General features: G+C 49.1%; 2 protein-coding genes across 3 annotated transcripts; both read left to right on the forward strand.

Annotated features, from left to right (window-relative positions):
- Positions 1-66822: 66822 nt before the first annotated feature.
- Positions 66823-240029, forward strand: JAKMIP1 (janus kinase and microtubule interacting protein 1). 2 transcript variants are annotated; one of them, XM_002814560.5, is made up of 20 exons: positions 66823-67108; positions 155038-155313; positions 162032-162526; positions 181590-181799; positions 182273-182392; positions 185486-185632; positions 186943-187083; positions 188261-188320; positions 203509-203637; positions 206093-206221; positions 208030-208113; positions 211758-211820; positions 214306-214404; positions 217759-217860; positions 218569-218622; positions 219519-219584; positions 226218-226286; positions 227722-227799; positions 231427-231630; positions 239710-240029. In XM_002814560.5, the coding sequence occupies exons 2-20, from the start codon at positions 155185-155187 to the stop codon at positions 239848-239850; spliced, it is 2520 nt and encodes an 839-aa protein (XP_002814606.5). In that variant the 5' UTR covers positions 66823-67108; positions 155038-155184; the 3' UTR covers positions 239851-240029. The 2 variants fall into 2 exon arrangements, with proteins under 2 accessions (XP_002814606.5, XP_054409671.2); XM_054553696.2 differs by lacking the exons at positions 162032-162526; positions 217759-217860; positions 218569-218622; ... (3 more) ...; positions 231427-231630; positions 239710-240029 and having other exon boundaries at positions 214306-214698.
- Positions 198510-198823, forward strand: LOC129388385 (uncharacterized). The gene has a single exon (XM_055078590.2). The coding sequence runs from the start codon at positions 198510-198512 to the stop codon at positions 198645-198647; it is 138 nt and encodes a 45-aa protein (XP_054934565.1). The 3' UTR covers positions 198648-198823.
- Positions 240030-242932: the final 2903 nt, after the last annotated feature.

The raw sequence follows: 242932 nt of genomic DNA on the forward strand, positions 1-242932 counted from the left end.
CGGTGAATGGGCTGAATTTCCCATCCAACGTCTGTAAGACTGAGGCAAAAACTAAAGTCCAGTTAAGCGCTATTTACAAGAAACACACCAAAAATACTGAGAAGTAGAAGCTCACAGCAGACATTTGAAAAATGGCAAATTACTATTGATAAGGAAGAACGCATGGTGGAAAGCATTCACGGGAACAGAGTGGTATTATGTAAGGGTTCCAGGCACAATCCACAAAGATTTCATTGTCATGAATCTGAATGAGCCAGAAAATCTGGTAGCCACACACTTAAAGCAATAACTGCTAGAAATACTAGAACTTATTAAAACACAGCTCTGGTGGGAGAAAGAGCCAGCTGTTCAATGCTATCTCTTCTAGGACACCTGTCCTCATTCCCCCAAGAGCTGAGCTCTGCATGTTGCTGCTGAGTATTGAATGAATGAATGAGTGGATGGATGGATGAGTCACCTATGCAAGGACTTCATATAAGCTCTTTCTTGCCCATAGGACCTTGTCCAAACTCTTTAACCTGACATCCAAATATGCCCCCCCACAATTCAGTCCTTTGATGTCTGCCCATGATTTTCAGACTCTGCATTGAAGTTCTCGCCCACTTCCTTCCCTACACCTATTTAAAACCTACTTCCATTTACTCAACAAACATTTAGTGACTTTTGGCCGGGCGTGGTGGCTCACGCCTGTAATCCTAGCCCTTTGGGAGGCCGAGGTGGGTGGATCACCTGAGGTCAGCAGTTCGAGACCAGCCTGGACAAAATGGTGAAACTCCATCTCTACTAAAAATACAAAACAAATTAGCCGGGCGTCGTGGCACATGCCTGTAATCCCAGCTACACAGGAGGCTGAGGCAGGAGAATCACTTGATCCCAGGAACTGGAGGTTGCAGTGAGCAGAGATCATGCCACTGCACTCCAGCCTGGGCGACAGAGTAAGACTCCGTCTCAAAAATAATAACAATAATAATAAAATAAATAAAAATTAAAAAATATAAACATTTAGTGACATCCTACGTGTTCCAGGCATTGGACTACATGCGAAGTATTCAAAGAAAATGAAGACAGAGGCTTGGTGAGTTATCATTTGAAAGAGAGCAGAGTGTGGGGGTTTACAGGCTATTGGTGTACCAGGCCCCCAAAGAGATCACTTTCTGGAGCCTGTGAATGGTATCTTATTTAGAAAAGGGTTTTTGCAGAAGTGATTAAATAAGGATTTTGAGAAGGAGCCATTAGCCTGGCTTATCTCCTTGCAGGAGAGAGGCAGACAGAGATTTGACCACACACAGAGAAGTTGATGTGGACATAGAGCAGAGAGAGATTCCAAGACGCTGGCACTGAAGATAGGAATTATGTGGCCACAAGTGAAGGAATGCAGGCAGTCCCTGGAATCTGGAAGAGCAGGGAACAGATTCTCCTTGATTTTTGCCCAGTGATACTGATTTCACACTTCCGGCCTCCATAACTGTGGCAGAATCCATTTCTGTGGTTTAAGCTACTGAGTATGGCAATGAGTTTTTAGCCCACTGAGTTAATGAGATAAGAACAACATGGGCCAGGCATGGTGGCTCACGCCTGTGATCCCAGCACTCTGGGAGGCCTGGAGGTGGGGGTGGATCGCCTGAGGTCGGGAGTTCGAGACCAGCCTGACCGACATGGTGAAACCCCGTCTCTACTAAAAATACAAAATTAGCCGGGCTTGATGGCGCATGCCCATAATCCCAGCTACTTGGGAAGCTGAGGTTGCGGTGAGCCGAGATCACACCATTGCACTCTAGCCTGGGCAACAAGAGCAAAACTCCATCACACGCAAAAAACAAAACAAAAAAACAACATGTGGGGCTGGTTGGGCGTGGTGGCTCACACCTGTCATCCCAGCACTTCGGGATGCCAAGGATTGCTTGAGCCCAGAAGTTCAAGATCAGCCTAGGCAACGTGGCAAAAACCCATCTCCACAAAGAAATTTAAAAATCAGCTAGACGTGGTGGCACGTGCCTGTAGTCCCAGCTACTCAGGAAGCTGAAATGGGAGGATTGCTTGAACTGGGGAGTTTGAGGCTGCAGTGAGCCAAGATTGCACCACTGCATTCCAGCCTGGGCATCAGAGTGAGACCCTGTCTCAAAAGAAGAGAAGAGAAGAGAAGAGAAGAGAAGAGAAGAGAAAAAGTAAAAGAGATAAGAAAAGAACAGAACATGTTGGGGCATGTCGGCCACACATTGGACTTCTAGCACAGTGAAACCCTAGGACTACCCTTGTCAGTATCCCTGGGAGCCAGGCCCAGGAATCTGCATTTTAACAGGTTCCTGGGGGGTTTGTGAGACATAGGAACATTTGAGACCCATGACTATAAAGCAGGGTGGTTCATAGTGTGATGGGTCCACCAGACCAGCAACCTCAGCATCCAGCATTCCTCAGTCACCTGGACGCCTGTTACGAATGCAGAATCCCGTACCAACCATGGACCTCCTCAGTCAGAATTTGCATTTTAATAAGATGCCCTTGGGATTTGCATGTACATTAAGGTTGGAGCCAGTGGTGGCATATGCCTGTAGTCCCAGCTACTCGGGAGGCTTGGGCAGGAGGATTGCTTGAGCCCAGGAGTTCAAGACCACCCTGGATGACATAGTGAGACCCTGTTTCTAAATAAATAAATAAAGCAAGCTAGAGAAGCCGCGCTCCAAGCCGGAGGTGCTTAGCTCAGGCTGTGCACCTGGAGAGCTTGTCCTGCCCAGGCCAGCTGGACCAGAAGTCTGCATTCTATGGGGAGTCCTGGATAGGGGTGCAGCAGAAGAGCCGCATGGGTGCCTTTGCAATTTAGCAAGGTCTGGAGCTCACTCAGGCCATGTGCCCCATCCACTGCCTCTTTCCTGAGGCCATCCCACCAGGCCTTGACCACGCCTAAGGTAGGAAACTCTCTTTGCTGTTACACCCCGACGGATCTTCCTAACACAATGTGACACACAGGGCGGCCTCCCTCACTGTCCGAGGGTCTGAGGGTATGGAAGTTTCTCAGGATCACACACCCTGCAGCTGCTGAGCCGTAGAGCCTCTGGGCTCCCATCCCCCTTCTTCCTCCTCCCCCACTTCCCTGCTCATATCCCACCCTGGGCCCGCCACTCCTCCCTCCTTCCCAATGTTCCCTTTATAAACCTGAGTTCCCTGCCCACTCTACAGCCTCCTTGGAATCACAGCCCAAGTGGCTGGAGTTGTGGCTGGTGGGGGTGTCGTGGGGGGCTTGGTGCTGGTCACACGGCTCTGTGTCACCAGGGCTGGTGCCACATCAGAGGCCCACGCCTGCCAGCACCTCCACACACACCCCCGTGCACACGCCCACCTGCCACACACACGTACTGCATTGTCGCCGGGTAGTTCTGAGCCCTCCCATGGGTCTGAGTCGTGATGTGCTCATCTCTGAAGGCAGAGAGCGAATGCCACTTAACAGCCCGCAGATGAGTCACCAAGTGCATTGGGAAGTTTCATTTGGGGAATTAAAAAAAAAAAAAAAAGCCAGGATGCAAAAGCAACTGAGGCAGAAGAAGGAAAATGCCCGTGTGGGGAGAGACACTGCTCCCAGGCCTGCCTGTGTCCCAGTCATGCCCCTATGTCACTGAGCAGTGCCAGCTGAAATCCCCCACCTCCCCCAGCCCTCACCTTCGAAATGGGCCCAGCCTGCCCTGGATGCAGGGAGGAGTGACCGTGACAGCAGCCAGCATGGGGCCTAGGCACAGGTCTCAGGTCCCAGGGCTGTGTCACAAGGACTGGACACAGGACACGGCAGCAGCAGGGGCCTCATTTGCTGAGCACATCAATGTGCCCACACCGTGCAGCTGTCATTTCATGCTGAGTCTCTCTTACAAATGTCAGTCATTGGCAGGAAGGGGCAATCGTTCAACACCTGCTACCCGCTCCCTCACAGGTCTCGCTGGGTGCCCTGGTGTGAGGTGGAAGGGTCTAAGGCACACAGCCCCGTACCTGCCCTGGAGGGGCTTGTTAGGTCTGGAAGCTGGAAACCCCAGCCACTGTTATTCTGGGGAGGGGCTAACCAGAGGAGAAGTGATGACAGCCTGCAGATTCCTGGCAGGGGGTGAAATTGCAGCAGGTGATGGTGCTCAGGGAAGGCTCCCTGGAGAAGGTGCTGGCTTCATTCTGCCCCCTACCCCCCCCCAGGTTTTTTTTGAGATAGGGTCTCACTCCATTGGAGTGTAGTGGTGTGCTCTTGGGTCACTGTAGCCATAACTTCCCAGGCTCAGGTGATCCTCCTACCTCAGCCTCCAAAGTAGCTGGGACTACAGGCACACACTGCCACATCTAGCTACTTTTTGTATTTTCTGTAGAGAAGGGGTTTTGCCATGTTGCCCAGGCTGGTCTTGAACTCCTGAGCTCAAGTGATCCTCCCATCTCTCTCTGCCCCCCAAAGTGCCAGGAGTACAGGTGTGAGCCCCCACACCCAGCCACCCCCTACCCCTTTTTAATAGACCTTATTTTTAAGAGCAGTTTGGGGTTCCCAGCAAAGCTGAGTGGAAAATGCAGACAGTTCCCATAGACCCCACACCTCCCCATGCAAAGCCTCCCCACACCTGTTCCAATGGATAACCTGCACTGACACATTGCTATCTCCTAGAGCGCAGCATTTACATCAGGGTCCACCCTGGGCATTGTGCATTCTGTGGGTTTGGAAAAATGTAGAATGACGTGGACCACCACTGCAGCATCATACAGAGCAGTGTCACTGTCCTAAGGCTCTTTACACTCCACTGATTCATCCCTCCCTCCTGCTGCCTCCTGGCAACCACGGATCTTTTCCCAATCTCCATGGTTGTGCCCTGTCCAGAATGTCACAGAGTTGGAACAGTGCAGTGTGTAGACTTTTCAGCCTGGCTCCCTTCACTCCGTGATATGCAGCTCAGCTTCCTCCATGACTTTCCATGGCTTGATAACTCATTTCTCTTTATTGTTGAGTAATAGTCCATTGTCTGGATGGACCACAGCTTACGTATCCACTTATGTATCTGCCTACCTCCCGAAGGACACTGTGATTGCTTCCAAGAGGCACTGACTTTAAATCAGGGAACTGAGCATGAGGAGGGGTTATGACATGCTTAGGCAGTGTCATTAGACTTGGAGCAACTCATTGGACCTCCCTGAGCATCAACTCAGTAAATCCTTTGCCCCAAAGGGTTTTTGGGAAGACCTGGGAGCTAACTTGTGTGGAAGTGGAGCTGGTGGACATCAGCTTCCTCCGTAACCACACCAGAGACCATTACCACCCCTTCCTGAATACTGATTACACCTGGTGCCTCATTAAATCCACATGACAACCTGGGAGGTGGGATCGTCCCTAGGCTATAGACCAGGAACCAGAGGCTCTGAGAGGTTGAGTCCTGTGCCCATGGCCACTCTGGGTCACCTCTTTGGTCCGATGGCCTCCAATCCCTGCTGCAATGCCACCCCACACTTACCCATGTCTAAAACCCAGCAAGCTCCCTTCTGTGTTTCAGGTGGCTGTAAAGAAGATAACACACAGGTCACAAAAGATGTTTCCTTAGACAAACACCCCCGAGGTGTGGTTTGGGGTGGGGGGGCATTTGCAGCATCTCCTCACTTCTTTTTTTCTTTTTTCTTTTTCTTTTTCTTTTTTTTTTTTTTTGAGACAGAGTCATGTTCTGTCACCCAGGCTTGAGTGCAGTGGCATGATCTTGGTTCACCACAACCTCAGCCTCCTGGGAACAAGCAATCCTCCCACGTCAGCATCCAGCCACCTTGTAGCTGGGGCTACAGGCATACTCCACCATTCCGAGATAATTTTTTTTTTTTTTGGTATTTTTTTGGAGAGATGAGGTCTTACATGTTGCCCAGGCTGGTCTTGAACTCCTGGGCTCAAGCAATCCAACTGCCTCAGCCTCCCAAACTGCTGGGATTACAGGCAAGAGCCACCACGCCTGGCCTCCTCCCTCACTTCTTTCAGCCCTGAGTCCCTCCTGTGATCACTTCAAAACCCAGAGCTAGGCCGGGTGCGGTGGCTCACGCCTGTAATCCCAGCACTTTGGGAGGCTGAGGCAGGCAGATCACGAGGTCAAGAGATCGAGACCGTCCTGGCCAACATGGTGAAACCCCATCTTTACTAAAAATACAAAGATTAGCTGGGAATGGTGGCATGTGCCTTTAGTCTCAGCTACTCAGGAGGCTGAGGCAAGAGAATCATTTGAATCCAGGAGGCGGAGGTTGCAGTGAGCCAAGATCGCACCAATGCACGCCAGCCTGGTGACAGAGCAAGACTCCGTCTCAAAAACAAAACAAAACAAAACAAAAAACAGAGCTGGTGGGAGAGGGAACTTCTTGTTCACTTTAGCAGGAAATAATAGAACAAAAGTTTAGGCATCACGGCACTTAGGAAATGTCAAGAAGAGCCAAAAATTACCCAACTCAAAATCCTCCCCAAAACTTTCCGGACACCTGCTTGGCTTGGTAGCAGTGATCAGAATAGCACAGCTCCATGTTGCCATAGAGACGGGCAGAGAAAGTGGGGGGCGGGGTGGGGAGCACTTTTGATGTTTGTGGGAGCAATTTGAACAGTTTTAGCAAAGGAGATATTGTTTTTGACAATCTTTAGAAATATAAATTACCCAGAAGCTTGCCGTGATCACAGATCATTGTTTTCCTTAATTGTTCAATACAATGGAAGCTGCCAGACTCTGGTTGCAACTTGCTTTGTGAAATGCCAAAGAGCTTCTGGTAAGAGAAAGAGAAGAAACTTGGGTATAGGAATTCTCTTGGCACTTTCTCTAGGGCTGCTGTTCTGGTGGTATCCAAAATGCTACATGAACTCATTTCAAGTTTTTCCTGGGGAAAGTGTAGTCCTGGTGGTGATTCTTGATTCTACTTACCTTTGTCCTGCCCCAGTGCAGGGACCACAGGCTGGCACCTTGAGAGCTCATCCTCTTTGTCCCTGAGCAAAGAGGGACAGTCTGGCCTGACATCTGTGCAGAGACCCTGCCTGGAGAGACACTGGGGGCCCAAGACATGCTGAGCTTTGAGGGCAGCACAGGCAGGTATTTTCAGAATGAGGCTCAGGGTGGCAAGTGTGGAGCATGGACGGTGGGGTCCGGAGATGGACTGCAAGGGGCTGGGGAAAGGGTGACACCAGAGCTCTATCTTAAAGAAGGAACAGCTATCAGGTGGGTTCCATCGCTCCCCCTATTTTACAGTTCAGGAAACCATACTGCCTTGTCCGGGGTCAGGTGGTAGTTGATAGAGGTGGAATTCATGCCCAGCCTGACCCGACTCTTTTTTTTTTTTTTTTTTTTGAGACAGAGTCACCCAGGCTGGAGTGCAGTGGCGCGATCTCGGCTCACTGCAAGTTCCACCTCCGAGGGTCACGCCATTCTCCTGCCTCAGCCTCCCAAGTAGCTGGGACCACAGGTGCCCGCCACCACACCTGGCTGATTTTTTTTGTATTTTTAGTAGAGAAGGGGTTTCACCATGTTGGCCAGGATGGTCTCGATCTCCTGACCTCGTGATCCACCCGCCTCGGCCTCCTAAAGTGCTGGGATTACAGGTGTGAGCCACTGTGCCCAGCCTCTTTTTTTTTTTTTTTTTTTTTTTTGAGATGGAGTCTTGCTCTATCTCCCGGGCTGGAGTGCAGTGGCGCGATCTTGGCTCACTGCAACCTCCACCTCCCGAGTTCAAGCAATTCTTATGCCTCAGTCTCCCAAGTAGCTGGCGCTGGCGCTGGCCACCACGATCAGCTAATTTTGTATTTTTAGTAGAGATGGAGTTTCACCATGTTGGCCAGGCTGGTCACGAACTCCTGACCTCAGGTGATCTGCCCGCCTCGGCCTCCCAAAGTGCTGGGATTACAAGCGTGAGCCACCGTGCCAGGCCCAGCCTGACCCACCCTTGACGGCTCAGAGCCTCCCGTGAGAATCAAATAGAATCGATCTTTTGCAGCTGAGGCTCAGAAAGGTTAAGATGCTTGTTCAAGGCCACAGAGCCAAGGACCAAATCTTGTCTTCTCCCTCCTGGCAGGGAGCTCTGTGCCCACAGACACACCCTGACCACCAGCTCATTATCAATCTGCCACATTTTAGACTGCTGCCTCTGAGGTCCCTCTGGGAGTTGAATGACGGGTGAACGTTTCACATCAGTGCACCTGGGCATGTGTCTCTATGCTGGCCTTGCTTTGGAACTTGCACAGCGGTTATCTTTTATGACCAGATGGAGTCAGACCTTCCTGAAGGTGAGATAAGATCTGTGTGCACATCTGCCTTCTCCCCACACCTCTGGGTCAGGGAAGGGCTATTGCACTGAATTGCAGAAGGGCTTTGCAAATTATAAAGTGCTTATAAGGCCAGGCTTGGTGGCTCACACCTGTAATCCCAGCACTTTGGGAGGCCAAGGAGGGTGGATCACTTGAGGTCAGGAGTTCGAAACCAGTCTGGCCAACATGGTGAAACCCCATCTCTACTAAAAATACAAAAATTAGCCGGGCATGGTGATGCGCACCTGTAGTCCCAGCACTTTGGGAGGCTGAGGCGGGAGAATCACTTGAGGTCAGGAGTTCAAGACCAGCCTGGCCAACATGGTGAAACCCATCTCTACTAAAATTACGAACATCAGCCCGGCGTAGTGGCACACACCTGTAGTCCCAGCTACTCGGGAGGCTGAGGCATGAGAATTGCTTGAACCTGGGAGGAGGAGATTGCAGTGAGCTTTTACCACTGCACTCCAGACTGGGTGACAAAGCAAGACTCTGTCTCAAAAAATTAAAAAATAAAAAAAAAAATAAATAAGTGCTTATAAAACTTCTTGACTATAACGATTAAGATCCGTACCGCCTGAGGAACGATTGAGCTCTTTGATAGAAAGCTGAGAGCATCATTATCAGGAATTTCTCGCAAAATGAGAAAGTCGTGAGAAGTAACTGTGGGAAGCACCAACTCCAGCCTGGAGGAGAGATGGCTTGCAGGGGTGTGAGCTGCCAGCCGGCCTTTGTGCTCGCTGCCCACCCTGGAGCACCCTTCCCCAGCCCTCCCATGGCTGTTCCACGCCCCTGCTCCAGGTCATCTTAGAGGGGAATTCTCCGACAGCCCTGACTCCCCAAGGCTGTGATCTCTTTGCCATTTCTTTCATCCACAGGCCTGGTCATGGTCCTGAGGTTGTTTGTATTATTACTTGTTGAAATGATGAATGAATGAATGAATGAATGAATGAACGCTTTCACATCCTCCACACAGCAGTCCAAATGACATCAATCCCATCATGTCACTCTCTTGCTTAAAACCCCCAAAAGACTTCCTGATGCACTTAGAAGAAAATGCCCACTTCTTCCTGTGGCCTCCCGGAGTGACCCTCCCCGCTGAGCTCAGGCACCTGTCTGTCCCTCCCACCCCCTCAGCCACACCAGCCTCCTTCCTGTCCCCTGAACACACCAAGCTCTTTCCCAGCCCAGGGCCTTCGTCTATGCTGTTCTCTCTGCCCAGAGTCCCTGCTTCACGCAGGTGCTCACTCTCAGCCCTCCTTCCGCACACCCTCACACAGCGTCCTCTCCTGCTGCCCTCCGCCACACCCTCCCACCCCTGCTCAATGCAGGCTCTCTTGGTCTCCCTTGTTTGTGTTTTGTTTGTGTCTTTGCCTGTGAATTGCGTCTTCCTCTTTCTCCGTTCCTGGCCTGCAGATGGCTCACCCGCTGGTCTCTGCCCCTCGCTGGTGGTGCCCTGGCTGCCATAACAAAGCGCCACAACGAGTGGCTTCAGACTACAGAAATGCATTCTCCTAAACAGTCCTAGGGTCAGGAGTCTGCAACCCAGGTGTGGGCAGAGTTGGCTCCTTCCTGGGTCCGTGCCTGTCTCCTGGCTTCGCTGATTGCTGGCGGTCTTTGTGGAGGTGTTGCTCCCATCGTGTCCCTGTTGTTCCACAGAGTCTTCCCTGTCTCTGTTTACACGGCATTAGCTTCTCTGTGTCTGCATCCAGTTTCCTCTTTTTTTTTTTTTTTTAAGACAGAATCTCGCTGTGTCTCCTAGGCTGGAGTGCAATGCCGCAATCTTGGCTCACTGCAACCTCTGCCTCCTGGGTTCAAGCGATTCTCCTGTCTCAGCCTCCTGAGTAGCTGGGATTACAGGCAACCACCACCATGCCTGGCTAATTTTTGTATTTTTAGTAGAGATGGGTTTTCGCCATGTTGGCCAGGCTGGTCTTGAACTCCTGGCCTCAGCCTGCCTTGGCCTCTCAAAGAGCTGGGATTATAGGTGTGAGCTACTGTGCCCGCCTCCTCTTCTTAAAAGGGCACCAGTCCTCAGAGTAGGGCCCCTTCTAGCTGCTACAGGTGGTGAGACAGACATGAGCAGGGCAGGAGAAGGCTTCCCCAACCCACTAGGAATGTCAGGGTATTTGCCGCCGGTCACATAATGAACTCAGCTTCCCTTGCTTACCTCTTCCAAGACCCTATTTCCAAATGAGGTCATATTCTGAGGTTCTAAGTGGGCATGGATTTAGGGGCCACTCAACCAGTACACCCACTGTCCCTAGCAACCAGGCCAGGGTATCTGTTGATTGATCAATGAATGAATCAGATAATCACTGTGACCTGAGGAGGGTGAGAGGTGACTGGGAGGGCCCGCACTCCCACCTTTCCTCGTTTCTCGAACCACTGGGCTTCCCGGTCAGCCTCAGGTCAGCCTGGAGGGCAGAGGTCAGCAGCATCCCAGAAACGCAGGTCCCAGGGCAGCAGCCTTACCAGAGGATGACTCCAGGTCACTGGGCCTGCTGTGGCCTCATGTCTGGCAGGGGCTGGATGATCATCTTGCCAGCTTTGCAGAGCAGCTTCAGGTGCCGGATGGATGAACAGAACCTCAGAGCCTTTCTCACTCCAAGGCTGTGTGATTTTTCAACATCACAACCCCAGCCAGGTACGGTGGCTCACACCTGTAATCCCAGTGCTTTGGGAAACCAAGGTGGGAGGATCGCTTGAGCCCAAGAGTTCCAGACTAGCCTGAGCAACACAATGAGACCACGTCTGTATTAGTCCATTTTCGCACTACTATAAAGAATTGCCCAAGGCTGGGTAATTTATAAAGGAGAGAGGTTTAATTGACCCACAGTTCAGCATGCCCGGAGAGGACTACAATCACGGTGGAAGGTGAAGGGGAAGCGAGGCACCTTCTTCACAAGGCAGCAGGAAGGAGAAGCATCGAGCAAAGGGAGAAGAGCCGAGCGAAGGGAGAAGAGCCCCTTATAGAACCATCAGATCTCATAGAACTCACTCACTGTGACGAGAACAGGATGGGGGAAACAGTCCCCATGATCCAGTCACCTCCCTGGTCTCTTCCTTGATATGTGATGATTATGGAGATTACAGTTCAAGATGAGATTTGGGTGGGGACACAAAGCCCAACCATATCACCGTCTCTACAAAAAATATAAATACACAAATAATTAATTAGCCAGCATGGTGGCCTGCACCTGTAGTCCCCGCTACTCTAGAGACTGAGGCTGGGGGATCACTGGATCCCAGGAGTTCAAGCCTACAGTGAGCTATGATTGCACCACTGCACTCCAGCCTGGGTGACAGCTCCCAGTGCTCTCACCCTGCGTGTGACCATGTGACTGCTTCTCACCAATGGGAAGCCTGGGAAATGATGAGTCCTGCTTCTGCGCTATGGGTTTAAAGAAGCCTCTATCATCTCTACACAGTCATCCTCCAACTGCCAGCCAGGAGGGGGCTCTCTGAGGCCCTGGGGAGAGTGACACCACAGGCTGGACGCAGGTTGTATCCCTGAGTCACCATGTGGAGGAAGGTGGCCCACCAACCAGGAGCATCAGCTTGCACTGTTAGGGAACAAAAATGAACTTCTGTTTGCCAAGCTCTTGCAATCTGGGGTTGATTTGTTGCCACAGCTAGTTTTGCCCCATCTGACACACAGACAAGCCTGCCTTCAATCCCAGTCTCACCCTCTGCTAGCCAGCTTGCCTTGGGCAAGTGCCTTTCCTCCTCCCAACCTTGGTTTCCCCATCTGTAACACAGTAGTAATATCTGCCTCCAAAGGCTGCTGTGAGGAGTACATATGGTAACTAGTCCAGGCGCAGTGATCTGCACAAAAGCTGGCACCCAGTAAGCAGCCTTAACCAAAGTTAATTTCCCTCTCTGCAGAACCCACACCTTTCCCGGGCCATCGCACACCCTCTGTCACTCCTCCACTGGGGACCAGACATGATTGCACACACTCACATAGGGCTTTTGTGGAGCAGACTAGGAATTATCTGAATAACTCAATGTCTAACAATAAACCAAGAGGCACTCACAGTTATCGAAAGAAGACCAGAATGAAAATGCCCTCTCTCTAGGGCATGCTGAACCCCAAAATAAGCATTCTTCCAAGTCTCTGCACTGGTAATTCTCAAACATTAGCGTGCAAACGCATCTCTTGGAGATAGTGTTACATTGCAGATTCTACGTCAGTAGGGCTTAGGGGCTGCAGTCTTGCTACTCAAAGTGCCATCTGTGGACCAGTGGTGCCAGTATCACCAAGGACAAGCTAGAAATGCAATCTTGGGCCCTGCCCTGGACCTGCCCAAGAGAATTTGCATGTTAACCCAAACCCCATCTGATTCCTGAGCACAGTCACATTTGAGTCCCGTGCTCTAAAGTGACAGAGTTCAGACTTTGAGAGTCTGAATGAGGCAAGGTAAGGATTTTCATAGCTCCGAGAGAGGGTTCTCCTGAGAGGGGACAGACATGGCATTTGCACGGGCTCACACGCTGTGGTATGAGATGCATGATCACACTCACGCATTTCTCTCATAAATCTTTGCTTCCCTAGAACCTACCCTCCCATTAGACACTAGCTGTGCCTCCTTCAGCCTGACGGTCCTCTCCAGATGGTGTGCGTCTGTCTCTCAGCCCAATTCAAAGAGGTGGGAGAGGTGGCCACAGCCCCTGTTGGCCTGCTGGGCACCTGGGGTTATAGAAGAGGGACCAAGGCTCAGGAAGATTAAGTGAACACGTCCCACAGCTGCTATGGCTGCTGCAGGATTTGAATTTAGGATGATCTCGCTGGGCCCTACTCCCAGCAAGACAAATTAACACAAAGCCCCAGGGAGACAAATTAACCCAAACCCCTGGAAGAACTTTAAAAGCAGAAGCTCAACCCCCCCCCCACGCCCCAACACAGATTTTGATTCCGTTGGTCTGGGTGAGGTTGCCCAGGAGGCCCTGCTGGGTGGCTTGGGGGCCTGTGCAGAAGGCCAGGTGTACCGCTCCATGGTGGCAAAACCAGCCCAGCCCCCTGCTCTCTTGCAAGGGCTCAGCATCCAGTATCAGAGCAGGAGACGCTCACAAGTGAGAATTTCTGTAGGGATCTACAAAGCAGGTGCTTTCAAAAACAGTGCTCAAAGAAAGTGGGAATTGAGAGGCAAACGAGGGTGTTTCTACCTGGGGTGCAGGAAGGAGCAGGCACGTGGCATTTGAGCTTAGCTTTCATGAACATATAGGTGTCCCCCGAACACAGCTTGCAGGGAGGGACTCAGGTGGATGGAACGGCATCTGCAGGGGTTCAGGTTTGCGGAAATGGGTCACCTCCCATGGTCTCCCCACTTCCTCCTTTGTCTGCCCTCCAGGCTCACTGGAGCAGCCGGTGATGTCTGGGCTCATCAGTCCTTGGACAAAGCCCTCCAGGAGCTTCTGTCTCCTCCATGTAAAAGCCAAAGTCCTTCCAATGCCCCCAAGATCCTGCGTGGCCTGGCGGTGTCACCCGTGGGCCCCATCTCCCACCTCCACCTTTATTTTGCTCATTGGCCTCAAGCTGGCCTTGCTGGTCCTGGAACATGCTGAGCCCAATCCTGCCTCAGGTCCTTACACTTGCTGTTCCCTCTGGCTGGATGCTGCACAGCCAAGCCCAGAGTTCATGATCCCAACACATGTGCCACCTTCTCAGACACCCTCCCTGGCCACCCTAGGGGACACTGCAGCCCTCCCATCCCGTCCTCCTTCCTTCCTCCCTGCTGGGTGCCATAAGCTTAGCTGTTGATTTCTTCGCCTGCCTCCCATTAGAATGTTGAGTCCAAAGAGGGAGGGCTCTGTTTGCTCACTGTTGCCCCCCAGTGCCTAGAGCACTGCCTGGCACCCGGCAGGGGCTCTATAAATAGAGATGGAAAGAGGGAGGTGGGCAGGCAGGCTTGGGCTTAGGTGGACCCAGCAAGAGATTCCCTTGGGCAGGACAGCTTGGTGTGCATGGCCAAGGAGGTTGGGTCCCAAGCCAAAGGACATTGAACACCAGGCTGAGGAGTGTGGATGCCACCTGCTGTATCACCCAGGCAATAGGGAGCCTCTAAAGGCTTTTCTTTCCCCCAAGATGAAGTCTTGTTCTTGTCGCCCAGGCTGGAGTGCAGTGGTGCGATCTCAGCTCACTGCAACCTCTGCCTCCCAGGTTCAAGTGATTTTCCTGCTTCCCGAGTAGCTGGGATTACAGGTGGGTGCCACCAGGCCTGGCTAATTTTTGTATGTTTAGTAGAGATGGGGTTTCATCATATTGGCCAGGCTGGTCTCAAACTCCTGGCCTTGTGATCCGCACACCTCGGCCTCCCAAAGTGCTGGGATTATAGGCTTGAGCCACTGTGCCCAGCCCCTAGAGGCTTTTAAGCAGGGGAGTGGCCTGATCAGAGCCATGCTCTGGGATGATATGGCCTACCACTGTGGCCCAGCGGGCTTGAGGGTCCCAGTGAGTGCCCCTGGAGCCAAGCAGAGGACTGGACAGGACCCAGCGTGGGGAGGGAGCCCCCTTGCTCTTGTTACCTTGGCAGAAACCCCCGAGAACACTAGGACCGTGGGCAGCCCCTGCGGGCCTGTCCTGCTCTGCTGGCCAAGGCTTGGAGCTCTGCCCAGGGCAGGAGGTGCCCATGAGAATGCCAGGAAGTGCGAGCTCCCCCAGAGACCCCGGCAACGAGCACCCACTCGACTCCAGGGCTCACAGCCCTCATGAGGACACTGTCAGCCTTTGGGCTGCCGCCTTTTGCACTCCAATACTTGAGTTCAAGTCCTGGCTCCACCACTGACTCTGGGCTACAGGAACCCGGGCTGCAGCCATGTCCTCCTCTGAACCTTGGTTTCCCCATCTGTGAAATGGCTGGATTTGTGCCCTCAGCTCTGCCCTCTCTTACCTCACACCTCCCTACCCATGCCCAGAGCCTCCCTGACACAGACAAATGTGTCATCACCTCTGGGATGCTGGGCACCTTAACAGTCCAGGCCTGCCAGACACTCCAAATTCTAGGGCCTCCCAGGGCCTTAAATGACAGGAAGAGAAGGCCATCTTATCTCTGGAGACAGAAGCTTGGGGCTTGGTTCTATTTCCCTGGCAAATTCTGGGGCACAAACCAGAAAGCTGCAACAGGAAAAGACCCATACTTATGTAAGCCTAGGCTTTAAAACTGAGAGGGACCCTGGGAATCTCGCGCCAACTGCCTGCACTTTAAGGATAGAGGCAGGCGGGCTAGGAGAGAGGTGACTTGCCCAAGGTCACCTGGTGGCAGTGAGCGCCGTGCAAGCCCCCAGCCCCCCAGTCCTGGGTTCCCACATCCCCGCAGGCTGGCTCATCTGTAGGGCCTCCACTGTGGCAATCAGTCCTCCGACCTCAGATCTGGAGGCCGTTGGCCAATGCACATTTCCCATTAAACATGCCTTTGAGGCCAGACACGGAAGCTCGCACCTGTTATCCAAGCACTTTGGGAGGCTGATGTGGGAGGATCGCTTGAGCTCAGGAGTTTGAGACCAGCCTGAGGAATATAGTGAGACCATGTCTCTACAAAAATAAAAATAAAAAAATTAGCTGGGTGTTGTGGTGCACACCTGTGGTTTCAGTTACTTGGGAAGCTGAGGCGGAGGATTGCTTGAGCCCGGGAGGTTGAGGCTGCAGTGAGCTATGATCACGACACTGCACCCCATCCTGAGTGACAGAGCGAGACTCTGCCTCAAAAAAACAAAAACAAAACCTCCCAAACAAACAAAAAACCCAACCCTCACCTTGGCCCTCCCAAAAAAACCCATGCTTTTGAGGAGGTCAGCAGAAAGCTCTCGTCTTTGGGGTGGGGATCAGGGGTGTAGAGGAGGATTTGACTCTTGGAGGTAACTCCCAGACCTGTTTGTGACATTTTATTTTTCTCTTTCCAAGCTCCTGGTTGGCAAATCAAACAACGAATCACTTGACTCTTGTGCCCTCTAGTGGTCATACTTTGAATAGCAATAGTTAGGACTAAATTTAAAGGGCAAAGTACTCAGGTAATACTGCCCCAAGCCGTTTGTCTAGGGCCACGCTTCTTAGACACTCCCAGGCCTACAAATCATCTTGGAATATTATTAAAATGCTGATTCTGTCTCAATAGGTTTGGGACGAGCTCTAGATTGGGCATTTGTAACCAGTTCCCAGGTGATGTCGATGCGGCTGGTGCTTAGAGCACACTTTTGCGTAGGGAAGATATTCAGCACTTAAGAGTCACCTACATTCCCCTCTATGCAGGTGCCCACAGGAGGCGCTTCCCTGTGCCATCTCACTACCTGACGCCAAAGAAAAGGTGCAGAGGTGACTTCCCCAAGGACACATAGTGGTGAGGCAGGGGTTTTCACCAAGGATCTTTTGATTCAAAGCCAGTACTCCCCACATGCACAGTAACATATTGGAAGACATTCTGTGTTAGCAGATATCACAGACAGCATGGCACAGTCCACTCAGAGCTCAGAGCTTTCCACCTGTGGGGTCATCCCTTGCTGCATAATTTGAAAGGCCCAGTGCAAAAGAAAAATTCAGGCCCCTTATTCAAAAAGCAGGAGGAAAGTGCAGTTACAGGGGTGAAATAGAAAGCTTTTCCCTTGAAAAATTTATTACTTATACAATGTAATAGGGATAATAGTGATGCATGAGTAACAACATAAACTTACAAATTTGTCAAAACAATATTTTGGGTGTGATTATTTATACAATACTTTGTTAATGTGATAACTTTATCAATAATACTTTATTAATGTGATAACTGGATTAGAAGCTTTCTCTGGCTCACTTTTCCACAAATTCATTTATAAGGTTATCAAAGCTTATACTTTTAGCAACTTTGTTTTCAGTCGATATAACTGAATGTGACATCAGTTGCTCTTGGCAAATACAAGCTCACAAATCATTTTAGGACACTTTCCATTTTAAGAAGGACCTTTCTGCTGATGCATTTTTTATTGGAGCTATTAAGAGTATCTTATAGGCTATAATAACTTTGAGATACATTTTTTATAATTTTGAAATACAAATGTTAGTATATCTAGAGCTGATGATTCTTGCAGAACAATTTTTCTAAAAATATTTAACTCTTTATACAAATCATTTTTATGTGAATCTGAATTTAATTTTAAATGTAGACAGACAGTGGTATTTTAATGCTTCATGGCTGACCTTCCTGTAACCTGTGAGGGTTATACAAAAAACCAGCAGTGGCTTTAAGGATTGAATGCACTATAGTGTAATTGCGCGTTTATGCCTTGTATCACTGTATCTTGAATCACAAGGGAAATTTAATTTTAAAATTATCTTCCCCATTAATAATTGTATCATCAAAGCTTGGTATGAAAATATTGTTCTTTTGGTCAAATGTGACCATCTTTATCTTTAATTTCTATTTCTAAGCTTTTGGATATTTGTTTATTATAATGTGGCAATAGTTTTTGAAACCAGAGATTCTAAACTTGTTGGAGAGTTCCAGTAACTTCCAATATGCTTTATTACAGTGTCCCTGTGTACACTTCTGTTTTGTAATAACTTATAAAGTTTACTGCTTGAGCCCTGGCAGTTCCTATCCTGGCCTGAGAGTTCCATATTTATGCAGGGGCCGCAGGAGCCACAGGGGCTGGCTCTTGGGATGGAAGGGCTGGCCGGCCCTCCACTGTGGTCTAGGCACTTCCCAGCGTGAAGAGAGGAAATAGTTCACAGCCTGCGACTTCAACTCGTCTGGCCATAAAAGTGGGTCGTCAAATTTAAAGGGGCTGTGATGAGGATTGTCTAAGATTTTAAAGCTACATCCCATGCTTTATTAGGAAGTCCTGAAAGCAATTCAGTGGGCTGTGGGCAGTAGCTAAAACATATGAAATAGAAAAAGAAAACAAAGGGTCAGAGCGCACCTCTGAAGTGGAGTAAATATTGTTGGGCAAGGGCTTGGTCTTAGTTATATCTGTGTGCTGGGTCATATGTAAAATTCATTTCTTACCGTGCCTCCTGTCCTAGCAGGGTGACTCAGACTGTGATGCCACAGCTCTGCTTGCTAGGGGGCACACTCGCGGCTCACCGATGAGTGCAGTCATCTCTCCTTCTGTTGCCAGGGAAGCCTTCCCACCCGGCTCATTCCTCTTTGTCCCAGGGCAGCCATGGTCCTGTTTTGTGCTCCGTTACCCCTAGTGATTTGGTTTCCTGGAGCACTTTACATTTGCCTAGAGAAGAATGTCCTGCTGAGGCTTGGGACCCAAGCTCCAGGTGCAGGCGAGGCTGGCATCGATGACCCGACCCACTAGGAGGGGGCGCATGTGCACCAATGTCTGTGTCCGTCACTCCTCTCTGCTCCTCAGCCTCACCCGCAATGCTGAAGGCCCAGGTTTGGCTGTTTCATCCCCAATGACCCAGAATGGTGGCCCTAGGTCCTGTAAGTGCTGGCTCATTGGGTGGAGATGTGTGGGCGCCTCAGCTGGGGGGCTTGCTTGCTGGCCAGACATGAAACCCAAGGCCCAACCTGAACCCCAAGGTGCACTGTGAATTGAATCACTTTAGCAATAAGGCTCAACCACGGGGATTACACGAGACAGTCAGCCCAGGCATGGCACATGCCAGGCAGTCCATCTGGGTTTTATTATCACTGCATCTCCCAGCATTGATCGTGGGAGAGTGACTGTCAATAACAACATGAATAACAGGTCTAGAGCCCCTGCAGGATACAAGCATCACGCAGGGCACTTTAAAAAAATGCATCTGCTTTCATCCTTGCAGTAACCCCATCAGGTATTGATATCCCATTTTATACATCTGAAACCTGAGGCTCAGAGAGGGAGCGCCCTGCTCAGTGCCCCACCTGAGCTAAGGTGGAGATAAGATTGAGTGTGGGGATTGGGCGTGTCTGCTGACATTGAGACTGGAAGTATTAGATCCCCCAGCTGTTCTAACTCGCTTGTAGCAGTGGGGAAAAAAGGCGAAGGGGTGGGCTTCAGGTCCTGCAGGCTTCTGGAGGTAGCACCAAGGCCAGAATTAATGCTGCCCACCATCTGCAGATAAATCTTTCCACTTGCCGCCCGAGACACGCACTGCACCTCCTGGACCATGGCACTGCTCCCTCCTCACTTGGAAACTGCCACTTTAGTGTTATTTTGTGGAAAAGCCCTGTCTCAGTTCCAGGTGCCTGGGGATAGCTATTACCAATTTGCTGTGTGTCGGGAAGGACCCCTTTCCCCCTCTGGGCACCTGTATTCCCTATGGTGACAGGAAGGGGCTGAGCTAAATGAGCTACATAGTCAGTGTTAGGATTGCCAGATAAAATACACGATGCCCAGTGTGATGGTTAATACTAAGTGTCAACTTGATTGAAGGATACAAAGTATTGATCCTGGGTGTGTCTGTGGGGGTGTTGCCAAAGGAGATTAAATTTGAGTCAGTGAACTGGGAAAGGCAGACCCACCCTTAATCTGGGTAGGCACCATCTGATCAGCTGCCAGTGAGGCTAGAAGATAAAGCAGGCAGAAACATGTGGAAGGAGAGACTGGCTTAGCCTCCCAGCCTACATCTTTCTCCCATGCTGGATGCTTACTGCCCTCGAACATCAGACTCCAAGTTCTTCAGTTTTGGGACTCGGACTGGCTCTCCTTCCTCCTCAGCTTGCAGATGGCCTATTGTGGGACCTTCTGATCATGTGAGTTAATACTTAATAAATTCTCCTGATATATAGATCTATCCTATTACTTCTGTCCCTCTAGAGAACCCAGACTAATACATCCAGTTAGATTTGAATTTCACATAAACAACGGATAACTTTTATATAAGAATATCCCAAATATTGCAAGGGATATACTTACATTAGCAGTGGCAAATCCATAGGGGTCTGCAGCAACCTCAATTCTTTGCATCCTCAGAAGAAATAATTCAACCTAGGGGCACAAGACAGAGTTTGAGACTGAGGCAAGTTTTAGAGCTAACGTGACAGTTTATTAAAAAGTTTTAGAGCAGGAAGGAAAGGACGTAAAGTACACTTGGAAGAGGGCCAAGCAGGTGACTTGAGAGATCAAGTGTGCGGTTTCACCTTTGACCTTGGGTTTTATGTGTTGGCATACTTCTATGGGGTTGTGTCCCTTTTCCCTGATTCTTCCTTTGGGGTGAGCTGTCTGTATTCAGTGGCCTGCCAGTACTTGGGAGGGGCTGCAATGCAGTGTGTTTACCAGAGTTGTACGCATGCTCTCTTGAGGCATGCTTCCCTTACCAGTGGAGTTTTCCTAGAAGGTTACAGACCAGTTAAACTCCACCATTTTGCCTCTTAGTGTGAATGCTTGAGCCCACTCGCCCAACTCCTGTGATCTATTCGGAAAGCTGCTGATCACCAGCTTCAGGTGTTTCTACGGATTGGGAGACCGCCTTTCCCTGGCACTGGCTGTACGGGGGGCGGGGGTGGCTCTCCTGCCCTGCTCCTGTCTGACTACCTACCTACTGTAAGACTTACACTGAAAGTTGTTTATCTGAAATTGAGATTTAGCTGGTGGTGTCTGTATTTTTATCTGCTTTATCTGTCAATCCTATTCATAGTCTAATTTGGAGAATCTGAGTGTTAATCACTCATCAAGGTCGGCCCAGCTGGCACCAGGGGCCGGGCTCTGGAAGAGCTCCCAGCCCAGAGGGGAAGCAGGGAGAATGCCCGATACCGTGGGGAGTGGGTAAAGTGGGAAGGCAGGGCCGGTAGGGGGGAGGTGGTAACTGACCGGAGGGAGAGACTGGTCTGGAAAGAAAAGGGTGCCCTTCCTCCTGCAAATGGGGCTAACAGCCCTGCAGGCCCCGCGGTCAGAGCAGAGAACAGACACAGTCAGGATGGAAAAGAAGCCCTCGCCTTTGCTGACGGCGCCTCCAACAAGGTGTCGGGCTCCTCTCTTCCATCTGTAAACGGCTGGACCTGCCCCGCCGGGGGGCTGGGTGCAGGAAATGCAATCGTGTGTGCAGGGCGCGCGGCACAGAGCAGGCCTTCGAGGCACCGGGAACTGTCATCCACCTGGCTGGGAGAAGGGCGCTGGGGCTCCTGGACTAGGCGGCCTTCGCGAGGCCAGAAGGAGCTGCTTTCCTCCCGCAGACGCCGCGTCCACGATGGCTTTTTGCTCTGGAGCCCACCCTGCTTTGGCTCTGGGCAGCCCCGTCTTCAGCGAAAACTACACCTCCCAGCAGGCTTTGCAGCGCCCGCCTGGCCCCTGGGATGCGCGAGGGGTGCCCTGGGACTTTCTGGAACCTCTAGTCCTGCCTGGAGAGCAGGGGGGATGCCCGAGTCGCGAGGCCCCGCAGGGCGATGGCTGCAGGCACTGCGGCCGCGCACCCGGGGGTCTGCACGGAGAGAGAGCGCCTCCCGACTGCGCAGTCCCTGTGCTTTCGCTGTGCTGCGAGGCCACCGTGGCCAGGGCTCTGCCCCAGACAGCTCCTCCCGCGCTACGCAGGAAGCCTCTCTCCCACTGCGGGGTGCGCGCCCTTGATCGGCTCCCAGGCGCGCTGGCGACCCCCACACCCGAGCACCCAGGGCACAGCCTCCCAGGGGCAGCACCGCACTCCCTGCCCAGGGCCTCTTCTGGCCTCCTGTGCGCAGGTTGCCACTGGTGCAGCAGGCCGGAAGTCCTCCTGGAAGCGGTCCTCTTGCAGACTGGAGGGAGCCGCTGCACAAACACCCTGGCTTCCTCGCCATCGCGTGTTGACTCTCAGATGCACGCGCTGCGCTGGCTTCAGGCTTTCCCAGCTCCAGTGGCTAGGATAACCCCCTAACTCACAAAGCTGTCTTCCCTTCCCAGTTTCTCTTCCCTTATTCCCTACAGCATATAATAAATTCCTCTTCAAAGGTTTTAGCCTGTAAATTGTTAAGTACAATGGGTTCTGAGATCCTCTCCAAATAACTAATGTATCAGTATGTTCAGCTCCCCTGTTCTTTGTTCTTCGTTTTAAAGTTTAACTTCCTCGTTTTTTTCGTCTCCTTGCCCCTAGTTTCAGTAAACAACCCCCTCCTTGCCTCTATCACCAGCTCTGTCCTGAGTTACCCCTGGTCACCTGCTCTGACCTGAGTCATCCTGAGTCACCTGTTCTGTAACCATCTTTCCTGCCAAACTACTCACCCCGCCACTCCAGCTCCTACCCCTGCTCTCTTTGAAATGGTCAACTGGAATTAGCTTAGACTGTGCAGTCCAACACTAGCCAATAGGGGAATGACACAGCAGGAGGGGCTACTTGAGTCAGGAATAAAAACCCCTTCCCCTCCCTTGTTCAGGTGTGCTTTTGCCATTGCTCCATCCACGAATCACACCCTTCTATAGAAGTAAAATTGCCTTGCTGAGAAAATTAAATTTATGTCTGACTGCCATGAAAATGTATTTATAACATCCCCTACCTGGGATTACCTCCCAAATAACCCACTTGCAGGCAAATGCTGATCTCAGGGTTGGTTTCTTGGGGACCCAAACTTGGACAAGTTGATTGCCTTACTCCATCTTCACCCCACCATTTGAGGCTGACAAGTAGCGATTATTGTCCTAATGTTGTTGGTTGTCTCCTCAATGGAGAAAACCAACTGTGCCCCAAGTCACTGTGATGGCCCACAGGAGGTAGCAATGGGCTCAAAATCAGGGCTCCAGAGGCCAAGACCATAAGTGGTCTGGTACCCATGGCTGCTTGTCGCCTGTGCACATGGTCAGAGTAGGTGCGTACATGTCCCTCTAAGGGATGTCAGGTGTGGAAAGATGGAGCCATGTTACCAAAATCTTCCCAAATCAAAGCTGCCCAGGTTATAGTCCACAGTAGGAACAGTTACAGTGCAGATGCTCTGCTGAGCCCCAGACACAGACACAGACTGAGCTGGTTGCTCACACACACAGACTCACACACACACACATACATGCACATGCATGCACACACATGCACACTCATGAACACACACACACACACAATTTATTTTCTCCTTGGTCAGCAAAGCCGTCTGACTGTCCATCTGCAAAGCCCTGGGACTTTGCGTCCTTCCTTTGCTGCTATGGAAGCTACCCTTGAGCACCTGGGAGGGGTCCTGGAGGCTGGTCCTGGGGCAGGACACGGCCTTATGCTGCAGAGTTGGGAAGGGAGAGGAAGAGTTACTGCCAGGACAGAGCTGGGGGAGCACCAATCTCACTTGATCTTAATTCATTCACTCTCCTTTTAAACCCTCCTGGAGACCTACTGGGCCTGGGAAAGAACTCGGAGGCTTGCTTTGCCCTGGGACTGGGTCTTGAAGGCTGAAGCTCTGCTCCCCACCTTGGCACCCCCGGTACCCCTGCTGTACATGACTCAAGGTCACCCCAATGCCTTGACCACACCAGTACCCCTGATTCACTACCCCTGTGCCACACTTCTGAGACTCAGAGCCCTGTGAAGTCATAAAACATCTCTAATTTCTGGACTTCCAGCACCAAGCCCAGGGCTTGTCATACAGTAGGTGCTCAGAAGATGTCTTCTGGAAGGAATGAACTTAGTGAGTGGACCAGAGTGGGAACTGCAGGAAGTAGAGAGAGTGGCTGGAGCCAGGAAGGAGCTGAACCTGGCAAAACTGCTTTCTGGACATTACTTGATGCTAGATGCATTTGTAGTTCTGCTTTCTGAAAGCCAGGTTCCTTTCTCATCACACTGCCCAGGTACCAGCTCTAGCACCTTCCATCACACCTTTCCTGTGAGGATGCTCATGTGAACGCACCTGACGTTAGCCAGCCCTTCCACTGCCCAACAGCCCATAGCATTCCGCAGCTGCTTCCCAAAGCGGCCAATGTCATGACTGCAGGAATTGCATCTGAGTGTCATGGAAGAAAGAATGGGGGCTGGTGGGTTTATTAACACTAAAGAGCATGCCTCCTACCTGCTCCCTGCATCCAGTAAGACCCAAGTCTACCTATTCCTTCTTCCTTAGTAGCCCTCGAGCCTGACCACTTTTGTCCAATCCTACATGATGTATGTGTAAAATTTCATATGGAAATCACTCCAAGGCCAATGATCTCACTCAAGGTCGGGGGAATGGGAGGGGCATGGAGGGAAAGGGTCTCTCCAAGCTTCTGCAGCAGCAGGACCCACCCACCCCTGTCATGCCAGGGGCCTGGGCCTGAGCTTCACTGTTTGAGAGCAGGAGTGCTCCAGCCTGTGTCCAGCCGTGGTGTGCCCTAGGAGTCACTGCACCATCGTGTGCTGGTGTAACCCTAGGCTGTCCCCACTGTAGTGTCCATCAATGGGGACGGGGTGCTGGGGTTGGCTGCATCACACCATACGCAGGTGACAACAAAGGGGACTACGTGTAGATGGGAAGGAGTGCTAAGTCAGGCACAGAACAGCACACCAAGAACAATATGAACAGTGCCCTCCCGTGGGTAAGAAATAGGAATCACGCAGCTGACAGGCGAGCTTCTCTGCTAGTGTTTGTACGGTGCTGACGGCTGGTCAGAAACGCACTAGTGAGGCCACATCAGGTCTGTTTGGCAAATGTCCCCCAGACTATCCACCACCTAAGGTGTTGAAACCTGGCTCAGCACATGACCCCCAGGGACCCTGCTCCAAGGACAAAGCCTGCTTGCTGGTGGTGTTCTGAGAAGTTCCAGTTTTCAACTATTCAACTATCAAACCATTCATCCATAAATAGAAAAATGCCTGGAAGAAAAGATGCACATGACGATGTTAACAGTGAAAACTTCCAGGGAAAGGAAGGGGAATGGCTGCAGTTTCCGACTGTCCAAAGGATTGCGTCTGAATATTTTAGGATGAAACGGCATTCATGAATTTTTCTTTAAAGAAAAGAGTGTATCCGGCTGGGCATGGTGGCTCACGCCTGTAATCCCAGCACTTTGGGAGGCCAAGGCAGGTGGATCACGAGGTCAGGAGATCGAGACCATCCTGGCTAACACAGTGAAACCCCATCTCTACTAAAAATACAAAAAAAAAATTAGCTGGGCTTGGCGGTGGGCGCCTGTAGTCCCAGCTACTTGGGAGGCTGAGGCAGGAGAATGGGGTGAACCTGGGAGGCGGAACTTGCAGTGAGCAGAGACCACGCCACTGCACTCCAGCCTGGGTGACAGAGCGAGACTGCGTCAAAAAAAAAAAAAAATGCGTGTATCCTCCAATCCCGCACAAGGATGCATCATCTACTGCTCTCCTCCCTCCCTCCCTCCCTCTGCGTTTCCAGTCTCCTTCCCTTTGCACACACAAGTTTTCCTGCCTGCATGCTGGTGTCCCCTTTGATGAAGGAGATTGTAACTGTCCCCATGGGCCCCGCTGGAAGGCTCTGGCCTCCATCTGGCCCTTCGCTGAGCCACCCTGCTGCATAACTCATTGCCTCCCACCTGAGTGCCCACAGCACCTTATCCATGGAGGCAGACTCCCCAGCCCCCTGCCCCTGCCCCCTGACAGGCTCCTTACCAGGAGCTCCTTCATCTCTGCATTCCTCTGCCCAGTGCCCAGCTCAGGGCCCGGCACCCATGGGGCTGGGTTAGGGATGACCGGAGTCATTGTCTGTCTCCCCATCCTCCGGCACCCAGCATAGCTGGGATGTGCTGACACACAGGAATATTTGTTGAGTGAAGAAAAGAGTGAAGCATGCACAAATAAGTCAGTGGACAGGCAGGAGTCTCCCAGGGCCTTGGCTGTACGGCCTAGTGAGGACCAGACAGAGCATGCGGCAGGAGACAGGGGAGAAGGGAGAGTGGAGGGGGAGTGAGCGCCCTCCACAGCCCGGCTTACCTGGTGTCCATCACTTGCAGGCTGAAGTGAGACAGCATCAGCACCATGCTGAGGGTCTCAAACTCCTTCTCCAGGACCCCTCCCCTGCCACCGCCCATAGGTCTTCAGCCCTGCCAGCTCCACCTCCAGCCTCTACTGCTGGTTCTGAAAGGAACATGAGAGGTGCATGCCCTGGCCTCGACTGGGAGAGAGACACTCAGATGTCATGAATGGACGGGCAACAAGTGAAAGAGTAAATAAGAAAGGGAATGAATTAGATAAATACGTAAATAAATACAGTCATGCCCTGCAGAGCACCTGAGATCTACAGACATTGCCAGGATCTCTGTTCCTCTCCAGGAAGTGGAATAATGGCCCCACCCATACTGTCTCCACTCGTTAAAATCCTATTACTTCTGGCCGGGTGCAGTGGCTCATGCCTGTAGTCCCAGCACTTTGGGAGGTCGAGACAGGCAGATCACTTGAGGCCAGGAGTTTGAGACCAGCCTGGCCAACATGGTGAAGCCCTGTCTCTACTAAAAGTACAAAAAATTAGCTACTCGGGAGGCTGAGGCAGGAGAATCACTTGAACCTGGGAAGTGGAGGTTGCAGTGAGCTACGATTGCACCACTGTGCTCCAGCCTGAGCAGCAGACTGAGAATTTGGCTCAAAAACTCCTATTACTTCACTCTGGGCCCTTTGCAGGAGCTCAAGAGCTCACCAGACCCTCAGAGAGGCATGCCTGCCTCATTTTATAGGCTGGGGAAGCGAGGTTCCAAGGGGCTCAGGGACCTGCCCAGAGGCGCCCCAGCTGGGGAGGAGGGCTGAGTTCCACAGTTGTGTCCATCCAATTCTGGACCTGAGCCTTTCCCAGGTTCCCTTTGCGTGGCTTCATCAGGGCTGTGCAGGTGGAAATCGGGTCCCATCCAGCCAAGAGCAGAGGCAGCCCAGGGGTGAGGGCTCTGGAGTCTCTAGCCCACTGGAATACAGGCTGTCAGCCAGGCCTCTCCCACTGCGGCCTCTGACCTTTGGCATCCTAGGAGGGGGCACCTGCCTTCAGGAGCTCCTGTCTTCGGGAGCTCCGCCAGGTGAGGCACCTTGCTCAGAGGGTCGTGGACGCAAACCCCAAGGACCCCTGTGGGCTGTTTTTCAGGGACCTCTGTCGGGTGGGCCGTTGCTTGATGGCTTTGGATTACTGGAATGTTTTCTTTCTTTTAAAAAATTTAACACCCACTGTTCTTCAGAATTCTTTAATAAGCTGCAGGGAAATGAATAAAGTTACTCTCAAAGGAAAAAGGATTTTGATGGAATTTGGGGTGCACAAAAGTCTGGGCTGAAGGGCCTGTGGGAGGGATGGGAGTGGGCCAGCTGCGACCCTGATCCAAGGTGACCCTGGGGTGCCAGGTGCCCTGCTAGGTACTGCTCTAGGTGGTCCACACGGACAAGTCTCTGTGATCACCATGACAACCCTATGGAGCGGGAACTACCTGTATCCCTAGATGACAGGCAGACGGTGAGGAAAGGTGCCTGAGGCACATGGCTGCGAAGGGCACAGCCAGGATTCCAGCCCCCAATGGCCAGGCCAGGGCCTAGGCTCCTAAACACGACAGACACCAACGCCTCTCCACGGTCCCAGCAAGGCTTGTGCTTTTTACATAATCATTGAACTTCCAGAAATCCCTCTAAGGAAGCCAACAAGAATGGGCACAAAGACACACACAGAGCAGAACGTTCAGCAGCCTGATTTCTAACGTAAGAACCAGGTGTCACCAAAACGGACAGTCATAATGGCCAGGTGCGGTGGCTCACGCCTGTAATCCTAGCACTTTGGGAGGCCAAGGAGGGCGGATCACTTGAGGTCAGAAGTTCAACACCAGCCTGGTTAATGTGGTGAAACCCCATCCCTATTAAAAATACAAAAATTAGCTGGAAATCACTTGAACCCAGGAGGCGGAGGTTGCAGTGAGCCAAGATCATGCCACTGTACAGAGTGAGACTCTGTTTCAGAACAAACAAACAAACAACTACACAGTCAGGAACTGGGCAGCCAGTGTGGCTCACGCACATGATGAAATATTATGCAGCCAGGAGGGGCGATGCCTAAAAGAACGTCGAAGGAGATGTGAAAATGCTCACACTCTTCTGCAAATGGGAGCTGCAGGATGGATTTTACCTTCATATCCATCTCCCTATCTCTCTTTCTCTCCATCTTTCTATCTCTATGTCTATATAGAGATATAGTTAGATATATTTATTTAGATAAATATAAGATAAATATGCAGATATACAAATAAAATGCAGATATATTTAGGTAGAGAGATAGAGAAATAGGCAGGTAGATTCAGATATTTATAGAAAATTAGACTAGAAACACTGCACTGAAATGTTAACAATGCTTCTCTACTGATAGTGTTTACATTTTCTTCATATACTTTTCTGAAATTTCAAAATTTTCTTCAATGAATATGTTATTTTATTTTATTTATTTTGAGACAGAGTCTCGCTCTGTCACCCAGGTTGGAATGCAGTGGTGCAACCTCAGCTCACTGCAACATCTGCCTCTTGGGTTCAAGTGATTCTCGTGCCTCAGCCTCCTGAGTAGCTGGGATTACAGGTACCCGCCACCACACCCGGCTAATTTTTGTATTTTCAGTAGAGACGCGGTTTCACCATGTTGGCTAGGCTGGTCTCGAACTCCTGGCCTCAAGTGATCTACCCTCCCTGGTCTCCCAAAGGGCTGGGATTACAGGCGGGAGCCACCGTGCCTAGCTTCAATGAATATGCTAATTTTATAAGCAGAATAAAACAATAATTTTATTTTTTTTTTTTGAGATGAAGCCTTGCTCTGTCGCCCAGGCTTGAGTGCAGTGGTGCGATCTTGGCTCACTGCAACCTCCACCTCCCAGGTTCAAGTGATTCTCCTGCCTCAGCCTCCCAAGTAGTTGGGATTACAGGCATGTGCCACCATGCCCGACTAATTTTTTTGTATGTTTAGTAGAGACAGGGTTTCGCCATGTTGGCCAGGCTGGTCTCAAACTGCTGACCTCAGGTGATCCGCCCACCTCGGCCTCCCAAATTGCTGGGATTACAGGTGTGATCCATCTTGCCCGGCCCTTGAAATTCCTTTTAATAGAGTTTGCTTCTTCCTCTGATAATTTAAGTGACATCTATCCATTGGGGAAAATGTGGCAGACACAGAAAAGACTGAAGAATTACATAACATCTTATTTCATCTTGCTGGCCAGAGATTACTACCATTACCATTGATGTGGGTTTATGTATGTGTGTCATTTTACATAGTTGACATTGTTGAGAAGTAGTGAAGAACAGAGTTCTTGGACCCAGACAGCCTGGATTTAAATCTCAGACTGACCACTCACTAGCTGTTCAACCTTGGACAAGTTACTTAACCTCTCTGTGCTGCATTTTATCTTTAGGAGATGATATTATCACCTGCCTTGCAGTACTTTTATGAGAATTAAGACAGGTTATTTGTATGAAGTGCTTAGAACTGTGCCTCACTGAAAACTTTATTCTTCATCTGATTGTAATTTTTACTATTGTTATTCCTCTAGCGACTTTTCTGTTTTGTTCTGATTAATATTATAACCTCTATGTAGGTGATTCTGAATAGGATTACAAACCGTAGGTCATCACAGATGCCAGGGAGTTGCTGAACTTGATTACTCATTTTTCAGCAATTTATAGATAAACTCTTGCAAGAAACACAGGTTGAGAGAAGCAGAACTCCTCTCTGGATGCGGACATCCGAGCGGAAGGGACTTGCGGCCCTCAGCTTCCTCCCCTGACTTGGCCTCGTTAGTCCCTCCTCTTCCGCCAGAGGCTCCGGGTGCTTTGAGTACGTGGCAGGATCTTTTTTGAGTTCCCGTAAAAAGCAAAGAAATCCTGTCACAGAAGCCAGCCCACAAGCAGAGAATGAGCAGCACTTCCAGGCCTGGCCCTCTGTCCAGATGTGGGCGAACCAGCCTCTGCCTCAGGGTCCTCTGTTTGGTGGACAGAGAGACAGACAAGCAGAGCACGCCAGGACCAGGCAGGGGCAGAGGCCAGCAGAGGAGGCCTCCTGGTGTAAGGGTCCTTGATTGAGATGGTGTTTTTTTGTTTTGTTTTGTTTTGTTTTTTGCCTAACAGCTTTATTGAGATCTAGTTCACACATCATGGTTGGGTGCAGTGGCTCACGCCTGTAATCTCAGCACTTTGGGTGGCCGAGGTGGGCAGACCCCTCGAGTCCAGGAGTTCGAAACCATGCTGGGTAACATGGCGTAAAACCCATCTCTACAAAATAATTAGCCAGGCATGGTGACCAACGCCAGTAGTCCCAGCTACTCGGGAGGCTGAGGTGGGAGGATCACCTGAACCTGGGAGGTTGAGGCTGCAGTGAGTTGTGATTGTATCAGTGGACTCCAGCCTGGATGACAGAGTGAGACCTTGACTCAATAAATAAATAAATAAATATAAATAAGTAAAAATGAATAAATAAATAAAGTGTGTGATTCAGTGGTTTTTAGTAGATTCACAGACATGCAGCCATCACCCCAATTTTAGGACATTTTCATCCTTTAAAAAGAAACTCTCAGCCTTTGGCTATCACTCCCTTATCCTCCCGAAACCCAGCCCTAGACAACCAGCAATCTCCTTTCTGCCTCTACAGATCTCCTGCTCTGGACATCTGGTGTGAATGGAATCACACTGTGTGTGGTCCTTTGTGTTTGGTTTCCTTCACTTACCATGTTTTCAAGTTTCCTCCACATCGTGGCGCATATCACACTTCACTCCTCTGTATGGCCCAAGGTTACGCTGTTGTAAGGATGCACCACGTTTTGTTTATCCATTCAACCCTTGATGGGCATTTGGTTTGTTTCCACCTTTCGGCTATTACGAACTGTGCTGTGATGAGCATTCATGTTCATAGTTTTGGTTGATGATACATTTGCAGTTCTTTGGGTATACACATAGAAAGTGGTAAAGAACAGAGTCCTTGGAACCAGACAGCCTGGATTGAAACCTCAGATTGGCCACCGGAGCGGAATTGTTGGGTCACACGGCAAATCTATGTTTAACCTTTTGAGGAGCTGTCAGACTGTTCTCCAATGCAGTGTGCCCTCTGACACCGCCAGAGCAGCAGGGTTTCAGTTTCTCTGCATGCTTGCCAGCACCTGTTATTGTCTTTTTGGTGGGATTTTGAGGCATGAACAGGAGCAAGACTGGCACACAAAGGTGAAAAGCCACAGCAGGAGAAGGGCAGTGTGCAGGGAGCCACACAGCAGGTGCCTGTGGGGTTCCTTAGCAGCCTGCCGTTCCTAGAGAGGGGATGGAGGCAGAAAGTCACTGATCCCTCCAGCCCCCAAACCCATCATCGTAACCATGGGCACCCAGAATGTGCCACATGGTTAGAGACCGTGACATGAAGAACATCAAATCCTACAGCAGCCCTTGAGGTCAGCATGATGATCCCATTTTCACCTGAGGAAACCAAGGCAAAGGGTGAAGAATTTGCCCAAGGTAAAAGAGGCAGTAGGTGACAGAGCGGGGATTCAGGCCCTTGATGGTGACACAGCACTGTCCACTAAGCTGTCCCTAAGGTGGAGATGCCTGCTGGACTCCCCACAGAAAGGAAACATCAAGACCTGCAGAGGCAGAAAGCTTGTCCTAGGCTGCTGGGCTGGGGATGCGGAGCGGGGGGAGTGACACCAATGGAAACGGGGTTGCTCTTTGGGGTGACAGAGATGTTCTAAAGTCTACCACAGTGATAGCTGCACATATCTGAAAATATGAATGAATAGAATATGAATGAATAGAATATGAGTGAATAGAATAAAATAGAAACCACTGAACAGTATAGACTGTCAGCCGGTGGGCACTATGGCATGGGAATTATATCTCAACAGCCCTGCTGAAGAAAACGCTGGACCCCTGCTCCCATCTTCTCAGCACCCTTGTTTTGCAGACGAGGAAGCCGAGGCCTGGGCTGGATGTGGAAGAGCAGGGAAGGTTCTTCCGGGATGGAGATAGCTGAGTCCTGGTCTTGCTCCTCAGATCCCACGGCTATAAGAGCCATTTGAGACCTGAACCCCAGAGAATGCAAGCTTAACACCCCGTCCCCAATCAGGGCCCCACCTCAGAGACTGCAGCTGCCAAAAGCACTGATTTCCAGCAAGATCCACCAAGAAAAGTGGAGATGGGAAAGCTCTCAAGAGCCTGACTGCTACTGTAAAATTGTAGGTGATTTAGAGGGAAGATGAAATGAGGTTTGCCCATGTCTGTTTCCTTTTAAATAGTCACACAGGCCGCTAGAGAGTTACACTGGTTCACTGCCACATGCATCTACAACTTTTCATGGTCCCCCAGCACAGGTTTTATAGATTTTGAAATACGCCTGAATTCTCTCTGGTGAGTAATTTACACAGAATAACTCTACGCATCCAAGCACACATGTTTTGCTCCAGAGCAGGTGATAAGATGCATTTTCTGTCTTCAGTGCCATTATTCACCCTAAACAAGACATTACCAAGAACAGTTCATTTCCTTTCAAACACCAGACGTAGCACGAGTCTCCTGGATATTCCTTCAGCAAATATTCAGTATCTGCTATGGATCAGGGATGCGCCTGGAGCCCCACACAACACCGCCCTCCAGACCTGTGTGTGCATGTTTGTGGTATGAGTGTGTTGTATGTAGTATGTGTTTGTACGTGTGTGGAGTGTTTGGAGTGTATGTGGGTGGTGTATGTGTGTATATGAGTGTGAAGTGTGGGGTATGTGTTGTGTTTGTAATGTGTATAGTGTGTGTTATATGTAGTACATGTGTATATTGTGTGTGTGTAGAATGCATGTGTTTGTATGGTGTTGTGTGTAATGTGTGTTGTGGGACAGTAACAGAGGATGATCATTGCAAAGTGAAGGGTAGGTGGGGAAGCCTTAGGAGCCCTGGGGAGGCCCAACCCCAAGTCTAGGTCAGGAAAGTCTTCCTGGAGGAGGTGACCTCTCAGCTGCACTGGGCCCTGCAGGAGGCACTGTGTATTCTCAGGAGAGCCCTGCCAGGCAGGCAGCATCATCCTTATTTTACAGATGAGGCTGGGGAAGCACAGGGTGGCTGCGTAACTGGCCCTGTGTGACTCAGCAAGCAGGGTGCAGAGCAGGGGCCTACGTGAGATCTATTTCTGTTTTAACAACCCTAAAGGATAGGTGGGAAGAGAAAACCCACTGTCACCCCTTAGTCCAGCACCTGCCACGGCTGTTTTCATGATCTTTCTCTTGATTTTACACAGATGCAATTGTGGTCAGGCCTCTCTGTGTCCAATGGGTCTCATTTCACTAGAATGCAAGACGTTTTAATGCCAGGATGTTCGTATTCACCCACACGCTTGGCCCTTAGTTTCGTCAGCACGGAGCTCTGCCTCATCCTTCCTGTGTCCCTAGTACCTCGCTCTGTCCCTGGAAGGAATACATGCCCTAGGGTTATTTGTTGAACACATTCATTCATTCGTCCACTCATTGGATACTTACTGAGCACCTACTGGGAGTGCCAGGCGTGGTTCTAGGCCTGGGGTTCACCACAGTGAACAAAACAGGCAAAACAATCGCTGAACTCGAGGGCCTTCTCTTCCAGTGGGAGACAGGCAATAACACCAGGAATGAGCAAGTGGAAGAGGCTTCGAGGTGGCGATGCAATCATGGAGAGAAATGGGCAGGGGCTGGAGGTTTGCACCGGTGACCTGGGTGGCATCCCTGGGCAGGAGACAGGTGAGCAAAGACCTGGTTGAAGGGTGGTCTCAAGAGCCCTGAGGCCACATGGGCACAGAACCTCATCATAATCATGGGCACCCAGAATGTGCCACATGTCAGAGAATGCGGCATCCAGACCCGAGGTGGCCACTGGCCTGGGGTGCTCTGGGATAGTTAAGGAGCTCGTAGAGATGGAATAAAGTAAGGAAGGGCTCCAGGAGAAGCTGAGGTCCGTGTCCTGGGTGGCCCAGAGCAGGCGGGCCTGGTGAACTAAGAGGAAAGCAGATACAGTGGAAGACCTACCCTGTCCTAAACACCCAGCTGGTGGTAAGCGGGCTTGACTAGAGTCTGTCTTAAAATTGCATTTTAATAACAAGAGGCATCACGTGGGCTGCCCGTTGGTGACCTCTGGCGCAGGTGGAGCCAAGACCAGTGTTTGCAGCTGAGCGGCCTGGCCCAGGCTGACCGTTGGTGACCTCTGGCACAGGTGGAGCCAAGTCCAGCGTTTGCGGCTGAGCCGCCTGGCCCAGGCTGCCCATTGGTGACCTCTGGCGCAGGTGGATCCAAGGCCAGCGTTTGCGGCTGAGCGGCCTGGCCCAGGCTGCCCATTGGTGACCTCTGGCGCAGGTGGATCCAAGGCCAGCATTTGTGGCTGAGCGGCCTGGCCCAGGCTGCCCGTTGGTGACCTCTGGTGCAGGTGGATCCAAGGCCAGCGTTTGCGGCTGAGCCGCCTGGCCCAGGCTGGTTACCTGAGAGGCGCTGCAGGTGCTGCCTCTGCAGTAGGTTCCTTCTTGTTGTGCAGGGAGCTGAAGAGTTGCCTGCAGGTCCCGCAGTAGAGGTTATTGAGTTCATCTCCCTGAGGACAGAAAGGGTTTCAGGTGAGCAGGGAGGAGGCTCAGGCAATCCAGCCTTCTCTGAACATAAAGTCAGCTGAAAAAGACACATGGGCTTTGTGTGGACAGGGCCGGGTCCTGCAACTCCCTTTCCCCACTGTAAATTTCCTTGCTAGGTGTGACGCCTTTCTGAGCACAGATGAGAATTTCAAGTCATCTCAAGACCTCTGTCATCGGGTGAGAGAGAAAGTGCTAGATCCTCAGTAGATAGAGGTGCATTTTCAGAATTTGTCTCAGGAAAGGGCTCAGCCCTATTTGGGGGACACCAATCAGAGGGTCAGAGGTGCCTTCTTTGATTGCAAACATCATCTCAAGGGGTCTTCATGTTACCTGCTGGAGAAGGATCAATGCTGTTCAATTTAATCTGAGGTCTGAAAACCCCAATGAGCCAAGAGGAAACACCAGGTACCTCTGATGTCAATGTATAAGCACCTGGCTAGGTATGGAATGAAGATGAGGGAGAAACAAGGAAAAATGGAAACTTCATTTTTTAGCGTGGCAGGTTCTAGGTGATACTTTTAAAATGGATATTGACTACTAATATATTTTTATACAGCAAACTCTTAAAATTACTATGTTTTAAATAAAGCAGTGATATATTTTATTTGTTTAAAGACCAGGCTGCTGTGTTGGAGTGACCTTTCCTTGTAACACACCAGGTTTTTGCATGATGACAATTTACAAACAATCCCCCAAATAAGGAGAAGGCCGCAGGGCCTCAGCATGAATGAAGAATTCAGCAAGATGTGCTGTTCTCTGCCAAGCTCGGACAAATGGCATTTTGGGAGAAAACCAGGAGCAGGAATGACAGCTGTTCTCAGGCACCCTCTGCTTAACTCTGGTACCAAGAGATCTGACATTCATGATGAGGACCAGAGGCCTTGCAGCTCCCCTGGAACCATCAGAGATGCCACCATGCGTGGGTATATCTGCTAGTTCTATGCCAGACCAGAGATTTTCCAGGTGATTATTTTTATCTACAGGCACTTGATTGAAAACAAAGGTTATGTGGAAACCCAATAAGTACGACGGGCCAGAGTAGACCTACCTGTGGACCAACTCAGCCCTCTGTATGTTTTTATAAATAAAGTTTTATTGGCATGCAGACACGGCCCTTTGTGTACATATTGTCTATGGCTGCTTTCCTGCTACAAGCATAGAGTTGAATGACTGCGATGGAGGCCATGTGGCCCACAAAGCCTATGACAATTGCTATCTATCCCTTTCCAGAAAAAGTTTGCTGACCCCTGCTTTGGAGGAAGCTAGGGTGGGGGCTGTGCCCCAGCGCACAGGGAGGGGCACTAAGTGTGAACACTTACTGCACACTTGCCATGTACCAGGCACTGAGTACCAACCTCTCTGTGGTTTAGCTCACTCATCCTCACTGAGCCCTAAGGAGAAGGGCCTGTGACAGCCCCATTTTCAGATGAGGAAACTGAGGCAGTGAGTGTTCCAGCAATTTGTGCAAGGCCACAGAGCCACCAAGTGGTAGAGCTGGCATTCCAACCCGGGCACTTGGACTCTGGAGCCCACACCCTGGTCACTAGGAAGTTAGCTCTCTCAGCCAGTCCCAGTGGGAACATGGGACACACGTGGCTGGTCCTGGAGTCTCGTGGATGGCAGAGCTCCTGATGCATGCTTTCTCCGGTGCTCAGCCAGAGAGGCAGCAACGTGAAGGATAGGCAGGCCTTGCTGTGACATCCTAGGGACACGGGCCAGCCCCGACCATGGAGAGCACAGGGCAGGAACATGCAGGGCGAACAGGGGTGGACCCAGGACCACTGGGAGGAGCCTACCTCTGCCCTGGAGCAGCCACTGGTGGGGCCAGAGACTGGCGCCTGGACCCCCACTAACGAGGATCCCTCAATGCTGCCCTGCGGGCCTGTGACCCTCAGAAGAGACTGGAATCCTGGTGGCTGGTGGCCGCCCTGTGGGTCTCAACGTAAATGTGCCTCTGATGGGCTCTGCGATTGAGAATACTTTCAAAAAGGATGAAAAAGAAAAATGAGTGGAAATTGTCCTGCATGGTGAAGGCATAGTGAGTAGACAATGGATAGCGTTCCCTCCTCTGCCTCAGGCTCTGGCTGCAGAGCAGGGTCCCCCAGATGAGGATTTTGGTGTCAATGGTTTATTTGGGTATTGATCTCAGGAAGTACCGGTAGGACTGGGAATGAGTCAGGTGGCTGGGCAGGGCCATTACAGGAATGGGACTCAGTCCATTGGGAACTCTCTGGGGTATGGAACCCACCTGGGATTTGTCTCACTATGGCGGTGGTGGTGGAAAGCTCTCTGCATGGGTTTACATAGATGCTCAGTTTGCTAGCTCTGCCCTGCACATCTGGCCCCATGGCCATCTGAGAAAAGCCCATGGCAGAGATGCTGGGCTGTGGGAGGGTGCCGCAGCATGCAGGAGTGGTGAGTGCTGCAGGAACCAACCTGCAGCATAGTCAGTGTGGGCCCTGAAGCAGCAGCAGCCATGGCCCATGGGCGTGTCAGAAATGCAGACTCCCAGGCCCCACACTGAACCTGCTGGAGCAGAAATTGCCTACCAGCAAGACCCTCGGTGACCGTGTGCATGCTGGAATTTGAGAAGTGCCAGGCCCGTCACTGTGATTCCTTTCCCTTTTCTAAACACTACAAAGTAACCGCTGCCTCAGCACTCCCTGAATGTCCACTGACCCTCCCAGGTGGGATGGAACAAGCTGCCTCTTATCTTTAATCTTTAACCGGTTCAGGACGGGCTGAAAAGGAAGAGACTGGATGTCCAACTGCTTTGGCTCTTCAATCAAGGCGACTGGTGTGAGCGCTGAAGGAGGTGGAGTAACACCAAGGGCTTTCCCAGCGTACTTTCTGCTGCATAAACATTCCAGACCCCGGCTTGGGACAGGTGAGCTCCAGTCCACCCCTGCATCCCACACAGCACCTTGTGGGCTGCACACCTCTGCAGGAAAGCTCGGTAGGACTCAGAGCTCTGGAAGGCCTGCAGCTCGCAGACATAGCCCTACTTGTCCTCGTCCACCTGAGACACATACCTCTGGAGGAAGGAACACAGAGATTCTGAGGCGCTCCAGATTTGGGGTTGGGATGGGGATGGAGGCTGGGCATCCTCTTGTCCAACCTCCCTGGGGCTCTTTAGGATGATGCCAAGAAGCTACCTCTTAGCTTCTGCTTGCACACCTCCAGGGACAGGGACCTCACTACTTCCAAGCAAGTTCATTCCTTGTTTGAATGGCACTGTTTTCCTTCCCATCAACTGGCATCTGCCTTGCTGTGGCCACTACCATTCTCCAGGTTTGGTCTGATGACTGCAGAGAAGGGCAGCATTATCAGCTCCTGCCCGGGGAACCTTAGACTTCTCTTCAATGATCCCTCATGCAAACATCAGCACTTTTCCCTGCACAGGGTCCTGGGCTGGGCACAAGTGACAGATGAATCAGATCCAACCCCAGGCCTTGGGATGCTAAGTGGAGCCCCTCCCTCTCTCTTTGCCCCTGCCATCCGCTGGCAGGCAGCGAGGGCTCTGCGCTGCTCTTGGCCACATGCTCAGGGGCCTGCTCTGACCTAGTACCAGGAATTGTCCGGCACTGCTAGCAGCTGGAGCCACTGATCCAAAGACACCCTCCACCGCGCTTTGCGTGAATACAGCTGACATTTAATCTCCATCTGACTGGCTACTGGATAGTTCCTAGTTGGTTGGAAACGCGGGTAGGAAGGAGAGGGATGTTACTATCTGAGCCCCCCACTAGGATTTTGTCAATTGTAAACAAGAGTTTTCTATGACTAAAGCAAGATGAAATTGTAGAGGTTTAAAGAAGTTCACGTCAGGGTCTTTGTATTTGACTCAAGAAAATGACACTCTGGAGGCAGGGTGCTGTTCTGGAGAAAGTATGGGCTTTGAGGTCAGATATTCTTAGGGGTGTGGGAGGGCTTATTGTAGGAGGTGACACTGAGGCAGGCATGGCTTGAACAGAAAATGACACGTTTGTTCAGTGTGGCTGGAAGGTACAGCTGGGGGAGGCAGAAGTGATATTGGAATGTAACAGTATTTCATGCGAAATGGGCTTTGACCTTATGCCATAATTTGGTGTTCCTCCCCTGGCCCCCAGAGCATGCTTCTGTAGGAGGTTAACAGGTGCTCTGTGAAAAAGAGGCTCCTTGGTAAATTAGTTTGAGAAACACCGCGCGCCAGTGCTCACACGTAGAGACTCTCATGCCCATTTACATGCTTGGCTCTGCCTCTTCCTCCACAGCCTCACTCCAGGACAGCAGGGGCCCCATCAGCCATGCTCGTGGCTGTATCCCCAGCACCTAGCATGGTGCCAGCCATAGCAAGTGCTACACAAATATTTTTTAGATGCACCAAAAATGTCCTGTTGAGGGAGAAATCTACGATCTTGATTTCCTCCAGAATTTCCTAGACTTATTTGACAGCTGGCCCATGTTTCCTGGATGGGCCATTCTGCCTGACCCAGTTTAGGAGATGCTGCCAAAGCAAGGGGACCCATTAATTGCTCTAAATGGGTGGGTGAGTGGCACCTCATGTCTGCACTCTAGAGGGTTCCCTCTGTCTCTGGTGTGAGAAATGGATTAGGAGGGAATGGCCCCTGGCAGTGGCTGCGGGCTGCCCAGGCCCCATCTCAGGGAGGGACTCGCTTTGTATTCACCACATAGAACAGGACTTACCCCTTTTTGTCCTGAGACAGCTGGGCCCACTGAGCAGCCAGCATCTTCGTGATTTCTGTGAAAGGCAGATCGGGTGTGTGGCCCTCAGCTGACTTCTCTGCTCCTTCAGGAATATCATGTACCTGTACCACGGAAGGGATATACGTGGCTCTGGGAATCGGCAAGGAAGGGAGCCGGCCAGGGGCAGCTCATTCCACTTTCCAGTTTTCATAATGGGTCATGGGTTTGCCCATCTTTTTCAGTCTAGCCAGAGAACTGAAGGCTAAGAGGGAAACATCCTCCAATGGCTTGTTAACCCAGAGTCTCTTAAAAGGCCTAGGAATAAGAAGAGGGGCTCCCCACAGGGCACGAGGTGTATGAAGGCTGGGTGGCTGTGTCTGGCAGGAGACACGTTCAAATAGCCATGCTGCATTATATGGACAAACCGCTTAACCCATCTGAGCCTCCATTTCCCCCTCTGTATAATGAACATAATGCCACCTGCTCACAGGTGTGGCCTAATACTCCAGGTGCAGGCCCCTCCCCCTCCTGCTCAAGGACTTCTTTTGAGGGGGAGGGAGAAAGGCTGTGGCCAAACCAGTTTCACCCATATGAGCCACAGGAATACTGAAGGAAGCCCCTCAGCGTTAGAGCCATGTGAACCCTGAGGATAAAGTGTACAAGCTTCCAGATGGGGCAAGGTGACCCTCAGAGCTCTGGTCAGCAGCTGGCATGGGACCTTTCTTCTACGGCGCAAGATTTACGGGAAAGGGACAAGGTCCCAGGTGCTGAGAAGGGTGGCTTGAGCCCCCTGAAGGTTAACCAGCTTACCCAAGGCCACAGAGCACCCATGTCTTCAAGCCTAGGATGGAAAGCAGATCCACCAAGCCCACACCTACCCCTTTTCTTGTCTGGAACCCAAGCCTGGTTCTTCTGTCCTCTCTCCCCCAGGACCAGGACCTCATTACAGCTTAAAGAACTAAGCAGCCCACCCCACACTCCCAGTGGTGTCAGGTCCCCTAACTAACCAAGCGCCCTAAAAGAACAGGTAAAGGCTGAGATGGGATAGTACCAACCCAGCCACGTGGCCCAGGCCACATGGTGAGCCCTGCAGATTACTTCAACGTTGGGTCAGAGTAATCTCCCTGCATCTTACCCTGTCATAGGAACATGGAACAGCAAGGTCCCTCGGGGGGTTTCTCTTCTTGCCTTTAGGCCAGTCCCCTTTCCTTTTCTGAAACAGAAACACCACATAGGAAAACCTCAAGACCATCAATAATGACTGATCATATTCATATCACAGCATACAATCATGCCACTACAGGGCCCTGGGCTTCACACAGATGGCCTGTGACCTCCTAGCAGTTCCACAGTGGGAGTGAGCCTCTCCCTGAAGTTAAGGGAACTGAAGTATGGAGAGACGCAGTGATTCCCCCAAGCATCGCCCAGCAGTGTGGGAGCCAGGACCTTCCCTCCCATCCAAGCTGCGTGACGGTCACTGGGCACAATCAAGAAAGTCACCCAAAGTTTTAGTTACTAGGTCCATGGGGGATGGGACAAAGCCTTGGCACCGGGACCGGTGGTGCAGAGGGTTGACAGCTGAGCTGGCAACTCCGCTGGGGTTCTCATCTCAGCCCTGCAACTGACCTGCTGTGTGGTATTTGGCAAGTTATGCGTAGCTCTTTGCCTCAGTTTCCCCATTTGTAAAATGAGGATCATAGTCCCTATCTCGTGGGTTTCAGTGAGGATTGGAAATGTTGATATTCATTCAGTTTTGAGAGCAGAGCCAGAAGCCCAGCAAGTGCTCGGTGAGTGGAGAGGCTGGCGTGACTGTGTACAGAACCCTCTCCCACAGACGCCAGTTCTCAGGACAGAAATCCAAGTTGTGGGCTCACCCTTCCATCCATTTCATTTCTGGGTTCATCAACGGTGACTGAGTCCCCACTATCATCAGGAGCCTGTGCCAGGCTCAGAAGCTAGACGGCTGGATAAGGCACAGGCTCTGCCCTCAAGTGGCTCACAGTGCCATGGGGAGGCTGATTTTATAGAAATAATTGTAACAGTCCAGTACAGGGGAGTGGGGTTATATAGGATGATAGTCTGAATGCCCCTGTCCTCGCGGTTCAGTTTCAAATTTTCCTGAACCAAACACACATGACAAAAATGGTAGAGAATAATCAAAACGTGACCTTAAGAACCTCAGCTTCCAGTTTTCCAAGCTCCCTCACAAACATGCCCATGTCAGCCTTTCCAAAGCCAGGAGATAAAAAGCAAGTCGGTAGCCCAGCAGGCTGGCTGGGTGGCACTGCCATAGGCAAGCCAGTTGTGCTAGAGACCAAAGGACAGAGGCGGTCAGGCCACACACAGGTTGGGGCAGCGGCTGGCACTGGGGGCTTCAGGAGTAGGAGGGCCAAGCTGAGGCCAGGCAGAGGCAAACAGCCTGGTAGCAACCATACGTGTTAATGAGATAATGCTGCGGAGGAAGCCAGGCGCCAGGCACACAGTAGGTGCTCAATGAATGACATTCTCACTGGCTCACTCCTTTGCACAGACTATGCTGATCCTTGGAGTCTGAGGACAGTCCTTTCAGCACCCCGGAGAGCTCCCAAGGCCCTGGGTTGGCTCTAATTTCATCTGCTAAAGATGGATTCTGCTAAAGACCACTATTTCTACAGCTTGAGTTCACCAGGGCTCTCAAATACACACATATCCCTGAATCTGAGTCTCGCCTTTTCCAGTTGAAGCAAATGTCATCATCGCATGTCACAAGAAGACGCTCAGAAAGATGATGTGATTTGATCACTGAGCAGCAGTGCCAAGCAGAAAGCCCAGAGCACACCCACAGCTCTTGTTAGAGCCCGTGCCTCCCGACAGAGGCCCCACAATTCTCTGGGGTCAGGGGAAGGTGGGCCAGGTATCCTCTGCCCTGGAGCACAGTGGCCATCTTCTCCTCTTTTCTTGGTCAGCCTCCCTGCTCTGGCACAGAGAAGGTTTTTTGTTGTTGTTGTTGTTAATTGGAGGGAATATTATATTTATTGTAATTCTCTATATGCTTGTATTATAAGTAAAAAATCAAAATAAATGTGTTCATCATTTTGTGCCCATTTGAGGCTCTGTGCTTCAGCTCCATTAAAAAAAAAGAAAACCTTCTTGAGTGTTTTCTTAATTTGCCCAGAAACCATAGTTACTGAGACAAAGGGGAAGCCTGCAGGATGTTTTTCTCTGAAGCTTTTTGTTCTTGTTGAATTCCTCATGCAGGATTTACACCGAATTGCCTTGCCCTAAATAGAGTCACGTAGACAGTGCACTCATCATTAGTACAGGGTGTTACTACGTGGAGAACATTGCCCACACACAGGAGTGTGTCAGCTACAGAGGAAACAGAGGAAGAGAGCATGGCCCAGCAAGGGAAGGCTGAAAAACCTATTATTTTGAGACAGGGTCTCCCTCAGTCACCCAGGTTGGAGTGCAGTGGCGTGATCTTGGCTCACTGCAGCCTCAACCTTCCAGCTTCAAGTTTTAGAAAGGCCAGTAGCAGAGCCGCAAATTAATTGATTGGCAAGATTCCAAGGGGAAAAATCCATTCCAACAGGAGTTTTCACCAGCACAACCCTTTTATTAGGTTGGTGCAAAAGTATTTTCAGTTTTAGCCATTACTTTCAATGGCAATTTCAATTACTTTGAAAACCGCAATACTTTCGCACCAACGTAATACATTGAGATTGCAACAGATGGTGAATTTTGGGTATTTAGTTTTTTTTAAAAGAATTTTGTTTTACAAAGAGAAGCTCCTTTGGGGGTCAGCAGGAGCAAAAGCAAACAGGGGCTTGAATGACAGCTCTGGGCTCACCCCCAGCTCTGACATGGTGTGACCCTGAGAGCTCCTTTACCCCAAAGCCGCTAACTGGGAAGCAACAAGGAGAAGTGGTGGGGTCGGGGAGCTAATGTTTGCAAAGGGCTTGGCACATGGCTGAACTCGACACATGCCTTCCCTCTCTCTCTTTACCAGGAAGGGAAAAAACTCAAGTACAAACCGATCAACCAGATTCTGCAGCTTGCTGAGCAAGCCTCAAAGGGAAAAGCATTTTAGTTTAGGCAATGTATCATTTGGGAGCCAGATCCAAGCTCGGAAGATGATTACAATCACTGTCAGGAAATGGCCCATAGCCTCTGTGGGTTTACAAACAACTGCCCTAGCAAAGTCTAGGTCCTGGCTATTCCCAAGGACTTTGTCAAGGGCACTCAGCACTCTCCCCCTCTGAACAGTGGGAATGTTGATTACATCGTTCTAGACACCATGAGAAAAGTTAAACTGTTAAAGGCTGGGTTCTCACCTTTTGATACTGTAGTCCTGACTTTGAAATTCTAGTTCATTTATTTCTGAAGTAAACTAACCCAGTGCTGTGGACTGAATTGCATCCTCCATTCAGCCCCCACAAATTCAGATGTTTAAGCCCTAACCCCCAATATGGCTGTATCTGTAGATAGGGTCTTTAGAAGGTATTTAAGGATAAATGAGATCATGAGGGTGGAGCCCTAATCCAATAGGACTGTCACCTTCTAAGAAGAAGGCAGAGAAATCTTTCTCTCCACCATGTGAGGACATAGCGAGGCAGCCAGCAAGCCAGGGAGAGTTCGTTACCAGAACTGGACCCTGCTGGCACCTTGATCTAGGACTTCCCGCCTCTAGAACTGGGGGAAATTTCTGTTGTTTCAGCCACTCCGTCTATGGCATATTGTTATGGCAGCCCAAGGTGACGAATACAGTGCAAAAGAAGTACTTTATTATTATTATTATTATTTTTGAGAGAGGGTCTCACTCAGTCACCCAGGCTGGAGTGCAGTGGTGTGAACTTGGCTCACTGCAGCCTCAACCTTCCAGGGAGGTTCAAGCGATCCTCTCACCTCAGCCTCCCAAGTAGCTAGGACTACAGGCACACACCATGACGCCCAGCTAATTTTTATTTTTTGTAGAGACGGTGGTCTCACTATGTTGCCCATGCTGTACTTTATTATTTTTGAACACGGGACTGTTAGACACCAATGGCCCTCCCTTGCCTCATTTCTCATCTCAACTTGAACCAGGTTTGCAGACAGGATTCCAAGGGGAGCGTTTACAATGCTGAGTGACAGTGGAGGGTGGTGGTCAAAGCGTGGATTCTGGAGTAGACTGCCCGGATTGGAGTCCCAACCTCTCCTTGTACTGGCTCTGAAATCTTGAGCACATCACCTACCCTCTCTGAGCCTCAGTGACCTCCTCTGTACAATAGGGTAACCAGCTCTTCTCTCACTAGCTGTGAAGATTAAACAACTAGGTAAGCGCTGGATAGGTGCTGGAGTGCAGGGAGCCCTCCGGTTGGCTGCTATGGTACGGATGGCAGCCCACTTACATTTGAATCCTGCTCCCCCGCTGCACACATTACCTTCTGAGAGTCATCAGACCTTTTGGAGTCCACCTCTGCCTGTAAAGTGGACTGGCTTATTGTGATCTACATGAACTTCTGGGACATATTCATAAAGAAATGGCATCTTTTTTCACTCTTACCTTCTTCCTGCTGGCTAGGATGCAGACACGAGGGCTGGTGCTCAGCAGCCACTTTGGACCATGAGACAGCATGCCAAGGATAGCAGAGCAGTCAGATGGAAGGAGTCTGGTCCCCTGCTAATGGAGATGCCTCCATACCAGCCCTGATCCTGTCTCACTTGCCCTTAGGACAGGAGTTGCCTGTGACCGCGCGTCGCCGTCCGCCCGGAGCAGCGGCCCTGACCCGCGCGCCGCGGGCCTGGACTTTGCAGAGATAGGCTCCGGAGCCCGGGGCGTGGCTCCTTCATCACCGGCGGCGCCGGGCGGGGATGGCGGGGCACGGGCCAGGCACCTGCACTGGGGAACGCGCAGGGAGGCGGCCAGGCCAGGTGGGCAGGCCCGAGCCACGTGCCAGCGCACGGGAACCGCTCGGGTGTTCTCAGCCGCTCTGCGCCGTGCGCCCAGATCCCATCCCGGGGACGCCCCCACTGGGAAGCAGGGCACGCGCGACAGAGGAGGTGGGGGACGCAAGTCCAGCCACCGAACCGCAGCCTCCCGCGGTCCCGCCGCATGTCGCTCGCCCGCCGGGGCAGCTGTCCAGCGCCCGCCGCTGCGCCCGGGTCGCGTGGGCGGGACCACCAGAGGGGCCGGGCCGCTCCGCGCGTTGCTATGCTCCGGACTCCGGGCTTTCCGAGCAGCCCGGGGCTGGGCGGGGACAGTGGGCGGGGGGAGGGGTGGGCGGGGCAGAGACTCCGGGCAGCCCCGCCCCCGCCTACCGCTCACCCCGCGGAGGCCTGCGCCCGCCCCGCAGTTGCGTAAGTGCCCTCAGAGGGCTAGAGGGGGGCCTCGCTCGCGAAGGGTCGTCTTCTACATTATTATATGACTTTTAACATTTTCGAATCACACAAGAATACATGATACATCACCAGTGTAGCGAAATTAGAAAATTCAGAGCAGCTGCTCTCCGGGAGTCCTTTTCAGAGTCAACCACCTGTTAACCCTTTGGTGCACCTCCTTTACATAAAAACATTCAAAGTATAATTTAAACGATAGTTTTAAACATTAGAAATGGCCACGAGCTCCATCCCTCCTTCCAATGGCAACGCTTCCATGTTTGCACATCCCCTTCCCACCCGAGACAGGTGAGCTGGTGACAATCACAGGGTTCGCCATATCTGTGGGTGGTAATTTTTGCGGTTGCCTAGAGACGGCACAGTCCCTGGAGCCTAGCGGTCTGGGCTCATCAGCCACCTCTGCTGGGTGCCGGTGGGCTGGTGACTTCACATATCTGGGGCTCAATCTCGTGGTCCGTACACTGGAGATAATAATAGTGCCTATTAGCTAAGAAGGTTGTGGGATTAATGATTTAATATTCCTAAAGTACACAGGAAGCACTCAACAAACGAGTAAGCTATTATTACTGAGGTCTTCTTCATGTATCAAGAACAGTGTGCACTAATTATGTAATAACATAATTTGGTCTTTGCATACTCTCGCAAAGCTCGCCACTCCATTCCCTTGTTTCCTTTTTTAATCAACCAATATCTTCAGCAAATAAGTCACTACAGCTCTGTATTTTTTAGTTCCTTGCTCTATAGAATGGAGATAGTGTGAATAGCACCTGCCTTCCAGGGATGTTTGAGGATTAAATGAGATGCTGAGGGTGAATGTACATAACTGGTTGAGCAGGACGCCTGACATGCGTTACCCGGCCAATAAGAACACAAAAAAGCTGGGTGCGGTGGCTCACACCTGTAATCCCAGCACTTTGGGAAGCCAAGGTGGGAAGCATCACTTGAGGTCAGGGGTTTGAGAACAGCATGGCTAGCATATCAAGACCCCATCTCTTTTTAAAAAATTAGCTCAGAATGGTGGTGCATGCCTGTAGTACCAGCTTGGGAGGCTTAGGAAGGAGGATCACTTGAGTCCAGGAGTTTTGATGTTACAGTGAGCTATCTTGGCACCATTACACTCCAGCCTGGTCAACAGAGCACGACTTTGTTTCTAAAACAAACAAAAACACACACACACAAACAGCTGTTCTTACCACTGCATGTTGTCCAGTGCTTAAGGAGAAGCCAATCTGGGCTGGGATTCTAGAGCAGACAAGGAGCCCAGAGGTCTAGGGCACTAGCCCATCCTTCCTCAGTGGCAGAAACTGAGTCTGGAAGAGGGTAAGTGGCTTGTCCAAGTGAAATTCCATCTACCTCCCTATGAAGCGTCTCAATTTAGTCCAATTAAGTGTAGCAAATACATGCTGAGACCACCTCCTTACCAAAGTGAGTACAAAATAGTCTCTGAAAATAAATCCTCGAGAATAGTTAAAAAATTACAAAATGTAAGAACATTCAAGTGAGATTCGAGTGTTGCTACATCAGAGGATACAAAGAACCACTGGAATCTAATCAGTAATTGGTGTTGATATACGAATGGACAAATAGATGAGTCAAACAGAAGATGGAACTGGAATTAAATCTAGAATATGTGCTAGACTACTTTATGACAAATCTAATGGTTAAATTCAGTAAAAAAGAATAAATTAATAATAAATATTGCTGGTAACTGGCTAGCCATTGGAAAGGGGAAAATGGACTCTGGCCTTATGCCAAATACAAAAGTAAATTTTAGAAAGATTAAATACCTAAATGTAATGAAGTAAACAATAAAAAAATTGCAAGAAGGCTTTGGGATCCCAATGGTATGCTCATCTGAAAATGTCAACTGAAACACCTTTGCAGATTAAAATATGGAGATGGGAAACTATTTACAACAAACTCAAAATGCCCTGCTAAACTCACGGGAGAATCCAGAGAAATGCCCAAAGATTATGCCTCTTCACAAAAAAGAGGAATAATCAGCCCAAACTAGAGTGGCTATGAAAATGGAAATCCAGGCCCCAATGAGTACAGGCACCTGCAACAGGAACTTCAAGCTGGAGAGTTTCATACAGATATAGAGGACAGATGAACAAAGCCATCTCTGCTGCCTCTGGGTGGAAACACGTACACAGTGCTAGAGAGTCTTTCCTGAACTTTTGTAGCCAGAGGACTGCTCTGTTGTGTGTCTGAGGTTCAAATTTATACTGCCCCTAATGTCAAGAAACATCTTCCAGGCAACGAAATTAAAATATTTTAGTTACAGATTGGTAGCGCCTCCTGGAGCCTAGAAGAAGCAAGTGCCAGTGCTGTCTGGAGAAAAGCATCCTCAATCTAGTCCCATCACCACATATCCTGCCTGAGCTCATAATAAAAATTACCCAACATACAGAGAAATGGCTCAATGTAAGCAAGAATCAGCTGAATAATAAACAATATATTTAGGTCCTCAGGCATTTCTGATAGTAGACATCTAATTCAGAGAGCAAAAATAATCATGTATAAACATAAACTGTGTTAAGAAATTAAAAATGGAATTTAAAAGTTCAAAGAGCAAAAGTCAAACAAAATGACCAGGAAGAATTGAGAAAGAACCAACTAAAGCATCTTGTAGTAAGAAATACAGTGAATGTGCTAGGCGTGGTGGCACATACCTATTGTCCCAGCTACTCAAGAGGCTGAGGCAGGAGGATCTGTTGAGTGCTGGGGTTTGAGACCAGCCTAGGCAACATAGTGAGACTCTGTCTTTAAAACAAACAAAGAAACAAACAAACAAAGAAATTTAATGATTGAAATTGAAACCTCAATTGTTGTGTTATATAGCAGATCAGATTGCCTGAAGACAGAATGAGCCAGAGGACAGATCCGAAGCTATTACCGAGAATGCAATGCAAAGTGACAAGAAAAGAGAAATAAGAGAGGTTTGAAGACATGCATGATAAAATATGAAAGTCTAACACTTGTCTAATTGGAGTTCCAGAAGATTAAAATAGAGAAAGCCGAGGAGAGGCAATATTTGAAGAGATAGTGCCTAAGAATTTTTCACAACTGTTCAAAGATGACAAATTTCAAATCTAGGAAAAACAAAGTATATCAAGCAGTGTAAAGAAAAATAATCTACATATAATAACTTCAGATGAAATAAGAAGACATCAAGAGAAATCAAGAAGCAACAAAAACAGAAAAGATACTCTACAAAAAATAAAAGTGACTGTATTTCATCAATTCCAAGATATGTATTTTCCCACAATTTAACACGTTTGAAATTGGGACTAATCTTATCATTGATGGAGTCTTACAATTATAATTGGCAGTTTTTTATTTCTTACTGTTAATAAAATAATGATGGATTGCATATTCAGTGGTATCTTATGAACATTTATGAATGAAATATGGTAAACTGGCCACAGAGTTGTCAACAGCAACAATAGAAACCCAAAGACAGAGAACTAATATATTCAAGATGCTGAGAGAAAATGAAGAGTTGAGATTTCTGTTCCTATCCATGAGGAAAATTGGACAAACTATATGAAAAAAAATTTTTTTTCAGATCTTGGGCAACAAACAGAGCACAACAGTAATCTCTGAGAGAAGAAACACAAATAAGGTGAACTCTATGATGAATTGGCACTTTCTCAACTGTAATATAAGAAGAGGAACTGAAGCAGATCATGGTGATTTTGCTGAGCTGAGGAGAGGTAGAAGTCAGAGAAAGCCAAGGAAGCTGGGATTTGAGAGGCAGAGTATCAGACAAGAGGGAGCCATGCACATAAAAAGCTCTAAAACTCTACATTTGGGTCCTCTTGAGTCTCTGAATGAATATTAAGCCAAACATACAACAGATGAAACTTTTTGCATTTAGGCAAAGACAAGCTACAAGGGAGCTGAAAATTGAATAACTACTGGATCTCTCACAAGGCTGGGAGACATTTGGGTTCTAATCAGTCAGAGTGGAAAGATCTTGCTGAATTCCCTTGGCATTCAGTAGAGAGCCCAGAATGGTCATGACTTAGGTAAAGGGCTGACCAAGTGCTCATATAAGAGCAACCCTAGGACTGAACCTAACAAAAATTAAAACTAAACTGCAAAGGCATCAAACTGATCTGCAATTAAATTAAGTGTTGGACAGAAGAAAGCCAAACATTCTTTAAGGGAAGAAAACAAAACTAAACACTCAACGGCATAATGTTCACAATGTCCGGTTCCATTAAAGATTATTAGACAAATGAAACGTGAAAATGTAAACTTTTTCAAATTATTCTTTGATGATAGTAGTTTGAAATTGGACTTTAGTAACAATGAGATGTCTACAAAACTCCTCAAAATTAGGAAATTAAGCAAAACACTTTTAAATAATACATGGGTCAAGGAAGAAATCAAAAGAATGATTGAAAAGAGGAGAAATATAATAACATATTTAAGAGTGAATGATAATATGTATTGTGCATATAAAATTAGTGGTCTAATTTGTATGTTAAAAATGTAGATGTTAAAACTAAAAAACTGGACAAAAAACACAGATACTGATTACCCCTCCCTCCACCCCTTGGCAACCACCATTCTTCATTGTACCTATGAATTTGACTACTCTAGGAGCTTCATACCAATGGAATCATAAAATATTTGTCCTTTGTAACTGGCTTATCTCACTTGGCATAATGTAATTTATGTCATAGCATGTGTTTTACACATGCTTCTGTGAGAAAAGAAATTGAGGTTAAAGAATTTATTGTTTGAGATGACAATTGAGATTTTGATTCCTTTAGGATTTGATTTATTTTACCATAAAATAATATGGTAAAATGTCTATGTTAGTCACTGAAAATATAGAAGAAAACTGTATAACTTTAAGACAGTAGAGGAAAAAGAAATAAGAAAAAAAGCTCAAGCAATCCAAAAGAAGAAGGAAAAGAGGGAGAAAAGGACGTAAAGAAAAAGCAAGACAAGTAAAAATACAAAATCAGATGCGTATAAAGAACTCCAAAAATACCTCTAATTATAGTCTGTTTAGGTGAATACGCTGGCTGGTTATCAGGTTGGATAAAAATACAGAACCCAACTGTATGCTGTTTTCAAGAGATGTACCCAGAGCACGAGGAGGACACAGAAAGGTTGAAAGTCAAAGGATGGAAAAAGGCACGTGAAGTAAAAGATAGCTGCTGCAGCTCTGAATATTGGACAAAATCATTAGATTAAGATTAGATTAAGTAATAATTAGGATAAAGAGGTTTACTACCAAATAATAAATTCACCATAAAGAGATCCCAATTCTAGAACTTCATGCATGACACTGTATATGAAACAAAAATACATAAAATGAAGATTGAGAGAACTAAAAGGATCAATTGACAAATTCACTCTTTTAGTGGAGCATTTTAACATATCACTTAAATTTTTTTTATTGTGGTAAAATATACGTGACATAAAATCTGCCATTTTAACCATTTTTAAGTGGTTATAAGTTCAGTGGTATTAAGTACATTCACATTGTTGTGCAACCATCACCACTACCCATCTCCTTAACTTTTAAGTCATCTGAAACAGAAACTCTGTACCCATTAAACACTGACTCCCATTACCCCTCTCTCCACCTCTTGGCAACCAGCATGTTACATTGTATCTATGAATTTGACTACTCTAGGAACCTCATATCAATGGAATCATAAAATATTAGTTCTTTGTAACTGGCTTATGCCACTTAGCATAATGTAATCCATGTTATAGTATGTCAAAATGTCTTCCTTTTTAAGGGTGAATAACATTCCATTGCAGGTACACGCCACATCATATTACTCATTCATCTGTTGATGGACACCTGGGTTACCTCCACCTTTCGGCTGTTGTAACTAATGCTGCTATGAACATGAGTGTGCAAATATTTGTTCAAGTCCCTGCTTTCACTTCTTTTAGGTATACCCAGAAGTGGAACTGCAGAATTGTATGTTAATTTTATGCTTTTTTTTTTTTTTGCGAGATAACCATGTTGTTTTCCAGGTGACTTAACCATTTTAGATCCCTATCAATGGCATATGAGGGTTCTAATTCCTCCATATGCTCACCAACACTTCCTAGTTTTTGTTTTTGTTTTTTAAACAATAATAGCCATTGCATCAGTCTGTTTGGGCTGCTATAAAAAAGCACTATAGACTGGATAATTTAAAACCATAGAAATTTATTGCTCACAGTTCTGGAGGCTGGAAAGTACAAGATTAACTCACCAGCAAATTCTGTGTCTGGTGAGAGTTCTTTGCTTCATAGATGGCGCCTTCTGGCATTGTCTTTGCATGGCAGAATGAGCAGACAGACTCCTTTGGGCCTCTTATTAATCTCATTCATGAAGGTCCCACCTCCATACTTAATCACCTCCCACAGGGCCCCACCTCTTAATACTATCACATTGGGGATTCTGTTTCAACATATAAATTTTGGGAGGACACATTCAAATCGTAGCAACTATCCTAATGGGTGTGATGTTTCAACATACCTCTTTCATTGACAGGCCAAAGAGTAAAAAAGAAAAATTGGTAAGAATAGGAAAGATTTGAACAACACAATTAATGTTCTTGATTTAATGAGCACATGCAGAATCCTCTGCCTCTCATATAAAGAACGCATAATTTTAAGAATGATACCATTTACAATAGTGAAATAAAATGTACTGAAAATAAATCTATTGACATATGTGCAAGACCTTTGCACAGAAAATTATACTTCCATATAGAAAGATGTTTAAGAAGACCTACATAAATAGGAGGATTCATAAATGGGGGAACTCAGTCTTATAAGATGTCGTGCCTCTCCAAATTGTGTGATGGGTTCAATGCAATTCCAATCAAAATCCCAACAGGGTTCTTTGCAAAAGTTGCCAAGCTAGTTCCAAATTTTATAAAAAAGAGAAAAGAACTAAGAATAGCTTAATTGCTCCAAAGAAGATGAACAAGTTGGGGGAACTTACTGTGGCAGATATCAAGACTTGCTATAAAGCTAATGTAATTATGCCAGTGTGATATTAGCATGGAAATAGACGAATGGAATAAAATAAGCAGGGCATGAATTCATGGAAGCTTAATATATGTCACAGGTTGAATTGAGAAAGGATGGAGTTCTAAATAAGTAATGCCAGGACAACTGGTTAGGCAACGGGTTACTACCATGAAAGAAAAAATAAATAGACTCTGTAGGTCCCATTGTACATAAAACGCAATTCCAGAAGCATTTATTCTCAAAACAAGCAGTAAAACTTGAAAACATTTAAAAGGGAATATGGGAGAATATTTTTATTGCCTCAAGAAAAGGAAGCATTTCTTTAACAAAATGCAAAAAGCTCACATCACAAAGGAAAATATTGACTATATTATTATCATTATTAGTTTAGAGGCAAAGTCTCACTCTGTTGCCAAGGCTAGAGTGCAGTGGGTTTACCGTACCTCATTGCAGCCTTGAACTCCTCGGCACAAGTGATCCTCCAGCCTCAGCCTCCCAGGTAGCTGGGACTACAGGCGTGCACCACCATACCTGGCTACCTTTTTTATTTTTTATAGAAATGGGGTCTCATTATGTTTCCCAGGCTGGTCTCAAACTCCTGTCCTCAACTGATCTGCCTGCCTCAGCCTTCCAAAGTGCTGGGATTACAGGTGTGAGCCACTGTGCCTGGCCCTACTATATTAAAGTGAACATTTCTATACACCCAAAGGAAACTATAATATGAAATGACAAGCCCTTAAAAGAATATATGTGCAAGGGGCCAGGCACAGTGGCTCACGCCTGTAATCTCAGAACTTTGGGAGGCTGAGGCGGGTAGATCACCTGAGGTCAGGAGTTCGAGACCAGCCTGGCCAACATGGTGAAACCCTGTCTCCACTAAAAATACAAAAATTATCTGGGCGTGGTGGTGGGCACCTGTAATCCCAGCTACGCAGGAGGCTGAGGCAGGAGAATCACTTGAACCTGGGAGGCGGAGGTTGCAGTCAGCTGAGATCATGTCATTGCACTCCAGCCTGGGCAACAAGAGCAAAACTCCATCTCAAAAAAAAAAAAAAAAAAAAAAGAATAAATGCAAAACATGTACCTACCTTATGGTAACCAGGTTGGCAAAAATTTAACTTTCAGCCAATACTATATATTGGCAAATATGTGAAATAACTGGTTTCTTATAGATTGTTGGCTGATGCCTTTAATTGGGTGGATTGAACAAGAAAAATTCACTTCTCACAGTTCTGGAGGGTGAAGTCCAAGATCAGAGTGTTAGCATGGTCAGGTTCTGGTGAGGGCCTTTGTTTTGGCTTGTAGATGGCCGCCTTCTGGCTGTATCCTCCACATGATAAAGAGAGGGATTATCTCTCTCCTGTCTCTTCTTATAAGGGCACTAATCCCATTTGTGAGGACTCCATCCTCATGACCTAATTATCTCCCAGAGACTCCATCTCCAGATACCATCAGATTAAGGATTAGAGATTCCACATATGAAGTTTAGGGGGACATAAAAACTCAGTCCTTAGTAGTTGGATAATAAATTGGTATAAACATTTTAGAAAACATAGTATCTTGTAAAGTTGAAGATGTTCATGCCCATGACTTAGCAATTCCATCTCTATAACGTATACTCCAGAATAATGTTTCTCAATCAGGGGTGACTTTGCCCTCTGGAAGGCAATGTCTGGAGATGCTTTTTGTTGTCGCATTTTGAGGGAAGGGTGCAATTGGCATCTCTTAAGTAGAGGCCAGGGATACTGCTATGCATTGTACAATGCACAGGACAGCCCCCCTTTATAAATTATTATCCTGCCCAAAGGTCAATAGTTTTGCAGTTGAATATCTCTGCTCTAGAAATATCTTATGCATGTGCATCAGAAGATAAGAATGCAGGGGGTCTATAGTGGCATTGTGTAAAATGAATAAAACTAATGTCCATTCCTAGTTCACCCACAGATATCAAAATCGATTTTAAAACTTGATATTAATTAAAAAGTAAAATGTGGAAGAAGACGTATGATACCATGTATATGAAACTGGGAAAAGATAAACACATGCTTGAAGATAATGGTTACCAAATGGGGAGAGGCGTGTGGGATATGGCTAATACTCTATGTGTTAAGTTGAATGGTGGGTCCATCTATGCTTGTTTATTATTTTCTCTTCTTTGAATATAGTAAAAACTTGCAGTCATGTCCCAGGTAGCACAGATATCACAATTCAACAATTAGTGATTGGATCCTGTTCTCTGACCAGCCCCTGTTCTCAAAAGGGATAATCAGAACTTCTCACTGTCTGGAGGGGCAGTGAATATAGATGTGACTATTATCATTCAAAGCTTTCTTGGGTCATTCCAGGACCACTTGCACATGGCATAATTCCACTGCCTTTTGTGTGTGTGTGTGTGTGTGTGTGTGTACACATGCCTTTCGTTAGAGGCAGTATATGGATGCAAAGGAAATCCTCTTATTGTGCTTTAGAGAACATATATGTGTTATATATATGATATTTGGCATTCTTACAACATTTTATACTAAAAACATTTTTAAAATAATAGAAAACTTATTTACTTAAAGGTATTTTATAAGGTCATATTTGCCAGCCAAACCACTTTTAAATTTTTTTGTACTGCAAATAAGCACTGTATAATAACTGTCTGATGGAACTAAGTTTTCTTGTACTCTCAAGAAAATCTTGGAAGCTGCATAATGAGTCTATGTGTCCTGGAGACTTTCTACCAAGAATAAAACTCAGAAGCTATTTTTAAAAAGTGAGACACATATTTAACTATATAAAAAGTTTGTTGTTGTGTGGTAAAAGATGCCATGAAGTCAAGAGATGAATGCTGGATCTGGAAAAAGTGCTTGAACATTGGCGACAGGCAAAGGGGTAATTGTTATGCTGAGAGCTGTAAAAGTGGACAAGACAAAATGTCCCAACTAAAAATGGGCAAAGGATAGAGAATAGACAAACCTCAAAAGTGCGAATCAAATCTAAAAGAGCAAATCATATATATATATGTATATATATGTAATATATATATAATGTGTGTATATATATACATATATATATATACATATATATAAAATCAGGTGCTCAAATCCACCAATGGACAGAGAAACGCAAATTAAAATAACAAGGACACATCACTTTGCACCCATCAGAGTGACAACATTTACACATGCTGCAGCGTGGGTTGAGGTTGGCAATGCAGGAAATACATTGAAGCAGAAGGATGTGTGTTAGAGTCTTGGGAAGGAAATACATTGAAGCAGAAGGATGTGTGTTAGAGTCTTGGGAAGGTAATCTGCCTATTTTTTTTTTTTTTGAGACGAAGTTTCGCTCTTGTTGCCCAGGCTGGAGTGTAATGGCGCGATCTTTGCTCACTGCAACCTCTGCCTCCCGGGTTCAAGCCATTCTCCCGCTTCAGCCTCCCGAGTAGCTGGGATTATAGGCACCCACCACCATGCCTGGCTAATTTTTTTTTTTTGTATTTTTAGTAGAGACTGGGTTTCACCATATTGGCCAGGCTGGTCTCGAACTCCTGACCTCAGGTGATCCACCTGCCTTGACCTCCCAAAGTGCTGGGATTACAGGCATGAGCCACCACGCCTGGCCCCTATTTTTATTTTATTTTATTTTTTCCAAAAGGAGGATTTTGAATAGTCCCAACACAAAGAAATGATAAACATCTGATATGATGGCTATGCTAATTGCCCTGATCTAATCACTGCACATTATATGTATCACAAAATCACTATGTACCTCCTGAATATGGACAATTATTATTTGCTAATTTAAAAATGTAAATTAAAAAGTTTAGACCTTTTTGGCCAGGCATGGTGGCTCACACCTGTAATCCCAAAACTTTGGGAGGCCAAGACGGGTGGGTCACTTGAGGTCAGGAGTTCATGATCAGCCTGGCTAACATGGCGAAACCCTGTCTCTAGTAAAAATAGAAAAGTTAGCTGGAGGTGGTGGTGTGTGCTTGTAATCCCAGGTACTTAGGAGGCCGAGGCATGAGAATCGCCTGAACCTGCGAGGCGGAGGTTGCAGTGAGCTGAGATTGCACTCCAGCCTGGGTGACAGAGCAAGACTCTGTCTCAAACAAACCAAAAACAAACAAACAAACAGACAAAAGTTTAGACCTTCCAACCAGCCATTCCACGCCTGGGAATCCATCTCAAAGAAATAAAAGTAGTCCTGCTATCTGAGGGTTTGTGGAAGAATATTTAGTGCCCATGGCTGTTGGTAATGACAAAGGGACATTAACCCATAGGAAAAGGCTCTGTGAACTGTGGGGTGGCCTCAGCCTGTCAGTCTAGAGATTTCCCCAGATGCTAGCAGGAATTTGCACGAGGTGTTGATGAGTGTGAAAAGTGAGAAGCAGAAAATGTGATTATCATGAATTCGTTTTGTAAAACAATGACCCCCAACCCCCCATATGTATGTATGTATATATGAATGTAGTTATTTATTCTTATGGAGAAAAATATAAAAAATATGAAATAAAACAAGCTAGGTTGTTAACATGAGCTATTTGGTGGGGGATATGATATGGGAGGGGGAGGAGGAAGTATCCATAATAAAAACATCATGCATAAAATAAGCGCATTCCTGGAAAATTACACACATGTATCTGCTCATGAGCAGAAGCACGAAGGGAGGGTCACCTGAGTGTTCGCAGGATTACCCTTGGCTAGCAAGATTCAAGGTGACCTTTGGTTTCTTCTTTATATCTGCCTGTACTGTTTGAATTCTTTACAATGACATGTATTATTCATGGAACCAGAAAGAGCCCACAGAAAGCTGTTTTCATTGAAAGGTAGAAAAGAAAGAAGAATGCCCAGGCCTAGGGACGCTGTCACTGGCCAGACTCCCTGTGCTGGTCTGTGATGGAGAACTTGGAGACTCAGCCTGCCTCACAGCCCTCATGGCTGATCCACCCTGGTTTTTGTTTTTTTTTCCTTTGAGACAGAGTCTTGCTCTGTCACTCAGGCTGGAGTACAATGGCACGATCTCGGCTCACTGCAACCTCCACCTCCTGGGTTCAAGCAATTATCCTGCCTCAGCTTCCCCAGTAGCTGGGACTATAGGTGTGTGGCACCATACCCAGTTAATTTTTTTTTTTTTTTTTTTTTTTTTTTTTTTTTTTTAGTAGAGATGGGCTTTCGCCATGTTGGCCAGGCTGGTCTCAAACTCCTGACTTCAGGTGATCCACCCTCCTTGGCCTCCCAAAATGTTAGGATTACAGGTGAGAGTCACCTTGGCCAGACCCACCCTGTTACTGGAGGAAAATCCCACAGGCCCCTGGTCCCATCTCCCTGCCCCAGGGAGGAGCCCTATGCCATGCAAAAGCCTAGATCAGCTACCTTCATGTTCACCAAAAGAGGGACAGTGTTCACCATAGTCTTTTAAAATTTTTGAGATAGTTATAGATTCACATGCAGTTGTAAGAAATAATACAGAGAGATCCCATATCCATACCCTTTTATTCAGACATCTCTGGTTTAACATGAACTTGTGTGTCCATGTTTAGTGCTATGTCTCTTATCACGTGTAGGTTTGTGCACCCAGCACCGCAGTCAAGATACAGAACAGCTCTAAACAAAGAAGGCTCAGCTACCCTTTTATAGCCACAGCCATTTCTCTCTTCCCTTCTCCAAGTCCTGGCAACCACGGATCTGTTTTCTGTCTCTATAATTTTGCCATTTTGATAAAGTTATATAAATGGAATCATACTTTTTCACTCGGCATAATTCTCATCCCTGTCTTTTTGGAACTGAAAGTGAACTGATGGAGAATATGAACTTGGTGTGGTTTTCCGATACTTTTTGTCTGAGTGAACATGGCCAAGTTACCTATGCTCCCTCTGTCTCCTCTGGAACATGGAACTAGCGCAGGGATGGAAGGAGGGAAGCTTTTCTGCCATGAATGCTGGCAGTGTTCACCAACTGAGCACATTCGATGTGCCAAACTCTGTTTTAGGTGTGCCATGAGTGTCATCTCCTGAAACAGCCTAACTAGCCTATGAAGTAGGTTCTGTTCCTTTCAGTGCTCAGATGAGGGAGCGGGGGCTCCAGGTGATGCAGGGAGCGAGCGGTGGAAGCAGGATTCCAGTCCCAGACTGCCTGGCAGGCCTGGGGTGTGGCACCATCTCTATTTGACAGACAGAAGTCTGAGGCTCAGAGAGGTGAAGGAACTCGTCCTAGGGACACAGCTAACTTATGCTGAGCCAACGACAAAGCCTGCTACTCCCCTTTCCTCCCCCAGCACTGGGTTTACTGGGTCCCTCTGCCTCAGGGGCTTGCCTGGAGCTTTCCCAGAAGCACAGAAGTGGGTCCCTGCTGCATAGGAGATGAAAGGAGGGGAGTAGATATTGCTAGCTGGGCTGACTGGTGTGAATCCTGGCTCTACCACTTTCCGGCTGGGTAAACTTTGGCAAGTTATTGAACCTTCACATCCCTCAATTTCTTTTTTTCTTTCTTTTATTTGGGAGAGTCTTGCTCTGTCGCCCATGCTAGAGTGCAATGGCATGATCTCGGCTCACTGCAACCTCTACCTCCCGGGTTCAAGCAATTCTCCCGCCTCAGACTCCTGTGTAGCTGGGACTACAGGTGCGCGCCATCACCCCTGGCTAATTTTTGTATTTTTAGTAGAGACAGGGTTTCACCATGTTGGCCAGGCTGGTCTTGGACTCCTGACCTCAAGTGATCCACTTTCCTTGGCCTCCCAGAATGCTGGGATTACCGGCATGAGCCACCATGCCTGGCCTATATCCCTCAATTTCTAAGGGTAGGGTGGGGATTAAAATGAGTTAATATATATGGAGCTCAGCCCAGTACCTGGCACACAGTATGTGCTCAGTCAACGCTATTGTTATTAACAATATGAGTTTTTATTTACCCCTGGAGCCAGGCTTTCTGGGCTCTAGCCCTGGCTCTACCGGTTGTGTGATCTTGAGCAAGCTCTCCAACTAGGGCTGTTGGGAGGATTAAGACTTGGAGGTCAGCCAGAGTAGCTCAGGTCTGTAATCCCAACAGTTTGGGAGACTGAGGTGGGCAGATCATTTGAGCCCAGGAGTTTGAGACCAGCTTGGGCAGCATGGCGAAACCCTGTCTCTACAAAAAATTAGCCAGGTGTAGTGGTGCACACCTGTAGTCCCAGCTACTTGGGAGGCTGAGATGGGAGAATCACCTGAGCCCGGGAAGTTGAGGCTGCGGTGAGCTGTGATCCTGCCACTGCACTCCAGCCAGGGTGACAGAGACCCTGTCTCAAACAAACAAATAACAACACAAACGATAAACCCACAATGAACTTGGAAAGTATTTAAATCAGTGCCTGCTGCAGCTCAAGCTTGGCCATGTTTGCTCTCTGTATCATTGCCATCCTCCCTCTTGCCCCGGAAGCACAGCCCACTGCCCAGAAGGCAGGACTCACAAGGGGGATCAGTTTCAACCACCCAGTGGAGGGGAGAGTAACGCCACTTAAAGAGTCCTGGCCTGTCCTTCTGGGACCGTGGCTCAAACTGCCCTGGCTCTGGCCCTCGACCTCCCTCATCTGGATCAGTTCAAAAGCCTCTAGTGTCCACCTTTCCATCAGCCTCCATGCAAAGGTTGCACCAGCTTCAGTGTGCAGTGCCCTGTTCAAAATTCACAAATCAGCAGATGTTCCAGTGTGGCCTTCAGGGCTCCCCATGATCTGACCTTGCCAGACTCTCCAACCTTGTCTGCCCTCTCGGGGACGCAGGTGGGAAATTCATGGCATGGTCCTCATGCTTCCAGCCCTTTGCATATGCTGGGCCCTCTGCATGGCTTCTGCTCTCCTTGTCCGACCTCAACTCAAGGGTTTTCTCCTCTAGGAAGCCTCCTGGACTCCCTAAGCAGTCCTTACTCTGCAATTTTTTATTTTTTATTTATTTTTTGCCACGGTCTCACTCTGTTGCCCGTATTGGAGTACAGTCGCATGATCATAACTCACTGCAGCGTTGAACTCCTGGCCTGGCCTCAAGTGAATTTCCCACCTCAACCTCCTTCCAAATAGCTAAGAGTAGAGGCACTTACCACCATATCTGGCTAATTAATTGTAATTTTTTTTTGTAGAGACAAGGTCTCGCTATGCTGCTCAGGCTGGCTTGAACTCCTGGTTTGAAGGGATCCTTCTGCCTCAGCCTCCCAAAGCACTAGGATTATAGACATGAGATACTGCACCTGGCCCCTTCCTCTGCACTTTTATAGTCCAGGGCTACCCCATCATAATGATCCATGTACTCTTCTGTCTCTCCCACTGGCCCATGAGCCCTTGGGGGCAGAAACAGCTGTTTCCCTGCTGTGTTCCTGGTGCCTAGGCAGACGCCAGCACAGTAGATGTGCACCGGTTTTGGTGGGAACTTCCACGGGGCTGGTGAGGTCAGATTGCTCTTCCACACATGCTCACAGGCCTCCTTTAATCCTGCCACTCACGCCCTGCCCCAAGAGCCCCCAATGGCTCCCTTTCAACTGGAAGGTCAAATCCAAACTCTGGGCTTTTATGCTGCTGTTCACCGGCCCTGGGACATTGTTTCTCTTCCTCCTCTTCTAGCTAGCTAATACTCAAGCTAACCTCCTCAAGGAAGACTCTCCGCCCCTCAGACCAAGCCAATCTCCACGTTACATGGTCTCCTACCACCTTCTCTTCCTCCTTTAGAATTATCACAGCTGTAGATAAATAACTGTATAATTCATAATAACTAAAGTTATGTCCACATCCTGGAAACTGTGATATGGGAACTCAATTTGGAAAAAAAGTCTTTGCAGGTATGATTAAGTTAGGGAGCTTGAGAAGAGATCCTCCTGGGTTATCTGGGTGAATCCTCCATCCAATGACAAGTGTCCTTATAAGAGACGCTCAGACAAAGAGGAGGAAGCCATGTGAATACAGAGGCAGAGACTGGAGTGATGCGGCCACAAGCCAAGGAACTCCTGGAGCCACCAGGAGCTGGAAGAGGCCAAGAAGGATCCTCTCCTAGAGCCTCTAGGGGAAGCACAGCCCTGCCAACACCCTGACTGTGGACTCTGGCCAGGCATAACTGTGAGAAAATAAATGTCTGTTGTTAAGGGCCTCCCAGTCTGTGATAATGTATTAGGGCAGCCCAGGAAACAAACCCAGAGTCACATATATTCACTCACTGAATCCCCACCCAAACCTATGCAGTTATTATGATTAGAAGATTAAGCTTACAGATAAGAAAACTAAAGGTTCACTTGCTTGCCTAAGGTCACCATGGGTACCTGGCAAAGCTGGAATTTAACGCCGGCAGCCCAGCCCCGCAGTGGTGGTGGTGACCACACTCTACTCCGCAAGAGCAGCAGTAACTGAAGTTTCTTTCCAGCATCTTTGCAAGTGGTCATCCCATCACAGGTGTTGGGTGCTCGCAGCTTCCCAGAGAGGAGCCCCTCTGATAAGAACGTTTATCTTTATAGGAAGCTGAAACCTGCCTCCCTACCACTTCCAGGTGTGGACTCAGGGCACACGGGGCGGGCAGAGCAGCTTTGGCTTCGAAAGACTTGTGGCTTCCACGCTGCTTGCTGTGAGTGAGCCCCTGGGCCCCAGCCTCTTGTCCCTAATAGGGAGATCTTGGTGGTACCTGCCCCCCTGCCTTGTAGGTCGTCCTGAAGGTTATGTAGTGACCATGTGGTGGCAGTGGGGTTGAATTCCTTGTGAAGCTAAGTACAGACCCTTCCAAGGCCTGGGAGAGCCTGAGCTCTGGGTTCATGTGGTCATGCGTTTGGAAATATTTTCCAAAAGCGAGATATTTTAGCTGTAACTGGCCAAGCTGGCTGCCAGGGTTTCCAAGACAGGGTTCCACAGACTGAAGAGCTTTAACAACAGAAACTTATTTTTCACAGTTCAGGAGACTTCAAGTCTGAGACCAAGGTGTTGGTCTCAGTCCCCTCTCCTTGTCCTCCAAGTCCCCTTTCCTTGGCTTGCAGATGGCCATCTCTTCACTGTGTTTCCACAGGGGCTTCCTTCTGTGTCTTAACCTTTTCTTATAAGGACACCAGGCATATTGCATTAGGTCCCACCCTAAAGACCTTATTTAAGCTCAGTGACCTCTTTAAAGGTCCAATCTCCAAATACAGTCACATTCTGAGCTTCTGGGGGTTAGGGCTTCAGCACTCAAGTTCTGGAGGACACAATCCAACCCATAACACCCTCTGTCTCTTTCCCTATGCCGCCCTCATCATAATTCCTCCCACTTGGGAGCTGCTAGGGAGGCCAAGGGCATTTTGGGGATGTAGATGAAGGGGGATTGAGTTGGGGATGCCTTGGTTTGGGTTTAGTGGGGTGTGTTTATGTAGGTCTGAGCCAGTCTGTGTGGGTCAAGCTGTTGCTCCCTGAACAGGCTAATGGCTCCCAGGAGTGCCCGCCTTGCCATGGCTCTGGCAATGTGTGCTATGGTGCCTGGCACCAGGAGTCTATGGGAAGGGGAAGAGACATAAGGGTTGAAAATGTAATTCTTCCAACAGGAGAGGTCTGGATTTGCAGACCCTCAGAGTCACAAGGCAACTGGGGGTGTTGTATAGCCCAGGACTGCTCAGCAGGAGTCACATGGGGCATTTAGTAAAATACTGATTCCTGGACCCTGCTACTCTGAGGTTTCAATTCAGTGGGATGTGGAGGAGCCTGGGCATCTGCATTTCTCCTATGCCTCTCCAGGTGATGGGCACCAGCACTGAGGTTTAGGAGGTGTTAGTCGAGTCATGTTCTGGTTCTCAATTGTTCAGTTGTTTTTCATCATGAAAATTAATAACATCCCAATAAGAAATCTGGAAGAAATAGAATTCTTCCAAGTATTAGCATTCATTTATGAAAGAATGATAGACCTTTCTCCAAATTTGAAAACAATCTCAAAAAACTACATGACATTACCAATAATGAGTTATGAGGCTGACAAAGTTTTCCAACCAACGTTAAAATTTGTTCCCATCATTATAGGAGTACTCTGAATTATCTAGTTTCTCCACAGGAAAAATATTATAAAATCATTGGCTTCCAAAGAGGTAATCAAAAATGACGAAGAAGCAAAAAATGTAAAAAAGAGATATTATAAATGTGGATGTCAGGTATCCAATTAATACAATTTTATATTAGTTTTATAATGTTTTTGCAATTTTTTGATATTTATCAACTTAAAATATTTTAAAATTTGTTGTGATTTATTATTCTAAATAAGTTTTCATTTTTGTACCAAGTCTTGGTTTTTAAATTCTTCTTCCTAAGGGGGACTGTAGAGGCTCCAGGTTTTACAAAATCTGGATCTACTAACCACTAGTTACCTGTTCAAAAGTCATTCTTCTTCTTTTCCTCACTAATGGAACCCTGACTTCATTTCAGGCAGCAATGTACCTTCAATTAAAAAAAAAAAAAATTCTTGGCCGGGCGTGGTAGGTCACGCCTGTAATTCCAGCAGTTTGGGAGGCCAAGGCAGGTGGATCACCTGAGGTCTGGAGTTCGAGACCAGCTTGGCCAACATGGCAAAACTCCATCTCCACTAAAAATACAAAAATTAGCTGGGTGTGGTGGTGTGGGCCTGTAATCCCAGCTACTTGAGAGGCTGAGGCAGGAGAATCGCTTGAACCCGGGAGGCGGAGGTTGCAATGAGCCGAGATCATGCCATTGCACTCCAAACTGGGCAACAGAGCAAGATACCATCTTAAATAATAATAATAATAATCCCAGCCTCCTCTGAAGCCAGGGCTGGCCACGAGACACCGTCCCAGCCAATGAGATAAAACAGAGTTCTCTGGGGAGAGTTTTCAGGAAAGCGGTGAAGTGGAGCTGACCTAGTGTGGGTATGACTTTTGTTCTTCCCCTTCTTGACTGGAATAGTGATGAGATGTCTGGGAAGAGGCAGCCAACTTGCCACATAGAAGACATTTTGAAAAAGAAAATTACATCCTGAGGGTGAAGGAGTGAGAGAGGATAAAGTGAGGAACAGCTTGCCTTTGGATTTCTTGTTAAGAGAGAATAAAAATCTGTTTAAGCCGCTGTCTAGTTGTGATCCCGATTACTCACAGCCAGACATAACCCTTAACCTATACACATGTATCAAAGTACCACCAGCTGGGCTTTTTAAACAACAGAAATGCACTGTCTCACTTCTGTAAGCTAGAAGTCTGAGATCAGGTGTCAGCTGGTCCACGCTCCCTATGAAGCCCTGGGGAAGGATCTGTCCCAGGCCCCTCTCATGGCTTCCGGGGGTTTGCTACCATCTTTGGCATTTCCTTGGCTAGCTGATGCCTCGACCTGATCTCTGCCTTCATGATCACACGGCATGCTCCCCTTGCTTGTGTCTCTGTATCCAATTTCCCCCTTTTATAAGGATAGAAGGCAGACTGGATTAGGGATCCAACCTACTCCATTGTGACCTCAGCTTAGCTAATTACATCTACAAGGACCCTATTTCCAAGTAAGGTCATATTCTGAGGTCCTGGGAGTGAGCACTTCAACATATGAGTTTTTTTTTTTGGGGGGGGGTGGGGGGAACACAATTCATCCCACGATACCTGGGCATTGTCCCTGATTGTCCCTCCCTCCCTCCTGTCCACGTCCAAGCCATGAGCATGTCCTGCCAATTCTGCACCCAGATTGCTCTGATGCGCTGATACTTCACTGTATCAGCGTGAAGGAGGCCCCCACACTGCCTCCTTGTCCCCACTCTTGACTACTTCAGCCCGTGCCCCAAGGGCAGCCAGGGCATCTGCTAAAGATAGTCTCACATCTGCTCACAAATATCCTAGTTCCTCCTGACCCCCTGAACTTTAGAGGTCTGTACTTCCTCCTCTTCTGAAGTTAGGCATGGCTGTGTGACCTGCTCTGGCCAATGAAACGTGAGCAGAAGTCATGAGAGTCCCTTCGGGGCGGAAGCCTTCAAAGCCAGCATAATTGTCACCTTTCATTCACACTGCTGCACCATGTGGGTGCTCGGCTGGGAGACAGCCCCAGCAGCTTGGGCTCCCAACCACTCTGATGAACAGAGCCCCACTGACTGAGGCAGGATGTATGATGCGGGCAAGACACACCAGGGAGATTTGGGTTTGGTCGTTACCGTGGCTAACATAGCTTATCCTGACTGATGCACTTTAAAAAATATCAATCTGACAATGGTCCATGGGATCACCTTCCAGGTGAGACAGTCTCCAAACTCTCTCCAGCCTGCAAGACCTTGCAAGCGCTGCCGCTCTGTGCCCCCGCCCCCCATCTTCCACACGCTCTCTCTCACCGTTCTGTGGCCCAGATACTTTTATCAGATTCTCAAACATGTCCCGTTCACCGCAGTCGGGGTGTTTCCCCATGCTGCTCCCTTTGGTCGGTGCTGTTCCCTGCCTTCTCCTTGCTAGAAAGTAAGCTCTGGTGGGCAGCGGCTTCCTCTCTGCTGTTCACTGTGGTGTCCCCACATCTTAGTGACTACCTGGCACACAGCAGGTGCTCAATAAATATTTGTCTAATGACACTGAATGAATGAGTGTTTGCCCAGCTGAGTCCTGCCCCTCCCAAGTCTCAGCTCGACAGCACATCTTTCATTTGGCTATGACCTGGTGATGTGGCTTTGCTGGGGGCAGCCTGGGCTGGTTGGGGGAGGCTCCCTAGGCTGGCATCCGCCCAGCTCTGCCGCTTGCTGGCTCTGCCGCCTTTAGCGCGCGCTTTAACCTCTGACCTTCAAACCTCTCATCCGTACAGAGGGGGACATGGATCTCCGGGGTCGCTGCGTCCTCCTGACCACTGACGGCCGGGACGGCCCCAGCCCCGCTTTACCTGCAAGCCCCACTCCAGGCTCGAGCCCCAGAGGGCAGGGATAGCTTCCCGGGGCCCGAGCCTTGACCAGAGCCTGAAAGCTCCTGCCGGGGGTTGCTCCGACTCAGTGAGGCGCCAGAGTGCCCGGCGCGGCTGGGGGTGCTCAGCGCCGGGACCCCAGCCCTGCCCCGGCCGCCGGCTGTCCCAGTGCGCACGCTCCAGCAGCTCAGCGCCCCCTCCCGCGGCGGCAGGAGCGCTCCCGGCATCTGCCCGGGGCGGGGGCGGGGGCGGGGCGGGGCGGGCGCCTTGCCCTCCTGCCTGACTGGCAGGAAGACAGGCCAATAGGAGGGGCTCCCCTGGGGAGGGGCGGGGCCGTGCCTGAGCCGGGCGCCGGCGGCCGAGGGAGCTGCAGCCACCCGCGTGCGGCACGCGCCGGCCGCCTGCCCCGATCGCGGCCACCAGTGCCGCGGCCTCTCGACTCCCGCCCCGCCGAGCCGCGCGCGCGACTGCCATCCTCCTCAATTGCTTTTTACGATTTTTTTGTGCATGCATTCATTTTCTGTTCCGTTTTGTCCTTTTTAAGGCGGTGGCGGCGGCGACAGCGGCGTAAGCTCGCAGCGGGGAGGGGGCGGCCGGAGGATGCGGCGCGGGGCTGCGCTCGCTACGCCCGCTGCTGCTGCCCGGCTCGGGCCTGAGCGCCGAGCAGGTGGGTACAGGTGCGCCGGGGGGCGGGAGGCGCGCGCTGGCCAGAGGGAACCCGTGGACCCGGCGACCGAGGGGCGGACCCGGCGGCGAGGGACGCGGCGACCGGTGCCGCCCCGCCCCATCGTCCATCTCCCCCTCCTCCGGCCATCGCGCCCCCTCTGGGTCCCTCTTCCACTCTCGCATCCCACCTCAGTGGTCCCCCACCCTTCCGTACCCATCCCCCACTCCTCTTCAGACCCCCTTGCAAAATCTCCCAGCCGCTGCGTCGCTTCCCCCAACACCCCCTCCCGGTCCCGCCCCCAGCCCCCAGCTCTCCTTCACGCCACCCCTATTTCCACTCCTCTCCGGATTCCGCCCCCAAGCCAGGGAGCGGGAGGGGGACCCACCCGGTGCCTGCCGGAGTGGCGCGGGGGGTGTGGCCGGCCGGTCCCCTCCGTGTCTTCCGCAGGGTAGGTCGCAGTCACCCAGATCCCCGCCCAGGTGGCAAAGAAGATGGAGCTGGGGGCCGCGCCCCGGCGGCTGGGGACCCGAAGGCGAGGCCGCCCAGCCCGCACCCCACCCCACGCACGGCACACGCCGCCGCGGCCCCTGCCACGCACACCCTCGCGCTGCTCCGCCCACGTGGGCGCCGGGGAGGAGGCTGAAGAGATGGGAAGAAAGGCTGGCACCCACCCTCCTGCCGGGCCGGCGCGCCCTGGGCGCACTGGCCTCCGGAGATGGCGCGCAAGGATTGACTCCCGTGGTGCCAGACACCTTGCCGGGCGCCCTGCGTCGGGGCCAGCGGCCTCGCTGGCCTGCGTCAGTGCGCTGCGGCCTCGCCTCCTAGTCCCTCGGTCCTTCGCTCCATCCCCCCTGCTGTGGGCTCCTGAGGATCCGGCCTGGGCAGCCCAGATAGAGGCCGCTTACGAGGCTGGCGCTTCTTTTCGCCTTAGAAGCATCCCGCTCCCACACACCCCAGCTCGCCGGTCTCCTGAAGGCTGGGCCAGCCTCGGCTCTCCGCCAGCCTCTGCCCGGCTCTCGGAGCTCCAGCGATACTGTATCTAACCGCCAGCCCTCCTCCGCCGCCCGCCCCATCTGCGCACACTCGCAGGCACACTGTCCTTGGCCTTTGCCAGTGCTGTGCTCTCTCCGGGAACGCCCTAACTTCAGCTGGCCAGCTCCTTGTAGACTAAGGTCAGGGAGATCCCCTTGCCCCTCCTGAGCTTTCCTGGACCGTGGAGCTGTCCCAGGATGCTGTTACCATCTGATGGCCTCTGCCTTCCAGAGCAGAGGAGGAGGTGGGGAGGAGGGCAGGGGCAGCCTCAGCCCCTCTCCCAGGGCTCCACCCACAGTGAATGTTGGGCATAGCGGGGCCATCCCCCCTAAGTCAGAGCAACCCGCTGGTGTGGAGGGCGAGGCCATGGGAGGAGTTGGCCCTTCCTGTAGCACCCTGGGCTGGTGGGTGGTGGCTCCACTAGCTGGGATGGGCAAGGAGGAGGGACACATTCGGGGATGGAGTGGGGGAATTAGGATCCTTTCCTAGCAGGGCATTGTCACCCTCCTGGAGACCTGCGGCTCTGCAGAGACTGATGTTGTAGCACACAGTGGAGGCTTGTGGCTTGTTGCAAGATTTTTGTTGCTGTTGAGGTGTGTACTGGTCTGTAATGCTGAACATCTCCGCTCCAGAGTCTGGGGTAATTCTTACGTGTAGTCTTTTTGCTGTAAGCAGCTCCCAAAGGATCACAGTGTGGACCCAATGCATGAGATGACTGGCATTTTCCTCCTTCCCAAACCACCCATGACCCCCACCGCCCCCAGGACCTCACCAGTTCCTCACATCCTGGCTTCCCTGGCCCATCTCTCCCCTCTCCCTGCCACGATGTCTCAGCCACGCCTGCTGCCTCTGTGTTGTGTAGACATGTCTTCACACTTGGGTTTTTCCCCCACATGCTGTTTTTTCCCCCTCTCTAAAACAATGCTCCCCTCCCTTGAGTATCTGGAGAACGATTCATGATTAAGCCCAGCTCTTAGGTTCCATCATTGTGATTTTCCCAGACTCTGCCGGAAAGACTGTGTGGTTCTCTCATTTGTGTTCTCAGAACTTTTAATACACATACAGTGTGATATTTGTTTGTGTAGTTTTTCCTTAAGCAGATCTTGCCCACTAGAGACTGGGGACACGGGACACAGTGAGGTGGCCTGAGAGATGGTCCCAGTTTGGTGGGGGCTCTGTTTTCCTGGGGAGGTGACCACACAGACACTGCCCGTGCTGTCAGAGAGCCGTGTGCAGGGAGAGAGGGGGACAGGCCCCCCTTGGCCCAGCCAGGAAGGCTGCATGAGGAAGTGGCAGGACTGTGGCCCCACTCTCTTGGTGTGTAAGGCTGGATTGGGCTGTGGGACAAGTGGCAGAGGGAACAATTTCTAATGTGTAAGCCAGCAGCGATTGCCACTGCAGGCTATGGCTATCTGTTTAACTCCTCGAGGGTGGGACCTTGCCTCTCTTCAGGCTCTGAGCCAGACTGCCAGGGTTCCCATTCAGGCCCTGCCTCACTTAGCTGTGATTGGGCAAGTGCCTCCCTGCTGGGCTTTCTAACTAAATGGGGGCTTCCCTTGGAGAGTCTGAGGATGACTGCAGTGTGTCCCAGTTCTCCTGGGTCACTCCTCTCCCCATAGTGGCGATGGGATCAACCTGCAGGGCTTCTGAAGTTGGACTCGCCTGTAGTTTATCCCTTATCATTGTGTGATCTTGGGTAAGAGGATTAACCTCTCTGAGACTCCATTTCCTGTATAAAAGGGGGCAGTGGTAACTTTAGCTAGGTTGGTGTGGGGATCAGAGGTGTGGTCCCTGAGCAAAGGTAGCAGCTTTATGAGGGGTGATGATGATGAAGAAGCTATGAGAATATTTATTCATTTAGCTTTGTCACAGAGCAAACTCCCACACCCACATTTGGGGTCCTTTTTTAGCTAACGATGAAACTAATGATCAGAGCAGCGGGCCACCGTTGTGGTGGGCCGAGCGGTATGAGGGACCAGGCTAGGTCAGTGGAACTGTGTTGAGGACCAGCTTCCACCCTACTGACAGTGTGACCTTGGGCAAGTCACTTAGCCCCTGTACTCACTTCCTTTGTCTGGATAAGGGGAATGAGGGCCACATAAGGAAATATCATCACTTAACCTCCCTCTTCTGCCTCGGGTTATCTCATCTTTGCTGCACGGCACCACACAGGGTGAGGTCTGCGTGAACACCGGAGAGGGAGCCGAGTCTCAGGACACTGGGGGACTCAGAAGTGGGGCTCCCTGACTCCGGGCCTCAGGTGTTGCCCCACGGAGCACACTGACCCTTGTAATGGAAAATGACCTTCCAACAGGGATGGCATGAGAATAAATCAGAAAGCCTTCTTGGTGCTTTTTTTTTTTTTTTTTTTTTGACAGAGTTTCTTTCTTGTTGCCCAGGCTGGAGTGCAGTGGCACAATCTCGGCTCACTGCAATATCCGCCTCCTGGGTTCAAGTGATTCTCCTGCCTCAGCCTCCCAAGTAGCTGGGATTACAGGCACCTGCCATCATGCCTGGCTAATTTTTTTTTATTTTTAGTAGAGATGGGGTTTCACCATGTTAACCAGGCTGGTCTCAAACTCCTGACCTCACCTCAGGTGATTTGCCCGCCTCGGCCTCCCAAAGTGCTGGGATTACAGGCGTGAGCCACCGCACCTGGCCCCTTCTTGGTGCTTTTAACGGAAGCATGTCACCATCGTGTCCACAGTGGCCATTGGTGTTGCTGTAAGCGGAGGCTCAGACAGTGACCCCAGGGCTGGCCACTGGTGGGACCACAGCATCCTGACTCTAGCCCTGGATGCCTTCAGAAAGTGTTTTCTTTGCTCATTCTTTTCTGAGGCCAGGTGGACAGTGCAGGGGGCCATGGATCAGCAGGGAGGGGCAGGGACAGGGAAGGAGCTCTGGGGGCCTCATGCTGTGAAGGGCTGAGTTAGGAACCCCTCCCATAGGAGGTGGGAAGCAGGAATGCTTGCAGGGAGTGGCCACAGAGGTCACTGTTAGATGCAAAAATAATCGCGGTTTTTGCCATTACTTTTGCACCAACCTCATACTGGAAAGTAGAGGAGAACGGGCCTGTGGTGAAAGCACCTAGGGGCAGCTCAGAGTGTGGGAGGGGCAGGTCCCCAGTGGGGCTGGGGGCTCCCTCCTGCCTTTGATGTTAGTATTGGTTTTCAGAACTGCAACCCGAAGTCTTATGCCTTTCATAAGTCTGTAGAGGTGAATTGACAGAAAGGCTGTTTTTCTTCATTATGACAGTTAACATGTGTGAATGGCACTTAGCAAGTGCCAGGATCTATGCCAGGGGCTTTTGTAAATAAAGTTTTATTAGAACACAGCCACGCCCATTTGTGTATGTATGGTCTGTGGCTGCATTTGTGCCAGACTGGCAGAACTGAGCAGCTGGGGGAGACATCTGTGAAGCCAAAGACATTTACTCCCTGGCCTTTTCCAGGAGGAGTTTGCCTCCCGCTGGTCTGTGCTGTCCCTGGTCTGACTGAACCCATTCAGTCCCAGAGGAGGGCGCGCACCTGCATTTCTATTTTATAGATGTGCACAGAGGGGCTCCGAAGCTCGCCAGGGATTATAAAGCGAGTATGTTCCAGAGCAGGGATTTGAAGCCAAGAAGCCAGTGTTCTTTTTTTGGGGAGGGGAGGACAGGAGCAGGGAGATTTATATTTTTATTAGCTTCTAATTTAATTTTACCATGTTTAAGAGAATGTGGTATGTGTGATATCTATTTTCAAAAATTTGTTGACAATTCCTTGATAGCCTAGCACCTGATCATTTTTTAAAATATTTTTTCATCATGGTTAATATACTAAATATATTAAAATATTTAATCATGGTTAATATATTAACCATTTCTAAGTGTGCAATTCAGTGGCATGAAGTACATCCACACTGTTGGGCAACCAGTGCTACCGTCCACCTCTAGAACTCTCTATCGTCCTCACGTGCGGCCCACATTCTTCACTGATGCCCTGTGCTGTCTTGTGGGAGTTTTGTGGAATAAAACAAATGTTACTGGCATCATAATTTAGCAGAGAAGGCTTTGACATCAGACTTGGGTTTGAGCACCGGCTCTGCCATTTACCAGCTAATCTTGTGCTATTGTCTGCAGCCCCCTGAACCCTCTGCAACTCAGGTTCCTCATTTGGGAAATGGGGATCACCCCAGTCTGGTCCCTGCACATCCCTCGGTTGTGAGGATGAGATTAAAGAACGGAGGTGAAAGGCCTAGTCTAACATCACGCCATGGACAGCAGCTGCATTGGCGGGTCCCTTTGTTGGGCACCACCACCCACTTGTGTTAGGTCAGCCTGTTCCCCTCTGTGTGGTCTGAGGTGGCCCCTTTATCCTTTCCAGGGCCTGCAAGCATCCTCAGGACCCACTGCACATCCTTAAACTCCCAACTGGCCTGGGAGGACCCGGGTACAGGCTGCCTGCTCTCCTGTCTCCCGCCGTGGCTTAGACTGGCTGAAGGGCCACTTTAAGGAATGAAAGGGGTTCTGTGTGCACCAGCCAGGGACTGCCAGCGGGTGCTCATTGTGGCAGAAATACCCTTATGCCTGCCAGGTCAGAGGGGGGCACTGGCTCGGTGTGCTGGCCTCTGAGCTTCTCCCTTGGCTGCATTTTGAGTCAGGAGCCTGGACTGGCCCCGGGTCCCTCGTCAGCGCTGGAGGGGGTGGGACACATCACTACGGGGTTTCCTTCCGTGAGGACTCTAAGGAGTTGACAGTGGAGGCAAGGAGTGAGCTGGTAAGTAGCTTTCCACTATCTTTTACCCTGGGAGCTTCTGTCTCCTGTCTTCTCCCACCCTGTCCTGTTGCATCTGGTGGCTGGTTGCCCCTCTCTGCTTGTTCTGACATGGGACTGTATTGAATGAGATCATAACCTGTGTCTTCCATTGAAGCAATTCTTTTTCCCCTTCTTTTTCTTAAAAAAATTGAGGTGAAATTCATTTACTCTAAATTAACCATTTTCAATTATACAATTCAGTGGCATTTACTACATTCACAATGTTGTGCAACTATCACCTCAATGTAGCTGCAAAACATTTTCCTCACTCCCAGACAAACCCTGTGCCCATGGGCAGTCACTCCTCACTTCCTCTCTCCCAGCCTTGGCACCCATCCATCTGCCCTCTGTCTCCTTGGATTTGCCTGTTCTGGATATTTCATAGACGTAGAACCAGATCGTATGTGGCTGGCTTCTTCCACTTAGCCTGATATTTTCAAGGTTCACCCATGTTGTAGCAAGTGTCAGTGCTTCTTTCTTCTTTATGGCTGAGTAGTATTCCATGGTGTGTATATAACACAATGGTCTATTCATCTGTGGATGGACATTGGGGTTGTTCTCACCTTTATGGCTGGTGTTGGAAGCAGTGCTCAGGGTGTTAACATTTTCTTCCCAGGGCTTTGGCTGCCCAGGTCCTGTTCTGCAGGCTCTTACACCCTCTCCTCCCCTGCTCACTAATGCATCAGTTCAGCCTCTCATGATCAGCACTGTGCTGGGGGCTCGCAGCCTTGACTTGTCCTTGAAACCTGCAGAATGGTTGTTGGCTTCTCATTTTCCAAGCAAGAGTGTGGGAGCGCCCCGAGGCAGGAGGGACGATGCAGGGGCCAGCCGAGTGCCCCAGAGAGGCAGCTGGCACAGCGCAGGGAGCCCTGGCTGCCTTTCTTTCGGTTGCAGAAACATGCTGGATTCTTGCTGCTCAGAGCGCTTGTGTGAGCTGCTTGCTGCCTGGAATGTTCATCCCTGCCCTGGCCCAGACTGGCTTCTTTTCACCCCTCATGTCTGTATTAGTCAAGGTTCTCTAGAGGGACAGAACTAATCGGATATATGTGTATATGAAAGGGAGTTTATTAAGGAGAATTGACTCACCAATCACAAGGTAAAGTCTTACGATGGGCTCTCTGCACGTTGAGGAGCAAAGAAACCAGTGGTGGATCAATCTGAATCCCAAAACCTCAAAAGTACAGAAGCCAACAGCACAGCCTTCAGCCTGTGGCCAAAGACCCGAGAGCCCCTGGCAAACCACTGGTGTGGGTCCAAGAGTCCAAAAGCTGAAGAACTTGCAGTCTGATGTCCGAGGGCAGGAAGCATCCACCATGGGAGAAAGATGGGACCGGAAGACTCAGCAAGTCTGCTCTTCCATCTTCTCCTGCCTGCTTTATTCTAGCCATGCTGGCAGCTGATTAGATGGTGCCCACCCAGATTGAAGGTGGGTCTGCCTCTCCCAGTCCACTGACTCAAATGTTAATCTCTTTTGGGAACACCCTCACAGACACACCAGGAACAATACTTTGCATCCTTCACCAATCAAGTTGACACTCAATATTAACCATCACAATGTCTCAGCCTAAATTTCTCCTCCTTGGGGAGGTCTTTGACTGTCCCAGATAGCGGCTGTGCCCCTGGTCCCCATCAATACCCTGTTTTCTTTTGAGAATCATCATGATCTGAAATGATTTTGTTCTCATTTCCCCTCCCCAAAAGCTAGAATCAAGCACTATGAGGGCAGGAACCCTGCCTGTGGGGCTTCCCCTCCTCTGTCAGCCTTGGGCATTGGCACAGAGCAGGTGTGCAGTAAGTAATCACTGCTATTGACTTAATTTCCGAACTCCACCCTGCTAGCTCTGTGATCGAGTGCTCGTTCCTTCATCTTTCTGAACTTCACTTCCTTCTTTTGTGAAATAAAGAGAATGTCCCTATCTCTTGGGGTTGGTTTTGGATGTAGACCAAAACCAAAACAGGCTCAGTGGCGTCTGCGTGCAGTGGGTGTTTGTCAGTCGGCGCTGCTGCTGGTGTTACTTGTGGAAGTCATGGTCATTGTGATTGTGAATGAGTTTCCTCATGCCAGGTGACTCATACGCTTGTCCTGAGGCCACCAGTGGACCTCCTGGAGCTGAGCTGTCCCATTCCAGTAGCCACTCACTGGTAGGGGCTATTGAGCACTGCAGTGTGGCTCCTGTGGCCTGAGATGGACTGTGAGTGAAAAATACACCCTGGCCAGGCGCAGGGGCTCACGCCTGTAATCCCAGCACTTTGGGAGGCCGAGGAGGGTGGATCACCTGAGGTCAGGAGTTCAAGACCAGCCTGGCCAACATGGCGAAACTCCGTCTCTATTAAAAATACAAAAATTAGCTGGGCATGGTGGCACATGCCTATAATCCCAGCTACTTGGGAGGCTGAGGCAGGAGAATTGCTTGAACCCAGGAGGTGGAGGTTGTAGTGAGCCAATATCGCGCCATTGCAATCCAGCCTGGGTGACAAGAGCGAAACTCTGTCTCAAAATAAATAAATAAATAAATAAATAAATAAATAAATAAATAAATAAATGCACTCCTGGGCTTGAAGACGTATGAAAAAAATGGACTGTAAAATATCTTAGTGATAACTTTCACATGAATTTCACTTCAAAATGATGCTATTTTGTGTATATTCGGCTAAATGAAATGTATTATTAATTTCATCTTCTTTTTACTTTTTAAAATGTGGCTACTAAAACTGTGAAATTACACATGGTGTGCATGTTGTATTCCACTGGGCCTTGCTGCTGTAGCTGTAAGCTCCAGAGGGCAGGGTCCCAGGCTCAGGCCTATGGGGCTCACCCTCCAGCTCTGCCTTTTATGAGGTCTGTGACCTCAGGCAAGTTAATGAAATGGTTTTTGTGCTTCAGTTTCCTCCTCTGTAAACAAGAAGCTCAGCTTGATGACAAACAATGACAATGCACCTTTGAGGGCCACCTTGTGCCCTGCTAGGATCTGGGGCCCCATGAGGACAAGGGGTGGCAAGGTCTTTGCCCACAGCAGCTTACGTTCTGGGGGAGGGTAGACCCATAGCCTCCACAGGTGAAATACAGAGGCTGACCCAGCCACTAAGGCCTGTGATGAGTTCTCTGAGGGCCTCAGGAGGGACATGCAGGGGACAGTCACACTGGCGGTGGGAGCTATGTCTCTGGCTGTGAGCCCTCCAGAAGGCCTGGTGAGGAGCGCAGGGGTAGAGCTGTCTGGAGTCTGGAGCCTGACACACACTGGGCTCTCACTCACTGGCATCCAAGCCCATGACTTTGGCGTGGCCCAAGAGTGTCAGGCCACTCTATTGCCTCTTGGCCACTCAGTGGCTCTAGCCTGTGTAAGCCTTTTGCAATATTAATTGCACCAGGATTTAAGAGTTTGCAACCTCACGTTCATTTTCTGCACTCCCTGCATCCCCCAGTGTGGGCAAAGCTGCTGTTTGTCCCCATCCTGGAACTGCCCCACACCAGCTCTCATTGCCGTGGGTGGTTGATTCTCAGGATGTGGTGCAGGCTGCCTGTGCTCTTGTTTGATGCATCCCCTCTGCTCTGGACCCCATCTCCACTGCTTTCTGTCAGACCCAGGAGGGGACTATGGGCTGAGTTTCCAACCCAGCCAGGAGCCACGAGGGAGACATGTCACATCACCCTGGGAGCTCTGGCGTCCTGGGGTATCACTCCATCCCTGTCACTGGGTGTGTGTGCTTGTTCCACATGGAGAGATGCCTGGGGGCAACTTTGTCCTGGGATTTGCAGGGGTCAGGTAACAGTGTCATCCTCATTTTCCTTGTGCACACCTGCCGTCAGGTGCCTGGCATTGTGCCGCCTGCTGGGGTTGGGGGTGGGAGGCGGGGTGTGCTCACAAATCAGCAGGAAGAGCCCCAGGTGATTATCGGGGATGGCAGCAGACGTTCCTCCCCAGGCCTCTCCCTGGACCTCCACCACCTCCTTGCTGGGGAATGAGTGACTTATCTGAGCTCGCACAGGTGGAAATGGCAGTGGCGGGTTCAGCCTAGCTTTGGCTACTCCTAAGGGTGCTGTTCACTTATGGAAAGAGTGTAGGATGAGCAAGTCTAGAGAGGAAAAGTGCGACATGGGGACTTTGTTAATACAATTGCATTTGTTGGGGATTTTTGTTGAACAAGTAGATTTTAGCTGCTCTTGCAACAAAACATGTGTAACTATGTTAGATAGAGATATGTTAATCGGCTTCACTATAGTAACCATCTTATGATCTATATGCAGCCTGTAACATCATGTTGTAAATTTAGCCTGGCATTGCAGCCCCCCATGGCCTGCTCCCAATTCAGCTCCCATCATTTCCCCCATGAACCATAGCCCTCTCCTGAGCACTGCTCCTCGGGTGCCACTTCTCCATCCTTCTTGGGCCCCAGGAGTGGAGAGAGACCCACTTACTTACTCTACAAATGAGGATTGAGTGAATGAAGTCACTGGGGCTAGATTCAGACAGGCCCAGGGGCAGGGGAATGGACTAATGGGGCTTCCTTCTCTCCTCTGATTTTCCCAGTGTGGCATGGCCCACCCTGCCTCCCTCTCCTGCCACGCCTGCAGCAGAGCCTGTGTCTAGCTACACAGTCCCCCGGCTGCTCTCGACTGAGCCAGGCCTTTGCACATGCTGTTCCCTTTGATAGATCTGCCTGTTTGCCTCCCCCACCCCATCCACTTGTGCTTAAGATCCATCATGCGCTTTCCTCCAGAAAACTCCATCCCCAGGTAGGGCCAGGCATAACCCCAGGGCCCTCACTGCCCCACACCACCCTCTGCCCTAGCCACTGTGTATTGCAGCTGCCAGTGACTCGTCTGACTCCTCCACTAGACAGAGGGCTCTATGACGGTAGGAATGCTTTCTGATTCACACTGGGACTTCCAGACTCTGGCCAGGGCAAGGTGCACAGTAGGTGGTTAATAGATTTTCGGCTTTTAGTCTCAGGTTCCCATAATGTCAGTGTTGGGAGGGACCTTAGCAGGAGCACAGTATGTTCTCTCTATTGCTTGCATCAGGTCCACTCTGCGCTTAAAAAAACATCACTCTGTTCTCTGCAAAAGCCACCTCTAGTGACAGTCAATTTTCTGAGCCTCAGATACTATAGTGCTTGGGGTGGGACTACCCCTGATTGTTGTATCAGTCCAGAGATGACATTTGCGAAGGTTCTGTAAAACCCAAAGTTTCCCTTTCCCTCTTCAGACTGGGATTTCACTACCTTATGGTGCAGCCTGCTTTTAGTTTAAGGCAGCAGAAAAATGTTAGAATGCTGTTCTTCAGAAACAAACTGCATTCCTGTGGTCCCGGAAGGTCACATTTCTTATTCCATTAGCCTGGTTTTTCTCTTTCTCCCAAGCCATACCCTCCGAATGCACTTTGGAAGACAAACCTTCTTTCTGGATGTTGGCAGGACTGCTTTGTTGGGCCAGGGCGCTGGGTGAGTGAGCTCATTATGCCCGGCGGTAATTGGATTTCTGCAGCAAGTCTTGGAGCCTTCCAGGCTCAGGGCTTGGCGAGGTTCTTTTTGCAAACCAGATATCTCATTTTGAAAAAGGGCCTGGATGCCCCCACATTGTGCCTAATCTATTTAAACCACTGGGCAGATGCGTGCTTTCCTGACATGATCTATCTCTCCCAGGAAGTACCATAGGCACCCAGGATGAACCAAGTCTGTGAGAGCCTGTGCATTGCAGAGCCCCGGATTTTTCTATAGGGACAAATGCAAGACACTTCAGACTGAAGACACAAACAAGTCTTATTGCTGGATAGGATATTAGAAATTGGGGTGCTCTAGCCAGAAGATGGGGGAGGGATGCAGGTGCCCCAAACCTCAGGTGCCCCAAATTAATAAGTTGTTAATTTGGAATTTCACGATTCATTTGCTCCTGGGTTGTAGCTTCCCTTCATCATTGTTAGTGAGCAGAGGGCTTTGGGGGTATGCTAAGAGGTCAAGTGGCAAGGAGGTTTGGGGTGTGTTACACTCTTAGGTAGGGATGTGGGTTGAACAGTTTGGGGTGGTGTCTTATCCGTTTAGTGTTGGAAGTGGAGAAAGGACCTCTCCTTATCAGAGCCTCCTGAGCAGGTGTCTGTGAGAACAATGCCACAGCATTTGAAAACACCATCATTGTGGACTCTGTTCTGAATCCTGACCATCCCTCCCCACCTTAGTCTGAAGCACTGAGCTGTCTCCACACTTCCAGTCACCACATGTCACAAAGGGGATCTCGAAAATATAATGGCCCCATTCTGCCTCCTTGTAAGAAGGTCAAGCTGTAGACTTCCAATCTTCCAACCCAGGAAGCTGGTAGTGGACATTTTTGTAGATGGTGTTCAGAGACTATTGGATAAATAATTGATTGGCTTCCATTTACTGGAACCAAAAAGAAAAAAAAATGACAGATTTGAAAATTAGCCATTTAAGAAACTTAACATTGTCAGAAAGGTAATTCTGCTATCTAAATTTAAAAGAAATACCTCTTTGAAGTCCTTCCTCCTGACTTACATGGCAAACACGGTGTCTGATTCATTTAGTGCAAAAGAAGGCAGTAATGGAAGAGTAAAGGAGCAAAAATGACGTGAGGCATATTGAAAACAAAATAAAATGGAAGACGAAAGATGAATAGGTTAAATAAGCCAATCAAAAGGTAGATGTTGTCAGGGATGAAATATATGATCCAAGTATATGCTATCTTGGTCCTTTCAGGCTGCTATAACAAAACACCTTAGACTGGATAGCTTATAAACAATAGAAATTTATTTCTCACAGTTCTAGAGGCTGGGAAGTCCAAGATCAAGGTACCGGCAGATTCAGTGTCTGGTGAGGGCCTGCCTCCCCATTGACGCCAGTCTTCTTGCTGTGTTTTCACATGGTGGAAGGGGTGAGCTAGCTCCCTAGGGTTTCTTTTACAAGGGCACTAATCTCATTTATGAGGGCTCGCCCTCGTGATCTAATCACTTGCCAAACACCTCACCTCCCAATGCTATCATACTGGTGACTAGAAACATATGAATTCTGGGGGTACATAAACATTCAGATCATAGCACTATCTATAGGAGATACACTTTAGATTCAAGGATACAAATAGTTTGAAAGTGAAAGGATGAGAAAAAATATATCATGTAAATAGCAAACATAAGAAAGCTAAGAGGCTATACTGATATTAGACAAAATGAGTTTAAAACAAAAAAAGTTACTAGAGATAAAAAGCAACATTTTATAATGACAAGAAGTTCAATACATTAGAAATATACAACAATTATAAATATATTTGCACCTAACAACAGAGGACCAAAATATATGAAGCAAAAACTGACAGAAGTGGGCTGGGCATGGTGGCTCATGCCTGAAATCCTAGCATTTTGGGAGGCTGAGGTGGGCAGATTGCTTGAGCCCAGGAGTTTGAGACCAGCCTGGATAACATGATGAAACTCTGTCTCTACAAAAAAATACAAAATTAGCCAGGCATGGTGTTGTGTGTCTGTAGTCCCAGCTACTTAGGAGGCTGAGGTGAGAGGATCAGCTGAGGCTGGGGAGGTTGAGGCTGCAGTGAGCTGTGATTGCACCACTGCACTCCAGCTTGGGTGACAGAGTGAGAGACTGTCTCAAACAAACAAACAAACAAAAAACCTGACAGAAATGAAGGGAGAAATAGATAATTCAACAATAATAGTTGAATATGTCAACACCCACTTTCAATAACAGATAGAACAACTCTACAGGAGGTCAACAAGGAAGCAGGGGACTGGAACAACACTGCACACCAGTTAGACCTAGTGGAAACCTATAGAACACTAGGCCAAGGACATCAGAATAAATATTCTTCTCTAGTGCTTATGAATCATTTTCCAGGATAGACCATACGCTAGGCCCTAATACAACCTCAATAAAATTAAAAGGAGAGAAAACAAGCAAACAAAAAACCAAAGCACGTTCTGTGACTACAATGCAATGAAGTTAGAAGTCAGTAGCATCAAGCCATGCCTGGCCTGTAGCTGATGTTCGGTTCTTGCCAGTCAGACACCGGAGGCCCCCACTTTTCCCTTCCTGTCTCATCCTCCATCACTCCTGCTTGCCCCTTCACTTTCCTTTGCAAACTGACTACTTGACTACTTCCCTGACTCTAGCCACCTCGAGGCTTTTCCAACTTCCATGCTTTTGCTCACCATCCCACTTTCTTGGAATGCTCGTTCCTCAGACTTCCCCACCCTGCGGTGCCTCCTCAGTCTGCATCCTGCCCATCAGCCTGACCTGCCTCTGGCAAGCTCCAGGGAAGCCTCGTCTGCTGTTCCTCCATTCCCCTCACTTCAGCTGGGAGCTTTCCCTGCTTGGGACTTGTGTAATTCTCACCACACCTTGTTCATTCTCCTTCCTGTGGCCCCTAACCAGACTCTGTGTTGAGTGGCTGGCTGTGTCCACTTTCATCTCCATTACTGAATGGAGTGTCCCTCTTCTCCCTCTTATTGTCCAGCACAATTGGGAAATGACCTCCACACTGAGGTGATTAAAAAAAATGTCCAGTCTGAATTAGTCTCATATTTAATTGTAGTCTATAAATATTTTCTCAATGTAGTTTTAATAGTTCGGATAGAAAACCTGGCTGTGGGCTGTTAAAGGTATTGTCTAGAACACCTGCCTTAATGAGCCTTAATCAGGAGGGTTTGTAATGAACAGATCTGAGACGTGGTTCTCAAAATGAGGTCCCGGGCCGGCAGCAGCCTCACCTGGGAGCAGCTCAGAACCACAGGTCCTCTGGCCCCACCCTGATCTCCTGGATCGGGGACTCTGCAGCTGGGGTCTGGCTTTTGTTGTTTTGAGATAGAGTCTTGCTCTGTCACCCAGGCTGGAGTGCAGTGGCGTGATCTCAGCTCACTGCAAGCTCCGCCTCCCGGGTTCACGCCATTCTACTGCCTCAGCCTCCCAAGTAGCTGGGACTACAGGCGTCTGCCACCACGCCCGGCTAATTTTTTGTATTTTTTAGTAGAGAAGGGGTTTCACTGTGTTAGCCAGGATGGTCTCGATCTTCTGACCTCATGATCCGCCCACCTCGGCCTCCCAAAGTGCAGGGATTACAGGCGTGAGCCACCGCGTCCGGCCTCTGGGGTCTGGCTTTTAACGAGCCCTCAGAGCAATTCCAATACACTCTCCAGTTTGAGAACCAGGGCAGACAGGGCTGGTTCCCACTTGTATTAGTCAGGTTTCTCGAGAGGGACAGAACTAATAGGATAGATGTATATATGAAAGGAAGTTTATTGGGAGAATTGACTCATAAGATCACAAGGTGAAGCCCCACATTAGGCCGTCTGCAAGCTGAGGAGCAAGGAAGCCAGTTCGAGTCCCAAAACCTCAAAAGTAAGAAAGCCAACAGTGCAGCCTTCAGTCAGTGGCCCAAGGCCTGAGAGCCCTGGCAAACCACTGGTGGAAGTCCAAGAGTCCAAAAGCTGAAGAACTTGGAGTCCGATGTTCGAGGGGAGGAAGCATCCAGCATGGGAGAAAGATGGAGGCCAGAAGACTCAGCAAGTCTGCTCTTTCCAAATTCTGCCTTCTTTATTCTAGCTGTGCTGGCAGCTGATTAGATGGTGCCCACCCACACTGAGGGCAGGTCTGCCTCTCCCAGTCCACTGACTGAAATGTGAATCTTCTTTGGCAAGATCCTCACAGACACACTCAGGAACAATACTTTGTATCCTTCGGTCCAATCAAGTTGACACTCAATATTAACCATCACTCCACTTATCCTGTAGTTATGCATTCTGTCTGTTTGGCTGTTTCTAAAATAGGTTGACAATCGGTTACTTCCCTTCGATAGGCACAATCACCCTTGCTCTCTTGCTGAATCTACAGGTGAGCGCAGGGGACCCTTGTTTCCTAGAGTGCAGACAGCAGCTCTTCCCGTCCATATAGCACACATCCCACACTGGCGCTCAGGGTGAAGGGAGTGCTTGGCTTCTAGTACTTTCTTGAGGAAGAGGGAAGGCGCCCTGGCTCTTATACTGCACTTGCCTTGCCCCCTCTCCCTCCTTGTGATGCTGAGTGTGGGCTGTGTTGTCATTTCTAGGAAAGGAGGGAAGGCGGCAGAGTCTGAAAACCAGCAGTGGGCTGGGAGTAGGGAGGCCTGTGTTCGAGGCATGCCCCCTTCCTGGCTGTGGTGCCTGGGAGCGGTCCTTCCTTCCCTAGGGCACTTGTGGAGTGTCTGCTATGTGCTGGGCACCTGGTTTCTGCCTAGTGAGAAGGGATGATACTCACAGGACAGTGTGATACCCTCAACTCTCTTTGGGTTTGTTTTCCCATCTGCAAAATGAAGTCTTTTCAAAATAAAATTTTTACATAGCTAAACCACCCTGCTCCAATATACAAAACAGAGAAGTGATGGTTTATTCTCACATTTATCTTATGACTTTAAACTGACAACATTTACTAGTTATAAGGTCAGTCAATGAGGATAGTGAGGTTGCTCTGATGAATTCAACTTTCAAAACGAAAAGTATAGGGTGACAGTTGCAATCTGAAGAGCTGTGGCATCTTGAGTATTAATGGACTTTGTTGTGGTTGTGAAAATATTCTGTTGTGACGATTTGCATACCGCATTTGTGATTCCGTTTTTGGGAGTGACTTGCTTTGCATTCTCAGAGTGCATTTCACTGGAGATGACAGGAGAGGCTGTCCCCCGAGCCCTGCACAAAGCTGAATGTTCACCTGGCAGCTCAGGTCCCTGCAGTGGGGTCTACCAGGGTTAATATTGGGTTTGCAGCCCATTTGAGTTGGTATGATGTTTTCATAGTTTAAAATTATTACACCTAGAAAAAAGAAGTCAAGCATCTGTTGCTCCAGACCTTTGACTCCTGCCCCCCGCAAACATCTTCAAGGAGCACCAGGGCTCCATGGAAGGTGGTTTGAAAACCAAGTCCCAGCACCCTAAGTGCTGGTTTCTGTTCCATTTTACTTTCATTTTAAAAATTATTGATTTATTGATTTATTGAGACAGAGTCTTGCTCTGTCACCCAGGCTGGAGTGCAATGGCACGATCTTGGCTCACTGCAACCTCAGCCTCCCTGGTTCAAGCGATTCTCCTGCCTCAGCCTCCCAAGTAGCTGGGATTACAGGTGCCTGCCATCATGCCCAGCTAATTTTTATATTTTTAGTAGAGATGGGGTTTCACCACATTGGCCAGGCTGGTCTCGAACTCCTGACTTCAGGTGATTCACCTGCCTCGGCCTCCCAAAGTGCTGGGATTACAGGTGTGAGCCACCGCACCTGGCCCTGTTCCATTTTAGACATCAGTCAGCACCCCTTCACAGGGCACCTGTGTCTGTGTGTCTAGATATCTGTGGTATTGTTATCTGCCTGTATCATGTTTAGCTCTTTGTTGGGTCTCAACCTTCAAGAGTCCTTGTATTACTAAGATGGGACCTGGGAACCTGGAGCCTCCAGGACCATCACTGGCTCAGCTGAGCTGAGCTGAGCCGGAGGAAGGGCTGCCATGGGAGCTGGCACTGGCCTGACCTCCAAGTCTCTGCGAGCAGACCTTGAGGGACCAGTGCCTTCCTAGGCATCTCCAGGTCATATCTGCTCCTTTCTTCCTTGGGATGGCTGTGGAGTTATAGGGAGTGTTTGGGAAAAGGAGCAGTTGTATCTAGAAAGGGTGATATGTTTCTGAAACTCACACCGTGCTGTCACTCCACTGCTCCAGGGGCTCCCCTCTGGCCCAGGATAAAGCACAGATTCCTTGTTGTCACACACGTGGCCTTATCTCCTGATAGTCCTGCTGTTACCTACTGTCTCAGACTATTTGGCTGCCATAGCAGAAATACCATAGACAGAGGGGCTTAAACAACAGAAGCTTATTTCTCACCATTCTGGAGGCTGGAAGTCTGAGATCACTGTGCCAGACAATTTGGTTCATGGTGAGGCCCCTCTTCCTGGTTCGCAGGCGGCTGCCTTCTTGCTGTGCCCTCACATGGTGGAGAGAGAAAGGAAGTAAGCTCTCTTGTGTCCACTTCCTGTTTTTCTTTTCTTTTTCTTTTTCTTTTTTTTTCTGAGACAGGGTCTCACTCTGTTACCCAGGCTGGAATGCAGTGGTGCAATCACTGCTCATTGCAGGCTTGACCTCCCGGGCTCAAGTGATCCTCCCACCTCGGCCTCCCAAGTAGCTGGGACTACAAATGTGCACCACCACACCTGACTAACTTTTTTATTTTTTGTAGAGATGAGGTCTCATTATGTTGCCCAAGCTGGTCTTGAACTGAGCTCAAGCAATCCACCTTCCTCGGCCTCCCAAAGAGCTGGGATTACAGGTGTGAGCCACTGAGCCTGGTTTCCTGCCCCTTCTTATAAGGTCACTAATCTCATCATGAGGGCTTCACCCTGATGACCTAATTACCCACCAGAGGGTTTCAATGTATCAGTTTGGGGGGACATAAACATTCACTCCATAACACTGTCCCTTACCTTATGGAATCGTCTGCTTTCCCTGAACTTGCCCAGACCCCTCCTCCTGTCTGCACAGGCTCATCTCCTTGGGCATTACCCATCCTCCCAAGGCCAGGGCGGGTCCCTCCCTGTACATCTGTCACACTCATGGTCACAGTGTGTGACTGATGCCTTTCACAGTCTTCTTCCCCACTGGCTGGAGCTCTGTGAGGGAAGGGGCTGTGTGAGATTCATGTGCGAGGCTCAGCACAGGGTCTGGCATGGAACAGGCACTAGGATGCTGTTGAATGAATGAATGAATGAACGGAGCTTGCGTTGCTGCTGCTCTCCCTCTCTGATGCCGATCGACTTTTCTTTGACCCCTGCTCCTCCATCTGCATATCCTGATTTCACCCCTGCCAGAGCCCACTTTGGATGTCCCTTCCTTCACCACGCTGGCACCCATAGGCCCTGGTCTCCCAGTTATCACCTGGGCTTGTTACGGTGTCTCCTGTGCTTGGCTAGGAGCTCCTCAAGGGATGGGGGAGCCACTGGGATATTGAGGGACTCTGCAAATGTCTGCACCTGAAAAGGATTTCCTTCTGTACTGAGCTGGTGGTAACCTGATAGTGACCTGGTAGTAACCTGGCAGTAAGCTCATCTTGGTTTATGTACTCCAGGCCTGTAATTAGTGTTACTCTTTGAGCCCCTGGTCTCTTCCTGTCTCAGCATGACCCTCCCCTCCATCCTTTCTGGAACTGCTTTCTTGAGAGGAAGCCTGAGAAATGTGAACTGCGTCCACCAGCACATCTCACAAAGCCTTGTGCACACAGGAGGTGTTTGGTAGGTGTCTGTCAAGGAGCGCCCTGTTCAGCATCTAGACATATCAAGCCCACACAGGGTGGTGGGTATAGAAAGGATGTAGAAACCACAAAAAGAAGTTGCCCTTTGCTTGGAAGTCATTGACTACCCCTTCTTGTTCTTGGTGGTGTGCTTACTTGCTAGTCTCTTGACTCATTTCAGCAGAGGTGAGACAGAAACGACCTGACAGCTGGGGCCTTTTCTGGGACTTCTTAAGGGGCCTTTGCACGTTAATAAAGGGGAGATTCCAAAATGATGCAATGAGTTGGCCAAGAGCCAGCAAGTAGCAGTTGAAAAAGAAAAAGTTTTTATACTAAGCTTGGGACTTGAGCAGCTAGACTCCTCCCTGCTCAATGTGCCATGGCCCTCTGAGAACAAAGCATGTTGACAGAAAATTAAATGTCACTGAATTAGCTGCAACATCCACTTGCTACAACCTCCACCCCCACTTGCTAATTGGGTCATGTTGGTCAAAGTACTTCAGCCCTTCCTGCTGGTCCATTAAAATGGGGGTACTAAGAATACCCTTGTCACAGGGCTGCAGAATACTAGGTAATTTGGAGAGTTTGAAACAGTTCCTGCTACACAGTGAGAGCTATATAAATGGTGACTGTTATTACTTGGTGCATGTTTGTTGAATTGTAGTAAATTATCTGATGGGAGAGGGGTGTCTGTGTTGTTATGGTGCTTAATTCTTCTTGTAGCACAGGTATCGGACCCCATTGCCTATCCTCACCTCCAAGTTTCTCTCCTGTTCAGCGCCTGATAACATTTTATAATGAAAACCTCAATAAGAAAGAAGAATTCACGTGCACAGAATGTTGTAAAGGAAGGTTCATTATGTTCTCTTGAATGTTGATAAACAACTCTCATTTCTATTTGATGAGAATTTTTTGTGGGTTCTGAATGTTACGAGTAGCAATTTTATCAGAAATTATTTCTGTTTGTGGGTGTGTTTGGTGGTGAATTGAAGTAGGTGTTTTTCTGATATTGGAAGCATTTCATGAACTGGGATATTTCGAAACTGCTGTTTTATGAAAGTGTTGGGGCTAATTCAGTGGCACTTAATTTTCTGTCAATATGCTTTGTTCTAAGAGGGTCATGGCTTGTTGTGCAGGAAGGAGCCTGCTGTTTATCCCTGAAAATGTTCTTGCATGGCTTCTAAGAGGATGTCAGGCATGCTCCTGGTCCTAGGGATAGAAAACAAAACAGACACAGTTCTTTGGGCAGCTGGGAACTGGTCTTAGATTCAGAGAGACCTGGGTTCAAGTCCTGACTCTGTCATTTACAAGCTATGGATTTTAAGAAAGTGACTTCACCTCTTTGAGCCTCAGTTTCCTTATCTGTCAAATGGGGATACTATTGCTACCTGTTTTACAAGGAGGCTTTGAGGATGGATTGAGATGAGGTGTACCCAGCACACTACCTGGTACAGAATAGTCTCTTTTGAGTGGCAGCTCTTGGTTTAGCTGTTGCTTTTGGTCTGGGGGCAGGAGTGATACCCCAAGAGACCCATGCAGCCTGACTCAGGGCCACTGCTGGGCCACTTCCCTTCCCTTGTTCTCTGCCTGGTGCAATGAGCAGGGTCACCTTTTGCAGAGGAGGTAGGTTTGTGTCAGGGCAACGGGCTTGGTTTCCTGTGGGTTTGTGGCTTTGCAGTGTTGTCCCTTGACGGTGCCTGTAGGGGGTGTCAGGAAGGTAGAGGAAGGAGGTGGTGGTGGATGGGGCAGGGTCTCCCTGTCTGGGGCTCAGCCTTCCTGTCCTGTTCCATCCAGTCTGCCTCTTGGCTGTTGCATTTACTGAGTACTCACCTGAGCGGGTGCTTTAGGTTCCTCTCTAAGCCTCCCAACCACCATACAAGAAGGTAGGAGGAAACCAAGACCCCACGAGGTTAAGCAGTCATTTAGGGGTTAGAGTTAGTGAGTCTGGGGCTTTGAGATGAGAATCTCACCCTCTCTCCAGCCACATAGGGCTGCCCAGGTGGTTCCAGCAAAGGTGGCATGGGAGACCTAGGTGTGCCTGTGGGTCCTTCTAAGACCATTTCATGAAAAAGAGCAACAAAGGTTTGAAAAGCACATTCTAGTCTTTTCCCAACCACTCTCTGGACATATAGCCCAGTTTTATTTTTTCCTGGGAACCAGCTTTGTAACCTGATCTTTTCAGATGTAGCAATCCATTCTGAAGACATTCCAGAGAAACAATTCATAAATGAATGATCGAGTGTGCTCTCCGAGCCAGGCACTGTGCCGGGGCAGGGAGACAGCTGGTGAACAATCCCATGTGAAGAGGGAGGGACCTTAATCAAGTACGAGGTGCTCTGAGGTTGGGAGATGGGGGAGGTTTGTGTGGGGATGAGGTCAGTGGAAGCCTCTCTGGGGACATGACCTAGAGAATATGGTAGGGTGTATTAGTCTGTTGTCACATTGCTAATAAAGACATACCTGTGATGGGAATTTATAAAGAAAAGAGGTTTAATTGACTCGCAGTTTTGCATGGCTGGGGAAGCCTTAAAAAACTTACAATCATGGCATTAGGGGACGCAAACATGTCCTTCTTCACCTGGCGGTATCAAGGAGATGCAGTTTCGAAATATCCCAGTTCGTGAAATGCTTCCAATATCATCAGAAAACCACCTACTTCAATTCCCCACCAAACACACCCACAAACACAAATAATTTCTGATAAAATTGCTACTCGTAACATATTCAGAACCCATGTAAAATTCTGATCAAATAGAACTTACTCACTATCATGAGAATAGTATGGGGTAAACTGCCCCCATGATTCAATTACCTCCCGAGAGGTCCCTCCCACCACACATGGGAATTATGGGAACTACAATTCAAGAGGAGATTTGGGTGGGGACACAGCCAAACCATCTCGTAGGGTAACAAAGGAAAAGCTGCTTACCTGAAAGGTAGCCACGTCTTTCAATTCAAAAATGAGACACAAAACATTAAAGGATCATTTTTTTATACCCATGGGGGACAAGGCTAATTATATCAAAACCTTGGGTTTCTGTTTCCTTCTTTCCTATCCCTCCCCTCCAGGGAGGAGGGGCGGGGACAGGAAGCATGAAGTGGGCGTGGCCAAGGAGGCGGGGTTAGGGGCTGGACAGGAAGTGGAAAGGGAGGAGTCATGTTTGAGTTTAAAAGCCTGCAGCCGGAAGTGAAGCCAGATGCACCTGGGGGTGGAAGCGTCAGGTTGAGCGGTTAGGGTTAATCTCTTCTGTGCAAAATTAACTTTGAGTTGAGGCATCTTGGCTGGGGCTGGAGAAGAGAGGAGTTGTGGGCAGAGGGACAGCCTGCAGCGTGTGCAGAGGCTCAGAGACAGTGCAGAGCCAGGGACCGCCCAGGTCACTGTGGAGATGGTGGCTGTGATGTGGGTAGTGGCATTGGGGGTGGAGTGGAGGGGGTTGCATTGATGTTTGGGGGATGCAGCCATTATTAGTATGGCTATTATCTGCCTCAGTCTGTGGGAAGGGCTGCTCTGCTTCAGACCCTGCAGTGGATGCCTTAATTCGTTTAATCCACACAACAGCTTCAGGACAGAGAAGTGAGATGGTGACGCAGGTCACACAGCAGAAGGGCTGGATCTAGGATTTGACTCTAGGTCCAACTGACAGGGAAGCCCAGGCTCTTTCTCTTACACCCTTCCCAGGAGGCCCAAATGTTCAGAGGCAGAAGCCGTGGCAAACATGGAGGGCTTGCTGGAGTAGGTGATGATGTGGCTTATAAACCTTCACTAGGCTAAGTTTGAGGCCCAGAGTAATTAGAGCACAGGACTGGCAGTAAAAGGGCTGGGTTCAAATCCTGTCTTTCTATGTACATTTGGATTAGCCATGCCCTCCCTGGACTCCACATCCCATCTGTGCAATGGGGAGGTTGGATCAGATGGCCTTTCTTAAAGTCCTCTCCAACTTTGGAGCTCACTTCTTCTCTACATCAATATTTGCTAAGTGTTTTTTCCCTTTGGGAAGATTGACATTTGTCTACCAACACCCTCCTACCCGAAGCTCCCTTTTGGTTTCAGGATGCCGGTGGGTGTCTAGGCATGGTCACATGGTCACTGCTCATGACAACAAGGTTTGTACCTTTCCCACCATTTAAAAAAATTTTTTTTGAGACAGGGTCTTACTCTGTCACCCAGGCTGGAGTGCAGTGGCACAAATCATGGCTCACTGCAGCCTCAACCTCCCTGATGCAAGCGATCCTCCCACTTCAGCCTCCCCAGTAGCTGATACTACAGGCACATGCCACCATGCCTAGCTAATTTTTGTATTTTTTGTAGAGGCAGTGTTTCGCCATGTTGCCCAGGCTGGTTTCTAACTTCTGGGCTCAAGTGATCCGCCTGCCTCGGCCCCCCAAAAGTGCTAGGATTACAGGTGTGAGCCATGGCGCCCAGCTTTTCCCACCACTTTGATATAGGCTCCAATTTTTTCCTGGCCACCCAGGCTGGCAAATCCTGGGTCCTTTTGCATGTTCAGTGGAACCTTGGGTGAGTCATTCTACCACTGCAAGCCTCAGTTTCCCCATTTGTAAACATGGAGTTATCTCCCAGTCCTTAATTCCCTGACCCCATTGCCCCATTCTGAGTGTGTCCGGGTGATGTGGTACAGTGCCGCGTCTTCTTTCTGCAGAACAACAGTCCTGTGGTAGGAGTACTGAGGAGCTTGGTAAATAGATTAAAATGTACAATACAGCTGAACTTTGGAAATCCTTCCTTGGTCCCATTCAGCTAGGCTGGAGGTCCTATCTGGTTTTGCCTCCTAAAATGTTTGTATTCGTGAGATACAAAACATTTCAGCTGGGGCATCACCTCCTCCAGGAAGCCCCTAGGCTCTCAGCTCCAACCTCATCCCAGTGCAATCATCTGATTACCAGATTCCTCCTTATCTTACCTGCAACCTCAGGGATCTTCATACCCCACCAGACCAGGACACAGCCTAAACACTGTCTCTGCCTTCAGGGGCCCTTTGGAACCTGCTGCCAGGCAGTCCTCCGTGTTGACTCTGGAGCAGCTGGTCTGAAACGCATGAGGGAGCGATTTGTCCTTTTCCACCCAGGTGTAACCCTCTCCATGGCTCCCCACTGTGCTCAAAGTCAAACTCAAGCCTGTTAGAGATTTGTAGTCTCTTCTTCTCACTAGCTCTCTGACTACTCCAGGGCGGCATTACATCATGTTCATCTCTGTATCTTTAATGCCTGGGAAGTATCTGGTACTTAGTAGGTTTTTCAATAAACAATGGTGCTGACTACCATTGTATTTATAATGAGCAAGGGACCTCATCTGCTGTAAAGATTCTCAATTTACAGCCCTGTGGACAGTGGTAGCACCGTTATCTCTGCTGTATGGAACCTCAGGAAACTGGTTCAGAGAGGACAAGGGCCTTGATGGGTCAAGATGATTGTTGAGTAAATTTACATTTAACCATTTAATCTCTTTAAAGAGAGTTCCAAGGCATCTGCTACTTTAATTGGAAAAAAACAGTCTGAGTTTTGAATCCTGTCTTTTCCAGGTGCCGAGAGAGCCACGGATTGGCTGGCAGGCCCCAGGCACAAGCAGGGTGCTGGCGTTCCGAGGCAGCATCCATCTTCCTGGGTGGAGCTGGGTAGGTGGGAAATCCTGCCTGGTGCCAGCCATGCTGGAGTGAGTCCTCAGCTGAAAGCAGGCTACCATTTTTATCTCCTGTGCAGAGAAGATCAGTGATGAGTAATGAGTGAGATGCTTGGGGACTCCTTATCCCTCAGTGTCTGCTGACTTCTAGTCAGTATTGCTACTGGGAACTTTGAAAATTGTCTACCAAATACATGTAAGTGTTGCAAAAAGGAAAAATGGCATTCACCTGTACTCGCAGCACTGAACTGCTGTGTTGCTGTTCTTTCAGGCTTTGTCCAGAGGCAGCATGAATGTAGAGACCGTTGGTAGAGATGAAACATTTTACTTTTTATTGCGGTATGAAGGGACCCCATTTGGAGCTCACTTACTTGTGTCCCGGTTCTATCACATGGGAGCTCTGTGACTTTGGGGAGATTCCTCAACCTTTCTGAGACTTCAGGGCCTCAGCGGGCCCGGAGAGTGTCACTTGCCTGTGTGTCAGTGCTGTGTTGCTGCCCCCTGATGTTGGTCAGTTTGGCAGGTGAGGGGAGTTTGGGAGCACTTGTGGGAAGGGGAGGTGGGGGCTTAGATGAGGAAGGGCCTTGTCCAGGCTAAGGAGTTTGGTTTTTACCTGCAGGGCAGTGGGGAAACCAAGGATAGTCTGCGGATATGTTTTACTGTTTTTTGTTTCTCAGAAAAGCAGTGGCCATCACCAGGATCAAGAGACATGGGTCAGAACTCCACATGGCTGAGGGTGGCCACAGTCCAGGGGCAGATGGGGCTGCACGGGTGGGCAGAGGGTGAGGAAGGGGCCAGGGTGCAAAACAGTTGGAAAGACAGAAGGAACCAGTCCTTGACATGATGGGGTCACTTGGAAGCTGGGTGTCGTGGTCTAGTTTGGGGTGCTGAGGTATGAGCAGGGAGGGGGTGGGGCTTTACACTCCCAGGAGCCCTTTCAGGAGAGCCTGGGGTAATGGAGCGTGTTTTAGCTGCTCCAAGGGGTTTCGGGGAAGACTTAAGGCTCTAGAGATGGGGAAACTGAGGGCTGCAGCAGTGTTGCGACTTCTCCACAGGACCCAGCAGGTTGAAAGCTGCGAGCCCAGGCCTGTTCTTCTGCACCCTGGTTCACTCTGGTGCATGTGGCCAGCTCCCAAGGACAAGAGGGAACCATCGGGCCTGAGGGCATGTGACCTCTGATTTCTTAAACATGGAGCCGAAGGCCAGGTCTGGCATCAGCCAAGGATTCACGGTCCTTTCTCGCTGTGCCTGGACCCTCCCAGCAGCCCTCCCTCATCATATGTCACATCTGACTCTTGCCCTGGTGATGGCGGTTATTCCTGATAGTCATTAAATTTTACTTTTCCACTTACTTTGGGAGTTTGTAGTTGACAATACCTCTGACAGACCTGGCTGCATCCTGTTTACAACTGCTCTTTCATATTAATAAGTGTTCTGAGGCCTGGATCAAGGCCTCACATCATCGTTTTGCTGTATAGGGTATTATTGCAAAGATTGGTGATGTTTGAATAGGAAATGCATCAGTGATAAAATTTCTGATTTTGATCATTATGTTGTGATTTTATGTATGTATGTATGTACGTATGTATGTATGTATTTTGAGATGGAGTCTTGCTGTGTGTTGCCATCTTGGCTCACTGCAACCTCCACCTTCCAGGTTCAAGTGATTCTCCTGTCTCAGCCTTCCAAGTAGCTGGGATCACAATGCCTGGCTAATTTTTTTTTTCGTATTTTTAGTAGAGACAGGGTTTCACCATGTTCGCCAGGCTGGTCTCGAACTCCTGGCCTCAAGTGATCCGCCCGCCTCGGCCTCCCAAAGTGCTGGGATTACAGGCGTGAGCCACCATGCCCAGCTGGTGTTATGATTTTATAAACGTCCTTTTCTTCAGAGATAAAAGTCACAACATTTAGGGTGAGATGTCATCGTGTCTGCAGCTTACTGTCAAATGGCCCACAAGGATAGAAATACATACATCTATCTTTATAGATAGATGAATGGGATGAGGAAAAATTAAACAGTTGGTGAATCAAGATGAAGGTGTAAAGGGATTCATTGTTTGCTGTCTTTGGAACTTTTCTGTAGGTTTTGGAATTTTGCAATGAGACATTTTTTAAAAGGTGTTCCTAGTGGCCAGGCTGTATGCATCTGTCAGTCCTGTGGTCTTGGTCACCTGAGGCAGAGTGGAATGCTTGCTCCATAGTTCATATTTGGCATCCTCTTGGAGAGCAGTTTTGACATAAAGCCAGAGGCTTTTGACGAAGTTTGTTCCTCTCCCCATAGAGAAATCATTACATTTTTAGAATCTTTGCTTTCAGACCAATTTTCTTCAAATTTTCATTTCTTTCCTTCCCCTACATTTTTATTAAAGTTTGATTGCCTTGTAAGATCACTGAAGTAGTGTTTGTAGTCGTAATTATTCAATTAGAGAAAAGACTAAGGACATTAACAGACCTTCTTTCTCTGCATCCCTCCGGATTCTATCCCCCGTATGGTAACCAGTGGGAGGTGAAATCTCCTGAACTTTTTCCTGTGCTTGCAGGAACCCACACAGATAGGCGTGAACATCTTGTAGGGCTTGGTTTCTTCTTTTCATTGTTTATCCTTTGTTAATCAGGTTAGCCTCCTGCTAACCTTGAAGTTTCAGCTGGGGCATCACCTCCTCCAGGAAGCCCCCAGGCTCTCAGCTCCAACCTCACCCCAGTGCAATCATCTGATTACCAGATTCCGCCTTTGACTGATCTTGGGTAGTGTGAGAGCAGCAGCTGTTCCTGTTTCACCCTCTGCGCTCGATTTGGGGGCCAAGAGATACACAGTCAGTGTTTGTGGCGTGATCATGCGGGCAGGGTGGGGCATCTTGGGCAAGGATGCCACATGAGCTGAGCATGCAGGTAAGATAAGTTTTCTCGATCAAGCATCTCTTCCAGTTTCTGGGAACAGAGTCCTAGGGCCCTGAGCACCTGGGGACAGAAGGTCACTTTGGGGACCTTGGTCACTGCCACTAGGGGCTCCCATCCCCTGGCTGATTCTGTCCCTGCACAGTGTCCTGTGTGGGTGGGGCAGATGAGATGGCCGTGATGGGGCCATCTCATCTACCTAAAGATGGGGCCAGGGCCGCGTCCTCTCTCCTCCCCAGGGGTCAGAACAGGCTGGGGTTCTCGGGGGTAACTGGAAGAAACCCAGGCCAGAGCTGGAGCAGCATGGGATTTAGACATGGGCTGGCCTGGGTCTCTTGTCTTTCCAGGATACCCAGTCCTTCCTCATTACAGGCACTGTTTTCTGCAGCTGGGATTTATTAATGTTATCTGCAGATTGTCTGGTGGGTGCCAGGGGACCAGGTCACTGCCAGCTGAAGGAAGTTGAAAGTTGAACAGGACGTAAAGCTGAGGGCTGGCTTCTCGGCCAGTGCTCAGGCAGCATGGAGGAAAGCATCCTTTGCCCTGAGCAGCTTTCCTGCCAAGTCAGACCAGAGAAATCTGTGCTGGCCTGATCACAGGATCCTAGACATTAGAAGCATTGGACCAGTGTTTCAGAAGGATTTACCTTAAGAGAAAAGAGTGGGACTGAGAATTCCTGTGTGGCCTGGTGTGAGATGTGTCCAGGGAACAACAATCAGGTATCACGTGGGGAGCTTGTGGGAAGATGGAAGGAATTCTGCTTTCTGTTAGTTGTTGCTTATTAATAAAAAATATCAGTAATGCTTGGCTGTTAAATGTCTGCATGGCTTTGCAAGAATATACACATCACTAGGTTTGAAACAGGCATTGTCCCCACTTAATGGAGGCATAAACTGGGTGGTGAAGTAATTTTTGTGCAGTCAGGGATTGTTAACACATTCAGCCAATGAACGAGCCTCGATTCCGTGCCAGGCAGGGAGTTGGCATTTGAGATGAGAGAAGCACAGTCCTACCTGCACGGCACTCCTGGGTTCGGTAGTTTTTGAGGGTGAACCGCCAACCTTCAAGACATGTAAAGACTCTGTCTTCCCACACCTATCACTGTTGTGCACTCATGCTCTTGGCATTCCCTGCTAGACACATACTTGGGGGGGGGATCGAGATGGTTTACATCACAGTGGGCTCTGGATCCTTCCCTCTGTTTCTCATCTACCTTTCCACTATGCTGATGTTCTTTGATGGCTGGACACATATTGGCAATGCCTGCTGGTGGTGATAGTGATAATGGTGGTGGTGATGGTGATGGTGGTGAGAATGGTGGCAGTGCTGATGATGGTGGTGGTTGGTGATAATGGTGGTGGTGGTGATGGTGGTAAGGAGGGTGGTGGGGCTGGTGGTGGTGATGGTGGAGATGATGATGGTGTTGATGTTAATGGTGGTGGTGATGACAATGATGAGGACAGTGGTAGGTGTGATGGTGATGGTGGTATGGTGGTGGTAATGGTGATGGTGATGATGATGGTGATGGGGGTGGTAATGGTGATGGAGATGGTGGTGGTGATGATGGTGGTGCTGGTGATGGAGATGGTGGTGGTGATGATGGTGGTGCTGGTGATGGAGATGGTGATGTGGTGGTGATGATGGTGGTAGTAGTGAGAAGGGTAATGGGGGTGGTGGTGATGGTGGTCAGCATGGTGATGATGATGAGGGTGGTGATGGTGGTGATTATGGTGATGGCAGTGGTGGTAAGGGTGGCAATGGTGGTGGTGTCAGTGATGGTGGGTTATGGTGATGGGGATGCTGGTGGTGGTGGTGATGGTAAGAAAGGTGGTGGCAGTGGTGGAGGTGACGGAGGTGATTGTGATGGTGGTCATGCTGATGGGGATGGTGGTAGTGGTGTGGTGGTTCTGGAATGGTGGTGATAGTGATGGAAGTGTGGTGGTGGTGGTGAGGGTGGGATGGTGGTGGGGATGTAGTGGTGGTTGTGGTGGTGAGGGTGGTGAGGGGGATGGGGATGGTGGCAGTGATGGTGATAAGGAGGGTGACAGTGGAGGTGAGAAGGGTGGTGGGGTTGGTGGTGGTAATGGTAGAGGTGATGATGATGGTGTTGATGTTAACGGTGGTGGTGATGACACTGTTGAGGACAATGGGTGTAATGGTGGCAATGGTGATGGTGATGGTGATGGTGGTGATGATGGGGATGTGGCAGTGGTGGTGGAGTGGTAAGGATGGTGGTGAGAGTGATGGTGGTGGTGGTGGTGATGGAGGTGGTGGAGGTGGTGATGGTGATGGAAGTGGTGGTGATGGTGATGGTGGTGATGATGGGGATGTGGCAATGGTGGTGGAGTGGTAAGGATGGTGGTGAGAGTGATGGTGGTGGTGGTGGTGATGGAGGTGGTGGAGGTGGTGATGGTGATGGAAGTGGTGGTGATGGTGATGATGGTGATGATGGGGATGTGGCATTGGTGGTGGAGTGGTAAGGATGGTGGTGAGAGTGGTGATGGTGGTGGTGGTGATGGGAATGTGGTGGTGGTGGTGGTGAGGGTGGTGGTGATGGTGGTGGTGGTGATGGGAATGTGGTGGTGGTGAGGGTGGTGGTGGTTGTAGTGGTGGTGGTGATGATGGTGAGGGTGGTGGTGATGGGAATGTGGTGGTGGTGAGGGTGGTGGTGATAGTGGTGGTGGTGATGGGAATGTGGTGGTGGTGAGGGTGGTGGTGATAGTGGTGGTGGTGATGGGAATGTGGTGGTGGTGAGGGTGGTGGTGATAGTGGTGGTGGTGATGGGAATGTGGTGGTGGTGGTGACAGTGGTGGTGGTGATGATGGTGAGGGTGGTGGTGATGGGAATGTGGTGGTGGTGAGGGTGGTGGTGACAGTGGTGGTGGTGATGATGGTGAGGGTGGTGGTGATGATGGTGAGGGTGGTGGTGATGGGAATGTGGTGGTGGTGAGGGTGGTGGTGATGGGAATGTGGTGGTGGTGAGGGTGGTGGTGGTTGTAGTGGTGGTGGTGATGATGGTGAGGGTGGTGGTGATGGGAATGTGGTGGTGGTGATGGTGGTGGTGATGGGAATGTGGTGGTGGTGATGGGAATGTGGTGGTGGTGATCATGGTGAGGGTGGTGGTGATCATGGTGAGGGTGGTGGCGATGGGAATGTGGTGGTGGTGAGGGTGGTGATAGTGGTGGTGGTGGTGATGATGGTGATGGTGGTGGTGATTGGAATGTGGTGGTGGTGAGGGTGGTGGTGACAGTGGTGGTGGTGATGATGGTGAGGGTGGTGGTGATGATGGTGAGGGTGGTGCTGATGGGAACGTGGTGGTGGTGAGGGTGGTGGTGATAGTGGTGGTGGTGATGATGGTGAGGGTGGTGGTGAGGGGAATGTGGTGGTGGTGATGGGAATGTGGTGGTGGTGATGGTGGTGAGGGTGGTGGTGATGATGGTGATGGTGGTGGTGATGGGAATGTGGTGGTGGTGAGGGTGGTGGTGACAGTGGTGGTGGTGATGATGGTGAGGGTGGTGGTGATGATGGTGAGGGTGGTGGTGATGGGAATGTGGTGGTGGTGAGGGTGGTGGTGATGGGAACGTGGTGGTGGTGAGGGTGGTGGTGATAGTGGTGGTGGTGATGGGAATGTGGTGGTGGTGAGGGTGGTGGTGACAGTGGTGGTGGTGATCATGGTGAAGGTGGTGGTGATGATGGTGAGGGTGGTGGTGATGGTGGTGGTGATGGTGGTGAGGGTGGTGGTGATGATGGTGAGGGTGGTGCTGATGGGAACGTGGTGGTGGTGAGGGTGGTGATAGTGATGGTGGTGGTGATGGTGGTGGTGACAGTGGTGGTGGTGATGATGGTGATGGTGGTGGTGATGGGAATGTGGTGGTGGTGAGGGTGGTGGTGACAGTGGTGGTGGTGATGATGGTGATGGTGGTGCTGATGGGAACGTGGTGGTGGTGAGGGTGGTGATAGTGATGGTGGTGGTGATGATGGTGATGGTGGTGGTGATGGGAATGTGGTGGTGGTGAGGGTGGTGGTGACAGTGGTGGTGGTGATGATGGTGAGGGTGGTGCTGATGGGAACGTGGTGGTGGTGAGGGTGGTGATAGTGATGGTGGTGGTGAGGGTGGTGGTGACAGTGGTGGTGGTGATGATGGTGAGGGTGGTGGTGATGATGGTGATGGTGGTGCTGATGGGAACGTGGTGGTGGTGAGGGTGGTGATAGTGATGGTGGTGGTGACAGTGGTGGTGGTGATGATGGTGAGGGTGGTGGTGGTGAGGGTGGTGGTGATGGGAATGCGGTGGTGGTGAGGGTGGTGGTGATGGGAATGTGGTGGTGGTGAGGGTGGTGGTGATGGGAATGTGGTGGTGGTGATGGTGGTGATGGGAATGTGGTGGTGGTGAGGGTGGTGGTGATGATGGTGAGGGTGGTGCTGATGGGAACGTGGTGGTGGTGAGGGTGGTGGTGGTGATGGTGGTGGTGATGGGAATGTGGTGGTGGTGACAGTGGTGGTGGTGATGATGGTGATGGTGGTGGTGATGGGAATGTGGTGGTGGTGAGGGTGGTGGTGACAGTGGTGGTGGTGATGATGGTGATGGTGGTGCTGATGGGAACGTGGTGGTGGTGAGGGTGGTGATAGTGATGGTGGTGGTGATGATGGTGATGGTGGTGGTGATGGGAATGTGGTGGTGGTGAAGGTGGTGGTGACAGTGGTGGTGGTGATGATGGTGATGGTGGTGCTGATGGGAACGTGGTGGTGGTGAGGGTGGTGGTGGTGATGGTGGTGGTGATGGGAATGTGGTGGTGGTGACAGTGGTGGTGGTGATGATGGTGAGGGTGGTGCTGATGGGAACGTGGTGGTGGTGATGATGGTGAGGGTGGTGCTGATGGGAACGTGGTGGTGGTGAGGGTGGTGATAGTGGTAGTATTGGTGGTGGTAGAAAAACTTAAAGATTACAGAGTGCATTGTAGGCACTCTTGTGAGCACTTTACCTATATTAATCTGATGTCTACTCATAACAACATGGGGTTGTTGTACCTGTGAGGTAGGTACCACCACTAGCCCCATGTTCCAGGTGGGCATCTGAGGCACAAGGCCACATGGTTAGTACATACTAGAGTTGGGATTCAAACCCTGGTAGACTGGCTTCAGGGCCTGCACTAAGCTGGGGTTACCCCAGGTGTGATTCTTAGACCAGCAGTTTCGTCATCTGAAAAAAATTCTCTCTCACTCACACACACACACACACACACACACACTCACTTCCTAGGGCTGGTGTAACAAATTTCCACAAACTGGGTGGCATAAAACAAATGTATTCTCTCACAGTTCTAGAGGCCAGAAGTCTGAGATGAAGGTGTGGGCAGGGCCATGCTCTCTCTGAAGGCTCTAGGGGAGGATCCTTCTTCACCTCTCCCAGCCCCTAGTGGTGGCGGTGGTCCTTGCAGCTCTTTGGTTTGTGGCTGCGTCACTCCAGGCTCTGCCTCCATCGTCAGGTGGACTCCTCCTGCTGCGTCTGTCTGAGTATCTTTTATAAGGACCCCAGTCGTACTGGATAAAGGGCCCACCCTAGTCCATCATGGCCTCCTCCTAACTCATGACACCTGCAGCAACCCTACTTACAAATGTGGCCACAAGCTGAGATTGTGGGAAGGACATGCCTGAGATTGAGGGAAGCACTATTCAACCCAATACATAAATATTTTTAAAATAATAGCATTACTGAGATATAATTCATGTACTATAAAATCTGGCCTTTTAAAGTGTACAATTAAGCTATTCTTAATATATTCACAGTGTTATGCAACCATCATCACTATCTAATTCCAGAGCATTAAAATCTCCCCAGAAATAAATCCAATGCCTATTAACAGTCCTCACCACCGACTCTTCCTTCCGCATGACCCCTGGCAACCACTACATCTACTTCTTGTCCCTATGATTTTTTTTTTTTGTTTTTATTTTTTGAGACAGGCTCTCACTCTGTCACCCAAGCTGGAGTGCAGTGGTGTGATTATGACTCACTGCAACCTCAGCCTCCCAGGCTCAAGTGATTCTCCCACATCAGCCTCCCAAGTAGCTGGGACCATAGGGGCATGCCACCAGTCCTGGCTAATTTTTGTGTTTTTTTGTAGAGACATGGTTTTGCCATCCTGTCCAGGCTTGTCTTGGACTCTTGGACTCAAAAGATCTGCCCGCCTCGCCCTCCCAAAGTGCTGGGATTACAGGTGTGAGCCACCGCGCCTGGCCATCCCTATGGATTTCCCTATTCTAGACATTTAATCTAAATGGAATATTCAATCCGTGGTATTTTGTGACTGGCTTTCTTCATTTAGTGGAACGTTTTCCAGGTTCATTCATGTCATAGCAGGTGTTGGGACTTCATTCCTTCTGATGGCCAAATACTATTCTGCTCTATGGAATATCATAGACCACATTTTGTTTATCCATTTGTAACTGATGGACATTTGGGTTGTGTTCACGTGTTGGGTGTTAGGAATCGTGCTGCCATGAACGTTTGTGTACATGTTTTTGTGTGCACATATGTTTTCCCATCTTTCAGTTACATACTTAGGAGCAGAACAGCAAGGTCACGTGGTGATTCTGCGTTTCACATTTTGAGGAACCGCCAGACTGTTTTCCAAAGTGGTTGCATCATTTGGTGACCCCACCAGCAATGCATAAGGGATCCAGCTCCCCACATGCTCACCCACACTTGTCGTTGTGCGCTTTTTTTATTGCAGCCATCCTGGGTGGTGTGCGGTGCCATCTCGCTGCAGTTTTGATTGGTATTACCCTGAGGGCTGCTGACGTTGGGCATCTCTTCAGGTGCTCCTTGGCCATTTGTGTGTCTTCTCTGTTGAACACGGGATGATGTGGAGGATGGGCGGACTCCTCATTGTCTGCGTGCTGTCAGCTCTGGGAGACAAAGTCTCACTGGTGCAGCGATCTGGCGCAGTCAGCCTTACTGGTCCTAGCCAGCTGTGATTTCTGGTGTACTCTAAACCGAAGCGTTCAGTGCACTCAGTTGTCTTTTAATTTTCAAGTTGAGATGCTCACAAGTGAAATTGAAGACAACCATAGAGCTGTGGAAAAGCTGTGTGCCTTTGGGCAGGTCACATCTGTAAACTGAGGATAGCAGTACATTCATGGTGGGGTGGAGGGAGCTGACATGTGTCACTCTAAGCTCAGTGCCCGGCCCATGGAAGCCCACGGTTAAGGCTGGTGGTTGTCAGAAACGGCTATGTAGTTTTTGGGGCTCCTTGTTAAAAAATGGTTAAGAATTTCAAGATGGCATCAGAAGAGCACTAAGCATGGGCCCTTCAAAGCTCAGGGCCCTTTGCAGTGGCCCAGGTTGCACAGCTGTGACACCATCCCTGTCTGCATCCTTAACCACTATTAGAGGCAGATTTGCCTTGTGGGAAGGTGGCTGTCCCAGGGTGGAGGAGAAGAAGTTGAAGGTAGGGTGATGAGTGAGGAGGTGGCTAGAGTGGTCCAGGCCAGAGCAGAGGAGGCTGGAGGCAGACAAGGTCCACTGTCAGGAGGAGGAGCCACATAAAAGATGAAGTCCCAGCTCTGATGGGACCTGGGGACTAGCAGGATGCAAGAGGCAGGGAGGGAGTGCTCCAAGTGGACTCACAGGCCCTGGGTCTGGATGAGTGGCCAGAACATCGTGCTCTTTGTGGAGGCAGGGCCCTGGAAGGAGGAGCAGGTCTAGGGGAAGACGATGGATTTCAAGAATTTTAATAATACCAGCAGCCCACCCTGAGTACCCCCTATGCACCAGGCACTGTTCCAAGTACTTCATGTGGGGTAGCACATACAGTGTTTGCAAGACCCTAGGAGGTAGGGGTTGTTATAACCCCTATCCTGAATGACGATCAGAAGCACGTTTGCTTTGTGGAAGGGTGGCTGTCCCAGCGTGGAGGAGGGGAAGTTGGGGGTGAGGAGGTGAGTGGGGAGGTGGCTATATGGGATATCACAGAGGCACGCAGAGGGTAAGAAACTTGCCTGAGACCACACAGCTGGTGAGGTGAGCCTGGAGCCTGTGCTTTAGCCTTTAGGCCCTGTGGCCATTTGAGCGAAAGTGCGCAGCACCCCTGCAGCTGCCACAGACCTCGCCTGTCGTTTTCCCATCTGTAGATGATGATGCTCGTTCTACATTTGGCTACACCATGATAGAGAGGATTCACATAAAATGCCACATATGCTGCCTGACATAGTAGATAATGAAAGACACACCTGTTGTTCTCATTATTATTCAGAGTTATGCATGGAGATTTCAGCATGGCTGCAGGAGGTCCTGCCACCCCTATGACCTCAGGTAGAGAGCCCTGGCCGCCTGGGCAACCTGGGCCTGCATACATCCTGGCTCCTATGTCCCTGGCCACAGTCATTGCTTGGGTGGGACAGGGAAGGGGCATCTTCACTTCAGGCAGCTTATTGACCTTCCTCCTCTGGCCATTGCCTTTCCAGGAAGTGGCCTGGGCCACTCCCCACCTGGGCCAGTCTTGCTTGGGGAGGGTAGCCCAGGGGGCCTTCAGGCAGGCTCCTGGCCGGTTTTATCTAAGGTGGCTGAGGCTTTCACGAAGCTGGACATGATACTGGATTTAGAAACCAGGGTTCAAATAGGTTGGCTTTTACATGTCAAATCTGTCATGGGCTGAATGGAGACCCCCGGAAGCTAAGCCCACATGCTTCTTGGAACCTGTGAATATGCCTTATGTGGCAAAAGGTGTGATTGAGAATTTTGAGAAGAGGAGCTCATCGTGAGTTTTCTGGATGGGACCAGGATTCTTCTAAGAGTGAGGCACAGGGAGACTGGACAGGAACCCAGGAGGTGATGTGAAAGAGGAGTGGAGAGCAGAGTGATGCATCTGCAAGCCCAGAAATGCCGGCAGCCCTCAGGAGCTGGGAGAGGTGAGAGTGGACTCTGCTAGAGCCTTGGGGTGGAGTGAGGAGGTGCTGACACTTTCATTTTGGCCCAGTGATAAGGAATTTTGACTTCTGGCCTCCAGAACTGCGAGAGAATACAAATCTGTTGATTCAAGCCACCAAGTTTGTGGTAGAGGCTGACCTTCGAGATATTGTAAGTTCTGTTCCAGACCACTCAATAAAGCAAATATTGCAATAAAGTGAGTCACATGAATTTTTTGATTTCCCAGTGCATGTAAAAGTTACATTTACACTCTGTTGTAGTCTCTTAAGTGTGCAATAGCATTATGTCTAGAACAACAGTGTACATACCTTAATTTAAAAATACTTTAAGGCTGGGCGTGATGGCTCATGCCTGTAATCCCAGCACTTTGGGAGGCTGAAGTGGCAAATCACTTGAGGTCAGGAGTTCGAGAGCCTGAGCAACATAGTGAAACCCTGTCTCTACTAAAAATACAAAAATTAGCCATGTGTGGTGGTGTGCACCTGTAGTCCCAGCTACTTGGGAGGCTGAGGCAGAATTGCTTGAACCCGGGAGGTGGAGGCTGCAGTGAGCTGAGATTGTGCCACTGCACTCCAGCCTGGGCTACAGAGCCTCTGTCTCAAAACAAAACAAAATAAAACAAAACAACTTTGGCTATTTAGCTAAATAATGCTGGTGATTATCTGAGCCTTCAACATAATCTTTTTGCTGGTGGAGGGTCTTGTCTTGATGTTGATGGCTGTTGACTGATCAGAGTGGTGGTTACTGAAGGTTGGGGTGGCTGTGGCTATTTCTTAAAATAAGACAATGAAGTTCGTCCCATCGATGGACTCTTTCACGAAAGATTTCTCTGTAACACACAATACTTGACAGCATTTTGCCCACAGTAGAACTTCTTTCAAAATTGGAGTCAATCCTCTCAGGCCTTGCCACTGCCTTATCAACTAAGTTTAGATAATATTTTAAATCCTTTGCTGTCATTTTGACAGTGTTCACAGCATCTTTACCAGGAGTAGTTTCCATTTCAAGAAAGCACTTCATTTACTCCATAAGAAGCAACTCCTCATCTGTTCAAGTTTGATCATGAGATTGCAGCAGTTCACTCACATCTTCAGAATCTAATTCTCCTTCTAATTCTCTTGCTTTTCTCACCACTTATGCGATTACTTCCACTGAAGTTCTGACCTTGAAGTCATCCATAGGGGTTAGAATCAACACCAAACTCCAAACTCTTGTTAGTGTTAATATTTTGACCTCCTCTCATGAATCATGAATGTTCTTAATGCATCTAGAATGATGAATCCTTTCCAGAAGGTTTTCAATGTACTTTGCTGAGATACATCAGAGGAATCACTATCTACAGCAGCTATAGGCTCACAAAATATATTTCTTAAATAATACTACTTAAACATCAAAATTATTTCTTGATCCATGGGCTGCAGAATGGATGGTGTGTTAGCAGGCATGAAAACAACATCAGTCTCCTCTACATCTCCATCAGAGCTCTTGTCAATGAGCCATAACGTTGTAAAGTAATCTTTTTTTTCTGAGCAGTAAGTCTCAACAGTGGGCTTAAAATATTCAGTGAACCGTGCTACAGACAGATGTGCTGTCATCCCAACTTTGCTGTTGCATTTTTAGAGCACAGGGCCCTAGGATCTCCTAATGGAAAATGAGCATTGGCTTCAACTTTGGCACATCATCAGCTCTGTTAGCCCCTAGCAAGAGAGTCAGCCTGTCCTCTGAAGCTTTGAAGCTAGGCATCGACTTCTCCTTTTTAACTCAAAAAGTCCTAGATGGCATCTTCTTCCAATATAAGGTTGTTTCATCTGCATGGAAAATCTGTTGTTCAGTGTAGCCACCTTCATCAATGATGTTAGCTGGATTTTCTGGGTAACTTGCTCTGCTTCTCCGTCAGCACTTGCTGCTTCACTTTGCACTTTTATGTTATGGAGATGGCTTCTTTCCTTAAACCTCCTGAGCCAACCTCTGCTAGTTTCAGACTTTTATCTGCAGCTTCTCCACATCTCTTAGCCTTCAGGAGAGTTAGGGCCTTGCTCTGAATTAGGCTTTGGCTTAAGGGAATGTTGTGACTGGTTTGATCTTCTACCCAGACCACTCCAATTTTCTCCATATCAGCACTAGGGCTATTTCACTTTCTTATTATTTGTGTGTTCACCAGAGTAGCACTTTGAATTTCCTTCAAGAACTTTCCCTTTGCATTCACAACTTGGCTTACTGATGCAAGAGGCCTAGCTTTCACCTTATCTCAGCTTTCCACCTGCCTTCCTCATGAAGCTTCATCGTGTCTAGCTTTTGATTTAAAGTGAGAGACATGCAACTCATACTTGAACACTTAGAGGCTATTGTAGGGTTATTATTTGGCCTAATTTCAGCATTGTCATGTCTCAGGGAATGGGGAGGCCTGAGGCCATGGGGAGTGATGGGAGAATGGCTGGTAAGTGGAGCGGTCAGCATATACCCAGGATTTATCCATTAAGTTCTCTGTACTACCCTAGTTACAATAGTAATATTAAAGATCACTGGTCACAGATCACCATGACATAAAATGAAGATGTTTGAAATATTGCAAGAATTACCAAAATGTGGCACAGAGACACAAGGTGGGCTGTTGGAAAAATGACATGGATAGACTTGCTCATCACAGGGTTGCCACAACCCTTCAGTTTGTGAAAAACATAATATCTGCGAAGCATGATAAAGTTGAGTGCGATAAAACAAGGTATGTCTGTGACTTATCACAGCAGCCACAGGAAACTAACATAGCCTCCATCGTGGGAGCCTCAGGGTCTGAACTCTGCAGAACCCTGGGCTGGCAGCTCTCATGGGTACAGCTGTTTTCTTCTGTTGAGAGTCATGTCAAACCCTGAAGCTGGATTTGATTAGCAGACAACAGAGCCAGATATTCCCAGCATCTTCCCGTGTCTGATGCTGTGGCCTCACATGGTCATGGTGAGGCTTTGCCTGGAAGCCTTGCTGCTCGCAGGCTAGTACAGATGTGCTTTCTTTGGTGATGGGAGGGAGTGGCAGTGTGTGGCTTTGGATTCAAGAGAGTCCTTGATAGTTAGGGACCCAGGCTTTGGAATCAGGAACACTTGGGTCCCACACCTGGCTCCTGGATGGGTGACCTTGGGCAAGTCGCTTAACTTTTCTGAGCCAGTTTCATTATCTGTAAAGTGGGAATGATGACAATGATAGTAATGCTATGCCCTTAACAGGTTGTTGTGACTGTTAAGGAGCTAACAGATGGGCAGTGCCACACTGAGCTTGGTAGGTTGAACGAGATGGTGCCTTTGCCCTGTTGACATGACTGCCTAGTGCAAGTTAACCTGCTAACCAGAATACTCATACTGCGTTCTCTTTTTGGAATGAAACATGTGTAACCTCATCTGGATTGTGTGGAAGGGACCAAGGGCCCTGGCTCCATCTGCCCCTGTCACTTGGCTCACGTGGCCTCTGGAGGTGACTTCCCCAGGACCCTCACCAGCAAAGACCAGGGTTGGGCTGAAATGGGTGCTGAGAGTTTCCCAGGCTCTGGCTGCCTTAGCTGCACAGATGCAAGCTTGGCTGCAGTGCAGTGTCCTGGTGAGTCTCTCCTCTGCTGATCCTGTCACCGCCTAGGTAGGCCTTCCAGCAGCTGAGAAGTCCCATTCCTCATAAGACCAGTGGTCTGCAGTAGCTCCCACTGCCCTCCAGCAGGATGAGGTCCAAGCTCACAGCCCCTTGGTGACCCTCCCTGAGGCCCTGCTGACCTCTTGGCCCCCTGTCTGGCCCATAATCTACCCCGTCCCAGACATGGCTGAGCCTGAGCTCATGGCTGGCCTGTGCAATCTACCCCTTTCCTTCCTGCTCGGCTCCATCAAGGAGGCACCATGTACCCGTGGTATGAGGCAGACACCGTGGAGAACTTTGATCCCACCTATTCCTTGATCCCATGTTCAGTACATCACCAAGTCCTCCCAGGTGTCCCAGCAAGAAAGCTTTCAAACGTAGCTCGTTCTTCATCACCTCTGCACCGTGAGCTCAGCCCAAACTTGCACCATTTATCTCTGGGACACAGTGACAACCTCCTGGGTTCTACGTCATCTAATCTGGCCCTCCAGTTCCTCCTCCACACAGCATCCAGCATCCAGAGTGGACCTTTTCAAATCCCAGGACCAATGACGACACAGTCCTGCTCAGAGCACCCAGTGGCTCTGGTCACCCTCGAACAGCAAGGTGGACTTCCTGAGTCCAAGGCCCTGAGACCCAGGCCCTCCGTGGGTTCCTTGCCTTCCCTCTCCTTGCTTGTACACCAGCTCTCTCCATCTGGAATGTTCTATTTTTTTTTTCCCACTGGGTTTGCCTTCTTTCTTCTTTGGAGCTCAGCTCAGCATAACTTCTTGGTCAGAGTCTTTGGGGACCTCCCCGTTCAGGCAGGTGTGGCTCTCCCACCTTCCCACTGGACCAGCCTCCTTTCCTTTAGCACACCTGCCAGCTATGCCAAAGCCCACGGGGCAGCCAGATAGGTCAGACCACAAAAAGTGGGCTCAATCTTGCAATGCGGAGGCTAGGGGAGGTGAGTGGAGGCCATAGAAGTCAGTGGAGATCGGGGAGGTGAGTGGAGGTCGGGGAGGTGAGTGGAGGTCGGGGAGGTGAGTGGAGGTCGGGGAGGTGAGTGGAGGTCGGGGAGGTGAGTGGAGGTCGGGGAGGTGAGTGGAGGTCGGGGAGGTGAGTGGAGGTCGGGGAGGTGAGTGGAGGTCGGGGAGGTGAGTGGAGATGGAAGAGGTGAGTGGATGTCAGGGAGGTGAGTGGATGTCGGGGAGGTGAGTGGATGTCGGGGAGGTGAGTGGATGTCGGGGAGGTGAGTGGAGGTCGGGGAGGTGAGTGGATGTCGGGGAGGTGAGTGGATGTTGGGGAGGTGAGTGGATGTTGGGGAGGTGAGTGGAGGTTGGGGAGGTGAGTGGATGTTGGGGAGGTGAGTGGAGGTCGGGGAGGTCAGTGGAGGTCAGTTGGTCATGGGAGGTGAGTGGAGGTCAGTGGGTCAGTGGAGGTGAGTGGAGGTGCGGGAGCTGAAGCCCCCTCGCAGGGAAGTGAAGAGGCAGTGCAGACTTCAGACGACAGGTGGAGACCATCTGGAAGGACTGTAGAGCGGCAGGGAGGGGTGGAGGCTGGCCTGTCGGGGACACAGGAAGACCTGTTCTGTTTGAATGGGGATGAGCAAGCGTGTTGAGAGTCTGATGATGAGGGGTCCTGGAGGGAGGGATGCTTCAGGAGCCAGGATAAAGGAGGGTTTGGGAAAAGGTGGGAATGAGAAGGGGCCCAGAGCCAGGGAGCAGGGATGCAGCATGCGGGAGGGAAGCGAGGGCTCGAGGGTGATCCCGTCTGGCTTGCACTTCAGTTTTCTTCTGTGTCCTTAATAAAGAAATCACATTTTGTTCTCTTTCCTGAACATTCTGTGCAATGTATTCCTAGCTCCTTTTGATTCGGTTATAAATGGGATCGTCTTCCAGTTTTATCCACTAATTGGTTGTTGCTGGTATAGAGGAAAGAACATTATGCTTTTTGGCACTTTCCTTCACCCAGCACCTTGGGAGGACTCTACAAATCCCATCAGTTACATCTCAGACCTGACATTTTGACTTTCACCTGCTGGGTGCCACTGATGTTTTTCTCTCTGACCTAATTTCTTCTTTGTTTTCTTGGCCTGAACTTACCCTCTCCTGTTTCCTCAGTTCTTTTTTACTTTCCCTGTCCTTGTTAGGAGCATTCCACCTTCTCTTTCTAGGAATTCTCTTTTTTTCAAATAGCCTAATTCCCTTACTCCCAAAAGGAAATCACCTTCTTGCTTTAATCCTGATCATTAGGGTTGTGACGTCTGTGAGTGTCTGATGTGGGTTTTTCTCCATGAAAAATGGGATCATATTGTTTGTGACCCACTTTCCCTACAGCAGGTATGATGAACATCTCTCAGGTCCCCATGGTTTGGATCTACTATGATTTATTTAACCAGTCTCTTGCCAGGCCCATCTTTGTGGATTATTTCCTTAGGATAGATTTTCAGAGTGAAGCTATTAGTGAAAGCAGTCCGCATTGAAGAGAAATTGCCCAGCGGCACCCTAGAAAACGTGCCAGTTTGTACCCAAGAGTGAATGAGAATAGCACTTTCCCAGAACCTTGCCAACAGCAAATCTTTAAAATTTTTGCCAATGTGATAAGTGAAAATTTGTATCCTGGTTCTTATTTCTTTAGTTACCAAGCAGGCTGAACATCTTGTCTGTGTATTGACCATTTGTGTTTCTTCTTTTGAGAATTGTTTCTCCATTATTTACACTATTTTTTTCCACTTGCATGCTGCTTAAAGCAATTTTGACTTCTGAAACCTCTTAATCTATTAAGAATATTAACCTGGGGTTTGTTATGTGTCACAGATTTTTTTCTTCCAACTTGTGGTTTTTGATGTTTTTGCTCTATGATGATGATTGGCTATACAGAGATTTAAAATTTTTGCCTTTTGTAGATGCTTACACCTTTTCTCTCCTCCTCCAGAGTCTTTAAGTATTTTTTTAAGCAGATTTGTGGTTTCTCTGTTTGTATTTAAATTTGTAATCCACATGAAAATTGTTTTGCTGTGAGGCTGTAGGTGGCTATCCAGTTTTATTTGTTCCTAAATAGCTAGTCTTTCGTCCAGTGTTAATCCAGTGTTTGTTGGTCAGCTGTTATTTTTTCACCATTATGTGTGTGTTTTTTTTATTAATTTTTTTTTTTTTGAGACAGGGTCTTGCTCTATCACCCAAGCTTGAGTGCAGTGGCACCATCATGGCTCAATGCAGCCTAGACCTCCAGGGCTCAAGCTGTCTTCCTACCTCAGCCTCTTGAATAGCTGGGACTACAGGTGCATGCCACCACGCCCAGCTAATTTTTGTGCTTTTTGTAGAGATGGGGTTTCACTATGTTGGCCAGGCTGGTCTCGAACTCCTGAGCTCAAGCGATCCTCCTGCTTCAAACTCCCAAAGTGATGGGATTACAGGTATGGGTCACCACGCCTGGCCCATTATGTGTTTTAAATTCCTGTGTACATCCTTGGATCTGTTTTTGGACTTTCTCTTCTGTCTCATTGATCAATCGAATTGCCCTATTTTTATCCAATAAATTTTCAAACCAAATTTTCTTTCCTAACCTAAAAAGATGGACTTCCTTTGTGGAAATGATGACTACTAGCTGGGGCTGGTGGGGGTGGGAGGTGGAGAAATGGCCCTATGGGATGCAGTTGACCACTCCCCCAGGCCCTCTGGAATATCCTCATCCTTTCTTTCCAGTGAATCATGTTCCACCTGTGACTTCAAACCCAAGCCCCAGCCCTTTATTTTACTCCAAAATTTGCTCTCCATCTCATCCAGCCAGGCCTGTGCTGTGGGTGGCCAGGTGAACATCGCAGGGGTCCTGCCTCTGGAAGCCTTCCTGGAGCCACGTTCACTTGTGGCCGTCACTGAGATTCCTACATGGATACAGACTGGGAGGCAGACACCACCCCATCCCACTACCATCCCTATGATGTTAGGTTCTGGGCTTTCAAGTGCTTCATAGCTGAGCTTGTGACTCCTGGTGAGAAGCATGTAGTGTCCACAGGGCAAAGTTGGGATGTATGGAGCGTGCACTGCATGACCTACAGCATGGTCTGCCCTCCACACTGTGAGGCGATCCGTTCTCCCCATCCTTGCGTTCCAGGTCAGGAGAGGAGGTAGAGAGAGCGGGAGTAACTTGACCAGTGTCTCACACAGGGAGAGGGACAGCGCTGGCTGACAGCTTGAGCCCTACCTCATAGCACATAGCCCTGGAAATGTGGCCCAGATAACTCTTCTGAAGTTGTAGAAGCTGTGTTCTTTGGGAGAATGAAGTGATCCATAGAAAGAAAGCTGTTGCATCGGGAGTTAGTGCTGCTGATGCAAAGCAAGACACCCTTGGTTCTAACAGAGCCCAAGGAAAGGAAATAGACAACAATCTGTTAGCTGTGTTGGCATCTAATTTAAGTTTTTTCATCAGAATTCTCGACTCTACGGTCCCTCACTCACACCCTAGTGGGTGTGCTGCTTCATGGCTGGTGTTTACGGAGAGGCAGATCTAACCTGCTCAGTGAATGTGAAACCACAGACAACTGGCACCAGTTTAAACAGGAGAAAGCAGGGGTTAGGTAGCATGGCCAGGGCTACGCTGGGGAAGATGGCTGAGCTGGGATTCTGGCGGGATTGTAGCTTGGAGATCCCGATTCTGAGTTGTGATGGTCTGTGCCAGTGGCTCATGAAAAAGTTAGGAAAATGATGGATTCTTAGTCAAAAAAGGTGTTACAGAAAGTGTACACTGAAGTTTGATTTGAAAATTTGAAGATTCTTATGTCTATAATTTGTAGCTTCGTAAATATCACAAATTATCTGAATTACCACAGAAATTGCTGCTTTTCAGAGAGTTTTCAATTTAATCTCATTTGGTTCTTGGGACAACCCTGTGTTGTGGGCCAGCTTCCCATCCCGTGCGCCTTTTTGCAGAGGGAGTAACCTGCCCGGGTGCACTCGTCCTAGTCCATTTTGTGTTGCTGTAACACAATATCACCACCTGGGTAGTTTATAAATAAAATAAATGTGTTTCTTATAGTTCTGGAGGCTGGGAAGTCCATGGTGGAGGGGCCTGCATCTGGCGAGGGCCTTCTTGCCACAACCCATGGCAGAAGGCAGCAGGGCAAGAGAGTTCCAGAGAGAGAGCCGAGAAGGGGGCTGAACTCAGCTTTTTATCAGGAATCCACTCCTGCGATAATGGCATTAATCCATTCATGAGGTTAGAGCCCTCATGACCCAATCACCCCTTAAAGGTCCCCCCTCTTAACACTGTTGCACTGGGGATTAACAGTGAACTTTGACGGACACATTCAAACCACTAGCCATGGAACTTGTTACAGAAAATTCAGGGCTGTGGCTGTTGGCCAATGGGATGTGGGTCTACTGAACAATTGTAACGTGACCAACACCTGTCATGGGCAGACCATGTCCATGTGCCAGGTGTGGCCATGAGATTCCCAAGACCAGACATCTGGGGACAGTGGAGCTGGGATGTAACCAAGGTCTAGCCCAGAACTGACCTTTCTTGTACATCCTACAGCCTTCAATGAAGGACATATTTTAGCTCCCACATCTCAGCAGATGCTGTCAGATGTTTCCTGGGTGAAGACAGATGAAAGCCTTCCACATGCATCAGATCTTTGAGTTGCATCTCAGTAGCTAAGCCCTGGGTCACCAGGATGACTGGGGGCTGAAGCCGAATGCTCAGAACAGATGGCTCTGGATTTATTTCTGCAAATTATAAGAAAGGAAATGCACAACAATCTGTTAGCTGTGTTGGCAGCTAATTTAAACTTTTAAATCAGAATTCTGGACTCTGTTAGGTACCGTATTTTATTAAATTTAAGCTGCTGTCTATTGGGACATGCATCATTATTTTTGTACCACTAAAGAAATGGGAAAAAGTGCTGTTCATTAAATGATGATGGGGCATTGAATGTGAGATGAATCTTGATTTCAGAAACGTTAACTTAGGATCAGTGTAATACGGTGGCATTCACTTGTTCTGGTGTTGGTGGGCCACTTCCGAGGGCTGGCTTTGCGCGTGGCTGGCTGGCTCTGTGCCAGGCGTGGTACAGTGAGATGTTCCTGGTCTCTGCTCCCAAGAAACACACGGATGGGTCAGGTATTTAGAAATGCCAACAGATTATTTCAGAATAGTTTGTTGATTGATAGGTTCACTGGATCACCAAATATTTCTTGAAGATCCATTATTGTGCTGGGCACTGTTCTAGGCACTGAGGAACCCACCACGGACAGAAGTCACAGAGCTGACCCTTTCCGCGGCAGTAGATATTCATCCCCAGCAGCGGTTCTCACACATTACCGCACAGAAAAATGTATGTGCAAACTTAAGATTGCCAGGCCCCGCCTCTAGACAGTGCCATTCATGAGGTCTAGGGCGGAACCCAGGAAGGCTGCATGTTAGCAGGCACACTCGGGAATCAGGATACACAGGCCTTCAGACCAAAATTTGAGATGATAGAACTTCAGCTTAAAGGACTCCATAATATCCCGTTCTATAAATGTGCCATGGGACATGCAGTTGTTGGTGAACATCTAGCAAATATTTAGTTGGCTGCTTATTTTCCTTGTTGTAAACAGCACATCCGTGCATGTCCCTGCAGCTGAATATGCGCGTAAACCCTCCGTGAGTTCTTTAGGGGAAATCAGGTAGCAGCGCTGGGCGTTTAGAAGTTTTCAGAGCGAGTTAGGAGTTTGCCGTCATTTTTCCAACCACCATAACCCGACCCAGAACCAAACTGTCTGGATTTGAGTCCCGCTTAGTAGCTGTGCACTTTTGGACAAGTGTTTTAGCCTTTCCATACTTTTTAAATCTCTAAAATACCTACATTTCAGGGTTCTCGTGAGGGTTAAATATAAAGTGCTTGGAGCAGAGCTGACGCAGGATAAGGGCTGGGTAAACATTTGTGGTGGTGGTGGTTGAGTGGTGATTGCTGGTATTAAAAGGCATTGAGCGCAGAGGAGGGAATGCCGTTTCCTCCTCAGGAGGAGCATTCGTCCTCCTCTTGGGCACACCAGGGTCACTGCGGAGGGAAGCTCCAACCAGGCATTCATGTATAGGCCTTTTGATGCTGGAGAGTCGACTGCATTGTCACAGATCCAATTTCAGCACACCCCAACACTGTCACCAGAAGTATCTTCCCAGCAGGCTGGGCTGGCATCTCCCGACTGTCTTCCCACTGCTCGGGAATGAGCTTTAAATTCCTTTATCCACAGAACAAGGAAGGAAGCCTCTGAGGCTCAGGCTCCACCCCAGCTAAGACTCCCGCCCCGACCCCGCACCTTTTCCTGCGTGCTCTATGTTGGTTTGTGGAGTGAGAGGGTCTCAGGGGGCTTCCTGTGGGAGGTGATGGGTGAATAGGCCTTCGAGGAATGAATAGGAGCTTCCCAAGTGGAGGAGGAAGGAAGGACTGTCCACTGGATATGAAGGCAGAAGAGGATGTTTAGGGTGCTGTCTGTAGTTCATGATGGCTGGGGGTGGGGAGTTAGGAGTGGGCTGGGTAGTGAGTAAACTGAAAGAGGGGTTCAGTGGGCCAGGTTGAAAAGAGCTCCATTTGCCAGGGCTGCAGAGTTGGGCACGGTCCCTGCGTGCAGTGGGCTGTGCGTGTAGGGCTCTTGGAAGCCTTACTAAGTTTCTTGGTGTCTGCCTTTTCAGTGTTGTCTTTTTCAAGGCTGAAATGCATCCTCTTCCTTTTATATCCCCCCTGCTTTTTTTTTTAAAGGACTATAGACATCTGACAAATTCCTTGTCCAATAACTCAGGGAACTAAAGGCTTCTGTTTGGTTTTTAGCTTGTTGTGAAATGGGGACTTGGAAGGAGACCGCTCTCTTCACACTCTTTGTGGTGAATCCCTTCTGGGCACGCAGATTTAATGTCCTAGGGGGTTTTCCTTGCAATGGTTTGATGTGAAAATGACCGAATTATTAAAGTAGTTCAATGGCCTAAAATAGGAGCAACTCTCCCCAGTGCAGCCTCTCTGCACGTCCAGTGATTTGCTTCTTTCTTCAGCCTCCGCCTGTGTCCAGCTCCGCTCTGTCTTCCCTCCTGCAAGGGCCAGTGTCTCCCTGAGTGCAGTGTTTATCAGCTCTGCAGGACACAAGCCCATGCCTTCTCACCATGGGCAGCAGGATGCAGTCAGCCAGACATGGTCTGGGGGCTGCAGTGATGGCCTTGAACTCTCACTCTGGTTCAGCAGCCAGTATTTAGTAAGCATCTGCTGCATACAAGGCCTGGACAGACTCTGTGACAAGTAAGAGGCAGGATCCAGACTTTCCCAGACGAAACGGGCCTCAGGGAGCGGGTAGCTGGTTCCGCATTTCTCGGTGGGAGTCCTCACCAGTGTTGCGATGTGAGATTTTAGGTGACAGTAGCCAAACATAATTTATTTTAATAATACTTTAGTGTGCATTAAGGAAAATATAACTATTTTATAGTTAGAAAATATAGCACATGAAGCCTATGATTTGGGGGATATTTTTGCTTAGAATAAGGCTGAAGTAGTGTATAGGTTTTTCAAAAGTCGGTAGTGTTAAAGAAAAGTACTAAGCACATAAAGGTAAGGTGCCGAGGGGCACACGGGGAACGTGATGGCCTTCCACAAAATGTTCTGTGTCCGGATTGTCAGGGCTCTCTGAGGTGCACCCTCTTACAGTGCAAATTACACCTCCGGAAAGCTGATTTTAAGAAAAGAAGAACGATGCATTTTATGCAGAAGTCACAGCGGCGGCAACTGATGACAGGTTTGGGAAACACCATTGGCTTCAATGCTCATTTTTCAAAACACGAAATTGAAGCCTAGAGAGGGCCAGGGTCACAAGGCTGTGGAGAGAAGAAGGTGCTTCAAATCCCAGGTCTCCTGATGCTCAGCGTGGCTCCTCTTCCCACCCAGATCTGCCTGAGACCAAGGCCTGTGTGAAGGAGGCCAGGCTCGGGGAAGACCCCTGGAGCTGAGGCTGAGGGGCAGGGACGGCGGGGCCCCTGAGTAGGAATCAGGGTGCTGTCGAATGGTGAGCAGGTGTCAGCCTCTGGTGAGCTGGACGCCAGGAGCGTCTGGTGGAGCTTGATTTTGAAGTCTTCAGGCAGGTAGGGGAGGGGGATGTGCATGGGTGGGGCTGGTCGCAGAAAAACAGACTGAGCTCAGGTTAACAGGAAGGTGATGTGGGTTTCCTAGAATCGGGGCTAAGGGATGCCCACTTCTTTTTGTTTTTTTGAGACAGAGTCTTACTCTTGTTGCCCAGGCTGAAGTGCAATGGCGTGATCTCAGCTCACTGCAACCTCTGCCTCCTGGGTTCAAGCAATTCTCCTGCCTCAGCCTCCTGAGTACCTGGCACTATAGGCACCCACCGCCATGCCCAGCTATTTTTTTTTTTTTTGTATTTTTAGTAGAGACAGAGTTTCGCCATGTTGGCCAGGCTGGTCTCGAACTCCTGACCTCAGGTGATCCACCCACCTCAGCCTCCCAAAGTGCTGGGATTACAGGCATGAGGCACCACACTCAGCCAGGATGCCCACTTCTGTGAGAATATTGCAAAGATCTACTGCAAGAGTGAAGTGTTGAGTATTGAGATCAAAGAACTAGTGTTTAAATATAGGGGTTAAAGGGTCACATAAATATCCCCCGGCATCAGGATCAGAGGTCGGGTTTTCTCTTAGAAACTGCCTGCCTTTTATTCGTGCGGACACAAACTCTTCCAATGCCAGGTCTTATCTCTGATCATAGGATGCAGAGCAGCAGGCAGCTCCCCAGCCAGTTGGTGGTGGGGCTGGGTGAGGGCGGCTCTAGGAGCCAGGGCTGCAGGCTTAGGTAATGCAGCCTCCACCAAAGAGGAAGAAAGGAAGGCTTGGATGAGTGAGGACTCTTGATCAGAGTCCCAGTGGGAGGTCATGGCCTCAAGTGGAAGAAATTTCACCTTTTTACTCCCATTTAGAGCAGCGTTTGCTGGTTAGATAGTTTTATTCCGAGTTGATTTGACTTCCTGCCTCCCTGCTCTCTCTCACTCTCTCTCTTTCCCCTCTTTTCCCACCCTCCCTCTCTCCTTCCTTCCTTTCTCCCTTATTCCTTCCCCTCTCTCTTTCTTCTTCCCTACCTTACTTCCTCCTTCCCCCGCTTCCTTTCTCCCTTCCAACCCTGAGACCTTTATTAAGTGGTTACAGTGTATCAGGCAGAGTGGCGAGCCCTGTAGTGGTTACCAAGTAAAAGTCATCATAACAACAGCAGCTAATGTTCAGGGAAGGTCAATGTCATGTACCTGGCACGGTGCTCACTGCTTTTACTTATATTGTCTCGTTTAATTCTCGTAACAACACTATGAGTTTGGTATGGTTATTGAATAATCTAATTTTACAGGTAAAGAAACAGATCTAGACAAGTGGAAGGACTCACTGGCCTAAGGTCTCACTCCATACCCTTAGCCACTTTGCCGTCCAGCTTCAATGGCTATTGAGATCCACCTTCAACTCTAAGTTTCAAAGAACTTGAACAGCAGACAGGAGAACAGGCGGTTCCAGCCAGGAGGACTGGAGGACTCCGAGCTTAAATGCGGCTGTGATGGTCACAGTGCTGTGAGTGCAACTAGGTTGGGGGTGGGAAGCTCTAGGAAGACTTAGGGGAGGTGACATTGAGGCTAGAGTTGGCCAGGTCTAGGGTGGTGAGAATGGTGGGTGAGCGAGCAGAGGGCCTTCTGGGCAGAGAGAACAGCTTGGGCAGAGGCGTGGAGGCACATCAGAGAGGGCGCTGAGCATTTGGGGATTTGGAGGCAGTATTTTGTGGTGCAGCGAGGAAGAACATGGGAGTCTGATCTCGTCTTTCATCTTGGCTCTGCCATTGCTGGGCTTGAGATCTTGAGAAAGTTGCAGACACTCCTTAAGCCTTAGTTTTCCCATAGGGAAAATGGGAATAATTATAGAAGTCACTTCATAGGGTTGTTGAGAGGATTAAATGAGGTCCTGTATGGAACATAGACATGGTGGCCATTGTTTTCATTTTTGGCATGTAGGGTGGTATGGCCGTGTCACAGTTGGGAGGGCAGCAGGAGACAAGCTCAGGAGCTTGAATGCCAGGCCAAAGTACTTGGGCCACAGCCTGGAGACAGTGGGGAACTGGGGAAGTATGGCAGGGGGGCTGCACAAGGTCACATAGAAGCCAAAGCTTGGGGAGAAAGAGCTGCCATCCCCAGCAGCCTTCACCAGGTGTTTTGCTTTTAGTGGATGACAGGGACCCCCTGATGGGGCTGTAAACGTGTGTCACCTGGGCACACTCAACGCTGACTGCTTCAGGTGTTGCACTGGGTGTCTTCCGGTGGCAGACATTATTACTATCTTGCTCAAGTGGAGGAGCTTGAGGCTGGGATGCGGAAATTTCTTGCCTGTTTTCTTCTTCCTGCCATGGTCTAGGAAGCTGATTTTAGAGGCCTGCCTTTTAACGTGATTTTAAAAGATTTTTCTTCCTACCTGTAGCATCAGGGCAGTTTTCTGGGGCCCAGATGGAGTCTGTTGGGTTTCAAAGAGGAAGCCAGACAGACCTGATGCAGGTGCTGCCGGCCCCGTGGTCTGTTCATGAAGGTCAGGAGTCGGTTGAGCACCGTGGGAGCTGCCTCCGAGGCAGGGATTAAGAAGCGGGTGTCTATTCCTGGATGCAGAAACCACTCAGTTCAGCAAACAGGGCTGTGTACCTGCTGTGTCAGGCCCCGGACGGAGCCCTGGGGACATAGAGGCGGATGAGCCGTGGACACTGTCCTTGAGAAGCCCGCTGCACAGTCAGGGTTTTAGATAGAAGCTGATTCTGGGGGCCAGCCCCAGCCCCTGGTCTCCGCAGGCTTCTTGCTTTCTCTGAGGCATTTCTCCTTCTCTGTACTGGGAGGTTGGGTGGGAGGGAAGCTGGCACCTCCTTCAAAGAATTATGAAGATTACTGAGCTAATACACATAAGCCCAGAGCATGGGGCCTGTGCCAGCACTTTCTTCTCTCTCTCTCTCTCTCTCTCTGATGGAGGAGAATGTTCTGTGCTGTGGGGAAGTAGCCGAGGGGGGCACTACCTGTATCATTCACTTTCTTCCCCAGAGCTTGGCATATGGCAGGCGCTCCGCAAACTTGTAGGCGTGTTTGTTGGAAGAATGAGTGTGTAATTGACCTTGGAGGATGTGAGATTTAGGCAAGGGGAGATTTGGAATTGGCGGGTGACGTTCCTGGTAAGCAGGGGCAGTGGAAGGTGCAGAGCAGGGGCAGGAGGAGAAGCCCGGCTGGAGGGTGGGCCATGGGTGGGGAGAGCTGGGAGTTGGAAGGGAGAGGTCACGGGGGCAGCCTTCTAGGATCTTGACCATCAGCCTGATGCAGTTGCTGAGATGCTTTTGAGCCTGGGCGAGAAGCGTTTGGCCTCATCTTCCCCAGCCCCATAGCAAAGGAGGGCTGCTTTGTGCTGGTGGGGGGTCAAGAGGTATGGGGCCCTGGCCAGATCAGGAGAAGAAAACCCTGCAGGGAGAAAGGGAACTTGATATACTTTGGACTTTATGAGCCGATATAAATATTGAATGTTAAATTAGGAACTTTTTGCCCTATTTCTTTAATCTTCAGAAGAGAGATGAAATGGACATCCTTTCTATCTTGAGCATGTGTGTAGCAAACTGGGATTTCGAGTGCGAGTTGGTTTCAGGTCCCAGATTCAGTATTTCTTACTCGCTGGTCTCGGGCCACATCCCTAGATTTCACTGGGACTCCATTTTCTCACCTGGATCTGGTGAGGTTTCTCCTGCGACAGATGGCGAGGGTCAGCTGTGGGTGGCCTGGGTGGGCCTGGGCCAAGCAGTTCTTCCCCCTTGTCTTTTCCTTCTGGGAGAAAGCCCTTAGTGTTGGCCTGTGGGGAGAGTAGACACTTATTTTGTCTTCTCTTCTGAAACTCTCACATTTTTTATTTGATTAGCATGATTTTACTTTTATTAAAATTACTTATTTTAATTTAATTGTATGTAGTTAAAAAGCTTACTTATTTTAAAAAGACCCGACAAAGCATTCAGCTCAGTCCTGCCCAGCTGTCCAGTCCCAGTGGCCCTTCTCCAAGGCCGTGGCCGAAGTCAGTGCAAACCCAGCCACTGTTTCCTGGGGGTGTGTTCTTGCCGGTTACACGGCCTCTTGGAATTCAACTCCCACCACACCCCTGCAAACCTAAAGCATCCGTGGCACCACCTTGTCACCTGGGCCAGAAACTCAGATGTCTTCCTTGACCCCTCCCCCTCTCACCACACCCAGTCCCCATGCCCCGGCTAGAAAATACTCCTCCTTTTTTCTACATGTCTGTGCGTGGACCTCCATCTGTCCATTCATAAATAAAATGGGTGCTTCTTCTAGGCCAGGCCTGAGGATGCTGTGGTCATGCTGGCAGACGAGGTCCTGGCTGCCTGGGCCTTGCAGCCTCGGGTGTGATGGGTGTGCGGGCGGGAGTTAGAGGCACGGTGATAAACAAGTAACAATAAACAGGAACACAAGGCTGCCGTTTATTGGGGCTCCTGCAGGCTCAGCCTGCAGCCTCCCTTCTTCCCCTGCTCCTGTTTCCCACAAGTGGAGGGCACCAGGAAATGCTGGTGAATGGAACTGGGTGAAAAAGCGAAAGAAATTGGCTCCTGCCACTTTGAAAAGGAGGACGCGCCCGGCGCAGAGTCTGTGCCCACACAAAGCATTCCGATTCCAAGTGGTGTCCTGTGTATCTCGAAGGACTGTGGGGAACAGTAATGAGTGTATGTGTTTCGTGGAGCCCTGAGGCTGAGGCTTGAAGTCCTTATTTGCTTAGGAAGAAAGAAATGCAAAATGGTGACTCTTCTGTGCTAGGAAACTGTTCTGGGCATGAGCCAGCCTTCAAGACTAGGTAAATTGCCTCCTGGGGCATCTCACCAGGACATGCAGTTGCCCTGCTCTTGGTCTGAAACAGATGCACCACAGCCATCACATCACTCCACTCCAGCTGCTATTCAACTTGGGGGTACACGAGAGTCCAGTTAGCAGGTACGTGTTACCCAACCCAGGACATCTTCAGAAAGCTGCTTAGCAGTGGAGATCAGGCCTAATTTTCACTTCTGCACTTGCTATTCTCTGAGCACCTGCTTAGTACCTAGGAGCACAAAGATGACTAAGACGTGGTCCTTGCTCCTAAGGAATGAAAATTCAGAGAATGTGAGCTCAAGGCTGATAGGGATTTCTGTCTGTTTTGTGTTCCCGGTGCTGAGAACAGCATCCTCCACACAGAGGGGAGGCTCAATGAATATTTGTTGACTGAATGAACAATTGGATGGGAACAAGTCTGATGCCAGCCCTGTGGGGCCAGGGTGGCCATATCAGAGGGAAGCACAAGAGCTTGGGTGCCCTGCAGCAGATGATGGGAGAGACTTGTGAGCTGAGGAGACAGCGTGTGGACCCAGACCGGGTCCTTTGGGCAGAGGGAGATGCGGAGACAGAACCCACACCTAGGTGGCCTGAGAGTTGGTGTGGACCCGGTGGGGGAGAGTGAGTGTTCAGAGGCCGTGGATGCAGATGGTTAGGGCTTTGTTTGCCTGGCCAGCAGGCTTGAGCTGGACCCTGAGCCTGGGGGACTGTTTGGAGACATCTAGTCACAGGAGTGACACAATGGGAGGCTCTTGAGGACCACATGGAAGACAGTTGGGCCAGCAGAGCCCGGGAGACAGACGAGGCTGTCAGTCAGAGCCCAGCCTGGCCTCAGATCTTAATTCACCCGGCCCTTGCCCAGACATTCTTCCATGTTTCCGCGACTGGCACGGATGTGTTCTGCGTGGACAGCCAGTTACTATTTCCTTGTTACTTACTGATGTGTGCCTTTAAAATAAAAAACCCAACCCAACCCAACCCAACCCAACCCAACCCAACCCAACCCAACCCAACCCAACCAAACCAAAACAAACAAACAAAAAACACAAAACATAACTGAGTTAAGGCTTGGTGTGGTGGCTCACACCTGTAATTCCAGCACTTTGGGAGGCTGAAGCAGGTGGATCACTTGAGGTTAGGAGTTTGAGACCAGCCTGGCCAACATGGTGAAACCCTGTCTCTACTAAAAATACAAAAAAATTAGCCAGGCATAGTGGTGGGCGCCTATAATCCCATTTACTCGGGAGGCTGAGGCAGGAGAAATCACTGGAACCCAGGAGGCAGAGGTTGCAGTGAGCCGAGATCATGCCATTGCATTCCAGCCTGGGCAACAAGAGGAAAACTCCATCCCAAAAACAAACAGACAAAAAACTGAATTAGGCTCATAAATGATTGTATTTCAATAGCTGGTCTTTTAAAAATTCTCGTCCTTTAATCAGGTAGAGAAGTTTCTCATGCCATCTCCTCATGTCACCTCAAGTGTACAGTAGGGAGAGAGAGGACTTTGGAGTTCAGACTCAGGTTCAAATCCTGTTCCACCGCTGGAATCACCTTGGCTGCTTTAGAAAAATACCAACATCTGTGCCCCACTGCAGACCAGACCACCTACGTCAGATCCTCCACATGTAGCATAACATTGACCATCTTAACCACTTTTCAGTGTACAGTCCAGTGGTGTTAAGTACATTCACACTGTCATGCAACCATCACCACAGTCTATTATCAGGACTTCTTCAGCTGGGCACAGTGGCTCATGCCTGTAGTCCCCACACTTTGGGAGGCTGAGGCGGGAGGATCGCTTGAGCCCAGAATTTCAAGATCAGCCTGGGCAACAGGGTGAAAACCTGTCTACAAAAAATAAAAAATTAGCCGGGAGTGTTGACACGTGCCTGTAGTCCCAACTACTTGGGAGGCTGAGGTGGGAGGATCACATGAGCCCGAGAGGTCAAGGCTGCAGTGAGCCATGATTGTGCCATTGCTCTCAGCCTGAGCAACAGAGTGAGACCCTGTCTCTAAATAAATAACTTTTTCATTAAGCAAAACTGAAACGATACTGTTAAACAACAATTCCTCATCTCCTCCCCCACCTCCCCCCAGCCCCTGGCAAGCTACCATTCGACTTTCTGTCGGTATAAGTTGGACTTCTCCATTATTTTTGTGACTGGCTTATTTCACTGAGTGTAATGTCCTCAAGATTCATGCATCTTATACTGTGTGTCAGGATTTCCTTCCTTTTTAAAGCTGAATATTCTACTGAATGTATAGACCACAGTTTGTCTATTCATCTATTGAGAGACACTTGCGATGTGTTATGGGCTGAAATGTGTCCCCCCAAAGTTCCTATGTCAAAGCCTTCATCCTCAGTACCTCAGAATGTGACAGTATTTGGAGATACGGCCTGTGAAGAGGTGGTTATGTTAAACCGAGGTCATTAGGATGGTCCCTAATTCAATATGACTGGTGTGATTATGAGGAGATATTAGGACATGGACATACACAAAGGGATGACCATGTGAAGACACAGGAAGAAGGGAGGGTCTACAAGCCAAGGAGGGTCTTATACTAAAACCAACCCTGCCAATACCATGATCTTAGACGCCCAGCCTCCAGAACTGCAAGTAAAAATATTCTGATATTTAAGCCACCCAGTGTGTAGTGGTTTGTTGTGGCAGCCTAGCACACAAATACAGGTTGTTTCCACCTCTTGGTTATTGTGAATAATGCTGCAGTAAGCATGGTGCACAAATATCTCTTCGAGACCCAGCTCTTATTCTTTCGAATATACACCCAGAAGTGGAATTCTGGGACCATACGGTAATTTTTTTTTAGGTATGGATATTTTTGAGAGCACCCCAGGCTAAGAACCACTGGGACTATGAAGGCTGTGTGAGCTCAGTGCAGGGACAAGGCATGAATATTGGAGTCAAACTGTCTGGGTTCAAATTTTGGTGCCTCCACTAATCAGCTCTGTGACTTGGGCAGGTTACTTTACCTCTTCACCCCAGAGGTTCTGTATATGTCAGATGGGGAGAACTCCATGTCTTGTGAATGTTGAAGGAGATGCTGCATGGAAAGGGCCTGGCTCAGTGCCTTGCATTGGGCTGGTGCCTATGCATAGTGGCTGTTTCTACGATTCATTATTAATGATCATGCTGATCCAGTGGTGATGCAAAAAGGTACTTGCATCCTCTAGACTATATCCGGTTGTTTTCTTATTTCATTTTCACGTTGTTCATTGCTGGTATATAGGAATACAATTAATTTTTGTATACTAAGTTTGTATCCTTCCACATTGCTGAAATTGTTTATTAGTTCTAATAGTTTTTTTAGTAGATTCCTTAGCATTTTCTATATACAAGATCATGTCATTGGGAAATAGATAATTTTATTTATTCTTTTCTGATCTGGGTGCCTTTTATTTCTTTTTCTTGCCTAGTTGCCCTGACTAAAACCTCAAGTCCAATGTTGAATAGAATTGGCAAGAACAGACATCTTTGTCTTGTTCTGGATCTTAAGGGAAAGCGTTAATCTTTCACCATTGAGAGTGATGTTAGCTGTGGGGTTTTGGTAGATGCTCTTTATTGGGTTGTGAAAGTCCCTTCTGTTCATTCTTAGCTGACTGAGTGTTTTTATCATGGAAGGCTGGTGGATTTTGTAACATGTCTTTTTTGTACCTATTTACTGGTCATGTGGTTTTTATCCTTTATTCCATCAATATGGTATAATACATGGATTGATTTTGGGATATTAAACCAACTTTGCATTCCTGGGATAAATCTCCTTGCTTATGGCATATAGTTCTTTTATATATTGCAGGATTTGGTTTTCTAGTATTGTGTTGTGAATTTTTGCATCTATATTTGTAGGGGATATTAGTCTGTAGTTTTCACATGATGTCTTTGTCTGGTTTCAGTATCAGGGTAATACTGGCTTCACAGAATGAGTTGAGAAGTGTTCTTTGCAGTTCTACTTTTTGAAAGAGTTGGATATTCATTCTTCTTCAAACATTTGATAGAATTCACCCCTGCAGCCATCTAGGCCTGTGCTTTTCTATGTATCTAGGTGTTAAGTATGTTTAGTATACTACTGTGTTCAACTTTTTGTTGTGGCATTACAGTTTTACCTGAATGGGAAGGGAATGGCTGACAAGGCCAGGGCTTTTAAAGGACCAATTTGCATCAGATTTGCACTTTTTTTTTAACATACAGGATGTGGGGGCCAGAAGGGCCTATGGTTTGTCCAAAGCAGACCTCTGTGTCATGATGCAGCTCTTCCTTCCTGAGCCTCCTCCCCATGCCAGGCTCTGAGCTGGGCCCGAGTGAGCCTCTCTGCTTTGACCCCCTGGCATGCCTGTGAGGCAGACGCTGTCGTCCCTGCTCCAGCCCTGGAGACTGAGAAGGAAGGAAGGCACTCGCCCAGAGCCATCAGCCAATCAATGGAAGGGATGGGGCTTGCCTGGCCTGGGTCCTACAAGCCTTCTGTTATTCCCTGATGACCAGAAATTGTTCTTTTTTCTCCTCTATTTAAATAAAAAACTGTTCTAGAGCAGCGTGTGTTAGCATCACTCAGAGGACTTGTTAAAACCCACACTGCTGAGTCCACCCCCAGGTTCTGTTCAGTAGGTTACTGTTGAGGCCAAAGAATTTTAACTCCTAACAAGCTCCCAGCTGATGCAGATGCTGCTGGTCTAAGGATCCCACTCAGAGAACTGCTGTTCTAGGGGAGGTGCCAAAATTAACTGAAAAGTTTAAAAATATTATCCAGGGGCTGGAGGCATAACTGAAAGAGGCCAGGTGGGACCCAGACCGGATCCAGCAGGCCTGCCTCTTGTCCCATTGTGGAGTGTGAGGTGGCACATGCTGGCTCCGGAGGGGACCCAGTGACTCTTACCAGCCTGGGTTCAGACACGGCGCCAGAGAGGAGTTGGTGGCAGCTGAGTTTTGAGGACTTACTGATGGCAAAGGAGGCTTCCCACACCCAGATCCCAGAATTGGCTGAGATTCAGACAGGAAGTCAGGAAGCCCCCAAGTCTGTTCATAAAGCTTTTAGAATGTATCCAAAGGAAAATAAAAACAAAAATTAAGATAGTGCTTTCTGCAGACTCTACCACGCACCAGGCACTGTGCAAGGTGCTGTGCGTGGGTTAACTTAGCTCGTACTCACAGGGGAGAGCTGTGCTGCTTTCCGCTTAATAGGTGGGTGGCAGAGGCTCAGAGAGGCTGAGAAACTTGCTCAGAGTCACACAGTGAGGCAGAGCCAGAGTCTGTGTTGAACTTCAGCCTTCCAGAGTCCACCAGGCTGCCCCCAGAAGGCACTGAGGCAGTTTTTCTTTTTATATTGATAGTATAGTCAGAGATGAGAGGCCACAAACACACACACACAGAGTGCTGGACTGAGGGGCCCCAGGTCTCCAGGCTGGGCTTTGTCATTGCCGGCCATGTCCCTTAAACCTTTCCATCCTCCGTTTCATCTGTAAGCAATGAAGTTGTTGAAAATCCTGTGATGCCATTTGTACCCCTCGGAGGATCTGTCACATAACCAGCTCTGCCTTTGTGAACTGATCTCTGCCTGTGGCCAGGCCCCGTGGCCAGAGCACCCCATCCATTGCCATCTCCTGGAAACCTCAGGGCGGCGGCTGCGAAGCAGAGCTGTGCCTGTCCAGAGGCCACACATTTGATTCCCATGCCAGCTGCCTCTTAAGTCCAAGAGCAGAGACTCCAGCTATATTTTAAGGATTTAGGGCTGGAATTCTGATTATTGTGATATGGTAGCTTAAAAAAAGTGCCAATAATATGAAATAAAAGCAAAATCCCTTGGCTTTTTCATATTGCTGAGTATACGTAGGACTTCTATCATGTGACAAATTCACGTAAGACTTTGGCTGGAGGTGCAAAAACCAGTCATTTAAAAAACACTGGACTCGGGAAGGACGGAACACGAGAAACTGCCCTTTTAAAGCACAGAGCTCCCGGGGGCTCCCTTTACCCCTGCCTGTGCAGGCATACATGGGTACGAGCCTCTTTGAAACTTTGCAGCATTTGGCCAGTGAATTGGAAAGGGAATCTCTCCATGGCGAAAAATTCTAAATCTGTACAAAATCCTCAGAAATAACCAAAATGTCCCTAAATCCAGGATGGAACGAGGTAGGAAGGCCTCCACCACTCTTCAGAGTGTCTTGGAAAATTCTTATTTCATGATGTGAAGAGGAAAAGACAAGCTAGAAAATGACTGATAGACATGAGTTTAAGTAAAAACTACCCCTGTAAAAGCAGCCCAGAAGGAAGTCAGTAGAGTGTTCACAGTGGGTGGGGGTGGGGGATGGAAGAGAAGTTTCTTTTTCTCTTCCTTTTCCTTTTCTGTGTTCTCCCAGGTTTCTTTCTTGGAGTAAACTTGATTTTTAAAATGAGAGAGAGACGGTTAACGTCCTTAGGAAGCGTAAGCTCCTCTCCATGCCAGAGCCTGACGGCAGAAATGAGTGGTTTCCACATCAACTTCCGCTCCCACCGGGCTGCTCAGTGGCCAGGGAGGTTGCCGAAGGGTGGACAGTCAGCATCCTCGGCAGCAGTGTCCTGGGGCCACTTTCCATTTGGTGCAGAAATAGCTCTTGCGTTTCTCCACCTGGCTTCTGTGGAAGAGGGCTGGGCCAGCTACCGGCGGGTTAAGATGGAGAATCGTGTGGATTTGGGAGTGGAGGAGAAGAGGCATTCACAGGCCAGGCCCTGGGGCATAGGTGCTGTTGCCCTAATTTTGTGGGGGTCCTAAGGACTGTAGTCAATATTTGTTTTGTAAAGCAGTAACTCAGGAAGGGTTTCATCTACCACTTTGTTTTTTGTTTTTTGTTTTTGAGACAGGGTTTCACTCTGTCGCCCAGGCTGGGGTGCAGTGGCGGGATCTCGGCTCACTAAAACGTCTGCCTCCCAGGTTAAAGCAATTCTCCTGCCTCAGCCTGTCAAGTAGCTGGGATTACAGATGCACGCCACCACCCCTGGCCAATTTTGTATTTTTAGTAGAGACAGGGTTTCGCCATGTTGGCCAGGCTGGGCTTAAGTGATCTACCTGCCTCAGCATCCCAAAGTGTTGGGCTTACAGGCATGAGCCACTGGGCCCGGCCTCGTCTACCACTTTGAATGTTGGTAGCTGCTTCTCATTCTACACGATACAATTAGAAGGGTAGTGACTGACTGAGGCTTCTTCACTGTGAATGCTGGGCAGGGGGCCCATGCTGGCTGCTGAGGTTACAGGTCCCAGATGCCTGGCCCACAGGGCTGGCTCTGCCGTCACCCAGCTCTGGGGTCTTAGGCAAGTGATTTTCCCTCTTTGGACCTCAGCTTCTGATTTTGTGAAAAGAGGGATCCCGCCATTCTCCAGTGTCTACGATACACCAGGCACTGTGCTGAGGACAGATGAGCTCCAACCAGTGCCTGTGGCTGACCTGAGGTCAGTAATTTTCTTTATTACAATTGCCTACTTAATTGCGTCTTTCTTGTTGCCCGAAGGATGACACCAGATGAGAGAAATATTATTCTACCAAGTTGTCTGGGATGCTTTGTCATCCCTTTTCCAGGTAAAAGCATTACATTTTCATTGTGGAAAATGTCTTGGAGAAGACAGATCAAAAGGAGATAAAAAAAATCACGTGTTTCTCCACCCCTCCAGGAGCAGTGGGGACAGAGGTCCTCACACTGCAAACCACTGTCACCTAGCGGGCAGACTTCCCTCTGACCCTGCAGAAAGACCCAAGCCACATTATTGGAAGGAGCCTTAAGCTGGTCAAGGGGGACCAAGAATCACTGACCCCCCAGTGTTGATGAAGCAGGCCCTGAGCACACACTCCTGGGGTGGGTCTGTGGTGGGCCTTTTGGGGGAACAGGGACAGTGCTCCCGCTGAGCGAGCCTCGCCACGTGGGGGGATTTATGGTCGGCCCATCATCAGGTGTGCATTGTGATTTATGTGGGAAGATGTGTATCACGCAAATGTTGGTGAAAGTCCCTCCCCACAGGAAAAAAAAAAAAAAAGACGATAAAAGAAAAATAGGGAGCAGCACAAATGTCCGGGTGGAGAGCCACGTGAACATTGATTGTTTCTGCCGCCGTCAGCCTTTCTCCCCTGTGTGTATGAAATTGGTCTCCAAAAAACTGGGACAATAGTTCATAGCTATTCTCAGTACATCTCAATACATCTAATAAATATATTCATTTCCTAGGGCCACTGTACCGTGGAATACGCAAGAGAAATAGATGGTCTCTTAGTTCTGGAGGCTGGAAGTCTGAGATCCAGGCATGCGCGGGGTTGACCCCATCTGAGGCTGTGAGGGGACTCTGCCCCAGGCCTCTCGCCTGGCTTCCTGTGCTTTGGTGGCAGTCCTTGGTATTCCTTGGCTCGTGGAATCTGCCCCATGACCTCCTCCTTCATCGTCACATGGCGTTCTCCTTGTCTCTGTGTCTCTGTGCTCCCGTTTCCTTATTTTATTTTATTTTTTATTTTATTTTATTTTATATTTTGAGATGGAGTCTCACTCTGTCACCCAGGCTGGAGCGCAATGGCACGGTCTTGGCTCACTGCAACCTCCGCCTCCTGGGTTCAGGCGATTCTCCTGCCTCAGCCTCCCAAGTAGCTGGGACTACAGGTGTGTGCCACCACACCTGGCTAATTTTTGTATTTTTAGTAGAGATGGGGTTTCACTATGTTGGCCAGGTTGGTCTGGAACTCCTGACTTCATGATCCACCTGCCTTGGCCTCCCAAAGTGCTGGAGTTACAGGCGTGAGCCACCATACCCAGCCCCATTTCTTCTTTTCGTAGGAACACCCATCATATTGGTTAAGGCCCACCCTCCTGACTTCATCTCAATTCGATGACCTCAGTAAAGACCCTGTCTTCCATAAGACCACCTTTGAGGGTACTGGGGGTTAGGACCTCAGCGTATGAATTTGGGAGTGACACAATTTAAACCCTTTAACATAAATCAAGAATACTTTTCAATGTCCTTGAAATGCTCTTCTGATGCTATGGTTCTCAAATGCTTTTTAACTGGGGCGGAACCCTTTTAAATAGTGAAATTTTCTGGAGCCCATGGGAAACCTCCCAAAGCAGGTTAAAATTCAGGTGGAAAGTGGGGCTCAGGCATAAGAGGAGACCAGGGCTAACCTGCTGGTGTGTGTGTGTGTGTGTGTGTGTATGTGTGTGTGTGTTTCTGATGATGTCACATGCAAACAATAACAGCTTGACTAAGGCCATGGAGGATGAACAGACAGGGTTGGGTGGGGAGACATATTCCAGTCAGAAGGAGGCTCGCGAGAGTTCAGTAAGCCCAGGAATCAAGGCAGTAAGCAGTAGTTGCTAGCCCCCATCTGGCCTTGCTCTGTTGAAAGTGCTCTGTGCGCATTCACTTTTGCCGGGGCAGGTACTATGATTTTCCTCATTTTTCCAGGTTGGGGGAAACTGAAGCTCAGGGAGGACAAGTCACCTGCCCCAGGACAAACAGCTAACAAGTGGTAGAGTCAAGATTCGTACCCAGTCTGAGACAGAGCTGGCAGTTGAGAACACGCCACTGCACAGCCATTCCGTGGTTCTAGAACGTGAAGTTCTGCCAGTGGATGTAGGTGTGTGGAGGGTCTGTCTGTAGTTAACATTGTCAAAATATTTGGTTTTCTGCTTCTGTGTTTAAAATGGTTTCGTATGTCCCTCTTTAATTTTAATTTGGGTCCTAGGCCAGGTGCAGTGGCTCATGCCTGTAATCCCAGCATTTTGGGAGGCCGAGGCAGGTGGATCACCTGAGGTCAGGAGTTTGAGACCAGCCTAGCCAACATGGCGAAACCCTGTCTCTACTAAAAATACAAAAATGAACCAGGTGTGGTGTAATCCCAGCTACTTGGAAAGCTGAGGCGGGAGAATCACTTGAACCCAGGAGGCAGAGGTTGCAGTGAGCCAATATTGTACCACTGCACTCCAGCCTGGGTGACAAGAGTGAGACTCTGTCTCAAAAAAATAAAAATAAAAAGAAATAAAAATTAAATTAACTTGGGTTCTGGGGTATCCCAGCTTTCATCTGTGTTCAGGTGTAGATAACAGAAGCCACTCTGTCCAGCTACTTTAAGTAGAGGGATGGAGCACAGGGAAGTAGGTGCCGGTAGTGGAAGGTCAGGAAGCAGAGTCTTGTCTGGGCTTAGGCTTGACCCCCAGAGTGTCACCCCAAAGCTGGCCTCTCAGGAGCTGCCACCTCTGCCACCTCTGGGAGCTGGGGGATTGGGAGCCACTGTCCCAGAGCTGGTTACAGCCTCAGCTGCAAGCCAGGAAGGAGAAGGCCATGGTTGGACCCCCAACACCAGAGCACACCTTGTCTGCCAGGCCCATACCAGCAAGTGGGCATCTTGTCCCATCACCACCTGGCTCTCACTTGTGTTCAGGTCAGGCCTGTGTGATTGAAGGACTGACGAATGAATGATGGAACCTAAGTGATGTGCAGAGCCCTAGCTCCAAGGGAGTCTCGGAGATGTGGTTTGTGGCTCTTTAGCCTCCGCATTTCAGGATAGCACATATGGTCCCCTGTGGGGGTCATGTCCTCCAGGTGCGGAGAGAGTGTGGATTGGCTGAGAAAGAGCATCTCTCGAGTGAGGCCATCTGGAATGTTCAACCAAATCACAGCTCCTGATTTCCCTGAGCAAAGGACTTGAAGGGGGTTCCTACTTAGCACGTCTGCTGTCACCCAGGGTGTGAGACGACTTTTCAGGAACTGTATCAGGTATGACGTAATTAAGGTTCCGTGGGCCAGAGCCGTGAATTTCCTGAATCCCAGCGAAGGCACAGGAACAGCGCCGTCTAAACCTGATCCGTCTGTTAGGAAAATGCCAGCGCGTGCCATCTTGCAGCCAGTGTGGCTGCTGTGGCTCAGTGGGCCCTGGTGAGCCCGGCTGCTGGCATGGGGAAGCCAGGACCTGGCATAGCACATGTCCTGTCAGGTGGAGCAGGCAGAGCTGCATGTGGCTGGATTCCAAGTCCCTGTGGGGGAGGGTCTGCAAGGCAAGGGAACATGCAGCACCTTACCATGAAAATGGGGAGGGGGGTGTTGAGGAGGAAGAGTGATTATTCCCTCGGTGGGGGCACATCGGAGGGGACACCGTGTGGGAATTTGATTACTGGTGCAGAGGAGGACTGGAGGGAGTAGGCTGCAGAGTCCCAGGGGCCTGGTGGAATCCTGGCTCCCCACGCCACCTCCCTGAGCCTCAGCTTCCTCATCTTACAATGGCATGGTCAGTGGAATACCATGGGCTTGCCAAACTTCAACGCAACTGTGTCTAAATGCCTGTTATGTGACGGGTAGTGCCGCTGCTGGTAACTAGCATTTTGCTTTCTGCCAGTGGCTTTCTGTGTAGTCAGGACCCCCACCATGTGGGTTGTGGTCAGCTGGCTGGACTGGACAGGGAGGAAGTTCTTGTTATTTATTTATTTTTCCTGGGCAGGCCATTTCTTGGAATTCCAGGTTCTTTAGCGTGGCTCCTGACTGGGTGCTAATCACCATCAAAAATCAGGAAAGCAGGCAAGGAAAGGATAGCTGAGCAAGGGGCAGGTGACACGAGCCATCCTTGGCTGTGTGACCATGGACAGGAACTTAGCCGCTCAGTGCCCAAATTGTCTCAGATACAAAATATGGGAAGTGAGGCCTCCCTCTTGCGACCTTGAGAGGTTAAATAGATCACTGTGGGCTGACACCAAGTTCCTTCCAGCAGGTCCCTCCATGTCGTGGTTTTGCTTCCTTCATTCCTGCTCCCAATGGGAGAATTATCACTAGGGTACCGATTTGTCAGAAGTACTTAAATATTCCCATGGTTTTTTGGGTTCAAGCAGACTGAAATATGGATTCACAGATGCCTGCATTTAGACATCAAACACTTGGGTACGTGTTATTTATGTATTTATTTATTTACTTTGAGTCTCACTCTGTTGCCCAGGCTGGAGTGCAGTGGCGTGATCTTGGCTCACTGCAGCCTCCATTTCCTGGGTTCAAGTGATTCTCCTGCCTCAGCCTCCCTAGCAGCTGGGAATACAGGAACCCACCACCATGCCTGGCTAATTTTTGTATCTTTAGTAGAGATGGGGTTTCACCCTGTTCGCCAGGCTGATCTTGAACTCCTGACCTCAAGTGATCCACCCACCTTGGCCTCTCCAAGTGCTAGGATTACAGGTGTGAGCCACTGTGCCCAGCCTCGGTCCGTGTTGAAGGGACACTTCATTCACTCCTTAATTTGCTGCCCCCCTGCCTCCCCCTCCCCCCGCCACCATTTCTTAAGTCCTGTGACACTAGCCTCTGCCAAGGTGTTAGGTGGCTATCTGAAAATGTTAGTAAGAAGTTCTGTGTGAGCCAGCGTTGTGCTGGGCAGTGTGGTTTGGGGGAACAACCAGTGGGATGGGCTTTAGAAGGCTTGGATTCAAGTCCAGGCTGGCTGTGGCTCTCAGAGCCTCTGGTTTCTCATAGGTAACACGGGGCAAGAAGCAACTTCTCAGCAGGGGTGGTATGGTTGATGCGGTGGTATGCAGGGGACTAGATTATTTTAATCTGCAAAATGCTGTGTACATGATTGGCTTTTTTATCAAGGCTAGGCCAGGCTGAACCTGGGAAATGCCCATCCCTGGAGTGGGGTCGGGCAGCTCAAGGAGCATCTCTGTGTCAGTCTGCAAGGGCTGCCATGATGGAGTCCACAGACCGGGCGCTCACACCACAGACATTTGCTCCCAATTCTGGAGACTGGAAGTTCGAGATCAAGCTGCCACCAGGGGTTGGTTTCTTCCGAAGCCTCTCTCCTTGGCTTGTAGATGGCCATCTTCTCCCCGTGTCCTCGCATGGTCTTCCTTCTATGTGTCTGTGTTCTATTTTCCTCGTGTTGTTAGGACATCCGTCATCTTGGATTAGGGCCCACCCTAATCCACAGCCCCATTTTACCTAACTTACCTCCCTAAAGACCCTGTCTCCAAACACGAAGTCATGTCCTGAGGTGCTGGGGGTTGGGGATTCAACATAAGAATTTTGGAAGGACATGAGTCAGCCCATATACCATGGCTTAAAAATGGGAGAGGATGGGGAGGAGTGGCCTCCATGGAGACTGAGCAGCTCTTCACCAGCTATACCAGACTAGAGACTCACGAGCCCTACACCAGCCGTCTCTACATGTCTAGGGCCTGCCGGGGAGCCCAGATGCTGTCTTGTGTGTGGAGTCCCCAGCTAGAAGACACTTCTCTTGCCTCTGGGCATCCACAGTGGTTTATCTGCATCTACACTGCGTGTTTTGGGCTGTCTTTATTTATGCATGTGCCACCCTCCCATGCTGAGCTTGAGGCTCTGGTGGGGGAGAGAGGATGTGGCTCATCTCTGCCTCCCCAGGCCTGGTGCAGTATTTGCATGTGTGAAAGAGGGCATTGCAGCACCATTGTGTGGACAGATTGAGTCCATTTCACAGGCACTCAAGAGCTGCTTTGATTCTGGCAGACACCGAGCCAGGCTCTTGGGAAGTTGAGGCAACAGGCCTGGCTGTCATGGGCACCGAGTCTGGTGGTGGGGGATGGGCAACACCAGCACAGCGTGATCAGAGCTGTGAGACAGGGAAGCTTGAGGAACTATGGGTATGCAGAGGAAGCCCTTGACCCAGCCTAGGGGTGGGAAGTGGTGCCAGCTAAAGCATCCCAGAGGAGGTGATGCCCAAGCTGAATTTTAAAGAAGATGAACAGGTGGAAAAGAGGGGGAGGGGGATTTCAAGAAGAGAGCATCAGTCAGGTTTGATGAGGCAAGGCTGCAGTAACAAAGAAACCCCAAAAGGTCCATATATTAGTCTGTTCTCACATTGCTATAAAGATACTACCTGAGACTGGGTCATTTATAAAGAAAAGAGGTTTAATGACTCACAGTTCCACATGGCTGGGGAGGCCTCAGGAAACTTACAATCATGGTGGAAAGGGAAGGGGCATGTCTTACATGGCAGCAGGCAAGAGAGAGCGAGTATGTGAAGGAGGAACTGTCAAACACTCATAAAATCATCAGATCTTGTGAGAACTCATTCACTATCATGAGAACAGCACGGGGGAACTGCCCCTGTGATCCAGTCACCTTCCGCCAGGCCTCTCCCTCGACCTGGAGATCAGGGGGATTGCAATTCAAGATGAGATTTGGGTGGGCACACAAAGCCTAACCATATCAGTCCATTCTAATTCACACATGCTCTAGCGCAGGCCCACTCCAATGGGTGATTCAGGGATCCAGTCCCCTCAGTCTGGTCATCCAACCATCTCAATGCATGGCTTCAAAGGTCCCTGCAGCCAAGAAGAGAGAGAAGAGTGATGTGAGCTTTTAAGAGCTTTAGCCCAGAAGTGACACAGGTCAGGTCTAGTCATATGACCCCTACCTCCTGCAAGGGAATCTGGGAAATGTCAGGAACTGTGTGGAGGATTTCCCAAGGACACTGTGGGGAACACACTTGCTGGGGTGCCAAGGCCAGGAGGACACAGTGTTGATGGGAAGCATGGTCCCAGGGCAAAATTAGCTTTGCAAGAAACTTGGTAAAACAATGATTCTCCCTCCATTCACCCACTGCCCACTACCCACTATCAGGTATTAACATCATGGCTAGAAACTAGACCCACAGAAGGAACAGAGTTGCAGAGGGGAGATGAATGAATCTGCTTGCGTCAGGCTGGGAAGGATTAATTTCTTTGAGAACTCTTGTTCATTTGCTTTTTAAGGAATTGAGTTTAACATGGGCTCCGTCCCTCTATTGCTCTCCTTCCCTCCCTCTGAAAGTATAAATAATACGGAGTACTTGTTCTAACCTTTTTCATATGGAAGCAAAATGTTTATGGTTGTATGTCTTCTAAGGCTTTCAGAGAGCTTGTGCTCGGAGTCACCATCCCCATTATCAATGGAGGTACCTTGGCACTGAGCAGGAGCGGAGGTCTGCCTATAAAATATTCAGGAGCTTAGCTAACTTTAAAATTCTGGCTGGCACGGGCATTGTCTTTGTGATTTTCATTCAGATTCACCATTATGAGTTTTTTTGGTATTCTGCTGGGCCATATTATTTCATTATGAGCTCCTTGAGTATCATTTTTATAATGACATTTTTATCTGATTGAATTTATTACAAAGATTTTTTTTAATTAAAAAAAATAAGGCTTGCTTTTTTGGTTGTAGTTTAGAGATTGTGTCAACACCAAGAGATGAACAGTGGCTGGGAATTAATTGCTGCTTGCATTTCCCTTAATTGACTATGAATGTGTAGAAGTTGGCTGGCTTTGTGCATGCGAGTCTTGAAATGCAGTGCTTTCTTGTAGCACAGAAACAAATAACACAAGTTGGGCCTTGTTTTTTGATCCACCCCAACAGTCTCTTTTATTGGTATATTTAGACCGTTGACATTTAAAGTGATTATTGATAGAGTTGGATTAATATCTATTGTATTTGTTACTATTTTCTATTTGTTACCCTTAATCTTTGTTTCTATTTTTGTCTTCTACTCCTTTTCTGCTTTCTGTTTTTTTTTTTTTTTTTTTTTTTAGGCAGAGTCTGGCTCTGTCACACAGGCTGGAGTGCAGTGGTGAGATCTCAGCTCACTGCAACCTCCACATCCCAGATTCAAGCGATCCTCCTGCCTCAGCCTCCCAAGTAGCTGTGACTACAGGTGTGCACCACCACTCCTGGCTAATTTTTGTATTTTTAGTAGAGACAGGGTTTCACCATGTTGGCCAGGCTGGTCTTGAACTCCTGACCTCAAGTGATCTGCGCGCCTTGGCCTCCCAAAGTGCTAGGATTACAGGTGTGAGCCACTGTGCCCAGCTGCCTTCTGTGGTTTTAATAACGTTTCCATGCTCTGTCCTTCTGAACATATCAAGTGTACTTTTTAAAAAACTTTTTTTTAGTAGTCACCCTAGAGTTTGCAATATACATTCACAACTAATCCAAGTCCACTTTCAAATAACAACACACTGCTTCCTGTGTAGTGGAAGCATCTCATAACACATGAGTCCCGTTTTGTCTCTCCCATTCATTGCTCTTATCCATAAGCTGTACCCCTCAATTACACTGTTGCTGTTGTTATTTCAAACAAACTGTTCTAGTCAATCAATTAAGAATAAAAAATGATTTTATTTTATCTTCACATATTCCTTCTCTAAAGTTCTTCCTTTCTTTATGTGGGTCTGAGTTTCTGACCTTTGTCATTTTCCCTCAACTCTGAAGAGCTGCTTTTAATCTTCCTTTTTCCAAGGCAGGTGTCCATGGCAAATTCTTTCAATTTGTATTCGTCTGAGAAAGACTTTATCCTTCATTTTTGAAGGATAATTTCACAGGCTACAGAATTCTACGCTGGTGAGTTTTTTCCTCTTCTCAACACTTTAAGTATTTCCCTCTCCTCTTTCTTGCTTGCATGGTTTCTGCAGGGAAGTCGGATGTATTAATCATTTTTTTTTAGACAGAATCTCACTTTGTCGCCCAGGGTGGAGTGCAGTGGCACCATCTGGGCTCACTGTAACCCTTGTCCCCTGGGTTCAAGCGATTCTCATGCCTCAGCCTCCTGAGTAGCTGGAATTACAGGCATGCACCACTGTGCCTGGCTAATTTTTGTAGTTTTTGTAGAGATGGGGTTTGCCATGTTGCCCCTAGGCTGATCTCGAACTCCTGGGCTCAAGTGATCCACCCACCTCAGCCTCCCAAAGCATTGAGATTACAGGCGTGAGCCACCATGCCAGGCCCCAGTATCTTTTCTTTATCTCTACTTTTCTGCAGTTTGCATATGATATGCTAAGTGTAGGGTTTTTTTTTTTTTTTTTGGCAGTTATCCTTCTTGCTATTTTCTGAGCTTCCTGGATCTGTGGTTTGGTGTCTGACATTAATTTTGGGAAATTCTCAGATACTATTGCTTCAAATATTTCTTCAATGTCTTCCTCTCTTTCTCATCCTGTTATTCTTTTTTTTAATATGTGTTTATACCTTTTGTAGTTATCTTATAGTCTTGGGATATTCTTTTTTTTTTTTTTTTTTTTTTTTGGAGACAAGGTCTTACTCTGTCATCCAGGCTGGAGTGCAGTGGTGCAATCATAGCTTACTGCAGCCTCAACCTCCTGAGCCCGGGTGATCCTCCCACTTCAGCTGAGGTGGGAGGTGTATATCCCCACGCATAGCTAAGTTTTGTATTTTTTGTAGAGCCAGGATTTCGCCATGTTGCCCACGCTGGTCTCGAACTCCTGGGCTCAAGCAATCTGCCTTCCTCAGCCTCCCAAAGTGCTGGGATTATAGGTGTGAACCACCGTGCCTGGCTGTCCTGGGATATTTGTTTTATTTATTTATTTATTTTTAGTCCTTTTTTTCATTGCTTTTCAGTTAGGAAATATTCTATTGACGTATGTTGAAGCCCACTGATTCTTCCTTCAGCTGTGTTCAGTCTACTAATGAGCCCATGAAAGGCATTCTTCATTTCTGTTAAAGTGCTTTTTATCTCTAGCTTTTCCTTTTTATCCTTTTTTTAGAATTTTCGTCTCTGCTTACATTGCCCATCTGGTTTTGCATGTTGTCTGCTTTTTCCATTAGAATCCTTGGCATATTAATCATACTTCTTTTAAAGTTCCAGTCTGATCATTCCAGCTTCTCTACCATGTCTGCTTCCAATGTTTGGGCTCTCTTTTTTGCCTTTTAGTATGGCTTGGAATGTTTTTTTGTTGAGAGCCAGACATGATGCATTTGGTAAAAAGAACCTAAACTGGTTCCTGTGGAGGTTTTTGCTGTGGTAAGTTGTGATTCTGTGTATCTGCCTTTCTGCCTCTCCAAATGTTGGAGCAGTAGTTTGTCCTATGACCTCAGTTGTCTGATGGATCCAAGAAAAGTTCTTGATTTGCATTCTGTTTAACTTGCCTTATTTAGACGGGAGTCATGCTTCTAAGCTCCTTATGTGACAGACCAGAAACTAAAAGTTTGATTCAATTCTCATTGCGTCCTCCCTCCCTCCTTCTTCCCCTGCCTGCCTTCCTCTTGTATAGAGTCCCCCACTTCATTGGGCAGGACTTTGCCAAAGTGGCCTGGGGCAGGTAAGTGCAGCAGAGTATTGCCCTAACTGGAAGTTTCTCTGATCTTTTTGGGGTTGGCATGATGAGCTTGGACCTGGGCTCTGTGGATCTCTGACCATGAGGCCAGAGGTGTTCCAGAGTCTTCCAAATTTAGAGAGGCCTCCTCTCCTGAACTTGGCTTCACTGGGACATATCAAGATGGACTTGTTAGGACCAGGAGAAGGAGGCTGTTGAGGGCAGGGTCGTCGTGGTGTTCAGCTGTTGCTGTGTCTCCTGCAGTTCTCCACAGCAGAGGCGAACGTGATGATTCTTTGACTGGGGACAGTGACAGGTGATGGTGGCAATTGAGGCTGCCAGAAACAGGAAGGGTGTTTTGACCTCAGAATACTTTTCTAGGGGCAGGAGTGGTGCTCCACGGAGAAATCTCATCATAACCTCTTTGGTCATATTTACAATGCAGAGGGATGGTTTCCTCCTGATCTGTGTAGGGAAATATTGAGAACAGCAGCTGAGTGGGAGTCTGGATGAAGGAGCTTTCAGCAGGAATGGCCATCACTACCATGAGGGCAGGGCATGGTGGGTCCTGCTTGGTATCCTGGTCCCCATACCAGCATGGCACCTGGCTTTCAGGAGACATGGCACAAACTTGTGCTGAATAGATAATGGGGTGATGTGTTTAACCGGTCGACTTCAATGTGATCTCAAACCTTGTAGATTATAGAGATCAAACACTCATGGCTTTGTTTATCCAAGAGCAAGGCCAAGGACCCTTGATGGTCAGTACCTTACCATTTAGCCAAAGGCCATATTTAAATATCAACGGCTCCTGGCTGGCATGGGGTGGGGCCACGCCCAGTGTCTGACCACACATGTGCCACCTCTTGTCCAGTTGTACTTGACTCTGCAGAAGGGGAGACTATTTTTATCAAGGAATCAGGAAACCTGTGCCCCTTGATGGCTGGATGGCGTGTGTCCTCCTGCCTGAACTCTGTAGATGTGAAGACACCCCACAGGGTGAGAGAGAAAGTGGGGTATGTGATGTCTTCATCATCCAGCAGGCATCCAAAAAGGGCTCCCAGGGGTACTGACACCTGCTCAGGGCAAGGCACCTTACCTGGTACTGGAGACTCAACTAAACCTGATGGTGTGGAAGGAGCTCTGAAGATTGCAAGTGAACCCGACATCCGGGTGAGATGGCCAGGGGCTGGGCAAGGCACCCCCTGGGTGTGGGGGTTCTGGGCAGTGGGCCGCCACAGGCAGGTTTCTGTTACTGCTGTTTTATCTCTCTACCGGGGGGCGGGGGGCGGGGGTGTGTGTGGCTGATGCTTGCTATAGGTGGTGCCTTCTGGTGGCCCTGGGGGGGGGGGGGTGGCTTGGAGGAGGAGAGGCAGGGAGATCCTGAAGGCCTGTGAGGTCAGCTAGCTGCAGGTGGCAAGGCTGGGGGCACCAGAAGGACTCTAGAGAGGACTTGGCAGGTGGAGCATGGGACTTGGGCAATGCACGTGGGGAGCGAGCCCCGGAGGGAATGGACGGAGGAGGCACGTGGCTCCCGTGTTTGCTCACCCGGGCTGGGGCTTTGTCAGGAAGACAATGGATCCATTCATTTTTTTTCCACTTGAAGAAGCACATTGAAGACCAGCTGGGTCTCCTGTTGTGGGGACAAATTTCCCAGGCCATGGGCTTGGACCTTGTGCCAATAAAGACTCCCCTTCCCTCCCTCGTCGCTCCTGGTCCCTTCTGAGCTCATTCACTGCTTGCAGCCCCTGGGCCCCAGCTACGGAAGCAGGTGGCCTTCTGTCCACCCGTTTGGAGAACACACCTGTGGGGACACTTCCCTTGCTCTGACTCCATGGAGAGCCACCACTTGTGGGGCTCTGATAGTCCAGGAGCCTGGATGCAGTGAGAGATCCTCTTTTCACAGATGGGGAAACTGAGGCCCAGACAATTTAGAGAACTGACCCTAGACCCCGAGTGACCCACCTGGGAGGTGAATCCATGTCTGTCTGGCTCTAAAGCCCTTTTCTAGCCACATGGCTGTGGCCAGTTTCTGTCTCGGGCCCCAGCGTCTTCACCCGCAGGTGGAGGTGGTGGTAATCCTGGCATCACAGCCTTTACAGGGCATCGTTGTGGGGGTCAAATGAGATTGTCCTGTGAAAGGCAGATGGGGCACCTGATACATAGCAGGTGTTACCCAGAGACGGGGGCAGTGGGATGGGAACTTTCCGACCTCTAAAGGGCTCCTGTGTGCAGGAGGGGGAGTGGACGCATTTTGGGGGCTTCCGAGTGCCCGGAGGAGCTAAGGGCAGAGGTTAGACGGGCGTCAGTTTTTGTTTGCATCTTTTTGGTTCAAAACGAGAAGTGCTTTCTGAAGTGGGAGCAGCCAAGGGTGAGCCCGAGGGGGGACTCCTGTCACTGGAAGGACTTTTGAGAGAGGCTGGGGGACCACATGTCGGGGAGAGGGGATCAAGGAGGGAATCCCACAGGAGTGAAGGGGAGACATGGCCTGTGGGGCCTTCCCAGGTGTGCACTGGCCTTGTGTTCCTTCTCATTGTTTCTCTTCACACAGTGCGGGGCCACCTCCCAGCCTGCCAAGTCCTGTCACAGCTGTTGCCCTGTTTGGGCCTCACCAACGTGCCAGCGAGGTCCCACCAAGCCATTTGCCAGGGAGCCTGAGGCTGACAACTGATTCTCCCCTGCTGGGCCCAGCCTGTGCCCCTTCTTGCTCCCTCAGGCACAGGCTTCCCCTGGCACAGTCTCTCCCGTCTCCTCTGCATCCCATCTTTCCTTCCAGAATGGCCAGCTTTTCAGCAAACCCCACGGTGTGAGTTTTCAGTGTGTGGGGTGTGCCATGCTTGTGGCTCTGAGCCTCAGTTTTCTCATCTCTAAATTGGGGGAACAGCCTATGCCTTGCCTGCCCCCGGGCTTGCTGTGGCTCAGATGGGTCAGTTGGGCAGAGTGGCCAGTGCGTAGTGAGGTGGACGGGGCTCGCTGGCCAGGTGACCTGCCAGGCTCTGAAGCCCCCCGGCCCATTTTCCCCCAGAAGAAAGAGAATGACGTCCCTTGGCCGGGGATTGCTGGGGAGCCTGCCCTGCTCGGAGCCACCAACTCTGCGCTGCCGGGTGTGGTATGGGGGTGTGTCTTCTGTGTGTGTGTGTGGCATATGTGGTATGGGTTTCTGTATGATGTGTGTGATGTCTGTGTATGGTGTGGTGTGTGTGTGTTGTACGGGGTGTATGTTTGTGTATGATGTGTATATTTGTGTGTGGTGTGTATCTGTGGGGTGTGTGTGTGTGTGTGGCATATGTGGTGTGGGTTTCTGTAATGCATATGTAATGTCTGTGTGTGGTGCATTGTGGTGCATGGGTTGTGTTTCTGTATGGTGTGCGTGTGCATGCACTTGTGAGTGGTGTATGTATGGGTGTGGGGGGGCGCGTGTGTTGTGTGTTTCTGCCTGGTGTGTGTGTGTGCATGTGTTTCTGTATGGTGTGGGCATGCTTGTGAGTGGTGTATGTATGGGTGTGTGTGTGGGGGGGGGCGTGTGTGGTGTGTTTCTGCATGGTGTGTGTTTGTGTGTTTCTGCATGGTGTGTGTGTGTGTGTTTCTGCATGATGTGTGTTTGTGCATGTGAGTGTTTCTGTATGGTGTGTGTTTGTGTGAGTGTTTCTGCATGGTGTTTGTGCATGTGTGTATTTCTGCATGATGTGTGTGTGTGTTTCTGCATGGTGTGTGTTTGTGTGTGTGTGTTTCTGCATGGTGTGTGTTTGTGTGTGTGTGTTTCTGCATGGTGTGTGTTTGTGTGTGTTTCTGCATGGTGTGGGTTTGTGTGTGTGTGTGTTTCTCCATGGTGTGTGTTTGCGTATGCGTGTTTCTGCATGGTGTGTGTTTGTGTGTGTGTTTCTGTATGGTGTGTGTTTGTGTGTGTGTGTTTCTGCATGGTGTGTGTTTGTGTGTGTGTTTCTGCATGGTGTGTGTTTGTGTGTGTGTGTTTCTGCATGGTGTGTGTTTGTGTGTGTGTTTCTGCATGGTGTGTATTTGTGTGTGTGTTTCTGCATCGTGTGTATGGTGTGTGTGTGTTTCTGCATGGTGTGTATGGTGTGTGTGTGTGTTTCTGTATGGTGTGTATGGTGTGTGTTTCTGCATGGTGTGTATGGTGTGTGTGTGCTTCTATATGGTGTGTATGGAGTGTGTGTGTGTTTCTGCATGGTGTGTATGGTGTGTGTGTGTTTCTGTATGGTGTGTGTGTGTGTGTTTCTGCATGGTGTGTATGGTGTGTGTGTGTTTCTGTATGGTGTGTATGGAGTGTGTGTGTGTTTCTGCATGGTGTGTATGGTGTGTGTGTGTTTCTGTATGTTGTGTGTGTGTTTCTGCATGGTGTGTATGGTGTGTGTGTGTGTTTCTGCATGGTGTGTATGGTGTGTGTGTGTGTTTCTGTATGGTACATGCATGTTTGTGTCTGTAACATGCACAGAATCACCCTCTCCGGGACACATGAGGGACTCTCAGGTGTTTGTTGGGTACAGAATGAACAACCTGACCCAAAACCGGAAGTCCGGACAGTGTGGGTCACTGTAGCCATAGATGGAGCTGGGAGAGTGGCATTGGGTGGCCTGTGTCCCAGCTTGGTGGGGCCGTGTGGCCCTGTCTATGGGGAGGGGCTTGAGGGTCTTTGCCCTTGGGATGGGAGGGTCCTAGGTGAGGGGTCAGCCAGCCCAGGTGGGGGTGCTCCGGCTGCTGCAGTGCTGATAACATAATTGACCGGGGAAGTGGAAGCTGAGGGCACCTCAGAGAGCTGGGGCTGGGGACTGTGGTGCCTATGTGGGGTGGCACACTCACCATACACACCATGCAGAAACACACACATCCCCCTCCCTGACCTCCACATCACATGGGCTGGGTGCTGTCCTCCTAGTCCTATGGCCTTTGACCATAGCCTGGCTGACCACTGGTGGGGAAGAGGCAGGTTCTCCTCTCCTACTCACTCGGTGACCTACAGCCCCTGACCTGTTAGGCCTCAGTTTTCTCATCTGTAAAATGGGTCTGTCTCCTGTGGCAATCTCATCCCAGCTGGCCTCATAGTCCTGGAGATAGATGGTCACCCGATGGTGGCCTCAAGTCAGGCTTGGGCCTCAGGGACGCCCGACCTTGCTTGCAGAGCAGAAGAGGTTTGCCCAAAAGAGGTGTGGCCCAAGCCAAGTACTGGGGACAGTTAGGAGGTGATCCCAGGTGGCCTGTGAGCTAGAGAAGGGCACATGCAGAGGCCTGCAGGGGACAGCAGGCGTGGCCCAGCCTGGAGCAAGGAGCAGGGTGCAGTGCAGAGGCCTGGCTGCTGTAGCCATGGACACTTTTTCCCCTACAGGGCATCAGCAGGGAACGGTGGGGAGGGTCACCCCCCATGGCCCTAGAGCCTAGATGGATTGGCATGTAGGCCTACACCATGGGAGGCCACTGTGTCACGTGAATGTAGACAGGCAAGGATGAGGGCTGGCTGGGGCAGTGGCAGTAGGGGACACCTCTGAGAACTGGTGATAGGGGACAGCTCTTGGTGGCTGGATGTTGAGGGGTGGGGAAGCCTGAGGCCCATTTGCGGATTAAGCTGCCACACTTAAGCGTGGAACTGGGTCCAGGTCACTAAGTGCTCCTGAATGTGCTGGTGCAGGTGGCTGCTCTGTCGTCATTTCTATGTTGATGAGACCCACCAGCTGTGACCTCCTGGCATCAGTGATGGGACACAGGGCTTGGGATCCCTGGCCACAGGTGGCCCTCTCTGGGATTAGCAATGGTCGCCAGCCCTCGTTCCACATGGTGCCGTCTGCACGGCCCACCCCTGTTATGGATGGAGAGTCCTGCGTGGAGAGAACACAGACCGGCCAAGGCCATGGGGGGGATGGTGGCAGAGCTGGGGCAAGTGACTAAGCCTCCTGCTCCTCATTCCGGGTCCTCTCTGTGGCACCTCACCTCCAAGCCCAGAGTATGGGTTAGGAAAACCTGACTTGGTTGACATTATTGATACGCCTTATGGAAGTTTCATTTAAAACCCCTCTAACAATTTTGCATCAGTATAAAAAGAGACAGCAAGCACCTTGTTAATTTCCTGTAACTGGAAAATGAGGTCTCCTAAGAAAGTTAATTTCCTAGACTTCCCAGGCCTTTTCTTTTTTGTGTGTTTTAGGGACAGGGTGTCACTGCTGTGTCGCCCAGGCTGGAGTGCAGTGGCGCCACCATAGCTCACTGCAGTTTTGAACTCCTAGGCTCAGGTGCTCCTCCCACCTCAGTCTCTTGGGTAGCTAGGACTACAGGCTTGCACCACCACATCTAGCTAACTTTTAAACTTTTTTGTAGAGACAGGGTCTTCCTCTGTTGCCCAAACTGGTCTTGAACTCCTGGGCTCAACCATCCTCCTGCCTTGGGCTCTCAGAGTGCTGGGATTACAGGCTTGAGCCACCATGCCTGGCCTGAGGCTTCTTCTTTTTAAGTATTAAAAGACTTTATTTTAATCTCCTCTCTGTCTTTTGGGGTGGTGGCATGGTGAAAGATCTTTGCTTTCTAGAAAGTCTTTGCTGCCTTTCATTTTCCTGCCTGTGTCTTCGCCTCTTGCATGATGGTGTCTTCCAGTTCCCTGTGTCCCTTAGGCCCTGGGCTGGAAGAACAGACAGCGCAGCTGCTAGGATTACGTGAAAATCCTGAGAATCAAGCTGTGCCCATGGGACGGGGGCTTTGCCTACTGTGTGGTGTGCACTGGCTCTGGGTGAGGGGTTTGGGCCCCCCAGAAGACATGCCTCCTTTGCCAGTGGCAACAGCTCTGTTCCATGGGACTGTACAACCTCAAGATAGGTGTGCATTTTCAGGGGTATGTTGCAAACTAGTAGCATTGGTAGAAAATAGAAAAACTAACAGAGCCTTTTGCATTTCCTAAATTATTAGAATGTTAACAAGTGACATCTTTCGTTTAAAGGGTTTTGTAGTTTGCAATTAAATCATTATAATTGTTAACTGTTACCGAGTCCTTATTACGGTCTGGTCCCTGTTCTGAATACCTTAAAAGTATGAAACCATTTCATGCCCAAAACAACCTTAGGAGGAAGGAATTATTACTAGCCTCATTTTCTGATCAAGAAGTTGAGGCACAAAGAGGTGAAGTCTCCTGTCTGAGGTCACACAGCTGGTAAGTGGCAGAGCTAAGAATCTACCCAGTCACTCTGGCTCCTGAGCCCGTGCTCTCGCCCTCCACATCCCCGTCCCTGACCTCCACATCACATGGGCTGGGTGCTGTCCTCCTAGCTTTGCAGCTGACGAAACGACAGTTCAGGGATATGAACTGACGTCTCCCACATCCTAGAGCCGGCACTTGCTTGTGTGGGACTTGAATTCAGGTCAGCAGCTGCTCCCTCTAACCTCTATTTATATCACATTATGTTATTTTTCTTCATAAGGCCTCTGCCATGCCTTGAATCTCAGCACCATCTTTTAAAGACAAGAATCTTTTGTGATTTCATGCTAAATATGCAATGCAGAGTCTTTGTAGTTCCTTTAGAAAATGTATCCAGGCAAAAATCAAATCCAAAAAGAAGGAAAAACCCAAGTACCCTTACCTCTTTCAAAGATGTCCACTCTCAATAGATTGTAAATATTTGTCTATGCTATTTTATTATTATTATTATTTGAGACAGGGTCTCACTCTGTCGCCCAGGCTGGAGTGCAGTGGTTCAATCTCGGCTCATTGCAACCTCTGCCTCCTAGGTTCAAGCGATTCTCCTGCCTCGGCCTTTTGAATAGTTGGGATTACAGGCTAATTTTTGTACTTTTAGTAGAGACGGGGTTTCACTATCTTGGCCAGGCTGACATCAAGAGATCCGCCTGCCTCGGCCTCGCAGAGTGCTAAGGTTACAGGCATGAGCCACTGCATCCGGCCCTTGTCTATGCTATTTTAAATGCCTACACTTAAATATAAGCCTGCCTACAAATGCACATATATACAGTGTATATTATATGCAGTATATATACACATTATATGTACGTATACACTGTAGTATGCTGTATGTACGATTGTATAAGTTGCTTTTTCCATTTAATAGGTGGCAAACCTCAGAGTTGGCAGAGTGATGCCCACAGGTCAAATCTGGTCCACAGATGGCTTTTGTTTGGACTGAAAAATATTTAAACAAATGTATGTGAATTCATTCCTAACGTATGCAAATTGGAAAATTTCACATAAAAATCAACGTCAGCTTTCTCTGGAAAAATCAGATCTGGCTCCTCTGTTTAATGCTCTTGAACATCGCTGGAGCCGCGTTGCGATCACTGGAGTAGACGGCGTGTGCCGAGGGCTCACTCCAGTGACTTCCTGCACGTTTGCTGTGTGCTCCCTGCTAGGTCCGGGGGCAGGCCGCATGTCTGTGATGGTGTACACTGCTCCACTGCATACCCATCATGGGATTTACTAGTGCAGTTTTGTAGTACAAGGAAGTCCCTATGGCGGGACATTTAGGTTTCTTCCAACTTTTGCTCTCCTGAGGCCTGGCACCGTTCTTCGGAAGGTGAGAGGGAAGTTGAAGGCAAGAGAGTATTGGCCTCCAAACAGTCACGTTGTTCCGGGCCTGAACACTGAGGACCATTTGACGCCCTTGCTCCTTACGCAGCTCACTGTTGATAGAGTCAGAGGAAAAATCCTGGGTCAAGCTATGGACATTGTTGGCAAATCTGGCAGCACATGCCAATGAGAATGATGATGATGATGAAGATGAAGCTGCTGCCATTTTTTTTTTTTTTTTTTTTGAGACAAGGTCTGGCTCTGTCGCCCAGGCTGGAGTTCAGTGGTGCAATCTTGGCTCACTGCAACCTCTGCCTCCCGGATTCAAGCGATTCTCCTGCCTCAGCCTCCCGAGTAGCTGAGATTATAGCTGCGCACCACCACGCCTGGCTAATTTTTGTATTTTTAGTAGAGATGGGGTTTCACCATGTTGGCCAGGCTGGTCTTGAACTCCTGATCTCAGGTGATCTGCTTGCCTCGGCCTCCCAAAGTGCTGGGATTACAGGTGTGAGCCACTGCGCCCGGCCTGCTGCCATTTTTTGAGCATTGTTTTGTGCCAGGAAGTGTGCCAAGAAATGCCCAAACCTGAAGGCACTTAGCCTCCAGCAGCTCTGTGGAGTGGGGACTCTGACAGCCTCTGAGTCTCCACTTGGGCCATAAAGGACTCATGGAAGGAGCTGAAGCTGGCCTGGGGTGTGAGCTTCACTCTGGTATTTCAGTTCTGCTCAAAAGAGAAGCCAGTACCATCTCTTTCATTATTTTGTTGATTGCATAAACAGCATGGCCACCATCACTGGATTTAAAGCGAAACTGAAAATCGCAGGATGTGAACTGATGAGAAGCACATTCCCCATCTCTCCAGGTGCTGCCCGGCAGGGCTTACATGCCACTGTTGTCCGTGGGCCTCCCTCCCTGTCTCTGCCTGGGCTGTTTCTGAGTTAGCTGATGTGCCTTTGCTCATTCAGCCATCAGTAACTTTTGGGTCCTGAGGTTATTTCCAGTCTTCCATTGCCATCAACAATTCAAATTATGCTACTCGCAACATCTTTAGGCAGATTGCTCTTTCCTTTCGGGAATTACTTTCTTAGAATAAATTTCCAGGAAGTATATTACTGAGCCTGGGGTAGGAATACGGTTGTAGCTTTTTAAGTCAGCACAATCAATTTGGATTTAGATATTTAAACCAAAGTCATGTACTTACTCAGAGAGAGATTTTTTTCCTAAGGGCTCATTAAGTAATGAATCTTTGTTTAAAAAAAAAAAAAGTGTGGCTAGATTCTTTAGGATAAACTGTTTTCTGTCCACAGAAAGGATTTGACTCTACCGACCTACCCTATTCATATTTTCCCCAGGGAGACCCCTGGGATCTCCATGTAATTTTTGGTGAAGTTTGCAGGAAGTGTTACAAAGACCTCTTGGTGATGGGCTGGAATTTCTGCTTATCAGGTATTATCTGGACTTGAGGTGTCTTGAAGGAGCTAATTTTCTTTTTGTGCCTGTGTTATTTGAATCCTGCTATAAAACTATCAGGCCGTGTGGGGCTGGCGGCAGGAGACCTGAGTTGGAAAGCCCATGGCAGCCACCAGGTCATCCAACAATCTTGGGCAACTCACTTCTGCTTTCTGAGCCTTACTTTTTTCATCTGCACCTTAGAGGCAAAGGTCCCTTCTAATCTCACCTTGCAGGTTGTGAATTGTGACTGTAGAGGGATGTGAGCGGCCCTGTTCAGCCGGGAGGCATTGTGGTGTCTTGATGATATTACACACAGTGTGGAGAGGGGCAAGGCAAGTCTTATTCAGACTCGTGTTCTGAGGAGCTGGTTGCCTTCGGGCATTAAACAAAGTGCTGAGTGTGTCCCAGGAGTGGTTTTTCGTTGTTGTTGTTTGTTTGTTTTTGAGACGGAGTTTTGCTCTTGTTGCCCAGGCTGGAGTGCAATGGTGTGATCTCGGCTCACCACAACCTCCACCTCCTGGGTTCAAGCGATTCTCCTGGCTCAGCCTCCCAAGTAGCTGGGATTACAGGCATGCGCCACCACGCCCAGCTAATTGGTGTATTTAGCAGAGAGGGGGTTTCTCCATGTTGGGTCAGGCTAGTCTCGAACTCCCAACCTCAGGTGATCCACCTGCCTCGGCCTCCCAAAGTGCTGGGATTACAGACGTGAGCCAACGCACCCGGCCCCAGGAGTGGTTTTTTCCTGCATGCGTGGTGTATTCATTTCCTGTGGCCTCTATAAAGCATCACCACAAACTGGGTGGTGAACAGAAATTTACTCTCGCAGTTCTAGAGGTCAGAAGTCCCAAATCACGGTGCTGGCAGGGTCGCATTCCCTTAAAAAAAGCTGTCAGTCCTTCCCTCCTCCAGCTTTGGGTGGCTGTCGGCTGTCCTGGGCTTCCCTGGTGTGGCCGCAGCGCTCGGGTCTCTTCCCTGGCTTCGCGTGGGCTTCTCCTCTGTGTGTCTTCTCTGCGCATCTCCTAGAAGGACTCTTGTCAATGGATTTAGACTTCATCCTACTGCAGGATGATTTCTTCTTGAGATCTTTAACTTCGTGACATCTTCAAAGATGCTTTTTCCTAATAAGGGCACATCTGCAGGTTCTGGGGAGCAGGATGTGATCGTATCTTTTTGGGGGCCACGATTCAGCTCGCCTCAGTCCTCATCAGCCAGAAGCTGGCTCACGCTGGCCAACCAGAGCTCTGCCCTTGCCTCCTGTGGCTTGAGTCCAGGGTCCCAGCCCTTCTGCTTGCCTCTGCAATGTTGTCACCATGAAGCTGTGCTTTAATGAAGAGAGGAAATTTTGTAGCAGGCCTGAGAAGGCCAGACAAGGCCCTGCACCCAGTGCATAGGCAGATGTTGGTGGTGGGCATTGTGGAAGGCTGTGGGGTCAGGCCAAGAGCCTGGCATATAGGTCAAGGTTGGCGAATATCCACCTCCTGCGAACCAATCCCGTTGGCTCCAGAACTGAAATGTCTCTGCAGCACACCCATCTGTGACACCACATGCCCCTTGTCCCAGCTTCCATGTCATTTGTGTCTCAGCAGCCCAGCTGCCCTTTAAACAGCAGGATGATGGTCATAGAGCCTCTGCAATGCTTCCTGCGTGACAGGCAGGGACCCATTTCACCCTCGTCACCACCAGTGGGGTACAGCTATTACCATCTGCACTTCAGTGAAATGGAAATCCGAGTCGCACCCTGCTAATGGCTTCCCAGCATGCTCAGGGCAGGGCTTGAACTCTGTCCAGGGCCAGCTTCACAGGCACATGAGCTGTGCTGTCCTGCAGGGCCTGCACTCAGAGGGCCTGGCTGTTGGCTTAATGCTCTGCTGTTGCCGTCATGCAAGTCTTAATAATTTTGAACAAGGAGCCTCACGCTTTCATTTTGCACTGGGCTGCAAATACATAGCTGGTCTTGACTCTGTGCTTGGTGTAGAACCCCCATGTGGTCTGGCAGTTTGCCCTCCCCACCGCCTGCCCGTGACAGGTGATATTTGATAGCTGTGTATCACAGTGCCCTATAGACTTTTTCTTTCCAGCACCTACCACAAGCCATCATTGTTTTATGTATTCATTTCCATAGTGGTCTTCCTGACTAGGTAGTTCTGTGATGGCCGGGACCTTGTCTGGTCCTCCTGCATGCCCGGTGTTTTAATTTCCTGTGGGCAATTAAAGGGCACCCGCACTGCCAAGGCACTGACAAATGACATGGAGGCTGGGACAGGGGACATGTGATGTCAGAGATGGGTGGGCTGCAGAGATATTTCAGTTCTGGGGCCAACAGGACTGGTTTGCGGGAGATGAATATTTGCCAACCTTGGCCTATATGCTAGACAAGGTCCAGGGTCAGCAGCGGGGGCTCCCCGTGCCTTCAGGAAGGAGCCTTCTCTGAGGACTCCGCCTCCTGTGTGTCCTGAGCAATCACCCTCCAGCCTGCGGCGCTGAGCCAGTGCTGTGCTCCTTCCTCGACAGTGGGCTGTGCCATCTCCTGCTTGGTGGGCAGCGGGCTCAGAATGAAAATCCCTGGGTGCAGCAGACACCAAGCTAAGCTCAGGCAGGAGAGTTCCCTGCTGTTGCCCCTGCCGACGAGACCTTTGTGCAGCCCGCAGCCAGAGGGGCTGATTACAGTGATGCTGTGTGGCGCTGTGAGCGTCAGGACTATCAACAGTGTGTCTGTGGCACAGAGGCCGGCTGCTGGGGCCCACCCTGAGCTCTGAGGTTGACTTGGCCCAGAACTTTGGACATCTTCCCCTCCTGCACTCCATTCATCTCCACACTCACTGTTGCCCAGCCTGGCAGTGTCTGGCATGGGGTGTTGAGAGTACCAAGCTTGGCATCAGCCCATGGAGATTTATTCATCCCGGAATTGGATCGAGCTTGGACTTTGGGCTGGGCACGGGGTGGGGTGCACAAAGATGGGAGCTAAGGTTCTGACCCAGAGGAGCTGATAGTTGACACACAGGGCAGGGCAGCCCTTTTCCCCACCAGCAGCCCAAAGAGTTGGCAGACCTGCAGCCACCCCATCCTGCCTGTGAGGCCGGTGGGCCGCTCCTGTGGATGTGGTCCTTTTGCTTTCTCTTCAGCTTTTTAGTGGTGTCCTTCCTGGCTAATTGCAGATATTTTTCTTGCCTTTCTTAAAACACAAAACAAAACAAAAAAACTGCACTGTTTCCTCTTAAAAGCAGTCATTGAAGTAGAAAATTTTACTTACCTAGAAGAGTCTAAAGAAGAGAATAGATATCACCTATAATTGCATCCCCCAGGTGGTCCCTGTCAGTATCCTGGGGGCATGGCTGCCATGTCCTTTCCACTGTATCCCCAGGGTGCAGGGCTGGCACCTTGCAGGTGCTCAACACATATTTGTGACTGAGTGAAAATAATGACCAAATATATATATAGCAGAAAATTGAAACTATAAATTGTATTTATTTTTTATTTTTATGTATTTATTTATTTATTTTGAGATGGAGTCTCCCAGGCTGGGGTGCAATGGCACGATCTCGGCTCACTGCAACTTCCATCTCCCAGGTTCAAGCAATTCTCCTGTCTCAGCCTCCTGAGTAACTGGAATTCCAGGCGCACACCACCACGCCCTGCTAATTTTTTGTATTTTTAGTAGAGAGGCAGTTTCATCATGCTGGCCAGGCCGGTCTCAAACTCCTGACCTCAGGTGGTCTGCCCACCTCGGCCTCCCAAACTGCTGGGATTACAGGTGTGAGCCACTGCACCCGGCCTGTTTTTTTATTTCACCTTTCTCACTCTTTGTGGTACTGACCTTTCCCCATGTGGACTTTTCTGTCAGGTCTTAGACATCATTTACTTAATCTATCCCTTCTGGCTGAGCATTGTGTTGTTGGGATGAACATCCAAGTGTTTCTATCAGAGACTGTATCTCTGGTATTTCCTTAAAGCACATTCCTAGAAGTGGCCACAGAAAGGAATAAAAAGGAGCAAGCTTCCTTGTTTGGTGTTGTATTTTGTGTGTCTTCCTGCCCATCAGGGTATGGGGAGGTGCAGTTCAGACTCGAAGGCTGATTTCTGAGAACTGCTATGGTTATAAAAGCGGCAGGTCAGCGGAGGCGAGGAATGAATTATGTATCAAGCTCTAAGTCAGATCAAGGCAAATGGAGTTCATACTTATCTGAAGACAGAATGTACCTTTCTGGAATCGATCAGTGGTGATGTTGATTAGCCCAGAATAATCCTTCACGGTGTGTTGAGAAACACCACTCTCTCCTGTTCAGGAGGAAGGCAGCTGGCCTCCATCACTGCCTCCCAGATTTTGTAGCTTGGAGGGATGTCCCAGGGCCCCAGGGCTAGCAGGTCCCGCCTGACTTCAGTTCATGGCCACTGAGCATCTGCAACTTGCTGGATGCACTGGCGTTGTGGAGACCCCACCCCAGACCATTCCTGCGCACCCCTGTCCTGTGCTTCCTGCATCTCCTGTCCACAGGCTGAGGTCACATGGACTCCAGGAGGCCAAATCCAATGTCCAGCTTCAGATCCTCACCTTGACCTCTTTGGGGCTGCCCGCTGTTGGAGCCTTCCTTCTTCTAGACACACGATCTTCTGCAGCCTCCCTGGTGCTTTCTCTCCTTCTGTCCTGTTCATGGCCTTCCTTGCCAATTTTGTCTCATCTGCCCAACCTCCCAAGTTAGCATTCCTCGACACTGGAGTGTTCCCTCCTCGCTCTGCATTCATTCCCTACGTGATCTAATCCCAACGCCACAACTCACTGACTGTGTGGATTTAGGTAGCTGACTTCACCTCTCTGTGCTTTCATTTCCTCACCTGTAAAATGGGCCTAGTAAAATCCTCTCTTACCAGGTGTTCCAAGGATGATAGGACAGGATTCCCAGCTGCTGTCACAGGCCCTGGCACATGATGGGTGCCTCATGACTCTCCTGCTGTCACTCACTCACTCATTCATTCACGCACTTGGCGGATCCTGATGGAATGCATCTTACGTGCTGCCCTCTGTTCTAGGCATGGAGGACACAGCAGGGGCAGAGCAGGCCCAGGCCCTGCTTACTGGGAACCCATCCTCATGTAGCGGACATAGATGAGAACTAAGTCAATTACAGTTTGTCAGATGGAAAATGAGAAGATGTGGTGAAGGGAAGGGAGAGCAGAGGCGGGCTTTCCGAGGCAGCTTGGGGCGGTGATTAGGCTCAGTCCTGGCTCACCCACTTCTAGCTGTGGACCTTGATCAGGTTCATACTGTTTCCTCTCTCAGTAGTTGAGTGACATCACCTGCAGTCAACCTCTGTGTGTCTCAGTTTCCTCATCTGTAACACTGGGTGACATCACCTACCTAGTAGGGAAGGAAACCACTAACCTCTGAAATCGAAAAGTCCATTTCTCTAAGTGTGGTCCTCACACCCTGCTCCAGAATTGCTGGGATTGTGGATGGAAATGCAGATTCCCCGGCCCACCATGCTCCTCATGCTTCGAGCTCTGGATGAGGCCCAGGGCCCTGCTTTTTGGAAGAAGCACCTTGGGAGACAGGCTCACTGATGTTGGCAGACCATGGTCTGCAGGCTGCTGAGATGGGCTGGTCTCATCCTGACGGGAGCAGGATGGACTGAAGCTACTCCAGGTGTGGCCACCTGGGAGCCTCACCTGGGAGCTTGTTAGAAATGCAAATCAGATTCTCTAGGGGTGGGCCCAGGACTCCACGCTTTAACAACCTCCAAGCAATTCTGCTGCAGCTCCCATTGGGAAGGCTCTAGGTCAGTCTGGGAGTGGCAGGTCATGCTCCAGATGAGGCAGGTGCCTGGCCCAGGGTGCCCGAGGCAGGGACACCAGCTCCCCACCCTTCTCTCTCTGCTAACTCAGTTTCCCTCCTTCCTTCAGGATCCCAAGTGATGGTGGTTTCCTCGGAGGGCGAGCTGAGTCCTGCGCGACTGGTTAGCACGGTGGAGCTGGTAGCCACGCCTGCTGGCTGGCGTGCGTGAACGGGTGTGGACTGCAGGATCTCAGCACTCTGACCCACGGGGAAGCATGTCGAAGAAAGGCCGGAGCAAGGGCGAGAAGCCCGAGATGGAGACGGACGCGGTGCAGATGGCCAACGAGGAGCTGCGGGCCAAGCTGACCAGCATTCAGATCGAGTTCCAGCAGGAAAAAAGCAAGGTGGGGGCTGGCGCCAGCTCAGCAGCGGCTGGGCTGCAAATGTCCCTTTGGGCAGTGTTGCCCCTGAGGCATGTGTGTGGAGAGCCTGTTGCAGGAGCGGGGCTGAGGGGGGGCACTTCACCTCTCTGCCCTGCTGTCTGTCCTTTTGCAGTACAGAGACTGCTGGGCAGGAGTCTGGGCCCTACCAGTGCTTGCTGTGACCTTCAACAAGCCACTGAACACCCCATTCTTTGATTTCTCTTACCTGCAAGATGGGGGTTGTTAGAAGAAAAATGTTTGACAAATTCAGTTTAGCAGAGATTAACTGAGCAAAGAACGATTCGAGGATGGGGCCGTCCCCAGAACAGAACAGATTCAGAGAAACCGGCAGGTGGTCAGACAGCATTCATTATGCGGACAGAAAACAGAAGAGGTGCTGAGGCTACTTGATCGGTTACAGCTTGACCCTTGATCCGTGGGTCACCTGTGATTTACTGATGCTCAGCTGCTGTGACTGGCTGAGTCTCGGCTATTTGTTTAAAAACGCTCCTAAGTCAGGGCTTCGGTTAGTTTGCCTGCTAAGTTAGGTTGCAGTTCATTATATAGGAACTCATGCATGAAGGCATCCTCAGGCTGAGTTTCGTTTAATTCAGCAGGGTCATGGCGGTACCAGTTTTTCCTAAATTCCAAAAGGGAGGAGGGCATAGTGAGGCATGTCCCACTTCCCCGCTTCCCATCATGGCCTGAACTAGCTTTTCAGGTTAACTTTGGAAGACCCTTGGTGGAGAGGAGGGGTCCATTCCGATGGTCAAGAGGCTTCAAAGTTTATTTTTGGTTTATGCTGCCTTGAGGTCTTGTAAGCCATATATGTGCTTTCTTAGATGTGATGGTGCTGTGGTCTGGACTCAGGGCTCTGCTAGGTAAAGAGCTTGGAACAGAGCCTGGCTCTGGGATATGAGCTACTTTCCGCTCTCCTAAGGCAGATTTGAACTTTGGAGCTGGTCAGGACAGTGCCTGGTTGGGTGCTGGCAGTCTAATTAAAGCACGGGCTGTCACAGAGGGGAGGAACACAGGCTTTCTAGGCAGACCCAGCTTCAAACCTCAGCTTGTCCCCTAACTGGTCTCATGATCTTGGCCAGGTGACTAAAAGTCTCCGAAACCTCTGTCTTCTCATCTGACACCAGCTATTATGGTGTAATAATAGCTGTCTGGTTTAAGATGGTCATGAGGATCTGATTAATGGATGCAATAAAAAGCCCCATCAACATCTGGTGCCAGGCACAGCTGCAGTCCTGTTTGGGGGCCTGGTTCTGACTTGGGTGGGCTTGAGGGTAGACCAAGCCCAGGGCTCTGTGAACCCAGAGAGGAGCTGCCAGCCAGGCTGAGCACAGAAAGGGGATGGAGATGCAGGCTTGCTCCTGGGTGGCTTGAGCAGTTGAAGGTCTACCTGAACCCCTGAAGGTGCCCTCTGGCTCCTGCTGTAGTACCTGGAGTGATGGGTGGAGGCTGCTTGGGGAATTGCAGCAGGCCTCCCTGTCTTGTTGAGCTGGGACTCAGGCCGCCAATGGAGTGCTGAGCCAGATCCAGCTTCCAGGTGGGGACGGGGCTGGGGCCTGGGATCTGGCTCCAACCCCAGCTCAGGATGGCCGCACAGAGCAGAGGCTGAGTTTTGGACCAGGGGACTGGGCTTCTGGAACTTGGGGACAGATGCATCTGTCTCCATCCCTAGGTGTTCAAGATTCCAGGCCGAGTGCATCCAGCCTCTTTTAGACATGGATGCTGGTGATGCTGACCTGTTCACCCTTTAGCCAGGTCAAGAGGCCAGGTCACCTCTGGGGCTGGGGCTGGGGCTGACTGGCTGGGGGTGTAAGGGCTGGCAGCTTGTATCTGGACATAGCCACAGCAGCTATGGTGACAGAGAAAGCTGCTCACTCACATCACACTGCCTGGGCTCCATCCCCTCTCCACCACCACCCCTGCCTGAGGTCTTATAAGCTGTGTAACCCCCTGCCTCAGTTTTCCCATCTGTAGATGGGGACCTCTAAGGTGTCTGCCTCCTAGGTTGTTTGAGACAGTCACACACAGGGCCTGGGTGCTGCCCGTCATACGCTCACATGACTATCAGGGTGACCTTTACATGCCTTCTGTGCAGATAGCACCAGGTGCTTTAGAGGGTGTCATGACCCTGGCGGTGACCTGAGAGGTCAGGTGTGGCTTCCCCCGTGTTACAGGTGAGCAAGCCAAGGGCTGGAGAGGGCGGGGACTTGCCCAGGTGTGCTAGCTTGCCAGGGCTGTAGTAACCAAGTCCCACAGATAGGGCGGCTTACACAACAGACATTTGTTGTCTCACAGTCCTGGAGGCTGGCAGCCACAGATCCAGGTGTCAGGATTGGCTCCTTCTGAAGCCTCTCTCCTTGGCTTGCAGACAGCCACCTTCTCCCTGCGTCTTCACACGGCTTTCTCCTTTGTGTGTGTCCATGTCTGTATTTTCTCTTCTTACAAAGGCACCAGGCAAATTGGATTAGGGCCCACCCTAATGACATCATTAGGATCTATCTCCAAATGCAATCACATCCTGAGGTCCTCGGGGTTAGGGCTTCAACATATGAATTTCAGGGGGACACAGTTTAGCCTCACACACAGTGTGGTGGTATTGGAGGCCAGCACAGCAGGTGGTATTGCTGGGTTGAAAGCCAGGCCCATGCGGACCCCAGGCTGGGCCTCCCCATTACCAGGCTGCCTCCCTGCTTCTGGGACGTGTGGCAATTTCCACTTGGATGCCCCCTGGCTGCTTATTTTCTCAATCCAGGAATCCCTGTGGCCCCTTCAGGTTGACTTTACCCATCTGGCTGCTGGGAGAATTTCAATTCTCTGAGAATTCAGCAGTGTGCTTATCGACTGGTACAAAAAGCATAAATGCAAACTTTACAATTACATTGAAGTGTTACTTTGATACGATCTCACAATCACTGTCAATGTCCCATTTAAAGTGCTGGTATTTTAGCAAAGCATCCCTGTTGAACACTGTAGGATGAAAGAGGGTGGTAAACGTGTTTGTCTGTTCATCTGCAAGCCCCTGGCACGCATGTTCCATGCCTGGGCTGAGTGAGAAGTGTTTGGAAGTAACTCAGAGACAGCCCTGTCCTCAAGTCAGATGGGTACAGAGGCTCACAGGAAACCAGCAATATAGCAGCCCTGGGCACATTCCATCACAGGTTTTAGAAAATAGTGCAGGGAGAAGCCGAACCCAAGGCTTCACAGGGGCAGTTTTGTGGGGGTTTTGTGGAGCACTTCCTTACTTTCTGGCATTATAAGATGCCCCAGGCTCCACAGTGGCTCACACCTGTAATCTCAGCACTTTGGGAGGCCAAGGTGGGCGGATCATGAGGTCAGGAGATTGAGACCATCCTGGCTAACACGGTGAAACCCCGTCTTTACTAAAAATGTAAAAAAATTAGCCGGGTGTGGTGGCAGGTGCCTGTAGTCCCAGCTACTTGGGAAGCTGAGGCAGGAGAATGGCGTGAACCTGGGAGGCGGAGCTTGCAGTGAGCCAAGATCGTGCCACTGCACTCCAGCCTGGGGGACAGAGTGAGACTCTGACTCAAAAAAAAAAAGATGCCCCAGGCTCATCTTGTATATTTCCTACCCCAGCCCTAAACCCAGCAATTTCTCTAAGGGGTCCTGGTTCCTTTTATTGGAGAATGGCATTAGAAACAAAGATCCGGGCACCAGGCGTGCCCATCACTGCTGCGGTGTCATTGTTTCTAGGTCCTCTCAGCTGCCAGAACAAGGAATATATATGTGTATACTGACCTGCGTATGTACACATACCTGTAAATATTCCCATATATGACATCTATATCCATACAAAGTCAAACATGAGTTCTTACAGATGTCCCAAGACGCATCAACTGCCACATGGCTCACCTCAGCCTCCTCTTGCTTGTCTGTAACCTCTTACTCCAAGTGGGAAATCTGGCTTCCCCACCTGCCATCCATTTTCTTTGTTCAACACTATACATGTATGATGGTTTCAAATTAGTGAACTGGTACCCATGAGATTTAGAGGGCTTTGAGCATGGAGGGTATGGTGGGAAGGGCTGCTGCAGGTGGCTTGGGCAAGGGGGAAGTGGGGAAGTGGCCAGGCCTGGACATGGAGAGGCAGCATTGCCAGATTGGATGAGGATGGGGATGGAAAGGGATGAATCTGACTCACTCTCTGAGTGGGAATGGCAAGTGAGGGTGGTGCTGGTGGTTCAGATAATTTCTCCATGCCAGCCCCCACACCCCCAGGGCATGCTCCCTCTCTTGGCCTTTGTGTTATGGCTGCATTTAGAGTCCAAGTGCTGAGGAGTGGCTGGTGTGGGTGCCTCTACACTTGGGGTAGCTTGGAGGCACCTGGAGGTAAAGTACTGGGCAGCTTTTTGGCCTGCTCAGCTGGATGGAGTGGTGGTGGGAGGGAGTGCTCTGTGCCCATCAGGGGTCACCCCAGCCTCACTCCGTTGCTTCTGTGGCATAGGTCGTGTCACCTGGGCTTGGCCCTCAGCAGCTTTGGGCAGAGCTGGACCCAGCAGGGCCCTGTCCCCAGGCCCCTGCCTCTGTGTCACCATCCCTGCCCTACACACCTGGATCACCAGCCTCAGCAGCACCTCTGCCCCTCCCAGGAAGCAGCCCCTAGACCCCCCAGGCTGCCCTGCACAGGCCTCTGCCCACCCTTCCATGTTCCTCACCCCCTTTCTACCTGTGTCTCTCACACGAGGCTGCCCACCCCTGATGCGCAAAGTCAGAACCACGATAACAACAGACTTCCATTCACCCACCCACAGTCACCTCATCTTCCTCCTCCCAACGGGCCTTTGAGGGGCAGCTGTTGACATCCCTGTTTCCTAGTAGAGGAAACTGGAGCTCTGGAAGGTTGTGTAGTCAGGGTTCTTCAGAGAAACAGAACCAATAGGTTGTGACACACACACACACACCACAGAGTGAGAAGTTGTTTGTTAGTTTTAAGGAATTGGCTTATGCAGTTGTGGGACTGGCAAATCTGAAATGTGTAGGGCAGACCAGCAGGCTGGAGATTCAGGCAAGGGTTGATCTTGCAGCTTCGAGTCCTAGTGCAGTCTGGAGGCAGAGTTCTTTCTTCCTCAGGGGACCTTGGTCTTCTCTTAAAGCCTTCGACTGATTGGATGAGGCCCACCTACATTGTGGAAGGCACCGTGCTTCACCCAGAGTCTACTGATGTAAATGTTAATCTCTTATAAAATACACCTTCACAGCCACATCTGGACTGGTGTTTGACCAAATGACTGGGCATTGTGGCCCAGCCGAGTCGACCCACAACATCAACCACCATAGAGGTAGAGAAATTTGCCTGAGGAAACGCAGCTCATCAAAGCAGATTAGGATCTCATTGGATCTGACCCTGCTGGCCCCAGATGGCTGTCGGCATTAACCAGAGACTTAAGACAGTGTTGCCTCACAGGAAGGAGAACAGTCAAAAACATTTTGTCTATAACTAGGACAATTCTGTTAAATACTTAAAGTTCTGGCTTCCTGCTACTAAATCCACTAGGAAAAGATGCTGATTGCTGCCCCCAGGGTAAGGTGGACAGAGCATGGACTGGTCGCCTGGCTTCATTCCTATGATTGTGAGTATCCGGTGAAAGGAGATGTTGATCTTGTGTGTTTGCCTGGGTTGGTTTTATTTTCTTTTTTACCTGCTGTTATAAGTAAGGATTTATCAATACTGAGGTGCCATTGTAAAACTTCTCACCTAAAATTAATTTTAACATGTTACTATGCTATCAACAGTGTGGTCTGGGGAAAAACATTGCCATTTTCCCTGGAAGCAGCTTGTCCATCAGAGGCAATTCATTTCAGGTCTTCAGAGATGGGCAGAATTCAGGAAATAAGGGCTTGTCAAGCATTCCTGTGGAATGTGTGTTGAGTGATATTTGAAACAAAAAGGTTAAAGAAAGCATTTTGAAGTGTTTTAAGAACACACTCCCTTGGGATGTTTTATAAGTAATGTTTGGAATTGTTTGCTGATAAAATGAATAGGCTCAAGGCGGGGTGAGTTGCCTGGCAGCAGCAGGGTCCTCATCCCTCACCCTGGGCAGGTCACCAGACTGTCTCTGATCCTTGGCTGCCTCATGATAAAACAGAGGAGAGAGAGAGGAAGAGAGAGGGAGAAAGAGAGGGAGCTCGCTACCTTCTTCCCAAGACCGTGAGGGGTTAATGTGGCAATGTGGGTGATGCATTGGAGCCCCCAGCCCAGCTAGGGACCCTGCTTAACAAGAATGGTGCCCCCTGCTCACTGTCCCCCAAGACTTAGAAGCCTGGTCTGTCTTCTCCAACTCCAGAGTCCACGCATGGGGCCCTGGAAATATATTTCTGGTTTACAATCTTTTGGGTCTTGGTGATGATTTCTGCAGGGTGTGTTTTGTGATTGAGCAATTGTCCTTCCTCATATTTCTACAACCTGGAAGAGATGTCAAAGGCTTGAATGCCTCTCCAACATCCTCAGGGGGTTTCCACCCCCAGGGAAAATCTCAGGGAACTAGCAGGAGAGATGCTAAGTGGGGCTGGCAGGAGGGTCAGGCCTGCAGGGCACTGCCGAAGGGGGAATCCATGGGAACGTGGGCCCAGGTGGGTGTCTTGGGCGAGGGGAGGCTGTGGCCAGCTCCCCCAGCTGTGACCCTGATCCTGACCCTGACCGGCTCTCTCGCCGCTCTGGCTGCAGGTGGGCAAACTGCGCGAGCGGCTGCAGGAGGCGAAGCTGGAGCGCGAGCAGGAGCAGCGACGGCACACGGCCTACATTTCGGAGCTCAAGGCCAAGCTGCATGAGGAGAAGACCAAGGAGCTGCAGGCGCTGCGCGAGGGGCTCATCCGGCAGCACGAGCAGGAGGCGGCACGCACCGCCAAGATCAAGGAGGGTGAGCTGCAGCGGCTGCAGGCCACACTGAACGTGCTGCGCGACGGCGCGGCCGACAAGGTCAAGACGGCGCTGCTGACCGAGGCGCGCGAGGAGGCGCGCAGGGCCTTCGATGGAGAGCGCCTGCGGCTGCAGCAGGAGATCCTGGAGCTCAAGGCAGCGCGCAAGCAGGCAGAGGAGGCGCTCAGTAACTGCATGCAGGCTGACAAGACCAAGGCAGCCGACCTGCGTGCCGCCTACCAGTCGCACCAAGACGAGGTGCACCGCATCAAGCGCGAGTGCGAGCGCGACATCCGCAGGCTGGTACGTGCCGCCCCCTCCCCCGCCCGCGGGCACGCAGCCTTCCCTCCCTGCACGCATGGGGGAAATGCGGAGCTCCGAGGACCTGCTGTGCTGCAGGGGTTGTTCAAAGCACTGGGGCCCCAGCAACGTCCCTGTCGTCTTAGGCGTGGTAAGGAGGCTTTGGGGCTGCAGGTAATCGGCTCAAAAAACAGTTTCCCCATTTGTCAAAGGAGCTTAATGGAGACTAGTGAGGGTTGTTGCAAATGCATCGTGATAGCATATCTAAGTGCCGGGCAATTATTGATTCATTTACTTCAACAACCATGAGCAGACTTCCATCTCCAGGTAAGATGCCGCAGGTCAGGGCAGGCCCGCCAGCTGGCTGCAACAGTAAGGGAAAAATATAAATTACAAATAGCCCTGTTTTGAAAGATACTGGAGATCTGTGGAAGCTGTGGAGTGTGGATGAACTAAAATACCAAAGGGAAGGGGAAAGAGCCCTGCCTAGGCGGCGTAATTGCCAGCTGCTTTCTTCCCTTGGGTCATTTGTGGATTCTGGGTGTGGGCTGAAGATTGGATGTCCTAAGAGAGATGAGTAGGACTTTTTGCCATCTCAGAGTGGGCATGAAAGGATGGAAACCCGAGGAGCCCCACCTAGGCCAGCTTGCTGCACAGGAGATCCTCCTGAGTCCTGGAGTGAAGGGGGAGGCTGGCGAGCCCAGCTGGAAAGGCAGAGTGACAGCTCCCATGCCCTCACTGGACGTAGGAGACAAAGGGAGGGGGCCTGCCACAAACACATGACCAGTCTGCCCCTCGGGGCGTTTGTCACACTTTGAAGCTGTGTGGGGCAGGAGGCTAAGAAGTAAAGTAAGCTGAGGTTTTCAGACTGGATCAAACAGTAACAGTGATATTTACAAGAGAGACATCTTAATTGTGAGGACATGGTGACATGGAGCATAAGAGGATGGGGAAAGATACACTGTGCAAGCACTTCCTAAAAGCAAAGCTGGTCTGGCTGTATTAACGTCAAAGGCTCTAAGGCAAGAAGTAGTACTAAAGACACAAAAAGACAGTTCTTAATAATAAAGGGTCAATTCAGTGGGAATGCATTCAATAACAAAACCTCAAAATGTATAAAAGAAAAAAATTATCAACACTAAAAGGAGAAGCAGACAAATCCACAGTTATGTATGGGGATGAACACACTTCTCTCAGCAAACAGTAGAACACACAGACAAAGAATGAATAAAGACATGATTTCACCAACACGATTAACCAACGTGAACTTACCTGACAGAGCACTCTATTCCACAACTGCAGAATACTGTGGACGTGACATACTTTTATCATTATAGACCACATTTCAAAATTTGTGGGTTGTAATTAGTCCTTAGAGCAAAACATATTTTAGACAAAAAGAAGAAATGCTGAAAATCAAGCATCTAAGCTTCTATCTCAAGAAGAAAGAAAAAGAACAGCAAATTAAACTCCAGAGAGTAGAAGGAAGGAAATTTTAAAGAGCAAGAAACAGTGAAATAAAATCAATAAAGAAAATCGACAAATTCAAGAGTTAATTAAAACTGATAAATTGACAAACATTTAGCAATATTGATAAAGCAAAACAGAGACAATAAATTACTAATACCAAAAATGTAAAGGGGGAAATACCACAGCTCCTACAGTCAATAAAACCACAGAAAACAGCATATATCAATAAACTTGAAACCTTGATAAAATGAACATATTCCTTGAATAAGCACAATGTACCAAAACTGACATGAAACAAATAGAAAATCTAAGTAGTCCTATAGCTCCTAAATATATTAAATCTGTAATGAATAATTTTCCTATGAAGAAAGGCCCAGACCTAGATGGCTTCAGAAGTAAATTATTTCAAGTGTTTAAGGAAGAAGTAAAACTAATTCTAGCCAAAGTCTTCCAGAAAATAGAGAATTAGGAACACATTTTAACTAACTTATGAAGCCAGTGTAACTCTGATTCCAAAAGCAATAACATTACAGGATAAGAAAACTTTTGGATTACCTTTTATGAACATAGATACAAGAGTACGGGCAAGATATTAACATATCAAATCCAGCAATACATAGAAAGGCTAATAAGTCATAACCCGGCTGGGTTTATTCTGAAAATACAAAGATTGGCTTCATATTCTAAAATCGCTGAATATAATTCAACATAATAATATGATAAAAAAGAAAAAGACCATGTGGTCATCTTAATAGATGCAGAAAAATCTGTTGGTAAAATTCAACTTCATGATATAAACTCTCAGAAAACCAGGAATAGAATGGAATTTCTCTAATATGATAAATGGTTCTATCAAAAATCTGTTATAAGCAATATACATAATGATAATATTGAACATTTCCCACCCAAGTTCAAGGTCAAAACAAGATGTTGACTATTACTACTTCTAGTCAACATTGCACTGGCCAGGATGTCATATACAAAAGACAATAAAATAAATAAAAGTTTTAGAGAGGGAGAAAAAAAGGAAAACTCATTGTTTGCAGGTGCTATGGTTGTGATGTAGAAAATCCAAGAGACCTGTTTTAGTTCATTATTGTTGCTGTAACAAAATAACACAGACTGGGTAACTTATATATAATAGAAATTTATTTCTTACCATTCTGGAGGCTGGGAAGTCCAAGATCCAGGCACTGGCAAGTTCAGTATCTGGCGAGGGTCCAGTTTCTGCTTCTAAGATGGTGCCTTGAATGCCATATCCTCACATGGCAGAAGGAGTGGAATGACAAAAGAGAGGCAGGCAGCTCATATTTCTCTTATACGGTCACTAACTCCCTTCATAAAGGCTTTGCCCTCATGACTTCATCACCTCTTAAAGGCCCCACCTCCTAATACTATCACATTGGTGATAAGTTTCAATGTATGAATTTTTGTGAGACACATTCAGAACATGGCAAGACCCTACAAACTATTAGAATTAATAAGTGAGTTTATCAAAGTCTATATATACAAGGTACATACACACAAATAAGTTGTTTCAATATATCAGCAGTGAACAATTAGAAAATGAAATCTTAAAAAATATAATTTACAGTACAGCACCACAAAACTCAAATACCTAGGAATAAATCTAAGGAAAGTTGTGTAAGATGTCTCTCCTTAAAACCATAAAACATTGCTGAGAAAAACTTAAGGATATCATTTTCATTGATTAGAAGACTTAGTATAGATATCAGTTTTTCCATGATTGATCTACAGATTCAGTGCTATCCCTTACCAAAATCCCAGCAGACTCTTTTTTTTTTTTTAACTGAGTCTTGCTCTGTTGCTCAGGCTGGAGTGCAGTGGCGTGATCTCTACTCACTGCAACTTCTGCCTCCTGGGTTCAAGCAATTCTCCTGCCTCAGCCTCCCGAGTAGCTGGGATTACAGATGCCTGCCACCATGCCTGGCTAATTTTTTTTTTTTTTTTTGTATTTTTAGTAGAGATGGGCTTTTGCCATGTTGGCCAGGCTGGTTTTGAACTCCTGATCTCAAGTGATCCACCTGCCTTGGCCTCCCAAAGTGCTAGGATTACAGACGTGAGTCACCACGCCTAGCCGCCAGCAGACTTTTTAAATGCAGACATCGGCAAGCAGATTCTAAATTTGATGTAAAAATTGAAAGGATGTGGAATCACAATCTTGAAGAAAAGAAAAATTGGAGGTTTCATACAACCTATGACAAAGTTTACTACAAAGCTACAGTAATCAAGACAATAAGGCTGAAGGTTAGAGAGACATGTCAATGGAACAGAAGAGCCCAGAAGTACATCTTCACATGTGTGGAAAAAGATACTGTGGCAGTTCACTATAGAGAGGATGATCTTTCAATGGACAATATTGGACTGGTCAGCTATCTGTAAGAAAAAAAAAAAACAGGAAATACGCATACACACACACACACCACACACACACTCTATATAGAGTATGAAGTCTATATCATACTACCCACAAAGATTAATTCAAAGTGGTCCATAGACCTACAGGTAAAAAGTAAAACAATAAAGCTACTAGTAGAAAACAGACTATTTTCATGATCTTGGGACATGGTAAATATTTCTTAAGCAGGATACAGTATACTGTTTACATAAATATACTATTCAGAGAGGGTTGTACATTGGACATGAAATAATCATTGTTCATCAAAAGACACCAATAAAAGACAAGGCAAATTACAGACTGAGAGAAGACATGTTCAATACCTATACCACAAAGAACTTTTGTGCAGATTATAAAAACTATAAAACAATATGAAAAATAACTCAATTAAAAATGGGCAAAAACTTGAAAGAATATTTCAAAAACAGGATAATTAAATGACTAACAAATATGTGAAAAGGTGTTCTACCTCATTGATCATCAGGGAACCAGAGTAAAATTACAACTAGATATAAATTCTCATCCACTAGAATGACTATAAAAAAAAAAAACAGACAATAGTAAATGTTGACTAGCATGTGGAGGAATGGGTACTGTCATTCTGATAGGACTTTAAAATGGTATAACCACCTTGATAAATGGTTTGGTAGTTTCTTAAAAAGTCTAAAAAAAGGACACCTACGGACTCTGTAATTCTAAGTATCTACCCAAGAGAAATGAAAACACATCTATATAAAGATTTGTACGTGAATGCTTATAGCATTATAATAGTCAACAAGTGGGAGAAGCCCAAATGTCCTCAGTTGGTGAATGGATAAATGTGGCATGTCTATACAACACAATGTGATTCAACAATGAGAAGGTATGAAATATTGATATATGCTTCAATATCTATAACATTTCTGAACCTCAGAAACATTATGCTAAATGATAGAAGCTAGACACAAAAGACCTCATGTTGTATGCTTGCATGTATATGAAATCTCTAGAATAGCCAAATCTATAGAGACAGAGAGTAGGTTAGTGGCTGACAGGGACTAGTTGGAATGGAGATTAGCTGTAAATGAGCATGAGGGATCTTACTGAGTGAGGAAGGTTCTGAAACAGATTATAATGATGGCTCCACAACTTGGAAGACTTACTAAAAATCGGTGATATATAAATTAAACTCTAAAATGTGTAAAACAAGAAAAATTGGAAATTTAGGGTTGATAAAAGCTTAACAGTGGATCTTGTATTTGCATTTAAAAAGAGCATATTTATAAGAGGAAGAAAAGCACACAATGAGACAACACTGCCCAGGCACCAGGATGGCTAAATTAAAAAGCTAACAGTGCTGAGAAATGGCAAGGACGTGGAGCAGCTGCGCCCCCAGTAGCATCCCATACACTAAAGTGCCCTAAAACAAAACAGAGACATCTGTTAACTCAGACTTTCTTATCCAGCAAAAAATATTATTTTACAATAAGAGTGAAATAAAGACATTTTAGGTAAAAGGAAGCTAAGATTATTTGTCGCCAGAGGCTGCACCACAAAAATGCTCAAGGAGGTTCTGCAGGTGAAGAGAAACAATGCCAGATAGGAATTTAGTTCTCTTGGAAGGGAATAAAGAACAGGAGAAGTGGGTAAAGGAGAGTCAATATCTGAGACGATCTCTTTTTCTCAATGTATTTAAAACACAAGTGACTGTTTAAAGCAAAAGAATCACATTGTATTGTGGGATTTATGACATATGCAGAAGTAAAATGCATAAAACAATCTAGAAAGGATGGGGTGGGGTGGTTGGTGGTAAATGGATCTGTGCTCTCGCACAGTCCTTCAGTCTTGTCCGAGGGGGTGCGTGACACTATGAATTCAAGGAGGCTGTGACAAATCAAGGGTTAAAAAGGCAGCGCAAGGAGGCACAGCTAAAAAGCAAATAGGGGAAATAAAATGAGAGACTAAAGAAATCTGTTTGCACTAAAAGAGGGTAGCAAAGAAGGACCAAAGCAGGGGGAAAAAAAACAGACGGGACAAATGGAGAAGAGACAGCAAAACTGTGGAATTAAACAAGTCATATCAGTAGTTACATTAAATGTAAATGGACTAAACCAGTTAAAAGGCAGAAATTGTCAGAGTGGATACAAAAGTCACACTTTAAATATAAAGACCCACTTTCCCTGAAGGAAAAGGATAGAAAATATGCTCTGTGAGCAATAAATGTAACAATAGGATGGATAAAGGTGTATTTAGTCAATGGGATATTACACAGCACTGGGAAAAAATGAATTTCCAAAACAGACAAGAAAATGAATGAATTTCCTAGACGTAGTGTCAGAACCAAACCAAAGAAGATGTGCAGAAAAGCTACATACTATATGATTTTACTCACATGAAGTTTAAGAAGGGTAAAAACTAATCTAAGGTGCTAGAATAAGAGTGTGGATGACCTCTGGGTGTGGGGTTGATCAGGAAGCGGCAGGAGCCAGCCTTCTCGAGCATCAGGAATCAATCTGTCTTCCTTCCTTCCTTCCTTTCCTTTCTTTCCTTTATCTTTTCTTTCTTTCCTTCCCTCCCTCCCTTCCTCCCTCCCTTCCTTGTTCCTTCAGATGAAGTTTCGCTCTTGTTGCTGAGGCTGCAGTGCAATGCTGTGATCTCGGCTCACTGCAACCTCCACCTCCTGGATTCAAGCAATTCTCCTGCCTCAGCCTCCCGAGTAGCTGGGATTACAGGCGACTGCCACTACGCCTGGCTAACTTTTTTGTATTTTTAGTAGGGACAGGGCTTCGCCATGTTGACCAGGCTGGTCTCGAACTCCTGACCTCAGGTGATCCACCTGCCTTGGCATCCCAAAGTGCTGGGATTACAGGCGTGAGCCACCACACGCAACCAGGAATGTTTCTTTTCTGACCTGGGTGGTGGTTGCGTAAAGTGTGTTCAGGCAGGCGTGGTTTTGGACAGCACCTTGTTAAACCAGACTCATGTGTATCAGAACCATGTTCTCGAACTCCAAACTCGACACTACACTTTCGTTATCTCTGATTCAAGTCACAGTCACTGCTTTTCTGTCCCACAGTGTAAGTGAGCCATAAAGGGCGTTGCATTTTAATTATTCTTTCCAGTTCCACGGAGAGAGCTTTCACTACCTCTGAAATATTCAAAGCCAGACAAAAACCTGATATCCTGGTCTTGAGTGGTTTTGATCAAGGGAATCAGATTGCGTTTCTCCAAGCTGCCTAAGCAAGCACGGGCCTGGCTTTTCCCATGGAATGGTTGACTCACACCATTTGTCAAATGATGATGAGAACAAACGCTTCTTATTGCATTTATTGTTGCAAAATGGGGCAGTGATCTGTAAAGCTTCCCCCGTCCTTATGGAGTTTTCCAAAGGTGGTATAGGAATAGATTGAGCATCCCTAATCCAAAGTCCCAAATGCTCCAAAATCTGAAACTCTGTGAGTGCTAACATGAAGCCACAAGTGGAAAATTGCACACCCAACCTCCTGTGACAGATCGCAGTCAAAATGCAGGTGTACAACGCAGTGTATTCAGCATACCCAAGGGGGAAAAAGATCCCCCAGCCCCCTTCAGCTGTGATATAGCTTCCATACACACCCAGACTCCCCATGCAAGCATGCTCACGTTACCATGAACACATTATCTTCTCCACTGTGTCAATGGTATGTGTGAACAAGTGTAAGAAATGATTGCATATTGGTAGCATGTAAATTCAGAGTCAGAACTGGGTGAGATGGCTCATGACTGTAATCCCAATACTTCAGGAGGCCGAGGTGGAGGATTGTTTGAGGCCGAGAGTTTGAGACCATCCTGGGCAGTGAGGTCTTGCCTCTACAAAAAATGTAAAACTTAGCCAGACATGGTGGCATACCCCTGTAGTCCTAGCTACTCAGGAGGCCCAGGTGGGAGGATTGCTTGAAGCCAGCAGATTGAGGCTGCTGTGACTTATGATCATGCCCGTGCACTCTAGCCTGGGTGACAGAGAGAGAGTCTGTCTTGAATAAATAAATGCATTCACTGTCAGGAATGATGGTGATGCCAAACAACCCCAAACTGTCCACTTGGGTGGCTGAGACAGTGAGACCTTTGCTTTCCGATGTTTCAATGTACACAGACTTTCGTTTCATGTACAAAATTATTAAAAATATTATATAAAATTACCTTTCAGCTATATGTATAAGTGTATGTGAAACATAAATGGATTTTATGTTTAGGCTTGGGTCCCATCCCCAAGATATCTCACTATGTATGTGCAAATATTCCAAAATCCAAAAATCCTCAAATCTGTAACACTTCTGGTCCCAAACATTTCAGATAAGGGATACTCAACCCGTACTCCCGTTTTACAGGGTAAAAGTTAAGTGGGAATTTTATACTCAGCCTCAGGCCATTGATCCTCTTTAAAAACTCAATTCTGAATGATACAGGATTAAAAGCAATGTCCAATGGGATCTGAAAATGAACTTGTTATAATGATAATGACAAATATTATTCTACCCCCAGTTTCCTCAACAGAGTATTTGATGCACAGATGGCATGAAGGCCTTTCGAAAAATGGAGAGTGAAGATATAGCCTGGGAAACAGTCTTTAAACAATGTGGCAGAGGGTTAATATCCTCAGTATATGAAAAGTTTGTCAAGTTTACAAGAGGAACGATGGGAATTTATAACTAGTCAAGCCATGGGAACACACAGTTCACAAAGAAGAAAAGCAATGCCTATTAAATATAAAAATTAGTTTAAGCTCACCAGTCATGAAATGCAAATTAAAACAGCAGGATGCTATCATTCCCAATCAAATTAGCCAGAATTTTTTTTTAAAGGTAGGGTATAATTTAAGTGTCAAAAGAGAAGACAGCAGGTGCCTTTGGCAGGTTGTTCTCAGCCCCAGGGCCTTTGCAGAGGCACTCCTGTGTCCTTGGCCGGGAGTGCTCCACCCCCGATCTTTGCACCGCTGTTTCTTTCTCACTGAGTAGCTCCTACCTCAGTGTCCCTTGTGCAGGGAGGCCTGCCTGAGCATCATCTAGACCAGCCCCGAGTCACTCAGTTATATGCCACCTTTTCCCATCCTTGCCACAGCACTTCTCATCTGATATTTTTATCTCTCTCTCTTTGATTATTTCTTGTGTGTTTCCCCCTACTAGGATCCAAGTTCTGAAAGGACAGGGACTGAGTCTGTCTTGTTCACTGTGAAAGCCCAGAGCCTGTGCAGTGTGGTACATAGCAGACGCCCCCCACCTCTGTGAAAACAACAGCTTTATGCACGCTCCTGCCCTTTAGTGTGCTAATTCCACTTCCAGGAGTCTACCGAAGGAAATGTGCAAAAGCATGCACAAAATCTTACGTACACATCAGATGGCGCCGTGTGTGTTCTGCCAGTGGTCTCTTGCATCCGCATTTGCTGCCTCGAGTTTCTGAGTCAGGACAATGACTCAGGCATTTATGACAAGCTACAGGGACTTGGGAAAGTGAACACAGAAGGTTAAAAAACAGGATGTATGGCTGCAAACAGAACTCTGTCTTGCAGAAGTAGAATGAGGGGAAGCTGGTGACAGGTTGGCGGGGGCTGCCTCTGGATCCTGACATCATGGGGGCTTTCTGTTTCCTTCTCTGTTCTTTGTTGTATTTTTAATTTTCCTTCCTTCCTTTCTTCTTTCTTTCCTTTCTTCCTCCCTTCCTTTCTTCTTTCTTTCCTTTCTTCCTCCCTTCCTTTCTTTCTCTCTCTCTCTCTTTCCCCTTCCTTTCTTCCCTCTCTCCCTCCCTCCCTCCTTCCCTTCCTTCCTTTCTTCCTTTCCTTCCCTTTTTCCTTTGCTCCTTTCCTTTCTTTTCTTTCCTTCTTTCTTCTATTTTCCTCCCTCACTTCCTTTCTTCTTTCTTTCCTTCCCTTCTTCCTTCCTTTGCTCCTTCTTTCTTTCTTTTCTTTCATTTCCCTCTTTCTTTTCTTTCCCTTCCTCCCTCCCCCCTTCCTCCCTCCCCCACTCCCCTTCCTTCCACTTTCCTTCTTTCCTTCCTTCCTCCCTCCCTCCCTTCCCTCCCTCTTCCTTTTTATCTTTCTTCTATCTTTTTTCTTTTTTGACAGGGTCTTGCTCTGTCGCCCAGGCTGGAGTGCAGTGGTGCAATCACAGCTCACTGCAGCCTCTACCTTCCAGGCTCAAGCAATCCTCCCACCTCAGCCTCCTGAATAGCCAGGACCACCTATGCCCAGCTAATTTTTTGTATTTTTTGCAGAGACAAGGTTTCTCCATGTTGCCCAGGCTGGTCTTGAACTCCTGAGCTTAAGCAAACATCCCACCTCTGCCTCCCAAAGTGCTGGGATTATAGGCATGAGCGACTGCGTCTGGCTGTATTTTTCATTTTCTATAACGGATCTGCATTCCTTTCCTAATAAGAGTTAAAACTTTATTTTTAAAAGAGTGCCGCTGTTGCGAACTAGTTTCACAAGGTAGGAGGAATCAAGGCACAGCTTAAGGCCTTGGCCCTCAGGATCTCAACTAGGAGAAGAGGGGCCGATGGGCCAGCCTAGGCTGGGTGCCCGCAGCTCCTGAGACCCCAGGGGCCCCGGAAGTTGGTAGGTTTGTTTACTCGCATGGCTGTCTGCCAAGCCCTCTCCCTGGGGCCAGGCTGTTTTCTCAGCAAGATTCCTCCTGTCAGTTGGGTAGGAGTGGCCCATTTCTGGCCTTCTCAGTGACCCTTTCACATCTAGCTTCAGGCAGCTGGGAGATAAAGGAGAGTGTTTTCTTTCTTTTTTTGCCAGAAAATTACGGAAGAGAGGCTATGTATTTTCCGGGCACTCCATTTGGTGAGCACCTGCTGTGAGCTAGACCCAGGGCTAGCACAGATTGTTTGAGATTTTATTTTATGCTTTTATAAAACCATAATGGTTGTTTTTAAAACTCATGAACTGAGAGTGGCATGTGTTCGATGCATGTTCCCTATATAGATGCCTGCTGGGCCAGCCTCTCGGGGGAGTCATGGGGGGCCTTTGCTAAAACCCTGCCTGGCCATCTGCAGGGAGCTCGTGACCGTCTACTGGGGTGACAGGTGATACCTGCTCCCATGTGATCTCAGCTTGGGAGGTGAAAGGCAGGACATCTGGGGACTGCCCTGCCCAGCCCAGCCAGGGCAGCAGAAAAGAGGGAATATGCAGCCTTCCTGGGCGGGTGGAACTCTGGAGCCCTGCGCACAGGTTGACCAGACACATTGAGTGGTGGTGGGCAGAGGCACCGGGGCAGGACTTATCCCACACCGCCTCCCACCACCTGCAAACCTGGCTCCTTCTTTGAGGAAAGTGACCTCTTCCCAAGTAAGCATCATTCCTCTCTGGAGACAGGATACTTTTCAGGGCACGGCAGCCACACCTCCCTGTACAGGTGGACATCATTCATTGTAATACAGGAGGTGTCTGGTTCAGGACCATGAACTTTTAAGAGACTGCTGACCTTTATGAGGCAACTGTTTTGCATAAGAATTTGAGTGATTGTTTCTGAAGCTCTCTTTTTGGGACATCTCGGGTTGGCTATCAGCCTTGGAAGCAGCACATGATCTGGACTCGCTGCCAATTGCTGCATGTTAATAGTAAACAATCAGTTTAATGGGAGCTGGACACTGTTTATAGTCATCCACGGCGAAGAAATTTGCTGTCAGTTAGAATGGCCCAAGAACACATATAGCCCTGGGCAGGACAGTTCCCCCTCAGTTGAATATTTATTTACTGAATTATAGAGAAAAATAAGACATGATTCCAGGCAGCAAAGAGCTTACAGTTAATAGGAGTGTGAGCAGAACGGTTTGGTAATAGGACCGTGCAAGCCAAAGAGGCAGCAACAAAGAAGAGGATGTGATCACTTCTGTGGGTAGATGCAGGAGTCATTTCACAGAGGAAGTGAGGTCTGAACTGAGTTTTGAAGGATGCATAGGAGTTTGTTAGGTGATCCTATGCAGAGGGAGAAACACTGGCAAAGGTTTGGAAGTAATAGGGGCATGATGTGATCGTTTCAACCATAGCTCTAAAATAGCCATGATGATATCTGATACTTGGATTCCCAGTAAAATACAAAATGAAAATATAATGGAATCCTGTTGTCAAGTATTGGAGACTTTATTTTCTTACTTTTAATAGGAGTTTTCAAAGTGTGAAATATTTCTGGCAAAAGATAGAGATGAGATCACAAGCAAACACCTTGTGCCTACCACACAGTAGATGAAGCATCACAGGTAGAATCGAGGCCCCTACACCTGAATCTGGGGGAATGATTTCCAGGAATGCGTTTCTGATTCTATCTCCTATGCATGTGATGATGACCGATATAGTGGGTCTGCATGAACACTGAAAAGATTTTCTATTTTCTGCCTTCCAATGACTTGGGGTCAAGGACCCACTTAGAAGGGGCCGTGCTTCCCTGCAGACCTCACTACGCTGTGCACTGAGAGCTTCAGTGACAGAATAACGACGAAGGGTATTTTGCTTATATTCTATCTTTTCCTCCTATAGACTTTCATAGCTGGGCAGAACCAACAATGTTCTCTCAATGGCTTAAAACCCACCTCTGCCAAGCCCCGTGCATTCCCAGAGGAGCAGGAAGGGGGTGTGGCCATGGGGAGGGGAGCCTGCTCCGGTTTCCTCTCGGGGGCGTCAGTACACAAGCCCATTGGCAGGAAATGGTTCTTTGCCCAGTGTCTCATTTTGTAGCACAGGAAGGAGATCTAGGGAAAGTGAATGACTTCAGAGAGCAGAAGTGCTTGTACCCACACTGGTCCCCTCTCACTGACAGTACAGGGCTCCTCTGCATGCAGGTTGTAGGCTGGCCGGGATTCCACCACACCTGGAGTGTGCTCTTCAGGTGAGGATGGCTGGGAGGAAAGGGGCGGGACACCCAGTGAAAGGCACTGAGGGTGTTGCTGGGGAAGAAGGGAGTTCTCTCTTTTCTTTTTCTTACCTTTTAAAAAGTCCTGATGATTTGAGGATATATTCATTTATTCCCCACCCTCAATGTCGAAAACACTCTGAGATTCCAAAGGTTCTTAGAAACTAAGAGCCTCCTGGGGAGGTAGTGAGTGTCCCAGCATGGGGAGAGTGTAAACTGGGGCTGGGAGCCCTCTGTGGGAGACGAGATGCTGGAAGAGATTTTGGGACTGGAGGCAGGTGACAAGGCACCCTTTTAAAGTCCTCATCCAGCTATAGCCTGGGTCCCACAGTTGGTGACAAACCACCAGTTCATGCCTTAACCCCATACTGTGCCAAGAATGGCAGAAAAGCTGTGTCAGTTTAAAATTTCTGATTTATAGACAGTGCAAGCACACCAATACTGAGTCCTCAGGAACAGTCTCCAGCCCCTTTTCTCTATCACATGTGTTCATGGGTGTGTGTTCAGGGGAGACGTCATCACATGGTGGAAAGAGAAGCCTTTGGAGAGAGGCTGCCCTGAGTGATTCTGGGCTCCCCATTTGTTTGCCGTGTGACCCTGGGACCAGTGGTTACTGTCTCCAAGCCTCTAGCACCTCACCTATAAAATGGGGGTATTCCCATATCTGCCGAGAGTCAGAATTAAACAAGCAAGTGAGCTAAAGCATGTAGCAGCTTATAGTTTCTGTAATAGGATACCTGTAAAATATGTTCCTCTGTTATAGAAAAAATGTATATGTAAGACAAGTAAAATGGGGGAAGAAAACCCTGTGTATTTGCACAAGAGATGGTTTGAGCTTAATTTAAAATGTGCCAGGGATCCAGCGTCATAAAGGCTCCATTTCCATTTCAGTGCCAAACAAAAATCTCCCCCCATTCAGGTATCTCATTGTGTGGATGGTTTTCACCCAAAATGGTCCACTTAGGAGAAAGAGTGAAAAAATCAAATGTTCATTTCTCCTATTCACCCACACCCTGTCTGATAAATGTCACTCCTTAAGCAAACCTGTTGCCCATGGCAACACATTCAGAAGATGGGCTGCTGGTTTCATTCCTTTGTCAGCTGGATTGGATTAGAAATGCAAGAAGGCTTTTGGACTTTTGTCTACACATTAGGATGCCTCTTAGTAAAAGTCAAGAAGAAAAGGTGGTTATGGCCAACATGGGGAGTGACACTCTAGTTTAAGGTGGTTATGGTCAACCTGGGACGGCGATGCTCTAGTTTAAGGCAGTCATGGTCAACGTGGGGTTTTGACACTCTAAGGCGGTCATGGCCAACGTGGGGCAGTGACACTCTAGTTTAAGGTGGTTACGGTCAACATGAGGCAGTGACACTCTAGTTTAAGGTGATCATGGTCAACATGGGACAGTGATGTTCTAGTTTAAGGTGATCGTGGAGCCCGTACTGCGTGGCCTGTGGCTTCTGAGAAACCCTGGTGTGGTGCTCTGTTAGTTTCCTGGGGGCAGCTGTAACAAATTACCACAAACTTGGAGGCTTACAACAATGACATTTATTTTCTCTACAGTTCTGGAGTCCAAGGTATCGGCTGGGCAATGCTCCCTTGGAAAGCTCTAGGGTGAAAGTGTCTTCTGGCCTCTTGCAGCTTCTGGTGTGGCCGGCAGTCCTTGGCTTTTCTTGATTTGCAGTCGTACCACTTCAGTCTCTGCCTGCACGTGGCCTTCTCCCCTGCATGTCTGCAGCTTTTCTTCTTCTTCTTCTTCTTTTTTGAAATGGAGTCTCACTCTGTCACCCAGGCTGGAGTACAGTGGCGTGACCTCGGCTCACTGCAACCTCTGCCTGCCAGGTTCAAGCAATTCTCCTGCCTCAGCCTCCCGAGTAGCTGGGATTACAGGCATGCACCACCTCACCTGGCTAATTTTTGTATTTTTAGGAGAGACGGAGTTTCACCATGTTGGCCAGGTTGGTCTCAGACTCCTGACCCCAGGTGATTCGCCTGCCTTGGCCTCCCAAAGTGCTGGGATTACAGGTGTCTTCTTCTTTTAAGGATGCCAGTCAGTGGGTTTAGGGTCCACCCTAACCTGGTATGACCTCATCTTAATGTGCATCTTCATTTCATCTGCAAAGGCCCTATTTCCAAATAAGGTCACATTCTGATTTTCGGGGTAGATGTGACATTTTGGGGGACATTATTCACCCCACTACGGGTACCAAGAATGAGAATGGATGTTGAGGTAGTGGCCTCTGCTTCAGTCTTTGATTCCCCCAAACTCTGCAATAAAGTGGAGCTCACCAAATCAGTCATGGGTCGGTGGGCTTGTTTTCACTGAGATACATTTCCTGGTGGACTTGACTGCCAAGAAACAACCGGACTCTGTTCCTTTGGGGCAGAGGGGACAGGGAGGGCTTGGAGAGGACAATCTGCATTTGAGTCATGGTTCTGCTGCTAACCAGAGTGTTAGCACATTCCCCTTTCTGGGCCTCAAGTTTGTGTGTAACTTGGGATAAATGATGTCCACTTTGAGGATCTTTTAAAGACTCAGAGAGTGTCTCTTAAGTACAAATGAGTACCTAGCTCACGCTATAGCATTAAGAGAGGAGTGATAGCCAACATCAAGTTTGTCATTCTTTCCTGAACTCTGTTGATTGCGATTCTTTTGGTCACAAGTGACAGAAATTCCATCAAACCAGCTTAGGCCATGGGTGTCTGTTGGCTCCCCCAACTGAAGTCATGGGATTTGCTGTAGGTACAGCTCCAGGTGCACTAACGATGTCATCCAGGATCCCGGGTTCTTGGGCTCTGCTCTGCCTCCTGCTGCGTCATTCCCAGGCTGTGTGCTCTCATGCTGTGCTGGGGGGATGCCACCACTGTGCCAGGTCCCGTGTTCTTACACCACACAGCCCAGAGTCCCTTTCTTAGCTCCTAAAGAAAAACAGGAGGATCCTGGTGCTGCCTCCTTCCGGCCGTTGGTTCTGATTGGGTTGTGCATCCATCCCTGAAGCAATTACTGTTGGGACAGGGACATCTGGGTGGCATGAGCCAATCGGGGACTGCCCTGGGAACTTGCAGTGGTGTTTGTTCCACCCCTTTCCTACTGCACATGCTGAGACTGGGCGTGTGGGAGAAGGGGAAATGGATGCAGGAAGGAAGCTGAGGGATGTTCCATACTGTCAGGTGAGCAGTTCCAGGTGAGAAGCTTGGGATTTCATCAGCATCCCAAGGGCAGCGAGGTAGGATCACTAAGAGCTCAGCTTGTGATCCAGGAGTAAAGTCAGTGAACTGTGAGTGTGCCTGCCTCTTGCTACGTGAGCTTGGCTAGTGTCTTAACCACTGGGGCCTCAGGACTCTCATGCGGGCTCCGGAATTTGTTCTGCATTGGCCGGCCATCCGTTTCTAGACGCCATCTCTGCTGTTTGAGAATATTTTTAGGGAAACTTTCTTGTGATGACTGGGGCAGAAGCCCTCTGTCTCACTTACTAGGACAAGGGGGAATTGGTGCTCTTCCAAGTGGAGAATTTGGGATCCTGGAGATGTCTTGCTCGTGATGCTGCTGCCTTTTGTGGGGAGCTAGTGGAAGGCAGTGGTGGGGGCTTCACTGCAAAGCTGATACTGAGGGGCAGACGAGAACCCTCCCTTACCCGTGATGGACAGACCGTTGGCTTGCAACACCCTCAACTGCCCCTACCGATTTCCTTTGCTTTGATGTTGTTATTGTTTTTTTTTCCCCCCTCATAGCACAAATCACTCTCAATCACTACAATGTCTGCTTATTTATTATGTTTATTGCCTGCTCCCCCCTCTAGCAGAATAGAAGCTCCCAGGGCAGGGAGGCTGATCTCTTTTGCTCACTAATGTTTCTCAGCACCCATTGATAGTGCTCAGCTCAGTATGTGTTGAGTTAATGAAAGCGTGCTTGAGTGAACTAAATGAATAAACTCCTTCTGCATAATGATTTTTGCTTTGGGGTTGGCATCTGCATTGGCAGTGGTGTTTTCAGCATGTTTAAAGATTCCTCCTGTGGAAGGGACAGTGCTCCTACCCATTTGGAAATTGCATTACTTGGGATTTGGCCCAAGCAGGTAGATGCTGGTGGATCATCACCAGGGGGAGCAGTGGGTACATTCAGCGGCTGCTTAGGAGAAACTGCATGGAGCACCCATTGCAGGGGCCAGGAGATCATCCTGGCAGATGGAAACAGCCTTTTGTCTTCCAAAGAAGGTGCCTCAGAGAGCTCTTAGGTACCAATTAGTACCTAGCTCACAACTAGCACATAAGAGAGAAGTGATACCACTGGCAAGTTTGTTGTTCTTTCAATTAGGATTATTTTGGTTTCAAGTGACGGAAATTCCACATCAGAACTGTAGCACTGTGGTACGTGGCTGGAAAACCTCTCAGTCTGGAATCTAGGGGTACCATTTCCTTTCTTCTCTCATCTCTATGATATTTTTTAGTTTTTAGTGGTCTTCTTTTAAAATAAGATAGCCTCGTGTTACCTAGGTGCTAGAAGAGATTAAGAGTGGCAGCGAACACTGATGGCAGGCTTGCGATATGCCAGGCACTGTACCAAATTCTTCCAATGGTTGCTCTAAAGCTCCTCAACAGTTAGACAGAGTTAGTTCTAAAGTCTTCTTATTGTCCACATTTTACAGAGACAGAAGTTGAGTCAGAGAGGTGACCCAACCTGCCCATGGTCACATGGTCAGGGTTGGGGGGTGGGTGGGATTTTAGCTTGCTTCTCTCTGCTATCAGAAGAGGGCCCTCCCCCTGAATTCTCTGCTGTGGTAGTCTGTGTCTGAAATTGAGGTTTATGATTTAGAAGTAAGAGCTTTGGCTTGTAATCCACTGAAATGTAACCTGCCACGTGAGCGGGCTGAGCGGGAGGAGCCTTTGCATCTGTTTCCTTGCAGCTGCCGCAACAAATAATCTCAAACTTCATGGCTTAACATGACAGAAATGTGTTCCCATACAGTTCTGGAGGCCAGGAGATTGAAATCAAGGTGTCTGCATGCCCACACTTCCCCCTAAGGCTGTGGAAGAGGATCCTTCCCAGCCTCTTCCTGATGCTGGTGTTGCTGGCTGACCTTGAGTTCCTTGGCTTGAGGCCGTGTCCCTCCAGCCTCTGCCTCCATCCTCACACGGCCCTCCCCTCTGTGTCTCTCTTCTCCTCTCATAAGGACACCAGTCATAAGGGCCCACCCTGCTCCAGGATGACCTCATCTTAACTAATTGCACCTGCAGTTACCCTGTTTCCAAATAAGGTCCCATTCTGAAGTTCCAGGAAGGCCATGGGTCTTGGAGGCCTGCTATTCAACCAGGACAGTGCCCTCACTGGAGCATCCAGAAAAAGCTAGAGTGGATGACCTGGGGCTGACACTTCCTCTACATATTTTTTTTGGTGTGGTTCCTCACTGTCACCCAGCCCACTGTGTTGAGCCTGTGTCCTTTCTGACACTCCCCAGTAGGAAGGCTGGACAAGACAGGGCTGGGGGTGAACTGAAGATTAAGTTCAGGTTTGTATGTGGAGAGGTTGTGGTCCCTCCAAGATCCAAGCAGAGGTGTCAGGCAGCCAGCTGGTTCTGTGATTGTGGAGCTCAGAGAGAAGCCAGGGCTGAGGCATGTGTTTAAGATCTGCTGCATATGTGGGGTTGATACCATTGGGGAGGACCTGGCTGCCTGGGAGAAGATACAGAGTGAGAAGAGGACCGAGCCTTGGAAACTCCAGGCTTCAATGAGATCCAGAGAAAGACAGTCTATAAAGAAGACAGAAACTGGGAAGTGGCCTTGGGGAGAGGGAGCAGGAGGTCGTGAGTCAGGGAGTGGGTGACGGAGTCAGGTTGTGAGGACAGAACGTTGTCCGGTGGGTGCGGTGGCCAGGAGAGCACTGGTGACCTTGGCAGGAGCTGTGGCCAGGCAGGAAAGGGTCAGTGACTGAGAGGGAGACATGGGCCTGGAGACGGAGAGAGAAGCCAACTCTGCCAAGAAGCTGAGCTGCAGAGGCGTGGCTGGGGGTCGGCAGTGTTTTATTGTATTTCATTAAAGTGAGAGAGACAGGAGCATACATTGATGTCAGTATGCATGTCAGGTTGAATATATACGTGCTTCAACTCCTAGCTCTGTCTCCTCTGTCTGGTGGGAGTGACGGGGAACAAGCCCTGGGCTGCGGGCTATGCTTGCTCTGTGTCTGGAGTTGACTGAATTCGGTTGACCCAGGCCCGAGAAACTGTTTTGACCTTTCCCTGTGCTGAAGGCCCTAAACGGGGGAGAGATTTCTTGGTCATGAGCCCCTAGGGCTGACTGCTTATTCTTTCTCCTTTTCAGATGGATGAGATCAAAGGGAAAGACCGTGTGATTCTGGCCTTAGAGAAGGAACTTGGCGTGCAGGCTGGGCAGACCCAGAAGCTGCTTCTGCAGAAAGAGGCTTTGGATGAACAGCTGGTTCAGGTCAAGGAGGCCGAGCGGCACCACAGTAGTCCAAAGAGAGAGCTCCCACCTGGGATCGGGGACATGGTGGAGCTCATGGGCGTCCAGGTGAGGGGCAGCAGTTTGTGCCAGCCTCAGGCTGGTCCCCCACCCATTTACGGCGCATTCTTCTGGTCAGCCACAGAGGACACTGAGGCAGCATGTATTCACTCACTCATTCATTCATTCATTCATTCATTCATTCACTGAGTATTGGAGGGGATGTTATAAATTCTTTGTGCTGGACACTGTGTGAGGTGCTGGTGCGTGGTGGCCTTTGTAAGAGATACAGGGTGGGAGGGGCCTGACCACAAGGTCCCCAGGGAGTCATGGAAGGGTTTGAAGTCTCAGTGGCCTTCTAGATGGAGTCTTCTGCAGGTATGCAGTGGGCTTGGGTGTTTCCCACCTTGCGGTGTGGCATGTGGGCCCCTGAATAAGGATCTCACCCATTATGTCATGTGAATTTTCTAAGAAGGCTCCACACAACTTCTTCAAAGTACATTTACGTCTTGACTTTTTTTTTTTTTTTTTTTTTTTTTTAGGATCAACATATGGACGAGCGAGATGTGAGGCGATTTCAACTAAAAATTGCTGAACTGAATTCAGTGATACGGAAGCTGGAAGACAGAAATACGCTGTTGGCAGATGAGAGGAATGAACTGGTAAGTAGCCCCGAGAGACAGGCGGTGCCTCATAGGGTGCAAGGAAGGGGCCCTGAGTCCCTGAAACATGCCCCGCACAGAAAGTTAATGCAGAAGCCTTCTGGTTCTCTGAACTTTCCATCTTACTTCTTTTTGATTAAAAATCTAACACATGCTTATTGAAGAAATCTCTTACTGCCATTTGTTTTTGCAGGAACTTATCTTTAGCAAACAACTGGAGAAGCTCCATGAGAAGCGTGGAGAGGAAGTTCATTGCAGTGTTGTTTACGTTAACAACCCAAATTGAAAAAAATCAACAATTAAAAAACCAAAAAACCCAATTGTTCAATACTAAAGCATGGGGCAGAGTGATTACGGAATATTTATACAATGAATTCTAGACTATCATTAAGATTGATGATGGAGACCCTATTTAATTGAAATGGAAACGTGTTCATAGTAAATTAAATGAAAAATGCATTTTATAGAACAATAATACATTGTCATCATCTTGAATATTAGAAAGTATTCTTTTTTTTTTTTTTTTTTGAGACAAAGTTTCACTCTTGTTGCCCAGGCTGGAGTGCAATGGCACGATCTTGGCTCACCGTAACCTCCACCTCCCGGGTTCAAGCGATTCTCCTGCCTCAGCCTCCCGAGTAGCTGGGATTACAGGCATGCACCACCATGCCCGGCTAATTTTGTACATTTAGTAGAGACAGGGTTTCTCTATGTTGGCCAGGCTGGTCTTGAACTCCTGACCTCAGGTGTTCCACCCACCTCAGCCTCCCAAAGTGCTGGGATTACAGGTGTGAGCCACCACGTCTGGCTAGAAGTTATTCTTTTAGGTGGTGTAATTATGGGTAATTTTAATTTGTGCTTATCTATTTACTTTTTTGCATAAAATTTTATATACTTGTAAACTAAACCTTCTACATTAATTTTAAAAATAATGAACATGGACTTCTGGTTAAAAAAGAAATCTCCAGTAAAAATAGCAATTTCATGAATATGTTTACATTTTCTGGATAACAGCAAAACTAATTTTTATGTACTGGCAGTTGATACATCAACTTCTTGACAGATGCCTCATAATTTTTATGTTTATTCTAATTTTTATTATGAAGAGAAGTATATCCACAGAATATTTGAAAAAAATGAGTGGTGAAAGTGTCCATAAGTATCACCTCTTCACAACTTTAACAGGATCAAAATAAATTTACTTCCTTCCAGTATTTTTAAAGGTTTTTTTTTTTTGGCTTTAATCAGACTGTACATCTAATATTATGTCTCTACTCTTCATTTAAATATTTATAAGCTCATAAATACTCATGAGCTGCATAATAGTTTACTCAGTGGATTAGGAAAAAACACAGGCTTCTGGAAACATGTCAGATCAGACTGAAGTAGTTAAAAGTAGAAACTAATAAGTTTGCCAACGCTTCAATCTTTTTTTTTTTTTTGAGGTGGAGTCTCACTCTGTTGCCCAGGTTTGAGTGCAGTGACGTGATCTCAGCTCACTGCAACCTCTGCCTCCCGGGTTCAAGTGATTCTCCTGCCTCAGCCTCCCAAGTAGCTGGGACTACAGGTGCCCACCACCACGCCCGGCTAATTTTTGTATTTTTAGTAGAGATGGGGTTTCATCATGTTGGCCAGGCTGGTCTTGAACTCCTGACCTCAAGTGATCTGCCCGCCTCAGCTTCCCAAAGTGCTGGGATTACAGGCGTGAGCCACCGCACCTGGCCTTAATCTTAAAATCATGAGGTAACTACTGCTACTTTGGAGTGGTTCTTACATGTTCTTAATGTTTAAATAAATGCCTTGAAACTCACCAAGAGACTTTGTTTTATTTTATGGTTATGAATTGGGATTTTTTTCCCTGCTGTGTATTGTTCTGCAACTTGCTTTTTCACTTCGTTGATCAATTACATCACTCCCCATCAGTGCTTAGAGATCTGTCTTTGTCTTTTTACCAGCAGCTTGGTAGTCCATTGTGTGGATATACCATGGTCTGTTCAACTATCTTCCCAATGGTGGATCTTTAGGCTGTTGCCGCTTTCTGGATTTCTGTGAGATGCCACATGCCTGTAATCTCAGCCCTTTGGGAAGCCAACGTGGGAAGATTCCTTGAGCTCAGGAGTTCCAGCCCAGTTTGGGCAGCATGGGAAAACCCCATCTCTAAAAATACAAAAAAAATTAGCTGGGCACAGTGGTGCACACCTGTAGTTCCAGCTACTTGGGAGGCTGAGGTGGGAGATCACTTGAGCCCAGGACGTCAAGGCTGCAGTGAGCTGAAATCACACCACGGCACTCAAGCCTGGATGACAAAGTGAGACCCTTTGTCAAAATGACCCATGTCATTTTACCTACCTTCTGTCTCAAAAAAAATGCCATGTAGAAGATACATATGGGTCTTTACTGACTTCACATAAAGGTTCAAGTCAGTAAAGACACATATGTATCTTCTACATGGCTTTTTTTTTGGCGGGGGGGTAGGTTTCTAGAAGTAGAATGCATGGGTCATGGGTCACATGGTACATTTTATATTTCAACTTATACCTTCAGAATATTTTACCTTAACATTTACAGCCTGGGGAGTAAACGCAGGGGTCTAGAGTCCGTCCCTTGTGTTTGATTCTTGGTGAACTCAAACCACGAATCTTTGCAAAAGTGCAAAGCATTCTTGGCACTTTCTTTGTGAAGTTGGGCCCATTGCCTCCTCTCTTTGGGCTCAGGTTCTTTGTCTATAAAATGGGGATGGGGAAGGTGGCCCCTTCACATGTGTTGGCTGTGCCTGTGGTTATCATAATATTGACAGATATTTAAGTTGTTTCTAATTCTTTCCATGAAAATAACACTGGGAGGCTACCGCTATGCATTCAATTCTCACCATGTGCCTAGGAGACAGGAGCTGCCATGATTCTCATTTGATAGATGAGGAAACTGAGGCTGAGAACTTGCCCATTGTCATGCAACTAGCAAACAAATGTGTCACCTAGGACACTGGCCTCAGAAGGGGTCCTAACCGGGTTGAGTCTCTGCTCACCTCGGTGCTGTGACCTCGGCCGTCTGTCGTCAAGTTGTCTGAGCCTCTGTGTCTGTTTCCAACCACAGCTGAAACGCTCGCGAGAGACCGAGGTTCAGCTGAAGCCCCTGGTGGAGAAGAACAAGCGGATGAACAAGAAGAATGAGGATTTGTTGCAGAGTATCCAGAGGATGGAGGAGAAAATCAAGAACCTCACGCGGGAAAATGTGGAAATGGTGAGCCGTGGGCCCCTTGGGGCCAGCCCTGACACTCCCGTCTCTGTCTGGGATTCTTCAGCTCTGAACCTCCCGATTCACATGTTCTGGGATGCACCTGCTGCCCACCTCCCCACGAAGCACCAGGTGCAGTGTCAGTCACAGATGGCTCTCCTTTCTCTCCACCTGTCTCACATTCACTGTGCTGTGGGTGTTTGTGCCCGGAGGGAGTCAGACAGCTGTGTCCTTAAACACATCCCCCATTCTCTCCGAGCCTCTGTTTCTTCATGCATAAAATGGGAATGAAAATATCAACATTGGAGGATCATCAAGAGGATGAAATAACAGTGTGTAAAGACCTCACAGGGAACGGGCCCAGAGGACACCCAGCACGTGAAAGCCATTATGATGATCGCTGGCGATGCTCTGCAGAGGGGTTTCTCCTCCAGCTAGGATGCCTGGTGTTTGTGGTCAGGGCGGGTGTCTTGTAGTTGACAGTTTACAGAATGATTTCAGGTTCATTGTTCAGAGTAGTATCAACCCCCGCTTTACAGCCGGGAAGACGGAGGCTCTATCACCACATATGCTCTGCTGTCTGCACCGTAGCAGGTGCAGATGTGTGTGTGTGTGTGTGTGTGTGTGTGTGTGTGTGTGTGTGTAATTGCTGTTGTTTGGAGTCCTCTCCTTCCCCTGCCTTCCCCTCCCAGCTTTCTAGGCTCATTTCAAATGTCGTCTTCCATCCCCAGGCCCTGCGCACCCCTTCCTGTCAGCAGTGTACATGGTCAGCCCCACTTTGGGCTTGGCTTTGGTCTGCCCTGTCCCCTCTTCCAGCACAGGACAAGGTGGCCACGTATTAGTCCATTTTCACACTGCTGATAAAGACATACCCGAGACTGGGTAATTTATAAAGAAAAAGAGGTTTGATGGACTCACAGTTTCACGTGGCTGGGGAGGCTTCACAATCATGGCAGAAAGCTAAAGGCACGTCTTATGTGGCAGCAGACAAGAGAGATTGAGAGCCAAGTAAAAGGGGAAATCCCTTATAAAAACATCAGAGACTTATTCACAACTACGAGAATAGTACGAGAGAAACCACCACCATGATTCAATGATCTCGCACCTGGCCCCTCCCACAACACATGGGAATTATAGGAGCTGCAATTCAAGATGAGATTTGGGTGGGGACACAGCCAAACCATATCAGGCCATCATCTCTTTCATCTTCCCGTCCATCCTTCTGTCCCTGCACCCCTGAGCTCCACTCCAGCACTATCCCTAACAAACATTGTTGGCGGGTAACCGTGTGGTGGTCTGTGTCCTTGTGGCTGCAGAAAGAAAAGCTGTCAGCGCAGGCATCTCTGAAGCGGCACACCTCCCTGAATGACCTCAGCCTGACGAGGGATGAGCAGGAGATCGAGTTCCTGAGGCTGCAGGTGCTGGAGCAGCAGCACGTCATTGACGACCTCTCACTGGTACATCTAGCACAGCTGGCACGGCTGCCCCTGGCGGGGGTGGCACCGGCTGACATGGGTGTCAGGAACGGGCATTGGGGCTCAGGGTGATGCTGCTGAGCTGGGTCAGGGTCAGGGTCAGGCAGTGCTGACTTTGGGACTCACCAAGCTCACCCTGGTGTGTACATTCCTGCTTCATTCTGCCACTAAGCAGCCTTGGCTTAAATGAGATCACTGGTACCTGGGGACAGTTTCCATGGCTACCCTTTTCTCACATCTTCTCTCTGGCTTGCTGTGGTTAAGAAGCATCAGTTTTAAGGATGTCTTTTGGCCTTTAGAGACTGGGCATGATCTGTTCCAGAGAAGGCTTTTTGTTTGTTTATTTGGTTGGTTGGTTGTTTTTTAGCTTAGCAGTTGCAGACTGTGAGTTTGGGCCCACAAACTTGAACCTTATAACCAGACGAGCACCTTGCTAAGACTGCCTGTGTGAGTTTTGGACGTGCATATGGGGCTTGCATCTATCAAAGGGGATTGAGCATGTCCTAAGCAGGTGGGGAATTGCATCCAGATAATTCCACAGCTCTCTGCGAAAGGAACTTAGGCAACAGGCAGAGAATACCTGCAGGGAGCTTTAGTTGGATCTTAGAAGCAGAACGTGTTCTGCTCACCGAAGTGGGTGTGTGATGGTGCCATGCACTGGTCTTCAAAGAATAGAAAAGCTAGTGATCAAAATTCTAGAAAAGGCTTTGATTATAATTTTCATGTTCATTTTGCCTGCCTCCATCTCCCTCTACCTCTTTAACTTCTCTCTTTCTTCCTTTCACCCATCCATCCATTCCATCCACCCACCCATCCGTCCACCCATCCATCCATCCACTCACCCATTCTTTCATCCTTCCATCCACTTATCTATGCATACATCTATCTATCCATCCATCTTTGCTTCATTACACAAAAGACTCAATGCAGCTTAGGATGAAAAATACATTTCAATGAAATAACAATTAAGTCAAAAGGTGGATAATAAACTCTCCCTGTAGCTCTCAGTTCAGAGAAGCAGCCATCTCTTGGGCACTTAGAACTTGAACTAGCCGTGCCTGGTGCGGATGGGCAGGCCCAGCTCCCTTTGAGAGCCAGTGGCTTTGGTTCATGAGATGTGAGGCTGGCTAGAAATGCCAACCGTTGTGTTTCCTCCTAGGAGAGAGAACGGCTGTTGCGCTCCAAAAGGCATCGAGGGAAAAGTCTGAAACCACCCAAGGTGAGCCTGCGATGGTGCACCTGCCCTGCCTTGCCGCTGTGTCACGGATCTGCAGGGCAGATGGGTTGTGGAGTGGGGAGGTTTTACAGAGGGGTCCTGAAGCAGGCACACACATCTCTGCATGCCTGATGATGAAAAGCCTGTCATCACTGTCTCTCGAAGCAACATAAATATGGCCATGTCATGCGACCCAGTTATTGTAATTTATTCATGGAAAACTTCCTGATGAATTCTCCACTTAGGCCTCAGGGTATATTCACCCAAAATTAAAAACATAAATACTTAAACATTTTGAAGGATTTAAGGGACATTCAGGGTTGGTTTATATCAGAGCATATCCTGTTCTGAAAAAATCAGGAGCTTTGTGTTTTTTTGGAATCATGCAGAACTGTAGTCTTTTTGGAAAATATAGGTCTTTTGCTATTTCCTAGTAACAGTGTCTGAAGGAGCTGGGCTTATAAAATTCAAATGCCCACAGGGACCAATCTGGAATGTAAAGAGCACACTGGAGCTGATACCAAAAAAAAAAAAAAAAGTGTAGTTTGCCTTTAAACCTGTAAACCTATTCTGGCTTCCACAAAGACACAGATCTCCCCTCCATTTTTTTTTTTTTAAGACAGTCTCACTCTGTTGTCCAGGCCGGAGTGCAATGACACCATCTTGGCTCACTACAACCTCCACCACCCAGGTTTAAATGATTCTCCTGCCTCAGCCTCCCAAGTAGCTGGGACTACAGGCACATGCCATCATGCCCAGCTAAATTTTGTATTTTTAGTAGCGGCAGGGTTTCACCATTTTGGCTAGGCTGGTCTTCTCTCCTTTTTATTGAATACAAGTGCCCCGTTTGGTTTATCTTTTGATCGAGATGTGGTTATAGAGAAATATTTCTCATCTATAAGGAAAACAGCTGTGCAAATGTGATAGTGAATGGCCAAAGACATGTGGTCTTGGTGTCACGGTGACAACAGGGAATGGTGGGGACTGTTGCAAACTGGGCCTTGAATCCTGGTTGCTGTAAGATGGTGGACCGATGGCGTCAGATAGTCCAGTTTTTCCAGGGAAATATAAATCCTTATGTGTTAGCTTCCTAGGGCTGCCTTAACAAAGTACCACAAAATCAGTGGCTTAGAGCCACAGAAAAAGGCCGGGCACAGTGGCTCATGCCTGTAATTCCAGCACTTTGAGAGGCCAGGGTGGGTGGATCGCTTGAGCCCAGGAGTTTGAGATCAGCCTGGGCAACATAGCAAGACCCTGTCTCTACAAAAAATTTAAAAAATTAGCTGGATGTGGTGGCACCTGAAGTCCCAGCTACTTCGGAGGCTGAAGCAGGAGGACTGCTTGAGCCCAGGAGGTCAAGGCTGTAGTGAGTCATGATTTTGCCACTGCGCTCCAGCCTCAGTGACAGAGCAAGACCCTGTCTCAAAAAAAAAGAAAAAAAAAGAAAAAAGAAAAGGAAAGGAAATGTATTATCTTACAGTTCTAGAGGCCAGAATGCTGAAATTAAGGTGTCAGTAGAGCCGTGTTCCCTCCCTCTAAAACCTATAGCAGACCCTTCCTTTCCTTTTCCTAGCTTAGAGTGGTTTCCCAGCAATCGTTGGTGTCCTTGGTTTGCAGCTGGAACTCCAATGTCTGCCTTCATTGTCGGTGACATTCTACCTGTGTATCTGTGTAGCTTTCACATCTAAAGCCACCACTCATGCGGGATTAGGAGTCCACCCTACTCCAGTGTGACCTCATGATAAGTTAACTACATCTGCAATGATCCTATTTCCAAATAAGTCACATTCTGCGGTACTGGGGTTAGGACCTCAACCCATCTTTTTGGGGGGGATACAGTTTAATCCATAACACCTTACTTTATGTGAAATTGAAGGATTTAAATGTTGGATTTTAAATGTCTATAATTTTAAATGTCCGACTACAGGTTGAACATCCCTAATCCAAAATCCAAAAATCCGAAATCCAAAATGCTCCAAAATCTGAAACTTTCTAAGCACCAACATGAGGCCAGGGAAATTTCACACCTGGCCTCATGTGACAGGTTGCAGTAAAAACACTGTCAAAACTTTGATTCATGCACAAAATTATTTAAAATATTATATACGATTCCCTTCAGGCTATGTATTATATATAAAGTGTATATGAAACAAATGAATTTCATGTTTAGACTTGGGTCCCATCCCCAAGATACATTATTCTGTTTATGCAAATATTCCAAAATCTGAAAAAACATCCAAAATTCCTCCTGGTTCCAAGCATTTCAGATAAGGGACACTCAGCCTGTAAAATATATATACCTGTGGGCCACATAAAATATATCTATGGGTGCAATTTGGCTCCCAGGCTGCCTCCTGGTGGCCTTTACTGCAGCGTTCAGGTAATGCCACTTAGAGTGGCCTGGCTCATTGATGATTTGCTAGGTCCTGGATTCTCGGATGAGTGGGTATTTATACAATCTCATTGAATTCTCACAGCCACCCCATGTAGTTGGTATTATTTTTTCAAATTTACAGCTACAGAAGACATATAGATATAAAATATAGAAAAAACTCAGAGAAAAATTAAATTGACAAGGCTGAGTTTCAAACTCAAGTCTGAGACTGCAAGGCCCAAGCTTTTCCCACCAAGCCAAGTCGAACACGGGGTAAATCTCTGCACATTGACATTAGAAACTCAGAAATGGGAAGTGGTTTGAGTAGAACTTGTCTATATGTATTTATTTGTTTGTTTATTTTTTATTTATTTACTTATTTTTTTGAGATGGAGTTTCGCTCTTGTTGCCTGGGCTGGAGTGCAATGACATGATCTCGGCTCATTGCAACCTCTGCCTCCCAGGTTCAAGCGATTCTTCTGCCTCCGCCTCCCAAGTAGCTGGGATTACAGGCGTGTGCCACCACGCCCGGCTAATTTTGTATTTTTAGTAGAGATGGGGTTTCTCCATGTTGGTCAGGCTGGTCTCGAACTCCCGACCTCAGGTGATCTGCCCACCTCAGCCTCCCAAAGTGCTGGGATGACAGGTGTAAGCCACTGCGCTCGGCCTATATTTAAGTATATACTTCTATAGAAGACATAGAACCACATTATAGAATATCTGGGAAATAAAAAGTGATCTATCACCGCAGTGCCTCCCCGGCACATTGGTGTTGCTGTTTTAATTCATTTCCCCAGCTGGAACTGCAGTATACATATTTGCACCCTGGATTTTATTTAACGTTAGACTGCAAGCCTTTATCCTGTGATAGCTGTCATTGTAAATATAAATTTTTATGGCTACATAATCTGTTGAGGAGATGGACCATAAACTGGTTTACTGTTCTGCGATTGTTGGGCACATTGCTTTCAGCTCCTCAGCCCTATGAATGATGCTGCAATAGCTGTGCTTCTGTTTACGCAGACAGCTCTTTCTGGCCCAGCTCTATTTTATTCCCTGACTGTTGAACATGTCATTAAGTGACTATACCATTATTTAGCTACCCTTTCCCCTACCTTTGGACTTGCTATTTCTGTAAATGTTACCACAGCAACCAGCTTTTGTCTGGAAAGCTGTGTCCATAATCGGAATCGTTTCCATGCATAGATTCCCAGAAGTTGAAATGTGGCTCAGAGGGTGAGAAGGCTTTGACCAGAGAGCATCGCCCCCACCCCACCCCACTGCCTCACGGAAGAGTTGCACCATTCTGTACAGCTGCTGGGAGTGTGTGTAACAGCCATTTTCACCATGGGACATATGTTTAAAAGGCACAAATCTAAAGATTGTGCAGTTTGTCCCATTAACGGGATGTGCTGTGGCATTACACACCCCATAGAGCTTCCACGTGGGGTTTTGAAAAATCCATTGTTGAGCCAAGACTTTATTTTTAAAGTCTATGTCAGAATGCCTGGAATTAAACAGAGGTTTCTTTTTCCCCTGTCCCCCGTCTTCCTGACTTCTTTCTTTCTTTCTTCCTTTCTTTCTTTCTTTTTCTTTCTTTCTTTCCTTCTTTCCTTCCTTCCTTCCTTCCTTCTTCCTTCCTTCTCTTCCTTTCTTTCTTTCCTTCTTTCCTTCCTTCCTTCCTTCTTTTCTTTCTTTCTTTCTTCCTTTCTTTCTTTCTCTCTTTCTTTCTCTTTCTTTCTTTCTTTCTTTCTTTCTTTCTTTCTTTCTTTCTTTCTTTCCTTCCCTTTCTTTCTCTCTTTTTCTTTCTTCCTTTCCTTCCTTCTTTCTTTTTTTTTTTTTTGAGACAGACTTTTTGCTCTTGTTGCCCATGCTGGAGAGCAATGGCATGATCTCGGCTCGCTGCAACCTCCGCCTCCCAGGTTCAAGTGACTCTCCTGCCTCAGCCTCCGAAGTAGCTGAGATTACAGGCATGTGCCACGACGCCTGGCTAATTTTGTATTTTTAGTAGAGATGGGGTTTCACCATGTTGGCCAGGCAGATCTCGAACTCCAGACCTCAAGTGATCCACCTGCCTCAGCCTCCCAAAGTGCTGGGATTACAGGCATGAGCAACCGCAACCGGCCATTCTTTCTGATTTCTGAATGTGTTTATGGGAGGAGAAATTCACAAAGGGTTACAATTGAATCGTGATTTGCTACATTGCCTGTACAACAGGAAAGGACAGGGGCTGTGTCTGTCCTGCCCACTGTGGCCTGTTCACTGCCTGGGACAGAGTAGGTATTGACTAAATAGTTCCTAAATAGTTGTTGGCTAAATAAGTGAATTGCCTTTACTGGAAAAATGTACTTGTATGACACTGGATTGTCCCAAAAGAACGGTGATGTGTGGTCACTTTAATGAAGATAGTTCCGTGTCATTAGGAGGCCGAATTTGGGGATCTGTGTAGAAACTTTCCTGAGTGGGTTTAGGGTCTTTGCTATTCACTGTTTCCTGGGCCCACCAGCATTGTTTCTTTCTCTCAAGATTCAATGTAGACTTCAGTGTGGACCAAATTTTCTCCCATGTTTCTACTTAATCCTGGCTTTGGGCAGGGCTGGATGGAATTGATACTTGGATCCTTCGGGGCCCGAGCAGGTTTTGTAATCCAGGGTTGCCTTTCAGGCCTAAGAAGCTTCTCTTTCTTCTCTACCACAGGCCACAGGCATTCAGTACACTTGGCTTTCTGTATCTGTGGGTTTCACATCTGTGGATTCAACCAACCACTGATTGAAAATCTTCAGGAAAAAGAAAGTGGATGGTTGCATCTCTACTGAACATATACAGACTTTTTTTCCTTTTCTTTTTGTTTTGAGACGGAGTCTCACTCTGTTGACCAGGCTGGAGTGCAGTGGCGCGCTCTTGGCTCACTGCAACCTCCACCTCCCGGACTTTTTTTCCTTTTCATTATTCACTAAACAATACAGTCTAAAACTAGAGTCATGCATTCCTTAACAACAGGGACACATTCTGAGAAATGCGTCATTAGGCGAGTTTGTCATGTAAACATCATAAGTATACTTGCACAAACCCAGATGGTCTAGCCTCCTACACACCTAGGCTATTCAGTCTAGCCTTGGCTTCTAGGCTGCAAGCCTGTGCCGCATGCTACTGTACTGAATACTGTAGGCACTTGTAATCCAATGGTATTTGTGTGTCTAAACATAGAAAATGTACAGTAAAAATACAGTATTATGATCTTATGGGACTGTTGTTGTATACTGTTGGGGATTGAGATGCTGTTATGTTGCACATGACTGGGTTTACAGGGCATCTGCATTGTATTAGGTACAATATTATAAGTAATCTAGTTAAAGGGTACAAGAGGATGTGCGTAGGTTATATGCAAGTACTACATCAATTTGTATAAGGGGCTTGAGCAGCCGTGGATTTTAGTATTCGTGGGAGGTTCTAGAACCAGTCCCCCATGGATACCGCAGGATGACTAGACTAGTTTCTTTTTCCCCTGAAATGCCCCCATCACTCTCTGTCCGTCACACATGGAAGTGTTTTAACACTTTGCCAAAGGCTTTGCTTGACGGAGTACTGTGGTGAATGCATTGAAAGTTCCAGAACTTTCCAGAAATCTGACAGCCCCATCCCTGCTCTCCAGCTCCTGACTTTCTATCAGAAAGACCCTAGCAAACCTCCCTGGACTCCCTGCAGGAGGGCAGCTCCAGTCCACTCCCACACCCCATCTTGCAGAAGATGTAGTCAGGGCAGAGCCTTGCAGAAGATGCAGTCAGGGCAAAGCAGAGGGTGTCCACTTTTGTCTTCCCAGAGCGTTTGTGTCACTGAGGGCCATGACTCTGTCTTACTGGCCTGTCCAACAGTCCCCTTATGGGATCTCCTCCAGGGACAAGATTGGTGTCGATTATCTCATTTCCTGGGGAGCCCGCTGGTTCAGCGTGGGCTCACGTTAGCCCCAAAGGAGAAGTTGGGGGAGAAGGATCCTGAGTGGTTCCTTGGGCTGTGCCCCGGGGACTGGGGTAGGGGGCTTGCTCAGGCCCTGGGCCTCTGGCCATGTGGCAGTAAATTGTGTTGCAGGCTATTGGAACTTGCACAGAAGCTATATCATCATAGAGTTCAAAGCATATGCATAATGGCTAAAAATCAGTACAGTTTACTCACACACCTTGGTTGAAAGTAGGACCCATCATTTTGGGTAAGGTTGGGAAATTGTAGCCCCAAGCAGTATGGGAGTCAGACCCTAGCTACTAGCTGGATGGGATTGGCCAAGTCATCTAAACTCTCAGAACCTCAGTTTGATTCTTAAAATGAACATTATATCCATGGGATCTAAGGAAGCTTCTGGTTCTTTGCTTGGTGTATAGCAGGTGATCAGGAAGTCAGAGTGTCTCCTTCTTCCTTTACCTTATAGCTCAATAACTTTCCTTTGGAGGGCCTGTGAAATGCAGATTCCCAGGCCATGCCCACACCCTGCCTCCCCCACTAATTTATAATCGTGAGGTGGGATCTCAATACCCTTTGCAGTAATCATCCTTTAAGGGAGGGCTGGGGACTGCACGGGGAACCATCAAAGCACCATCAGAAGGAGAGGCCCTTTCTTGGGCCAGTGCATCAGTGCTGTGTCCCCTCCTCCCCGAATGACCTTGGGTCTGCTGTTGCCAGGGGTTGGAGGATACCTGAGGTCTGGTGGGCCATTTTTGTCAGTGACTCTTGCATCCATTCTGATGGGACCTATCAAAACACGCAGGACCTATCTAAACTTGACTCCTAGCCCAACGCCCCTGAGGCCAAGCCTGCTGCCTGGTGGAGGGAAGGACACCCCTGAGGCCAAGCCTGCTGCCTGCTGAAGGGAAGGACAGACACTGGCAGCTGGTTGTACAGTACCTTTGCCTGCCTAGGAAGCTCAAGCACTTTTTTTTTTTTTTTTTTTTTTTTAAGACAGAGTTTCTCTCTGTCGCCCAGGTTGGAGTGCAGTGGCGCGATCGATCTCAGCTCACTGCAACCTCCGCCTCCCTGGTTCAACCAATTCTCGTGCCTCAGCCTCCTGAGTAGCTGGGAGTGTGCCACCAGGCCTGGCTAATTTTTTTTTGTATTTTTAGTAGAGACAGGGTTTCACCAGGCTGGTCTCGAACTCCTGACCTCAAGTGACCTGCCTGCCTCGGCCTCCCAAAGTCAAACATTTTTTCCTCATGTGCATCCATTTTTCATTTGCAAGTTTTGCCAAAGCTACCCATTTCTTCCTTCGTGGTTGTTTGCAGTTGATCTTATTCCTAGGCTGCCTTCCCCACGGCTGTCACCAGTCTGTGAGCTCATGAGGGCTGGATGCTGCCCTGGGATCCAGCTACTCAAAGCTGCTGGCACAGTGCCCTGCATTCAGGGGGGCTAATAGTAGTGACTGCGTGAAACCGGGGGCTACTTCATGTCTGTCTACAGGGCTGGCCTCAGTTGGTGTGTAAATGTGGGCCCTTTGCTGGGAGGGGCGAGGGCTTGTTCCCTTCTGGCTCAGCAGTGTCCCTGTCACCTGGTCCCTCCTCCACAGCAGCCATCAGGACTCATTTCATGCAGCTCTGATCAAAGGTGAAGAGGACATGGGCAGCAGGACTTTGTGCCAGCCTCACCAGCTGAGTGGCTGATGTAAATCAAAAAGTCTCTGAGGCAGGTCTCAATCAATTTAGAAGTTTATTTTGCTAAGGTTAAGAATGTACCCTGGAGACAGATCTGAGCCTTTCTCCAAAGATGATTTTGAGGGGTTCAATATTTAAAGGGGAAAGGCGGGCTGGAGGGGAAAGAGGGGGTGTGTGGTCACATGACTGAATCCACAGGTTGTGAGAGAAAAGGAGCAGGTAGGGGAATAGTCCAAATTATGTAATTGTCTTGTGCTCAGTAAATCAGCACTTTACATAAGATAAGGTGAACATGGAGCAGCTACCTGTAGAGATGCTTAACCTTTTCTCTGCAGCTCTCTGCTTAGGAACAAAAGGAAAGGCAGCTTTTTGCATGACTCAGCTTTCAGCTTAAGTTTTTATTTTTGGTGGAGTGAACTGGGGTTCAGAGTTTTTATTTTCCTTTCACAGCGGGCTCTGTGCCAGAAGCATGGGAGGCCCCTCTGAGCATTGCTCCGTGTCCCACCTGCTGGGGGCCCTTTGGTAAAGGACTTGGGGAAGATGTGGGTCCTGGGGATAGGACACTGGGATGATTATGAAGAGACAGGGGCTGTGTCCTGGACCACATGCAGGCGGCTCAGCAGACAAGCACACACACCGTCTGTGCCAGTCCTGGAGGCACCGCCAGAGGAGCTGCAGCTGGTGTGGGTGGAGCAGAGCTTGGGAGCCTGACCTGGCCACAGAGGCCGGCTAGGTACCTTGTCCAGGGTAGCAAACACCGTGGGGACATCTGGCTCCCATTTGCAGACTTGGGAAGGGACAGGTGCCATTACCTATGGTGGTTCTAGGTAATTTGTTCACACAGGGCAGGAAACCCCAGCGCCACAAGTGAGCAGGGTGGTGAGTCCTGGTCTCAGGGAGGAGCTGCTGCAGAGGCTGGGTCTGTAGGCGCCTGGCCTCCTGCCTGGTTTCAGGAGGTGACTTCAGGCCCTGTGGGGAGGGGCTTGAGGCAAAGGTTCCAGATTGCAGCCCCGCCTCTCCAGGCCCCTCTGTCTCAAGTCTGCACTGCCTGGCGCCAGGCCCAGGTGTCTCAGGTCTGCACTGCCTGGGGTCAGGCCCAGCTGTCTCAGGTCTGCACTGCCTGGCCGGGTGGTGCCTCATTAGGAAACATGGCTTAAATGGTAGTCGGCGCTAAATTGAGTAGCACAATCCAGTCACACAGTTCATCTGATGGATACTTCCAAAGGAATAGAGCCTCATGTATTGTTGAAGTTGAAACATACATGAACTTTGCTATGTACATTTCTTCTTTTATGAATTGCCCATTGCCCTTTAATATTGCTTTGGTATCTGTCAAAGTACAGACGTTTTACTTTTTTATGGTAAAGTCTGTCCATTTTTTCTCCAGCATGAGAGTTTTTGCTTTTGATGTTGTGTCTGGTGACACTTCTCCAAGAGATGGAAGACTCTCAGAGACACCCCTTCTGGGCAGGGGAATCTGAAGACTTTGATCTAGTTAAAAAAATTAGTTTTTCTATTAGATAATGATTTGTTTTGGCCTATAAAAATGGTAAAATGCTGACAAAATGATGGTAGAGAAGCCAATGAATTTGGCACGTCTAGGGTGCATATGAGGTGGTCGGGGGACAGCAGAGAAATTTCCCAAACACATGAGGACAGAGGCAGCTCCTCGGTTTGGGTCCTGAGGGAGAATCTCTCGTGGCCTTGCCGTTGCTAGTGCTGCCCCCGGGGCCTTGTGATTGTCTGGGGACCCAGGGCCTGTGCCATGGTGTTGACAACAGGCTCTCGGCTCAGGGAGGACAGGATCTGGGAGGAAGATCCCCACAGAATAAACTGGTTCAGAAGCTGCCCTCTGTGACGAATGCACCCCAGCCCGCCCCTGGAAACCTCTCCCTTCAGCCCACGGTTGGCGTGGCCAGCATCTGGGCTCTGCCCTGGAGCTGGCTTCCCTTTTACTGAAGGTGCGTCTTCCAGCACACTCCTGTTCTCGGGACTCTGCAGCAGACGGATCCACAGGAAGCCGTGGAGATACTAGGGCGGGTGTGTTAGAGGAAAGGGGAGTGCGTGGGGAGAGAATTGGTGCCTTTTCCTCGGACTGGAGGAAGCTCTGAAAATGGGTGCCGACGAGGTGTCGTTTGCCTAAGCCCACGCACAGGGGCTGGTGTGTCTGCAGCATCACGCCACCATGGAATATGTCCTCTTTGTGCTGTACTTCTCTTTCTTCCTGTGTCTCTGTGCCCTGGTGTGCCTGTACTTCTCTGGCTGCCAGGAGATGACCTATAAGCATGAAGGTAGGCAACTGGTTCGGGGTTTTGTTTTTTGAGGTTCTCTGGCGGTCCCTGGCTGTGACCGACCGATGCTCCTGCCTGTGACAGGCGGCTCTGTTGAAAATGATAGGAAGGTGAGAAGACAGGTGACTGAGAGAGACTGGATTCGGTTGAGGGGCTATTTGTTTTGGGGGTACCTCCTCTTTTTCCCTCTGCTTCATTTGACCCGCTAAGGAAGAGCACCCCTGTATACGCAAAGTGTAAATGGAGGAGACATGTTTACTCTTCACTCATTTTGCCAAAACTGAATCTTTTTTTTTTTTTTTGAGACAGGATCTTGCTCTGCCACCCAGGCTGGAGTGCAGAGGCACAATCACAGCTCACTGCAGCCCCAACCTCCCAGGCTCAAGTAATCTTTCCCCCTCAGCCTCCCAAGTAGCTGGGACTACAGGCGTCAGCCACCATACTCGGCTAACTTTTTAAATAACTTTTTGTAGAGATGGATTCTCACTATGTGGCCCAGGTTGATCTTGAACTCCTGGGCTCAAGTGATCCTTCCACCTCAGCCTCCCAAAGTGCTGGGATTACAGGCACTGTGCCTGGCCAAAACTGAATCTTCATCTGAATCTGGATTCATCTGTAGAAATGAGTCAACAAGGAGAGGCTTTGGTTGCAAGGAACATGGAAGGCTAGAGGAATTACCTTTTTATTCAGTAGATGGGCTCAGAATGAGCAAATGGTGGACATTTTTGCTCCTAATGTATCTCTTGTGAGGAAAAACCTAGAGACTCTTAGAAGAGTGGAGACACAGAAAAATGAACAGTTTCTTTCATGTTTGCCATTTTTTTTAAAATCCCACTATGTGCCAATCATGAGAGGAAACAATGTTTTCTAGGCGGTTCTCCCCTCATCCCTTGGGAAGCAGGTGGTGAATTATTTCTTGCATTTTTTGAAAATGCAGTGCAAAACCGGTTGCATTGCCTTCAAGGAAGACAGTCACTGTGTTTTCACTTTAAACATTAATGTATCTTTCCTATTTTTTATTAATAAAGGCACAAATATATCGAGATATCGAGTATATGTAGGCTTCCTGCATAATACAATCACTCAACAAAACTTTTCTCTAAAGGAAACAAACTAACCCAGTGTTATAAAATGTTATAAACACTAATCCAGTGTTATAAAATGTTATAAAAAAAGTTAAGGCCGGGCATGATGGCTCATGTCTGTGATCCCAGCACTTTGGGAGGCCGAGGTAGACGGATCACTTGAGGTCAAGAGTTCGAGACCAGCCTGGCTAACATGGTGAAACCTTGTCGCTACTTAAAAAATATATATATATGTATATACAAAAATTAGCCAGGTGTGGTGGCACGCACCTGTCATCCCAGCTACTTGGGAGGCTGAAGCAGAAGAATCACTTGAACTTGGGAGACAGAAGTTGTAGTAAGTTGAGATTGCACCACTGCACTCAGCCTGGGCGACAGAAGGAGATTCTGTCTCAAAAAAAAAAAAAAAAAAAAAAAGTTAAAATGTTTTTTTAAAATACCCAGCATAAAAACTTGAGGGGTTGGGTCCCAGAAAACTCCCTGCTGCTATGGGAACTCTGTGTGCGCCGTGCCTGGCTGTGGATTCCTCTGCATTGCTGCAGGATTCAAATTGGACTGCCCTTTTGTGTTTGGTTTCTGCCCTAAGAGCTGCTTCCTCTTTCCCTCAAAGCAGCATAGTTCTGTGGAGTCTTGGTCTCTGGGGCCATATGATATGATACTGTCGGGGACTCCACTGGGTCTGGAGTTAGGCTGTTTGTGAAGCCTGCTCTACTTTAAACACAGGTGGCAACATCGGTAGTTAATGCCCTGTATTAGGGCTTAGGAGTTGAGTCCTTAACTAGCAGTCCTGTAGGGTCTTTGGCAGCATTGGTAGTTAATGCCCTGTATTAGGGCTTGAGAGTTGAGTCTTTAACTGGTAGGCCTGCAGGGCCTTCACAATGGATCGTCCTAGGTAATTGAGCGCTAAGTCGTTGCCCCCAGGAGGGTCCCTGATGCTGACATGGATGGTCACAGCCCAGCAGTATGTCCTAAATGTTTGGAAAGTGTGTAACTTGATGATGCTTCCTGGGCTACAGCAACAAACAGACCCATCCCCAGAGGCCTTGCAGTTAGCAGTGTTTGCAAGAAATAAGGTCAGCTCAGCGGCTGCTCAGAAAAATGTGGAACCTGGAGCTCAGGGGGGTGACCTGTGTGTAGAGAAGAGCTTGAGTGAAACTGGAGCTCGGCGGGGGGGTGACCTGTGTGTGCAGAAAAGCTTGAGTGCTGCAGATGCATCACTCCTGTGGGTGCCATTGTCACCATGGGATGTCACTACCACTGCTCTCTAGAGCTCGTTGGAAGAGTCCATGATGCCTGAAGTCAGGTGGGGTTCTCATCTGGAGGGGAGATTTGAATAGATGATTGTCTCCAGCCTCTGCGAGGAGAGAAATGACATTGAAGTCGATGGTGCCCATAGTCCTCACATACCTGCCAGTGAGACTCATCTGGGGCATGTAACCACATGGTGCCCAGCTGATGCCAGCTGTGTGAATGAATGGAAAGGGTGTCATGTGCAAAACAAAATCTGTTTGTGGATAGACAAACTAGTGTGGCTTTGAGTTCATTAACACTAGGACACAGTCAGGAACAAAAGGGCCAACTCCCCTTGCCTTCATGGAGCTTCCATTTCAAGGGGTAGGGGGAAGACCAGCAGTAAACACAACAGCTTGCCAGATCTTACGTCAGGTGAGAGACGTGCTATGGAAAGGAATAAAGAAGGAGGCCCGAGAGGCTGGGGTGGGGATGAAGTAGGAGAGACCTGGGCATGGTGGCCAGGAAGCCTTTTCTCATATGGTTGCATTTGTGCAGAGACCTAAGGGAATCTAGGGAAGGAGCCATGTGGATTCTGGGGAAAAGCATCTCGTATCACAAAGGCCCCGTGGCAGGTGTGTGTGGGGTATGTGTGTGGGGTATGTGTGTGGGGTGCAGGAGCCTGGAGCGGAGGAGGAGAGGAGAGGAGGAGAGGGAGGGATGATGCCAGGGCAGGATGGGAGGTAGATCCTGCAGGGCCTTGCAGACCACTTGTAGTCTGCATGGATGTTGGTGGTTTTAGTAATTCGAGAGAGAGAGATATTGGTGGCTGGGACCAAGATGAAGGTCCCAATGGAGAGAGGGGGTGAGAGGGCTGGATTTTGAGTTGAAGGTGAAGCCAACAGGGTTTCTCCTAGGGAGGGCAGGCATGAGAGGTGGAGAAGAGAGGGGAGGACTCCTGGGATTGGGGCCTGGGCAACTGAAGCATGAGCTGCTGCTGCTGGTCTGAGGTTAGATTACGGAAGGTGCGGTGTTGGGGGTAAGTCACTGCCCACTAGGATTCCACGATGCCATAAAGGACGCAGCTGACATATGAGTCTGGAGTTCGAGGGAGAGGCGTATTCCCCATGCATATTAAAAAGCAAGGAGGAATGTAGGGGTTGGGGGATGCAGTGCGCAGAAAGACAGGTGCCAGATGCAAGAACGTTCTGGGTGACATGTGGTGGTGGGTGCCTCCCTTGCAGCACCTTCAGAAACTGTGTAAGGTGACAAGGATGTCCCTGCATCTTCTTCCTTGCCTTATGTCTGAATTATTTTCTGATCGCATTATTAATTCTGGTGCCAGTCACATTTTTCTCACATTTACAGATATTTGGGTAAAACACTTGGGCTGGGAGGGGCCCTTAGTATGTGGGGAGTGCCTGGCTTTTCTCTGTGGGTTGGGGGAGCTCTGGGTGAAGTCATGTGTTGGATGAGCCAGCAGAGCCTCGGGCTGGGCTCTGGAATTTAGTTTTGATTCATTCTTCATGGTCCAAAAGGCATTCATTGACTGTAAAAACAAATAAAAATCCTTGTCAGGGGCTGTTTGGGAAAAAAAACAAAAAAGCTATGTTCCTAAAATAAGGGACATTGATCTGGTGATTGTGGGTTGAGGTCTGCAGCCCCTAGGGGATGCAAGCTCCTTGGGGCAGGGACCTGGCCTGGTTATGATCCTATTGTATTCCCCAGGCCTGCCCCGTGTCTGGCCCATAGAAGGAGCTTTGCCAGTGTTTGCTGAGTGAATGAATGGATAGACAGATGAATGAAGCCCCATATCCTGTGATATTTGGGTGGGAGAAGTGCCAGCAGGGCAACTCAGAGGCCGGCACATAGAGCCATACAATTTGCCTCTGGATCGGAGTGATGGTTGGTGTGAAGGTCTATTTCATGATTCCTTCTCATTGTGTGACTCTTCCCAGTTTTCTATAATAAAAAGTTAAGCAGAGATTGCCTCTAAGTGTGGGTCTGGCCAGGACTTGGGCCACACATTTCCCACGCTAGTCAGAGTACTAGGACTATGGCTGGGCTCGCCACTCCTTCAAGCTGTTGCCCCCTCTGCTGTCCATATTCACCCAGTTCTTCTCCTTGGAACTGAGCCTCTCCCTGGGCCCTGTCCCCCTTCTCCTTGGTACAGCCAGTGCGCTGCTCATGGAGCGTGACAGAGTGCTGAGCTGCTTTCTGGGCGCAGGGCACGCTTGACCCCCTTTTGTGCTCACAGATGAGGTGGCTTCTCAATCCATTTGCTAGAGAAGGAGGCTGGCGCTCCAGGGGCCAAGTGGTTTGCACAGGTCTACAGCTGGAGAGCCAAGGCCAGGGCCAGACTAGCTCGCTCGGGCTGTAAACCCTAGCATCATCCGCCACCTGCTGCCACCTTTTATCCCACCCAGTCAGTTACGAAGCCCACCAACCGCATCTTGGGATGCCCCAGTGGCCCAAATATCAATCGTCACCCCCCCGCACTGGCATGCCCACGACCAGGGACTGGCAGACTCTGGCAATCCTCAGTCGTTGCTAACATCATACAAATTGCGTTTTACAGAAGCATGTTGTGGAGACATTTTTTGGATTTGATGAGGAGTCTGTGGACTCAGAAACCTTGTCCGAAACATCCTACAACACAGACAGGACAGACAGGACCCCAGCCACGCCCGAAGAAGACTTGGACGATGTAAGCAAACCTGCAGAGGGGGCGGGACCTCACCCCAGATGCTCTTGGGGCGGCACCTCCTGCTTTTGATAGTTGCAAGTTTCGCTCCCTTGCCTATAGTTCTGAACCCCAGATGGCCCGTTCCTACCGGTGCATTATCAAAGCCAATGGCGTGAAGGGAAGGCGGCCCCCACAGCTGTGGGCTCCATGAATGGCAATGGGAGGGCAGCACGTGGGGACCCTTTCTTTCCCCAGCACTGATTTCCCCACCAAGGAAATCTGTGGCTGCCAAGTTCAAGCTGAGTCATTGAGGGATGTTGCCTTGGGTTTCCTCACCATTTGCAATTAAAACTGCTGCGTAATGGTCTCTCCCTGGTCCCCACATGTGTGCACACACACACACACACCCCACCAGGCAGAAACAGCATCATTGCTTTCTTGACTAAGATGAAGCATGTGATCCAAAAATATATAAAGAAGAAGGTGAAGAGCCCTGAAGTCCCATCACCCTAAGGTCGCCACCTCACCCTGTCCCGACCACCTGTGCCCATCTGGGTGCATAGCCAGGTTCTTGAGCAAGGTGGATTCGCGAGGGAGCAAAGACCAGCTTCGTTCTCACTCACCTTCCCCAGGTGACTTCTTTCAGGAGTGCTGATTACATCTCAGGCAGACCTTGTGGGCTTCTATGCCTTCCAGTGACGGGAATAATCACATCTGATTAATTTCCTAAACAGCAGACTTCATTCAGCGCAGACCTTCCCCTTGCTCCCCGCCGGGGCCTGCGTCAGGCTTGGCTGATGTTTCCCTACCTCGCTTTTCTGCCTCTTCCCATGCAGGCCCCTGGTGGCTTTTTCTGAGCCCAGGGAAGGGCAAGAGTGGGAAGGGGGTGCGGATATGCCGGGGCAGCTGGCCCTCAGGGTAGTGCCCTCTGGCAAGGGCAGGTGGATCGCGCTGCCTCTCGGGGAAGCACTTCTCCAGGTCTCCACGAGCTCCCCTTGCTGTGCTGCACCCCACAGCTTCCTGGTGAGGGACTGGGCACTGCAGCTCCTTGTGCCCCCACGTCCCAAGACTCTGAATGGTCTGCCTCCCACACACCCCCGCTTGTTGTCCTTGTCCCCTCCTGGTGGCCTTTTCTATGGAGTCCCATCTGGAATGACTTCTAGGCTGGTTTCCTCCCATGGGTCTATTTGCCATAGGAAAATGTGGCACGTGCTATGGGTGCTGGCACATCCGACCCCAAGGTGGCCCTCTCTTTGCTCTTCCATCTTGTGCGAAAACTCTAGGGGACACGTGTCACCTCTGCAGGTCATCCCCTGGACATCCTTTCTCATGCCGGGAGAGACACACCATCCTCCCCGTCAGCCCACCAGCCTCAGCCCAAGTGCCGGCTGGAGGGAGGGGCCTGGCCGGTGCTGGAGACACACCACAGTCCATCAGCCTGTCCTGCACAGGGGTCTGGACTAGGCTACTCAGCCTTTAGGGTCTTGTTCTCAGCCATGGGCCTTTTCTGTTTAACTTAAAACAGGACGCGTGCTTTTCAGTTTGCCTTTTCCCAGCCAGTGATATGTAGTAGGCATCTTTCAGCACCAGAACATGGGATTGCCTCATCCTCTGTCACGGCCATGTGGGGCTTTCCCATGGATGAGCAGCACGCACTGATGAGGGTTTTATGCTGTGTCGTTTTCCACACCTGTGAACCATGCATGGAGCTCCTTCATGTTTGTGTCTTTACAAGCTTACGTGGCCTTTTTTTTTTTTTTTTTTTTTTTTTTGGAGACAATCTAGCTCTGTCGCCCAGGCTGGAGTGTGGTGGCATGATCTTGGCTTACTGCAACCTCCACCTCCCAGGCTCAAGGAATTGTCCTGCCTCAGCCTCCCGAGTAGCTGGAATTACAGGTGCCCACCACCATGACCAGCTAATTTTTGTATTTTAGTAGAGATGGAGTTTTACCATGTTGGCCAGGCTGGTCTTGAACTCCTGACCTCAGGTGATGTGCCTCAGCCTCCCAAAGTGCTGGGATTACAGGGGTGAGCCACCATGCCCGGCCATCTCTTTAGGATAAATTCCCAGAATGGGAAGTGCTGGGTGGGAGGGGACACCCTTTACAATGGAGACCTTTGCTTCTGGAGTTGTGGCTGGTTCCATAGTACCAGCCCTTTCTCTCCCACCTGCTCCCACATAACTCAAGTGATTCTTGTGGGTGGGAGCTCCTGGGAGGAGTGCTGATGGCTGAGGAGGTGCCTCCTCCCGGCAGCCCTTTCCTTCAATGCCCTAGTTGCTTCCTGGCAATTCAAGGCTCCTTAAGCACTTGATGGCAGCACTGTGAGATGTGGCCGTTTGATGTCTAAGTTGACCCTGGCACTCAAAGCCACAGCAAGTGTTTGATTATTTATGTTTATTATTAAAATCAATCATAAATCATTTATTATTGTAATTATGCACTTGATTATTTGTTTTCTTCTCCATTATGTGAAGGCCACAGCCCGAGAGGAGGCTGACCTGCGCTTCTGCCAGCTGACCCGGGAGTACCAGGCCCTGCAACGCGCCTACGCCCTGCTCCAGGAGCAGGTGGGAGGCACGCTGGATGCTGAGAGGGAGGCCCGGGTGAGTGCAGCCAGCCTCAGGGCTCGAGGAAGGGGCCGAAGGCCAGGTCATGTAGGTCCTTTCCAGAAGTGTGACATACCCTGGCTTGGACACTCAGAGGGGATTCTGAGAGGTGGTGGGGAACCCACAGCAAGGTCTTTGCTGCAGTGACATTCTAGATCCCTCTCTGCATCCTTGGTGTGATGGCAGGCACTCTGGAACACTGAGCTGTTAGAGGAAGCAACGCTACACATCACCTGTGCCGTCTGTTTGGAGGACAGCGTGTGTTCAGAATTTAAGACTAAGTGATGAAATCATAGACTTGGCCGGCTTGCAGCCTTCAAGCTCCCCTCCCTCCAGGGCTGCCAGCCCCCCGCCCTCCGGGACATCCACCAGAACACTTGCAGGGACTCTCAGGGTGCTCCCCAGCCACCAAGGCACTCTGGGCCCTGTGACCACCTCAGTCCAGGCCACACCATTCCTCAGGCTGGGCTGAGCTCTGCCTTCTGGAAACTTCCACCCACTGGCCCTTCTCCCACCTTTGGGAGTCACATAGACTGGGGCCTGCTCTCCCTTCCTCCTGGGAGTGCGGGGGACTCTTGGAGAGCACACACAGGTGCTTCGCTCCATCCCCTCCCCCATCTCATCCCCACACTGGCCTCCTGAGGCCGGAGGAATTAACCCGATCTTCTGAATGAGGAAACAGGCTCAGAACCAAGCAACTTGCCCCCAAATACCCAGATGATACTGAACAGAGCTGGGAGTCAAGGCCAGGTTTCTCGGACTCAGGGCCTGTGCTCTTTTTCAGAGCCCTGTTTGGGAATTCCACAAAGGGATGGATTTTGGTAGTCTTAAAGGCGATGGGCCAGAATGGGGCATTGCCTGGCAAATCTGATGGCAAAGGCAGAGAGGAGAGGCCACGCCCACGTGGAGTTTGTTCCAGGGGCAGCAGTGGCCTTGTAGCGGGGAGCCAGGAGTAAGAGGGAGTGAGGTCAGTAGGGAGAGAAGCTTCTTGTCCAATCATAAGACAAAGACCCAGTCTTTGTCATCTAGGTCAGAGGAGGAAAACTGTGAGGCTTTGTGTGGGCTGAATAATTTTTGTTTTGCTTTTTAAATTTCATCTACCTGCCAACATTTAAAAGTCAAGAGATTCCATAGAGAAATCCAGGTTCCTGACCTCTCTTGAAAGGTCGGCATATCTGGCAGCAACAGGCATCCCATTTCTTGTAGCTACTGCTGGGTGGCAGTGTCTCCCTGAGATGGGACATGTGCCTCTGGCTTGCCACAGTCCCCACCACTCCCTGTTACCCCACACCCAGTTGACTTCCCTTATTTATATGACTTGCTTGGTGCTTGAAGTATTTTGCTTTGCAGCCCCTGCTGTAGGTGATAAGGGGCCTGGGCTGGGGGCTACGCAATTGTGCAAGTGTGTTAAAGTCTGATGATGGCTGAATGAGCTTCAGGTTCAGTAAGGATTGGACTTGGTCAGAGAGCTGGGCCTGGGCCCCGAGTGTGGCTGGCTTCTGGCTCACTCACCCCCTTCAAAAACAGGTTCCCTTCTCCAGGCTTCATTTTCCTTGCCTGTAAAACCAAGCAAGTTTTGGTTTGTAAAACCAAACAAGGCTGTTCCGTTCTTAATGATTTTTGTGTTTGAAGCTGAGCCATGCTGCTAGTAGACCAAGGTTGAATATGTGCTCCTAAAAGTGAACTTGTTCCTAAGGTTTGCCTATAAGGACTCTAGGCAGTTCTTGCATTGGGGCATGACGCTTTCCACTTCTCTGTCACCCATTGAAGGTGACCTGCTCACTGCCTGGTCTTTTCCCTTCCAGACTCGGGAGCAGCTACAAGCTGATCTGCTGAGGTGTCAGGCCAAAATCGAAGATTTGGAGAAGTTACTGGTTGAGAAGGGACAGGTGAGCAGGAGTGATCTGTGCTCTGTGAATCTTTGCCTTTCTGTCCCCTCGGTAGTATCCCTGGGGCTCGCCTATGTGCCAAGGGGGACGTTCTGTGGGGCTGGATCAGGAGCTCCAGAGACACTAGAGGAAAAACACTAGCAGAACCCAGGCATGAATGTGCTTCCTACCATGCCTGTGTGCCGAGTTAAAAAATCAAAGCAAGGTATGGCAGTCTAACTCGGCCTTTTCTTTGTTTGTTTGCCAAATGCACAAAAAAGAGGTAATTCCAAAAGCAGAGGTGTGATCAAAGCTGTTTTTGACTTGAACCTGAAGAAGAGCTGTCATTTCCTATCAAGATTTTAATTGTGAAAATGAACCAGCACCCATGACTAACCCTGGGTTATTGCAGAGGCCCCACCTCTGGCCTCTGATTGTGTCTTAGAACAGTCTGGTCCTGTGCTGCTCAGGTTAGAGTCGACTGCACCTACCCATCCACTGCATTTGATTAGGCGAGGCCTGGTTGACAGTAAGACACAGCAGAAAAGCAATGCCTGGGCCTAGACCTGTCCCCTGGAGTAGGGGAGCCAGAGAGGGCTCTGGGTGGAAATCTGGCCTCTCAGGGGGTGGCATGCAAAGGTTAGTATGGGTCAGCCTCCTCTGTGTCCGAAGTGCTGCTGTGGTGACATAACCTGAACGTCTCCCTGGCTCCATGTGACAAGGTGTATTCTGTTCACACTCCTGTTTCTCCCCGGGGCCTCTCAGGGATGCAGGGCAGGAGGCACCACCATCTTGGAACTGCCCCTTCTCGAACTTTTCCTCTGCTTGGCTGTTTGCTGCCTCAGCGAAATTCATCAGTCACGTGGCCCCACTAACAGTGAGGGTGCCAAGGAGGGTGTGGGCAGACGGAGGGTCTGGTGGCCCCCACCCCTGCCTGCAGAGAGGCATCTATGGGGGGCTGAGGAGGCCAGGGGAGGTCTACCACAGTTCCTAGGCCCGGTGGGACACAGTGGGAGGAGGCGGGTGTGAAGCAAGGGGTGCAAGAGGTTCCAGGCAGCTTAACAGAAGCAGCTCCGGAAGAGCACTGCAAAGCTGCAAAGCTGCAAAGCTGGCAGCTCAGAACGGCTGCCGCAGGGCTCGGGGTTGAGACTGAGGTTCCCATGGAGGCGGACAGCCAGCAACCAGCATGCATGCCTGGCACAGAGCAGGTCACCACAGCAGACTTTACCGATGGACTGCGTGGGGGAATGTGAGCGCCCGGCCCTCTGGAATGGCTTCTCTAAATCGAGGTCCACATCCTCCATGTGGTGGGATCATGACGCAGAGCTCACATGCTATAGCTGGCCACCTGGGTCGGAGGGCAGCTCTGCCACTTCCTTGTTGCATAACCTTGGGCAAGTTACATAATCTCTTTGTGCCTCAGTTTCCTCATCTTTAAAGTGGGGCTAATAATAATACCTAACACATTAAGCAGGAGGACAGAGGAGAACCCAGGCGTAGCTGGGGCAGAAATCCAGGTGCGAGATGATAAGGCTTTGTTTTTGAGGCTGCTAGCCTCAGTTTCCCTCTTCCAGGCTGAGCCCACATATCTGTAAGTTGCCTGATCACATTCTATAACTAACTTAGTGTTGTAAGTAAATGCTTATTCCTTGGCACTGCAAGGAAAAGAAAAAGTTTTCTCAGCAAGGCAATTTTACTTTCTGCAGAAAGGGTGCTGCCTGTCAGCAGTCCTGCCATGAGAGCACATTGAACAAAGAAAAGCAGGGATATTTATTCCTTATGCATTGGGTCCTTACTGCTGTGTCCTGTCTCCATTGGCTGGAGCTGGACCTCACAGTCTAAGTTAGACCCAATTGACTAATAACTTAAAACTTTTCTAGATAGGTAAAGGTAATAGAGAACAAAGGAAAAGAGGAAGTTGCTTGTGAAAAGACTTAGAGAAGTAATAACATTTCCAAATAAGGAAAGAACATAAGCTGTGAGCTGGGACATGCTTGAGCATGTCTATAACAAATATCTTGGTTAAAGTAGAAAGACGTAGAATGTACTTATTCCCTTATATCTAACAGCTACATAGGAGGGGCTTAACAAAGGGTTATTAGTATAAAGGCAAGGAGGCTTGAAGGAAGTTAGTTTTTAAAAAGAAACTATTACTTATGATTTATTCTTTCATAAGTAGGGAAACTTTGAAGAGGAACTTTTTTACTTTCCACACTTAGCCTCCCCCAGGGGGGTAGGACCTCTCTGTGTGGCCTGCTCTGCCCTCCATGCCTGCTGGAGGATGGCACCTGTCTGAGGCAGAGCCTGTGGCCGTTCATCCAGCAAGCACTTCCCAGAACTCTCACCTATCCCAGGCCCAGTGCTGGTACCTGGGATGCTGAATCAGTTTGCTGTTGCTGAGTAACAAACCACCCCAACACTTAGTTATTTAGAACAACAGGGATTCTATTTGCACACAGTTCTGTGGATCAGCATTTTGGGCTGGGCTCAGGCTAGGCACAGACTGCTAGCTCCCGGCCAGGTGCCTCTGCTTCAGGGAGGCCCACCTGGCTTCTTTCCCCCTGGTTTGGGGACAAGCCCAAGGCCCAAGGATGGTCCAAACCTCTGCTCAGGTCACCTCTGCTAACATCCCAGTAGCCAGAGCATGGCATGGCCCAGCCCAGCTTTGAGGTTGGAGAAATGGACCCCCTCACCTGCTGGGAGGAGCTGCCAAGTCACATGGCAAAGGGGATGCACACAGAGGTGGGAGGGAGTGTTGCAGCCATTTTTGGCCACAATATGCCACAGACAAAAGGTGGGTGGAGCATAGCCACTCCTCACAGGTGCTCGCAGCCTGGTGAGGCCCACACATGGGTCAGCATGGGGGTGATGCAGGTGCCAGGTGCCAGGGAGACAGAAGCCTGGAGGCAACCAGGGCCTCTTCTGTGCATTCCATGTGCTTGGGATCAGACCCTAGGCCAGGCCTCTGCTTCTCAGCATTCTAGAACAACAAGACTCAGTGAGCCCGGCCCAGCCTGGTGCTTGGGAGGGGCCTCAGCCCAGCCCCAGCTCTGTGGCTGACCAGCAGAGAAGGGAGGAGGGAGTTGGAGAGGGCTCCCCATGCCTTTACTTATTCCTTCATCCATCCATTCCGGGATTCACAGAGTACCCCTGTCCCCGTGTGACAGGCACTGTGCCGGGCTCAGAGTGCCACGGCGACAAGATGGACTTGGTGCCGTGTGCTCACAGGACTTATGCAAGAGGATATGACCAGGCAAAGAAACGTGGGAAGGGCGTCACAGGCAGAGAGAGTAGAATGAACAAAAGCATATCAGTGTGGCTCTGGCCAGTCCGCGGGGTATGAGGTCAGCCTTCCGCATGCATGGAGGGTCTGCCAGTGTGGACCAGTCACCCTGGAGCCATGTTTCTGTCAATTAGACTGACAGAATGGAGTCATTGTGCTTTTGGGAATGTGAACGCAGTGGAGAAGGGATGCCCCACAAACCAGCCGTTTCTCTTTTTGGGGTTTAAAAGTTGACAGGGACAATGAGGACACATCACGGTTGTCATTTTCTATGACCTTTCCATAGTCAGTTTCATAGAAAGTGACCTTTCTCACTAAAAGTTTGTTACTTGACCGTCTGTTTGGTTCCATGAATGTGACCATATTTAGTGCTTTTCCTTAGGATTCCAAGTGGGTTGAAGAGAAGCAGCTGCTCATCAGAACAAACCAAGACTTGCTGGAAAAGGTGCGTGACCCCACTTCAGGGAAGCACAGAGCCGCAGGGCAGTTGGGACCCCGCGGGCCTGCTCAGACCACACGGGTCGTGCCCAGTGCCATTTGGGCACTCCAGTGACCAGGGCCTCGGGTCCTGCACACCTCCCATGAGGAGAGATGTCTTCCTCACATGGAATCAAAGCACATCTGTGGTTCTATCCTCTGGGACCAGGTCTGCAGAGCTGGTTTAGATCATCCTCCTGGGGTACTCCACAGAAATGGAGAGGCCTGGCCTGTCTTCCCAGGCCACTCTGCAGAAATGGGGAGGGCTGGCCCCAACTTCTGGGGATACCCTGCAGAAATGGGGAGAGCTGCCCTGTCCTCTGGGGACACCTGCAGAAATGAGGAGGGCTGGCCTTGTCCTCTGGGGACACCTGCAGAAATGGGGAGGGCTGCCCCATCCTCTGGGGACACCCTGGAGAAATGGGGAGGACAGGTCCCAACCTCTGCAGACACCCTGCAGAGATGGGGAGAGCTTCCTTGTTCTCTAAGGACACTCTGCAGAAATGGTGAGGGCTGCCCCGACCTCTAGGGACACCCTGCAGAGATGGGGAGGGCTGGCCTGTCCTCTGGGGACACCCTGCAGAAATTGGGAGAGCTGCCCCGACCTCTGGGGACACGCTACAGAAATGGGGAGGGCTGCCCTGTCCTTTGGGGACACCCTGCAGAAATGGTGAGGGCTGCCCTGACCTCTGGGGACACCTGCAGAAATAGGGAGGGCTGGCCCTGACCTCTGGGGACACCTGCAGAAATGGGGAGGGCTGCCCTGTCCTCTGGGGACACCTGCAGAAATGGGGAGGGCTGCCCCATGCTCTGGAGACACCTGCAGAAATGGGAAGGGCTGCCCCATCCTCTGGAGACACCTGCAGAAATGGGGAGGGCTGGCCCTGACCTCTGGGGATACCTGCAGAAATGGGGAAGGCTGCCCCATCCTCTGGAGACACCTGCAGAAATGGGGAGGGCTGGCCTATTGTTGGGCTGGTCCATCTTCCTGACATTGGGCTCCAGGCCACCTCTGCTGTGGCTTTATGGTCCAGAGCCCTTCAACCACCAGTGTGGTGGGCACCTGAGGCAGATCCATGGGCAGATCCTCAGTGCAGCTGACCCATAATGGGAACTGGGCCTCTGTTCTTCTCTTTCTGGTTGTGGAACTTTCCAGAGCTCTCAGAGAGTCTGCTTGGGGAGTAGCTCTAATGCTTTGGAATTAAAATTGTAGCTTATTTTTTCCTAATTGGTGTACAATTCACTTATTCTTTTTGTAAATCTACTGTGTTGTGTAACCATCACCACAATGCAGTTTTGGAACATTATCAGCCTGATAAAGACCCCCCCTGCCCATGTGCAGTCCCCCCTCTGCCCTGCCTCCCGGCCCCTGGCAGCCTCCAGTCCACTGTCTCTGGATGTTGCAAGTAAGTGGAGCCAGACCCTAGGTTAGGCCTTAGCTTTTAAGCATCCTGGGGCACCAGGACTGGAGGAACCTGGCCTGGCCTTGGTGGGGGCCTCGGCCCAGCCCCCTCTCTGCTGCTAACCAGCATGTGGCCCCATTCCCTTCCCTGCATTTATCAAGGGCATTTGGGACAAGGGCATTTAGGACAGCGAGCAGCCCCGGGCCTTGGGAGAATTTTAGCATCTTTGGTGTCTTGTTCACTAAATTCTGGGAGCCATGGAAAACCCTCACCCCCTCATCCCATTTCTAAAGGTCTCCCGGAGATGGGATCACCTGGCAGAGGGCCCCCCTCTAGCCTTCTGTAATGGTGCTATGAGGCTTTACTCAAAGCCCTCGTGTACATGGTTATTTTAGTGACTTCTTGCTGCTGCCAGGCCATGGGTGCTGCTGTTTCTCTTCTTGGACAGAAGCTGAGAGCTGGAGTAGTTGGCTAAGTGATCCAGCATCTCCCAGCTGTGTCTGGGATGCAGGCAGTGTCACTTCCCACACGGATCTGCGCTCTCAGGGAACTCCTGCCTTTACGGCTTCTTCTGCAAGCTCTGTGGGGAAGCAGGAGGGGGCCTCCCTGCCGCAGCTGGCTGGGTCTCTGTCTGGGTGGGCTGAATCTGGTGGGGCTTGAGTTGGAAAGACCTGGACAGGCTTTGGGTGTGGCACTCTTGCTTCCCAGTGTTTGGCCGCAAGGGAGGGACTTAATAGCTCCATGCCTCAGTCTCCCCATCATTCATTTATTCAGCAAATATATAAGTAGCCCCTACTCCACTGGGCCAGGCTCAGAGGTGCAGGGGTGAACCTGGCCCAGCCTCTGTCTCCTTCATTCCCAGCCGCATCGGCAGAAAGGACCTGCAGTGCCTACCTCATTCGTTTGCTTGCTGCAAACCCTGCCCTCTCCTGCCCCTTGCCTCCATGGCCGGTCCTCTGTTTCCCTCCAGCCACTCAGTCAGGTGGCCTGTAACCAGGGGACCCCAGTGCTCCCGCCCATCCTGTTAATCCGCAGGTATCTTTGCTCTAGATTTACAGACTAGAAATGGAAGAGAACCAGCTGAAGAATGAAATGCAAGATGCCAAGGATCAGAACGAGCTGTTAGAATTCAGAGTGCTAGAACTCGAAGTAAGAGACTCTATCTGTTGTAAACTCTCAAACGGAGCAGACATTCTCTTTGAACCCAAACTGAAATTCATGTAAAGCTCCCAGATGTTTTCAAGCATGTGTAAAGGGGACATGTTATAGTTTCTTTCTTTCTTTCTTTCTTTTTTTTTAAATCTGTATGTTCAGAATAATTTCACTGCCTTAATGTGTTCTGGAGAGCGTGCTCACCCAAGTCTATGGACATGTACCAGAGCTAATATATTTATTGCCTATGGCTTGTTTTGCACTTAATAAAATAATTTGTTTTTGCAATATTTTGCCTTTTTTATTTGTGTTTCATTTCCATAACTACTTCTTTCCTGCATGCGTAGTCACCGGGTACGCATTCTGCACACCCAGACGGAAGCACTGTTGCAATTAATAACACACCTTTTTAAGTGATCTTGCATGCAGTAAATCTCACCTTTTGAAATAGCAGAGTCTGACCTGAGCCAGCAGTTGACTCTAGAATGTGTTTAATGCCAGTTTGGGCCCATTTTCTATTTGCCAAGGTAAACACAAGGTAAGTAAAGACAGGGTAGAAGGATGTATTTGCATAGGCATTTCAGAAAACTAGTTACGTTGTTCAAACTCTTTTATCCAGTAAATACAGACCCAGGCATTGCAGCAATATTGGACTAAAGAAATTACTATTTGCAACTCAAACTGCAACTCAAAACTACTGGAGGGAGATCAGTTGCTATTCACATGTAGAAATCCTGTTCCTTCAGGAACCGCCCCAATGCACCGAGTGAGATTCAGTGAAAGAATACTAATGGTCTTACTGCTTCCAGCTGAAATCTTACCTCGGGTGTGTTACTGTATTGCCTTGCTCTCATGGTACTTCATAATCCTTTTTTTTTGTTTCTGTTGAAAAATCATTGGCATTTTAAACATCACTTAAGTTTGTGATGAGTTTCTCTAAGCACCTGTAGTGGCGCGGCTCTGCTGTCTCTCAGCTGAAACCTTTGCATGTGTGAAACCCTCAAAGTGAGCACCTTCACAGTGTCTGTGGCTTCCCCAATTTTGTTTTCTCCTCCCGGCTTGAGTTACAATTCTGTCTGCATTAGAACTGACCGTGTGTACCTTGTCGTGTGGGCAGGGACCTGTGGCCTGGGTATTTCTCACACCAAGAGTGACTCAGCTCTTGGCTCAGCATGACATGAGCATTTTATTTGTGCGACAGAATTGGAAGTTATGTGAGGTCATTGTTAATACTCCTGCTGCTGTTAGAGAACCTTTCACAAATCCTTGTTATGAGTCTTTCTCATGAGAATTCTATAAGCACTACCCAGTTTACAGTTTTCCTTAATGGTCTCCACCATCCTTCAGAACCACCAGAAACAAAATAGCTTTTTTTTTTTGAGACAGAGTCTCGCTCTGTCACCCAGGCTGGAGGACAGTGGCGTGGTGCACTCTTGGCTCACTGCAACCTCTGCCTCCTGAGTGCGAGTGATTCTTCTGCCTCAATCTCCCTAGTAGCTGGGATCACAGGCACACACCTCCTCACCCAGCTAATTTTTGTGTTTTTAGTAGACACAGGTTTCACCATGTTGGCCAGGCTGGTCTCAAACTCCTGACCTCAAGGGATCCACCTGCCTCAGCCTCCCAAAGTGCTGGGATTACAGGCAGAAGCTACCATGCCCGGCCTACTAAATGACTTTTGTTCATATAAAATCTGAGGTTTTGGGGCCACTTTTTCTATGGAGACACCATTTAAGTAAATTTGCTGGTAGAAAGGCATCTGTGGAATGGAACCATTATGAAATTTGTTTTTTTGCCTGTTTTTTTATTTTTTAATTTTTAATTTTGGCTAATAAGAGAAATAAGGTTTTCTTAGTAGACTGTTTCAAACCTAGGTTAGTCAGGTTAGGGCTTCATGGAAATTGATTGAATTAGTGCCCAGCCCTCCCTCTTTCCTTCAGTCTCACCCCAGAGCATCTTCTTAAGCCCTGCCGTCTAGATTCGTGCCTCTCTTGGCTACAGCTCTTAGTAGAATTATTCAAGAAGCCCATTCGTTCAGTAGCTAGATTCTTCTAGAATGGCCCAAAGCGTGTTATTTTTTCACCTCACCGTAACTTTGCTCAAACCAAAGCAGTTTGATTTAAAGGTGTAATTTGAAAAGGTCTTCTCTGCTGCCCCACCATGACAAATCTGTCCATCGCTAAAGTGTTTAAAGTCCATTCGGTGCAGGAAACACATCTGAGACCTGAGTCCTGTTCTGCCACTGTGCTTTAGCCCTCCCTGTAAGTAATTAGGTTTTCCCGACCTTTTAAAAACTTGTCACTTATGTATGATTAATAAATACCTCTTCTGGGAAAAGGCTTGCTCTGCTTCCTCCCTTAGCAATTAATTGAGCTTTGCTGTAAGTCTAAGGCAGGGGTAGAATGATCACTTGTTGTGTTAGTGTGGTTCAAAAAAAAATTGTGAATGGTATTGGCAGATTGTACTGGAAGGAACACAAAGTCAGCCTTTGGGGCCGGGCGAGGTGGCTTACGCCTGTAATCCCAGCACTTTGGGAGGCCGAGGCGGGTGGATCACCCGAGGTCTCTGGAATTCAAGACCAGCCTGGCCAACATGGTGAAACCCCGTCTCTACTAAAAAAGAAAAAAAATCTAAATACAAAATTAGCCCGGTGTGGTGGCGTGTGCCTGTAATCCCAGCTACTTGGGAGGCTGAGCAGGAGAATCACTTGAACCCGGGAGGTGGAGGTTGCAGTGAGCCAAGCTTGTGCCATTGCACTCCAGCCTGGGCGACAAGAACGGAACACCCTCTCAAAAAAAAAAAAAAAGAAAGAAAGAAAGAAAGAAAGTCGGCTTTTGGGGTCCTGGCCCTGCCGCTTGCTAGCGTGGGACCTCAGACACAGCCTCCCTGAGCCACCACCTTCTCTTTGTCTACGGAATGAAAGCAATGAGCCTGCCTCCTAGGGTTGTCTGAGGATTAAACAGGAGAGTGGTGTGCCTGGCACAGAGTAATAAACCATAATTGGTGGCTTTTGCTATCTATTCAAATTTAGTGCAACTGTGTTTTTTAAATTTTGTAGTTCTGTGATTTCCTGGGTTTTGATCTCACAATGGATAAAGCCATGGTACCCTGTTAACCATTTCTCCCTAGATGAATAGGGAAGAAGTAAACACATTTCCATGGAGAACTGCTGCGTGGGAAGGCGTGAAAACGTCGTAGTTCACAGACGAGGCTGCTTCTAGTCCGAACTCGTGCTTTTTAGTAACATCTGTGCCCACTGGAATTCCTTGGTTTTTGCTGAGTAACGTGGGAAAATTGCAAGTGGTAAATAATCCGGTCACATTCTGTTTTTAAACCGAATCTTTTCCCCAGGAGAGAGAGAGGAGGTCGCCAGCATTTAACCTCCAAATCACCACCTTCCCCGAGAACCACAGCAGCGCTCTCCAGCTGTTCTGTCACCAGGAAGGAGTTAAGGTAGCGTGCCTGGGGGGTGCCTCTGCTAAATGCCAGCCAAGGGCTCACTCAGTGCCCGGCTCAGCTGTAAAGGGGGAGTGCTGGGATAGATTTGATTTTCATGAGATACCCCTTGTGTTGAAAGTCAGTTTGTCCATTTATTAAAGGGTCACCAAATGTGACTCTATTTTGACCCATGTGTTTAAAACAGCAGAGGCTTGGCGTGTAGCCCTGAGCGTGAACCCCAGTTCCACCACTGCTCTGGCCTGTAAACTTTCAGAGCCTTAGCCTCTTCGCTGTGAAATCCAAATGACAATACCCACACCACGAAGCTGGGGTGATGATGAAATTAGATCATGAACAGACTCCAAGTGCCTGGCCCTGTGCCCGGCGTGTAGCAAGGTTCTGTAGATGGTGGCTGTGGTTGCTAGAAGGGCCCGGGGTTTGCCGTGTTCTAGAGCCCTGCTCGGCCCCAGGGACAGCGTCCTGACTCACCCAATTCCATGGCCTTTCTAGAAAGCAGTGTTTGTGCTGGTGTAACACTCAGCAAACGAGCAGCAGTTATGCCTTCTCTCCCTCACTCCCCAGAAGAACGGCTGGGCGCAAAACTTGGCCGGAAAAGAAAAGAAAGAGCGCGGTGTCTTGTCGAGAGGAAGGCCGTGGTCCTAGAAATTGGTATGGTTGGTCTCTGTAGCTCACACAAAAATGAACGTTGGAAATCTCTTCCAGGATGTGAATGTTTCTGAACTTATGAAGAAATTAGATATCCTTGGCGATAACGGGGTAACTATGAGCGATCGGTTTCTGCTTTCGTGTTCTTGTTTTGATCTGGGTGTATGCTGTGTGACTTTTGTTTTGTTTTGTTTTTAATTTCTCTCTGATGTAAGAGATCTAAGAAGTACAATGTAAGGCTTTTGTATGGCCATGTTCCTGTGTGGGTGGTGGGGTTGGCATTCGTCAGAAGTGGGGTTCCGAAGTTAGGTTCCCCTGGCCTGTTGATGAGGAGGGGACGGGAAGGCCTCAGAACCCCTACCCAGAATGCAGGTGGAGTCACACGAGATTGCTGAAATGAGAAAGGGATCTTTTTGCCGTCCTGAAAGATGAGCTTGCATGTAGCCATGTTTCACAAAAGCTCAGTGCCACTCTGTGAAATGTCCTCAACCAGAGGGACAGGAGCTGTCTGCCTGAGGCGCTGGCCCCACTAGCGAGAAGGAGCTGACCCTCGGGTGCAGCTCGGAGAGAAGCTAGGAAAGTTGCTTGGTGTTGGCGGGGCATGGTGGCTCACGCCTGTAATCCCAGCACTTTGGGAGGTTGAGGCAGGTGGATCACCTGAGGTCAGGAGTTCGAGACCAGCCTGGCCAACATGGCAAAACCCTGTCTCTACTAAAAATACAAAAACTATCCAGGCGTGGTGGTGTGCATCCCAGCTACTGTAATCCCAGCTACTTGGGAGGCTGAGGCAAGAGAATCACTTGAACCCAGGAGGCAGAGGTTATAGTGAGCTGAGATCACACCACTGCACTCAAACCTAGGTGACAGAGAGAGACTCCGTCTCAAAACAAACAAACAAAATAAAACAAACAACAACAACAACGAAAAAAAAACTTGCTTGGTGCTGACTGTCTGCACGTGGATTTGGGATCCAGTGTCAAATGCCCTTGCCCATTTTTGTGTTTTAGAATTTGAGAAATGAAGAACAGGTTGCAATAATCCAAGCTGGAACTGTGCTTGCCCTGTGTGAAAAGGTAGAAGCCAGCAGCATTTCTGTGCTCATACCTTGTCCCAGCTTCCCAGCACCATACAAGAAACTGTACATTGGCATCTTGCTTTGCGTGGGAGCATGCGTTCCAGTCCGTCTGCGTCTGCACGTGCACATGCATGCTTTTCCGTTTTCTTCATGACGGAAGTCCCACATGCTCACTGTAGAAAACCCCGAGACGCAGGAGGAAATCAAAACCCAGTGGAGGACACAGTCTGTCACTTTTGTATATTTCCTTCCAGTGGTTTCCCTGCGTCCATTGTTTTTAAACTTAGTTGAGATGATACTTGACATCCAGATTTCCATCAGGCTTTAGAAACATCCTCCATACCATTTAACATGGTTCATAAACGTGTTTAAATGGCTGTGCATCTCTCCATCACACGGTTATACTGTTAGTTACTTAAGCCCCTCTTAGCTGTTAGATATTTTTTTCCACCATCATGCAGTGATAAACTGCACATTTTTTACACACAAATTTCTATCTACATCTTAAAATATGCCCATAAGATGTATTTTAGAAGCAGAATGACTGGGCCAAATAGTAAGAATGTCTTGAAGGACTTTGGCATTGTCAAAACAGTGTCCAGAAAAGCGGCACCAGATACCCTCCTACCTGCAGCCTTACACGTTGTTGATTTATGCTTGACATGGCATGTTACCGCTGAACAGAACTTTGCCGATTTGATGGTGAAAACCGTATCACGTCATTGTTTTAATTTTTATTTGAGTGCTAGTGATACTGAGTTTTTTTTATGTGTATTATCTATTTTCTTCTTCCTTGTGAATTGTAATTGCATTTATTTTGAGGGTTTTCCATTGGATTTGTTCACCCATCCATCCATTCATTCGACAAATATGTATTCATTGTCATTGTCTTTCTTACTGACTTCTCTGAGTGCTTTACATATTAAAGATATTAACTTTTTGACCTGTTTGTTACAAAACACATTCCTGATTTGTTTGCCTTTGACATTGGTTTACGGTGTGTTAGAAATACACAACTGTTTATGGCTAAAGACCTTTTCCTTTCAAAGCACATGAGTTCAACTTTAAAATGCTATTTTTGCAGTGATGAGGTCTTAATGATCTTAGTTGGGATTCATTCCAGAATCTCTGGAAAGTCATTTAAAATAGAAATAGTTTCCTTCCCAGGGCATCTGTTCAATCCCTCAATCAAGTAAAGGATATTAAATGTTGGTAACAGACTTATGGCCAAACCTTGCCCAAGGTCACACTGGTAGGCAGTGAGAGGATTGGAACTCAGCTTTCTCCTGTTCCTATCATCACTAAACCTGGCTGAGCTTGTGTCTTCAGGTGAACCGTGGGACGGGGATGACTCACACCTGGCCAGCTGGTGGCTATCAGGTGCAGGTGCAGGTGCAGGTGCAGGCACGGGGCGAGGCACATGGAGCACATTCAGCACACCTTCCTTTCCAGCGGCAAACCCTCCGTGGCTGTCTAGGCTCCTCCAACAGTGCTCCGTGTAGTCACACAAAGTGCTGATTAAACACTTATGACTCAGCTTATTCAACATCTACTGGAACAGTTACTGAGAAAGAGCATCTTAGCGTCAAGTGCTGAGCACGGCCCTGAGAGACGTGGAGATGTCACGTCCACCAGTGTCCACTTTGATGTCGGGGAGGCCTCTCCTGGCTTGGGTCTTGGCCACACCACGTGCCAGCCGCAGGGGTTTCCGCCGGTTTCTCGCCACGTCTCTCTCAGCCATGACACCGAGCATCCTGGTGGCTCACAGTGTCTGTCGGAATCCGGGAGGCTGCATATTTCAGTAGGATCAGGCATTGCCATCTGGTTCAATCAAGCACCTGGGGCCATGCTTGCTTCCTGGAGATGCTTGTTCAACGCCTGTGGACTGGGTGAGCAAGGAGCAGGAACCTGCTGGTGACTCAGGGTGGCTGGTTTGTCATGGGGCTGGGGCAGAGGGTGTTGGAGGGCCAGGGCACCAGCTGGCAGGAGGCTTTCAGCCTCAGTAAGAGCAGCCCTCTGCAGGCCGCTGAGTTCTCCCAACTGAGCCGTTCCTGATGTGCCACTCCCCACACTCGACCCATAGCAGGTGTTCCAGGCCCACACCTTACGTCCCCAGCGCTCCTCATTCTCTGGGCATCTGTGAGATTAGCAGCCCTCTAGGACAGCTGAGAAGGTGGAAACTGTCTGGGATTCGGCCACTGTCTGCCTTGACCCTCACCATGCTCTGCTCGCCTAGCAGCTGCCCACCTCCCCGCTTGCACCCTGCCCACCCCCACTGCCGCCCGCCTTCCCCTGACCACCAACCTCCCCAAGCTGGTCAGCCTGGTGCCGTGCCTTGTGCCCTACACGCTAGAGAGCCGTGCCGGCTGCCTTAGCCTGCCAGCCCCTCACAACCCCTACTGACGGTTATGGGGACCCGATTCTGAGCCTGGTACAGAGGTGCCCATCTCCGCGTCTTTGAGGAATGGACTTAAACCAGAGTTTTCTCAGGTTGGGTTCTAGGAAACACTGGCCCTGCCATTTGTCTGTGGATAAAGGTCCAGTAAGCTTGGGAGTTGCCGCTTGTCTTCTCCCAGCTTGGAGAGGATGTTGGTGTAAGAGCTCCTCAGGTCCAGAAGTGGACCTTCATGTGGGGTGGGAACTGCATCAGCAGGACCCCCTGAGAACCTGGCAGGACTGCTAGGGGACTGACGGTCTGCTTTGCCTGGAACTGACAGCTTTCCTGGGATGTGAGAATTGCAGTGCTAAAACAGGGACAGTCGTGGGCCAACAGGGACAAGCTGGTCACCCTAGAGCCGACAGGCACTGCAGGGAAGTTTGCAGAGGGGGCAGGCACCTGCAATGTCACTGCCAGAGAAGGCTTGCTGACAGGCCCCAGTTAACCCCCGCTCCACTAAATACTCCTTATTTTAAAAATTGTCATTCCATACTAGTATCCAAATAAGTGGAAGTCAATGTCAATGTTTCCTTAGAGGCATTAATTTTTTTTTTTCGAGACAGAGTCTCACTCTGTCACCCAGGCTGGAGTGCAGTGGCACGATCTCAGCTTACTTCAACCTCCACCTCCCGGGTTCAAGTGATTCTCATGCTTCAGCCTCCTGCAGCTGGGATTCCAGGCATGCACCACCACGTCTGGCTAATTTTTAGTAGAGACGGGTTTCTCCATGTTGGCCAGGCTGGTCTCAAACTCCTGACCTCAAGTGATCTACCCACCTTGGCCTCCCAAAGTGCTGGGATTACAGGTATGAGACACCTCACCCGGCCTCGAAGCCAATTTCTTAGTGTGTAGGTGAAGTGCAACCTGAAGGAATGTCCTGTGATGTGCCTGTGTTGATTTCGCTGCAAACAGCATCTGGCCCTGGGCATGTGCTTTCCTCATCTCCGCCCACTGAGGCCCTGCCCAGTTATCAGGGCACAGGCATCCGTCCTGGTGCCCATCAGCCCCACTCCAGTTAGCCACGTATAGGATCAGGGCAAGGTCTCACTCACCTCGGCACATGGCACGTGCCCCGCAGAGAAACTGAACCATGAGATGTTGGAGGGTTTATAAATCATAGCAGTCATATCTCTTCTCCCTCAAGTTCAAAGTGGACTGAGAAAAAGACACCGGCCTCAGCCAGGTGGGAATGTCTTAAAGGCCGTGTTCTCACTAGTAATGATGGATAGGAGAATGAGGCATAGGTCTGAGCCATAGTCTGACTTTCTAATAGTTGGCCCTGAGTCGAAGCCTTGGGACCATCCCCAAAGGGAGAGGGGAGAGATGAGCCCCACCAGTTGCAGGGGATCCAGGCTCTGCACCTGAGGGGCCCTGGGAGTCGGGGCGCAGAGAGCGGCTCCACCCTGCAGCAGGCCGCCCCCATGAGGCTGCTCAGTTCCTCATCAGCACCTCCCTGTGGGTGGACTCACTTCTCCTTCCCAGCCCGAGACCCCCTCTCCTGGGGCTGGAGCAGAACCATGAACATTGTTTCTCCCAGGAGTGACTGAGGGTCCACAGCTATCTGGCCAAACTCATTGATATTAAATTTCTGATCTCACGTGGTCGGGGGTCCTCATGGCCAGCTCTCTCTGCTCTCATATTCTCTCCCCGTTGCTGAAGAAGTCTCGTTAAATTTATTTTTTATATGCAATTTTTTAAACGACAGCAACAACAAAGCTCAACACTGTGTTCTGCAGAAACCGTTCTGAGAGCAGCATGTTGTAATCATCCAAGCCTGGATTTCCCATTTTAATTTTATTCATTTTATGACTGCTTGCATGAGGATATTAAAAATGAAATACCTGTAACTCCCCATCCAAAATATGCTTATCTGTTTCTAAGAAACCACGCATCTTGTCTGAGTCTTGTTTGAGGAAGTGCTGGCCACGGTGGCTGGCACAGGGTGCTGGGTGCTGCCACCATGGCTGGCATGGGAGCCCGTACTGGGGGCTGAGCTCACTGTGACATTAGGGAGGGAGTTCTGTGACAGGAGCTGATCAGTTCTAGTCCCCTCTGTATGGACAGCACGCACCACACCAACCTGCACAGCCTCAATTCTCCTTCATTCAACAGAAGTTTATTAGGCCCCTGCTTGTATCAAGCCCTGTGCCAGGCAAGGAAGTCCAACAGGAGGCAAATGTGGTCCCCACCTTCAAGGGGGGCAGCGGGGTTAGGGGTGAAACAGACAACAGTGCTTGTCAGGTGAGTGCTATGACCAGGCATTCACAGGATGACTGACATGGGCACCATGGAGGTTAGCTGACCCCATGGACTCAAGCAGGGTAGGCTTCCTGGATGAGGTGACAGCTAGCTCAGGGCCTGAAGACTGAGTGATGCTAGCTCGTTAAAGGCCTGGGGCTGAGGCTGGGGCCAGGAGAGGTAGGGACAGCACATGGAAAGGCTGGGCATGTTCAAGGAGCTCTGTGTAGTTAGGATGACCAGGGCCCGGGATTTCAGTGGGGACAGGAGAGTGCTGACTGATGAGGCTGTGAGCATCACAGGGGCCACCCCAGGCTGGGGCCTTGCCAGTGTTGCTGGGGGTGCCGGGATGTCTTTGGAGGTCTCTGAGCAGAATAGGGATGTTCCATGAGGCCATGTGTGTTTTTTAGGGAACTTGCTGGCTGTGAGCAGAAAGGGATTTGGGGTGTGTGGGGAGGATTCAGATATGAACCTGGAAGCTGAAAGGGGAATGGGGGGTTGGCGATGGAGAGGAAGTGCCGTGGGTGGATTTGAGAACCAGAAGGAGGCAAAGCCAGTATGTTGGAAGTGGATGGAAGGAAGGAGGGGGCACTCTTCCCCATCAGGGGTCCTGGCAGGCCCTGGAGATGCCTTGAGGCTTGGGAGTGGAGGTGTGCAGGAGGCAGCAGCATACAGGGCGTGGTGGGGCAGATCTGGGTATGAGACATTTCAGAGAGGGTAGGGAGGGTGGATCCCGGGGGAGGGCAGAGTAAGGTGTAGAAGGCCGAGGGCAGGGCTCCAGGACCTCACGAGTGCAGGGTGACCTGGCGAGGGTGACCAGCTGCCGCCAGAGGAGGGGGAAAGCAAGGAGTACAAGGAAGCTGGGGGAGCCTGGGGTCGGGAAAGGGGGCTTTCTGCAGCCAGGGCCTGGAGTCAGGAAAGGGGGCGCTCCACAGCCGGGATCTGGTGTCAGGAAAAGCACTCTACAGCGGGGCCTGGGGTCAGGAAAGAGGGCGCTCCGCAGCTGGGGCCTGGCAGTGGGAAGCCATCCGACAGCCTTAGCAATGAGGAGGTCAATGGTGTTGTCAAACCCGGACACCCTTCGGTGCCTTGATGTCCCCGCAGCCCTCCCCCACAGGGCAGCCACCCTGTGCTGGCCTGGACTTCCTCCCGTTTTAGGGGCTCCTTGTAGAGGCACATCCACGTATGACACCTGCCTCCATGCTCACCCCCAGCCCAGACCCCAGAGGGAACGTGGACAGAGCTCCCACTCCCTTACCTGCTGCTCAGGTGCACGCCCCGCCTGTTCACCCCGTACTCTCCGTGCCTGCGCCCTCATGTCCTGGCATGAACCCTGCTTTCATGCTCCTACACTCCCTACCCTGTGTGTGATTCCATCTCCTCTCATGGTAGCACCAGGCACTCTGGGCTGCTCCAACTCACGTTGCTGGAGGGATGAGGGCAGTGGCTTTGGCATCCTCCAGGCTGGGTTCCAAATCTCCATTCTGCACCCGTGTGACCTTGGACAAGTTACTTAACTCAGCCTCCATGTCTTTACCTGCAAAATGGGGGTGACGCTGCCTACTGCTTGGGGTGGTCATAAGAGAGTCAGATGAGGTCTCCTGCGTGAAGCATCAGCACAGAGCAGGCACTCAGTGACATCAGCTACACCACACCACATCCTCTGTTGCACACACTCGCAGCCTCCCACACTTGGGTCCACCCAGGCTCTGAATCCAGCTTCCACACCACGTACATGTCGCACTCACACCTATGACCTCCTGCACATACAGGCTGGACCATGCACACACAACCACACCATCCACAGGTCAGGCATGTGTGTGCTGTGACCTGACCCATTCCTAAGCACACTCTGAGGAAGCCGATCTATGAAATTCATACACCTGTGAAATTCCACAGCCCCTTGGGTTCTGACTCTCACTTTGCTGCACCCCTCCTGTCCCTGCTGTTTTCTAGTGGCTGAAGCAAATAGAGGGGACCGAGGCCGCCCTGACCCAGAAGATGCTGGACCTGGAGAAGGAGAAGGTAAAAGATTCGACTGCCTGGGGTGGGGGAGAGGGTTCAAAAAGCTCAGAGAGGTCGATTTGCAGGAAGGCTTTGCATGTGTTTTCCTAGTGATTTGCATGTATTTCTCAATTTTGTTTTTGCCCCGGTGGTTGTTCTAAGTAATTGTCACCCATTTACTTACTCTTTCACTCGCTCAATTACTCATCGAATACATATTTTCAGAGCCTCTGCTGTGTCCCAGGTGCTATGCCAGGATTAGAGGCTTAGTAATGAATAAGTGGGGTCCCTGCCACCAGGAGCAAGCTCCTGCAGGGTCATGCATTCGTGAGCTCACGTGAATGCAGCATGAGGATGTTAGGAGAGACACAGCCCAGATATGGAAATGCTGGCGCAGTGACTCTAGGGACACACGGGCAGGGCTCAAATCTTTCCTGGCCATGAAAGCTTGGGAAACTGGACTTTAGTTTTCTCATCGATGAATGGGAAATTCCAGTCTGTGCTTTGCTGGGTTGTGGGATGAGAAATGCTACATACATAACCAGGGTTGCACTGTGCTTGGCACCTTGGGAACCTGATAAACAGTGGTGGTGGTTATTCACTGGGACTATGGATGTATGGGGAGCCTGGGGAGGACAGAGAAGGCTTCCCAAAAGACGTGGTTCTTGAGTAGTCAAAGGCCAATTCGAGTTCTCCAAGGAGAAATGGAAATGGGAGGAGAAGGAGGAAGGTGGAAGGACTACTGTGGCCTAGGAGCAGTGTGTGGTGTGGCAAGAGCCCTGACTGGTGCCAGAAGGCCTGGGTTTCTACTCCCACCTCTGCCATCACTGAACTGTGGCATCTAAGGCAAGGCTCTGGTCCTCCTTGGCTCTCTCCTTCCTTGTCTATAAAAGGAAGTGGCTACAGGAGATGAATTCTAACCCCGAAACCCTCAAATCAGTCATAAAAGGAGATTTGCACTCTGGAGAGATCATGCTTGCAGGGTCTTAGAGAGTGACCCAGGTATGTGGGAGGCAGGGAGAAGTGTGCTCAGTGAGACCAATCGGGAGGTGGGTGATGCAATTCAGGCAGGAAGGAAGAGCCACATCTGAGAACCACGAAGACAGTCTTCAGGGGCCACTAGGACGTAGCAGGAGGAACCTAGAAGGACTCCTGTGACTTGCGCCTTGGTTTGAAGTGGTTCCCTTCTTTACAGTCAGGTACCCAAGAGGCAGGGAAGCAGGAGGAATGGGATAGTCTTCACCAAGGATCCAGGTGTGGCTGTCAAGGGTGCCCCAGGTCAGTGAGGCTCCTGCTGGGTGGTTCACGTGGGGGCAAATGGGGAAGACCACCAAGTCCCTTCTCATCTGAGTGCCCCCAATTCGGTGAGACTGCCACTCTCTAGCAAACCGGCTCTGAAGCTGTCATGGATTCCTGTTCTGACGCTGGTCCCTGATGGCGCCTCCCTCTTTCTCAGGACCTGTTCAGCAGGCAGAAGGGCTACCTGGAAGAGGAGCTCGACTACCGGAAGCAAGCCCTTGACCAGGCTTACCTGGTAGGACCAGAAGTGGGTTTGACACTTTGGCTTCTTAGACTCCACATTAGAGGCTGCTTTTTCCTCTGGGGCTGAAACTGCATTTAGAGCGCTCCCCAGTGCCAAACAGGAGCGATAAAAATGCCATCTCCATCTTGTGACTGGAATGACTGTACAGATTGTCCCTTTTTCCAAATCAATCGTGATTTTCAAAAATATTCAAAGTTACTTTAATGGTTTTCTTAGACATGCTTCTTAAATTCTAGTAATCATTTGCGATGAATGAGAAGAAACTATATTTCTTATATCTTTGATTTTACTTAAATATTTAGACTTAAAGTCCCAAAGCAAGTTTTCCTATAAATAGGAAAAAGAGATGATCACAAAGGAATGCAGAGGTAAAGCAATTAGATGAAGCCAGGTGATTTTCAGAACCAAAGGGACGAGGTATAAGGTCGGATGCAATATTGCATTTGGGTTACAAAATTGGTTCTGGGTATCCTGGTGATTAAAGTACAGTGGGATGATGTTCAGCCTCCTGTGTCCTCACACTCAAAGCTAAGTGCTCCTGGCACTGAGATAAATTCTCCTTGGGGGTGACAGGGAGTTGAGTAAGATCATAGAAACTTGTCCCTGCAGGAGAGAGAATTGAGTTCAATGTCATTCCTTGTAGGAAGAAGCTAGTGTGGTACAGAGTCTTGAGCAAATCTCTGCCCTGATCATTTGTAGTTAAAATCATTTTACAAAAATGGGTTTGCACCTACAAAATGCAGAACCAATCAGTAAAAAAAATGACTTTAAAACTCTACTTCCCATGACAGGCTCCAGGAAGACAGAGAGCAGGTAGTCTGGGCTTAGCTCAAATGTACAGGAGATTTAGACGTGAAGGCCGGTGCAACTAGCTATGACCCTTGGCCCTTCCTGTTGAGGCTGTGAGGCTTGAATCCCTTGAGACTAGGAGCAGGAGATGTAGAAGATCAGAATGAACTAAGCCTTATCAAGACACAGCATTTCCCTCTGGGCTGTTGTTTCTGGTTATACGACGTTTCAGTAGTGTTGAGGGCAACTAACGAATGGAGACATTCTCCATTCGTGTTTTGGTCCAGGCTTGGTCCTTTTGAAAACACCCTGCAGGCTGGGCCATCCCCGTCATGCATCCCTGTTCTTCCCTAGTGTTTCCCAAAAAAACTCCAAGGAATGTGATTTTAGATGGAACTTAGGGTTCCACAAAGCGTAGTGCAATAGAGTAAGTTGGAAAACTCTGAAGGACTTCTTGGGGTCTTAGCATGCTAAAGGGTGAGTTGAGGCTCCGAGAGGAATGTAAGCAAGTGGTGTGCCAAGTTCAGTGGATCACTGGACCTTTTTTCAAGGGATATCTTGCAGAACTGGCATTTCCCAAAATGCACTTCGGAACACCTTGGGGTCCACCCTTCCTTTGTCTAAGCACCAACTCAGGAAGGTCTGAGAGGCCCCTCAGAATGCTGAATCTGCAGAAGTGGCCCCTGCATGCTGGTTCTGCCACCATATAGAAGCTACCTTCACACCTGGAGTATTTGAAAGCCTGCCGTGGGCACTGTGCTCCCAGTGGGATTTCAGTCGCATGGGTAGACAGGAGTTCTGATGCAGCCCTGGATTCTCATGAACAGTCAGGAAGTGAAATGCTCTGAGAGGGTGGCAGGGCCATGTGTCCATGCTGGGGCCAGGAGAGCAGGTGCCAGATGCAAGCCTGTGTCCCTTTGTCACTGAGCTGAGTGAGGCGGGGCAGGCCCGCAATGGGATTTCCAGAATCGAGTGGTGCGTTTCCATCTGGAAACTGACCACGCAGGGGTCTCCTGGGAGCTCGGCTGCTGAGTAGAGAAGGGGTGAGCCTGCAGGCACCAGCAAGCTCTGCTCCATGTGGAGCCCACCTGGGGGCCCCACAGCTCTGCCGTGGAACAGATTCCAGCCTTCTAGTTCCCCAGGGGCAACTGTTGGGGTGGGCAGAGCTGAAGGTGATCATCTTTGTTGGTTAAAATCAGTCTGGCCCGATGGGCCTGGATCCCAGCAGGAGAAGCCAGAGGAGACTTGAAGAGCAAGTGACCTGATGGTGATGGAGGGCTACTGGGTTAGCCTCTGCCTTGGTGATGGAGGGCTACCGGTTAGCCTCTGCCTCGGTGATGGAGGGCTACCGGTTAGCCTCTGCCTCGGTGATGGAGGGATACCGGTTAGCCTCTGCCTCAGTGAAGGAGGGCTACTGGGTTAGCCTCTGCCTCGGTGACGGAGGACTATTGGGTTAGCCTCTGCCTCAGTGATGGAGGGCTACTGGGTTAACCTCTGCCTCGGTGATGGAGGGATACTGGTTAGCCTCTGCCTTGGTGATGGAGGGCTACTGGGTTAGCCTCTGCCTCAGTGACGGAGGGCTATTGGGTTAGCCTCTGCCTCGGTGATGGAGGGCTACTGGGTTAACCTCTGCCTCGGTGATGAAGGGCTACCGGGTTAACCTCTGCCTTGGTGATGAAGGGCTACCGGGTTAGCCTCTGCCTCGGTGATGGAGGGCTACTGGTTAGCCTCTGCCTCGGTGATGGAGGGCTACTGGGTTAACCTCTGCCTTGGTGATGAAGGGCTACCAGGTTAACCTCTGCCTCGGTGATGAAGGGCTACTGGTTAGCCTCTGCCTCGGTGATGGGGGGCTACTGGGTTAACCTCTGACTCAGTGATGGAGGGCTACCCGTTAGCCTCTGCCTCGGTGATGGAGGGCTACTGGGTTAACCTCTGCCTTGGTGATGAAGGGCTACCAGGTTAACCTCTGCCTCGGTGATGAAGGGCTACCAGTTAGCCTCTGCCTCAGTGATGGAGGGCTAATTGTTAACCTCTGCCTCAGTGCCATGTTTCTATTGAAACTCATGGTTCCTCTATACCACCTGTAGTTTCTTTGGGAGAGAAGTAGCTGCTCCTTAGTAAGGAATGTGGGTGGGGATTTAGGAAGGCAGAAAAGAAGGTAATTTTCTTTTGTCCTTAGACATTCCCATAAGATAGCTATATTTAAGTGTCGTGCTGTGAAAAGGAGTAACATCCTGTAATGATGACAACTCAGCTTTCACAAGGATCCCTAGTTGGTCACTAATGTCTCATTCAGCTTTGCCAAAAAGGGTGTCTTGCTTTTGTTGGGGGTTAGGGGCAATTAAAACATTGCCACTATTTGCTTTGGGCTAGAGTTGCATTCTTAAGGCAGCTGAAAACCAAACGTGTGCAAATCCAGACATATTTTCCCATTGGCACCCATTAGAAAAGAGGAGATTTGTTTCCAAGGTGAGGAGAGCCAATTGGAAACCAAGGATGACATAAAACCCAGGTGAATTGCACCTCTGTTTGAGTCATGCATTTTAAGGGAATGTTATGATTACTTTTTCTTCTTGCCCTTGTCCCCTCTTGTGCATAGTAGGGGCATCTGGGTTGAATAGAGTAAAAAATGACAAGTGCGCGGGGCTGAGTTGCTCCCTCACAGCCTGCTTCCCCAGGCACTGCTGGCCCTGTGCTTGGCCACAGCCAGTTGCCCCTCCCTGCCCAAAACCCCCCTCCCTGGCTCTGCCTCCACTGGCAGCAGCCTTCTGGTGGTTCCTGTCCACCTCCTTGTGACCTTCCTCTGTCTGTGTGATCTGGGGTCCTCAGAAAATCCAAGACCTGGAGGCCACACTGTACACAGCGCTGCAGCAGGAGCCGGGGCGGAGGGCCGGTGAGGCGCTGAGCGAGGGCCAGCGGGAGGACCTGCAGGCTGCTGTGGAAAAGGTGCGCAGGCAGATCCTCAGGCAGAGCCGCGAGTTCGACAGCCAGATCCTGCGGGAGCGCATGGAGCTGCTGCAGCAGGCCCAGCAGGTAGGCGGCAACAGCTGCCGTGCCCACAGCACCACCCCGGCACCCTTGTTGTCCTGTGTGCACCTTGGCACCCTGATGGGCCTCTGAGTGCCCCAGGCTCGTTCCAGGGAGAGTTGGTGGTAAAGCAAGTTTCCAAGAAGCAAGATTTCATAGATGCCTGTCATAACTCCCTGTGACGGGGCAAGACGTGGGGCACTTGGGCATTCTATAGAGCAAACGCTGAAACATTCATCCAAACCAAAGTGCCTTCTCCCTCGGCCCTCCTTCTCCAGCATCTGCACGCTGTTTCCAGGTCAGATGCTGGTTACAGGGAGGCATCTGCTGAACGGTTTGCTTTTTTGCTGCCTTTTGTGATGGCGGCTCATTGGAAGATTGGGCCTGGAAGCTGTACCAGTTGTAGGTCTGAAAACCTCAATGTCTTCCAAGGTTCGATGTTGCGTGTGAGTTTCATGTGCTACTGAGCACATGGGGAGCTGGGGGCTTCATGACTCCTGATTGACGAGGAAGGGAAAGAAGCAGCAGCATCATGCAGAGCATTTGTCGGGCGCTCACCGTGTGTCGGGTGGTGGCTCCCTGCACTGCAGATCCTTAATCTCATGGACCCTACGGGTAGGCACTATGACGTCCATTTTCCAGATGAGAGAACTGAGGCTCAGGGAGGTTAACTCGTGTGCTGAAGTTCACCTAGATAGTAAGTATCTAGATTACCAGTGGGGAGAGATGTCACAGAAGGAAAAAAGAAGGGGGATTCGGGCAGAGAGAGAGAGAGAGAAAGAGAAAGACAGAGAGAGAGAAAGAGGTTGACTTACTTTAAGAACTGCCTCATGCAACTGTAGATAAAGATCGGCAAGTTCACAATCTGGAGGGCAGGCCAGAGCCCCAGGGAAGAGTTGTTGTAGTTCAAGCCTGAAGGCCATCTGCTAGCAGCATGCCCCTCTCCTCGGGGAGCTCAGTCTTTTTGTCAAGGCCTTCAGGTGATTGAATGAACCACACACACAAATTATGGAGGCTCATCTGCTTTACTCAAAGTCTACTGATTTAGATGTTTATCTCATCTAAAAAAGACCTCCACAGAAACATCTAGTTTGTTTGTTTGTTTTTTGAAATGGAGTCTCACTTTATCACCCAGGCTGGAGTGCAGTGAGACGATCTCAGCTCCCTGCAACTTCCGCCTCCCGGGTCAAGCAATTCTCCTGCCTCAGCCACCTGAGTAGCTGTAATTACAGGCACCCGCCACCATACCCAGCTAATTTTTGTATTCTTAGTAGAGACAGGGTTTCTCCATGTTGGCCAGGCTGGTCTGAAACTCCTGACCTCAAGTGATCCACCCACCTAGGCCGCCCAAAGTGCTGTGATTATAGGTGTGAGCCACCGTGCCCAGCAACATCTAGAATATTTGACCAAATATCTGGGTACCATGGCCTAGCCAAGTTAACATAAAATCAATCATCATCACCATCAAAGGGAAAGGGCATTCTGGGCAGCAGAGCAGCATGGTGTGGTTCAGCTTAGGGCAGCAAAGAAGCTGAAAACACAGACACTGGGACCAGATGGCCAGGCTCTGAACTCTGGCTCTCCAACTTAGTTGTGTGGCCTTGGACAAATTACTTAACCTCTCTGGGCCTCACTGTCTTCCTCATGGGGATGATGACAATGCCTGTCTCATTGGGGCACGGTAAGGTTTAGATAATTATTACTTGTAAACTGCTCTCAGTAAGTGCAGACCACTATGGATTCTTGCTGAGTGTAGACTGTGGGTGGAGGTAGCGGGAGCAGATGAGGAGTTAGGAGCCAGGTGCCGGCTTGTCTCTAAGGCCAAGCACTGTACCTACTTTTCAGGACTTGCTCACTGAGTGTGCAGTTGTGTTCAGGAGATCCAGCTCAAAGAACAAAGTGACATTTGTGTGTTTGAGCCAAAAAAAAAAAAAAAAAAATCGTTACCCCACTCAAGGATTCAAATCTCATGGAATGTGCTGCTTTTGGTGGTCTAAGTCTGAAATGTATGACAGGTTAGAAAGGACACCGTAAAGATACAGGGCAATGCCACATTCCACTGTGACTCCCGGAAAAGCCCCCATGCTGCAGATGCTGAGAAATGAACCCAGGATCTGGGTGATTTTTTAAAAAGCCAAAAAGCAAGCCATGGCAGTGTCTGCCTGCTGGGCAGTGGAGGACAAGCATCCTTTAAAGAAAAGAGTCATTTAAAATGCAAGTGTTTTGTGGTGTTTCTATAAGATCATATGGGACAAATCACTTCCTTTTACCAAACTGTGTAGTCAATTGCATGGAGAAGCTTGAACAGTAGTTTAACCAGGGTTGGTATTGCTTTTCCTTTATCTTTGGATCATTTTCAAATTAGGTGAGAATTCTGCTGAAAGTAATTAGTAGACACTCCTTTCTCCCACTGAATATTGAAACTTCCCTGAGCTCAGTTTTATTAAAATACAGTGATACGTACATATAAGCTGAAGTCAATACATTTATTCAACAATACATTGCTCTGAGGCTTTAATGAGATAAGATATGCAATCAATTCACCTGGTACATAGTAGGTGTTCGATGAAAGAGGACTCTCTTTATGTCATAACGCATGGATGTCAATACCCAAGGTAGCGTGCTGCCTCCTGGCCACTCAGTGTGGTTCATGGACCAGGGACATTGGCATGATGCTGAGGCCTGCTGGAAATGCAGGATCTCAGGCCCTGTCCCAGGCCTATGGAATCATATGCCACATTTAAGAAGATCCCATGGTGATTTCTGTGCAACTTCAAGTTGTCAAACCTTAGTCTTATAGATGCGTGGCTGTGAGTTCTAGGGGGATGTAAGGGTCTTGTTACTTTTTTGGTTTAGTAGGAAAATGAGTTCTTATTCCTTCCCTTCCCCATCACCCTGTCTCCCTCCTCTAGCACACCAGGCAGCAGAATCCAGGGCAAAGGGTTCTACCTCCTCCCTGCTTTGAGTTCAGCTCCAGAACTGTCAGCAAGGCTTAACTTTTGCTGGCCTCAGCTTCTTCATCTGTACTATATGGATAGTTCTGAGCGGCTGCACCTCCGGGCATTGCCTTGAGGCTCCCGGTGTGGTTCTGCAGGTGAAAAAGCTTGGCCAAACTCTCCCAGTGTAACTGATGATGCCATGATATGTGCTGACTCTCTCTCCCCTTCCCCGCGGAGTGTTGCATGTGTGTAGTAGCAACAGGAGCCCGGAGCCCCCAGCCAGTAGCCTGGAACCTTCATAAAAGAGGTGCAGACTTAGCAGCGCATCTGTTTTACTGGATGCTTCCTTTAACAGGTCTTCCTGGAAGTGGGTGGTCTAGGTATGACTCCCAGGCAGAGGGGAGACTTTCCAGCCAGCCCAGTGGCCACATGGTGCTGGGGAAATGAGACGCTGCTGCTTCTGGCTTCCATTCAACAACTATGTGTAGAGCACCCACCCCATGCCAGGCACAGTTCTGGCTGTTGGGAGTGGAACAGTGGACAAAGTCCTGCTTCCGTGGAGAGAATGTTCTTAGATTCTAGGGAAGGGAAACAAGCAAGACTCGAATAAATACTGAGGATGTCAGAAACAGGCAGAGGCTGAAATGGTGCAAGGAGGTGAGCCGGGCAGCCACCTGGCAGAGAGAACAGCAAGTACAAAGTCCCTGAGGTGGGAACAGTTGATTGTGGTTGAGGAAATGCTTTATGTTTTCTAACAGCTGCAATTTTCAAAAGTACTGCCCTGTATATAGGATTTTACAGAGAAACCACCACCCTGGAACAGTGGTTTTAATGAGCCTCATTAAAACATCTGTTTGAAAACAGGTGTTTGGCTACCTAATTAAGTCTTCAAACCAGCTTAAACAGATGGAGAGATGAAGGCACAGAGACAAAACAGCTGGATGAAGGTCAGCTAGCCACAAAGTGACCCTTCCAGGCCAGGCCCATCCTGAATCCACTGCCAGAGGCCTGGTCTTCGCACTGCATGATCCCCTGAGGGTTCACTATTGATGTTTTGTGATTCTTTGCTAGTTGCTATCATTTGATAGTCTCCAGAAATCTGGTATTTTCAAAAGAGTATTGCAAAACCTACATTTTTTTTTCCAAAGAGAAGGAATTCAAACCTGCATTACAGTGATTTTTTTCCCGTCCAGGAACATAAAAATTAATGTTTTAAAGTTTATATATGGAAAGCTATAGATGCAGCATTAGGAGCCATAGGCTCTCGGGTCAGACAGGTTTTTATTCAAATCCTGCCCCTAGTTATGGTGTAACCTGAGGAAAGTTAGTTCACCTCTGTGAGCCTCAATTTTCTTGTCTGTAGAATGGGTACAATCAACGCACACAACTTGAAGTGTTGTGGTCAATGGAGAATTTATCTAAAGTGCTCACAAAGTAAGCATTCAATGAATATCAGCTAACATTTGCTGCACTTGGCTTTTCTAACCCAACCTAATCATTATCATGTCTTCTCTTACCTTTATATTCATAATAATCCCTAACACTCATGTATTCAACACGGGCGACACTGCATAATACAACCAGGTGCTCTGGCAACACTCACCCCACGTCTGATCTGGCCCAAGCACAGGCTGCCCGCTTCAACCATGGCCAGACCCTCCCAGTCTCCCAGTTTGCTGTGGACATTACCATTGTATTTCGCCTGGAATCTGGCCCACAGGGTGCAGTGATGTCCCCTGCCCGGCCCCAGCTGAAATTGGCATTTTCCAGCCCTGTTAACTAAGAGGAAAAGAGGATGTGAAAACATCCATTAGTGAATGGCACCTTTCCCAGCAGAATGATTCTGCACTTTTGTAAAAGGTTCTGCCTGAGTGAAGGTTGGAGTGAAGCCACTGGTGTAAATTCACTTTGTCCTGACCCTCTCTGAGGGTTCAGTAGCACTGGTTTCACTTCCTAGCCACAGTTGGCCTACAGAGACATCTGCTGGGACGATTCACGATGGCAATGCCCTCTCCATTGTCTCTTTCTCTGCGGAAGCCTTCCTAACACAGAGCACCACCACAGCACCTCCCCTGAGACCCTCACTGGCTCCCTGGTGCCCAGAGTACAAAGTCTGGGTTGCTTAGTCTAACCTTCGAAGCCCTCTAGGGCCCCTTCCAACCGCCACAGCTGCATTGTCCGCCTCTCTCAGAGCTGCCCCTGCTGGCCATCATGGAGCTGTGTTTGTTTTGTTTTGTTTTGTTTTGTTTTGTTTTGTGTTGTGTTGTTCTAACATTCGTGTACCAAGCACTGTTCTAGGTGCTGTGGCAATATTCCAGCCCAGGGAGGCAGACTGGGGCTGACCCACAGAAGGGGCTCAATAGACATTGGTTGAATGAAGCTCACACGAGTCCTTTGAGGACAGGTCATTGATGTCATTTTTCACAGGGGAGGAGAGTGAGACTCAGAGAAGGTAAGCAACTTGTCCAAGGTCATACAGCCAGGAAGCAACAGAGCTCAACTGTGAACCCAGGTCATCAGATGAGGAAACTCTTACCTACTGCTCTTTCTGGCCTCCCACACTCTGATGAGAGACTGTTTCCTAAGCGTGAATATCAAGAAAGATTAGAATGAGAGCCAGGTTGTCAGGCTGATTTTCAAAGCCCAGAAGTTGTTCCTGGGGGATTCTCAGAAGTTCTCTGGAAGCTGTAAAGCCAGACATTAGATTACAAAGCATTGTCCTACAGGTCCCATTTCACCCTTGGTGTCACGGGGTCCCACACAGATATTACAGCAGAGGGGTCCAGACACAGAGAGATCATGTCACTCACCCATAGCCCAACAGCTGCTACATTTGGGGCCCAGAATTCAAGCCAGGTTCAGGCCGCACGCCCTGCTTACTCAGCAGCTCTCGGCCACCCTGCATGTGAGGGGGTTGCCAGGAAACTCTTGCCACTACCAGACTGAGGTCACACCGTTCCCTTTGGGTGGGAGAGAGTAGAAAATTACCAGTTAAAAAAAATAACATATGGAGTGCTCAATGCCAAGCTCTGCTCTGAACACTTGGTACAAATTTGCTTGTTAAATCCTTTGATGTGGGCAGCACCCATCTATAGATAAGGACACCAAGCCTCAGGGAGGCAGAATAACTGTCCAAGGTCACAGATCTGAGAGAATCATCTTTTTTTCTGTCTCCTTCATGGAATCCATTCTGTTTGGCTGCTCCTGTGATCATCCTGAAATCAAAAGCTCATCATTTCCCTGCTCAGAACCCGTCACTGGCTCCCCATGGCAACCCCAAAGCTGTGAGCACCTCATCGGGACACGGGCCATTCCAGACCCTCTGAGCTCTGTCCCCGACCCCCCGCCTCAGGCCCCTTGGCCTCCTGCACATGCCGTTTCCTCCGCCTGGAATTCCTTTCCCCTCTTATGCATCTGGTGAACTATCGAAGGTCCCTGCTAGGTTCCACGTCTCTTCCAGCCCACGGCTCGATACCTCACCCCTCCTCACGCCTCTTTATTTATTTATTTATTGAGATGGAGTCTCTCTGTGTCACCCAGGTTGGAGTGCAATGGCGCGATCTCAGCTCACTGCAACCTCCACCTCCCAGGTTCAAGCAATTCTCCTGTCTCAGCCTCCCTACGGGAGCGCACCACCATGCCCAGCTCATTTTTATATTTTTAGTAGAGACATTTCACCATGTTGGTCAGGCTGGTCTTGAACTCCTGACCTCAGGTGATCCACCTGCCTCAGCCTCCAAAAGTGCTGGGATTACAGGCTTGAGCCACCGTGCCCAGCCCCTCTTGGTTTTCTTGATGGCGTTTGTATTCATCTGATGCCCCTTCTATTTATTTGTATGCTGCTATTGTCTGAACCGTAACTGGACTATAAGGGGAGAGACTTTGTCTTTCTCCCCAGGACCGAACAGGCCCAGGCATATGGAACCCTATTTACAGAGTGACTATATGTGCCCACAGTGGTGGTTCTCAAAGCAGGGGCCCCGGACTGTCTGCGTCCTCATCACCCGGGAGCTTGCTGGAGTGCAGCATTCACTCAGGTCCCACCCCAGCTGGGCTGAGGCAGAAGCTCTGTGGGTGGGGCCTGGCAATCTGCATTTGAGTAGGCTCTCTGGGTGATGCTGACACAGGCTGGAGAATCACTGCCCTACAGAATGTGAGATGGCTTCTCTGGGCCTGAATAAAGGCCTATGGTGACCCCATGTTTAATTTTTGCTGGCTGGAATCGTCCACCCTTCTGCCTCCCAGCATTGTCTCAGTGTACGAGGTCTCTATCCCGTTCAGGGCAGACAAGGGCCAGCAGTCCGCTGGGCAGAGTTGCCCCAGGGGTACCCACCTTGGTGGGACCCTCGATAGGATGGAAGCCCTGTGAGCACATGAAGATCTGGAAACAGGGGAATTCACCAGATTCCCTCGGTGGAGATGCTGTGTGGGATGGGAAGGAATGATCAGTAAACCACCTGGGGAATTAATTCTGCAGGTGCAGCGCCAAGGAGGGTAACTAAGAGTCCCGGTTGGCCCAGGACTGAGGGTTTTCCTGGGGCTCACACCAGGAAAGTCCTGGGCAAACCGGGTCTGTCGGTCACCCTGGTACCATGTGCTGAGTGGGGTTCTAAGAGGGCAGGTGGATGCTGGTGCAGTGGCTCCCACCAGCATTGACCTCCTCTGCCCTTCTCCCTCCCTCCCCCCTGCCCCCAGGCTGCAGTTAAATAAATCTTAGACAAGTACGTGACTTGGTGTCACATCCCACCCATGCCCTTTATTAGCTGCTCAGGGTGCCTACATGTTTTGATCCAGTCTCGATGTTTTATTTTTAAAAGATCGCCTCTTAAGAATGTGTACTGTGTAATTCTATTTCCACAAACTTCTAGAATAGGCACGATCCATTATTAGCGATAGAAGTCAGAACAGAATTCCTTTGCAGAGCTGGAATTGAGCCGGGGGACCAAGGCCTTCTGGGAGCTGGGATGCTCTCTGTCTTGCTTTGGGCGGTGGTGACACGGGCTTGTGCACATATCAGAGCTCATCAGGCTGCCCACAGTGTTTGTATCCTTTACAGCTTCTGTACTAGACCACAATAAAAAATAAAAACAGGGGTTTTAAACCTGGAAAACTTACTTTTTCTGACACATAACCTGGTGTATTTCAGAGAATCCGAGAACTGGAGGACAAACTGGAGTTTCAGAAGCGGCACCTGAAAGAACTGGAGGAAAAGGTAAGTGACTGCAGCTCAGACCGTCCCCAGGTTTCCTTCCATGAAATGTTAGTGCGGAATCATTTTATTTCATAACGTCCAAAGCATAGACTCTGTCTCCAGCCCTCTTTTCTCTGCCCTTCTTCCCCTAAATCAGCACCTCATGGAAATCGGTAGTTCCTCAAAATTCCTTTCTGGTAAAGGCATTTCCTTCTCAATGGCTGTCAAAAATTCTGCAGGCCGGGGCCAACTCTGTGTGTCTTTGTCACAAATGACTTTTCCCTGAATCCCTCCCCTGCTGTCTCACTAGGAAAGAGGTGAAGCACGTTAGCCCGATGAGGTCAGTGGCATCCCCCTAACCACAGACACAGGTTCTCCTCCATGGACTCATTCACTTTTTAAATACCTTCTATGTGCTCCAAACCAGTCACATGTTCTTGGAAGATGCAGCCTCTCCCATCCCAGAGGACGTGAGGCTGGCATCTCACTGGGCTTTGGGTATGTTCCACCAGCCCATTTACCGTGATGCCCATTTTATGGGTGTGGAAAGTGAGGCAGAGATAGATTAGGACACCTATCCATGGTCCCACAGTTAGGAAGGGAAGGCCGGGGTCTCCATGGACGTCATAGACATCCCATCCTGCCCCTCCATATGACATTGGTCCAGACAGACACATGAGTCTGGCTCAGGACACACACAAAGCAGTTTTATCATGGCATTGCCCTTCATCTTCTTCCCCCTGATGGCTGTGAATCCTTGAGGACAGGGACCATGTGGTATTCATCTCTTCATTCAAGACAGTTCTTGCCACAGGATAGGGTATCATCAAATGTTTGTGAATGAGTAAGCAAATGATTCTAGATTAGGGCAGAAAAACAATAATTGCCTATTTTATGTCACAGAGGTAAGTTCAAGTGTGGCAACAAGATGAAGAGCCGCTGAACCCATCCAGGAGGTCTGGGGCCGGCATGCCTGTGTTTGAAGAGGGGGTCCCACCTGAATCTCAGAGGGCACTGTGGGATCAGCCCTGGGAAGAGGAGGTAGCAAGGGCATCTCTGGCATCTCTGGGCTTCATGTGTCTGAGGCCGGTCTTGTGAGAGAAGAAGCTGACTCATTTCAGAGACAAACCAGGGCAGAAATCTCTGGAAGGCAGATTCCAGGGCTGTCCAAAAATGGGATGACAGCCTTTCCAGTCCTGTAGGGAATCAAACCATGTGCCCAGAGAGATGGGGCAGCTCTTAAGATTCCACCTCCATTTCAGATGTTTCCTTTCCCTTCTCTCATGAGAGTCGGCTCCATGCGGATGAAATCACCTTCCCATCTCTGCTGGAGGCACAGGGCCCTGTTAGGTCGCAAGTGGACCGAGGATCTGTGCACAGTGGTGGGGGCAGGGCTCACCTGCCATTTCCCTTATTGCCCTCATGGGAACCCCAGTTTTAGCTGATTCCTAGAGTCCCCGTCTGCCAGATGCCCAGGCCTACCAGCCTCCCAAGGATATTTTGAGAAACCAAAGGGGTCTCAAGTACAGTTGAATGTAAGAATTGCTTGAGGGATGAGCTGGCTTTGTAGATAGATGAGCCTGGGCTCTCCTCTGGCCTTGCCCAGGTGGGCCCAGAGAGCCTGGGAAATTCACCCCTCTGCCCCACGGAATTCACCCCTCTGCCCCAGGCCTTGGTGTTCTCATGTACTGCTAGGAATGGTGCTCTGTCTCTGAGGGTGGATGTAGGGATGAAATTAGGTTGAGGATATGAAAGTTTGCAGCCCAGGGCGCAGGCAAGGCGTGTGGACTGGCAGCACCGGTTCTTCCCATCTCCCAGGTAGCTCTACCACTTCTGTTGGTAAAATGGGTCACAGAGCCAGATATGATAAAAGAAAGGCTTAAAACATGCCCAAGGTCATCCTTGCTGATTAAAATGTTAAAGGTCAGGTGGAATGAGCGCGCACTTAAAATAACACTCACTATATCCTCGGCAGTGAGCATACCTGGGAAATGTTGGAATCGTCTTTCTGGCTCTTTTTTTGACTCTTTTCTCAAAGCCAATGTTTGGGGACTGGTCTTTCTCCTTTTGCCACAGAAGGGAGTTGCGGAAGCTGGCATGTAGAGCAGGAGGGACTGGCCAGCATGGACGCCTGACGAGGCCTGTAGGGCTGGAAACCTTCCAAGATGCCTCATGCCACCTTCATTTCCTTATAGGCATTGGGGCCTGTGACTATGGAAATAGCTCCAGCCACCACTATCCCTGGTTCCTCGGTCCCTTCATCATTGCCAGAAACTCTTTCCTGCCACACCCCCACTAGATGGTCTTAATGAATCCTTCCCTATCCCCAGGCCTCAGTTTCCCCATGTGGAAGATGAAGGGCTGGGTGACTTCCAAGGCCCCTTCTAGCTCTGACTTCCAATGATCCTACACCTTGTTTAGAAGTTGATGGCTGTTAGTTTGGACTTTTCCAATAAATGATATAGGGAGATATTACCTTGTTTTAGGGGGGAAAAGAACTCAAGGATTATTTTCGAAAGCCCCAGTTGATGTTCAGATATGTTTCCCCCAATGACTTGCAACTCCTTTTGAACAAAACAAGTCCTGAGCAGGGTAAGAAAAAAATTCTACTTTTAAGCCAACGTGTTTAATGTTTCCTCCCGTTAAGACCATTTTTCCCTGATTTTTTTTTTCTCTATAAGTAGACTAATCAAGTGGCATGAAAGATTTTTAATAGTGACTCTCTTGGAAGAAAGAACCCTGGTAAAGATGGTGTAGGGCCGGGGTGTCCAATCCTTTGACTTCCCTGGGCCACATTGGAAAAAGAATTGTCTTGGGCCACACATAAATTACACTAACACTAAAAATAGCTGGTGAGCTAAAAAAAAAAAAAAAAAAAAAAAAAAAAAAAAAAAAAAAAGCGAAGAAATTTCATAATGTTTTAAGAAAGTTTACATTTGTGTTGGGCCACGTTTAAAGCTGCCGTGGGCCACATGGGGCCTACGGGTAGAGGGTTGGGCAAGCGTGGTGTAGGCAGAAGGGCTCTACTTGTCTGCAAGTTGGACTGGGTGACCTTGCGTGGAATTTACCCTGATCTTTGGTGCACACATCATGCCCCCGTCTCTTGGTGGGAGCCGCTGACCGTGACTGTTGGCTGGGCCTTCCTCTATTTATACCGGCCTGCCCAAGTTCAGCATGA

The sequence above is a fragment of the Pongo abelii genome, chromosome 3, assembly GCF_028885655.2.
Source record: "Pongo abelii isolate AG06213 chromosome 3, NHGRI_mPonAbe1-v2.0_pri, whole genome shotgun sequence".
NCBI lineage: Eukaryota > Metazoa > Chordata > Mammalia > Primates > Hominidae > Pongo > Pongo abelii.

What these genes read in the sequence shown, in the direction of transcription:
- LOC129388385 (XM_055078590.2), top strand. Translation starts at nt 198,510, where the DNA reads ATGGAATATGTCCTCTTTGTGCTGTACTTCTCTTTCTTCCTGTGTCTC.
- JAKMIP1 (XM_002814560.5), top strand. Translation starts at nt 155,185, where the DNA reads ATGTCGAAGAAAGGCCGGAGCAAGGGCGAGAAGCCCGAGATGGAGACG. An exon ending in GTCACCAGGAAGGAGTTAAG is followed by an intron (nt 217,861 to 218,568) that starts GTAGCGTGCCTG and finishes AATCTCTTCCAG; the next exon opens with GATGTGAATGTTTCTGAACT. An exon ending in TGCTTGCCCTGTGTGAAAAG is followed by an intron (nt 219,585 to 226,217) that starts GTAGAAGCCAGC and finishes GCTGTTTTCTAG; the next exon opens with TGGCTGAAGCAAATAGAGGG.